Here is a 288,358-nt window from a genome sequence, read left to right on the forward strand (position 1 = left end):
AAGTGACTTTTTGGACCTGAATGCCAAAGCAATCAGGAGATAGGTGCTCAAAGTTTACCATTTTGCATACCCCACTCTTCCATGAGACCTTAATCTCTTCATCACTGAAAAGATAAACAGTTGAGTTTGATATCATCTGAAAGCTTACAAACAGGGTTGTTAAACTTTTTTATAATTTCTTGAAAATAATTCAAGAGTACTCTGTGTTTCAACCGATGACGGGCACAACACAAAAACTTCAGATGACGTAAAATAGGGTCTGAAATGAAATGCATAGCACTCAGAATTAAAAAGGTTTTACCAGGTATTGCTCATCCTGTTCAGACAGATTTTTTACATGGACGATACATTGGAGACAATAATAATAATATAAATATATATATATATATATATATATATATATATATATATATATATATATATATATATATATATATATAATAATAGAACAACATGAAACATCTAAGAAACCAGGGCTGGTATTCATAGCGGATTTTGAAAAGGCCTTTGATAAAGTAAGACTGAATTTTATATATAAATGCCAGGATTTTTTCAATTTCGGTGAGTCTCTTATTCAATGGGTACAAGTAATGTATAGCAACCCCAGGTGTAAAATAGCGGCTACTTCGCAGAGAGTTTTGAACTGTCAAGAGGAGTTAAACAAGGGTGTCCGCTGTCACCATATATTTTTTTTCTGGCAATCAAAATGCTCTCTATTAAAATCAGATCAAATAACAACATTATAGGATTACAAATCCAAGGCTTAAAAACAAAGGTGTCCATGTATGCCGATGACTCAAGGTTTATATTAAGTCCGCAAGCTAGATCCCTGCAATGTCTCATTGAAGATCTAAATAACCTTTCTGGCCTCTCTGGACTAAAACCTAATTATGATAAGTGTACCATATTACGTATTGTATCTTTAAAAGACACAACTTTCACATTACCCTGCAGTTTACCTATAAAATGGTCTGACGGTGAAGTAGACATACTTGGTATTCATATCACAAAATATATAAATGAGCTCTTCACATTGAATTCCAATAGAAAACTAGTAAAAATAGACAAGATCCTGCAACCATGGAGAGGTAAATACCTGTCTATTTAGGGAAAAATGACACTGATGAACTCTTTAGTCATATCTCAGTTTACTCACTTACTTATGGTGCTACCTACTCCTGATGATTCTATTTTCAAACCATGTGAGCAAGAAATACTTAGCTTTATCTGGGATACTAAACCAGACAAGATAAAGCGTGCCCATCTACAGTTGAAATCTGAAGTTTACATACACCTTAGTCAAATACATTTAAACTCAGTTTTTCACAATTCCAGACATTTAATCCTAGTAAAAATTCCCTGTCTTTGGTCAGTTAGGATCACCACTTTATTTTAAGAATGTGAAATGTCAGAATAATAGTAGAGATAATGATTTATTTCAGCTTTTATTTATTTCATCACATTCCCAGTGGGTCAGAAGTTTACATACACTCAATTAGTATTTGGTAGCATTGCCTTTAAATTGTTTAACTTGGGTCAAACATTTCGGGTAGCCTTCCACAAGCTTCCCACAATAAGTTGGGTGAATTTTGGCCGATTCCTCCTGACAGAGCTGCTGTAACTGAGTCAGGTTTGTTGGCCTCCTTGCTCACACATGCTTTTTCAGTTCTGCCCACAAATGTTCTATAGGATTGAGGTCAGGGCTTTGTGATGGCCACTCCAATACCTTGACTTTGTTGTCCTTAAGCCATTTTGCCACAACTTTGTAAGTATGCTTCGGGTCATTGTCCATTTGGAAGACCCATTTGCGACCAAGCTTTAACTTCCTGACTGATGTCTTGAGATGTTGCTTCAATATATCCACATAATTTTCCTTCCTGATGATGCCATCTATTTTGTGACGTGCACCAGTCCCTCCTGCAGCAAAGCACCCCGACAGCATGATGCTACCACCCCCGTGCTTCATGGTTGGGATGGTGTTCTTCGGCTTGTACGATCTTTGTCCCAATGTGCAGTTGCAAACCGTAGTCTGGCTTTTTTATGGTGGTTTTGGAGCAGTGGCTTCTTCCTTGCTGAGCGGCCTTTCAGGTTATGTCTATATAGGACTCGTTTTTACTGTGGCTATAGATACTTTTGGTACCTTCAGGGGTTTGGAAATTGCTCCCAATTATTTGAACCGAATTAACAATGACAAAACAACAAACTAAACGAAACGTGAAGTCCAAGGTACACAAACAACATACCTCACATGGAACAAGATCCCAAAACCCACTAGTGCCAATAGGCAGCCTAAGTATGGTCCCCAATCAGAGACAACAAGCGACAGCTGCCTCTGATTGGGAACCACACCGGCCAACATAGATCTAGACATACTAGACTATAAACATAGATCTACACCACATAGAAAATCACACCCTGACTCAACAAATAAGAGTCCCCAGAGTCAGGGCGTGACAGTACCCCCCCCCCCCCAAAGGTGCGGACTCCGACCGCACAACCTTTACTTAACAGGGTAGGGGCCGGGTGGGTATTCCGCCTCGGAGGCGGATCCGGCTCCGGGCGTGACAACCACCTATTCTCCGCCTCCCTGTTGCGCCCCTGGTCTGGTCTGGACCTCGGCGCGCTGCTTCACCTCTCCTTCCTCCCACAATACTCCAAGCCCTGTCTGGACCCTGGTGTGGGAGACCCCGAACCTGGAGAGGGGCTGACGTCTGGGTCTGGACTGGAGCCGCTGACCGGAGCTGGACCGGGCACCGGTGGAGCGGACTGCTCAGGCTCCGACTGGAGCCGCTGACCGGATCTGGACTAGACCCCGGTGGAGCGGACTGCTCTGGCTCTGGAGTGGAGCCGCTGACCGGAGCTGGATCAGGCACTGGTGGAACGGGCACAGGCCGTGCCGGACTGGACACACTCACCACTGGTCTGGTGCGAGGAGCAGGCACGGGCCGAACCGGACTAGGAACATGCACCACTGGCTTGGTGCGAGGAGCAGGAACAGGCCGGGCCGGACTGGCGACGCGCACCACTGGCTTGGTGCGAGGAGCAGGAACAGGCCGGGCCGGGCTGGGAACACGCACCACTGGTTTGGTGCGAGGAGCAGGAACAGGCCGGGCCGGGCTGGCGACGCGCACCACTGGCTTGGTGCGAGGAGTAGGAACAGGCCGGGCCGGGCTGGCGACGCGCACCACTGGCTTGGTGCGAGGAGCAGGAACAGGCCGGGCCGGGCTGGCGACGCGCACCACTGGCTTGTTGCGAGGAGCAGGAACGGGTCGGGCCGTACTGGGAACACGCACCACTGGCTTAGTGCAGGGAGCAGGAATGGGACGGACCGGACTGGCGACACGCACCACTTGCTTGGTGCGAGGAGCGGGACTGGGTTCCTTTATTAACCCCCCTCCTTCTGTTGCCTAACCAGCTCCTCTCGCCGTGCCTCTACACTTTCCATTTCCCTTTTAGCCTCCTGTAGCGCCTCCTCTGACCGAATAACTCCTGCTCCCTCTGAACCAATAGCCCCCGTAACATGGTGGCCTCCTCTCCTAACCTGCAGATTCGCCCTTCCACAGCCTCCTGCTGCCTCGTCATCCACACCGTGTGCCCCCCCCAAAAATGTTCTTGGGGTTGCCTCTCGGGTCTCCGTCGTCGGCACTCCTCTTCCCGTGAGGACTCCTCCGGGAGCCCCCACGAGTTAGGGAACAGAAACTCGTCGTCGTCGTCATCCTCCGACTCCTCAGTATAATACTGTTCCCACTCCTCTTCCCATGGTCGTAGGGACCCAATCTGAAAACCAACCGGTTGCAGTGGTCGGGGCTCTTCTCTCTCGCTCCCCGACCACCCCTTCAGCCCCCCCAAAATGTTTTATTGGGGCTGCTTCTCGGGCCTCCTCCTCGGCCGGCTTCCGTGTTGCCGTTGCTCCTCTCCTGCCTGGGCTTCCTTCTTCGCCCAGGGTCCATTTCCCGAAAATATCTCCTCCCATGACCAACAATGGCCCACCTGTGACATGGCTACTCTCTCCGCCTGGGCACGCTGCTTGGTCCTCGTTTGGTGGGATCTTCTGTCACGTTCGTTCATAGACGGGTCAGACCAAGGCGCAGCGTGATATCCATACATGTTTATTTGAACCGAATAAACAACGACAAAACAACAACCTAAACGAAACGTGAAGTCCAAGGTACACAAACAACATACCTCACACGGAACAAGATTCCACAACCCACTAGTGCCAATAGGCTGCCTAAGTATGGGCCCCAATCAGAGACAACGAGCGACAGCTGCCTCTGATTGGGAACCACACCGGCCAACATAGATCTAGACATACTAGACTATAAACATAGATCTACACCACATAGAAAATCACACCCTGACTCAACAAATAAGAGTCCCCAGAGTCAGGGCGTGACACAAATTATGTCAATTAGCCTGTCAGAAGCTTCTAATGCCATGAAATCATTTTCTGGTATTTTCCAAGCTTTTTAAAGGCACAGTGAACTTAGTGTATGTAAACCTCTGACCCATTGGAATTGTGTACAGTTAATTATAAGTGAAATAATCTGCCTTTTAACAATTGTTGGAAATAATACTTGTGTCATACACAAAGTAGATGTCCTAACCGACTTGCCAAAACTATAGTTTGTTAACAAGAAATGTGTGGAGTGGTTGAAAAACATGTATGTAAAATTCTGACTTCAACTGTATATAATGAATATGAACTGGGTGGGCTGAGTTTATTAAATATAAAAGCACTAAACCTCTCTCTAAAAGCTTCACTTATACAAAAGTTTTACTTGAACCCAAAATGGTTTTCAAGTAGACTACTAAGAAAAGCTCACCCCTTGCTTAAAAATAGCCTTTTTGTCTTTGTGCAGATTGCCATTTTTCATTTTAAAATTAATTGAATAGTAAACCTTGTTCAATGTATCTCTCTTTTTCAAACAAGCTATGCAGAGCTGGTTGCAATTTCAATTTCATCCCCCAACAAATATTATGGTTGAACTCAAATGTGCTGGTTGATCAAATACCTGTATTAATGGAAAATATGTTTGACATGGGTGTTTTGTTTTTAAATGATATTGTAAATTGGAATGGTAGAGTTATGTCTTTCATGGAGCTATAGGAATTGCATGGGAAGGTCTGCTCAATCCAAGATTACAACCAGTTGATTACAGAACTACCCCAAAAATTGAGGATGCAGGTGGTAGCGGGAGGTCTGTCTGCCCAATATAAAGGATCAAAACTGGTGGAGGAACAAAAACAGCATTAATAGGAAAATATACCAGTTTAATTTGAGGACCAAGATGTTGAAATATGTGCCATACAGATTGCAAAATAGCTGGGAAGAGATTTATGAGGTATTGATTCCATGGCACCGGTGTATGAGTTGATATACTGTATAAAACAACGCAAGACTCAAGACTTCGTGCTTTTCAGCTAAATTTATTGTACAGAATTGGATGGGGAGGTTTTTTCGTGGGGGACTGTGGGGAGGTCTTGGATGGTTGAGGGGCAGCTCTTGAGGGGAATTGTGGGGGGGATCTTTGATTGTTGGTGGCCTGGCGGTGGCTGGAGCCTTCGACCATTTTTACGGCCTTCCTCTGACACCGCCTGGTATAGAGGTCCTGGATGGCAGGGAGCTCGGCCCCAGTGATGTACTGGGCCGTACGCAGTACCCTCTGTAGCGCCATGCAGTCGGATGCCAAGCTGTTGCCATACCAAGCGGTGATGCAGCCAGTCAAGATACTCTCAATGGTGCCGCTGTAGAACTTTTAGAGGATCTGAGGGCCCATGCCGTGCCCTCTTCACAACTGTGCCGGTGTGTGTGGATCATGTTAAGTCCTTAGTGAAATGGACACCAAGAAACTTGAAGCTCTCGACCTGCTCCACAATACCCCTGTTGATGTGGATGGGAGCGTGCTCTCCTCTCTTTCTCCCATAGTCCATGATCAGCTCCTTATTCTTACTGATGTTGAGGGAGAGGTTGTTGTTCTGGCACCACACTGCTAAGTCTCTGACCTCCTCCCTGTAAGCTAACTCATCGCCATCGGTGATCAGGCCTACCACCGTTGTGTCATCAGCAAACTTCATGATGGTGTTGGAGTCGTGCGTGGCCACACAGTCATGGGTGAACAGGGAGTACAGGAGGGGACTGAGCACACACCCCTAAGGGGCCCCAGTGTTGAGGGTCGGTGTGGCGGAGGTGTTGTTGCCTACCCTCACCACCTGCGGCCGGCCCGTCTGGAAGTCCAGGATCTAGTTACAGAGGAATTGGGTTCGTTACTACTCAATTTCACCAGGAATCCACCTCATCTCCCGCATCTACGCCTGCAGCCTTTTGGTAGCCCATGGAACAAAGGAATAAGGTCTGGTATGAACAGTGGAACAGCTGAGTCGGAGTTGAAGTCGTATTTGAAGTCAAAATCGAGGTTAGTAACTGTCTATCTGATGTCCAGAAGTGTGATAAACACGATACAAGTCACTATATAGCAAAGTTGGGTTGGAACTCGTAAGATGTCGCCCTTCTCCGTCAGTGTTGGAGTTGTGCGCGGCCACACAGTCGTGGTTGAACAGGGAGTACAAGAGCAGATTAAGCAGGCACCCCTGAGGGCCCCCCGTGTTGAGGGTCAGTGTGGCGGATGTGTTGTTGCCAACCCTCACCACCTGGGGGCGGCCCGTCAGGAAGTCCAGGATCCAGTTGCAGAGGGAGGAGTTCAGTCCCAGCGACCTGAGCTTAGTGGGCACTATGGTGTTCAGCTCATAGTGGGTGAGCGATGGACAGATATTGGGCCGATACCACGGTCATTAAATCCAGGTACTGTTATGTTGTGCAGGCAGTCTGGTAGAGATTATGGGCTCCGTACTATTAACATAGGAGGACACCTTTGGTCTGTTGCACTCCTATCTTGTGGATGGGGAGAGTGATGCTATTATGGAACATAGGATAGCTTTCCATTCTCATTATCCTCCCGGCTAATGATTAAATACCCCAACACTATTTATTTCATAATGTGCCACTGCTAGATCTACTGTTCACCCAGAAGGATGTAGTTTACATGACATTACTGTGGGACCTGTCTCATCAACGATTTCATAATCGGTGATCTTTATTGAAGGTTTGAGCACCAATGGTGTGAAATATTTGATCATGTGTAGCCAAAGATTATAATTAATTTGTTTACACGTGTAGCCCCAAATTGGCAATCTCATGGTTTGAAATTAATAGTGAACCTAGCTGCAGCGCAGAATCTTAAACACACAACAAAGTGTTTCTAATGCTGTGATAGATGATGAATAAAGGCCCTGATGTGTTCTGGACACACAATCTGAATAGGACTCGTCAAAAGGAACATAATCTCCCTCTCCATGACGCCCAATATATGTCAATGTCTTGGCTTGTTTGTGTTGTGTTGTGTTTGGGTGGACTGCTTTGAAAGGGAAATGATAGTGATATTTTCCTGTCAGGCGTGATGACTTCCCATTAAGCCATCTCCAAAGTGTATAATAGAGAGCCACTGTACATGTAGATTAGCATCCAAGCCAGACAAAAACATACCCATTACTTATATACTGGTTCTTGTAATGACTTAATAATGACACCTGGCCAGTTCTATGTCAATCTTTCTGTTTAAACGTGTATGGGTCAGAGATATTGAAATCAATGTATATACTGTCAAAATATTCAGGCACACAATGTTGACACTTATGAACCCACATAGATCGCGATTTCAATGAAAAACAAAATACAGAACCAAAACTCAACCATAGATTTAACTAACCACCTGTTACAGATAGCTTTGGAAGAAGTTAAAGTTGAACTAAACACATACTTTTTTTACATCAAGCGATGTCAATCATGACACATAGCCTTTTGTAACATCAAATGTGTAAAATGTTTTCATTTTATCATTTCCTGAACACGTAAGATCCAGACCACTGAAAACTTTCTCTACTTGCTCTCTTTACAACATTGTATGCTTACAAGCCAACATTTGATCTTGCACAATGTTGAGACAATGAATGAAGTCTTTGCTGTATCCATTACTTTTCATTACTGTGAGTCGGAGATCAGTGAAAAATCACTAAGCACCTCACCTCTTTGGATTCATGAAAAATAGCAGTTTCTCCTTGTTTGCATAACCATATTGTCCTGTAGATGTCAATGATGAGATGACAGTGTGTAGTGAATTTGGGTTAAAGCAAATAATGAATTGGGAAAAGCAATTATAAAATGGATGTGGTACAAATTACACATTTTAGAGTAAGTGTCAAGTCTTCTCTTTTTTTCTAAATCACCAAAAGTACTAGCAGCACAGAGGGTTTCTGGAATTGTTCCGAAAATGTTTAACTCTTCAGCTTTAGAAGCACGCACACACGCAACCACTCACACTAACACTATGCAGAGTCATTGAAATTGAGTAGTCTGACATAGCTGGCCTTGTGTGGGGGCTCAGTGGCAAAGTTGATGAAACTTTAAGGCAGGGATATAAAACCATTTCACGAATGTGACTCTTTGTGCTTCTGTTTCATCTTTGCTACTGAATTTAAATACTTTGTTCCATGACAGGATAGAAGGAATATAGGAAAGGAATGATAATGAAATATGCACACATGAGAACTTGCCAAGTGGTATTTGTCATTAGATCGAAAGGTAGTGCATTGGGTGTAGCCAATTTGCCTGATCTTTATCTGTGGGCTTAATACTCACTCCCAGAGTTGTACTTCCATGACTTTGCCATCAGAGAGGCCCTGTGTCTTACAAGAGCCCCTAATGCAGCGTAAACCAGGGCCTGCATTGTCTGGCAAGTCTCTCTCTGTGGCATATAGCTACAGTGATTACCCCATACGTAAGCGTCCCATAGACGGTGTGGATTGCCATGCTGGTCAGACACAGCAGTATAGTGAGTCACTGATTGCTGTTGTTTTTTAAAGGCATTTTGGATCATTGTATTCACACCACATTTGGAAAATAAAATCTGCTGCTTACTTGCATTCAAAGATGTTCATATCAATAATGCATAGAGACTATAGTTGAGATCTACCTGAACAATTGTGAAATTGCAACCTAACATGCTGATATACTCATAGCTTTATTTCCACATAGGTTACATAGATAACATTTTCACCATGATATTGCTGTTCAGTTATATGCAAATTCCTCCTTAGGGCTTGAATTTCCTTTCTATCATGTCATCTTGAGGTCCTTCAGCAGTATGAACCTTGAGCCAAGTGGGAAGGATCTACTGTCACTTACACTCATCTTAATTCTACTGAGTTCTGAACAACGTACGATCAAACTAACATTAAGCAGATGAAATGGGCTTCCCAGGGTTTATCATACTCTTTGAGGGTATTACTTACATTTCCACAAAATGTAGACACAAATTCAAGCAGCATATGGCATTTCCACATTTAATATAAATAAAAGGTTTGGTGGATCATCAATCAATCAAGATGTGATTACTTTGCTTTACTTTAGGCATACTGTAGATACAGTATGTTGTTGCTATTAGATAGAAAGTTAGATGCATCATGCATGAAAGAATGGTGCTGTGACACTCTGGCTCCATGGACTTTATTATTGAGCCAGGGTTGTTCATTTTCCTTGTTTGGGTGTATTTCTATGTTGGGTATTCTGGTTGTTTCATTTCTATGTGTGGTGATTGTTCGTGATTATTCAGGTGACTCCCAATCGGAGGTAACGAGTGACAGCTGTCGGCTCGTTATCTCTGATTGGGAGCCATATTTATACTGTGGGGTTTCACCTTGGTATTGTGGGTTTTTGTTCCATGTTTCTGTCAGTGTTACAGAGGACTTCACTATCGTCATTTGTTGTTTTTCGTGGTTGCTTTATTAAATAAAGTCATCATGTTCACTCCACGCGCTGCGTATTGGTCCGCTTCTTCAGACGATCGTGACAGGTGCTTGTCCCGCTGACAATCAGGTTAAAACTTTATATACAGGCCACAAACAAACTGACTGCTAGAGTTCAGGCTAGTTCAGGCTTCTTCACTGCTTACAAGGTGTAATCATATGCATACCCCAGGCATGGCTAGACCAGGTTTACTTTAAAAAACTCCCAAATGATACAAAGAACATTAACTACGCAAAGTAGGTTGAGAAACAGAGTAGGTTGAGAAACAGAGTAGGTTGAGAAACAGTGTAGGTTACAAATTGGAACAGCAGAAAATGCTTGATTTATTGTCTCATCATTGTAAGGCAAATAAAGTGTTATTAGCATGTTCCTTCTATTAATTTGTACTTATCCCATTGTAGTATAAGGTGATGAAGGTTTGTAGGCTTTGTATGATGATTACTACCCTGAACGCCCTGTGGGTTTCTGACATCAATAAATCCAGAATTAATTAGTTTGAAAACATTTAATAGAAAAGTAAACAGTTTGCCCCTTTGTAACCTTGGGTGTAATTATTCATATAAGAATAAAACTGCAGTGCATGACAACTCTGCATGCACAGTTAGTTTAATTTAGTGTTGCAAAGGGAGGTCCTCCTGAGAATGCCTCTGTTTGATGAAGGTGCTATCACCCTCAATGAGTGGAATCATTATCATAACAGCACATTCATAAGCTTTCTATTAGATTAAGGCCTATGTTAATAGACTCCCAGCAAGTGGGGGAGTGGTAGCTTAATGTAATTGGTTACAGGGCACCTTGCAGTGAGGCGTCAAGAAAAAATAACAACATTTATAGAGCTTTGTTTTGCTTGCTTTATTTTCCCATGCAGCAAGAAGCTTTATTTGAACATTTTAATCTCTCTGTGATCCTACAGTGTTTCATATAAATGGTTTGTGCCTTCCATTTATTTTCCCCATTGATAATACATGGGAGTATCTAAATCCTGCTGGTGCATGCAGGGAGAGAGAGGCGGGCTCGCTAGTGCTGTGAGGCATGGAGGCACAGAACAAAGTGGTGGAAAACTATAAGCGAGAAAAGAAAGAGAGGAAGCCACTCAGGGCCAACTGTTATTTTGGTGGTTGACAGTTTTTTTGTTTTTTTTCTCACTCATCTGCAATCATATATATGCAACAGCGTATGAATATTTCAACTGAGTTACCCAGAGCTAGACAGTATCAGTGCAACATGAAAGTAATCTGTTTCAAAGAGATAAAAAAGAATGCAGCTCATCTAATATATTTCTAACAGGAAACACAGAGGGGATTCTTTGCAATTGTTTTCCAGTTTATTAATTTCTAGCAGAATTGGTTAAATGCTGTTATATGAAGATTGTCTCCGAATATAGTCCACTGTGGGGGTTGGAAAACATGTGTCCATTTAAAGAATGAGTCAACCATGACACTCTGAGTTGAAGTTACCCTGATTCTTCCTGAGTTCAGGTAAAGTACTAAAGCTATTTTTCCCCTTTGCTTTTGAAATTAACTAGAGTACTCTGACTAAAGAAAGCAGGAAAACACAGGTCGATAACACTGTCTGCAGCAGTCCTACGTACAGTACATTTTGCTTACATTTTGTTTTTATATGTCTCTATCTGATCCCAGATGTTTCAAGGCACTGCCTTGAATGCTGTCAAAGTTACATGAAAAGACAGTTAAAGATTATGACAGATCAAAGAGCATTTCTCACATATCTAGGTGAAGCTAGTAAGAACGTTCAGGGGCCATGGTTTACGATACCAGTTCTTGAAACATAGTCAACCAAGTGAAAAGCTTTAAAAATAGAAGAAGTAGAAGAAAAATGAAATAGAAGTAGAAAGTTGTAGAAGGAATCCTCTTCCTCTTTGTGGAGAGCTTTCAGGATAGTCAGTCCTCAGCATCTGCTCTGGGAACAGCTAGTAGTCGCTGTGAAATGTGTCAAACCTCCTTCACTCTGTTCAGGGCACAGTCAAGAGTCTGTGCATGTGTGTCACACTGCCGTGGCGTTGTGGTAAGCCACCCTGCAGGGAGGAAGAGGAGTTAAGCCGGGTGCAGAGAAGAGCAGCCTTTAATTTAGTCTCCCAGGAAAGGCCTCCATCTTACAAGTGAAGAATAACAACATGAACCAGTAACCATGTCTCCACCCGTCGCCTGTAAACCATCCACTCAAATCACATCTGTCTATCCTATGACGGGACTGACTGTTGATGGGTGCAAATAAGTCTTCTTTGCTGTTGATATTGTTACACTAGATGTATAGTGCCGCTTGTTTATTTCCCTCCCTATCTGACAAAGAGGAGTATCTTCACTGCATGAGAGTAACAGACAGTGGTTTAGGGATTCAGAGAGTATAACTCATGTCATTCCGGATAAGACTCAGCCTCACATTCTACCGGAGGCAGTTTAAGTTTTGGTAACTGTAAATTCCAGGACCCTTAAGGCCATGAACATTACAACTTCCTAAAAGCCCTTTGCTATAAAGTATTCCGTGCTCTGATATCTACTACAGTTATGCTTTTACTTTGTGGGTACTGATTGTGGTAAACAAGTGATTATTTTTTTAGATTTTTTTTTAGGAGGTAGATCAGTTTTAATATTGCATATAGATCAATGTAATTGTCTTCATCACTTCCAATCCCCCATATGTTTTTTTTCTTATTTTTCTCGCATATACAGTGGGGAAAAAAAGTATTTAGTCAGCCACCAATTGTGCAAGTTCTCCCACTTAAAAAGATGAGAGAGGCCTGTAATTTTCATCATAGGTACACGTCAACTATGACAGACAAAATGAGAAGAAAAAAAATCCTGAAAATCACATTGTAGGATTTTTAATAAATGTATTTGCAAATTATGGTGGAAAATAAGTATTTGGTCAATAACAAAAGTTTCTCAATACTTTGTTATATACCCTTTGTTGGCAATGACACAGGTCAAACGTTTTCTGTAAGTCTTCACAAGGTTTTCATACACTGTTGCTGGTATTTTGGCCCATTCCTCCATGCAGATCTCCTCTAGAGCAGTGATGTTTTGGGGCTTTCGCTGGGCAACACGGACCTTCAACTCCCTCCAAAGATTTTCTATGGGGTTGAGATCTGGAGACTGGCTAGGCCACTCCAGGACCTTGAAATGCTTCTTACGAAGCCACTCCTTCGTTGCCCGGGGGGTGTGTTTGGGATCATTGTCATGCTGAAAGACCCAGCCACGTTTCATCTTCAATGCCCTTGCTGATGGAAGGAGGTTTTCACTCAAAATCTCACGATACATGGCCCCATTCATTCTTTCCTTTACAAGGATCAGTCGTCCTGGTCCCTTTGCAGAAAAACAGCCCCAAAGCATGATGTTTCCACCCCCATGCTTCACAGTAGGTATGGTGTTCTTTGGATGCAACTCAGCATTCTTTGTCCTCCAAACACGACGAGTTTAGTTTTTACCAAAAAGTTCTATTTTGGTTTCATCTGACCATATGACATTCTCCCAATCCTCTTCTGGATCATCCAAATGCACTCTAGCATTCTTCAGACAGGCCTGGACATGTACTGGCTTAAGCAGGGGGACACGTCTCGCACTGCAGGATTTGAGTCCCTGGCGGCGTAGTGTGTTACTGATGGTAGGCTTTGTTACTTTGGTCCCAGCTCTCTGCAGGTCATTCACTAGGTCCCCCCGTGTGGTTCTGGGATTTTTGCTCACCGCTCCATTGATCATTTTGACCCCATGGGGTGAGATCTTGCGTGGAGCCCCAGATCGAGGGAGATTATCAGTGGTCTTGAATGTCTTCCATTTCCTAATAATTGCTCCCACAGTTGATTTCTTCAAACCAAGCTGCTTACCTATTGCAGATTCAGTCTTCCCAGCCTGGTGCAGGTCTACAATTTTGTTTCTGGTGTCCTTTGACATCTCTTTGGTCTTGGCCATAGTGGAGTTTGGAGTGTGACTGTTTGAGGTTGTGGACAGGTGTCTTTTATAGTAATAACAAGTTCAAACAGGTGCCATTAATACAGGTAAGAGGAGCCTCTTAAAAAAGAAGTTACAGGTCTGTGAGAGCCAGAAATCTTGCTTGTTTGTAGGAGACCAAATACTTATTTTCCACCATAATTTGCAAATAAATTCATTAAAAATCCTACAATGTGATTTTCTGGAGGAAAACAATCCTTAATTTGTCTGTCATAGTTGATGTGTACCTATGATGAAAATAACAGGCCTCTCTCATCTTTTTAAGTGGGAGAACTTGCACAATTGGTGGCTGACTAAATACTTTTCTTCCCCACTGTACATTTTATGGACACAGTCAATAATTATATTTTGTTTGTTTTTACTCCTGAACATTTTCATGATGTCCATCTGGTATGCTTCTATATGCCATATCTTTCTAACTGTGCTCTTTCACAAAAGCTCACAATGTATAACCTATATACTTATTATGGACAGAGCATGTCTTAAACGAGTTATCTTGTTGTTATTAGTTGTAGTTATTAGTCCCATCCTTCAGCTCCATTCAACACCTCCCATCTATCTCTTAACACCATCCATATTGGATTTCTATTTGCCAATTTTTTTAATGGACTGGAACTTTATATTTTCCACTTGTAATCTGTTTCAGTAATAATGAAATCAGACCTTCTTCTTGAGTGTCTGATAATCTACCATTTACATAGGAGTGGTTAAAACATGCTAATAACGGTCCTCTGAGTATATCAAAAAAGGTTTGGTATACCCCGACTGGTATGCCATCCAACCCTGGATTTTTCCCGGACTTAAAGTCTTTAATTGCTTCCAGAAGATCCTCCTAAATAATTTCACCTTCACATGAGTCTTTCTGTATGGCTGTTAATTTTACATTATCAATAGAAAAAAAATCTCTACAATTTGCTTCAGTTAGAGGAGATGGAGGCGACTGAAACTAAAATATATGCTTAAAGTACTTTGTTTCCTCCTTCAAAATATAATTTGGTGAATCATGGGTGACTCCGTCATTTGTAACCAGTTTCAATAAATTATTTTTGGTAGCATTCCTATGTGGAAGATTAAAAAAGAATTTGGTGCATTTCCCCCCATATTCCATCCAGTTTGCTTTATTTGTATAATATATTACACTTGATCTTTCTTGAATAAATTTCTCAATTTCTTTTAGTTTTTCCTCTAATTTATTCTGAGCCTCTATGTTACAGTTTTTATTGCTATCTATCTGTTCTGTTAGACCTTCTATCTCCTTTGTTAGTGTGGACTCTTTTGACCTAAATTGCTTTTGTTTTCGAAATGAATTGCATGGCCTCTAAAGGCACATTTAAAGGTGTCCCATACAATAAGGGGATTTGCTGTACCTATGTTATGTCGTAAGAAATCAGTTATAAATTCCTCTGTCCTAGTTAAAAACAAGTTATCATCAATAGGCTTTGATTACATTTCCAATATCCTCGCCCATGTGGAAATTCAGTAATAGTAATGTATATGACAATTATATGGTGGTCCGACCGCATTGTGTCCCCTATCAACACTTTTTAAACTTTTGATGCCAACGAGAATGACATAAGAAATAAGTCAAGATGACTAGCTTGATTGAGTCTCCGCCATGTATATCTCACCAGATCAGGATATAAATATATATATATACAGTGGGGAGAACAAGTATTTGATACACTGCCGATTTTGCAGGTTTTCCTACTTACAAAGCAGGTAGAGGTCTATAATTTTTATCATAGGTACACTTCAACTGTGAGAGACGGAATCCACAACAAAAATCCAGAAAATCACATTGTATGATTTTTAAGTAATTAATTTGCATTTTATTGCATGACATATGTATTTGATCACCTACCAACCAGTAAGAATTCCGGCTCTCACAGACCTGTTAGTTTTCTTTAAGAAGCCCTTCTGTTCTCCACTCATTACCTGTATTAACTGCACCTGTTTGAACTCGTTACCTGTATAAAAGACACCTGTCCACACACTCAATCAAACAGACTCCAACCTCTCCACAATGGCCAAGACCAGAGAGCTGTGTAAGGACATCAGGGATAAAATTGTAGACCTGCACAAGGCTGGGATGGGCTACAGGACAATAGGCAAGCAGCTTGGTGAGAAGGCAACAACTGTTGGCGCAATTATTAGAAAATGGAAGAAGTTCAAGATGACGGTCAATCACCCTCGGTCTGGGGCTCCATGCAAGATCTCACCTCGTGGGGCATCAATGATCATGAGGAAGGTGAGGGATCAGCCCAGAACTACACGGCAGGACGTGGTCAATGACCAATAGATTTGAAACTTGTATGTTTGTAAATTTACCAATAGAAAATACCATAGTGATTGAGATATTTGCAATGTTACTAAATAACCCTCCAATTGTTCTCCACTAATTCCCCCGCTAAAACCCCTCCCCAGCCCAAGTTTGGCCGTCATCCCAGTGATCAGCATACTACCCCTGTCCCCCCGGATCCCTATGCCCCCGAGGGGCCAGGACCCATCCATCGAAAACATCACATAGTGCCACCCACAAAACAGAAGCAGGTCAACTGCCAAAAGCATTTCCAATGCTCTCACCTCAATAGAGGTGCTGGACACAAACTCACACACACACACACATTTTTGAGAGATGCAATTAATAATAGGCCTACTACGTGTTGATGGTATAAACGTGCCTTTTCAATCAGGTGCCTTTTCAGTCAGTGTTGTTACTATCACTAACTTTACCACACTTGGTACTAATGTGAAATGACATATGGGCTGAGCTGTTTGAAACTCCCACACAATTATCCTTTGTTTCTATTTTAATCATCAATTACATTCAGCATCACACCGTTAAAGGAAATATACTATTTTTTCTAACAAAGATATCTACATATATTTCAGGATGTTGTGTATCCCTTGAAATAATCAGAATTCATGTAAACATTACAGTTTTGAAAATAAAAAACATAGCTTGTCCAAAAAAAGTGGTCTCTTGGCACAACTTAACCTGGGTATGGGGTAAGCTGAGCCACAGGACAGGGTAAGTTCAGCCGCCTACATATTTCTGTACTGAATGAAATATTACCACAATTCAACACAATCACAATCACTTTTTTGTCTTTTAATAATTTTAAGCATCTTTTAACACAGGCTTAACACCTAACAAACACGTTGTACTTTTTGAAACACTTTTATCATAGGAAAGGCCCTGTTGTTACCTCAGAGAACCAGCGATAATACCTTGCATTATGCCTGGGAAGAAAACACTTCAATTTGTTGAATTTGACATTAGCTCAACCATTGGCTCAACTTACCCAAAGGCCATTGGCTCAACTTATCCCAAGGCAAACAATTTGACTATATTAGCCCACACAGCTACAAGAATGCACTTTCATGCTAGGTTTAGGACTCATACTGAGCTTATAGACCGCAAATGATTGTAGAACAATCTTACAATTATTTACTTTGGTTTAGATACAAGCAATTCATTAAACTTTTTTTACCTACCTTGCTTACCACTTTTTCCATGTGGTTACTTCCTACACAGACTCCATGAAATGATGACCTCTTCCTAAATATTTGGTCAAATGATTAACTTTGTGTATGGTTTCCTAGAAACAAGGGTGGCTCAACTTACCCCTTTGGTTCAACTTATTCACTCTCCCTTACAGTATTTACATTTCTAATCTAGGTATGGAAACCCAACTGAAAAGGTCAACTTCCAGCCTCATGGTGGTACTCTGGATGTTTTTGCATATCCAATTTTGATGCGTCTTTCTCCCACTCGCCATCTCTAATTTATTCATCCAGTCTCTCATACCCTCCTTCACTTTCTCTTGCCACTACCGTGTCCTGCATTGACCCCAGTTACAGAACTAGCTGCCTGGAGCAAGGTCCATCAGTGGGAAATGCTGTGTCCATTTCGGGAGAGCTGCATTCCAGTCATCAGGGTACCACTAGGCACTATATGATGTTTTATGAACCATATAGAAGAAACATGTAGTGATGAGAGCCATGTCCAGCCCATATTTCTGAGACTGTAGCAAGGAATTGCCCTCTCTTACCTTGAACAAAGTGTGAACAAGACTGAAAAATATTTTTCTCAAAGGAATTGGGTTCGTTACTACAAATAAATTAGCCTGCCCATAAATGTGAAGATATGGGCCTTCTTGCATTGATAACAAGTTTCTCTGATTCCCTGATCAAATTGTTCTGATTCCATGACCAACAATTGATTAGTATAAACATACAATTTTCCCTAAATGCATTTATCAGTTCTGCATAATGCTACTGTTTTACATAACATAATATACAGTAATATGACTATAATATAATAATAATATGCCATTTAGCAGACGCTTTTATCCAAAGCGACTTACAGTCATGCGTGCATACATTTTTTTTTTTTTGTGTATGGGTGGTCCCGGGGATCGAACCCACTACCTTGGCGTTACAAGCGCCGTGCTCTACCAGCTGAGCTACAGAGGACCACATGACTAGATGTCTACCCATTTCTATAGTGGCTTCGGTTTTAGGTCAACTAATGCAAAGCTAGTGTTTCCGTGAACTGGGGTTACATTATTGTTTGTTATGCAATCTGTATGTCCTTTGGTGTTTGTTTCCAATTGCCCCTACTGCATATATTCATAGAGAAATGTGGACAGTATATCTTCATATAGAAGTGTAACACATATAACACAGTAGTGACAGATTAATGCAAAGCCATTTTTTACAACATGTCACGCTATGTTGCTTTAGCACAAGATATTTGATTAACAACTAGAATTCAATTATATGCCATTTCCACTTTGTGCACCCATGGTTGATCAAAAGATGTGATTCTATTTTTAAGTTATGTTTGACTGCAGGGAGAGAAAGGGAGATCGAAAGAAAAGGCACAGCATTTGGCAATTGCTTGCATTCTATTAGACCCGAGAACCAAGAGAGCAGAGAGAACACATCACCTTTTGCCCAGAACTAAAGAACCTGTTAAAAAAATCCACAAAACGTTGCCAGGGGTTTAAAATATATAGATTTTTCCTTTCAATTTGTGTGGCAAGGAAAGTTATATGGAAATGCACTGTATAACTGAGCTACTGTACAGTACAATGGGTAAGTATTCTCAAGCATTACAGGGAATATATATATATATATTTTAATTGTCAATCCAATATCTAGTTTATGGTTGCTTTGCTTTGCACAGTATACATAAATGTATTGTCTGTGTGTTTAGTCTCATCTTGGAAACTCCCAGCCACAAATTTTTTTTGGTTCTGTTTTTTAATCAATAGATACAGACATACTGTATCTAATACATTAAAGAAGAATAAAGCTGAAGTTCTGAGTTGAAGTGTATTTTTCTAAGTGGGTCAAAGAGATTTCCTTTGATAACAGATGGTGTTTGCTTTCCAGTGGCAATAAACACGTGTTCAGTAGAGACACATACTCCTGACTTACAATAGTGTTATTATGCATGGGTGGTCCCCTGCTAATCATGATAATCCTCCCTGATTAGAAATGATAAAACTAATAGAGAAATACTTTGACTTTATTCCAGGGAAATATATACTAATAGATTGAAATTAAGGATGAATCTTCTACTTTTATCTGTCTCAAGTACAGGTATGTTGATCAATCACATGAAGGATTTTGTTGAATGCTGTAACAAATGGGCCTTGTCTGTCTAACATTTTATGATGTATGATAGAACTAAAAACTACACACAATTTTCTAAGAACAAGAATAAACTACTTGAGTACTCCACATGGAGAGAGGAGTTACATTATAGTGCCCACCCATATAAACTGTGAGGATGACAATAATGATATAGACCAAGGGTAGGCAACCCTGGTCCTGGAGTGCTGCAGGCACTTCATATTTTTGATTTAACCAACCTGGAAAACCAGGTGTGTTAAATTCAGTCAATCACTAAACTGATCAATTAGCTCAGTTGGTCTGGTGTGGTGCCTAGTTGGGACAAAATCCTGCAGTAGCTGTGGCACTCCGGGAACAGGATTGCCTACCCCTGATATAGACAGTTAGACTTCAATCACCTTACGGAGGAACTTCTTGTCAATACAGCCGGGTAAAGGTTACACAAACAGAGATTGAAACCGTGTTTTTGATTGCTTAATTGTTTGCCATTCGCACTAGAAGTGCATTTTTTGTCTTTAATGGGATGGGGAGAGTGCACCTTGCTGTTCATCTTCAGCGCTGGACTGTGAGCTGTCTGTATGATGGCCATTACAGTTCCTTTTATGTCGAGTGCGTCCGCTCCGTCGGGATCACTGAAGTGTTGGATCTAACAAGCTTGGGATGCAGACAGCAGATGCACAAATGGGATTTTGTCCTGATAGCTTCTGGGCTGCTCCTCCTCATTTAGGCTAGGCTGGCTGGAGGCTGGGAGGCTGGATGCTGGGGACGAGCTGCTGTTTTCAGGGCTCGACTACAAACCTTCTTAAAGCTGCCCCCCGTTCGAATGAGAGGATTAGATCTGCTAATCTAATTAATCATCTACTCAGGGGAGCGGAGTGCAAAGCATAGATACACACACACACAGTTGGAGTCTGGGAGACTGCCTTTTTATCCATCTCTCTCTTTGTCACGCACACAGATGCATGCACATGTGCACACACACACACACGTGTGGGTCTGCCTTCTGCTCTCCCTCGTTCTTTCTTTCTCTTTAAATCTCTGTAAGATCCCCCCCACACACACACATAGACACAACCACACACGCTTGGAACTGGCCACTTCATTTAAGGTGCATAATAGGTAAACAGAGTCTCATCAGTCCAATTAGCCTTCCATGGCAGAGGGGTTGTGGTGGCAGGATTTGCCCACAGAGAGAGTGTGTGTGTGTGTGTGTGTGTTTGTTCGTGTGTGCAGCGTCTGCGGCATCTGCGTTGGGCTGCGTTTGAGAGCCGCAACAGTAGCACCTGCTGCCCCGAGCCTCCAGTTGCATGAATCTCAATTTCTTTGGACAGCCGTGCAGAAAGCAGTGGCCAAATGCGAAACTCCTGAGACATGGTGTCACAGGATTCTCTTTTGTTTTTTGTACATTGCACTTGATAGGGATTTTCTGCGGTAGGTTGCATCAGCCACGAAGTGATTTGCTGTAACTCTTATCCATCATGTCAACAACCCATGTGTCTTGTGATTTTATCACTGAGTAAGTGTTACATGTGAATTAAAACATGCCTTGGGTTGCTTAAACAGACAATATTTCATAACAAGTTGGTCATAAAGAGTAACTACAGAACAATTGTGATATACATGTAAGTGGCAAGAATGTGTTCTTACATGAGTTTCATAACTAGTGTATTACAGTTTATATTACAGGGTTTGCTACATTATTGTAATTCAATAGCTAGAATAGGAAATAAACATAATTGTAGAAAAAGGTAATGTGATGACTTGAAAACGCAGGAGTAGAGTTTTAAAAGCTATGAAGAGATCCAAATGTGATCAATTAGGGAGTAATTGCATAGCCTAATTATTCTATGTAACGATTGCCCTCTCTTATGACGCAGAAAAATGCTTTATGTCTCTTTCCTTTGATGCAAATACACTATGGCCTTGAAGGAAATGGAAATCTTTGTTAAATATCTTTTTCCATCAGAGCCCGATTCACAGGTGATGTAAATATAACATACATTTAGTTTCTTATCTCCTGCATAATGATATGTTCTTCATAGTCCTACTCCCCACTTTGTTCTCCTGTTTCTCAAATCAACTCTGCCTTCTCCTCAAAGATACTGAGACTGACAAATAAAGGAAATAACTGTTGCCTCTGTATAGATGGACACAGAAAGTCTTGAAAATTACAGCAACCTACAGACTCAACATGATTTCAAAGCACATTGTGTTTGGACAATTTTTTATTCATTCTTGTCATCCAAATATGCTCAACTTTGTTGGATAAAGTTAAACTGCTGCATTTTCAGTTAGACATCAACTGTTTCCAGCTTTTCTGAAGCACATTGACATACACAGCAATGAGGGTTTTCTGTGGTTCTGACCAGGTGGAATACAGCTATGACCGGAAGTGACTTTTTCGTAGCAGGTTAGGAGAATTTACACAGCAGGTTAGGATAATTAACATAGCAGATTAGGTGAATGAGGTTAAGGTTAGGAAAAGGGTTAGGGTAAGCTATGCTCTCCTAAGCCAAAAAGCTCTCCTAACCTGTGATGGCTGTACATCTAGTCACAACTGTTTTCTGTGACTCCACTCCACCTCTGCAAAATAGACTGCCATGTTCTGAGCTGGTTTGAACTGATTACAACTCTGTCTTTCTTGAGTCATTCCTATTGTTTTATTGGGATAGTTCACCCAAAATACAAATGTACATGATTTTCTACTTACCTTGGCTGTTGTCTATTTATGTTGCAGAGGTTTGGAATTATCATTTTGAAGGTACTTCCATACTAGGATATATGCCCTGTTGAGTGCCATTCATTAGAGGTCCGAGGAAGTTAATGCCATGCAGCCAGAGGCTGCTGAAATGAATGAAATAACCTAAATATGCACATACAATATATTTTTATTTTGGGTGAACACTTCCAAATGTAGGGCTAAATACACATACAGTATGTCAGAACATTGGCTACATAAACTAGCTTTAAATGTTCCTCCAAATGTCCAAAACATATCCAAAATTATAGCTGTACACACTCACCTGTTCTGCAGAAGAAGGAATTGCAATTGCGAAGAATTACCTATAGGCTACTGAGATTCATTTTTTGTCAGATGAACCATTTAACGCACTGGAGGAGTCTATTTCGAAACTCTCCAGTTGGCTGGGTAACTAATCCATATGGATTTGTCAAATAATGATACTGCTACTAATTCAAATAGACATTATGTCGATGCAAAATACATCAACAAGTTTAGATATTGCATGCGTTTTTAACGTAATTCCTCTCCTACACACCCTTCAACAAATTCCACAATCACTTTTTGTCGGGTACATTTGTCCGCTGCGCAGCGCCTGCCCAACTTGTTACTTTGACAAATTCCTGGACCTGAGCAGTTCAGATGAAGCGACTCTTGATCTTTGATTGTCGGACTAACGGTAACACAGCGAGTATTTCACAAGTTGATAGAATCTACTACTGGCGTCGAAACGTATTTTTCTTTTTCAAATATTTGGCCACAGTGAGGTGAAAACCATGGTCGTCTCGGGTTCAGTTTGGTTTTGGGCTATTTTGACTTGCGTTTTAAGCTCTTTTCACAATATGTTGACAGCATACGCTGAAATAAGTTGGCCAGAGAGTTCCACAACGAGGAGCGTTTGGCTTAACCGTATGGATAAATTGACTTTGGAGCTGCGCGCAAACCCAAAATCCACAAGGGTCAAAATCCCTAAATATATCGTCAAGGAATCTGCCTTTTCCAGAGCTTTTAAAATGGAACCAATTGATGGAAAAGCAGCGGTTCCAAAGGGTGGAAGGAGAATGGCAAAGGACTTGGACCGAGTTATTGAGAAAGTGCCACCTGATGCTATATCTTCTGGCAGAGATAAAACGGCGCCACACCGTTCCAGATATTTTACTGCTGACAGCAAAACGTCTGACAGTGTTTTTGAAGATAATGACGGCACATTTGCTTTAAGTAACCGTACAAAAACAAAGCGAAGTACAGCATTTGGCGAATATTCGGACAGGAGTCAAATTGGAGGTCCTGGTGACGCATTTTCAGCCGATAAGCTTTTGGAGCCTTTTGGCGTTTATAGTCCGAGGAGAGAATACAGAAGAACTGGGGAAGATGCAAGAACTGGTCCGAGCCAAAGTGAGCCGCTTCTGGTCACCTCCACTTTTCCTCTATTCGGAGACTCTGGGCACAACCAGGCGATGGGGCACTGGGTTGGACACAACAGCAGCGTGAGTTCAAATTTACGTTTACATTATACAAAAACACTGTATTTCAAATGGTGTGCATTTCTAAAGTCAATTTTAAACACAACCTTTTAGTATTTTACTCGATGGATCAGCCGCGGTATATTTCCAAAGTCTATCATTCAGTTGCGCATCATTACAGATAGCTTTCTCATGGTGCGTAACAAAATGCATGGGTTTCTTCTCACTTCAACTCTGAGGGAGCGTGTCTCTGAATGATTTACAGACAATATATTATTAATGTAAAAAATGCCTGTCACAGAATTTAGGTTACTTTGCTTTATGGATATTTCATTATTAATGCATAATTATAGGAGCGGGATTAGAATCAACAAATGTGAGCGCGCCTGCTCGAGTGGACTGCATGGTTAGGCTATTTGTAGGCGTTGTCTATGAAATATTGGTATTTCCATGAAAATGCAATTAAGAAAAGGTGTTGCAATCATACAGTGAAATATTACTCCATCTGTGTTTGACTACTTCCACAACTACAGCTCCGAATGTGCACTGTGCCTCCTCCATACAATAGACTAGAAATCTGTTTTTGGCGCTGACATGACTATTTTATCTACACTCATTCCATTATAGCCCAGGAAAATATATTTTCATAATAGATTAAATAATCACATTCTTAATCACAACAATCTGCACAGACAAAAACGAACAAAGGAGAGCTCACCCAGGCTGGAGGCTACCCAGCGTTTACTCTGAAGAGGAGCATTTTCACCTTATTACAACGAAGACTTCCTTTGTCCATGGCATTTGCCCCACTGTTTTAGGTAAAAAATCTGTCCAACTGCCAACATCAATAAGGTATGTTGGTCTAATCTAAAATAGGTTACCGCAGTTTAAGTGTAGTAGTCATTGATACTGTGGTTCAAACTGATCAGGGGTCTATTGGAAACAAGTTGTTGCTGAATGTTTCGCTTTCTGTATGGTCATGCTCCTACGAGATCCACTGATGCTGATGCGAACTATGTGTAGCACAGGTAGCTCAGAGAACAACACCTTGCCTGAGTAACTTTGCCAGAGAGCTGAAGACTCATTTTAGCTCTCAGGGATATTGCCTAGGCTTTAGCTCAGTGGGCTAACGTGGTCTTGAGGCACAAAGACAACCCAGATTGGATACCTGCTCGATTACATTATACACCACTGTGGAAGGCTATAATGAAGATCATGTTACTGTGTGAATGTACCCCCAAAATGGATATAGTCTTATATGTGGGTTTGGCAACATAATACTTTGTGGCAATTGAAATCATATACTTATTATTGTGTAATTATTCCTGTAAGTACAGTGCAACAAATATTGTAATTACTAATTGTTATGCTGTACTTGCTCTGTGGTTAGGGTTAGAGGTTGGGTAAGCGTAAAGGTTAGGACTAAGGTTAGGGTTACTGTTGTAAGTAAAATGTAAGTACAGTGTAACAACTAGTAATTACAATACTTGTTATGCTGTACTTACAGGAATACTTATACTCATACAGTATTAAGGGAACTGTAAAGTGTTAGCCTACCATTCCTATACCTATATTTTTACTACTCCAAACTACACTCGTATCTGCCTTTATCGTGAATGATTTGTGTGAAGGGACCTTTATGCAGCACATCACCATGGGGTCTCAGCACTTCCTCAGCACTGAGATTCATTTGGCTTCACAAAGTGCATTTTAAATTAACTGTCCAGTGAAAATCACACTTTGAACTCATACCCAAATAATGTTGTTGACTTCTCCTATAATCGTATTTGTGGCGAAAACATAAATTGGAGAAAAAACACTTAAAAAACCCCACCTCAAACTTGTATCACAAACAGACCATTCATCCATGTTTCTCAAACGTCAAATTTCTAAGTTGTTCCAAAATTCAAATGTCTAAGTCTTTAAGGTTAAGTTTAGACATTAACGCCACATTTTTAAGGTTAGGGTTAAGATCAGGCATTAACTCCAGATTCTTAAGGTTAGGCATTAACTCTGAATGGTTAAGGTAAGGGTTAAGGTTTGGGATAGGATAAAACAAAAATATAAAAAACATATTCATTTTGCTTGATTTGAACTTGCAACCTTTGAAATCAGAGGTAAATGCTTACGCCCATATGCCATCCCTGTCCACAATGCCTTAGCAAAACTGAAACCTACTTGAAGGTAATAGCGCTCACTGTTGCCCCTAGTGGCCAGTTTCCACGTCATCTCCCGACGTCCTCAGACATGGACGGACGTCAAATACTGACTTGTATCATGGGTGACCTGGCTGATTTCCTCATAGAGATAGAGTATGATGTCATACTCCTGAGGAGAATGAGCTGGCCAATCAGCGGTCTAGATGAGGAGGAGCTGGCTAATCAGCTGTCTATTTACGTTAATATCTTTAATAACCAGTAAACGCCCACACCATTCTGTTGTTGGGGTACATCCATACCATTCCAACACAGAAAATATGATTTTTAACATGCTTAACTAAGAAATGTTGGAAGGAAAACTATTTCACTCATATTGTATGTAATTATAGGCCATATTTAATAGAAATCTGGAAATACTGGACAGTTACTTTAAGTCAATGCTGCACTTATTCTGTTGCCTTGATACTTGATTCCCCTACTTACACATGCACACACATGCATGCATGCACAGACACACACACGCACATATGTACATAAGCAGACACACACAGTCACACACACACACACACACACACACACACACACACACACACACACACACACACACACACACACACACACACACTACTCAGCACATGCAGTGGTTTGACATCTTGTAGTGCCATTCATACATTCATTATTTATCAGGTGCTTGGAATGCAGAGGACTTATCATGGAGTAAGGAATCCCCATACACTATGGTGTTTTAAACATAGCAAGCATGGCTGTGAGGATTTGTGATAATGGAGTGTTGGCATAGAGCAAGCATTTAAAGACTAATGCTGTTGCCAAGCTTAATTGAGACATGTTCAGAGGTCATTAGTGTTGGAATTGATTGTTGAAACCTCTCAAACTGGACATTCAAGGTTTATTTGCTCAATGTGGATAGGTGAACAAATAGTTGAGGAGACTAATGCACAGGGGCTTTCACCAGATTTCTGTTTGGATGAAATAGGGGACTTCACAGAATAACTTTTCCTTACTCATAAAGACATAAACAATCAATTAAATCCATATGTGATTAGGAAAGACCAAGGTCTTTCTATAGCTAAGCCATAACTTTTTTGTTTGTTGTTTGCTACTAAGTGTTTATAAAAATAAATAAAAATGTCCTCTCAGAATTACAATCAAGACATTGGGCTTTTAGCTAACTGTGATGAGTGTGATAGAAGGAGTCAGGCGCAGGAGGGTAAATCACAGAATACAGAGTTTATTCCGTCGTACACAAATGGGCTGCATAGCGACACACGAAAACAGGCACAGGGGAAACTATCTACCCTGGCAATACAACGGGAGAGTAGCTCCACTGAGCTACACTACTCTCACAAATAACAATCACCCACATGGACAAGGGGGGCAGAGGGAACACTTACAGTGAGGGAAAAAAGTATTTGATCCCCTGCTGATTTTGTATGTTTGCCCACTGACAACGACATGATCAGTCTATAATTTTAATGGTAGGTTTATTTGAACAGTGAGAGACAGAATAACAACAACAAAATCCAGAAAAACACATGTCAAAAATGTTATAAATTGATTTGCATTTTAATGAGGGAAATAAGTATTTGACCCCTCTGCAAAACATGACTTAGTACTTGGTGGCAAAACACTTGTTGGCAATCACAGAGGTCAGACGTTTCTTGTAGTTGGCCACGAGGTTTGCACACATCTCAGGAGGGACTTTGTCCGACTCCTCTTTGCAGATCTTCTCCAAGTCATTAAGGTTTCGAGGCTGACGTTTGGCAACTCGAACATTCAGCTCCCTCCACAGATTTTCTATGGGATTAAGGTCTGGAGACTGGCTAGGCCACTCCAGGACCTTAATGTGCTTCTTCTTGAGCCACTCCTTTGTTGCCTTGGCCGTGTGTTTTGGGTCATTGTCATGCTGGAACACCCATCCATGACCCATTTTCAATGCCCTGGCTGAGGGAAGGAGGTTCTCACCCAAGATTTGACAGTACATGGCCCAGTCCATCGTCTCTTTGATGCGGTGAAGTTGTCCTGTCCCCTTAGCAGAAAAACACCCCCCAAAGCATAATGTTTCCACCTCCATGTTTGACGGTGGGGATGGTGTTCTTGGGGTCATAGGCAGCATTCCTCCTCCTCCAAACACGGCGAGTTGAGTTGATCCCAAAGAGCTCCATTTTCGTCTCATCTGACCACAACACTTTCACCCAGTTCTCCTCTGAATCATTCAGATGTTCATTGGCAAACTTCAGGCGGGCCTGTATATGTGCTTTCTTGAGCAGGGAGACCTTGCGGGCGCTGCAGGATTTCAGTCCTTCATGGCGTAGTGTGTTACCAATTGTTTTCTTGGTGACTAGGGTCCCAGCTGCCTTGAGATCATTGACAAGATCCTCCCGTGTAGTTCTGGGCTGATTCCTCACCGTTCTCATGATCATTGCAACTCCACGAGGTGAGATCTTGCATGGAGCCCCAGTCCGAGGGAGATTGACAGTTATTTTGTGTTTCTTCCATTTGCGAATAATCGCACCAACTGTTATCACCTTCTCACCAAGCTGCTTGGCGATGGTCTTGTAGCCCATTCCAGCCTTGTGTAGGTCTACAATCTTGTCCCTGACATCCTTGGAGAGCTCTTTGGCCTTGGCCATGGTGGAGAGTTTGGAATCTGATTGATTGATTGCTTCTGTGGACAGGTGTCTTTTATACAGGTAACAAACTAAGCTTAGGAGCACTCCCTTTAAGAGTGTGCTCCTAATCTCAGCCCGTTACCTGTATAAAAGACACCTTGGAGCCAGAAATCTTTCTGATTGAGAGGGGGTCAAATACTTATTTCCCTCATAAAAATGCAAATCAATTTATACAAATTTTGACATGCGTTTTTCTGGATTTTTGTTGTTGTTATTCTGTCTCTCACTGTTCAAATAAACCTACCATTAAAATTATAGACTGATAATTTCTTTGGCAGTGGGCAAACATACAAAATCAGCAGGGGATCAAATACTTTTTTCCCTCACTGTATACACGGACTAATGAGGGGATAAGAACCAGGTGTTTGTAATTGACAAGACAAGACTAATGGAATGATGATATATAGAGCGGCAGTGGCTAGTAAGCCGGTGATGACAAACGCCGAAGCCTGCCCGAACAAGGAGGGGAGCCAGCCTCGGTGGAAGTCGTGACACTAACAAAATGTATGCAGTCAATATGTCACTGCATGTGTTGAATACATTAATACATTGATCCTTTTATCATGATAACAAAACATGTGTCACATATTGTTCTGTCGTAAGTGTTTATCTTAGTAATTGCATAACTTGCTTCACAGTCTGTCATTAATGTGTATCTGATTACAATGGTATCATAAAATTCAAATCTCTGAAAAGTTTGAGGGGTGCCTCGAAATAGCAACAGTAATCAGAGTGAGCATCACCAAATGTGTTCGTCTAATACAGCATTTTCTAAATTACTTATTTTCTACTTATTTTATTTTGCTAATCCAATCCGAGAAGGCAATTTACCAGTTTAACATAAATCAAATTGAGATATATTTCAGTGGCCTCTGAATTGCAACTAATTTGAAGTTTAGGAATGGCCTAGTCAAAGTCCAGACCTAATCCCAATTGAGATGTTGTGGCAGGACTTGAAATGAGCAGTATTGCAAATTAAATAAATAAAATAAGTATACATTTTTGTTAAATATTTGTAAACTCAGGTGCCATTTATTTAATATTAGGTTTTGGTTGAAGATCTGACAACATTCAGCATCAACAATATGCAAAAATAGAGATAATCAGAAAGGGAGCAAATACTTTGTTACAGCACCGTACATATGAAGTGGGTAAAACAGTATGTAAACATTATTAAAGGGACCAGTGTTCAATGACTATGTAGATAGGGCAGCAGTCTTTAATGTGCAAGGTTGAGTACCGGGTGATAGCCGGCTAGTAACAGTGGCTAAAGTACAGGGCAGGGTACTGGGTGGAGGCTAGTGGTGACTATTTAACCGTCTGATGGCCTGGAGATAGGAGCTGCTTTTCAGTCTCTTGGTCCCAGCTTTGATGCACATATACTATCTCTGCCTTCGAGATGGTAGTGTCGCGAACAGCCGCTCTATCAGTCGCGCTACCTGCCGCTGCTAAACCTTTGCCGCCATTCCAAAAAATATGATAAAAAAATGTCTAAATTGTAAAAAAAAAAAAATATATATATATATACAGTGAAGGAAAAAAAGTATTTGATCCCCTGCTGATTTTGTATGTTTGCCCACTGAAAAAGAAATGATCAGGCTATGATTTTAATGGTAGGTTTATTTGAACAGTGAGAGACAGAATAACAACAAAAAAATCAAGAAAAACGCATGTCAAAAATGTTATAAATTGATTTGCATTTTAATGAGGGAAATAAGTATTTGACCCCCTCTCAATCAGAAGGATTTCTGGCTCCCAGGTGTCTTTTATAAAGGTAACGAGATGAGATTAGGAGCACACTCTTAACGGGAGTGGTCCTAATCTCAGCTTGTTACCTGTATAAAAGACACCTGTCCACAGAAGCAATCAATCAATCAGATTCCAAACTCTCCACCATGGCCAAGACCAAAGAGCTCTCCAAGGATGTCAGGGACAAGATTGTAGACCTACACAAGGCTGGAATGGGCTACAAGACCATCGCCAAGCAGCTTGGTGAGAAGGTGACAACAGTTGGTGTGATTATTCTCAAATGGAAGAAACACAAAATAACTGTCAATCTCCCTCGGCCTGGGGCTCCATGCAAGATCTCACCTCGTGGAGTTGCAATGATCATGAGAACGGTGAGGAATCAGCCCAGAACTAGACGGGAGGATCTTGTCAATGATCTCAAGGCAGCTGGGACCATAGTCACCAAGAAAACAATTGGTAACACACTACGCCGTGAAGGACTGAAATCCTGCAGCTCCCGCAAGGTCCCCCTGCTAAAGAAAGCACATATACAGGCCCGCCTGAAGTTTGCCAATGAACATCTGAATGATTCAGAGGAGAACTGGGTGAAAGTGTTGTGGTCAGATGAGACCAAAATCGAGCTCTTTGGCATCAACTCAACTTGCTGTGTTTGCAGGAGAAGGAATGCTGCCTATGACCCCAAGAACACCATCCCCACCGTCAAACATGGAGGTGGAAACATTATGCTTTGGGAGTGTTTTTCTGCTAAGGGGACAGGACAACTTCACCGCATCAAAGGGACGATGGACGGGGCCATGTACCGTCAAATCTTGGGTGAGAACCTCCTTCCCTCAGCCAGGGCATTGAAAATGGGTCGTGGATGGGTATTCCAGCATGACAATGACCCAACACACACGGCCAAGTCAACAAAGGAGTGGCTCAAGAAGAAGCACATTAAGGTCCTGGAGTGGCCTAGCCAGTCTCCAGACCTTAATCCCATAGAAAATCTGTGGAGGGAGCTGAAGGTTCGAGTTGCCAAACGTCAGCCTCGAAACCTTAATGACTTGGAGAAGATCTGCAAAGAGGAGTCGGACAAAATCCCTCCTGAGATGTGTGCAAACCTAGTGGCCAACTACAAGAAACGTCTGACCTCTGTGATTGCCAACAAAGGTTTTGCCACCAAGTACTAAGTCATGTTTTGCAGAGGGGTCAAATACTTATTTCCCTCATTAAAATGCAAATCAATTTATAACATTTTTGACATGCATTTTTCTGGATTTTTTTGTTGTTATTCTGTCTCTCACTGTTCAAATAAACCTACCATTAAAATGATAGACTGATCATGTCTTTGTCAGTGGGCAAACGTAAAAAATCAGCAGGGGATCAAATAATTTTTTCCCTCACTGTATATATATATATATATATATATATATATATATTGGGAGAACAAGTGGGGAGAACAAGTATTTGATACACTGCCAATTTTGCAGCTTTTCCTACTTACAAAGCATGTAGAGGTCTGTAATTTTTTTCATAGGTACACTTCAACTGTGAGAGACAGAATCTAAAACAAAAATCCAGAAAATCACATTGTATGATTTTTAAGTAATTAATTTGCATTTTATTGCATGACATAAGTATTTGATACATCAGAAAAGCAGAACTTAATATTTGGTACAGAAACCTTTGTTTGCAATTACAGAGATCATATGTTTCCTGTAGGTCTTGACCAGGTTTGCACACACTGCAGCAGGGATTTTGGCCCACTCCTCCATACAGACCTTCTCCAGTTCCTTCAGGTTTCGGGCCTGTCGCTGGGCAATACGGACTTTCAGCTCCCTCCAAAGATTTTCTATTGGGTTCAGGTCTGGAGACTGGCTAGGCCACTCCAGGACCTTGAGATGCCTCTTACGGAGCCACTCCTTAGTTGCCCTAGCTGTTTGTTTTGGGTCGTTGTCATGCTGGAAGACCCAGCCACGAACCATCTTCAATGCTCTTACTGAAGGAAGGAGATTGTTGGCCAAGATCTCGCGATACATGGCCCCATCCATCCTCCCCTCAATACGGTGCAGTCGTCCTGTCCCTTTTGCAGAAAAGCATCCCCAAAGAAGTATGTTTCCACCTCCATGCTTCACGGTTGGGATGATGTTCTTGGGGTTGTACTCATCCTTCTTCTTCCTCCAAACACGGCGAGTGGAGTTTAGACCAAAAAGCTCTATTTTTGTCTCATCAGACCACATGACCTTCTCACATTCCTCCTCTGGATCATCCAGATGGTCATTGGCAAACTTCAGACGGACCTTGCGTGCGCTGCAGGATTTTAATCCATGACGGCGTAGTGTGTTACTAATGGTTTTCTTTGAGACTGTGGTCCCATCTCTCTTCAGGTCATTGACCAGGTCCTGCCATGTAGTTCTGGGCTGATCCCTCACCTTCCTCATGATCATTGATGCCCCACGAGGTGAGATCTTGCATGGAGCCCCAGACCGAGGGTGATTGACTGTCATCTTGAACTTCTTCAATTTTCTAATAATTGCGCCAACAGTTGTTGCCTTCTCACCAAGCTGCTTGCATATTGTCCTGTAGCCCATCCCAGCCTTGCGCAGGTCTACAATTTTATCCCTCATGTCCTTACACAGCTCTCTGGTCTTGGCCATTGTGGAGAGGTTGGAGTCTGTTTGATTGAGTGTGTGGACAGGTGTCTTTTATACAGGTAAAGAGTTCAAACAGGTGCAGTTAATAAAGGTAATGAGTGGAGAACAAGAGGGCTTCTTAAAGAAAAACTAACAGGTCTGTGAGAGCCGGAATTCTTACTGGTTGGTAGGTGATCAAATACTTATTTCATGCAATAAAATACAAATTAATTACTTAAAAATCATACAATGTGATTTTCTGGTTTTTTGTTTTAGATTCCGTCTCTCACAGTTGAAGTGTACCTATGATAAAAATTACAGACCTCTACATACTTTGTAAGTAGGAAAAGCTGCAAAATCGGCAGTGTATCAAATACTTGTTCTCCCCACTGTATATACAGTTGAAGTCGGAAGTTTACATACACTTAGGTTGCAATCATTTAAACTCATTTTTCAACCACTCCACAAATTTCTTGTTAACAAACTATAGTTTTGGCAAGTCGGTTTGGACATCTACTTTGTGCATGACACAAGTAATTTTTCCAACAATTGTTTACAGACAGATTATTTCACTTATAATTAACTGTATCACAATTCCAGTGGGTCAGAAGATTACATACACTAAGTTGACTGTGCCTTTAAACAGCTTGGAAAATTCCAGAAAATGATGTCATGGCTTTAGAAGCTTCTGATAGGCTAATTGACATAATTTAAGTCAATTGGAGGTGTCCCTGTGGATGTATTTCAAGGCCTACCTTCAAACTCAGTGCCTCTTAGCTTGACATCATGGAATAATCAAAAAAAATCAGCCAAGACCTCAGACATTTTTTTGTAGACCTCCACAAGTCTGGTTCATTCGTGGGAGCAATTTCCAAATGCCTGAAGGTACCACGTTCATCTGTACAAACAATAGTACGCAAGTATAAACACCATCGGACCACACAGCCATCATACCGCTCAGGAAGGAGACGCATTATGTCTCCTAGAGTTGAAGATCCTTTGGTGCGAAAAGTGCAAATCAATCCCAGAACAACAGCAAAGGACCTTGTGAAGATGATGGAGGAAACAGGTACAAAAGTATCTACATCCACAGTAAAACGAGTCCTATATTGACATAACCTTTAAGGCCGCTCAGTAAGGAAGAAGCCACTGTTCCAAAACCGGCATAAAGAAGCCAGACTACGGTCTGCAACTGCACATGAGGACAAAGATTGTACTTTTTGGAGAAATGTCCTCTGGTCTGTTGAAACAAAAAGAGAACAGTTTTGCCATAATGACCATCGTTATGTTTGGAGGAAAAAAGGGGTTGCTTGCAAGCCGAAGAACACCATCCCAACCATGAAGCACGGGGGTGGCAGCATCATGCTGTGGGGGTGCTTTGCTGCAGGAAGGACTGGTGTTCTTCACAAAATAGATGGCATCATGAGGAAGGAAAATTATGTGGATATATTGAAGCAATATGTCAAGACATCAGTTAGGAAGTTAAAGCTTGGTCGCAAATGGGTCTTCCAAATAGACAATGACCCCAAGCATACTTCCAAAGTTGTGGCAAAATGGCTTAAGGAAAACAAAGTCAAGGTACTGGAGTGGCCATCAGAAAGCCCTGACCTCAATCCTATAGAAAATGTGTGGGCAGAACTGAAAAAGCATGTGCGAGCAAGGAGGCCTACAAACCTGACTCAGTTACACGAGCTCTGTCAGGAGGAATGGGACAAAATTCACCCAACTTATTGTGGGAAGCTTGTGGAAGGCTACCCAAAACGTTTGACCCAAGTTAATCAATTTAAAGGTAATGCTACCAAATACTAATTGTGTGTATGTAAACTTCTGACCCACTGGGAATGTAATGAAAATAATCTTTCTCTCTACTATTATGCTAACATTTCACATTCTTAAAATAAAGTGGTGATCCTAACTGACCTAAGACAGGGAATGTTTACTAGGATTAAATGTCAGGAATTGTGAAAAACTAAGTTTAAATGTATATGGCTAACGTGTATGTAAACTTCAGACTTCAACTGTATGTATACAGTATAAAAAAATATGTACAATATATACACTACCGTTCAAAAGTTTTAGAACACCTCAAGGGTTTTTCTTATTTTTACTATTTTCTACATTGTAGAATAATAGTGAAGACATCAAAACTATGAAATAACACATATGGAATCAGGTAGTAACCAAAAAAGTGTTAAAAAAATCAAAATATATTTTATATTTGAGATTCTTCAAATAGCCACCCTTTGCTTGATGACAGTTTTGCACACTCTTGGCATTCTCTCAATCAGCTTCATGAGGTAGTCACCCAGAATGTATTTCAATTAACTGGTGTGCCTTCGTAAAAGTGAATTTGTGGAATTTCCATCCGTCTTAATAAGTTTGAGCAAATCAGTTGTGTTGTGACAAGGTGGGGGGGGTATACAGTCCATATTATGGCAAGAACAGCTCAAATAAGCAAAGAGAAATGACAGCCCATCATTACTTTAAGACATGAAGGTCAGTCAATACGGAACATTTCAAGAATTTTGAGCGTTTCTTGAAGTGCAGTCGCAAAAACCATCAAGCGCTATGATGAAACTGGCTCTCATGAGGACCGCCACAGGAATGGAAGACCCAGAGTTACCTCTGCTGCAGAGGATAAGTTCATTAGAGTTACCAGCCTCAGAAATTGCAGCCCAAATAAATGCTTCACAGAGTTCAAATAACAGACACATCTCAACATCAACTGTTCATAGGAGACTGTATCAATCAGGCCTTCATGGTCGAATTGCTGCAAAGAAACCACTACTAAAGGACACCAATAATAAGAAGAGACTTGCTTGGGCCAAGAAACACGAGCAATGAATATTAGACTGGTGGAAATGTGTTCTTTGGTCTGGAGTCCAAATTTGAGATTTTTGGTTCCAACCGCCGTGTCTTTTTGAGACATGGTGTGGGTGAACGGATGATCTCTGCATGAGAATTTCCCACATAAAGCATGGAGGAGGAGGTGTTATAGTGTGGGGTTCTTTGCTGGTGACACTGTCTGTGATTTATTTAGAATTCAAGGCACACTTAACCAGCATGGCTACCACAGCATTCTGCAGTGATACGCCATCCCATCCGGTTTGGGCTTAGTGGGACAATCATTTGTTTTTCAACAGGACAATGACCCAACACAACTCCAGGCTGTGTAAGGGCTATTTTTCCAAGAAGGAGAGTGATGGAGTGCTGCATCAGATGACCTGGCCTCCACAATCCCCCGACCTCAACCAAATTGAGATGGTTTGGGATGAGCCGGACCGCAGATTGAAGGAAAAGCTCCTTTAATGCTGTTGGAAAAGCATTACTGGTTATGATGGTTGAGAGAATGCCAAGAGAGTGCAAAGCTGTCATCAAGGCAAAGGGTGGCTATTCAAAGAATCTCAAGTATAAAATATATTTTGATTTGTTTAACCCTTTTTTGTTACTAGATGATACCATTTGTTATTTCATAGTTTTGATATCTTCACTATTATTCTACAATGTAGTAAATAGTAGGAATAAAGAAAAACCCTTGAATGAGTATGTGTTCTAAAACTTTTGACCGGTAGTGTATATATATATATATATATATACAGTGGGGAGAAAAAGTATTTGATACACTGCCGATTTTGCAGGTTTTCCTACTTACAAAGCATGTACAGGTCTGTAATTTTTATCATAGGTACAATTCAACTGTGAGAGACGGAATCTAAAATCTAAAAACAAAAATCCATAAAATCACGTTGTATGATTTTTAAGTAATTAATTTGCATTTTATTGCATGACATAAGTATTTGATCACCTACCAACCAGTAAGAATTCCGGCTCTCACAGACCTTTTAGTTTTTCTTTAAGAAGCCCTCCTGTTCTCCACTCATTACCTGTATTAACTGCACCTGTTTGAACTCATTACCTGTATAAAAGACACCTGTCCACGCACTCAATCAAACAGACTCCAACCTCTCCACAATGGCCAAGACCAGAGAGCTTTGTAAGGACATCAGGGATAAAATTGTAGACCTGCACAAGGCTGGGATGGGCTACAGGACAATAGGCAAGCAGCTTGGTGAGAAGGCAACAACTGTTGGCACAATCATTAGAAAATGGAAGAAGTTCAAGATGACGGTCAATCACCCTCGGTCTGGGGCTCCATTCAAGATCTCACCTCGTGGGGCATCAATGATCATGAGGAAGGTGAGGGATCAGCCCAGAACTACATGGCAGGACCTGGTCAATGACCTGAAGAGAGCTGGGACCACAGTCTCAAAGAAAACCATTAGTAACACACTACGCCGTCATGGATTAAAATCCTGCAGCGCACCGCAAGGTCCCCCTGCTCAAGCCAGCACATGTCCAGGCCGTTTGAAGTTTGCCAATGACCATCTGGATGATCCAGAGGAGGAATGGGAGAAGGTCATGTGGTCTGATGAGACAAAAATAGAGCTTTTTGGACTAAACTCCACTCGACGTGTTTGGAGGAAGAAGAAGGATGAGTACAACCCCAAGAACACCATCCCAACCATGAAGCATGGAGGTGGAAACATCATTCTTTGGGGATGCTTTTCTGCAAAGGGGACAGGACGACTGCTCCGTATTGAGGGGAGGATGGATGGGGCCATGTATCGCGAGATCTTGGCCAAAAATCTCCTTCCCTCAGTAAGAGCATTGAAGATGGGTCGTGGCTGGGTCTTCCAGCATGACAACGACCCGAAACACACAGCCAGGGCAACTAAGGAGTGGCTCCGTAAGAAGCATCTCAAGGTCCTGGAGTGGCCTAGCCAGTCTCCAGACCTGAACCCAATAGAACATCTTTGGAGAGAGCTGAAAGTCTGTATTGCCCAGTGACAGCCCCGAAACCTGAAGGATCTGGAGAAGGTCTGTATGGAGGAGTGGGCCAAAATCCCTCCTGCAGTGTGTGCAAACCTGGTCAAGACCTACAGGAAACGTATGATCTCTGTAATTGCAAACAAAGGTTTCTGTACCAAATATTAAGTTCTGCTTTTCTGATGTATCAAATACTTATGTCATGCAATAAAATGCAAATTAATTACTTAAAAATCATGCAATGTGATTTTATGGATTTTTGTGATTCTCTACATGCTTTGTAAGTAGGAAAACCTGCAAAATCGGCAGTGTATCAAATACTTGTACTCCCCACTGTATATAGCTATAGATAGGCTAGTAGGATACTAGGCTAGACTGTATTATCTGCATAATGAAACAATCCCTAGTAAGCTATTGTTTTGACGGTGGACTGATTGTTTTATTTGACATGAATAGACTGGTTTTACGCAGCACAAACTTTCTATCCTAGCTGCGAGAGAGCGTGCTTGCGGCTAAGGTAGGCTATGGGCCTAGGCCTACAGGACAGTTGTATATACTTTATATAAAAATATACATTGGTTACTGATTAGTATGCTGTTGCATCGAAAATTCATTTTACAATCTGCAATGTTTGAATTTCCCACTTTAATTACTAAACAAGAAAATACATTATTGCTTCCAGCCAGCATTCTAAATAGCAGCATTGTGACACCATAGGCCTATAGCTTCGTGAAACATAAATGTTAGGCTCAACATGAGAAAATGACGACCAAATAAAATAAACATGTATCCATTTAATTAAAGTTATAGGCTACAATAAGCAGTAGCGCCACATAATCTGATAGCCTATCGATAGGCAGCCACGTAGATGTCGCTATTTCAGAACCATGGACAGCGATTGGTAGTCTGGGGGCGGGGTTTCCAAGTTTTCTGTTCTCGGCTGGAAACCTAGTGAACTGGTAGCACGGAGAAGTGATTTTGTCAGAAGTGCGTGAGAGAGAGAACGAGAGAGAGAGTTGTCCAGCTGGTATCAAAATGTATTTCAAAATGAAATTATATGGCTAGAACACTGTTGCCTTCAAACATCTCCAAAGAATCAAAATATCTGCTTTGGCAAACAACGCTTTTGTGTAATATAACTTTAATGAATCTATCTGCTCTGTGTGCCATGGTGTTTTTCAAAAGATACAGGATTGGAATTCATGGTTCCATAACAAAATCAGGCACTCAGAGAGTCAATTAAAACCAAAAAACATGAATAAACTGTTAAGATAAAGGGATGACTGATCTCCACAGAGAGTGGGAGCGATTCTGAAAATGATTGGTTGACTTTCCTGGGGCAAGGCTCTCCCCACATCAATAAAACATAAACAGGAATAAATTCACCCTTCCAGGGTCCTTACTTAATTTCATGTATGCAAGTGAGTGATGATATGCATTGAACATTGTATTTACCTAGAAGGCGCAAAATAATTTTTGCTGTGGTTCTTGTTTGTTTGTTTTGGGAATTTACATAAATGCAATACTGCATCATAGAAATGATTGAATTTGCAATGTGCCGTCTGCAACATCAATAGCCAAGCATTGCAGATACACTATGTAAGAGAGGTTAATTGCTGCTTGGTCCCCGGTGGCTGCAGTATTTACATGTATAGAAGTATTGAAGTGGCGCCGGAGAAGATGGCTGCCGTTTTACAGCCCTCTAACCAATTGTACTATTATGTGTGTTTTTTCACGTTATTTGTAATTTATTCTGTACAGAATGTTTCTGCCATAGTCTCTTAAAACCAAAAAGAGCTTCTGGATATCAGGACAGCGATTACTCAACTCGTATTGGATGAATATTTTTTATTCAAAGTGTCGGACGCGAAGGATATCCTACAGACACCCGACAAGGCCCAAATCCCTGTCATTCGCATGAGAAAGAGACTGAGATATCGTGAGCGTAGGTCGGGGTGCCTTGTAAGGATCCGATGGCGAGTGAGTAAACTGCCTCTTCCATCAATCCTATTAGCCAATGTTCAATCATTTGAAAATAAATTAGATGACCTAAGATTACGGTTATCCTACCAACGGGACATTAAAAACTGTAATATCTTATGTTTCACCGAGTCGTGGCTGAACGACGACATGGACAACATACAGCTGACGGGATATACACAACCTCTCCCTCAACGTGACCAAGACAAAGGAGAAGATTGTGGACTACAAGGAAAAAAAAGAGGACTTAGCACGCCCCCATTCTCATCAACGGGGCTGTAGTGGAACAGGTTGAGAGCTTCAAGTTCCTTGGTGTCCACATCACCAACAAACTATCATGGTCCAAACACACCAAGACAGTCGTGAAGAGGGCACGACAAAGCCTATTCCCCCTCAGGAGACTGAAAAGATTTGGCATGGGTCCTCAGATCCTCAAAAAGTTATACAGCTGCACCATCGAGAGCATCCTGACTGGTTGCATCAACGCCTGGTATGGCAACTGCTCGGCCTTGGACCGCAAGGCACTACAGAGGGTAGTGCGTATTGCCCAGTATATCACTAGGGCCAAGCTTCCTGCCATCCAGGACCTCTATACCAGGCGGTGTCAGAGAAAGGCCCTCAAAATTGTCAAAGACTCCAGCCACCCTAGTCATAGACTGTTCTCTCTGCTACCGCACGGCAAGCGGTACCGGAGCGCCAAGTCTAGGTCCAAAAGGCTTCTCAAAAGCCTCTATCCCCAAGCCATAAGACTCCTGAACAGCTAATCATGGCTACCCGGACTATTTGCATTGCCCGTGCATTGTCGGTTAAGGGCTGTAAGTAAGCATTTCACGGTAATGTTGTATTCGATGCATGTGGCAAATAAAATTTATTTGATTTGATTTGGTATAGTAGTTGTTCTCGATTGACATGAGCTGCAGTTGCTCTGCCTAACAATAATGAGAGAGATGTTTGAACATTTTGTGTCCAATTATGTACCCGTGATGAATCCAATTATGTACCCGTGGATTGCCGTTGACCTAATTCAATGGGTCAATATTTGTTAATAGTCATGAAGCCAATGGGGAGAAACAACAGATGTGGGAGATGCTCTCACAATTTAGACAACATTGTCTTGGTTGTCTACGCTTAGCCTAAACCCAAATATTAGCCTGACACTTGTGTTAGGGTCAATTACAGTCAAGTCAACAGATCATCTATGGAATTGTATGATTTGTTCTTTATAAGGCTAATGATGGGTGAAATCATGAAATTAATGACAATGACATTACAATGCCTTTGGCATCACTTAAGTTGTGTAAATGAAGGACAACCAATGCCTTTTGGTGTAATATGATATGGCTTCATTATATAGCATTCCCTACAGGAAAGAGGTTTATTACAGACAGATGTTATCTAAGTATCAAGCCACTTTGCCATCATAACCAGCAAAACATAAAGAAACTAATACTAGCCTACACTGTTTGGTGGGACTTTTTTCCTCCTCTAATTTTTTCAGAGGCAATTAGTTCAAACATCGGAGCCATTTAACTAAATTGTATTCCAAATTGATTCTGACTCTGGTGTTGGTCCTTGCAGACATGGCACATTTAGTTATGCAAATGTATATCTTTCTCTTTGATTGGTTAATTAACCTGGAATGGAGATAGTCCAAGCCTAGAAGAGCCATCGTTTGATGGGTATATTGGGTTCTGTCATTGTTATCTTACTCCTTTGTGGCTTTTTTGGTTGAATGACTCGTTCTATGGGTCCCACAAGGTTAATGTGTTTAAACTCACTGTAATTGAGCTTTCGACCCGTCTTTCAGTCTTAATGTTTTATTTATGATGTAACAGCACATTGTTGCTCCTCTCTTGATCTTTATCTTCTTCTCTCTCTCCGTCTCTCCCTCCCTCTCTTTCTACAAGCCCCCTCTCTTTCTTTTACTCTTTCTCGTTCATGGGCATAAATATGGAGTTGGTCCCCCCATTGCTGCTATAACAGCTTCCACTCTTCTGGGAAGGCTTTCCACTAGATGTTGGAACATCGCTGCGGGGACTTGCTTCCATTCAGCCACAAGAGCATCAGTGAGGTCGGGCACTGAAGTTGGGCAATTAGGCCTGGCTCGCAGTCTGCATTCCAATTCATCCCAAAGGTGTTCGATGGGATTGAGGTCAGGGCTCTGTGCAGGCCAGTCAAGTTCTTCCACACAGATCTTGACAAACCATTTCTGTATGGACCTCGCTTTGTGCATTGGGGCATTGTCATGCTGAAACAGGAAAGGGCCTTCCCCAAACTGTTGCCACAAAGTTGGAAGCACAGAATAGTCTAGCGTTTAGATTTTCCTTCACTGGAACTAAGGGGCCTAGCCCGAACCATGAAAAACAGCCCAAGACCATTATTCCTCCCCTACAAAACTTTACATTTTGCACTATGCATTCGGGCAGGTAGCGTTCTCCTGGCATCCGCCAAACCCAGATTCATCCGTCGGACTGCCAGGTGGCGGCGAGCTTTACACCACTCCAGCAGACGATTGGCATTGCGCATGTTGATCTTAGGCTTGTGTGCGGCTGCTTGGCCATGGAAACCCATTTCATGAAGCTACCGACTAAGAGTTTTTGTGCTACGTTGCTTCCAGAGGCAGTTAGGAACTCGGTAGTGAGTGTTGCAACTCGGTGGTCCCGTTCTGTGAGCTTGTGTGGCATGGATGACTGATGAAGACCTAAGGGTCGAAACATTGTTATAAATAAATATCACCTGGGAGCATGAGCAGCAGTGTGCAGCATTTTCCTTTCTGTTTTTCATGAATTTGCCTACAACTCCAGCACCTGCGGAAAGTACCTGGATGTGCGTATGTTCTTCAGCTTTTGAGCTTGTGTGGTCTACCACTTCACGGCTGAGACGTGGTTGCTCCTAGATGTTTCCACTTCACAATAACAGCACTTACAGTTGACCGGGGCAGATCATAATTATTGGCACCCTTGATAAAGATTAGCAAAATAAACTGTATAAAATAAAAAATACAAATATGTGAGCTATATGGTATGCTGAAAAAAGTTTACAATTATGTTATTTTATACTAATACAATTGCTCAAAGAAAGAGAATTTGGTTAAAACAAGTAATAAAAAAATCTAAAAAAGATAGGGGTAAAAATTGTTGGCACCCCTGTTTTCAATACTCCAGCACCCTCCCCTTGCGAGGATAACGACACTATGCCTTTTTCTAAAATGTTTTATGAGATTGGAGAACACATTGGGAGGGATCTTAGACCATTCCTCCATTCAGAATCTTTCCAGATCCTTGATATCCTTCTTCTGTGCTTATGGACTGCCCTCTTCAATTCAAACCAAAGGTTTTCATTGGGGTTCAAGTCCGGAGACTGAGATGGCCATTGCAAAATGTTGGCTTTGTGGTCAATTAACAATTTCTTTGTAGAATTTTATGTGTGCTCGGGGTTATTGTCTTGCTGGAAGATCAACTTCTAACAATCCTTCTTTCGAAACCAAACCCACCACTGGTGTGAGTGGCCAAAGAGCTCTATTTTCAAGTCATCCAACAAATGTAAACGCCTTGAGTTTGTTAAACTGCATTGGCCCTTGGATTGGAACTGGTGCTATAGTCAGATGACATGAAAATACAGGTCTTGGCCATGCACACCAGTGGTGGGTTTGGCGTCAGAATAAGGATGAATAAGCAGAAAAGAACCCCATACCTACTGTAGAATATGGTGGTGGATCTTTGATGTTATGGAGCTATTTTGATTCCACTGGTCCTGGAGCCCTTTTTAAGGTCAGCGGCATCATGAACTTTACCCAGTACCAGGACATTTTAGCAAAACACCTGGTTGCCTCTTCCAGGAAGCTGACATTTGGCCGCAAGTGGATCTTCCAGCAAAGAAATGGTTAATTGACCACAAAATCAAGATTTTGCAATGCTATCTCCGTCTCCAGCCCATTATCAGCCTCAAAACATCATCCTGTCACACTTATGTCAACTGGCCATGCTCCCAGTAGGCTTTGCGGTGGCAATGGGAAAAGATGAGCATCAACCAATTGACACTTACGTCAATAAATTGCATTCCATGGTAGAAGATGAATGTCACAGGGTTGACTAGTACTACAGCAATGAAATGCTTGTAGAACTGGCAAACCTAAATCAACATATTATTGGTTGAATATTGATTGTTGAAATTTTTATGTTGCATACTGCACTATGAATTTTGATAATCTGGTTTAATCTATTTGAAGGAGAGAGGTAAAAGGAAAATAAAATAAAATGTTATTTGTCATATGCGTCGTAAACAACAGATTCCCACGGGGGGCCATTATGAAAAATACAAATAATGTATGCACTAACTGTAAGTCGCTCTGGATAAGAGCGTCTGCTAAAATGACTAAAATGTAAATGTAAAAAATGTGTAGACTAACAGTGAAATGGTTACTTACAGGCCCTTCCCAACAATGCAGAGAGAAAGAAAATAGATAAACAATAGAAAAGTTAAACACGTAATAATAAAAGTCATAATAAATACACAAGTAATGATAACATCGCTATATACACGGGGTACCAGTACCGAGTCGATGTGCAGGGCTACGAGGTAATTGAGGTACATATGTACATATAACTAGGAATAAAGTGACAGATAATAAACAGTAGCAGCAGCGAATGTGATGAGTAAAAAAAGTTTATTCAAAAAGGGTCAATGTAGATAGTCTGGGTAGCTATATTATTTAAATAACTATTTAGCAGCATTATGGCTTGGGAGTAGAAGCTGTTCAGGGTCCTGTTGGATCCAGACTTGGTACTCAGTACTGCTTGCCATGTGGTAGCAGAGAGAAAAGTCTATGATTTGGGTGGTTGGAGTCTTTGACGATTTTTAGGGCCCTCTGACACCGCCTGGTATAGAGGTCCTGGATGGCAGGGAGCTCGGCCCGTGATGTACCCTCTGTAGTGCCTTGCGGTCGTGTGCCAAGCAGTTGCCATACCAAGCAGTAATGCAGCCAGTCAAGATGCTCTCAATGTTGCAGATGCATAACTTCTTGAGGATCTCAGGGCCCATGCCAAATCTTTTCAGCCTCATGAGGGGGAAGAGGCATTGTTGTGCCCTCCTCACGACTGTGTTGATGTGTGTGGACTTTCATAGATCCTTAGTGATGTGGACACCGACAAACTTTGAAGCTCACGACCCACTCCGCTACAGCCCCGTCGATGTGAATGGGGGCATGCTTGGTCCTCTGTTTCCTGTAGTCCACGATCAGCTCCTTTGTCTTTCTGACATTGAGGGAGAGGTTGTTGACCTGGCACCACACTGCCAGGCCTCAGACCTCCTCCCTATAGGCTGTCTCATAGTCTTTTGTTATCAGGCCCACCACAGTCGCATCGTCGGCAAACTTAATAATGGTGTTGGAGGCGTGCGCAGCCATGCAGTCATGGGTGAATAGGGAGTAAAAGAGGGGACTAAGCATGCACCCTTGAGGGGCCAACGTGGCAGATGTGTTGTTGCCTACCCTCACCACCTGGAGGCGGCCCATCAGGAATTCCAGGATCCAGTTGCAGAGGGAGGTGTTCAGTCCCAGGGTCCTTAGCTTAGTGATGAGCTTGGAGGGCATATGGTGTTGAACGCTATGCTGTAGTCCATGAACAGTATTCTCACATAGGTGTTCCTCTTGTCCAGGTGGGAAAGGGCAGTGTGGAGTGCAATAGAGATTGCATCATGTGTGGATCTTTTGGAGAGGTTTGTGAATTGGAGTGGGTCCAGGGTGTCTGGGATGATGGTGTTGGCTACAGATGTGAGTGCTACGGGGCGACAGTCATTTAGACCGGTTACCTTGGCGTTATTGGGCACAGGGACTATGGTGGTCTGCTAGAAACATGTAGGTATTACAGACTGGGTCAGGGAGAGGTTTAAATGTCAATGAAGACACTTGCCAGCTGTTTAGCGCATGCTCTGAGTACATGTCCTGGTAATACATCTGGCCTTTCGCCTTGTAAATGTTAAATTGTTTAAAGGTCTTACTCACACCGGCTAGGAAAAGCGTGATCACACAGTTGTGCGGAACAGCTGGTCCTCTCATGCATGGTTCAGTGTTGCTTGCCGCAAAGCGAGCATAGAAGGCATTTAGCTTGTCTGGTAGGCTTGCGTCACAAAGCAGCTCGCGGCTGGGTTTCCCTTAGTAATACGTGATAGTTTGCAAGCCCTGCCACATCTGCACATCAGAGCCGGTGTAGTAGGATTGACGCTTTGCCTGTTTTATGGTTCGTCGGAGGGTGTAGCGGGATTTCTTATAACCGTCCAAATTAGTCTCCCACTCCTTGAAAGCGGCATTATCTCAGTGCGGATGTTACCTGTAATCCATGGCTTCTGGTTGGGATATGTACTGTACAACGTCGATGCACTTATTAATGAAGCCGGTGACTAATGTGGTTAACTCCTCAATGCCATCGGATGAATCCTGGAACATATTCCAGTCTGTGCTAGTAAAACAGTCCTTTAGATTAGCATCCGCTTCACCGGGCCACTTCCATATTGAGCTAGTCTCTGGTGCTTCCTGTTTCTGTTTTTGCTTGTAAGCAGGAATCAGGGGGATAGAGTTATGGTCAGATTTGCCAAATATATGTGTTTCTGTGTGTGGAGTAAAGGTGATCTAGAGTTTTTTGGCCTCTAGTTGCACAGGTGACATGCTGGTATATATTAGGTAAGACGGATTTCAGTTTCCCTGCATTATAATCACCGGCCACTAGGAGCACCGCCTCTGGATGAGCATTTTCTTGTTTGCTTATGGCCCTATACAGCTCATTGAGTGCAGTCTTAGTGCCAGCATCGGTTTGTGGTGGTAAATAGATAGCTACGAAAAATATAGATGAATTCTCTCTTGGTTAATATTATGGTCTACAGTAGGGTTTAATATTTTCCTGGTATTTTACACATTTTCCATCCCGAGAATAAATCACTTTTCTCGTGGTAAACCCGGTATTTCCCACCAAAAGCAGAAGTGTCATTCTAAAGCATATAAAGCATACATACTGTGTCTTGTGAAAGTATTCACCCCCCTTGGCATTTTTCCTATTTTGTTGCCTTACAACCTAGAATTTTTGGGGGGTTTGTATCATTTGATTTACACAACATGCCTACCACTTTGAAGATGCAAAATTGAAATTGAAAACTTGAGCGTGCATAACTATTCACTCCCCCAAAGTCAATACTTTGTAGAGCCACCTTTTGCAGCAATTACAGCTGCAAGTCTCTTTGGGTATGTCTCTGTAAGCTTGGCACATCTAGCCACTGGGATTGTTGCCCATTCTTCAAGGCAAAACTACTCCAGCTCCTTCAAGTTGGATGGGTTCCACTGGTGTACAGCAATCTTTAAGTCATACCACAGATTCTCAATTGGATTGAGGTCTGAGCTTTGACTAGGCCATTCCAAGACATTTAAATGTTTCCCCTTAAACCACTCGAGTGTTGCTTTAGCAGTATGCTTAGGGTCATTGTCCTGCTGGAAGGTGACCCTCCGTCCCAGCCTCAAATCTCTGGAAGACTGAAACAAGTTTCCCTCAAGAATTTCCCTGTATTTAGCGCCATCCATCATTCCTTCAATTCTGACCAGTTTCCCAGTCCCTGCCGATGAAAAACATCCCCACAGCATGCTTTTTTTTTTTTTTTTTTTTTATTTTATTTTATTTATTTTTTTTTTTTTGGGGGGAATGGATCAGCTTAATATTGCAGATAGATTGTATCTTCTATCAATGTAATTGTCTGCATCACTTCCAATCCCCCCATTTTTTTTTTTTTTTTTATTTTTTATTTTTTTTATATATATACTCCCCTTTATTACTTTTCAACCCCACCATCCTTTCCCTACTTGGAGTAAATTAGTGAACAACAATGCCCAGGTCTCTACTTCCGGTCTATACTTACTATCTACACCTTATGGACACAGTTAATTTTACAATAATTCTATAATTTTGCTTCTTACCTCCTGAATAACTGGTGTGGGGGTTGTTGGGTTTAATTATATATATACATATATATATACATATACATACATACATATATATCATTATTATTATTATTATTATTTATTTATTTTTTGCTCCTGAACTACTTCTACTCTCAACCTCTCCGATCGTTTTCATGATGTCCATCCGGTTTGCTTCTATATGCCATATCTTTCTAACTGTGCTCTTTCCCAAAAGCTCCCAACATACAGCCTATATACTTATTATGGACACAGTATGCTTTACATTATTAGCTATCTTTGTTATTATTTGTTGTTATTTGTTATTAGTCCCATCCTTCAGCTCTATTCAATACCTCCCATCTATCTCTTAACACCATCCATATCGGATTTCTATTTGCCATATATATTTCAACCGTACTGTGATGTTTTACAATAATTCTGAACCTTTCTATTCTCATTGCTTCTACAGATTGAGAGTTAAAAATAAACAGCTTTGCTAAAAGTATTATTATATTATTGATTGATTGACTATGACTTTTCAGATCACCCAGTAATGCTATCTGCAAGGTTAGTTCCAGGTAAATATTGCAATCCTTTAGCCATTCCTGGACCAGTGTCCAAAAACAAGCTACAAATGGACAGAACCAAAACAAATGGTCCAATGATTCCGTCTCTTCACAGCAAAATCTGCAGAGCTGGGAGGATTGTATCCCCCATATAAATAACATTCTATTGGTAGCAAGGATTTTATATAATAATTTAAATTGAAAGATTCTAATTTTTGAATCCGGTGTCGTTTTTGCGTGTCAGTTCATAAACACTATGCCATGGGATCGGTACATCAAAGATCTCTTCCCAACTATTTTGCAATCTATATGGGACGGCTGTCAATCCTTTGGTCCTTAAGTGAAACTGATATATTTTTTTATTTATCACAGTTTTCCTTAACCAATTATGTTCTTTAATGCAAGGCCGACAGACAAGTTCCTTACTTTCTCCCCCCTCCACTTTCCTCTTCCATTTTTGCGGTAATGCTGCCATTATTTGGTTGTAATTTTGGGTAGAGCAGACATTTCCATATGTTTTTGTTAGCTGCATGTGCGTCATAACTCCACCAGTCCTACCGATGATATCATTTACAAAGATTATACCTTTTTTAAACATTCTGTCAAAAAATAAAGGTTTTTTGTCAATTAGTATATTTGAATTTAACCACAATATTTGTTGCATTATTTGTTCTGTCGTTTCTGGAGGATTAAATTGAAATTGCAACCAACTTTCTATGGCTTGTTTTAGAAATAGTGACATTTGGGAGATTATTTCCTTTTCAAATAACTGAAAGTGTGAGGTTGTAATCTGAATAAAGGGAAAAAGGCCTTTCTTGAACATTGGGTGAGACAATCTTACTAATTTGCTTGAGAACCAGTTCGGATTTAAGTATAACTTTTGTAAGACTGAAGCTTTTAGTGATAGGTCTAATGCTTTAATATTTAATAATTTCTGTCCTCCGAATTCATATTCATTATATAAATATGCTCTTTTAATTTTGTCTGGCTTGCCGTTCCAAATAAAATTGAATATTTTTTTCTCATATAATTTAAAAACTGTTCGCTAGGCGTAGGCAAGACCATAAGCAAATAGGTAAACTGTGATAATACTAATGAGTTAATCAGGGTGATTTTTCCACAAATTGACAGGTATTTTCCTTTCCATGGTAGTAAGATCTTATCTATTTTTGCTAATTTTCTATTAAAATTTATTGAAGTGAGATCATTTATTTCCTTTGGGATATGTATTCCGAGTATATCCACATCACCATCAGACCATTTTATTGGTAAACTACATGGTAATGTAAAAATTGTATTTTTTAGTGATCCAATACGTAATATAGTACATTTGTCATAATTTGGTTGTAATCCAGAGAGGTTAGAAAATGTATCTAGATCCTCTATGAGGCTGTGGAGGGACCCCACAGCATGCTGCCACCACCATGCTTTGCAGCTCTTTCAGGGTTATCTTTGGTCTCTTTGTTGCCTCTCTGATTAATGCCCTCCTTGCCTGATCCGTGGGTTTTGGTGGGCGGCCCTCTCTTGGCCGGATTGTTGTGGTGCCATATTCTTTCCATTTTTTAAATAATGGATTTAATGGTGCACCGTGGGATGTTCAAAGTTTCTGATATTTTTTTATAACCCAACCCTGATCTGCACGTCTCCACAACTTTGTCCCTGACCTGTTTGGAGAGCTCCTTGGTCTTCATGGTGCCGCTTGCATGGTGGTGCCCCTTGCTTAGTGATGTTGGAGACTCTGGGGCCTTTCAGAACAGGTGTATACAGTGCCCTCCACAATTATTGGCACCCCTGTTTAAGATGTGGTCGAGGACTTCCAAAAATTCTCCTTTTTTTTAAACAACATAGAACCCAAATGCAAAAAAAAAGAGAAAAATCCAACCTTTTATTTAAGTACATTACTTTGGTGTAAAAAAAAAAATCACATAAAAAAAAAAAAAACTTGAAATCATGTGTCCCACAATTATTGGCACCCCTGATGTTAATACTTTGTACAACCCCCTTTTGCCAACAAGACAGCACTTAATCTCCTCCTATAACATTTCACAAGATTGGAGAACACAGAGAGAGGGATCTTTGACCATTCTTCTTTGCACAATCTTTCTAGATCATCCAGTGTCCTGGGTCCTCTCTTATGCACTCTCCTCTTTAGCTCGCCCCACAGGTTTTCGATTGGGTTGAGGTCTGGGGACTGAGATGGCCATGGGAGGACCTTGAGTTTGTGACTGCTGAACCATTTTTGTGTAGATTTTGCCACATGTTTTGGATCATTATCCTGCTGAAAGACCCAATGACGACCCATCTTCAGCTTTCTGGCAGAGGCCATCAGGTTTTTATTTAAAATGTCCTGGTAGTTCAAAGCGTTCATAATGCCATGCACCCTAACAAGGTTCCCAGGGCCTTTGGAAGAGAAACAAGCCCACAGCATCACAGATCCTCCACCATACTTCACGGTGGGCATGAGGTGCTTTTCGGCATACTCATCTTTTGTTTTACGCCAGACCCACTTAGAGTGTTTGTTGCCAAAAAGCTCAATCTTAGTCTCATCTGACCAAAACACATGATCCCAGTTGAAGTCCCAGTGCCGCTTAGCAAACTCCAGACGTTTACGTTTGTGAGTGTTAGTGAGAAAAGGCTTTTTCCTTGCATGCCTCCCAAACAGCTTGTTGGCATGTAGAGAGCGTCTGATGGTTGTTTTGGAGACTTTGTGACCCCAAGATGCCACTCTTTGATGCAATTCTGTGACAGTGAGCTTAGGACTTTTTTTTACTTTTCTTACCATCCTCCTCACTGTGCGTTGTGGCAAGATAAACTTGGGACCTCTTCCAGCCTTGTTTGTCACTGTTCCAGTTGTTTTAAACTTCTTAATGATTCCTCTGACTGTAGATACGGGCAAGTTAAGGCGAGTGGCTATTTTCTTGTAGCCATTGCCTGACTTATGAAGGTCGACACAAATCTGCCTTACTTGAATGGTGTGTTCTCTTGTCTTTGCCATGTTGACAAATGGGTAAGAGAATTAGGCCTCTGTGTCACGTCATATTTATACCCCAGGGAAACAGGAAGTCATGAATTACTAATTAAAAGTTCCTAGATACCCTGAGCAACTTTAGCAACTACAGAAAAATATATTTAAAAAGAAATCAATTAAAATTTTCAGCGAAATTGTTAGGGGTGCCAATAATTGTGGGACACAAGATTTCAAGTTATTCTTTTTCTAAATGTGTGATTTTTTTTTTTACCACCAAAGTAATGTACTTAAATAAAAGGTTGGATTTTTCTCTTTTTTTGCATTTGGGTTCTATGTTGTTTAAAAAAAAAAGGAGAATTTTTGGAAGTCCTCGACCACATCTTAAACAGGGGTGCCAATAATAGTGGAGGGCACTGTATATACTGAGATCATATGACAGATCATGTGACACTTAGATTGCACACAGGTGGACTTTATTTAACTAATTATGTGACTTCTGAAGGTAATTGGTTGCACCAGATCTTATTTAGGGGCTTCATAGCAATGGAAGTGAATACATATGCACACACCACTTTTCCATTATTTATTTTTTAGAATTTTTCACTTCACCAATTTTGACTATTTTGTGTATGTCCATTACATGAAATGTAAATAAAAATCAATTTAAATGACAGGTTGTAATGCAACAAAATAGGAAAAACGCCAAGGCACTGTACATTACTTTTGCAAGGCACTGTACATTATGTCTGGATTTGAATAGAGCTTTAATGGGCAGGAGAATTCAATGACGATGCTACCTGATCCTGATGAGCCATACATTAAATACATTCTATGAACCCTACATTAAATACATTTTATGATACCAAGCCCAGAAAATCCCAAATGATTGTGCCATTATCCAATATATAGCCTATGATATATAGGCTACCACACATTACACATGACAGAAAAATTTAAAAGCCCATAGATGTAGCTATGCTCTCTTGGGTAAATAAATTAAACAAGCTCCAGTAGCCTAATATTTTTGAGTGTGCACTGTAGCCTATTACTTTACTGTATTGTATTATACTGTATTACAGTATATGGACTGGAATTATGGACCTCGTTCAAACCATGAAGCTGGGAGAGAACATGCGATGCTGGTGCAGGACATATGGCCTTCAAAGTTACAATTATAGGCTAGCAAATTTTATTTTAATTTTGAAAAATAATACGGTTTATTTTACATTTTTATAATTAGTAGGCTGACACATTCATATAGGCCACCTTGCACAGTATGTCCCCTAATGCTGTGCGTCGTACATATTAGTCTACTGTACCTTCTCTTTCTGTCTCTGTTGTTGCTTCATTCATTCCAAGCTTTCAAAAGTTAAATGAAATGAGTTTCATTGTCCTTATCTGAATCATTGTAATGACATACTTGAATAATATAGGACTAGAAAAAGATGCAGCCGGCTATCACTTCTCTTCAAGAAGATTGAATGGTTGTGGTTCTGAACAAATAACTGCTAGAGCCTACCGCCGTCCCGCGTTCTCTCTTCTTTCAAACTCTCTGTGAATTCAATTGGCTGCTGTATTTAACATTCAGCAAACAAGAGCTTGCATCCCTCTTCAATTAGTCTATTAGTATAAGAAATGCTTTAAAAAATGTCCAACAAGCTTTTCTAGTCCAGCTTTTCCTGGGACAGCAAGAGCTAAGGGTAGTTTTTCTAAGGAGAGAGGCCAACTGAGCTAAGTTAGAAGCTTATGCATAACCCATCATTCATTAGCTAAATATAAGGCTAATACTGCATTGAATGTATTACCTGAGGTAGGCTCAGTATATATACTGTACCAGAGTAGGCTGCAACATGTAGAAAAGCCAGATTTAGACATTGCATATAGACATGCTGTTCAAATAAATAATTGTATATCATTTAACAGTTTCTCGCAGTTATTTATCCAGGGAAAAGAGAGTGGGTTTGGGCAGGAAATCTTGGTAACCCTAGCCTACAGCTTATCATGAGGTATTCTAATTCAGGTGAGCTGAACCTCGAGACTTCCTTAATATTATAGATTGCGCACCAGCTGTTGTTAATAAAGAGACACACATCTCCCCCTTTGAGCTTACCCGACGCTGCCGTTCTGTCCTGCTGATGCATAGTAAAACCAGCTAGATGCATATTATCATGTCCTTGTTCAGGCACGACTCCTAGAAACATAGGATATTACAGTTCTTCTGGTCCTGTTGATAGGATAGTCTCGAACGGAGCTCGTCCAGTTTGTTCTCCAGTGATTGTACGTTCGCCAATAGAAAAGAGGGTAAAGGCATTTTATGTACTCGCCGACGTAGTTTCGTCATGGTGCCCACGCGTGGGCCTCTCTTACGCCTTTTTCTTTTCCGAGTCTCTGGGATTAGGGCCTGGTCCGGGTGAGCAGTATGTCCTGCGCCTCCGATTTGTTGAAGTAGAAATCTTCATCCAAATCGAAGTTAGTGATCGCTGTTCTGATGTCCAGAAGCTTTTTTCAGTCATAGGAAACGATGGCGGAAACATTATGTATAAAAAAAAGTTAAGATCAGTGCAAATAAACACACAAAATAAAATGGCTGTTATCCATTGCAGCGCCATTCTTGACAAGAGAGAAGGAGGGGGGAGTGAGCGATAGGGAAGACTGGCCGTACTTCATTATGTTGTTCACTGAACGATTTTCTGAATCCACTGTCATGTAGGTATCATTCCACATGAGCTACTGACAAGACACTTGACAGCTTGCATGGCCTTTCAGATCATTGCAACCAACAGACTGGCTGATCTAGACAACCTGAGGATCAATCATCATTATGCTGTCGTACAAATATTATATTTTATGGTAATGTAGCAATAATAGTGTATATTCCATGCTGTTAGACACAGCTAATGCATGTTGTAAGTGCACTTGATTGTAGATATAGATGTACTTGCAATTGCGTATAATTAAAATGCATTTTGTTTTCTATTTTTAGGTGATCCTGACCTTGACGAAGCAGTATGACTTTAACTTGGGTGCTTTCACTGAGAGTTCTCTCTGGAGGTAAGACTTCATGAACATTTTATGCATTCAAAAGTGCTGAACTAGCAGGGCTCTGTTTTTTAATTAATTATTTTAAACATTAATAAATAATTTTTTGGGGGGGCGATACAGGTACATTATCCATTTAAATGTACGTTTATAAAACATAAAACGTAGGCTGCCACTCAAAAGAAAACAACATTAAGAAATACATACAGAGTTAAAGTAATAATACATTCAGCATGCTGTGGGTGTCAGAGCGTGCTGTAGGTGCAGTGGTGGAATCAAACGCAGGACGCAGACGGATAATCCAACAGACTTGTATTAATGCCAAAACACGGCAAACGGACAACACTTGCCCGAAGGCGAAATACGCACGAAGGCGAAATACGCACGAAGGCGAAAATGAAACAACAGCGCACAATATAAGTGCGTAAATAACTCCAGCGCAGTGGAGAGAAGCTCAACCGAGCGAAATACACGACTGACACAAATCAATAACACACAACACCTGACAAACACAACGAGAACTAAATAGGACACTAATGACACTAAATGAAAACAGGTGTGACAACAATCAGACAAAAGCAAACGAACATGAAACATACAACGGTGGCAGCTAGTATTCCGGAGACAACGAACGCCGAAGCCTGCCCGAACAAGGGAGAGAGGCATCCTCGGCCGAAACCATGACAGTACCCCCCCCCTTGACGCGCGGCTCCAGACGTGCGCCGACTCCGGCCTCGGGGACGACCCGGAGGACGCGGAGCAGGGTGCGTCGGGTGCCCACGATGGAATTCGGTCAGGAGAGACGGGTCCAAAATGTCTCTCCTCGGCACCCAGCACCGCTCCTCCGGACCGTACCCCTCCCACTCCACTAGATACTGAAGACCCCCCATCCGACGTCTCGAATCCAAGATGGACCTCACGGAGTACGCCGGTACCCCCTCGATGTCCAATGGGGGCGGAGGAGTCTCCCTGATCTCACTTTCCTGGAGTGGGCCAGCTACCACCGGCCTGAGAAGGGACACATGGAACGAGGGGTTAATACTTTTATATTCAACAGGTAGCTGTAATTTATAACACACCTCGTTCAACCTTCCCAGGACTTTAAATGGCCCTACAAACCGCCGACCCAGTTTCCGACAGGGCAGGCGGAGGGGCAGGTTTCTGGTAGAGAGCCAGACTCGATCACCAGGTGCGTACACCGGTCCCTCACTGCGGTGGAGATCGGCGCTCGCCTTATGACGTCGGAGGGCCCGCTGCAGGTGGACGTGTGCAGCGTTCCATGTCTCCTCCGAGTGCCTCGCCCACTCATCCACCGCAGGAGCCTCGATCTGGCTCTGCTGCCAGGGTGCCAGAACCGGCTGGTAACCTAACACACATTGGAAAGGGGTCAGGTTAGTGGAGGAATGGCGTAGGGAATTCTGGGCCATTTCGGCCCAGGGAACGTACCTTGCCCACTCCTCCGGCCGGTCCTGGCAGTATGTTCTAAGAAACCTGCCCACATCCTGGTTTACACGTTCCACCTGCCCATTACTCTCCGGGTGGTAACCCGAGGTGAGGCTCACCGAGACCCCCAACCGCTCCATAAAGGCCCTCCAGACTCTGGAGGTAAATTGGGGACCCCAATCAGACACAATATCCTCGGGTACCCCGTAGTGCCGGAACACATGGGTGAATAGGGCTTCGGCAGTTTGCAGGGCGGTAGGAAGGCCCGGCATGGGGAGCAAACGACAGGCCTTAGAAAACCGGTCCACAACGACCAGTATAGTGGTATTCCCCTGTGAAGGAGGAAGGTCAGTAAGGAAATCCACCGAGAGGTGGGACCATGGTCATTGTGGCACGGGCAGGGGTAGTAACTTACCCCTAGGCAGATGTCTAGGCGCCTTACACTGGGCGCACACCGAGCAGGAGGAAACATAAACCCTCACATCCCCCTTGCCAACGTGGGCCACCAGTACTTGGCACTAAGACAGTGCACTGTCCGGCCGATACCCGGATGTCCAGAGGAGGGTGACGTGTGAGCCCAATAGATCAATCGATCCCCGAACCTCGAGCGGAACGTACTTCCGACCCTCCGGGCACTGTGGTGGACTAGGGTCGGTGCGTAACGCCCGCTCGAGTTCAGCATCGACCTCCCACACTACCGGTGCCACCAGACACGACTCCGGCAGTATGGGAGTGGGCTCCACGGACCTCTCCTCCGTGTCATACCGCCGAGACAGCGCATCTGCCTTACCGTTCTGTGACCCAGGGATGTACGTGATCTTAAAAGTAAACCTGGTCAAGAACATATTCCATCTTGCCTGGCGAGGGTTCAGCCTCCTCGCTGCCCGGATGTACTCCAGGTTACGGTGGTCCGTCAAAATGAGGAAAGGGTGTTGAGCCCCCTCAAGCCAGTGCCTCCACACCTTTAGGGGCCTGTACCACGGCTAACAGCTCCCTGTCCCCTACGTCATAGTTCCGCTCCGCCGGACTGAGCTTCTTAGAATAAAAAGCACAGGGGCGGAGTTTAGGTGGCGCGCCAGACCGTTGTGAAAGCACGGCTCCTAGACCGGCCTCTGACGCGTCCACCTCTACCTGGAACGGCAAAGAGGGATCCGGATGCGCCAGCACCGGGGCCGAGGTAAACAGGTCCTTCAGCCTCCCAAACGCCCTGTCCGCCTCGGCCGACCACTGCAGACGCACCGGACCCCCCTTCAAAAGAGACGTGATGGGAGCTGCCACCTGTCCAAAACCCCGGATAAACCTCCGGTAGTAATTCGCAAACCCCAAAAACTGCTGCACCTCCTTCACAGTGGTTGGTGTTTGCCAATTACGCACGGCCGACACCCGGTCTACCTCCATCTTCACCCCTGACGCAGACAACTGATACCCCCAAAAAGGAGACCGACTCCTGGAAAAACAGACACTTCTCTGCCTTCACATACAGGTCGTGCTCCACCAGCCTCCGCAACACTCTACGCACCAGGGCCACATGCTCGACACGGGTAGGTGAGTACACGAGAATGTCATCTATGTACACAACCACCCCCTGCCCCTGCATGTCCCTGAAGATCTCATCCACGAATGATTGGAAAACTGACGGAGCGTTCATCAACCCGTATGGCATGACCAGATACTCGTAATGGCCCGAGGTGGTACTAAAGGCTGTCTTCCATTCATCGCCCTCCCTGAAGCGCACCAAGTTGTACGCGCTCCTGAGATCTAATTTAGTGAAGAAACGTGCCCCATGCAACGACTCAGTCATGGTCGCAATCAGCGGGAGTGGATAACTGTACTTCACCGTAATCTGATTGAGACCACGGTAATCGATGCACGGGCGCAAACCACCATCCTTTTTCTTCACAAAAAAGAAACTCGAGGACGCAGGGGAAGTGGAAGGCCGTATGTATCCTTGTCTCAGAGATTCTTCTATGTAAGTCTCCATAGCTTTCTTCTCCTCTTGAGACAGAGGATACACATGGCTCCGTGGGAGCGCAGCTCCTTTCTGGAGGGCTATCGCACAATCTCCCTGCCTATGGGGCGGCAACTGCGTCGCCCTCGACTTACTAAACGCAATAGCCAAATCCCCATACTCAGGGGGAACGTGCAATGCGGGCACCTGGTTTGGACTCTCCACCGAGGTAGCCCCTACGGAAACGCCTAAACATCTACCCACACACTGGGCAGACCACTCCATCAGAGCCCTCTCCTGCCACGAAATGGATGGGTTATGGGTACTCAACCAGGGCATGCCCAGCACCACCGGATACGCAGGAGAGTCAATCAGAAATAGCTGAATCATCTCCTGATGACCCCCCTGCGCACACATCCTAAGTGGCGCAGTGACCTCCTGATCAAGCCCGCACCCAACGGACGGCTATCTAGGGCATGAACGGGGAAAGGAACATCAACAGGAAGAAGGGGAATCCCTAAAGCTAAACAAAACTTCTTATCAATAAAATTCCCAGCCGCGCCTGAATCTACCAGCGCCTTATGCTGGGAATGAGGTGCTACCTGTGGAAAACGCACAGGCATACAAAAATGTGCAACAGAGAGCTCTGGGTGAGTGGGGCGCCTACTCACCTGGAGGGAATCCCCAGTGCGGGACCTGTCGTCCTCTCCCCTAGGAGGCCATCCCCAGCACCTAGCCGCGGTGTGTCCTCCCCGACCACAGTTGGTGCAGGGGATGGACCCCCTAGTAAGCCGACCCCTCCTCTCTCTAGCGCCAGCGCCTCCGAGCTCCATAGGACACGGCTCGGAAGCGCTGGAGGGTGAAATGGACGGACCCCCCTCGGAACGTCCGCGGGTAGCTAGCAGGTTATCCAGCCTGATGGACATGTCGACCAACTGGTCGAACGTGAGGCTGGTGTCCCTACAGGCCAGCTCCCGATGGACGTCCTCTCGTAGACTACACCTGTAGTGATCGACGAGGGCCCGATCATTCCACCCTGCATCTGCCGCTAGAGTACGGAATTCGAGGGCGAACTCCTGAGCACTCCTCCTCCCCTGCCGGAGGAAGACCAGACGCTCCCCCGCCGCTTTCCCCTCCGGGGGATGGTCAAACACCGCCTTGAAGCGGCGGGAGAACTCGTTGTAAGTGATGGTGTCCGCGTCGATCCTCCTCCACTCCGCGTTGGCCCATTCCAACGCCTTCCCGGACAGGCAGGAGATCAGGGCGGACACGCTCTCATGTCCCGTGGCCAGGTACAGCTCCACCTGGAGAAGGAAACCCTGGCACCCGGCCGCGGTCCCATCGTAAGCCCTCGGGAGCGAGAGTCGGACTCCTCGGGGTTCTGGTGCGGGAATAGGCTGACTGGCCGATGGTGCTGGCACGGAGGGTGGCGGTTGAGGCGTCCCCCAGCCTCGGATGGTGGTGATCACCTCCTGCAGTGCGGTCCCCATCTGCAGGATCTGGTCACCTTGTTCCCGGACCCTGTCCTCCAGAGTCGCCTGGGCTGCTGCGGCTCCTGCTGATTCCATTGTGGTGTGTTATTCTGTCAGAGCGTGCTGTAGGTGCAGTGGTGGAATCAAACGCAGGACGCAGACGGATAATCCAACAGACTTGTATTAATGCCAAAACACGGCAAACGGACAACACTTGCCCGAAGGCGAAATACGCACGAAGGCGAAATACGCACGAAGGCGAAAATGAAACAACAGCGCACAATATAAGTGCGTAAATAACTCCAGCGCAGTGGAGAGAAGCTCAACCGAGCGAAATACACGACTGACACAAATCAATAACACACAACACCTGACAAACACAACGAGAACTAAATAGGACACTAATGACACTAAATGAAAACAGGTGTGACAACAATCAGACAAAAGCAAACGAACATGAAACATACAACGGTGGCAGCTAGTATTCCGGAGACAACGAACGCCGAAGCCTGCCCGAACAAGGGAGAGAGGCAGCCTCGGCCGAAACCGTGACAGTGGGGTTAAGGGCCTTGCTCAAGGGCCCAACTGTAGAGGGAATGTTTTGAGGATGTGAACCCAGCAGCCTTCCAGTTGTCAGATCAATTCTGCCAATTTTTTACAGCGCCCGGCCTGAGATTCAAACCAGCCACCTATCTTTCGCCCACAGGTCCAACTCCTAGCCACAAGTCCAACTCCTTAGCCGCTGGGCTACCTTCGCCAGTACTTTATAAGTTGTTGTCTATTAAAAAAAAGGTGCAAAAACATTATTTAGACATAAGCATGAGTTCATCTGCCAAAATGAAGACAAAATGCTATGCAGACATATTATTATTATGATGTAGAAGAACAACTTACATGCAGTTGTTGTCACCAGCAGCCAAAAGAGAGATCCTCTGCCTCTGATAGTTCTGGGTTACTGCCAGACTGAGCAAAACATAGAGATAGTGTATTAAAAGTAATGTAATGATTAACTAAGCTAATGAATCACCAATACTTACTATACATAATTTATTATAAATAATGTATACACTACCAGTCAAAGGTTTTAGAACACCTACTCATTCAAGGGTTTTTCTTTATTTTTACTGTTTTCTACATTGTAGAATAATAGTGAAGCCATCAAAACTATGACATAACTCATATGGAATCATGTAATAACCAAACAAGTGTTAAACAAATCAAAATATATTTTATATTTGAGATTCTTCAAATAGCCAGCCATCATGATTTAAAGTAATTACGGGCTGTCGTTTCTCTTTGCTTATTTGAGCTGTTCTTGCCATAATAGGACTATACACTTTTTTGGTTATTTCATAGTTTTGATGTCTTCACTATTATTCTACAGTGTAGAAAATAGTAAACATAAAGAAAAATCCTTGAATGAGTAGGTGTTCTGAAACTTTTGACCCGTAGTGTACATACCTCCTCTCAGTCAGCAACAGTCTTCTAACAATTAGCTAATTGCCAAGCTAAAATATGGAATTGTTTTAAGATGGTCATACCAAGGATTATTTGGCTATATGATTTTGAATTTTAGTATCACTTTAGGTATAAAAACATATTGAATTTGGCTTTACTGCTATTAACCCGATGGTGGGGTCATATTAGTTTGTATGTATCCCAATCTGTTCGGACGCTATATACAGAAGTTGGCAGATTGGCTGTACCTTTGGGGGTCGGAGAGCAAAACAGAGAAGACCATCATGTTTGTCAGAGTCTCATCTTTCCATAGAGTGGTCATACCGTTGACCAAACCATTCAGACGCTACAGACGTTTTCGTGAGAAGACCGATTTTCGGGATGTCTCATGGTCTGTAGCTCGGTCACCTTCCACCGCAGATGCGGAAGGTCGCCATACGCAAACAAACATATCTCTAGCTTAATCAGATGAATTGTGATGGGTATTTGTTGTATTTTGCTAATTATATTTCCACGGGTGTGGACATTGACTCCAGAGGGTTAATATGGATATAAATGTCACTGCAAAAAACAGCTGAAACAAATTAAAAGGGAACGTTAGTGTCACCCCCTGATCTGATTCACCTGTCTTGTGCTTGTCTCCACCCCCCACCAGGTGTCTCCCATTTCTTCCCATTATTCCCTGTCTATTTATACCAGTGTTTTCTGTTTGTCTGTTGCCATTTCGTCTTGTCTCGTCAAGCTTACCAGCGTGTTTTTCCGTGCTCCTGTTTTCCCTAGTCTCTGTTTTCTAGCCCTCCCGGTTCCGACCTTTTCTGCCTGCCCTGACACTAAGCCCGCCTGCCATACTATTCAGCCTGCCCTGACCTCGAGCCTGCTTGCCGCCCTCTACCTTTCAGACTCTGACCTGGTTAATTAACTTCTGCCTGTCCTCAACCTGCCTCTTGCCTGCCCCTTGTATTTTAGCTGTGATTTCAGAGTTTGTAGTGACTGGGGTTATTTTTTTTATTTTATTTTTTATTTTTTTTACACTCTAGGGTAGGGTTATATATATATCCTTTTTTGTAAAGGGTTCTTTAATCTCGTCCAAAGAACCAAAAGTACCTTTTGTCTAAGAGTGAAGCTGCTGGAGTGAAATAGACCCGCTAGTTGTTTCTTGTAATACAGTGAATGTCCCACATCTTAATATAGTGTTATATGTTGACACTTATTTGATAATAGGTAGGGATCTGTTCTAACACAATTGACACCCTTTTAAGAATGCATTTGTGGATCAATTCACTGAATGATGTACAGTATTTAACTACCTTGCTATTGGGTCAATGTTGATTTCCCTCATCCAGGAAACTCTCTGATCTTGGTTTTGATATACAGTGAGGGAAAAAAGTATTTGATCCCCTGCTGATTTTGTACGTTTGCCCACTGACAAAGAAATGATCAGTCTATAATTTTAATGGTAGGTTTATTTGAACAGTGAGAGACAGAATAACAACAACAAAATCCAGAAAAACGCATGTCAAAAATGTTATAAATTGATTTGCATTTTAATGAGGGAAATAAGTATTTGACCCCCTCTCAATCAGAAAGATTTCTGGCTCCCAGGTGTCTTTTATACAGGTAACGAGCTGAGATTAGGAGCACACTCTTAAAGGGAGTGCTCCTAATCTCAGCTTGTTACCTGTATAAAAGACACCTGTCCACAGAAGCAATCAATCAATCAGATTCCAAACTCTCCACCATGGCCAAGACCAAAGAGCTCTCCAAGGATGTCAGGGGCAAGATTGTAGACCTACACAAGGCTGGAATGGGCTACAAAACCATCGCCAAGAAGCTTGGTGAGAAGGTGACAACAATTGGTGCGATTATTTGCAAATGGAAGAAACACAAAATAACTGTCCATCTCCCTCAGCCAGGGCATTGAAAATGGGTCGTGGATGGGTATTCCAGCTTGACAATGACCCAAAACACACGGCCAAGGCAACAAAGGAGTGGCTCAAGAAGAAGCACATTAAGGTTCTGGAGTGGCCTAGCCAGTCTCCAGACCTTAATCCCATAGAAAATCTTTGGAGGGAGCTGAAGGTTCGAGTTGCCAAACGTCAGCCTCGAAAACTTAATGACTTGGAGAAGATCTGCAAAGAGGAGTGGGACAAAATCCCTCCTGAGATTTGTGCAAACCTGGTGGCCAACTACAAGAAACGTCTGACCTCTGTGATTGCCCACAAGCGTTTTGCCACCAAGTATTGAGTCATGTTTTGCAGAGGGGTCAAATACTTATTTCCCTCATTAAAATGCAAATCAATTTATTTCTTTTTTGACATGCGTTTTTCTGGATTTTTTTGTTGTTATTCGGTCTCTCACTGTTCAAATAAACCTACCATTAAAATTATAGACTGATAATTTCTTTGTCAGTGGGCAAACGTACAAAATCAGCAGGGGATCAAATACTTTTTTTCCCTCACTGTATAGCAGAATGCAATACATGCAGAGCCAATTGACACAGTACATGCCACAACCGTAGGCCTACCAATCCCATTCATATGGTATGGTGAGTTACTGTACAGTATGCTGTCACATCATAGATAAGAATATAATTCATTAAGGATTATACAGAGACTGATAAAGTCTCTTGTGTTTTTTCAGCTCACCTTTTCCCAAGCCCACAGGAAACTCATTTAATTTTGAAATACACCTGACAAAAAGACCATCAGTTCACCAAGCAGAGAGACTCAAATTAATTTCTGTTTCACTAGAGGCGCCGCTAAGATTTACACCTGACTTGACACATTTTGAAATCCCATATTGTGTACAGAAGGTCTTCCATCATCAAGGTGTCTGGTTAACAATAGCACCGCCAGTAAATTAGACTGTACCTCAGGGTGTGTGGCAAGGCTCTTAGTATGATATTGAAAAAGGAAAGCAGTTGAATGTTATGAAAAGAAACAGAGTAAATTATCTCTGCAATAATAAGATACATCATTTATTTATATAGCCCCGTGGCACTCTTGATGGCAAAATGCAATAAGAAGATCAATTCACAAAAAGCATCTCCTGTGTGTTACAAAGTAATGACTGCTTCCCTTAGTGAAGGAACGTGTCACTGTAATAACTTCATTTTTTGATGTTGTCTTTCCAGCTACAGTTGAGGGGATTTGTCAACCGAAATGAGGAGCTAAAAAAAGTTGAGGAGGAAACCTTTGCAAACAATGTCAACAGCAAATGAAATGATGCAGCTTAATGCACAAGCAGTGATAGCAGACTCTGGGTATCTATCCAATTATGCAATTTAATTTAATTTGGAAGCGCCCAGGTAGAACTGAGAGAGGCGAGTGGGTTATGTGTTTGGTGAGTAGTAATAGAACCATAAAGAATAGAGAGGGAGGAAGATACTGTATATTCACCCTTGTCATCGAACAACGTTCAGAGAAGCAAATGACTTTTGTCTTTCATTTGTTTGTTTCTGGAGGGCAATTCAGCATAGCCTACTGTGTGGACATAGAAGCTTAAATAAAGTGCTCCAGGGATTTAGGTCAATTTTACACTTATTAAATTTAATAAATTACCCGACAAAACACAATTCATTCACCAAGTTGAGGTAAAACAGACTTGAACTAAATTCTGAAAGGTACGTCATTATATGAAAGAATGTAATGTAATCAAATGTAAAGAGACTCTCGTTACATATTGTTTTGCACTTTATTTAGACAGTAATGAAACAGAGGGAGAGACAGGTAAGTTGGAGAGACAGTCAGAAGGAAGAACAAAGGGATTGAACCCTGGTGTCTAATGGGGGGAAGTATATGTGGTTAGAGCAGCCGAGTGTGTTACAGCTAAATGACAGGCTCTGCACGTAAAGAGATGTCTGAGTATTATACCTACTCCGGCCACATCAATAGAGAAAAACTCATAAAGTGGTCCTTTCATGGTCTTCTTTACTGTTCACAGATCAGTGGACTATGGGAGCACTTATATAAAACTGAATAATAAGGTTGGGTCAACCTTGGCTTGCCTCTACGTCTGCCCAACCAACAAGAGAAAGGTGTGTATAACATCTCCATGGTAAATGACTCCAGTGATAAGCAGAGTATTATGTGTTTATCCAGGAAGTGGATTGTTTAGTTTAGTGTGTGTAGTGTATTGTTGAGTTAAGACTAGTTTCTGGAATGATGTTAACTCCAGTTAGAGGGAGCAGGACTCCAAATAATGTTTCAATGTTTATTATCAGCACCAAACCATTCCATCTTGGTTCTGAACATTGTCATTCTTGGTATATTCACATTGATGTATTCAGAACACCCAAGCTATTTCTTACAAAAAGGTGCTATCTAGAACCTAAAAGAGTTATTTGGCTGTCCCCATAGGAGAACACTTTGAATAACCCTTTTTTGTTCCAGGTAGAACCCTTTTGGGTTCCATATACTGTAGAACCCTTTCCACAGAGGGTTAAAAGGGTTCTCCTATGGGGACAGCTGAAGAGCCCTTTTGGAACCCTTTTTTCTTGGAGTTTAGTGTCATTCGACAATCCTACCCAGACACCAGTTCATAGAGATTTCTGCTATATTTCTGCTACACCTCACTAACTTCCCCACACTCACTGACTACTCCACTATACCCCACACTCACTTACTACAGTACTCCACTCACTTCAACCACACAATGACTAACTACCTCACTATAACTACCGTACTAAAAATCACTAAGATATTTTACCACAAGCTGTTCTGTTGGTCAGTTTATTATTGACTAATGATTTTGGTACATCATGTCGCTTTTGCTTTCATCAACAATGCATTTATACAGCTGTTTATTCCTAATGTTGTACAATGACATGCAATCATATCCTCCATTGAGCACAATGATCCATACTCTCTTTCTCTCCCTCTCCCCCCTAATTTCTCGCCCCTTCTGTACTTTAGATAATGATGCTTAGCGACCCAGAGCTGGAACACAGTGTACTCATCAGCTCGGATGAAGGTGCCAGCTTCGAGAAGCATCCCATTAACTTCTACATGGACGGACTGCTGTTTCATCCAACACAGGAAAACTGGCTGCTGGCTAGCAGTCCTGACAACAAGGTAAGCAGCAGCACTTTTATTTCAATGTTGAATGGAAAATAAATATTTCAAGTTGAAAGAAGTCCAAAGTTGAAAGATACTGCTAAAGTATTGAACAATTCTGTTTTGTATTTTGTTCTTTTATCAACTGTTCTGCATTACAATCATAAAGGTTGACGTTACAAACTTGATGTGAAATGTTGCATATTCCACTAATGTTTGATCACATTCATGTATTATCAGGTGTACAGCACAATGGACTTTGGTAGAAAATGGCAGTTGGTTAGTGAGAACGTGACTCCTGGACGGTTCTTCTGGTATGATTTCATTCCTGCCCATGTTTGTCATTATTAATTTAGAAAAACTCCTTTCTATAATCTCTTTATCATAAATCTAGGAAATATGAGAGATAAAATTAGCATTTGTGTCTTATATTGAATTTCATATGCAAATTGGAAAAGCTATCTTTCAGCTACCTTGAAACATATTATGTATGTAAAGCCCATTGTCTTATAGTCTTACACATACCAAATGACCAAGTTCAGTGTGAGGTCAAATCTAATTTTTTTATTACTAAAATGAAGGTTATGTATGGATCCCTACCCAACTCTGTCAGACTAGTGTATATCAAAACAGGTCTTGACAGATTATGACAACCAACCATAAAGTGTTGGCCTACAGTACTTGAACCCATATCACGTAGCCAGGAATATTGGGCTACTCTTTCTAAAGCCTAAGTCTGACATGTTGTTTTTGCTCGTTGTCATTCTATAATCTCAAGTGCACGGACACAAGGCAGTGAATATTGATGTGATGCTGTTTATCCCGGTCTGTCATGTTGTGTATCAAACCCAAGTGCCTCTCAAGCTGAGAAAAAAAGGACATTGTTTGGAGGTCACCCCACATGAACAGCAAAACAATTGATGAATAAGGACAGCAGGAGGGGTGTAATGGCACCCCACACAAGACAATAATATGCTTGGACAATTTATGATTTTACACATGAAATGTTTAACTGCTTGAATTTACTGCCTGCATTAAATGCTTTTGCCTCTATATAATGTTTCTAGAATAGTACCATATAACAGAGTTTACCTTGCCTTTATGTCATATTACAAATTATGAATGAGAGAGAGAGAGAGAGAGAGAGAGAGAGAGAGAGAGCGAGAAAGAAAGAAAGAAAGAAAGAAAGAAAGAAAGAAAGAAAGAAAGAAAGAAAGAAAGAAAGAAAGAAAGAAAGAAAGAAAGAAAGAAAGAAAGAGAAGACCACAAACCTACAGGAAATGGAGATGTGTTGTCTGTGCTGTAAAGGGAAGCACACAGTAAGGCTGTCCATCACGGGCTGCCACTGTCCTCTTATGGTGATCCCCCTGCTTCTAAATTGCTCCTCTTCCCCCTCATCTTCCTCTGCATCTTCCCCACTCTCTACTTCCCCCTCCTCCTCTTCCTCCTCTTCACCATATTATTTTTCCCCCTCCTCTTCTTCCTCCTCTAAATTGCTGTTCTCAATCTTCCCCTTTCTCATTCTCCTCCTCTTCCTCCTCTTCCTCCACCTTTCACCTTCCTCCCCCACTCTTGTCCTATTTTTCCTCCACCTCTGTCTCCTATGTTGCAGGGCACAAACGGGGCTGGACAGAGAGGCAGATGTGGTCCACATGGAGACCCACATCGCCAAAGGACGTGAGTGCTGTTCTGTAACTTGCCTCACTCCCCTGCAGTAGCAGGACCCCATGGATCCCTTGCCTCTTATTTAGAGCGAGGTCACTGAAAAGATAAGGCTCATTCCTGGCTGTGGGATAGGTCCCAGAAGCACGTAAAGCAGAATACGAGTATCTTGACAAATATAGAGCTTTATATAATAGATTGATAGATGTATTTCCCCTTCAATCAGTCCCTTGTACCTCATATCAGAACCTAAATTCTCCAAAAATGCTAACAATATAGACCTTATTCAATCAAACCAATTACCAGGATTCCTTGGCGGGTCAAAATAGTATTACTTGTGTGATGTGAGAGAGAATGATTGAATTGTCAACACGTTTTTTGTTTTTGTTTCATTGATTCTTACAGTGCAAGAGGAATGCTATTTTATCTTGTCCCTGGAAAATGGAGAATAGGTTTGGAAAGTTTTAGTGCCCACTAAAGATAGACAGAAGTCCATTAGCTTGTGATTTTTCTTCATTGGTTGGTTGTTCTAGGATTGTTACTGACAACTAATCTTGTTATCTTCTGTGTTAGGTGCTCAGTATGTTACATGCAGAGCTCAACGATGCACAGAATCTAACAGACAATACCTGTTCCCGGGACACATAGACCAAAATTCTCTGGTTGTTCAGGACGACTATGTGTTCGTTCAGGTGTGTACTGTATCTATTTATTATGCCAGTGCATTTTAAGTGTTCACAAAAGGCTTCCGTGTTTCTGTGAACTCTGTTCTTCTGCTGCATCCAATCTGTGTTGTACCATTGAAGTCTACAAAATGGCATTCCTTCCAAACACCTGCTGCACTTAATGTCTGAATTTTCTATTGTCTAAGCTGCCTATGATGTTGAAGGATTTTCTGACTACTGAAACATTTTCTCACGTCTGCTGAATGCTTTTCTTATAATCGGGCAGGGAATCTGTATGGAGTTTGCCGTCATTATTGCCAACCAGGTTTACATGAAATCGGCTGGCGTTAGGCAATGGCATTGTGTGTCATTCTCTCCTGTTGCCATGGATTTCCATTTACAGCTGAAGATGTCTGACTTTCTTTGTCAGCTTTGCTGTTCCTCAATTTATACAGTTTTGCAGTGCTAACGAGGGTTCAGGTTCACTCATGGTGTAACATTATTTAATAATATGATGTAGAAATGGTTTGCTGAGACTTAAAATACATACAGTAAGTGTTATTTAAGTTTAGAATGAGACAGCTATGTAATGTGGTGTTTATGATGAATGCGGCATCTTGACGATAAAAATCATCTTTGTGAGTATGTAGATAAATGGTAGGATTGCACAGTGGTGAGTTGATTTGTTTCAACTCTGTCAATTCAGCGATTTAATTGAAAATATGATTAATGAACAAAATATTCTCATTCTAAATAATTAGTAACTGTCTGGGTCATAAATAATGATCCAATACAATGCCTGAATCGAATTGGAGTTTAGATGGAATTGACCCCAGCATCATAGATTTAGGTGAAAATAGCCCAGTTAGACACATATGACTCGTGGCAGGGAGCTGTAGCGGTACAGAGGACTTTCTTGTGACTTTCATTGCTTGGGGCAGTTGGATTTAACTTGACAAAGAGTAATGAGGTTATTGATTGGGCTACAACAAAATAAGCAGTCTTCAACACCTCCCGAATGTCTCTTGGGGGAGAAGGAACAGCCAAGTGCAACATCCTCAGAAATCTGGCCTGGGAGAATGCAGTTCATTGATAGAATATTCCATTAGAGCTCTAATGTTCTAATGTAGTGTGTTTAGAGACAATCGTCATCCATCTAGTTGAGTAGAAACTAAGAAATCAAGTGGTTTGGGCCAGAGAGTGGAGTGGTGCTAGTAGTACATCTAAGACACATGTAGAGAAGGACACAACTATTTGTAGAGTAATTGTAAATACAGTAGTATGTCATTTGGATGTTGGTGTATGATCTTATTTTGACTACTCTGTGTTGTAGCATCAAGTCCCTAAATTATGAAAAAATGTATGATTTGAAATTGATTTCCTTATTATAATTGTTTTAATTATTGTATTGAAGTGGCTAAACTCGACTTACCTGAACTGGATTTAAGTTTGACCTAGATTTGAATTTCCAGAATGTAGTTTCATTCCAATGGAGTTCTTCTGTGGGGTGAGTCAGTGCTTCGACAATCTTAAGTCGAGGTGGAGTAAAATAAAATGGGTTTGTTAAAGTCAGTGACATTTCAAATGGATTCATTCTAATGAAGGCCAGCATGCCTGAAACATCGATGAGTTTAACATACTCAATAAAATATGAACTTCACAAGTGAGAATTGTGCTTACTCGCCCACAAGAGCTATTGAAGTAAGACCTTTTTTTCTTCTACAGGTTACCAAGTCAGGGCAGGCGAGTTACTTTGTGTCCTATATGAGGGAATCATTTAAACAAATTCAACTACCCAAATACTGTCTTCCCAAGGTAAGCATCAAACTACCCAAATACACCTTGCAATAAATACAGCAGCAGTTTGAGGACATGAGACAATTTTTATTTCTGAAGCCTCCCTTTACTCACTCTGAGGTACACTGCTGTCTCATGTTGTGGAGATGGAAAGCTGCTCATCTTGAAGCACACTGATGATAGATACTCTCTCACTTGTTATTTCTCTATATCGCTCTATAGTAGATTGTCAATTTGAAGAGTTTATTTCCAAAACGCTATATCCACCAATTTTTCACATTTGTAGGGGGGGGTCATCAGAAATTATAGCTTATGGGTATCTTCATGTCTGTGTATAAAATACTGCTCTCAGATTTTTAATTAATAGATTTTAGATTTGTATTATTATTTTTATTTTTTAAATCACTCTATATATCCATTGTTTAGCTGGAATGAAATGTTAGTATCCTGCATATTTCACTGTGATATGTGATTGTTTCACCTTACTGTAAGTCACTCTGGATAAGAGCATCTGCTAAATGACTAAAATGTCAAATGTAAATGTTTTACATACAGATCTCACATGACTATATTATATTGATAAATATTATTAAATATTGATGTCACAAATGTATCATTTGTACAGTTCTTTATATAAAAAAATTGTTTTTTGTTACATTTGACTGTGTAAAGCCTAGCAGTACAACTTATTTATCTGAGGGTGAGATGGATATATAGAATTTAGCAAAGAAACATGATTATTTGTCTCTCTGAAATGAAACCATCAAGTGTTAGATTTTAAACAAATGCATGTTTGTCATTGAACAACCCCATGCCATGATTAGATAGTGAAAAGACACACTAATCACTTTCGTATTTTCTTTAAACAATAAAAGCTAATTTACCAACATTTCTGAAAATGGATATATAGTGTTTTGGAATGAAACTCTTCATTTGTCTCTACCTACCTGCCTGTCTGTTCATCCTTCCACTCTCTCTCTCTCTCTCTCTCTCTCTCTCTCTCTCTCTCTCTCTCTCTCTCTCTCTCTCTCTCTCTCTCTCTCTCTCTCTCTCTCTCTCTCTCTCTCTCTCTCTCTCTCTCTCTCTCTCTCTCTCTCTCTCTCTCTCTCTCTCTCTCATCTAACAGGACATGCACATCATCAGTACAGATAAGAAGCAGGTGTTTGCAGCTGTACAGGAGTGGAACCAGAATGACACCTACAGCCTGTATATCTCAGACTCTCCAGGGGTCTTCTTCACTCTGTCTCTAGAAAACGTCAGAACCAGAAGAGAGGCAGGCGGAAATTTACTGGTCGACATGTATAAGGTACATCTACTGTGTGTTTATTTAAGACACTCTCCCTGTGGAAGGACCTCCATAAGGTGCTCTTAGGTATACCGTATTTCTATGTTCAGTACCGTTTGTTTGGTCCCTCTGAAAGGCACACTTCCTATGTATAATTTAATCACTACTGTAGTTTTGCGTAGTGCAAGGACTTTTCATAACCATTAAGTTATTGTTTAAAATAATTACATACACTCTCTCTCAATGTGATATATCTTTTATTTTATCTGTTTGGCTTATTGTCATTCTAGGTAGAAGGAATAAATGGCATATTTCTCGCCAACAAATTGGTGGACCATGAAGTGAAGACATTCATTACCTATAACAAGGGTCAGACCTGGGCCTTTCTTCAAGCCCCTATCACCGATGTGGCTGGAAACAGTCTGCACTGCATCCTGGTGAGCTGAAGTCATTTGGGTGGATGATATTGCTTCTTGAAGAATTCATTAATCAAATGTTTCAACCCACCGGAAGCTCGTTGATTTAAGTTAGAGTTGTTCATGGCAGTTGCCTGGTCTCAAATCAGTTTTATCTTTTACTTCTCTACATTGTCAAGCAAAGGGTTGTTAGGAGAATCTCATCCTAGACGTATAGTCCAATACATTCCAGTCCATCAAGTGGTTCAAAATCTACATTAACCTCAACTATTTCAATTTGCCACCTTAATCACTGTAAATACATCATCCTAATGAAAGTTACATTACAATAAATGGCAGTTAGACAGTGCCCCATGGTGATCTGTGTTAGATTTGTTTGATATATACATTTAAATAATCCATTATTTTTAATATGAAAAGCGAGTTAACATAATATGCACATATTATGCATTTCTAAATGAATGAGAGGAAAAAATGATATAATACTGTTTTTGTCTGTCATACAAATGTCCGTTGTACTCTGGCCTCCCCTCTGGGGGAGTTACATCAGAGAGATGAGTAATTTAGATTTATCAGTAAATTAAATAATTTTGTCAGATTAATCTTTGCATCTTGGGGAATTTTTTATTACATGTTTGCTTCAGAATGGAACAGCCAGCTCCAATGTCCTCTGTAGGCAGTTTCAATCTGTTGGTGGAAAAGATTTTAAAAGTTTATCTGTTCCATAAATGGTCTTTGCAAACTTCCTTTTCAAAGAGAGATTAGTTTGCACAGTTTGAACACAGAGTCAAATATAAATGAGTCAGAAATACACTGAGTATAAAAAACATTAAGGATACCTGCTCTTTCCCTGAAATAGACTGACCAGGTGAATCCAGGTAAAAGCTATGATCCCTTATTGATGTCACTTGTTAAATACACTTAAATCAGTGTAGATGAAGATGAGGAGACAGGTTAAATAAGGACTTTTAAGCCTTGAGACAATTGAGACGTGGATTGTGTATGTGTGCCTTTCAGAGGGTGAATGGGCAAGACAAAATATTTAAGTTCCTGTGAACTGGGTATGGTAGAAGGTGCCAGGCGCATCGGTTTGTGTCAAGAACTGCAACACTGCTGGGGTTTTTACGCTCGACAGTTTTCAGTGTGTATCAAGAATGGTCCACCACGCAAAGGACATCCAGCCAACTTGACACAACTGTGGGAAGCATTGGAGTCAACATGGGCCAGCATCCCTGTGGAACACTTTCGGGTTGTTCTTAATGTTTGGTATACTCAGTGTAGATCCTTATAAGATGTGTTTGATTTAGTATCTTGATTTGGCAGCCATTTTGTTCTCTGCATCTGCACCTGGATATGCCTGTGAACCCTTACCTGCCTGGACGCATCTTCAGTAAGGACTCAGCACCAGGGATCATCGTAGCCACAGGTAGGACAGAAGCCGAAAAGGTTGATACTGCATGGTATTTCTGTTCTAGCAACAAAATAGTAAAGGCAGGCACAGCTGTTAACTGTTTGCAAACTTTTTTCTGTGGTAGAAATGTGAAAAATCTTCAAATAGAAAACAGATCAATAAAAGTGTTCATAATGGGATAAAGTCATCCAATGACTAGGGGCAGTCTAAAATAAATAAAATAAAAGGAGCTGCATAGCTATGATAATGTTATGCACGTTTATTTTCTTTGCAAGTATGTGTCTTTACTATGCAAATATACGGGTACAGTGGGGAAAAAAAGTATTTAGTCAGCCACCAATTGTGCAAGTTCTCCCACTTAAAAAAATGAGAGAGGCCTGTAATTTTCATCATAGGTACACGTCAACTATGACAGACAAATTGAGGAAAAAAATTCCAGAAAATCACATTGTAGGATTTTTTATGAATTTATTTGCAAATTATGGTGGAAAATAAGTATTTGGTCACCTACAAACAAGCAAGATTTCTGGCTCTCACAGACCTGTAACTTCTTCTTTAAGAGGCTCCTCTGTCCTCCACTCGTTACCTGTATTAATGGCACCTGTTTGAGCTTGTTATCAGTATAAAATACACCTGTCCACAACCTCAAACAGTCACACTCCAAACTCCACTATGGCCAAGACCAAAGAGCTGTCAAAGGACACCAGAAACTAAATTGTAGACCTGCACCAGGCTGGGAAGACTGAATCTGCAGTAGGTAAGCAGCTTGGTTTGAAGAAATCAACTGTGGGAGCAATTATTAGGAAATGGAAGACATACAAGACCACTGATAATCTCCCTCGATCTGGGGCTCCACGCAAGATCTCACCCTGTGGGGTCAAAATGATCACAAGAACGGTGAGCAAAAATCCCAGAACAACACGGGGGGACCTAGTGAATGACCTGCAGAGAGCTGGGACCAAAGTAACAAAGCCTACCATCAGTAACACACTATGCCGCCAGGGACTCAAATCCTGCAGTGCAAGACATGTCCCCCTGCTTAAGCCAGTACATGTCCAGGCCCGTCTGAAGTTTGCTAGAGTGCATTTGGATGATCCAGAAGAGGATTGGGAGAATGTCATATGGTCAGATGAAACCAAAATATAACTTTTTGGTAAAAACTCAACTCGTCGTGTTTGGAGGACAAAGAATGCTGAGTTGCATCCAAAGAACACCATACCTACTGTGAAGCATGGGGGTGGAAACATCATGCTTTGGGGCTGTTTTTCTGCAAAGGGACCAGGACGACTGATCCGTGTAAAGGAAAGAATGAATGGGACCATGTATCGTGAGATTTTGAGTGAAAACCTCCTTCCATCAGCAAGGGCATTGAAGATGAAACGTGGCTGGGTCTTTCAGCATGACAATGATCCCAAACACACCGCCCGGGCAACGAAGGAGTGGCTTCGTAAGAAGCATTTCAAGGTCCTGGAGTGGCCTAGCCAGTCTCCAGATCTCAACCCCATAGAAAATCTTTGGAGGGAGTTGAAAGTCTGTGTTGCCCAGCGACAGCCCCAAAACATCACTGCTCTAGAGGAGATCTGCATGGAGGAATGGGCCAAAATACCAGCAACAGTGTGTGAAAACCTTGTGAAGACTTACAGAAAACGTTTTGACCTGTGTCATTGCCAACAAAGGGTATATAACAAAGTATTGAGAAACTTTTGTTATTGACCAAATACTTATTTTCCACCATAATTTGCAAATAAATTCATTAAAAATCCTACAATGTGATTTTCTGGAAAAAAAAATCTAATTTTGTCTGTCATAGTTGACGTGTACCTATGATGAAAATTACAGGCCTCTCTCATCTTTTTAAGTGGGAGAACTTGCACAATTGGTGGCTGACTAAATACTTTTTTTCCCCACTGTATATGAATTCATATTCATTATTTATTTTCAGGCAACATTGGTACAGAGCTGTCCTCCACTAACCTTGGGATGTTTATAACATCTGATGCTGGCAATAGCTGGAGAAAGGTGAGACCCATCTTTGCCTCAAAATGGTCTCCAACTTCAGTTAGTTTTTCCTAAATGTACATTATGAATGTGAACAACTATTGATGCAAATCATATGTTTATTGTCTTCTACTTTTTATTAGATTTTTGAAGAAGAACTCGGTGTTTGGTTTCTTGACAATGGAGGTGCTTTAGTTGCAGTGTCTTTAGTTGCAACAGTACCCATCCGGCACGTATGGTATGTTCATTGTAATTATACTGTAGTGTACTGTACAGTGCCTTCAGAAAGTATTCACACCCTTTGACTTTTTCCACATTTTGTTGTGTTCCAAAGTGGGATTAAAATTGATTTAATACTCTGTAATGTCAAAGTAGAAGAAATATTCTAACATTTATTAAACATTTAAGAAAAATAAAACACTAATATATCTTGATTAGATAACTATTCTCCCCCTGATACAATGCATGTTAGAAACATCTTTGGCAGCGATTACAGCTGTGAGTCTTTTTGGGTAAGTCTCTAAGAGCTTTGCACACCTGGACTGTACAATATTTGCCCATTTGTCACACCCTGGCTCTGGGACTCTATATGTTGAGCCAGGGTGTGTTCATTCTATGTGTTGTATTTCTATGTCGGGAGTTCTAGTTGTGCTGTTTCTATGTTGGCCAGAGTGACTCCCAATCAGAGGCAACGAGTGTCAGCTGTGGCTGGTTGTCTCTGATTGGGAGCCATATTTAAAACTGTCTGTTTGCCCTTTGTGTTTTGTGGGATCTTGTTCGAGTTGGTTTGTGTTTGACCGTTGACTGTCATGTTATCGTTTTCTTGTTTTGTTCGTGCTTTCACTTAATAAAGAAGTATGTTCGCAACTAACGCTGCGCATTGGTCTACTCCATACGACGATTGTCACAGAAGATCCCACCACTCCAGGACAAAGCAGCGTGTCCAGGAACAGGCGGCCTGGACATGGGAGGAAGCGCCAGGAAAGGAGCTGGAGAGGTTGGCGATGGCCCAGGTGGGCAAAGTGTGGTCCTGGGAGGACATGCTCGGGGGGAAAAGGGCCATGGGCTAGGATTAAGGCCCTGGCGAGAGAGGAGCAGCGGCGTCAGCAGTGTCGTCGTCGGACGGACGAGAGGCAACCCAAAAAAATGTTTAGGGGGGGGCACACGGCATGGGCGACTGGGCAGCAGGAGGCTGCCACAGGGTGATTTGGAGAGGAGGCCACCGGGTTTGGGGGGCCAGAAGGCAGGTTGGCGGAGCCTGGATGGAGAGCGGAACCAACTTCCCGTACTCAGGCATGGCAGCATGGGACTGGGCAGGTGCCGCGGTATGCGGAGCGGCGTACGGTGCCACGAGTGGTCCGGCATAGTCCGGTACGTCCTGTGCGAGCACCCCGCACGTGTCGTGCGAAGGTGGGTATGCAGCCAGGACGGAGTGTGCCGGCTCAGCGCTCGTGGTCTCCAATGCCTCTCCTCGGTCCCGGATATCCTGCTCCAGTGTCACGTGCTGTTATGCCAGTACGGGTACACAGCCCTGTACGTCCTGTGCGGATGCCTCACACAGAGTGTGTGAAGGTAGGCATTCAGCCAGGACGGGTTGTGGCCGCTCTTCACTCCAGGTCTCCTATCCGTCTCCACAGCCCGGTCCGGCCTGTTCCTGCCCCTCGCACCAAGCCTACGGTGCGCGTCGCCAGCCCGGCCCGGCCTGTTCCTGCCACTCGCACCAAGCCTACGGTGCGCGTCGCCAGCCCGGCCCGGCCTGTTCCTGCCCCTCACACCAAGCCTACGGTGCGCGTCGCCGGCCCGGCCTGTTCCTGCCACTCGCACCAAGCCTACGGTGCGCGTCGCCAGCCCGGCACGGCCTGTTCCTGCCCCTCGCACCAAGCCTACGGTGCGCGTCGCCAGCCCGGCCCGGCCTGTTCCTGCCACTCGCACCAAGCCTACGGTGCGCGTCGCCAGCCCTGCCCGGCCTGTTCCTGCCACTCGCACCAAGCCTACGGTGCGCGTCGCCAGCCCGGCCCGGCCTGTTCCTGCCACTCGCACCAAGCCTACGGTGCGCGTCGCCAGCCCGGCCCGGCCTGTTCCTGCTACTCGCACCAAGCCAGGGGTGCGAGACGTCAGCCTGGTAAGGCCCATTGCTGCTCCACGCACCAAGCCTACGGTGCGCGTCGCCAGCCCGGCCCGGCCTGTTCCTGCTACTCGCACCAAGCCAGGGGTGCGAGACGTCAGCCTGGTAAGGCCCGTTCCTCCTCCACGCACCAAGCCAGGGGTACGAGTCGTCAGCCTGGTAAGGCCCGTTCCTCCTCCACGCACCAAGCCAGGGGTGCGTATCGTCAGACCGGTCCGGCCCGTTGCTGCTCCTCGCACCAAGCCAGGGGTGCGCATCGTCAGCCCGGTCCGGTCCGTTCCTGCTCCACGCACCAAGCCAGGGGTGCGCGTCGTCAGTCCGGCACAACCCGTGCCTGGGTCACCGGTGCCTGATCAGGTACTGGTCGGCTGCTCCACACCGGAGCTGAAGCTATCCGCTCCTACTATGTCCAGTTCAGCTCCAGCCAGCGGGGCCAGATCGGACCAGGGGCGCTATGGGGGGATTATTGGAGGGTGGTGGGCAAGCCCGGAGCCAGAACCGCCGCCGAGGAGGAATGCCCACCCAGCCCTCCCCTGTTTGGTTCTAGTTGAGGCGCGGTCGCAGTCCGCGCCTTTAGGGGGGGGTACTGTCACACCCTGGCTCTGGGACTCTATATGTTGAGCCAGGGTGTGTTCATTCTATGTGTTGTATTTCTATGTCGGGAGTTCTAGTTGTGCTGTTTCTATGTTGGCCAGAGTGACTCCCAATCAGAGGCAACGAGTGTCAGCTGTGGCTGGTTGTCTCTGATTGGGAGCCATATTTAAAACTGTCTGTTTGCCCTTTGTGTTTTGTGGGATCTTGTTCGAGTTGGTTTGTGTTTGACCGTTGACTGTCACGTTATCGTTTTCTTGTTTTGTTCGTGCTTTCACTTAATAAAGAAGTATGTTCGCAACTAACGCTGCGCATTGGTCTACTCCATACGACGATCGTGACACCATTATTCTTTTAAAAATTCTTCAAGCTCCTCAACCATTTTCATGTCTTGCCATAGACTTTCAAGCCAATTTAAGTCAAAACTGTAACTAGGCCACTCAGGAACATTCAATGTTGTCTTGGTAAGCAACTTGGTAAACAACAGTATAGATTTGGCCTTGTGTTTTAGGTTATTGTCCTGCTGAAAGGTGAAGTTGTCTCCCAGTGTCTGTTGGAAAGAAGACTGAACCAAGTTTTCCTCTATGATTTTGGTTGTGCTTAGCTTTATTCTGTTTCTTTTTATCCCCAAAAACTCCCTTGTCCATGCCGATGACAAGCATACCCATTACATGGTGCAGCCCCACCATGCTTGAAATATGAAGAGTGGTATTCAGTGATGTGTTGTGTTGGATTTGTCCCAAACATAACACTTTTTATTCAGGACAAAAAGTTAATTTCTTTGCCACATTTTCTACAGTATTACTTAAGTGCCTTGTTGCAAGCAGGATGCATGTTTTGGAATATTTGTATTCTGTACAGGCTTCCTTATTTTCACTCTGTCATTTAGGTAAGTATTGTGGAGTAACTACAATGTTGTTGATCCATCCTCAGTTTTCTCATATCACAACCATAAAACTCTGTAACTGTTTTAAAATCACCATTGGCCTCATGGTGAAATCCCTGAGCAGTTTCCTTCCTCTCCATCATCTGAGTTAAGAAGGACGCCTGTATCTTTGTAGTGACTGGGTGTATTGATACGCCATCCAAAGCCTAATTAATAACTTCACCATGCTCAAAGGGATATTCAGCATCTGCTTTTTTTTCATATTTACCCATCTACCAATCGGTGCCCTTGTTTGCGTGGCATTGAAAAACCTCCCAGATCTTTGTGGTTGAATCTGTGCTTAAAATTCACTACTCGGTTGAGGGACCTTACAGATAATTGTATGTGTGGGGTACAGAGATGGGGATTCATTCAAAAATCATGTTAACCACTTTTGAACACAGAATGAGTCCATGTAAATTATTATGTGACTTGTTAAGCACATTTTTACTCCTGAACTTATTTAGGCTTCCCATAATAAAGTGGTTGAATACTTATTGACTCAACACATTTCAGCTTTCCATTTTTTATAAATTTTGAACATTGACATTATGGTAAATCAGTGACACAAAATCTACATTTAATCAATTTTAAATTCTGTCTGTAGCACAACAAAATGTGGAAAAAGTAAAGGGGTGTGAATAGTTTCTGAATACACTGTATATGGTAGTATAATAATTATATTCACTGTATGTAACAATGCATTATACTGTACCTTATCAGTTCATTTCAGAAACGGGTGTGCAAAATGTAAAGACTAATGTTGATGTTCCCATTTCAGGACACAATTAATTTAATTCTGATTTCAGTTTTGGTGTTGATGTTGCATACAATTACATTTAGCCTTTGAAATTATGATTGGCAAGGTATGTTTGCATGGAATGTCTATCTCCAGCAACTGCAACTGTTTCTCTCACTACATCAAAACTGTTAGAATCCTTTCAACAATAAATGTCTGTCACTGCTTTGCACTGTTCGTGGGTATTTTTGCAAATTACTTTAATGCAAATGTAGCCAAGTGCAGGTTTGAAGTATCAAGGGACTTTGTGGGCATAGGTCCTTGTGTTGTTGGAACCTTGTCACACCAGATACTTTGATGTCCACCGAACTGCAACAGTGTCACGATCAATTAAGATCTGTCAAGGGTGATTTAAGTCCTTCAATTGTTAGAGCGTGAGTCATATCTCTTTTTATGTTTTGTCGCCGTCGACATTTACCTAGACCTGTGAAACATTTGTTCTATTATTGAGTGCATAGTTGGGATAATTTCCAACATAGAGAACAGGCTGATATGGGTACTTCATTTTTCATCCATAGTGAGAATGTATCTTACTGTCATAAGAACGGTATCAATAGGAATTTGGATTCTGTTTGTAGAAACGGTTAGAAATATCTTCTGTTAAACTCTTTTCATTGTCATACCTTGCAAAGATTAAAAAGATGCCAGAGAGTTACATCCTTTGAAATTGTGGTGTACAGGTAATTACACCATTACTAGCATAATAATTAACTACGTGATATATTTAATCAGATGTTAATAGTTGTTGTCCTGTGTTGTGAAATAGGATAAGTCTGGACGAGGGTAAGAAATGGGATCGTCACAGTTTCTCTCTGGCTCCTTTGTTTCTGGATGGAGCTCTCATGCAGCCAGAGAATCACATCATCATGTAAGTGGAGTCAGGGTTGGGTCAACATTAAGTAAACACATAACTCATATTCTAGGTTACAGGTCATCTGGTTATGAAAGTAAAATAGTGTTGTTATTATGCATGAACGGGTAAATAGCACCTAAACTTAATTTCTCAATTTACAATGTTTTGTTTGCCCAGAGGTGCTATACACATAGCTGTGTTTGCAAAGTTATTTACTTTTGTTAATGTGTTTACGTTGAACGTCTGGGCCACAGTAGCAATATACTAGTCTGGGAAGACCCAGCATCTTAATTTTACAAGAGACAAAGACAATAAGGCTAATAACTTACCTATTGTTTTGTTTTGTTGATTCAAGTTTCACTGGACACTTAAGTCGTGTTTCAGAATGGCAGCTTATAAAGATTGACTACAAAGCCATCTTTAGCAGGAGATGCATGGACGGAGATTATCAGACTTGGCACCTACATAACAAGGTAACGTACATATTGAAAGTTATTGATTTGATGCCAACATCAAGATGGGCATGTTTGTTTATTGTCACTGTAAACACAGCACATGGATGCATGTGCACGTTCACACGCGCACACACGCACACGCGCACACACACACACACACACATACATACATACACATACATACATACACACACATAGCTGAATCACATTGTATATTCATATCATTTCAGACTATTCAGCAGTAAAAAACATTGAATCAATGTAATGAAATTCACAGCAGGGAATGAAATGTAATGCTGTTTGATAGGGAGAGCCATGTGTGATGGGAGAGAAGCAGACCTTTATGAAACGGAGGCCAGGGAACCGCTGTATGCTGGCCCAGGACTACTCCCGAGTCATATCCTCAGAACCATGCATCTGCAGGGCATATGATTTTGAATGGTTAGTAATGTTATGGTAGACTTCCTCAGTTGTTACATCAGTGAATAGGCAAGGGGATTGTAAATGTAACCCATCCCCCAACACTCTGCTGGACATTAAATGGAATTGTTTCTTAATTACTGGAGCCTCACAGGACTTAACAGCCCTCCTAATCACATATCTAATCACCACAACTATTAGTTTGCTCAACTTTATACTTCTTCAATTTCCCAAATGTTCTCCAGTTTATTGCATGTAGCCACTGTGTATGCATCCACACAATCCAATTATAGTTTGCAAATTGTGAATGTGACTAAGCTTTACATAATGACAAAGGATTTATTATCATCCAATTAATAAGTAATGAATCGCTAAATTCATTCTAAATGTATTGTATCTTTCTGTCTGAAATTCTCTTTGATCCAACATCTGACAACAATCATGTCTTTATTTATGCTCTTAAAACTTGTAGTCATACTAGAAATGTGACCTATTGCTCAACTACAAAAGCTTTTTAGTGTCAGCGAGGGGAAAGTAAATAGTGTTTTCTGAACAGTCTCATGTTTTACAGTGATTATGGGTATGAACGTCAAGCTGATGGAAAGTGTTCCCCTGCATTTTGGTTTGACCCAATCACGGTAACAAGAAGCTGTAGCACTAGCCAGAATTACCTCAATAGCACAGGGTAAGTAACTTGTACTATCCCTCATTCCTTCCTCCCTTGAGCAAAATAACACTCTTTCTGTGCTGTGATTTGATAGTCAGTGTTTTCCCACTCAGTAAGTATTGTTTTTGATTGAATAAGGCCCTTTGTTCAGCAAATTACTCTCTCTGCATTGTGAGACTACAGTAAATCCAGTCTCACTCTCAATTATAAAATTACATCTATGCTGTGAATGTTGTCACTGGTAGGTACAGGAAGGTTTTGTCTAATAACTGCAAAGAGGGAGGAAAGGATGTGTACTCCCCCAGGAAACAGCATTGTTCCCCCAGGCCTCCCAGAGGCCTCAGACTGACCACCAGCCATGGAGACCTCACCGCCAACCTGGGCAGTAACGTCACCTTCCTGGTGCATCTGGACGATGTGAGTCTCCTCTCCCACCACTAACCAATACTGTGTCATTAGTAGGCATATTATTATTATTTCATCATGGAGCTGTGGAAGTTTGTCCTGGATTATCTTGTGCTTTTGAAGTGTTGGATGACGTGACATCCCCAGAGCCTGAACCACCCTTGTCTGGTTTTGGAATGAAAGAGCACTATGACTCACTACATTGTCTCTGTTTCTTTATCTCTCACTTTCTCCTTCTGATTTCTCTCTTGTTCTTTCTCGTTTCCAGAGTGCTTCTCCTATGACTAATCTCAAATCTCATCCCAAGTATTTCCCTAGACAACTCTTCCCTGTGAAGGATAATGCAGTGTCATTACAATCTGTTCTGACTAATGATGCCTGTCTTACTTCCTGTCTCCAGGGAAACCCGTTGTGGACTTATATCCAGCTAGACTTTGGGGATGGCATCACGGTCATGTACAACCTGAGCCGGAGAGGCGATGGGATCAAACACAGCTATAGAGCACCTGGGATCTTCAGAGTGACAGCACATGCTGAGAACAGCCAGGGATATGACAGCAGCTCCATGTTCTTACACATCACCAGTATGTCAACGAGAAACACTGGCTCTCTTATGTCTCATGTGGTTTCATGATTTTTCCTGCCCAAGCATGTTAAGCCACTGACACCAGCATAGATTATAGATGATCATACGTCAACAACTATAGATTGACCTACAACAACATTGAATTTTAAGTGCTTATGAAGCTGTTGGATTTGTAAACTAACAAACTTACTGTTACCAAAATGACTGCATTTGGTTTGTATTGGCCAATGTGGTTACCTTGTGTGCTTTGGTGTGTCTCAGGCCCAGTGGAGCGTGTGTATCTCTCAGCTCCTATTGTGGCCATCAGGAAGAAGGAAGCCAACCTAACTGCTGTGGTCTGGCCTGTCCACCACAGAACACTCACCTTCTTCTGGTGGTTTGAAAACAGCTCCGAGGTGAGATTCCTTCACCCAATTACACTGACCAGTCTTGCTGTATCTGTGTGGGTGCTACACCTTGCCTAGTTCAGGTCCCTCGTTATATTGTAGATTGGAATTGTGTTTATTCGCAGCAAGTTGTTTTGGTCCTTTTTGTATTTCATGTGTGCTGCAAAAGACAAGGTTGTGAGGTTTTCTATGACATTCTCTTTGTCTTGCGAAACCCAGTCCTTAATAACCTTGGGTGGAAGCATTGCGTACACGTTTCAGAAGGAGGGTATGAACAGGGTCATTGTCCAGGTGTCTTCTGGGTGCAACATACTGCAGGATACCAAGGTCATCATTGTTAAAGGTGAGAGGGAAGGACTCCTTCAAAGGCTATTAAATGAATGTAACATAAGTACGCAACTTGTTTTTAATCACACATCTTCTATGTCCATGTAAATACTGCCTTGTTAGTGAAAATGTGGATGTCACCTCTACTCCTGTCTACTCACCTCTATGTCATGAGAAACAAGTGTAAATTGTCAATTCATGTTAGGTTATAAACAATTCCAGAAAACTGAAGGATTCTTAATGGTATGTTGCCACACGGCAAAGCTTTGTGGTAGAGGGTTCATGGAATCATCCTCCATGTTTCGCAGAGTTCTTCAAATCCTTGCTGTTATCATTCTCTCCAACTTTGGATGAGCACAACCCTGACATCCCCAAGTGGAGAGAGGACATTGGCCGCGTGGTGAGGACAGCTGTGTCACAGGTACAGGAAAAAGTTCCCTCTGGAACGACAGTCGTCATGAGGTTGTCACTATTTCAAAACATGAGATATGATGAGGATAACCCTCCTTAATTCAATGTGACATTTTTAAGAAGTAAAGTTAACATAGATGTGTAGTATCATGTGTTTTCCAACAATAGCAGTGTGTATGTTTGACTGGAAGACTGCTGTTACAGGTGTCTGGGTTTCCAGAGGAGCAGCTGTTGGTATCGTTGTTTCCAGGTGTTCCAACAACAGCAGAACTATTTATCCTGCCTGAGACTCAGTTGCCTGAACATGGGAAAGGGGACAAAGAGGGCTTAGTGAGTGTAAACATATTTTGCTTCACTTCTTGCAAGAGTTTTTACTTTCGGAAATCTTCTAGAACATCTAATCTTGTAATTAATCTCCTCAAAATTCACATTTGCATCACCAATGGGGTTAAACTGACTTAATTTGTTTTCCAAGATAATGTTATCATCAACTTCAAATTTGAAAGAATAATCTTTGCAAATGCACATTTTGGGGTGCCATTTTTCAATTCTGTCAAACAGATATCAGACATTCTTATAAATGCCCTGAACCAAGGATTGATCCAGTTTGAGTTGAAACCTGACACTCAAATAATTGTTTACATCACACAGCTAACTTCGGGTAAGTTGCAGTTTTTCTATGACTCTTTCACAGTATAAAGTGCTAAATAACAATGCATAAACAATTCAGAATACTATAATAAGCACTGTACTGACACTCAATTCACCACCTGATGTCAACAGCAGATATTGATGGACATTTTTAATTGAATCTCTTTTGTAACTAGCTTATTACAGTAGATTGTCTTATAGTCATGCAATCAATGAAACGTTTAACAATATGTACCTTTAGTATGCACCTTGGAAGTCAACGGGGTCATTTGGATATTAGCATATCACCAAAACGTGTCGATCAAGCACACATGACTTTACCCTTTTCATCAAGTTACTGATCTGTCTTAATTTGTGTCTGCATGGAAAGGTCTGAGATGCCTTTAAAATGCTGTGGAAAGGTCACCGACTTCACTGGTCTCCTCTTGGAAGAGAGAAAGATGGGTTGGGAGGGGTGGGCTAATACATACTCTGAATAATACGCCTCAGCACTTAAAGCCATGACTAAGCGCAAACCTTTCAGAGGCTTAGGGAGAAAGAGCGGGAGCTCATGGATGGAGGCCCTTTTTATGCCGTCTTAAAATGAAACATGACAGATGCCGCTCCTTTTGAACCGCTCACTCAGACTTATTGGACACATGCTAAGTGAATAAAAGTGAATAATTGCTAGTGTCTGCCCTTGTTTTCTCCCATAGAAATTGTTTCTGCTTTTACCAACTATTTTTTGCATGTTTGGCATGATTTGTTTACTTTAGTTTATTAGGATCCCCATTAGCTGTAGCTCTTCTTGGGGTCCCCACAAAACATAAAGTACATGACAAAATACAGAACAGTTATAGACAAGAGTAACACAAAGACATAACTACATTAAATTAATGATTTCAACAAAATAATTGGCTAAAGCAGAAATCTGTAGGCTAAAGACTTGGTCTGTCTCTGTATTTCTCCAGCACCTCTGGTTGATTCCAACCCAATTCACAGTAGCTCGGTCATGCTGATGTTGCTATCTGTGGCGTTTGTTGGTTTAGCTGCATTCTTCATCTTCAAGTTCAAAAGGTATGTTCTCGTAATAATATTGATTGGTTAGTTATAGTCAACCAATTCTTTCTTATTTTGTCTTAGTGGCATTCAAAAGGTACATTATAGTCTTAACTATTAACAAAGAAGTGAAGTTGTGACAGTACTGCAGGTTAAGTTCACATGACGTCAGTAGAGTGGTGTCTGGCTTGTTAGGAAAATCCCTTGGATCCATGTCCAGGCTGAGGAGAACCAGGAAAAGGAGCCGGAGATGATCGGCACCGTCGGGCAGAACAACCCCATGTCCAAGATGAAGCACAGTGAGTTCCCCTCAGAGAAGGAACTTATGGTGAAAGAACTGGAGGCCAGGAGCAGTGGTAAGTTAGACTTTACCGTATAGCAAAGTGGCAGACCTGCCTAATGGTCCTAGGCCTTCAGAGCCAAGCTCCCATGAAAATCATCACATGCCGTAGCCTATGTAAATCAGCTGTACACACACAGCAGAAGACACATCTCTGTTGTGTGCTGTAACATATGGACAATAAAGTTGTATTGTAAAATGTCGTAATATACATCAAGTTCATTCGGATCCAGTCAAGCACGCAATTACAATAATTAATCACGCTAAATGCATTGGTTAAAAAAAAAAGTATAATTGAAACATTGTAATACATTTTCATCATTGCTAGGACAGCAAGTATAAAAGCCACAAACTGCTAGCTAGTCAGTTAACTCACACATTTTCAAAGAGATAGCTAATCCGTCAAGCGAGCTGCAATAAAAACCACACTGAAGAACCTTATCTTCTATCAGAATAGGTTTGTGTCAGATATTGAATTCTGACAGAATTATGGATTGCAATGGCAAGCATGGTGTCAATCTCAATGTCATGAAGGCATTATGATTAGCCATTTCAAGATACAGAAAGTTTCACGGTGTAGGCCTACTGTATTGTACTTGACAAACCCTTAAGTGCCTTTGTAGCTAAATTAATTTAATTTGCACCATAAACTCCTGTAAGCATAAAGCATAAAGGTCAACATAGGGAAACCATTTTGGGTTGTTAAAGCAGACTGTTTTTGACAATAGTGCCACTGCAGTGGTCCTGATAGACATGTGGGTGGGAGGCTTTTTGAGAGGTCAGCACTTTGGCCAATCTTTATCTCACAGCAGGTCTCTCCTCCAGCAGACCTTAGTGATCTGAGACAGATTGATTTCTCTTCTGTTGCCTTCCAACTATTTATTCCCAATGGGCAGAGCAATACGGGAGCTTCCATTTGTAACATTAGATTCAATGAATTCGCTGTTGTCTGTCTGTTATCATTACTCTGATGCCTGCAGTGGTTCCTATGCTAGTTTAGTTGGTAGGCGACACAAAGGTCCACCAAGCGCTGCCAACATCAAAACATTCAATTGATACCAACTGGGGTAATTTGTTTTATTGGGGGGTTGGGTACAATAGTGTCTTTGGGGCACTATTCATAATAATTATACCTTTGTTTATATATTCTATCTCCAGGAGAAAATGGAAGAAATGGGGAGAGAGTGATCACAAGAGAGTTTCCTACTTGTACTAATGTCTAAGAAATTAGATTCTGAGTACTGTAAGTACAGATTGTGGTGTTTCAATGTGCCAACTTAAAAAGCTTTGTTTTCACCATACACTTTGGTCGCTGAGAATTGCTACTTAATATGTATTTCACAATACGTTAGAAATCTATATAGCAGGAGAATACATTATTTGGTATATATACATTATTTGAGTATTGAGGAAGCGTAATTTGACATCTGTTAAAGTCAGAAATAGGCATAAGAAAATGCCATTGTTGAAAGAGTAATTGTTTTCTTAAGTGCTAGATAGCATTGCGCAACATGATTATCTTACAGATGTGCACTTGATAATGTCAACTGTATCGACTGTACTATTACACAAGGGAGGTGGAATGTAAATAATAACACGTAAAGGCATACTACAAATTAGCGTGGCTCCTTGGGAAACAATCTTTAGACTATAATTGAGGCTGTTAAAAGGTGTACAGGTGGATAAAAAGTATGTAGGCCAAACATTTTTATTAGACTGGTCATTCTAGAAGCTTGGCACACTGAATAGAGTTTGTGTTATCTATTAGCCTACTGCTCGTTTTACAATAAGTACAATAATATCGCTCACTTTTTCTAGCATGTCATAATTCACTTTTTAACAGTAATATGATGAGGTAAGCAAGTGTTGATCATGGTGATTTTAATATTAGTAAAAGTATTGAACCATGTATCGGATGGTCATGTTGAAGATTTCGCAAAAGTTGCTTAACATTGTAGTGCATGAGCTATACTGTATTGTTAATTTTGTTAGCTAAGCTAATATTTTAGTTTTTACCTCATATTCCTGACTGTAAACAAAATAAAATGTTCAAATTGTTCAAAATAAATGTATTTTTCTATGAAAGTAGGCCTTTGTTTTTGTTTTTTTACATGTACACATTGTATTGATGGAGATGTAAACAAGTATTTCAAGGAAACTAGCCTTGAGTTCCAAGCTTTATGTTCTCCATAAGCACGAATTCTGAGAATTGAGTATCTGGGTTTGCAAGACTGCTATGAAGCCAGCATAATTATCATGACCACACTGTAAAAATAGAAAGTCTTAAAACACCATGATTGTGTAATGAAACCATGAAAAGTAATGCACCTAAGCTGATATCTGGTGTTTGGAGGGTGTTTGAATGTAAACCCAATGTAAGTGTTTTAACACACATAATGTGTTTTAAAACAGAAATGTAGTACTCTGAATAACCCAAAGTGGTTCTTCAACCTGAATATTGGTGTTTTTAGGGGTTTCAGTGCATGTAAAAGGCTGCATCAAAATACACACAAAAAAAGACATACAATCATTTAATTAGAAATTAAAATGGTTTATAGCCTACATATTGATTGATGATACTTTAAGAATATATTTTGTGGAATTCCATGATTTTTTTTATGCTTTGTTTTGACGTTGACATTTTACCCACTCAACCACACATCCACACTGTAAGAAATTAATCTGGGGTGAATTGAAATTGACCAAAGCCCGTCATCTAGTAATGCACCCGGTTTAGACAGGTCACCCCTCTCCCCACAGAAGACCGGGGTTAAATTCCCCCGCTCCAACCCTGCAATCTGTTTCCCCCACCTATCATCCCCTCTGCCATTTCATAACTGTCTCAATAAAGTCTCAAAATACCCCAACAATATCTGTAAAACAAAATTATGCAAGTCGTTTCAATGATTTGTTAATTTCATTTTAACAAAATAATGTAAATCCAACTTAATGTTGCTCAAAATGTAAATATCTTTCATGAGAATAACCAAAGAGAGAGACAATAGAGTGATTTAACTAATTTCCTTTCTGTTTTTATAGGATTGTCGGTAATTTAAAATGTTTGGACTTTATGATTCTTTTGATTATTTTATACAATGTTGTATAGATGTTTGAAGAAAGTACACTGCTCAAAAAAATAAAGGGAACACTTAAACAACACATCCTAGATCTGAATGAATGAAATAATCTTATTAAATACTTTTTTCTTTACATAGTTGAATGTGCTGACAACACAATCACACAAAAATGATCAATGGAAATCAAATGTATCAACCCATGGAGGTCTGGATTTGGAGTCACCCTCAAAATTAAAGTGGAAAACCACACTACAGGCTGATCCAACTTTGATGTAATGCCCTTAAAACAAGTCAAAATGAGGCTCAGTAGTGTGTGTGGCCTCCACGTGCCTGTATGACCTCGCTACAACGCCTGGACATGCTCCTGATGAGGTGGCGGATGGTCTCCTGAGGGATCTCCTCCCAGACCTGGACTAAAGCATCCGCCAACTCCTGGACAGTCTGTGGTGCAACGTGGCGTTGGTGGATGGAGCGAGACATGATGTCCCAGATGTGCTCAATTGGATTCAGGTCTGGGGAACGGGCGGGCCAGTCCATAGCATCAATGCCTTCCTTTTGCAGGAACTGCTGACACACTCCAGCCACATGAGGTCTAGCATTGTCTTGCATTAGGAGGAACCCAGGGCTAACCGCACCAGCATATGGTCTCACAAGGGGTCTGAGGATCTCATCTCGGTACCTAATGGCAGTCAGGCTACCTCTGGCGAGCACATGGAGGGCTGTGCGGCCCCCCAAAGAAATGCCACCCCACACCATGACTGACCCACCGCCAAACCGGTCATGCTGGAGGATGTTGCAGGCAGCAGAACGTTCTCCACGGCATCTCCAGACTCTGTCACGTCTGTCACGTGCTCAGTGTGAACTTGCTTTCATCTGTGAAGAGCACAGGGCGCCAGTGGCGAATTTGTCAATCTTGGTGTTCTCTGGCAAATGCCAAATGTCCTGCACGGTGTTGGGCTGTAAGCACAACCCCCACCTGTGGACGTCGGGCCCTCATACCACCCTCATGGAGTCTGTTTCTGACCGTTTGAGCAGACACATGCACATTTGTGGCCTGCTGGAGGTCATTTTGCAGGGCTCTGGCAGTGCTCCTCCTGCTCCTCCTTGCACAAAGGCGGAGGTAGTGGTCCTGCTGCTGGGTTGTTGCCCTCCTACGGCCTCTTCCACGTGTCCTGATGTACTGGCCTGTCTCCTGGTAGCGCCTCCATGCTCTGGACACTATGCTGACAGACACAGCAAACCTTCTTGCCACAGCTCGCATTGATGTGCCATCCTGGATGAGCTGCACTACCTGAGCCACTTGTGTGGGTTGTAGACTCCGTCTCATGCTACCACTAGAGTGAAAGCACCACCAGCATTCAAAAGTGACCAAAACATCAGCCAGGAAGCATAGGAACTGAGAAGTGGTCTGTGGTCAGCATCTGCAGAACCACTTCTTTATTGGGGGTGTCTTGCTAATTGCCTATAATTTCCACCTGTTGTCTATTCCATTTGCACAACAGCATGTGACATTTATTGTCAATCAGTGTTGCTTCCTAAGTGGACAGTTTGATTTCACAGAAGTGTGATTGACTTGGAGTTACATTGTGTTGTTTAAGTGTTCCCTTTATTTTTTTGAGCAGTGTATATTTTTATGTTAGTATTAAGTTTGTTGTGACATGAGGTGTAATGGATCATGATGAATGGATATCAAAACCGTCAGGCAAATTGACGTTCAATGAGGACAGCATGATTGTCAATGGAAGAGGCAAGTGCAGAATCCTCAGTTCTTGCAATTCAACAACCAGATACTGCTGGTGGTTTGAACACTGAGCTTGACAATGCCTGCCAAAATGGTATATAATGGCAAATTATCAAATATATAGAACAATGTTAACCATTAAGACACTTCAGAAAAGGGGATCTAATTCTGCACTAGACAGGATTCAAAACATCATAATAGTGTTTTCAATCTTTTTTGTTAGTACTCCCAGTCCCTGGCAAGGTGTTGCACAATACTTGATTAAGTGGTGTTACAACACACCATGTAATGTGTCAAAACATCTCAGGATGATGTGTTTCAATACTCCACCAAAGTTACGGTTTCGTCTCCTTCAAGTTGGTGGCAGCTCAGTTGCCAGTAGTTTTGGTGTTACAAAGCACTTCACTTTAACAGTGTAACGCTTCATGTTATTCACCATGGTTCAGTGATAGTCTACCTTATAATAATTGTTTGCCACAGAAGTGCTAGACAAACAAGGCTATTTCTATATGTATGTCCTCTCTGTCAGAGGAGTTGTCTGTACTGTCATCACGACAGTCTCTAACACAAACACCCCCCAGCTTCCTGAATCTCTGTTTCACTATTATCCCCAAAGGTATTGCACAGTGAGTCCTGGCTGGAACACATATCCCTTATATCTGCCAGCTAAGGCTAGACATGCACACTCACACACACACACACACACACACACACACACACACACACACACACACACTCACACACACACACACACACACGTCCTTGTTATCCAGCATAGGCCCTGAAGTAATCTCTTTTTGCCAGAAGTCTAAGTTTGTGTGAGATATCGTACCCCTGACATTAAAGTACAATTTGGCCTCTGAACAGGTGCATTTTACTCTCTCTCCTCACCCTCTATCTCTCTTTCAACACCACAATGTCAGACACCAATCTACATTTTGCCAAGCAGTTTCCATGTCCCTGGGAGTCTCACTCTATCTAAGTTTCTCATTTCAAATTACCACCACTACATTTCTGTAGCAGGGACCTAATTCTGTACTCAATTAAAGGAAACATGCTCAATTTCACACTGGGGCTAACACAATATTGCCGCAAGCTATTGTTGTGGAATATTTTTCATTCAAGGTGCTACTCCACTTATAGAAACCCGCTTGAGTGTGTTTGAGGAAATCCATTGCGCTTAATACTGTATATCTGAGTACAGTTCATTAAAGTGATTTTGTAGTCATTACTCAAACCGATAGAGTCACTGTGACCCTTTAGAGGGTCCAGATTTGAGTTGTCTTAGCTTGAAAATGTTGAGTAACACCCCCACTTAGCCACACCTCCAATATAATTTCCCAGTGTTCCTTGCCTTTTCGAGTTACCACGCAAGGCTTTATTTGTTAGTGACAGAGACATGGTTGTTGCATTTGTTCATTTTATGTCCTGTTGCCTTCACCAATTCAGTTCCTAAGCAAATATTACAATTATAATTAAACTCTTTATGACAATACATTACATATTTCATGAGGCCTTATTTTGAGGCCTAGCTTTATCCTAATACAGTGGCCTGAAACTCATGGTTTACAGGCGACATCAGGCCTGCAAGTAGGGTTGCAAAATTCCAGTAACTTTTCAAAAATTACCAGATAAAAAAATAAAATGCTGGATGGAGCATTTCCAGAAATCTTCCAACCGGGATTTCTGGAAAACGTGGGAAATTTACCAGAATTTTGCATCCCTACCTGCAAGTCATATTATGCTGGCTTAAAAGTGATGTGTAATTCCTATTGGAATCCAGCCAATATATTCAACAGTTGGAATTTTTTATTCACCCACAACCTGCATTCATAATGACTGTGTCACGCCCTGGCTCTGGGGACACTGTTATGTTGAGCCAGGGTGTGTAGATCTATGTTCCGTATTTCTGTGTTGGCCTGAGTGACTCCCAATCAGAGGCAACGAGTGTCAGCTGTTTGCTGGTTGTCTCTGATTGGGAGCCATATTTAATCTGTCGGTTTTTCCTTTGGTTTTGTGGGTTCTTGTTTCTAGTTGGTTTAGTTTCACCGTGAACTGTCACGTTACCGTCTTTGTTTGTTTTGATCGTGTTTTCACTCATTAAAGAATATGTTTGCCTGCAACGCTGCGCCTTGGTCTACTCACTCCTACGACGATCGTGACAGAAGAACCCACCAAAACTGGACCAAGCAGCGTGAAGAGGAGAGAGGAAGGACCTGGGATCAGTGGAGTAGGAGTTTCGACTGGGCCCCGCTAAGTGAAGAGAAGAGAGGTTGGTCTATGGAGCAATGGATTAAGAGTTTCGACTGGGTCAAGCCATTTGAGGAGCTGAATAGCGGGAGTTGGAAGCAGAAGAGTGAGAGTCTGGCGAGAGCTAGGGAGGCCTGGTCCACGGGGAGGAGAGAACCCCAGAAAATGTTTAGGGGGGGGCTCACGACGTGGACGACGGGGCAGCAGGAGGCCGCGATGGAGCGGTCCAGCGGGTGTGAAGAGGAGGCCGCCAGGTTAAGGGGGCCACTGGTCACAGAGGAGAGGGAAAGTGTGGAGGCACGGCGAGAGGTACTGGGGTGTGTTACCAGTCCGGTCCGGCCCGTTCCTGATCCCTGCGTAAGGCCAGTGGTGTGTGTCCCCAGTACGGTCCGGCCTGTTCCTGTTCCTCGCATCGAGCCTGTGGTGCGTGTCGTCAGCCCGGCCCGGCCTGTTCCTGCTTCCCGCACCGAGCCTATGGTGCGCGTCGCCAGCCCGGCCCGGCCTGTTCCTGCTCCCTGCACCAAACCTGTAGTGCACGTCGCCAGCCCGGTCCGGCCTGTTCCTGCTCCCCACACCAAGTCTGTGGTGCGTTTTGTCAGCCCTGTCCGGCTCGTTCCTGCTCTCCACACCAAGTCTGTGGTGCGCGTCGCCAGCCCGGTCTGGCCTGTTCCTGCTCCCCGCACCAAGTCTGTGGTGCGTTTCGTCAGCCCTGTCCGGCTCGTTCCTGCTCTCCACACCAAGTCTGTGGTGCGCGTCGCCAGCCCAGTCCGGCCCATTCCTGCTCCACGCACCAAGCCAGGGGTGCGTATCGTCAGCCCGGTCCGGCCAGTTGCTACTCCACGCACCAAGCCAGGGGTGCGCATCGTTAGCCCGGTCCGGTCCATTCCTGCTCCACGCACCAAGCCAGGGGTGTGTATCGTCAGCCGGTCAGGCCAGTTGCTACTCCACGCACTCAAGTCAGGGGTGCGCATCGTCAGCCCGGTCCGGTCCGTTCCTGTTCCACGCACCAAGCCAGGGCTGCGTGTCGTCAGTCCGGCTCCGGCCAGCGGGGCTAGACAGGACCAGGGGTACTTTGGGGGTTGGAGAGGAAGTGGGGATCGGGCCCAGAGCCGGATCCGCCGCCAAGGCGGAGTGCCCACCCGGTCCCTCCCCTGTGGTATTTAGTTGGCTCGGTCGGAGTCCGCGCCTTTAGGGGGGGGTACTGTCACGCCCTGGCTCTGGGGACACTGTTATGTTGAGCCAGGGTGTGTAGATCTATGTTCCGTATTTCTGTGTTGGCCTGAGTGACTCCCAATCAGAGGCAACGAGTGTCAGCTGTTTGCTGGTTGTCTCTGATTGGGAGCCATATTTAATCTGTCGGTTTTTCCTTTGGTTTTGTGGGTTCTTGTTTCTAGTTGGTTTAGTTTCACCGTGAACTGTCACGTTACCGTCTTTGTTTGTTTTGATCGTGTTTTCACTCATTAAAGAATATGTTTGCCTGCAACGCTGCGCCTTGGTCTACTCACTCCTACGACGATCGTGACAGACTGCCAGGGTTAGGAACAGTGTGAGTAGACTACTGTATCTAAGCCATTTAAACTGGAACAACCATTTCAGTAATCTGTGCAAAAAAATCTAACTAAATGATTGGATTAGTTTATAAAAATGCATGTGATTTATCTTTGTGTAGCTAAATCAATCACTCAATGTACATGCAAAAACAGATATCAAAAACAATTTGAAAAAAAATGTACCTGCAGTAGAGCATGCTGGGTAAACAGTTCATTTGTTATCATAACTTTTAAAAAATGGAGTTGATGTGACTTCTCATTTAGTTTTGAGTCAGTACCATATAAACATTTTAATCAATAATTACTTTTCATTGACTTGGAGTTCAGCTTACTAAAAGTATTTGAGTTAAAATTGCCTTGTGGTTTACAGTGTGGAGAGGAGATAATTAATTTGTTGCAGTGGGGAAAATGTGGAACTAGCCCATTAGATACACTCCAGGCTTCTTGCTTCTTTTCATTTTCCTCCCAGTCAGCCCCCAAGTACATGCAAATGACAACCTTGGAACATAGAGCATGCTAAATAACACTTGTTACAGATAAAAACATAACAACTGTGGATGGTTATCTTAAAGATCCTTATCGTGAGCCAATCCCAGTCCGTTTTCTCCAAGATCGCCTCTCCTCCTACACATCTTAGTAGAGTCTCAGAGCTACTGTAACTAACTCAGGGTTATCAGCATCTAAATCTAATTATGTCATACAGCTAACTGTTAGGGGCAGTTGGAATAATTCCTTTCATATGAACTATGCAAACAGAATAAACATGTAGTTGCAGATTATCTTGAGCCAAAAATATAATGTTCATTGCGTTTAACCCTCTATGTCTTCACCACATTGCCAGTATTTATTTATTTATTATTTCAATTCACATTGGCTGGTACAGTGTGATACCACCCAAAAAGACATCTGAATTCATAAACCGTAAAGGAGTCACAATAATTGCCCTACTCTAGCTGCCCAGTTTGCAAATCGAAAATAGTTTACATTTCCCAAAATAAAGTCTAGCAGTAACTGTAAGCATGTGAAGAGAGAAACAAATACCATGCAAACAAATATGTACAGTTTCCGTTGTACACATTGCTTAACAAAGCTTAACAAAATGTAGTTTGAAAGACATCTACAGTAGTTGAGTTTATTTACGTGTCAGTGTGTTTTGGAGGAGTGTGGAGGCAAGTGGAAAACTGCTAGTCAATTTAACTGACATGTTACGCTGACAATACTTTAAAAGAGAATTTGATTTAGGACTTCTGTGCCTCTCCCAAAGAGAAAGCCAACCTACCGAAAACAGTCAGTCATCTCTGGCTAGCAGACTCCTGTCGACAAGAAGGGATATTCTTCAGTCTTTCAGTCCCATGTGGAAAACAAAGAAATTGGATGTGAATCTTTTGCCCAATAGTCCTTTGCCCAAGGAAAGAAGTTACAATGGCAATTTCTGCACCAATACTGTAAATTGAGTGGTAGCATCCAAGTGTTGATACCATGGCACATATCCAGTGTGAGAATAAACAAAAACAAAAAGAGCATGCAGATACTCTATGTCCCTGTCTCATCCGAAAAAAACTATTCAGAAACTCAAAGATTTGACAGAGATGGAGCCTGCATGGTACATCCTAAACTATACCCTTCTCGTGGAGAAGGCCCGTGTAGCTCAGTTGGTAGAGCATGGCGCTTGCAACGCCAGGGTTGTGGGTTCGATTCCCACGGGGGGGCCAGTATGAAAAAAATGTATGCACTCACTAACTGTAAGTCGATCTGGATAAGAGTGTCTGCTAAATGACTAAAATAAAAAATAAAAATTAATGGAGGCCCTGGGGTCTACCGGTCTCCTTCTGCAAGGACTCGAGCACCAATTTGAGTGTGCAAATCATCATCTGATCTGGTGCTTAAAGGGCAAAATCCAGCAGAGCTGGTATTGGTATGTACTTACTGGAAACTTCCATCCTCCTACAACCACCACATCTAATATAGGTATTGTCATAATAATGACATAACACCGTCATAGACCTCACAGGATCGGGTCATTGATTTAACTAACGTATGCATTATGGTCTGAATCAAAACATGAGAAACAAGTGCAGAGTTTTTTGCATGAATCTCAAGTTAGCATTTGAGTATCGCAAACTTTTAATATTGTATTAATGCCCACCAATAACATTGACTGATTGTATAAACCAAACATTAAGACATTTATCTCTCGTTGTCTCGTTTAAAAATAAATTCCATGTAGTTAGTTGCTAAGGGCCCGATTCCGACGTAGGGAATTACGTCTTTCTTACACACGCCTTTCCTATGCACTTCTCAGTAGTTGGTATTCAAACTTACCTTATGAAGGTGCGTAACGGACTTTGCAAACTTCGTTCCCTTGTGCACACTGAATAAATGTAATTCAACCGATGAAAACCCTCCCACTTGCTGGACAACATATGTTCTCGTGGAGTTGTCATTCAATAGGGTTTTCAGTACATGTATCTTAAGCCATCCCTTTAAATACAGTGTACCTTTAATTATAATTTTGTCGACAGACTAGAATACATCGAGAAAAGGGGTTCAGAAAATAGGAATCAATGAAAAATCCCATCTATGCATCTTCGTCTCTGTTTCAGCACCAACTGGTATATTTAAAAATACTCTGATCTTTTAGATTAACCTCTACAGGATTGGTGTCCCGTATACGGGACGGTTGAGCTAACATGCGCTAATGTGATTAGTATGACTGTTGTAAGTAACAGCAAACTTTCCAGGACATAGACATGTCTTATATGGGCAGAAAGCTTAAATTATTGTTAATCTAACTGCACTGTCCAATTTACAGTAGCTATTACAGTGACAAAATAACATGCTATTGTTTGAGGAGAGTGCACAACAACAAAAAACGTATCACGGCAACTGGTTTGATACATTCACCTCTGAAGGTAAATAATGTACTTACATGCAGTAATCTTGCTCTGATTTGTCATCCTAAGGGTCCCAGAGATAGAATGTAGCATAGTTTTGTTTGATAAAATCCATTTTTGTATTCAAATGTAGGAACTGGGTTCTACAGTTGGAACCCCTGCTGTCTCTGACTCCACACCCACCCCGCCCGGCCATCTAGATGTGTGAAAGTTAGTGTATAAGCTAATGATCCATCATGTATGACATTCCTGGGAGTGTGTAAACTTACATTTTATATTACCATATCATTTTTGTTTGTTCTCTATAGTTATGTACTTAAAAATTTATCAATTGACGAATTCGGCACATTTGGGCAGACTTGATACAAAATAGTCCAGTATTGCAATGCTTCAATGGATCAATCTGAATCTTTGCACTCACACTGCAAAATCGTAATTGTGCCTAAACTGCAATATTATATTGTGGCCTTTCTCTTGCATTTCAAAGATGATGGAACAAAATAAATTATAGAAAACGCATGTTTTTTTGTTTGTATTATCTTTTACCAGATCTAATGTGTTATATTCTCCTACATTAATTTCACATTTCCACGAACATCAAAGTGTTTCCTTTTAAATGGTATCAAGAATATGCATATCATTGCTTCAGATCCTGAGCTACAGGCAGTTAGATTTGGGTATGTCATTTTAGGCGAAAATTGAAAAAAAGGGTCAATTTTCCTTAAGAGGTTAATTTGGCAAATATTAGGAAAGTATGTCTCAATCATAAAAATAAAAAACTGATTTGGAGAGCCTTTACAAACGACATATATTGATAAAATAAAATATACAGTGATTTGATTCATTCTGAAAGTTGGAAAAAAGTGGTGGACAATAGTCCTATAAATCTACCCTAATTCTCACTAATCATGGAACAGTATGACAACGGTCCAGTTGACGTGAACCGACCGCGACAGGCGACAGGTTTAACCTGCTACATGTGTTCTGAGTTCCATAATGATTCAAATAGGCTACATGTCCCAAATTATTGCACAACGTTAGCCTAATATGATCCACTAATGCTAGCGACCCTCAGGAACAACTTACACGGACATGACAGAGTAAAGAAAGGTCAACGGAACGGAATGGAATGATGCTAAATTTAAGTTACAACTTGAAGAAAACAAACACTAAAGTGATAGTTATAAATGTATGTGGATATTACTGACGGTGGCTTCCCATAGTGTCTAATATTTAACATGATACAAATTGTAAAATAAAATGTAGAAAAGCCCGGGCATAGGCTATAATTAAAACATTCTAAAGCGCATACATCAACTGGGCAGGTTCAGCCCTACAGAAGCCTATACCTTGGGTGTCCAAATTTCATCCACGCAAATTATGAGGGCATACACTTAAAATTCGGAATAACTGCACAGCCATTTATAGCCTATTTCACTGTGGAAAACTGGCCGCAATACATGTCATGTTGATATGATTTTCTGTTTGCTTCAATATGGATGGTTTCACATTCGTCTCCAGGGATCATAAGGAAAAATCATCTAATTAAAACAATTGCTATGTGTATTTACAATCCCTGTCTCCAAATGGATTACTCATTTACCTAGCGCCTATCAATAGCTCTTATCCATTTATAAATTGCAGTGCATGGAGAATGCTATTAATTATATCGGAAAAAAAGAAAGTAGAGTAGATGCTTTTTCCACTTGGAACCGGCAGGTTCACTCGACCTTATTCATGATTTCCTCGCGCGTAAAGGTGGAGGAATTATGAGGGGATTAAGTCAAGGTCAGAATACGGCTTATCTGTAGACCCACCTCCACCACACCTTCATTTATTAGATCTCCCCCCTAAAGAATAGCGGGTGAATAGCATACTATTCTCATGCTTAAGTTCAAGGTCAGAATAGATAGAGAGATAGAGAGAAAATAACGTTCCATTTACGTGTGCTTAGCTCAGGTCAGAATCGGGGCCTAAGTACACCTAATTTACACATCCTCCACACACCTACCACCAGAGACGTACTAGAAATGGAACACTCAAGAGAAATAGATTACTGTACATGACTGTTGCTTTACTGTTTCATGTCTTGAGGTCATACACATGACTGTAACCAGCTGAGTCAAATTATCTTTAGTTCAGCAATTCTGTATTTACACTATTTTCATAAAATAGTGCAATGTTCTTGCAAAAATACAAGTATTTTGATAAAAAATTACCCTTTTCAAGACGCAAGTAAAATCTGTAGTCTCCTCCTCCTAGAGTCCAGGCAGCACAGCGTAAGAGCTGGTCCGTCCATGCATTGGTAGAAAACACTCGAGACCATCCATTTGTTCCGTGGTTTCAGAGTTCGCTAGAAGCAACTGCCAAAAAGACTTATTGCTTACAAGTCGGCTGTAGACTCAGCATTAAAACACATGGGGAGTTTCATCTGAGAGTTTGATGTCTGTGTGAGATGGCAGGTATCCTAGCCAGAAGAGGTTACACAAGAGACAGAGAATAATTTATATATCAGCATTAGCACACTAGCATATCTATTTTTCCATGCAAGCATATCCATCTTCCATACTAACAAATCTTGCTTGACAATTGGAAGGATTACATCAACTGGAGCTCTACAGATTCCTTTATCACTATTATAATATAGCATTCTCACTGCACTGCTACATACTTAGGACACTAATTAATTAATAAATACAAAAATAACTTCTGCATGCAATTCAATTCAATTAGGTTTATTGGCATGGTAGGACACCATCTTACGTTACCAAAGCAAATATATAGGAAGGTAACAACTTAATGAGGAAAGTAAGGACATTGTAATTTCAATGTATTGTTTTGATCTACCTGTGAAAACGTTTCAAAATAATAAGTCATTCAGTAAAAGGATTGTGCAAAAGTTTGTCAATTAAGGCCATGTTTCTACTTAACCAGAGTCAGATGAACTCATGGATACCTTTTGTATGTCTCTGCGTGCAGTTTGAAGGAAGTTGAAGGTAGTTTCTGGGAAGAAAAATAATTTCTGGTAGCATGCTAGCTGTTCCTGTAGACTTCCAGTCATTGTGCTAACGCTAGTTAGCAATGGCTCCAAAAACTAACTTCAACTGACTTCAAACTGCAAGTAGAGACATACAAATTGTATCCATGAGTTCATCTGACTCTGGGTAAGTATTGCCAAAATGTAGAACTATCCCTTTAATAGAGCTGTACACCACTATATAAAGGTAAAATATGTGCATTTATAGCTGTGTCTCATCAATTGGCCCATGAGTTATTCTTGACTACATATCAGTAACTGTCCTCTTTATGAAGGATACCTTACCTATGCCACGTGCATCTGGCCCTGTGTCCAAGTGCTCCAGAGTGCTCACCATGTCCCCCTCAGGGTTTGGGACAGCTATAGATGCCACCGAAGGGATCACTTTCTGTTGTTTCTCTGACCGCTCATCTGTGTGGATGTTGATGCCAGGGATCTTCCTATAGGAAATATACATTGTACAAAAGAGTTAGGAGGATTAACAGCAAGTCAAATGAATAGTAAAGACATAGTCAGTTCCCAGCTAGCACATTTGGAACATATGTTTTTGGTTTACATTTTAGTCATTTAGCAGACGCTTTTATCCAGAGTGACTTACAATTAGTGAGTGCATACTTTTTTCATACTGGTCCTCCGTGGGAATCAAACCCACAACCCTGGTGTTGCAAGCACCATGCTCTACCAACTGAGCTACACGGTTGTTGGAACAAAGCCATTCGTTTCTTGACCGGTAAAACAGAACGTTTTTTAAACGTTCTGAGAACAGAAGTGACCAAGCTTTAAGAAACATATTGTTCTCCGAATGTTATGTGCTAGCTGGGTTCTCTGCTTAATCACTTGTGTAATATATCTCATAAAATATATTTACCACCGATGAGGGAAAAATTTTGTATCACTCCATTTTCTGATAATTCTGGGTTTCATGGGGTATTTACAGTACCTTTTCACTGTTGTGATAAATGTTGAACTATGAACAACCCTCATTATCTTTAAAAGTGACAGATTCACACTCTTTAGCACTTTGAGTATAGTAATAATTTAAACTTGTGGGAGAGTGTGGTCTTTTGCAATGCAATGGAAGCAGAGGATACTATCCATTTTATTTGGCATTGTATGTTGTCTCAGGTCTATTCTTTTCAATCATTGCTGCCATTCTGTTGAATGCCTCTCCCTGAATGACTCTATTTACCATTTCAGAAAGGTCAACTTTCACATTTTTAGATAGATGAGTATTGACTGCAGAATACTGACACTCATTCAGAACTTAAAACATTGATTTGACTGTCATTCTCGGGAATATTCAAGAGTATAATAGGAAAGAGAAGAGTGGCTTCTATGATGTCCAATTGTTAGGATGTTTCTAAAGATAGTTGATGATATTTTGGTTAGTTTTAGCTATTGGATTCGAGAAGTAAGATGTACAGATGAATTTGCTTAAGGATTGGCGTGTGAGAATGGCCTAAATTGACACTATCACTCTCATTAGAATCAGCTTAGTTAAAATGAAGTCCAGGATACTTTACCTTTTGAACTTGCAGATAACGAAAACTGCCAAACCCACAAATACGACTGTCACTAGCATAATGACTGTAGCACCATTGTGACCACTCTCACTAGTGTCCACGAGAGGAGCTTGGAAAATAATATAGGGGGAAAAGTATTTAGACATAAGACAAAAGAGAGAAATAGAGGGTTCAGACTTTTCTTCTGGCAACAAACTCCCAAGTACTGTGAGGCTTTTCAACACCATAGTGTAATTGAATTTGACCTTAATGATCAAAACAACATGAGTTATGTCTTTCTTACACTCTCTTCATAAAGCTGTTGTGGTACTAGACTTCTCAACAGCAGTTAGCCTAGAGGTTAGAGAAGCAGAATGCTATGCAAACTGGAAGGTTGGTGGTTCAAATCCCATGTGTAATCTCCTGCTGTTTTGGCCTTAAGCAAGTCACCTACTAAATTGTATTGCTCTGTGGCTGACCCTGTGCTAACAACATTTACATTTTAGTCATTTAGCAGACGCTCTTATCCAGAGAGACTTACAGTTAGTGAGTGCATACATTTTCATACTGTCTCCCCGTGGGAATTGAACCCACAACCCTGGCATTGCAAGCGCCATGCTCTACCAACTGAGCTACACTACAAATGTGTGTGTGCGTGGGTGTTGTCTTGGGGGTGTGGAGACTGTTTAAACAAATATGAATAATTACGGAATATTCTTCTTCTATTTTATTCTACTACATAATAACATCATTACAAAATGGCCAACATGCAAAACTCTATGAATTGATTATAATTGCATAGTAGTAGGTAGGACCTTATATCTTTAACTATCCTATGGTCAGATATCAGACTATACTGTGAACACAACAGCAGACTGGCTGACCTGGAGACAGTCGTGTGGCGTAGACGTTAATCTGAACCCCAGGGCGCAGAGTAAACTGGATGAGGTCTTGGTTCAGAGCACTTAGCAGGACTAAAAAGAGCTGTGGAGGAATAAACACAGTTCTGGTTACGAGCACCATGTCACACTCATCAATATTTCAACCTCAATCATGAATAGTCAATATTGCTTTGTTCTATTTAAAGTCATGTTGTCAAATTGTTCCGAAAACTTTCCATAAAAACCACATGAAAACTTTACTAACGTTCAGAAAACGTTCTAGGAATGTCATTTAAAAACATATACAGTGAGGGAAAAAAGTATTTGATCCCCTGCTGATTTTGTACGTTTGCCCACTGACAAATAAATGATCAGTCTATAATTTTAATGGTACGTTTATTGGAACAGTGAGAGATAAAATAACAACAACAAAATCCAAAAAAACGCATGTCAAAAATGTTATAAATTGATTTGCATTTTAATGAGGGAAATAAGTATTTGACCCCCTCTCAATCAGAAAGATTTCTGGCTCCCAGGTGTATTTTATACAGGTAACAAACTGAGATTAGGAGCACACTCTTAAAGGGAGTGCTCCTAATCTCATCTTGTTACCTGTATAAAAGACACCTGTCCACAGAAGCAATCAATCAATCAGATTCCAAACTCTCCACCATGGCCAAGACCAAAGAGCTCTCCAAGGATGTCAGGGACAAGATTGTAGACCTACACAAGGCTGGAATGGGCTACAAGACCATCGCCAAGCAGCTTGGTGAGAAGGTGACAACAGTTGGTGCGATTATTCGCAAATGGAAGGAACACAAAATAACTGTAAATCTCCCTCGGCCTGGGGCTCCATGCAAGATCTCACCTCGTGGAGTTGCAATGATCATGAGAACAGTGAGGAATCAGCCCAGAACTACACGGAAGGATCTTGTCAATGATCTCAAGGCAGCTGGGACCATAGTCACCAAGAAAACAATTGGTAACACACTACGCCGTGAAGGACTGAAATCCTGCAGCACCCGCAAGGTCCCCCTGCTCAAGAAAGCACATATACAGGCCCGTCTGAAGTTTGCCAATGAACATCTGAATGATTCAGAGGAGAACTCGGTGAAAGTGTTGTGGTCAGATGAGATCAAAATCAAGCTCTTTGGCATCAACTCAACTCACCGTGTTTGGAGGAGGAGGAATGCTGCCTATGACCCCAAGAACACCATCCCCACCGTCAAACATGGAGGTGGAAACATTATGCTTTGGGGGTGTTTTTCTGCTAAGGGGACAGGACAACTTCACCGCATCAAAGGGACGATGGATGGCGCCATGTACCGTCAAATCTTGGGTGAGAACCTCCTTCCCTCAGCCAGGGCATTGAAAATGGGTCGTGGATGAGTATTCCAGGATGACAATGACCCAAAACACACGGCCAAGGCAACAAAGGAGTGGCTCAAGAAGAAGCACATTAAGGTCCTGGAGTGGCCTAGCCAGTCTCCAGACCTTAATCCTATAGAAAATCTGTGGAGGGAGCTGAAGGTTCGAGTTTCCAAACGTCAGCCTCGAAACCTTTAATGACTTGGAGAAGATCTGCAAAGAGGAGTGGGACAAAATCCTTCCTGAGATGTGTGCAAACCTGATGGCCAACTACAAGAAATGTCTGACCTCTGTGATTGCCAACAAGAGTTTTGACACCAAGTACTAAGTCATTGTTTGCAGAGGGGTCAAATACTTATTTCCCTCATTAAAATGCAAATCAATTTATAAAATTTTTGACATGCGTTTTTCTTGATTTTTTTGTTGTTATTCTGTCTCTCACTGTTCAAATAAACGTACCATTAAAATTATAGACTGATCATGTCTTTGTCAGTGGGCAAACATACAAAATCAGCAGGGGATCAAATGCTTTTTTCCCTCACTGTACATTCCGTTCTCAGAATCAACAAAACTCTCTCTTTCTTGTTAAGTGTGTTCAGGTGTGTTGGCCGCACCGACTAATTGGCCACACCTGATCTTAAATTAGTTTGTTTCCTTTGAAATGGGTTCTGTTTGAATAGACAAAAATTAACAGCTTTGTATGAGTAAATAAAACACATGCCATGCTACTGTAGCTCCATCCTGGTTGCACAATGGACTAATTCCATGGATAGAGAACAGAAGATCATAGGTTCGAATCTCACTGATCCTGTGCCACAATACAAAATAAATGTGTTTGCATGATTAATGCCTAAGGAAATGAATTTCCATGTGTCCTATCTGTGCTTGGAGTTCAAAACAGTTAACCTCAGCTAGCAGTGTTATTAAAAGTCTTATTGAAACATGTTGTCAGAACGTTATTTAATAACCTTCAAATAACCTATAATTTCCATTCTCAGAACGTTAATAAAACTTCCCAGGAAAACTTTCAGGGAACCATAGTAAAATGTCATGTATAAATACATTGAAATAATAGCTTCCTTCCATGATGGGAGAGTAAGGCCCTCCTTCAAGGTCCAATTGAAGGATGATACAGTATAAGCAAAGGGGTCAATTCCTCTTTTAAGCTTTTGTACCACTGATGGGAAGCCGTCGCTCCCTGGAGATTTGTTGTTCTTAAGTCTAGTAACTGCACTCACTACCTCTTCCTCTGTAATGGGTGCCGTGAGGGTGTCATTCTGTGTTTTCCCAATAGATGTCAAATCCAGAGAATTGAGAAACTCCTTCATTATACAGTATCCTCATCTGCTGCGGGTGGTTGATTATACAAGTTTTTGTCATAGTCCTCAAATATATTCTCTATGTCTATGGGTCCGTGGTTAATTTTTCTAGTTTGTGGATCTCTTATCTTATATATTGTACTTGCTATTTGTTGTTTACGTATGTGTCTAGCTAGCAGTCTAGTAGCTTTACGTCCCGCCTCATAAAATATATGTTACATAAATATTAATTTTTTCTCTGTCTTGTTACTAAGAATATAATCTATTTTTCTCATTGTTTCTTTCATTTGTTGTATTATTAATGGATCAAGTGATCTTTTGTTTTTGTTCCATATCTTTCAACTTTTTAATCAAATTCTGATATATAGCCAATCTAGCTTTCTTCTGGAATGTTGTAAGTGCGATTAGTTTCCCATAAATGACCGCCTTCACTGCATCCCATAGAATATTAGGATTCACCATTGTCATTTTCCTCTATACATCTCCTTATTTCCTTTTTTATTTGATCTACCATTGCCTTGTTGTTCAAAATGGCCATATTCAATATCCACACAGTATTTATTTTCCTACAGATATCTAATCTGTAGGAAAATAAATACTGTGTGGATATTGAATATGGCCATTTTGAACAACAAGGCAATGGTAGATCAAATAAAAAAGGAAATAAGGAGATGTATAGAGGAAAATGACAATGGTGTGGCCATAGAAATTATAATATGGTCTGATACAACAGATACCCCAATCCCACATTCCTTCACTCTATACCTCTCCTCCGTTTATAAGAAAATAATATATCCTAGAATAGACTGAGTGAGGGACAGAGTAATGGGTATAATCCCTTTCCAATGTGTGGAGGTCCCTCCAGATATTAATCAGTCCCAGTTCTATCAATGAGGTGTTAATCACCTCTGTAAGGTACATTTTATTTCTCTTAGTACCGGTCGTGTCCAGATTATGATTTAACACCATGTTCAAATTGCCCGCACAAATTAAAATCCCCTCTGCTTCTGATGCAATGGTTTCAAGTAAATGTGTAAAAAAATAACTTTTCACTCTCTGGAGGGGCATAAACATTAATGAATGTTACCTCTTTATGTTCTATTTTCCCCTTTACGTAAATCTCCCCTCTTTGACATTCATTTCCTTAATACTTTCAAAATGAACTGAGTTCGGAATAAGGATTGTGTAATGGGTGATTTGAAGGAGTCAGGCACAGAAGGACAAATCACAGAATAAAAGGTATATTCCGAACACAGTAGTACGCAGCAATGCGTCAAACACTTCAGCGCGGAAAACAGGTGCACTGGAAAACAATGAAGACACGGGTGAAAATAACCCGGCGATACAAAATAACAAAGAGCTCCACCGAGCTAATCGAACCTCCACAATAAACAATCACACACAAAGACAAGGGGGCAGAGGGAACACTTATACAGGTACTGATGAGGAGATGTGAACCAGGTGTGTGTAATAAACAAAACAAAACAAATGGAATGATGAGATGAGGAGCGGCAGTGGCTAGAAGGCTGGTGACGACGAACGCCGAAGCCTGCCCGAACAAGGAGAGGAGGCAGCCTCTGAGAAAGTCGTGACAGATCGCCACACCAGCCCCTACTGTGTTTCTGTTTAAAACATTTTCAGTTTTTCATGTTCCAATTGTGATAAATGTGTTTCTTGGAGGAATATGGCCTGTGCTTTCTCCTTTTAAATGTTTTGCAATAACCTTACTTCTCTTTACAGGATTGTTCAAACCATTCACATTTAGGGACACCAACGTAATGTCATTTATCATATGTTGCATTATTTTTGTACATCAAGATGGTTTTGGACCCCGGTAACAAAAAACATTCAAACCCTGAACATCTGGGTACTAAATCTAAATAAGATAACAAAAAGTAGACCTCCAAAAAATGGGTTGCCCAATGCACCACGCAACGTGGAGGTCCCTCTCTAATAGTGCAGAGATACTAGAAAATTCTCCCTCTACACACTCTAGCTATGACCAGTTTCCACCACACACCTGCTGGTCTTGGTTACTATTCAAAAGAGTCAGTTTTCTGTTTGAAAGATTCACTTCGTTTGTGAGTTTCCAAAGAAAACGTTGTTGTAAACAGTCGGCCTTACAGTCTGCCTTTTGAGCGATAATTTTCTGGAAATAATGTTACGTCAGTATGTTAACCGATTGGCCTTAATCCTCGAGTGACCCTATCCAAGGCTGGGTTATAGCCTATAAACAATGACAGTTTTAGCCACAAAACAAATTAGCTGAGCTGAGGTTACAGGCTATTTGGCTAACTATAAATTGCTTGGTCAACCTGGCCCAGCAATATGCTACCTAACCAGCCAACCATAGTTGCTATCCATCTACCCTAGCTAGCTAAACCGCCATCTATAGGTGTTATCCACCTACCTCATATTTCAGCCCTAGGAAATTCCCCATACCTGTTATTACAAATCACATATGTATCCTTAGAATTAGGTCTCCGTTTGAATTCCTGCAATCTGTCCCTTGCTCTGTGTGCTCTCTGGATCTGAAGATCTGTGTCTGTCGGCAGAGAAAGTTCGTTTTTGAGTAGACCTTCTATGAATTGGGGCATATCTTTTCCCTCTGCCTCCTCAGCAATGTCATAAATATGGATATTGTTGTGCCTGGACCATCCCTCAAGGTCCGTCAGCTGCTCCTGTATTCGTTGTTGTTGTTTAAATGTAAGGAGTAGAGATTTGCCAATTTCCATGTTTTGTCCTTCCAGCTGTTCTATCCGTGTCTCTGCCCCTTTAGTTTCCCTTTAGTTTCCTGAAGCCTCGCTGTAACTTTGTGTTTGAATTCCTCTAACTCCTTTGTTATTTCCTTCTTAACTTTGTTCCCTCTCATTCCGGTTCTAAGTTTGCAGATTTATCTGCTAATACTTATTGCCGGGTTCCTCACCATCTCACTTTCGTCGTTGCCATCATGGCTAGCTTGTTGAGGGCTGTGTATATCTTCATCCATTTCTGCTTTATCTGACTCTTTAACTCGTGTTTTCACTTATTCTGACTTCTCGTTCTAACTCCCCCACTCATTTATACTGAAGCTTTATATATTCGAATTTTGAAAAGATGAATTTGGAGGTGAATTATTTACAACCGACCACGAGATTGTTTTATACATGGCCATTCCGTCGCTTGCCATCTAGGAAGTCAGCATAACTAAATGTTATGTTGCTTTTCTTCCACCCAAGCCTTATACACCTGAGTCAGGAAGAAGAAACAACTTGTAGACCACTGCTCTTAATAACCCCTAGAGTCGATGTCCGTGCCCCCGCAAAAATCTAATTAGCATAATACAAATATTCACATGAAATCTGTCCGTTTAAGATAGAGATATCTGTTTTTAGTGTAGTGTCTGAACAGTTTAGGGCTACACACTGATATGATCCCTCTGTGGAAAGGTGAGACTCTCACAGACATGTACATGTCAGTTGTTCTGCTCTAGGACGCCCTCAGGCCTCACAAGACTCATCTGAAGGTCCCCCGGTACCAGTTGAAAAAATGAATTGAAGTATACTGTATATGAAGACTGTTCAGCGTCAATTTATTTTACACATTTTTCCTGATCTTTCTTATATCGCTTATACAGTGGGGGAAAAAAGTATTTAGTCAGCCACCAATTGTGCAAGTTCTCCCACTTAAAAAGATGAGAGAGGCCTGTAATTTTCATCATAGGTACACGTCAACTACGACAGACAAATAGAGCATATTTTTTCCAGAAAATCACATTGTAGGATTTTTTATGAATTTATTTGCAAATTATGGTGGAAAATAAGTATTTGGTCACCTACAAACAAGCAAGATTTCTGGCTCTCACAGACCTGTATCTTCTTCTTTAAGAGGCTCCTCTGTCCTCCACTCGATACCTGTATTAATGGCACCTGTTTGAACTTGTTATCAGTATAAAATACACCTGTCCAAAACCTCAAACAGTCACACTCCAAACAAAATTGTAGACCTGCACCAGGCTGGGAAGACTGAATCTGCAATAGGTAAGCAGCTTGGTTTGAAGAAATCAACTGTGGGAGCAATTATTAGGAAATGGAAGACATACAATACCACTGATAATCTCCCTCGATCTGGGGCTCCACGCAAGATCTCACCCCGTGGGGTCAAAATGATCACAAGAACGGTGAGCAAAAATCCCAGAACCACACGGGGGGACCTAGTGAATGACCTACAGAGAGTTGGGACCAAAGTAACAAAGCCTACCATCAGTAACACACTACGCCGCCAGGGACTCAAATCCTGCAGTGCCAGACGTGTCCCCCTGCTTAAGCCAGTACATGTCCAGGCCCGTCTGAAGTTTGCTAGAGTGCATTTGGATGATCCAGAAGAGGATTGGGAGAATGTCATATGGTCAGATGAAACCAAAATAGAACTTTTTGGTAAAAACTCAACTCGTCGTGTTTGGAGGACAAAGAATGTTGAGTTGCATCCAATGAACACCATACCTACTGTGAAGCATGGGGGTGGAAACATCATGCTTTGGGGCTGTTTTTCTGCAAAGGGACCAGGACGACTGATCCGTGTAAAGGAAAGAATGAATGGGGCCATGTATCGTGAGATTTTGAGTGAAAACCTCCTTCCATCAGCAAGGGCATTGAAGATTAAACGTGGCTGGGTCTTTCAGCATGACAATGATCCCAAACACACCGCCCGGGCAACAAAGGAGTGGCTTCGTCAAAAGCATTTCAAGGTCCTGGAGTGGCCTAGCCAGTCTCCAGATCTCAACCCCATAGAAAATCTTTGGAGGGAGTTGAAAGTCTGTGTTGCCCAGCGACAGCCCCAAAACATCACTGCTCTAGAGGAGATCTGCATGGAGGAATGGGCCAAAATACCAGCAACAGTGTGTGAAAACCTTGTGAAGACTTACAGAAAATGTTTTACACACAATACCCCATAATGACAAAGTGAAATCATGTTTTTAGGAATTTTTGGTAATTTATTGAAAATGAAATACAGAAATATCTCATTAACGTAAGTATTCACACACCTGAGTCAATACATGTTAGAATCACCTTTGGCAGCGATTACAGCATCGCACACCTGAAATTCACACCTAGAATTCTTCAACTGTCAAATTGGTTGTTGATCATTGCTAGACAATCATTTTGAAGTCTTGCCATAGATTTTAAGCAGATTTAAGTCCAAACTGTAACTCGGCCACTCAGGAACATTCTCTGTCTTCTTGGTAAGCAACTCCAGTGTAGATTTGGCCTTGTGTTTTAGGTTATTGTCATGCTGAAAGGTGAATTCATCTCCCAGTGTCTGGTGTAAAAGCAGACTGAGCCAGGTTTTCCTCTAGAATTTTGCCTGTGCTTACCTCCATTCTGTTTTGTTTTTTATCCTGATAAACTCACCAGTCCTTAAAGATTACAAGCACTATGTTTGAAAATATGGAGAGTTTTACTCATTAATGTGTTGGATTGGATTTGCCCCAAACATAACACTTTATATTCAGGAAAAAAGTTAATTGCTTTGCCACATTTTTTGCAGTATCAGTTTATTGCAAACAGGATGCATGTTTTGGAATATTTTTTATTCTGTACAGGTTTCCTTCTTTTCACTCTGCCAATTAGGTTAGTATTGTGGAGTAACTACAATGTTGTTGATCCATGCTCTATTTTCCCCTATCACAGCCATTAAACTCTGTAACTGTTCTAAAGTCACCATTGGCCTCCAGAGCGGTTTCCTTCCTCTCTGGCAACTGAGTTAGGAAGGATGCCTGTATCTTTCTAGTGACAGGGTGTATTGAGACACAATCCAAAGTGTACTTAATAGCCATATTCAAAGGGATATTCAAAGGGATATACCTCCCTGGTCTTTGTAGTTGAATCTGTGTTTGAAAACTCCTCGACTGAGGGACCTTGCAGATAATTGTATGTGTGGAGTACAGAGATGAGGTAGTCATTCAAAAATCATGTTGAACACTATTATTGCACACAGAGTGAGCCCATGCAACGTTTTATTTGACTCATTAAGCAAATCTGTACCTCTGAACGTATTTAGGCTTGCAATAACAAAGGGGTTGAATACTTATTGACTCAAGACATTTCAGCTTTTTATTCTAAAAATTTCTAAAAACATAACTCCACTTTGACATTATGGGGTATTGTGTCTAGACCAGTGACAAACATCTCAATTAAATATATTTTAAATGTGGAAAAAGTCAAGGGGTGTGAATACTTTCTGAATGCACTGTATTTTTAGTACATTTAGTATGTTAAGTTTTCTCTGTGAGAAGAAAGTTCATTTTAAGTTATTTGTGATTTGATTTATGTAGATACATCTCAATGTAGTTAATAAACAAATTTGCCGCAACAGTTTGCCCAAAAACAAATTTTGTGAAAATATGAGCTTGCCGCACATTTTCGGCATATGAAAATATGAGCTTGTGGAAAATGTTCAAATAATTGGCCAAAGATTTGCCACAACTGTTTGCCAGAAGCCAGTTTATTTTTTTTCATTAAGGGTTCACACCTAGATAAAGCAGTAATTTAACAGAAGATCAGAAACCATTTAACAAGAGACCAGAAAGCCTTCCCAAAGCCAATTTGACTCCTTAGCCCATGGCTCACTGATGCCATCTCGCTCTTTCTAAAATCATTCTACTGGTTAAAATTAGCTGTACACTGTATGAATAATTACTTTTTATTATAGTGGCATATCAGGGTCAGTAAATCTATTGCACCTTTTAATAAGATGTACCAGACAACCCCCCCCAACACACACACACACACAAACCCAATGTGCGCACACACCATACCACACACACACGACACAAGAAGATGTGCAACAGTGAACTAAGATATATTACCCCATTGTCTGTGAGGTATTCAGACAGGCTATAGATAAATACATCCGCAAAATTCCCAACTCAGGCTGCCCAGCCACTAGTCTCCTCTCTAGATGTGTCCAATTACATGATGCATCATTGTAATTAAATACCTATTAACTCAGTTCAAGACTAACTGCGAGCCACTGGAATTATGTTTACTTGAATTATGTTTACATGTTGCAACATATGCAAATAAGCAATATGCAAATAAGTGGATCCAGGATTGTAACAGATCAGTGTCTGATGGTGGACTGAAATGGATAAAAATGTTACTATTCGATTGAGATGCTGAAAGGCAGATGAAAACGTGGTGTGTTTTATCAACTCTATAGAATGTCAAGAATTATAGAGCTGAAAAACCATTAGAGCGCAAGTCCAACATCTTAGTCATTCTATTCAAAGTGATTCTATTAAAAGCAAACCCTTCATGATGGAATAAATGGTAAGTATAGTATGTCTTAGTGGTTAGAATTGAGTTATGTGAAATACATTTTGATGCTACAGTATAGGTTGCAATGCTGTATTGAGATGAATGCAGGTTTTCAAGCGCGAGGTTCTATTATTTTGATGGGAAGACATTGCCCTCTAGTGGTATAAATGTGTAATGAAATGCAATTTTGTTGCGCTTGTATATCTAACAAAGGATCAGTAGACTCCATATGCATGTATGATTACAGCAGCGAAGGGAGAAAAACGAATTATGAGCAAATGATGAACCCACCATGATATGAAGAATATAATCAAGGGGAAATGTGTTTTCACATTATGCTGCTATTTAGTGATGCTGTTATTACTTGCTTAATTTAACATTGAGATAGGCCTAATTACAGCATGATTCAAGTAATGGATCTATGTAAATGGAAGTAAATGGGTAGAACCATAATAATAATAAAAAGTAATTAAAGACTTTGTAGTCTGGTGATACATTACCTGCTCTAAATGTGTCACTTTTCCATCCATTCTCCCCTCTGTTGACCTTTTCTCAGGGACGATGCAAAACTCTGCTGCCGTTGGCAACCCTGGGAGCACTGACACTAGAAGCTGCTCTCCACTGATCCCTGTGACCTTCAATTAAAAAGTAATGAAATATAACAAATGTATCTGGCATCTCAGTTTCTCCTATATTTTCATTAGGTTTTGTCATATAGCGCTGCACTGTACTTAGCTATGGAAAAGGCTAAATGCACCCGCTTCTTTGCTTCAGATGTCATTTGACTAAGTACCAGTCACTGGCAAGATATAATGCACAAATCAGCTCATTTTGACAGTCTTTAGTAAAGGGCAGCCCTTTTTAAGTGTATTTGTGCTGTAACAACCCTGTCACTTTCCTGGTATAAAACATGGTCATAGCTGACAAGACAGAAAGCCAGTGTGGGGTGTATGTATAGCTCAGCAGCCAGGCCTTTTATGTAACCCAATGCGCTTCTTGACATCCTGAGAGAGACAATGAAGGAGACTGGAAACACTTTACCTTATATGGTACACTCTACCTGCTATTTACATTAGGCCAAATACTTGTAGGGACATAACCTGATTTGTGGCACTTAGAAATTGTATACTGCTAGTAATGATTGCTAGCAAATACCTTTACTTCATTGAATTCAGTGAGGGAAGCATCATGACATACCATTTACTACCAAGTTGTTTGAAATGCTGTTAGAATTACTTGAAATAATAACCAGAGTGCACCAATGAGTTACTGTAATCCCAGTAATTTACTGGTAAAAAATGATGTAGTAGTACTGTACAGGAGAACTCACTTGGACCATGGAGTCCTTGACCACTCTACTGATGTCCTGCCTCCATTCAGCCACACCAGGATTGAAGGCCTCCAGATTAGAGGTGAAGGCTAAAACGTGTGACCGGAAATATTCTACAGGAAAATACAAGATACATATTTAATGGTGATAGATGATAGATAATAAGAGAGAAACTGTTAATAGATCATAAGAGATTATAAATGATTAAACGTTCAACATCTAAATTATCAAATCACATTTTATTGGTCGCATCACAGTCAATATTTTATATAAGAGAACATTTACCACCTGCATGTTAGAAACATATAACACCTCTGTAATGTAGAGATGAGTCCTTTCAAAGACCTTACCATAGACTGCAACAGTTATTTTGTCTTGAAGGAAGGTGTTGCCAACTGACACTTGCACAGTGACAGTATGGGTTCCCTCCTTGGAGAAGGTGAAGGACATTCCTCCCACTAAAGTCATGACAGGCTAACACACATACAAAAGACAGAGTGATAGAGATAGAGTTAGAGTTAGAGTTAGAGAGAGAGAGAGAGAGAGAGAGAGAGAGAGAGAGAGAGAGAGATGGAGAGAGAGAGATGGGAGAGAGAGAGATGGGAGGAGAGAGAGAGAGAGAGAGAGAGAGAGAGAGAGAGAGAGAGAGAGAGAGAGAGAGAGAGAGAGAGAGAGAGAGAGAGTGTCACAAACTAAAGGTGGGTTTGTCCATATAATACACAATATTGCAATTAATATGGTAAATTAGGTAAGTAAAGTTCTGTAAATCTGTAAAGTTTTAAGATATTGTGGAAGTCTTCACTGACCTCAGTGTGGTTGTTGAACCACCAGTAGTAGGTGACTGTTCCAACGTAACTTGGCTTTAGGACTGTTGTTAGATTCACTGCTTCATTCCTAACAACCACTGAGGGAGCTGAAAGCTGCACTTGCTCAAGTAGACCTACAATAAAATAAAATAGAACTGTTTCCTTTCATGGAAGTGTATTCCTTTCCTACTGCAGATACATCATTGACTGATTTTTTTATGGGTAGAAATGTTGCAAAGAGCACCTGTAACTCTATAGTAAAATAATGATATCAGTCATCCATTGCTGTTTCACTTACAGGTAACATGTAGGTATAGTAAGACTCTCTCAGAGCCCAGGCTGTTGAGTGCTGTGGCAGCCACTTGGTAAATGCCCACTTTACTGTAGATATGTTTGACTCCATCCTCTATGGAGCTGATGTTAGCGTAGGATATGGCCATCCCATCTCCAAAGTCCACTGTTATACTTGTTATGGAGCCATCACCCTACCAATGGAAACATGTTTCCGATTAGATCAAAATGGCCACAGTGTGCATGTTTAACAGAATTTAAATCCACTCTATATATGTATTTATATATCCTACGCATATTCTGCATGTAGAAATACATTGTTATATGTGACAACTGTTATATGACAATGGCTACAAGTGTTTGACAACAACCATCAAGGCTCTTAGAGCAGGTCTATGAATCAACAAAATGTACAACATGATGCACAGCAGCTCATCTCAATCCATTGGTTGACGATTGAGAGTAAACCAATGTATACGTAAATATATACTATAGGGAGGCAAATACATAACATCTAGATATGCCCATTCATAGCAGGGTTGTTCCACAAAATGAGTGCCTTTTGCATCCCTTTGATATTTTAAGTACAAATATTGAATTTTAAAAGCCTGTTATATCAAATGAAGTGCCCTTTAATATAGACCACATGGAAAATTTAATAAATCCAATCTTTTATATGAATAAAGACTTGCTAAAGAGCAAAAATTCAGCATTTTGACATGTCCCTCTGTGCTCCCTCTGTGACTTCTAGGAAGATTTTAACCCATTTAACCCCAACATTTCTCAAAGTTTTCACCATTATTGTAAATCCCTAGTTAATATGTTGCTTTGATAAAGTCATTTCTGCCGATTATTATTTATTTAATGCGATTGGTGATTCCTTTTAAGGTAAAAAAAAAAGAAAACTGTCCATACTTTTAAGGTCAACCCTGTTATGTGAACTGAACTCTCGTTTTAATATGGTGAAACTATTCCTTTTTTAAATATTGTTTTCAAAAGAAAGATGGAACATCTTATAGTCAAACCCTAGTGTCAAGCAGGTGAGCTGGTTCTACTCTTTTTGGCCATTTTCTCATGTTTTGTGGTGGAAAACTGAGCAGGTCGAGCCAAGGCGGCAGCTACTCTTCCTGGGTTCCAGGAAGATTAAGGCATTTATATACCAAAATAAATATTACATGATATTACATTTCATAACACTTTTCACAAAACATTGTGTTCCCTCAGGCCACTACTCTACTATCACATACTGTATCTACAATACAAAATCCATGTCTACGTGTGTGTAGAGTGGCTCCCGAGTGGCGCAGTTGTCTAAGGCACTGCGGCAGTGCTAGCTGTGCCACTAGAGATCCTGGTTCGAATTCAGGCTCTGTCATAACCGGCTGCGACTGGGAGACCCATGGGGCGGCGCACAATGGGTCCAGGTTAGGGAATGGCTGGCAGGGATGTAGTTCAGTTGGTAGAGCATGGCGTTTGCAACGCCAGGGTTGTGAGTTCGATTCCCACGGGGGGTATAAAAAATAATGTATGCACTCACTAACTGTAAGTCGCTCTGGATAAGAGCGTCTGCTAAATGACTAAAATGTAAAAAAATTTAGAGTGCGTGTCATATCATATGTACAGTGGGGAGAAAAAGTATTTGATACACTGCCGATTTTGCAGGTTTTCCTACTTACAAAGCATGTAGAGGTCTGTAGTTTTTATCATAGGTACACTTCAACTGTGAGAGACGGAATCTAAAATCAAAAATCAAGAATCAAAAATCCAGAAAATAACATTGTATGATTTTTAAGTAATTAATTTGAATTTTATTGCATGACATAAGTATTTGATACATCAGAAAAGCAGAACTTAATATTTGGTACATAAACCTTTGTTTGCAATTACAGAGATCATACGTTTCCTGTAGGTCTTGACCAGGTTGCACACACTGCAGCAGGGATTTTGGCCCACTCCTCCATACAGACCTTCTCCAGATCCTTCAGGTTTCGGGGCTGTCGCTGGGCAATACGGACTTTCAGCTCCCTCCAAAGATTTTCTATTGGGTTCAGGTCTGGAGACTGGCTAGGCCACTCCAGGACCTTGAGATGCTTCTTACTGAGCCACTCCTTAGTTGCCCTGGCTGTGTGTTTCGGTCGTTGTCATGCTGGAAGACCCAGCCACGACCCATCTTCAATGCTCTTACTGAGGGAAGGAGGTTGTTGGCCAAGATCTCGCGATACATGGCCCCATCCATCCTCCCCTCAATACGGTGCAGTCGTCCTGTCCCGTTTGCAGAAAAGCATCTCCAAAGAATGATGTTTCCACCTCCATGCTTCACGGTTGGGATGGTGTTCTTGGGGATGTACTCCTCCTTCTTCTTCCTCCAAACACGGCGAGTGGAGTTTAGACCAAAAAGCTCTATTTTTGTCTCATCAGACCACATGACCTTCTCCCATTCCTCCTCTGGATCATCCAGATGGTCATTGGCAAACTTCAGACGGGCCTGGACATGCGCTGGCTTGAGCAGGGGGACCTTGCATGCGCTGCAGGATTTTAATCCATGACGGCGTAGTGTGTTACTAATGGTTTTCTTTGAGACTGTGGTCCCAGCTCTCTTCAGGTCATTGACCAGGTCCTGCCGTGTAGTTCTGGGCTGATCCCTCACCTTCCTCATGATCATTGATGACCCATGAGGTGAGACCTTGCATGGAGCCCCAGACCGAGGATGATTGACCGTCATCTTGAACTTCTTCCATTTTCTAATAATTGCGCCAACAGTTGTTGCCTTCTCACCAAGCTGCTTGCCTATTGTCCTGTAGCCCATCCCAGCCTTGTGCAGGTCTACAATTTTATCCCTGATGTCCTTACACAGCTCTCTGGTCTTGGCCATTGTGGAGAGGTTGGAGTCTGTTTGATTGAGTGTGTGGACAGGTGTCTTTTATACAGGTAACGAGTTCAAACAGGTGCAGTTAATACAGGTAATGAGTGGAGAACAGGAGTGCTTCTTAAAAAAAAAACGAACAGGTCTGTGAGAGCCGGAATTCTTACTGGTTGGTAGGTGATCAAATACTTATGTCATGCAATAAAATGCAAATTAATTACTTAAAAATCATACAATGTGATTTTCTGGATTTTTGTTTTAGATTCCGCCTCTCACAGTTGAAGTGTACCTATGATAAAAATTACAGACCTCTACATGCTTTGTAAGTAGGAAAACCTGCAAAATCGGCAGTGTATCAAATACTTGTTCTCCCCACTGTACAGTGGGGGAAAAAAGTATTTAGTCAGCCACCAATTGTGCAAGTTCTCCCACTTAAAAAGATGAGAGAGGCCTGTAATTTTCATCATAGGTACACGTCAACTATGAAAGACAAATTGAGAAAAAAAAATCCAGAAAATCACATTGTAGGATTTTTATGAATTTATTTGCAAATTATGGTGGAAAATAAGTATTTGGTCACCTACAAACAAGCAAGATTTCTGGCTCTCACAGACCTGTAACTTCTTCTTTAAGAGGCTCCTCTGTCCTCCACTCGTTACCTGTATTAATGGCACCTGTTTGAACATGTTATCAGTATAAAAGACACCTGTCCACAACCTCAAACAGTCACACTCCAAACTCCACAATGGCCAAGACCAAAGAGCTGTCAAAGGACACCAAAAACAAAAATGTAGACCTGCACCAGGCTGGGAAGACTGAATCTGCAATAGGTAAGCAGCTTGGTTTGAAGAAATCAACAGTGGGAGCAATTATTAGGAAATGGAAGACATACAAGACCACTGATAATCTCCCTCGATCTGGGGCTCCACGCAAGATCTCACCCCGTGGGGTCAAAATGATCACAAGAACGGTGAGCAAAAATCCCAGAACCACACGGGGGACCTAGTGAATGACCTGCAGAGAGCTGGGACCAAAGTAACAAAGCCTACCATCAGTAACACACTACGCCGCCAGGGACTCAAATCCTGCAGTGCGAGACGTGTCCCCTGCTTAAGCCAGTACATGTCCAGGCCCGTCTGAAGTGCATTTGGATGATCCAGAAGAGGATTGGGAGAATGTCATATGGTCAGATGAAACCAAAATATAAATTTTTGGTAAAAACTCAACTCGTCATGTTTGGAGGACAAAGAATGCTGAGTTGCATCCAAAGAACACCATACCTACTGTGAAGCATGGGGTTGGAAACATCATGCTTTGGGGCTGTTTTTCTGCAAAGGGACCAGGACGACTGATCCGTGTAAAGGAAAGAATGAATGGGGCCATGTATCGTGAGATTTTGAGTGAAACCCTCCTTCCATCAGCAAGGGCATTGAAGATGAAACGTTGCTGGGTCTTTCAGCATGACAATGATCCCAAACACACCGCCCGGGCAACAAAGGAGTGGCTTCGTAAGAAGCATTTCAAGGTCCTGGAGTTGCCTAGCCAGTCTCCAGATCTCAACCCCATAGAAAATCTTTGGAGGGAGTTGAAAGTCTGTGTTGCCCAGCGACAGCCCCAAAACATCACTGCTCTAGAGGAGATCTGCATGGAGGAATGGGCCAAAATACCAGCAACAGTGTGTGAAAACCTTGTGAAGACTTACAGAAAACGTTTGACCTGTGTCATTGCCAACAAAGGGTATATAACAAAGTATTGAGACATTTTTGTTATTGACCAAATACTTATTTTCCACCATCATATGCCAATAAATTCATTAAAAATCCTACAATGTGATTTTCTGGATTTTTTTTCTCATTTTGTCTGTCATAGTTGACGTGTACCTATGATGAAAATTACAGGCCTCTCTCATCTTTTTAAGTGGGAGAACTTGCACAATTGGTGGCTGACTAAATACTTTTTTTCCCCACTGTATGTGTGTCTGTGTCCATAGATAGACAGACTATAAATGATTTAACAATTTTTAAAAATGGTGAAGCTTGCATTCAATTGCCCCTCCCTGTTTCATACAACCAGCTTCAATTTCCCCTGTCAAAAAGGATTTATTTCTGATTTAAGATGAAATCGTCAACCTTGTTACTTTACTTGGCACTTAATAGGCACTTACTATTGTCTTTTTTTTTATTAACCTCTTGAAATGGGAAAACATGGTTTTTATCGACATTGAATATCTGCTCTTTATGACAGAATATTTTTTTATTTTTCTATCACCAAGTTACACTGCTCAAAAGGCACCCAATTGGTGGAACGACCCAGCACATGCTTTCAAAAGTTTGATAGGATCTCTAAGAAATATGGCAGACCATTACCTCCTCCAGAAACACCAGGAAGGTGACGTTGTCCCCCATGGTGGCTGTAAGTGTCCCCTCACTGGTGACCAGCTGCAGACCTCTGGGGGCCTGGCGGGGACACCTTTGGCTCCTAGGGCTATACTTCCCCAGGGTTCCCGCAGTGCAGTTATTGGACAGAGCCTTACGGTATCTGCAACATACGCACATACAGACATAAATAATTAGACAGCCCATACTCTATCTTAAATACATTTGAAGGAATAAAACAAGAAAATAGACTGTCAACTTTGCTGAAGGGTTCTCTAATACTGTATCTTCTTTTGAGTGCATTTCTGACTAGTTTAGTAGTACATCATGTTTAAATGGAGATGGATTTACCATACCCAGTAGTGTTGAGGAAACTGTCTCCGGTGGTGCAGTCTCTGGACACAGAGGATGGAACAAACCAGAAGACAGGGGTGCATCCTCCATCACTCTGCCTCTCAAAGCCATAATCACTATTTGGGGTGAGAGAGAGAAATCAATAGGCTACAGGTCTTGAGATCGGTAATAAGCATTAAGTATAGAAAGGGGATGTCTGTTTTCAAGGTTTATTAGTAAAACATTTTAAGACTGTAAATAAAAATATACAGACTTGAATTTCCTTGATTTTTAACACCAATCATTACATAGTTTGATAGAATATTATGTTTGGTGTGTTCGATATTAAAAGAACCATAAGAAGAAAAAGAAACATCTAAATATGTTTAATCTTGTTAACTGGCTTTGGAGCTCTGTAAGAAAATGGTATGTAAACAGATATCATATAAATGATTTGACAGATGTCAGTGAACCTTTCAAAGTATGTTAGCTGGAAGTTTGGTTCCAGTAAACAAAGTGCAGCATTGGTGACACACACAGATACACACACACTAAATACATATTCAAATACTCACATTCAAGCACACTTAGGGTTGCAAAACTTAATGTACTAACGTTACCGGTAATCTATGGCAATCTATGGTAACTTTGGTAATTTATACTTGAATATATATTATTCATATATAGTATAAATGTTTTATATGTGTACATATTGTCCTTGAGTTTCTAGTGGATAGACCATATGGTTCAAGAGAAAATAGCCTTATTAATTAAAAGGCATCTAATCAACAATGGCATTATTTTCCATTAACTCTGCAACTATTTACTTTTTTCACAACTGCCACCAGTTTGGCGCCAACACATTCACAACAAAGACATAGTAAAATAAATACGTGTGTAAAATATATATTTCATGCTGAAACCCTCATATTAAACACCAATTGTATTCACTAAGTTGATGGTTTATATTAAGGATAATGTTTTACAGCTTTGTAATTCTATTTTTCATTTTAAAAAACGTCTTATTTGATTAGTTATATATATTTTACATGTGATCCACACGGAGGGCCAGAGATAATTACAGACACCTGGAATAATCTGAAGTACCCAAAAAGGCCATTACATGTCATGTGATAAAATTGAACAACAAAATAATAAAGTTACAAAATTCTGGTAGTTTACTGGTAAATTTAGAAATGTACCAGTAATATAAAATACATTTAATCAATTCAAATTGTATTTGTCACATGCTTCATAAACAACAGATGAAATGCTTACTTACAATGCAGAGATAATAGAAATATAATAACACAAGGAATAAATAAACAATGAGTAACGATGACTTGGCTGTATACACAGGGTACCAGTACTGAGTCAATGTGCAGGGGTACGAGGTAATTGAGGTAGATATGTACATATACAGTGGGGAAAAAAAGTATTTAGTCAGCCACCAATTGTGCAAGTTCTCCCACTTAAAAAGATGAGAGAGGCCTGTAATTTTCATCATAGGTACACGTCAACTATGACAGACAAATTGAGAAAAGAAAATCCAGAAAATCACATTGTAGGATTTTTAATGAATTTATTTGCAAATTATGGTGGAAAATAAGTATTTGGTCAACTACAAACAAGCAAGATTTCTGGCTCTCACAGACCTGTAACTTCTTCTTTAAGAGGCTCCTCTGTCCTCCACTCGTTACCTGTATTAATGGCACCTGTTTGAACTTGTTATCAGTATAAAAGACACCTGTCCACAACCTCAAACAGTCACACTCCAAACTCCACTATGGCCAAGACCAAAGAGCTGTCAAAGGACACCAGAAACAAAATTGTAGACCTGCACCAGGCTGGGAAGACTGAATCTGCAATAGGTAAGCAGCTTGGTTTGAAGAAATCAACTGTGGGAGCAATTATTAGGAAATGGAAGACATACAATACCACTGATAATCTCCCTCGATCTGGGGCTCCACGCAAGATCTCACCCCGTGGGGTCAAAATGATCACAAGAACGGTGAGCAAAAATCCCAGAACCACACGGGGGACCTAGTGAATGACCTGCAGAGAGCTGGGACCAAAGTAACAAAGCCTACCATCAGTAACACACTACGCCGCCAGGGACTCAAATCCTGCAGTGCTAGACGTGTCCCCCTGCTTAAGCCAGTACATGTCCAGGCCCGTCTGAAGTTTGCTAGAGTGCATCCAGAAGAGGATTGGGAGAATGTCATATGGTCAGATGAAACCAAAATATAACTTTTTGGTAAAAACTCAACTCGTCGTGTTTGGAGGACAAAGAATGCTGAGTTGCATCCAAAGAACACCATACCTACTGTGAAGCATGGGAGTGAAAACATCATACTTTGGGGCTGTTTTTCTGCAAAGGGACCAGGACGACTGATCCGTGTAAAGGAAAGAATGAATGGGGCCATGTATCGTGAGATTTTGAGTGAAAACCTCCTTCCATCAGCAAGGGCATTGAAGATGAAACGTGGCTGGGTCTTTCAGCATGACAATGATCCCAAACACACCGCCCGGGCAACGAAGGAGGGGGGGGGTAAGAAGCATTTCAAGGTCCTGGAGTCTCCAGATCTCAACCCCATAGAAAATCTTTGGAGGGAGTTGAAAGTCCGTGTTGCCCAGCGACAGCCCCAAAACATCACTGCTCTAGAGGAGATCTGCATGGAGGAATGGGCCAAAATACCAGCAACAGTGTGTGAAAACCTTGTGAAGACTTACAGAAAACGTTTGACCTGTGTCATTGCCAACAAAGGGTATATAACAAAGTATTGAGAAACTTTTGTTATTGACCAAATACTTATTTTCCACCATAATTAGCAAATAAATTCATTAAAAATCCTACAATGTGATTTTCTGGATTTTTTTCCCTCATTTTGTCTGTCATAGTTGACGTGTACCTATGATGAAAATTACAGGCCTCTCTCATCTTTTTAAGTGGGAGAACTTGCACAATTGGTGGCTGACTAAATACTTTTTTTCCCCACTGTAGGTAGGGATAAAGTGATATACCCTCCCTTTGCATACTCAACCTGTTGTGACCTTTCTCAGATTTCAGATTAAGCCAACTTTTGTGATTTTCTTTTTTTACATTTGATAAAAGTACAGATTCAGAGCTTCAAAATTATAGTATATCATTACACTGTAGTTGAAGGAAATATGGGAAAGTTATGCTGCTTTGAAAGTTGATAAACATGTTATCCCACTTAGGGGACAAGTAGGAGAAAATGCCCTTGAAAGATTTTGCTGATATTTTCACACTTGCTAGAGAGCTCTTCTTTGTTTAAGTCCATTCAGCATCATTCACACACTCTAAAGCCCCACCCATCTCTTTAAGAATTCACATGTAAACGCATGTGAGTCATCATGGCATTGTCCTCCAGAAAGTAATCTCTTTACTTAAACTTTCTCCCACTGAGCTTTGTCAATTGCACCAACTAAATTCAGGGCAGAAATGTTTTTAAGAGCTGTAGCAACACTTTTGCAGTTGTTCATAGCTATATCTTTCAAAAAAATCTGCTGTAGCAAAAATAATCTATATACTGACCAGGGAAGGCGCCATGCTGTTATGGACAGAAGCCTGTGACATGACAAACCAATCAGGATTCATCTCTTGGCATGTCCAACCCCTCCATACAAGTTTGTAATTAAAGGGGAATTGCACCCGCTGATTTGGCTTCATTTTTTGGCTTGCTCCTCAAGAAATGCTGGCAGCCATGACAGAAGCCAAACGTGAGTTGGGTTGGAAGTGTGGTTTGATGTAGGCATTTCTTGGGTGTGTCCTTGCCACCACCAAGACACACCCAGCTGTCAGAACCTTGCCCGCAGCTGTTTTCCCTCACTCAGTCACAACAAACAAACATCCTGCAAGTTGAGTTCAATAATTACAGGCAGATGTATGGTGAGATGCCGGAGGAAGCTTTGAATAGGGCAGTAGCCTACAGAGTAATATGAGAAGAATGCAATTGCTGAATTTATGTATATATTCTAAACTAAGTGTTTTGATAACTTTCAAATGTAGTAACAGGTCCATGTAGAAACAACTTCCCTTTACATAATACCATAGAAGCAGTGTTCTGCTATAACAATGTGCACCATTCAGCTTTCATTGTCATTCCCAGCTGATACAGATACCGTGCCTATCAGCATTTTGTCTGGTGGTAATGGGGCTACCTTGGCAAACACGTCAGCGTGGTCATACCTTGTTGTGTGGTGTCCCATAAACAACAGGAGTTCCCTGATCCTGGTGCAAAATACACAGGGTTTCTCCCTCCCCATATTGACTGAATCCATTCAATTCAATAATAAAAAAAGACAATACAAGTGAAAGTCTAGTAATGTTTTTATGCTGAGTGGAAGGTCTCACTCCATTCAGAGACGTCAGTATCATAGCCTGTCTGTCAGTGAGGACTCCATCACATCATCTTGCATGTCTCCAAGTGCTGGCTCCATAGATGCATCTGTGAACATATACACTGTTCTATTACAATTGTTTACAAACAGATTATTTCACTTAAAATTCACTGTATCACAATTCCAGTGGGTCAGAAGTTTACATACACTAAGTTGACTGTGCCTTTAAACAGCTTGGAAAATTCCAGAAAATGATGTCATGGTTTTAGAAGCTTCTGATAGGCTAATTGACATCATTTGAGTCAATTGGAGGTGTACCTGTGGATGTATTTCAAGGCCTACCTTCAAACTCAGTGCCTCTTTGCTTGACATCATGGGAAAATCAAAAGATATCAGCCAAGACCTCAGAACAAAAATTGTAGACATCCACAAGTCTAGTTCATCCTTGGGAGCAATTTCCAAATGCCTGAAGGTACCACGTTCATCTGTACAAAAAATTGTACGCAAGGATAAAGTAATCCTTCTACCCCCCCAAATTTTTTTTTGTAAAGTGGTTATCCCACTGGCTATAGGGTGAATGCACCAATTTGTGAGTCGCTCTGGATTAGAGCGTCTGCTAAATGACGTAACTGTGCCCTTGAGCAAGGCACTTAACCCTAATTGCTCCTGTAAGTCGCTCTGGATAAGAGCGTCTGCTAAATGACTAAAATGTAAATGTAAATGTAAGTATAAACACCATGGGACCACGCAGCCGTCATACCGCTCAGGAAGGAGACGCATTCTGTCTCCTAGAGATGAACGTACTTTGGTGCGAAATGTGCAAATCAATTCCAGAACAACAGCAAAGGACCTTGTGAAGATGCTGGAGGAAACACGTACAAAAGTATCTATATCCACAGTAAAACGAGTCCTATATCGACATAACCTGAAAGGCCGCTCAGCAAGGAAGAAGCCACTGCTCCAAAACCGCCATAAAAAAAGCCAGACTACGGTTTGCAACTGCACATGGGGACAAAGATCGTACTTTTTGGAGAAATGTCCTCTGGTCTGATGAAACAAAAATAGAACTGTTTGGCCATAATGACCATCGTTATGTGGATATATTGAAGCAACATCTCAAGACATCAGTCAGGAAGTTAAAGCTTGGTCGCAAATGGGTCTTCCAAATTGACAATGACCCCAAGCATACTTCTAAAGTTGTGGCACAATGGCTTAAGGACAACAAAGTCAAGGTATTGGAGTGGCCATCACAAAGCCCTGACCTTAATCCTATAGAAAATTTGTGGGCAGAACTGAAAAAGCATGTGCGAGCAAGGAGGCCTACAAACCTGACTCAGTTACACCAGCTCTGTCAGGAGGAATGGGCCAAAATTCATCCAACTTATTTTGGGAAGCTTGTGGAAGGCTACCCGAAATGTTTGACCCAAGTTAAACAATTTAAAGGCAATGCTACCACATACTAATTGAGTGTATGTAAACTTCTGACCCACTGGGAATGTGATGAAAGAAATAAAAGCTTAAATAAATCATTCTCTCTAGTATTATTCTGACATTTCACATTCTTAAAATAAAGTGGTGATCCTAACTGATCTAAGACAGGGAATCTTTCCTAGGATTAAATGTCAGGAATTGTGAACAACTGAGTTTAAATGTATTTGGCTAAGGTGTATGTAAACTTCCGACTTCAACTGTACATACATACAGATACACATAAATACATACTGTACATACAAACATATAAATACACATACATACAGCTCTGGAAAAAATTAAGAGACCACTGCAAAAATATACGTTTCTCTGGTTTTACTATTTATAGGTATGTGTTTGAGTGAAATTAACATTTTTGTTTCATTCTATAAACTACTGACAACATTTCTCCCAAATTCCAAATAAAAATATTGTCATTTAGAGCATTTATTTGCAGAAAATGACAATTGGTCAAAATAACAAAAAAGATGCAGTGTTGTCAGACCTCGAATAATGCAAAGAAAATAAGTTCATGTTCATTTTTAAACAACACAATACTAATGTTTTAATTTAGGAAGAGTTCCGAAATCAATATTTATTGGAATAACCCTGATTTTCAATCACAGCTTTCATGCGTCTTGGCACGCTCTCCACCAGTCTTTCACATTGATGTTGGGTGACTTTATGCCACTCCTGGCACAAAAATTCAAGCAGCTCGGCTTTGTTTGATGGCTTGTGACCATCCATCTTCCTCTCGATCACATTCCAGAAGATTTCAATGGGGTTCAGGTCTAGAGATTGGGATGGCCATGACAGGGTCTTGATCTGGTGGTGCTCCATCCACACCTTGATTGACCTGGCTGTGTGGCATGGCGCATTGTCCTGCTGGAAAAAACAATCCTCAGAGTTGGGGAACAATGTCAGAGCAAAAGGAAGCACGTTTTTTTACAGGACAACCTTGTACGTGGCTTGATTCATGCGTCCTTCACAAAGACAAATCTGCCCGATTCTAGCCTTGCTTAAGCACCCCCAGATCATCACCGATCCTCCACCAAATTTCACAGTGGGTGCGAGACACTGTGGCTTGTAGGCCTCTCCAGGTCTCCGTCTAACCATTAGACGACCAGGTGTTGGGAAAAGCTGAAAATTGGACTCATCAGAGAAGATGACCTTACTCCAGTCCTCTACGGTCCAATCCTTATGGTCTTTTGCAAACCTCAGCCTGGCTCTTCTTTGCTTCTCATTGATGAAGGGATTTTTTCTAGCTTTGCATGACTTCAGCCCTGCCCCTAGGAGCCTGTTTCGAACCGTCCTCGCCATGCACTTCTCCCCAGCTGCCGTTTGCCATTCTTTTTTTGGGTCTTGATGTCATCCTACGGTTGTTGAGTGACATTGTTGGAAATCTGTCCTTTGGTCTGTTGAGTCCAAATTTGAAATTTCTGGTTCCAACCGCCGTGTCCTTGTGAGATGCAGAGTAGGTGAACGGATGATCTCCGCATGCGTATTTCCCACCGTGAAGCATGGAGGAGGAGGTGTGATGGTGTGGGGGTGCTTTGCTGGTGACACTGTCTGTGATTTATTTAGAATTCAAGGCACACTTAACCAGCATGGCTACCACAACATTCTGCAGCGACAAGCCATCCCATCTGGTTTGCGCTTAATGTGTCTATTATTTGTTTTTCAACAGGACAATGACCCAAAACACACCTCCAGGCTGTGTAAGGGCTATTTTACCAAGAAGGAGAGTAATGGAGTGCTGCATCAGATACCCTGACCTCCACAATCACCTGACCTCAACCCAATTGCGATGATTTGAGATGAGTTGGATGGCAGAGTGAAGGAAAAGCAGCCAACAAGTGTTCAGCATATGTGGGAACTCCTTCAAGACTGTTGGAAAAGCATTCCAGGTGAAGCTGGTTGAGAGAATTTCAAGAGTGTTCAAAGCTGTCATCAAGGCAAAGGGTGGCTACTTTGAAGAATCTCAAATATAAAATATGTTTTTGATCTGTTCTCTATCTAGTCCCACCCTTCAGCGCCATTCAACCTGTCCCATCTATCTCTTAACACCATCCATATTGGATTTCTATTTGCCATATATTTTTCAACTGTGCTGTGATGCTTCACCAAAGTTCTTTACCTTTCTATTCTCATAGTTTCTACAGATTGTAAATTAAATATAAACATTTTTTCTAAAAGTATTTTTATATTATTGATCGATTGACTATGAGTTTTCAAATCACCCAGTATTGCTATCTGCAGCGTTAGCTCCAGGTAAATGTTGCAATTCTTCAGCCATTCCTGGACCTGTGACTAAAAACAAGCTACATATGGACAGTACCAAAATAAATGATCTAATGACTCTGTCTCTTCGCAGCAAAATCTGCAGAGCTGGGAATCGGTACATAAAAAATCACTTCTCAAATATTTTGCAATCTACATGGCACAGCTGTCCATTTTTTGGTCCTTAAATTAGACTGGTATATATTTTTTATTAATCAAAATTTTCTTGAACCAATTTTGGTATTTAATGCAGGGCCACATTACCGTTGTTGATGAAGCCATCTGTGTCATCAGGGCAGTAACTAGGATCAACCTAATTCTAGGTCGTCACTAGTTACCACAGCCACAAAGGCATAAAGTCTGCCTATTTCTACAATGTATCTTCTTAAAATGTGATTTTAAACCTAACCTTAACCCTAACCTTAACCACGCTGCTAACCTTATGGCTAACCCTAACCTTACATTTTTGTTTCATTGAATTTTTACGATATTACTTTGTGGCGGTGGTAACTAGTGGCAACCCTAATTCTATGCTTTTCAGATGTAGACTGACTGTAGCTCCAGATTGGATTAGATTCAGGCTGGTAACGCCATTACGGTTTGTTGCTCCTAGTTCACTACAATAGTCAGACTCAGACATGAGTTAGCTACCACCATAGCTGCATCCATTATTTAGTTTTGCCCTAGACAACACAGGATAAACTTGTATGAGCTACGAACTAACTTGCAAATCCGTCTTGTAGCCTGTAGCTAGCTAGCCTGCCTTGCTAGCACTTTCAAATGATAACATTAAATAACCAGCAGTATCTAGACAATACACAATAAACTTGTATGAGCTACGACCTAACTAAGTTGAAATGAGGTAGCTAGCAAGCTAGTTGTATATAGCTAGCTAGTAAGCTATGCTAATGTTAGCTAAAATGTTAGCTAGCCTGCATCACTAGCTAACATTATCTAGCCTGCCTCGCTAGCTAACGTTAGCTAGCCTGCCTCACTTTTTCAAAGGATAGCTACCTACATAACAAGTAATAACGTTATTTAACATCGTTAGCTAAGTTATGCCACAGAGGTCATTATATTCCAGTATCTCTTTCTGGCTATACTCACCACCACTGACTGTTGCACACCGGAGCCCCATTCAATGGGCGGATTTGATTATGCTGACCCGTCGTGCACCGATCTATGGCCTGTGACGTAAACGGGAAAAATGCATGCTGATTGCAGGATTGTCAACCAGCTCTGTTGCCAGACAATTTTATGTTAATTTCTCTACCATAAGCCGCCACCAACATCGTTTTAGAGAATTTGGCAGTACGTCCAACCGGCCTCACATCCGCAGACCACGTGTAACCACGCCAGCCCAGGACCTCCACATCTGGATTCTTCACCTGTGGGAACGTCTGAAACCAGACACCCAGACAGCTGATGAAACTGTGGGTTTGCACAACCGAAGAAGTTCTGCACAAACTGTCAGAAACCACCCCAGGGAAGCTCATCTGCATGCTTGTCGTCCTGACCAGGGTCTTGACCTGACTGCAGTTCGGTGTCGTAACCGAGTTCATTGGGCAAATGCTCACCTTCGATGGCCACTGGCACTCTGGAGAAGTGTGCTCTTCACGGATTAATCCCGGTTTCAACTGTACCGGGCAGATGGCAAACAGCGGTGTATGGCGTCATGTGGGCGCCCCATGGCGCCCCAGCGGTGTATGGCGTCAGACTGCCCCATGGTGGTGATGGGGTTATGGTATGGGCTGGCATAAGCTACAGACAACGAATACAATTGCATTTTATCTATGGCAATTTCAATGCACAGAGATACCGTGACGAGATCCTGAGGCCCATTGTCGTGCCATTGATCCGCCGCCATCACCTCATGTTTCAGCATGGTCCTATGTCGCAAGGATCTGTACACAGTTCCTGGAAGCTAAACATTTCCCAGTTCTTCCATGGCCTGCATACTCACCAAACATATCACACATTGAGCATGTTTGGGATGCTCTGGATCAACTTGTACGACAGAGTGTTCCAGTTCCCGTCAATATCCAGCAGCTTTGCACAGCCATTGAAGAGGAGTGGGACAACATTCCACAGGCCACAATCAACAGCCTGATCAACTCTATGCGAAGGAGATGTGTCACGCTGCATGAGGCAAATGGTGGTCACACCAGATACTGACTGGTTTACTGATCCACGCCCCTACTTTTTAAAAAGGTATCTATGACCAACAGATGCATATCTGTATTTCCAGTCATGTGAAATCCATAGATTAGGGCCTAATTAATTTATTTAAATTAACTGATTTCCTTAAATGAACTGTGACTCAGTAAAATCTTTGACATTTTTGCATGTTGCGTTTATATTTTTCTTCAGAGTATATGTTAGAATTTTCTAACTAGTTTTCATTTGGAAGGCAGATAAACTGTTTTATGTGAAAACACATAATCCTACTCATTACAACATGTGCTAACTACGTCACGTTTGATTTGAGCCGACTTCGTCATGGGCTTTGAACGGGGTACCTGGTTCACGCCTGGGAGGCAGCCCGGTTCCAAAATGAATGCAAGCAAAACATGACTACCCGGGCGCCCGGGCCGATTAATCAAACCCCCTCAATGAAGGGAAGCGAAGTGGGAGGAGGGGCGATTTGCATGTGGAGCTTGGCAAAAGGGGGCATGATTTGTTGACATAATTGTAATCCAAACCCAACCTTCCTTTACTCGTTGTGACACACTGAGGTTCCAAACTCCGTTTTAGAAGAGACTGAGTTTATGACCAAAATTATCCTATTTAGACTTTGTAGTAAATTCTGACACTATAATAAATGTTTCTGACTCATATTGATGCCACATAGGCCATTTTCAAAGGGATTAGTTGCTTTTTAGGAGCAGTCACTCTTTAAGGCACATGAAAGTTCACATTCAAGAAAGCATTTCTAAAGAAATATATATATATACATTTTCAAATGGCCCTACTGTGAAGTAGGAACTAGCGTCAAACGCCCCCGATCCTGTAACCAGTCACATTTATGTTAACCTGCAATCAAGGTTAAAGAGCTTTAACTGAGGAACTGTTAACTCCTGTTTTTTCTAACCGGAACACAATCTCCATATCTACACCGACTCACACCAGTCACAATTTCCAGAGGTACCGTCCTCTACTTCATGGTCCTTCAGAGCCGGTTTGAGTAATCATGCAAAGATATGGAAGCAGCAGATATGGACACACCTGACCCATCTGTGCGGTCCCATATTATCAGAGAGATACATCCCCCAGCGCTCCTTATTGACAATGCAGTGAAATACCTTGCTCGGGCTTTAGAGGAAAGTTAAGCTTATGGTGACTCACCTCCACTTCTCCCTGCCTATCCAATGTACCCTGGACCACCTCTGGTTCTGCACCCTGGTCCAGCACTTGTGGTTCCACTCCCTGCTCCACCACCAGCAGTGCCACATCCTGCTCCAGGATTTCCACCATACCCCGTTTCAGTAGCACCCTGCTTCCCTCCAGGCCTAGACGTGCCTTATCTAATTCTAGCAGCAACATACCCTGCTCCTGCTCCGCCAACTGGTATGGCACAGCTAATTGTACAGCATCCCAAAGCAGGCCTTGGATGACCTGATGAACAATCACCGACACCTGAATGAGCAGTATAAGTATCAAGTGCTACTGGCTTGCTAAGGCCTTCAACCATGACTCAAGGCCTTACACTGCTTTCTTACAAGCCCTGCAGGTTAAGTATGGTCAGCCCCACCAACTCGTCCAATGTGAGTTAGGCACCATTCTGAACCCACTGTCGAGTTTGGAGATACAGAAGCCTTCGATGCATTCACACTGTCTATCTACACACTGGTAAACATGCTTAGAACCCTTGAGGGGCAGAACGGCTATGGGCTCAGATGTAGATCCCAATGCCGACTGGCTCTTGAGCAAGATGCCACAGGACTACCGCGATGAATTCGTGGAGTACTGTTTTGACCTTACCTGACTTGACAGCCTGGCCGCAGAAGAAGTCCAAGGCTAAGCATATATCAAGCAGAGATGCAGCCCTCTAGCAATGCAATGCTCAAGCCACTTAAGAATGACAAATGTGCCTCCACTAGGCCAAAGGAGAGGTCCACTTCAATCCTCAACACCAGTGAATATCTAAGCTCCCAGGAGCCTGCTCAATCTAAGGCCCCTTCCAAACCCCGGCCATACTTCCATCACTGTGACAACAAATAACACTATCTTAACTCATGTCCAGAGTTTAAGAAGTTGAACACAAGACAGATCATTGAGTGGATAAAGGATGAACAATGGTGTTGGAAATGTGGACGATCCCACAAACCTGATGCTTGCACCCTCAAACAACCCAGACATGCACCGAGCAGCACCTAACGATCCTTCACGATTCTATCCAGCAAGACCAAAAGAGCATTCTCATGGGGAGTATCCCTACAACTTACGCCCTGTTTATACCTGCCCCTAACATGTGTCCTTTGGTCTGATCTAGTCCTGATCTTGTCTGTTTACACTTGTAAGATCTGATCACAATCAGATCACAATGCATATTTTAATCATCCACACCTGTCTAGAAATTTGGGCACAATCAAAATGTGGACAAAATCAGAACAAAGGACGCATGTTTGAACCAGGTATAAACGTGGCTAAAGATGTACCTGGACAGACCCAACCGATTACAGAAATGTATGCTGAAAGTTGTGAAACTTCTACTTCACAATGGAGATAGAGATGTCTACCTGCCCTCTTGATCCTATCCCCAATCTTATATTTTTACTGCTTTTAACTGTGTCTAAGGCAGTTTTTATTTTATTAAATTTTTTGTCATTTAGCAGACGCTCTTATCCAGAGCGACTTACAGTTGGTGAGTGCATACATTTTCATACTGGTCCCCTGTGGGAAACGAACCCACAACCCTGGCATTGCAAGTGCCATGCTCTACCAATTGATCTACAGGGGACTACAGTTATTGTCATTAATTCTCTGCATACAGTTATAAACATCATGTAATTGTGTTATTGTGCTCCAATGATGCCTTCTTAAATTGCAGCTGAAAGGATTAATAAAGACTGTATGGAATTGAATTGAATGTTATTTATTATCACCAGTAGCAGCCAGTAGTCTCCTCACCACTCAAAGTCAGCCTCAGTGCATGGACAGGAGTCTGACATCTGGGAGATGTACTGATCTCTGGTTTTGACACATCTGGTGTCGGGCTTCAGATTCTGGAAGATTCTCTTCACTCCCATAATGCAGACTTTACCCTGTGAGAAATAATGCATTATTTGAAATAATTAACTACAACATTTGAGAATTTACTGTCTTTTTGGATCTAACAGTTTCAAAGAAAAGACACTGAGTGATGGAGTTGTTGTCACGATCGTTGTAAGAGGCAGACCAAGGTGCAGCGTGATAGGCGTACATCTTTTAATGATTACTTTACACAATAACAAAACAACAAAACGATACGTGAAGTCTAAAGGTTCACCAACACAAACCTATACAGAACAAGATCCCACCATACTAAAGTGCCAAAAGGCTGCCTAAGTATGGTCCCCAATCAGAGACAACGAGCTACAGCTGTCTCTGATTGGGAACCACCCTGGCCAACATAGATATGAACGATCTAGAACAGACCCAATGAAAACTAAACATAACAAGTCCAAACCCTGGCTCAACATTTAAGAGTCCCCAGAGCCAGGGCGTGACAGTTGTCTTAATATATATATTTGTTTATAGTACATGAACATGTGTATAATTGATTATTTGTTATCTGAAAGTAAATACATAGAAAGGAGCCATAATGTTGAGATACATTTGAGATAGAAAAATGGGTGAGATAGGACGTTTCTCTTCATACTGTAGATATATTCCATCAAACTAAAGTGTACAAAGCCATTGCAAATGCATCAAAGTGGTTGCTCTTACGTCATTGTGTAACTGCCAGGTCTGATAGTCGTCTGTGTTGCACCTTCTGTTAAAGATGGACCTGAAGTCAATTTTGACAAGCTGCCACTCAGAACGATGGCTGAAATGGCCAAATATTCTGCAAACACAAAAAGTAAAGCATGGTGAAAAATGGCTGAAAAAAGCGTTACTAGCTAAAATGTATCGAGGAAAATACCTTGCTAGCATAGAAGTGGGAGATGAAAGGCTGCGACACTTGTCCACAAGGGATTTGTGCAATGACTCAGAAGAGTAAAAAGAGAAAAAAAAAAAAGTGTCTAACTTCTGACAGCGAATACATTTTTTTATCTGTGTTCGAAACGAACTATTTTTTTTCAAAACGTCCAGTAAGCTTTCAACGCATTGCATAATACATACTATTACCCATAGAGTATTTGATTCTTACGTCATGATGAGGGTGTCTTCCCCTGGCTCTCCTAAGACTCCGTCTACATAGAGAGGAGAGGGGGTGAAGCTGTATTTGTTCCAGCGTTTTCCCTCATCAAAACTGAGCCTGGATGGAGAAACAACATGTTGGCTCTCATGCGTGGCTCATGTAGACCCCTCACCATGCATAGAATAGATTGTACTGTAACACTAACATTAGATGGACTTTCAGTGCTTACATAATACAGTCCATGAAACATTTAAATAGACAAATGTAAATCAATGTTGATACTGTAACAGTATGCACGGAAGTTGAATGTTAAAGGAAACAATACCAGATATGTCTGATGGGGAGAGGTGTGTGTCGAATGGCCACTAGGGCACCACCCTGGTTAAGAAAGAGGATACTATACTCCTCCTCAAATACCTACAAACAGGACAGGATTTCATCACATTTTCAGAGATCAGAGATGTGCATTACGTTCACGTATACTTTTGATGAGTGATAGACTTTTATAACTATAGGCTATTACTATTCTTCTGTATCATGTAACACAGCCACATAAACTCAGCAAAAAAAGAAACGTCCTCTCATTGTCAACTGCGTTTATTTTCAGCAAACTTAACATGTGTAAATATCTGTATGAACATAACAAGATTCAACAACTGAGACATAAACTGAACAAGTTCCACAGACGTGACTAACAGAAATTGAATATTGTGTCCCTGAACAAAGGGGGGGGGGGGGGTCAAAATCAAAAGTAACAGTCAGTATCTGGTGTGACCACCAGCTGCATTAAGTACTGCAGTGCATCTCCTCCTCATGGACTGCACCAGATTTGCCAGTTCTTGCTGTGAGATGTTACCCCACTCTTCCACCAAGGCACCTGCAAGTTCCCGGACATTTCTGGGGGGAATGGCCCTAGCCCTAGCCCTCCGATCCAACAGGTCCCAGATGTGCTCAATGGGATTGAGATCCGGGCTCTTCGCTGGCCATGGCAGAACACTGACATTCCTGTCTTGCAGGAAATCACGCACTGAACGAGCAGTATGGCTGGTTGCATTGTCATGCTGGAGGGTCTTATCAGGATGAGCCTGCAGGAAGGGTACTACATGAGGGAGGAGGATGTCTTCCTGTAACGCACAGCGTTGAGATTTCCTGCAATGACAACAAGTTCAGTCCGATGATGCTGTGACACACTGCCCCAGACCATGACGGACCCTCCACCTCCAAATCGATCCTGCTCCAGAGTACAGGCCTCAGTGTAACGCTCATTCCTTAGACGATAAACGCGAATCCAACCATCACCCCTGGTGAGACAAAACCGTGACTCGTCAGTGAAGATAACTTTTTGCCAGTCCTGTCTGGTCCAGTGACGGTGGGTTTGAACCCATAGGCGACATTGTTGCCGATGATGTCTGGTGAGGACCTGCCTTACAACAGGCCTACAAGCCCTCAGTCCAGCCTCTCTCAGCCTATTGCGGACAGTCTGAGCACTGATGGAGGGATTGTGCGTTCCTGGTGTAACTCAGGCAGTTGTTGTTGCCATCCTGTACCTCTCCCGCAGGTGTGATGTTCGGATGTACCGATCCTGTGCAGGTGTTGTTACACGTGGTCTGCCACTGCGAGGACGATCAGCTGTCCATCCTGTCTCCCTGTAGCGTTGTCTTAGGCGTCTCACAGTACGGACATTGCAATTTATTGCCCTGACCACATATGCAGTCCTCATGCCTCCTTGCAGCATGCCTAAGGCACGTTCACTCAGATGAGCATGGACCCTGGGCATCTTTCTTTTGGTGTTTTTCAGAGTCAGTAGAAAGGCCTCTTTAGTGTCCTACGTTTTCATAACTGTGACCTTAATTGCCTACCGTCTGTAAACTGTTAGTGTCTTAACGACCGTTCCACAGGTGCATGTTCATTAATTATTTATTGTTCATTGAACAAGCATGGAAAACAGTGTTTAAACCCTTTACAATGAAGATCTGTGAAGTTATTTGGATTTTTACGAATGATCTTTGAAAGACAGGGTCCTGAAAAAGGGACGTTTCTTTTTTTGCTGAGTTTATTATATTTTATTAAAAAGTGAGAAAACGGCTCATCAAATAATAAAATAGTATCCTAAGAAGTTCTATGGGAAAATAATAATAACTTCATAAAACCAGTATATATGGCATGTGATCAAGGGTAATGTCAAACAATATCATGCATTATTCATCCAGAGTTTCCTCCCTCCTCCAAATTCTTGAGTTATAAGCTGATATAAGAAAATATAAATGTGTTGTCTTGATTTTGTGTCACATTTCAGTTGCACCTCTCTCTTTCAGTCACAGTACCTCTCTCCAAGTGTTGCCAGCATCTGAGGTGATGAAAATGCTGACATTATAGGTGGTAAGCTCAGGCCCAATGGTACCTAAATGTAAAAAGCATAGTATAGTTACAGTGTAAACACTTTCATTGTATGTCTTCTTAACCCACATTACAATATCTTTAATACACAATGAAATAAAAATACAGATGCATACATACTGCCACAGGCTACAGATCTCCTAAAAATGAGTATTTACTCAGCCAAAAACAGACATTCAGACATTCAGTCATTCAAACCTTTTCTTCTGTATCTATTTTTGCCAACCATCTGCCAGTCTACAGATATGCAGGCATGCTGTGATCAATTTCACAGATCAAACTGAGCTGACTAAAAGGTTTTAAGGCAGAATCCCAGCATTTACTCGGAGAACAGAGCTAAAAGATAACAGGGGTCTTGAAGGGTGGAAAAAGAGCAGTGTAAGAGTTGAGAAACAACTGCAAATTGGGAACCTCAGGGAGAGCGGAGGTCCCTGTGGTAATTGCTAATGAGGGTAAAAATAAACAAAAGACACAGCTAAACATTTCAAATAGTGCCTACCTGATGCTACTATAATTCCTGGAGCTGATTCTTTGCTGACTATGTTTCCAGATGTGTGTCATGAGCACTCTCTCTCCCTGGTAGCAACATTAATTGCATTCAATTATCTTCCACTCTGCTCACCTCCCTCTCTCTACTCAGCCTAACTAGCTCCACCTGCCCTGCTCTGCTCTTGTTACCTGGCCAGCTGCACTGCATTTCCCACTCACCATCCTCACCTTGCCTCACTCTGTTCTAATTACTCTGCCAGCTGAACTGCATTTCCCCACTACCTCTCCCAGTATATCAAGCCCTGGTTTTCAGCCAAGCCCTGTCAGATCGTCTTCAAACCCGGACCAGTAACCTGCCTGTCTGCGCTCTGACTCCTGTTTGTGATACCGATCCTTTCTTGACTGCCTCCTTGTTCTACTGCCCCGTCTATCCCAACCTGCCTTCTGGACCTCGACTACTCTCCGATCTTCAGCCCCTCCGGTAACTCGTTTCTGCCTTCTGTCTCTCACCACGATATTTGCCCAGCCCTGATCTGTACTTCTGCCTGCCATTCATATTGCTGTGTGTGTGTGTGTTCCCCCAGGTCTCCGACCACCAGATGAGCGTGCCCAGACGTTTCACCACCCTCAGCCCGATACGCCGCTCCATCACTGGGGAACACACACACTAAGCACTTGGACTGGACACCCCCGGACATTTGGTGACCCCCGGAGCACAGGTACCCACAGGAGGACCCTGAAAGACCCCTGACACCCCTGGGACTCCTCTTCCCGCCTGTAACCTTGAATAAAGAACTCTGAATTTGAACTTGCGCTCTTGGGTCCTCTTCTGTTCGTGACAGAACGATCTGACCATCATGGACCCAGCGCACTCCCTGACCACGATGGAGGAAGAGCCAGAGAGGACTGCCCTACAGCGACTGGAACGCTCTGAGGGAGACATAAATCGGATGGCTGGCGACATCGCTTCCCTTCTCCAGCTATTCAACCAGCAGCAACAACAGTTCCAACTGCAGCAACAACAGCTAGCCCAAGCCCTGCAACTACTCTCAAGCCCGGCTACTCCACCTGCACCCCCCTGGTCCTTTTGTTCCTGTACCACCGATACTCCTTCATCCCTCCGCTGGAGGTCCCAATGCTGCAGGCCCGGCAGTGCTGCCACCAGATCCCCACGCTCCTGAACCAAGGATTGGGAACCCGGAACGTTTTGATGGCAACCAGAAGCAAGTAAGACCATTCTTGAGCAGCTGCCGAATCCAGTTTGCACTACAGCCCAGGACTTTCTCAACAGAGGGAGCCAAGGTGGGGTATGTCATCACACATCTCACCGGTCGAGCTCGGTTGTGGGGGAACGGCGGAATTCGACCGGCAAACCCCAGCCTGTGCCTCCTTCAGTGCCTTTGAGGAGGAGATGTTAAAGGTCTTTGACCTAGGCTCGCCAACAGCCGAAGCGCCACAAGCTCTGCTCACCATCCGTCAGGGCAATCGGACAGTGGCAGACTTCTCCATTGACTTTCGTACCCTGGCCAGTCACAGCTCGTTTAACCCAGAGGCACTGGTGCAAGCCTTCCTCCATAGCCTGGCGGACTATATCAAGGACGAGCTTGTTTCCCATGACCCGCCCTCAACGCTTGATGCCGCCATTGACCTTGCCGTTCGCATTGACCGCCGATACAGACCCGGAGGAGGGAGAAGGGCCGTCTCAGTCAACCTGCCATCCGTACTCGGGTCGATACCGCTTCTGTCCAGCCCCTGCCTGTCAAGTCCCATAGCCAACTCAATCAGCCTGAGCCCATGGAGATTGGCCGTGCCTCTCTGACTCCCGAGGAGCGTCGGCGCCGTCTAAGCTCCAACCTTTGCCTCTACTGTGGTGGCGAGAATCACCGTGTCGCTACTTGTCCGGCAAAAGCCGCAGCTCACCAGGTGTAGGGGAGATCCGGGTGAGCTCAACAAGCCTTCAGTCTCCCTCCATCCGAAAGACCCTGCTTCATCTCCGCCTTCAGCTTTCTGACAAGACTCATACATTGGCCGCCCTTGTGGATTCCGGAGCCGAAGCAAACTGTCACATGCTGGGCTAGAACTCCGGTCTCAGATGTGGAGAGCTAGGGGGTTCTACCCCTTAGCCACAGAGGAGGTATAGTTGGACCCAAATGAAACACCCAAGGCAATACTCCAGGCAAGTAGATTTAATGTAAAACAAAGGTTCTTCGCACTTCAAAAATAGTCCAACAAAAGTTATTCTCCGAAGGAGGTATATTAACAGAGGTAGAGTAACAAAACAGGAGGCAAAACAAAATAACTCCACGAGGGGAGAAAAACAAACTAAAGATAACTTAGAAAAGCTTACTTGGAATGACACGGTGGGACAAAGCAGGAGACACATAGCCAGGACTCAAAAACCAAGTGAGAAACAAGGGGAAAACACACAGCTAAAATACTCAAGGGGAAACAAGGCACAGGTGACCTGGATCAAGCTAATAAGACACACGAGGAAGAACTAAGGCAGAGGGGAACACAGATGACCTCTAGAGGCCCGGAGACAAACAGGAGGCAGGAAGCTGACAGGACCCCCTCCTCTAGGAACGACTCCTGACGTTCCTTCCAGAACACCCCGGACTCAGGGTGCGAAAATCTCGGATCAAACCTGGGTCCAGGATGTCCCTGGCTGGAACCCAGGAGCGCTCCTCTGGCCCGTAGCCCTCCCAGTCCACCAGATACTGCAGAGAGTTCTGGACCCTCCGGGAGTCCAGTATCCGGCGGACTGTGTAGGCTGGCTGGCCGTCAATGATCCTGGGAGGTGGCGGGAGTCTGCGTGGGGGCAAAGGGGAGAAGACAAGACAGGTTTAAGTAGTGAAACATGGAAAGTGGGGTTAATTCTAAGGGAGCGAGGGAGAACCAAACGATAAGACACAGGGTTAACTTTTCTAGCTATGCGGAAAGGGGCCGATGTATCTCTGGGAAAGCTTCTTGGATTCGACCCGGAGGGGCAGGTTCTTAGTGGCCAACCAAACTCTCTGACCAGCTCGGAAACTAGGGGCCGTCCCGGCGGTGGCGATTAGCCTGACTTTGGTATCTCTGGGAGGTCCGAAGGAGGGCACGCCTGGCCTTCTTCCAGGTCCGCCTACAGCGTTGGACAAAGCGCTGGGCCGAGGGAACACCAACTTGCGCCTCTTCCTCTGGAAATAATGGAGGGTTGTAACCGAACTGGCATTCGAAGGGGGACAATCCGGTGGCTGAGGACTGGAGGGTGTTGTGGGCATATTCAGCCCAAATGATATAGGTGGCCCAAGACGTGGGATTACTGGCCGCCATACACCGCAGGGTGGTCTCCAGATCCTGATTAATCCGTTCCGTTTGGCCATTAGACTCTGGATGGAACCCCGACGATAGGCTGGCTGTGGCCCCAATAAGCCTGCAGAAGGCCCCCCAAAACCGGGACGAATTGGGGACCTCGGTCGGAGACCACGTCCAGGGGAATACCAAATATCCGGAAGACATGGTTCATGAGGAGCTCAGCAGTCTCCTTAGCCGAGGGCAGCTTGGGCAGGGGAATAAACCGGGCAGCCTTAGAGAACCGGTCTACCACCACTAAGATGACGGTGTTGCCCTGGGATGGAGGAAGTCCCGTAACAAAGTCCAGAGAAAGGTGTGACCATGGCCTTCGAGGAATAGGTAAGGGATGGAGCAGTCCCTGGGGTCGCTGGCGTGTCGACTTTCCCTGGTTGCACACAGGGCAGGCCTCAACATAGACCTGCACGTCCTTCTTGATGGACGGCCACCAAAACCGCCGTCGGAGGAATTCCAGTGTGCGAGCACTGCCTGGATGGCATGTCAAGGGCGACTCATGACCCCACTGCAAGACGCGGGCCCGAACAGAGAGAGGAACGTACAGGCGACCGGCAGGACCACCGCCTGGATCGGGCTCATGGACAAGGGCTTCTCGTACCCTCTTTCTAGTTCCCACTGAAGAGGTGCGACGATCCTAGACCTCGGAATAATCGATGCCAAGGGCTTCTCTTGTACCTCGGGAGAATAGGCTCGAGACAGGGCATCCGGCTTGACGTTCTTGGTGCCAGGTCGGTAAGACAGGAGGAACTGGAATCGATTAAAGAAAAGGGACCATCGTGCTTGCCGAGGGTTCATCCGCTTAGCCTGTTGGAGATATTCCAGGTTCTTGTGGTCTGTGAGAACCTGGAAAGGGTGCTGAGCCCCCTCAAGCCAATGGCGCCACTCTTCCAAGGCCAGTTTTACCGCAAGCAACTCTCGATCCCCCACGTGGTAGTTGCGCTCGGCCTCAGACAGGCGGCGCGACATGAAGGCACAAGGGTGTAATCTCCCATCCTCACCCCTCTGTGACAGGACGGCTCCCACCCCCCACCTCTGAGGCGTCCACCTCCACCACGAAAGGTCTTTCTGGGTCAGGGATCACCAGAATCGGAGCAGAAGTGAAGCGGCGCTTGAGATCCTCGAAGGCCCCTGCTGCTTCCGGACCCCAGTGAATCTTGGTCCCTCCTCCCTTGGTAAGCGTCGTCAAGGGGGCTACCACCGAGCTGAAATTCTTGATGAACTTCCGATAGAAGTTAGAAAAGCCAATGAACCGTTGAACCTCCTTGACCGTGGCAGGTGTGGGCCAGCAGTGGACCGCTTTGACCTTCTTGGGATCCATCTCTAGGTGCCCGGGAGTGACAATAAACCCGAGAAACTGAGTCTGAGAAACATGAAATTCACACTTCTCAGGTTTAACGTAGAGGTGATTGTCAAGGAGCCTCTGGAGAACCCTGCTAACATGCCCCTCATGCTCCTTCAGTGACCTCGAGAAGATGAGGATATCGTCCAGGTACACGAAGACGAACAGATTAAGCATATCCCGGAGAACATCATTAATCAGGGCTTGGAATACTGCGGGGGCATTGGTGAGCCCGAACGGCATCACCCGATATTCATAGTGCCCCGTGGGCGTGTTGAACGCCGTCTTCCATTCGTCTCCTTGCCGGATCCGCACGAGATGGTAAGCATTGCGGAGATCCAGTTTAGTAAAAATGGAAGCCCCTTGAAGCAGCTCAAAAGCAGTGGCCATGAGAGGAAGGGGGGTATCGATTCCGAACCGTGATCTTGTTGAGTCCCCGGTAATCAATACAAGGCCTAAGACCCCCGTCTTTCTTTTCAACAAAAAAAAGCCCGCCCCAGCCGGGAAGTAGAGGCATAGATGAGGCCGGCTGCCAAGGACTCCTTAATGTAGGTGTCCATAGCTGCGTGCTCGGGGAGGACAAGGAAAAGATCCGACCTCTAGGAGGGCAGCACCCAGGGAGTAGATCAATGGCACAGTCATACGTGCGATGAGGCGGTAAGGAAGTAGCCCGGGCCTTGCTGAACACTGCCTTGAACCGATGGTAAACACTGGGGACTCGGGAGACGTCAACAGACTCTTGAAACTGGGTACTAGGGGCTGAGGGACTCTGAAGCATGCAGGTGAGTTGGCAAGTGGGACCCCAGCTTAGAATGGTGCCAGTAGGCCAGTCGATCTGGGGATTATGTCTGCATAGCCAAGGGTGACCCAGGATAATAGGATACTCGGGAGAGTCAATGAGATAGAAGGTCTCCTCCTGCTGGTGTTGAGAGATGGTAAGTCGCAGGGACTGAGTCGCCTCTGTAACCTTTCCTGGTTCCAGAGGTCTGCCATCTAAGGCTGTAACTGCCTGGGGTTGAGGAAGTAGTTGGGTAGGGATCTTAAGTTCCTTAGCCAAGGTTACATCCAGGAAATCACCTGCGGCACCGGAATCGATCATAGCCTGGACCCGATGTTGGTGGCCCTCCCAGGACAGAATGGCTGGAATAGCCAGGACAGCGTTAGTAGGAGGAGCTCTAATTCTCCCCATCACAGCCCTCCTGTAGCTGGGCGGGACAGGCGTTTCCCCGAAAGCTCGGGGCAAGTGGAGCGGAAGTGGCCGGCAACCCCGCAGTAGAGGCACCGACGCTCCTCATGCGACGTTCCCTTTCGTTGGGAGAAAGCCTGGAACGGCCTAACTGCATACTCTCCGGGAATCCTGGAGCAGTTCAGGAGCCGGGGAAGCTCTGAATGACGGAGTCCAAACAGGAGGAACAGAGCTGCTCAGAGGAACTTGGGACTGAGACACCTGGCGGCGAGCCGTTCTCCGCTCTCTTAGACGATTGTCCAGGCGGATGGCCAAGGCTATGAGGGACTCGAGATCTCCAGCTGGTTCTCGGGTGGCTAACTCATCTTGAAGGGGCTCAGATAACCCTCCCTGAAAACAGACCCTCAGCGCTTCATCATTCCATCCGCTCCTTGCTGCTATGGTCCGGAAATCAATGGCAAAATCTGCCGTGCTTCGGGGGCCCTGACGGAGAGACAGTAGGCGCTTGGAAGCCTCCCGCCCACTGACAGGATGATCGAACACCCGCTTGAACTCTTCTACAAATGCAGCATGGGAGTCACAACAGGCCTCCTGGGACTGCCACACCGCAGAGGCCCAGGCGAGCGCCTTGTCTGAAAGAAGGGTAATGATGTAGGCAATCTTGGAACGGTCTGTGGGAAAACTTGAGGGTTGGAGCTCGAAGGTGAGGGAGCATTGGGTGAGGAAACCCTGGCAAGAGCTGGGATCCCCAGCAAAGGGCTTGGGAGGTGGTAGTCGGGGGCTCCGCCACTAGAGAAGGCCTGTCGTCACTGGGGGGTGACCTGGGGGGAAGGGAGAGGACCAGGGAGGCGTTCAAAGAGCTGGCGGAGGGAACTCATCATTTCGGCCAGGAGTTGAGAATGACTAGCCATCAGCTCTTCTTGTCGGCTGAGGACGGCTTCATGGCGCTGGAAAGAAGCCTCATGTCGAGTGATCACCGCCAACAGGTCCTGGGAACTGAGTGTTTCTGGGTCCATGATTGACTTGGTTTTTCTGTCACATGCTGGGCTAGAACTCCGGTCTCAGATGTGGAGAGCTAGGGGGTTCTACCCCTTAGCCACAGAGGAGGTATAGTTGGACCCAAATGAAACACCCAAGGCAATACTCCAGGCAAGTAGATTTAATGTAAAACAAAGGTTCTTCGCACTTCAAAAATAGTCCAACAAAAGTTATTCTCCGAAGGAGGTATATTAACAGAGGTAGAGTAACAAAACAGGAGGCAAAACAAAATAACTCCACGAGGGGAGAAAAACAAACTAAAGATAACTTAGAAAAGCTTACTTGGAATGACACGGTGGGACAAAGCAGGAGACACATAGCCAGGACTCAAAAACCAAGTGAGAAACAAGGGGAAAACACACAGCTAAAATACTCAAGGGGAAACAAGGCACAGGTGACCTGGATCAAGCTAATAAGACACACGAGGAAGAACTAAGGCAGAGGGGAACACAGATGACCTCTAGAGGCCCGGAGACAAACAGGAGGCAGGAAGCTGACACAAACATCATGGACCCTGAGCTTGCACAGCAACTGGGCGTGAACCATCATCAACTGACACAACCCATTCCTGCACGAGCCCTGGATGGGCATCATCTTGGCACTGTCACTCATATCTCCGCCCCTGTGACAATCCTGCTGTCAGGAAACCACCAGGAGTCCATCCAGTTTCACCTCCTACACTCACCTGGCCAACCACTCATTCTTGGATACCCGTGGCTCCGTCAGCACAACCCCCACATCGACTGGGAGACAGGAACAGTCCGTGAGTGGGGAAGGAGTTGTCACCAGACCTGTTTAAGGGGGGCCACCCTGCCCGTTCACCGGGAAGGATCTAGCGCTACCTCCGACATATCCAATGTTCCGGCCTGTTACCACAGCCTGAAAGAGGTGTTCAACAAATCCAAGGCGACATCTCTACCCCCCACACAGACCCTATGACTGCGCGATTGATCTCCTGCCTGGCACAGCACCTCCCAAGGGTCGCTCTGTATTCACTGTCAGCCCCGGAAAGAAAGGCCATGGAGGACTACATTAATGACTCTCTTGCCTCCGGGATAATTAGACCGTCGTCTTCCCCGCAGGAGCGGGATTCTTCTTTGTCGGCAAGAAGGACGGTTCTCTTCGTCCATGCATAGATTACCGGGGTCTGAACGACATCACGGTTAAGAATCGCTACCCACTGCCCTTACTTTCGTCTGCCTTCGAACTGCTGCAGGGAGCCACTGTATTCACTAAGCTGGACCTTCGCAATGCCTACCATCTGGTGCGGATGAGGGAGGGAGACGAATGGAAGACAGCGTTCAACACACCAACCGGCCACTATGAATATCTCGTCATGCCCTTCGGCCTCACCAATGCCCCAGCAGTTTTTCAAGCCCTAGTGAATGATATCCTCAGGGGACATGCTAAATACGTTCGTATTTGTGTACCTTGACGATATTTTAATATTCTCAAAGACTCTGTCAGAACACACGCACCACGTCCGGTTGGTCCTGCGCCGCCTGCTGGAGAACTCTCTTTTCGTGAAGGCAGAGAAGTGCGAGTTCCATGCCAAGACCGTTTCATTCCTGGGGTATGTGGTGACCGAGGGCAGCATTCAGATGGATCTCACGAAGGTGTCGGCTGTCACTTCCTGGCCAGTTCCTGAGTCTCGGAAGAAGTTGCAACAGTTCCTGGGCTTTGCCAACTTTTATAGGAGATTCATCAGAAACTATAGCACAGTGGCTGCACCCCTCACGGCGCTAACCAGCACTAAACAACCGTACCAATGGACATCAGCTGCTGATAAGGCCTTCAATATCCTCAAGACATGTTTCACTTCTGCTCCCATCCTCCAGATGCCAGATGCAGCAAGGCAGTTTGTGGTGGAGGTAGATGCTTCGGACGTGGGAGTGGGTGCAGTGCTTTCTCAAAGAGCAGCTGAGGATGGCAAGATGCACCCCTGTGCCTTCTACTCCCGTCGGCTAACCCCTGCCGAATGCAACTACGACATTGGGAACCGCGAGCTGTTGGCTGTCAAGCTCGCCCTTGAAGAATGGCGGCACTGGTTAGAGGGGTCAAAGGAACCATTCGTAGTGTGGACAGACCACAAGAACCTGGAGTATATCCAAACAGCCAGGAGGCTGAACTCCCGTCAACAGCGGTGGTCTCTGTTCTTTACGCGCTTCAATTTCACGCTCTCCTACCGCCCGGGATCTCGCAACATCAAACCTGATGCTCTTTCCCGGATGTTTCAGAAGGACGAGACCACCGCCATGACAGCTCCCATTCTTCCCAGCCACTTGGTCGTAGCGGCCCTCACCTGGGAGATCGAGAAGCAGGTCATGGAGGCTCTTCGGGACCAGCCAGGTCCAAGCACCAGCGCCCCCAACCGTCTGTTTGTTCCAGCAAATCTCAGGTCACCTGTGATTCAGTGGGGGCACGAATCCCGTCTGGCCTGTCATCCCGGCATCACTCGCACCCTTCATCTGGTCCGCCAGCGGTTCTGGTGGCGGGGGATGAGACGGGATGTCCGAGAATTCATCCGAGCTTGTCCCACTTGTAACCGAAACAAGACTCCCAACCAGCCTCCTGCTGGGTTGCTGCAACCCCTACTCATACCCAAGAGGCCCTGGTCCCACGTTTCACTGGACTTTGTTACGGGCCTTCCGCCCTCTGACGGACACACAGTCATCCTTACCATTGTTGACCGCTTTAGTAAGATGACCCACTTCGTGCCCCCTTCCCAAACTACCCTCTGCTAAAGAGACCTCCCCAGGTGGTCCTGGAACATGTGTTTCGTATCCATGGCCTACCCCAGGATATAGTGTCAGACCGGGGCCCGCAATTCTCAGCAACCTTTTGGAAGGAGTTCTGTCATCTCCTTGGGGCCACCGCCAGCCTATCGTCTGGATTCCACCCGCAGTCAAACGGCCAGACTGAACGCATGAACCAGGAGCTGGAGAAGGCACTGAGGTGTGTGGCTTCCCAAAATCCCCGGGCCTGGGCTCAACACCTGCTCTGGGTGGAATATGCCCATAATTCACTCACCAGTTCCTCCACCGGGCTCTCCCCCTTTCAGTGTGTCTACGGGTATCAACCTCCACTGTTTGCCAGCCAGGAGGCGGATGCCACCTGTCCGTCTGCTCTTGCGTATGCCCGCCGCTGCCGCCGCACTTGGGCCCAGGCTCGCACTGTGCTCCTGAAGTCTGGAACCAGCTACGCCGTCGGTGCCAACCGACGGAGGACCCCAGCACCTACTTACCGGGTTGGTCAGAAGGTCTGGCTGTCTGCCCGGGATCTGCCGCTGCGGGTTGTATCACGAAAGCTGGCCCCTCGCTTCATTGGTCCTTTTCCTGTGCAGAAAGTCATCAGTCCAACGGCGGTCCGACTTCAGTTGCCCGCTTCCATGCGGGTCCACCCCACCTTCCACGTCTCCAAGGTCAAGCCGGTCCATGAAAGTCCCCTGGTCCCTGCAGCTCCGGCGCCACCTCCTCCGCGCCTCGTAGATGGCGGTCCTGTCTTCACCGTCCGGCGGCTGCTCCGCTCTAGGCGAAGGGGTAGGGGTCTCCAGTACCTCGTTGATTGGGAGGGATATGGTCCAGAGGAGAGGACCTGGATCCCGGCCAGGAGGATAGTGGACCGGACCCTTATCACTGACTTCCACCGACTACATCCTGATCAGCCTGCAATCCGTAGGGGCCGTCCAAGAGGGGTTCCTAGCCGTCCGGCCCGCCCTGCTCCTGTCTCAGTGCCTGTCCTGTCTCCCGACCGTGACCCTCCAGCTCCTTCTGAGGATGAGGAGATTCACTCGGACCGCTCGGGAGGAGTTCTGACCCGCCGCCTGCTCCCCTCCACCCTCCCGGCATGATGTTGTTCTTGGGACTTCTGGGGCCGTCCCTTGAGGGGGGGTCCTGTCATGAGCACTCTCTCTCCCTGGTAGCAACATTAATTGCATTCAATTATCTTCCACTCTGCTCACCTCCCTCTCTCTACTCAGCCTAACTAGCTCCACCTGCCCTGCTCTGCTCTTGTTACCTGGCCAGCTGCACTGCATTTCCCACTCACCATCCTCACCTTGCCTCACTCTGTTCTAATTACTCTGCCAGCTGAACTGCATTTCCCCACTACCTCTCCCAGTATATCAAGCCCTGGTTTTCAGCCAAGCCCTGTCAGATCGTCTTCAAACCCGGACCAGTAACCTGCCTGTCTGCGCTCTGACTCCTGTTTGTGATACCGATCCTTTCTTGACTGCCTCCTTGTTCTACTGCCCCGTCTATCCCAACCTGCCTTCTGGACCTCGACTACTCTCCGATCTTCAGCCCCTCCGGTAACTCGTTTTCTGCCTTCTGTCTCTCACCACGATATTTGCCCAGCCCTGATCTGTACTTCTGCCTGCCATTCATATTGCTGTTGTGTGTGTGTGTTCCCCCAGGTCTCCGACCACCAGATGAGCGTGCCCAGACGTTTCACCACCCTCAGCCCGATACGCCGCTCCATCACTGGGGAACACACACACTAAGCACTTGGACTGGACACCCCCGGACATTTGGTGACCCCCGGAGCACAGGTACCCACAGGAGGACCCTGAAAGACCCCTGACACCCCTGGGACTCCTCTTCCCGCCTGTAACCTTGAATAAAGAACTCTGAATTTGAACTTGCGCTCTTGGGTCCTCTTCTGTTCGTGACAATGTGTACGGGTTGTCAGACACATGAAGATGCAGGTGTAATGAACAGTAGGGCTGAAAATCAACAAAAGAAAAAAACATAAGGTGGTTTATAGAAAAAAACTCTTATAGGTTTTCAGATGTTGCTCACTTTCAAAAGCAGACTCACCTGTACACAGTAGAGTCTGGTTCCCTTCAGATCAGTGGTAGGAGCCTGTAGAAGATTCCAGTCTCGCCCCTTATTGTAAGTGATAAACGTTTTCACTTGGTCCTCAACAACTTTATTTGACAAGAACAGCCCTTTTATCCCTGCTACCTAGGAACATGTGAGAAACAGAGACATGAAAAAACATTTAGGGGCAAAAGCTACAACTGTAAATTATTCAAACATAAGTAAAGCTGAAGCCCTAGTTTTGAGGTGGAAGTGAAGTCTTCTGTACACAATAGCATTTCTGACAGGGAGCACTATTTTGGACCAGGTTGCTGACTAGTGGTGGTCTGGGGGTAGAAGCATTTGGCCAGTCTTACAGTTTTTGCAATGATTCTCCTATACTGCCCGCATCTGAGTGATAGAAATGGGGAGAACAAGCCATCAAATCAAATGAAAACAAAATATTGGTCACATACACGTGTTTGGAAGATTTTATTGCGGGTGTAGTGAAATGCTTGTGCTTCTAGCTCCAACAGTGTAGTAATATCAAACAAGTAATACCTAACAATTACACAACATATATCCAATACACACAAATCTAAGTAAGGAATGGAATTAAAAATATCTACACTATCAGTCAAAAGTTTGGACACACCTACTCATTCAAGGGTTTTCTTTATTTTTAAAATTTTTTACATTGTAGAATAATAGTGAAGACATAAAAGCTATGAAATAACACATATGGAATCATGTAGTAACCAAAAAAAGTGTTAAACAAAACAAAATATATTTTATATTTGAGACTCTTCAAAGTAGCCACCCTTTGCCTTGATGACAGCTTTGCACACTCTTGGCATTCTCTCAACCAGTTTCATGAGGTAGTCACCTGGAATGCATTTCAATTAACAGGTGTGCCTTCTTAAAAGTTAATTTGTGGAATATATTTCCTTCTTAATGTGTTTGGGCCAATCAGTTTTGTTGTGACAAGGTAGGGGGGTTATACAGAAGATAGCCCTATTTGGTAAAAGACCAAGTCCATATTATGGCAAGAACAGCTAAAATACGCAAAGAGAAACGACAGTCCATCATTACTGTAAGACATGAAGGTCAGTCAATATGGAACAATTCAAGAACTTTGAAAGTTTCTTCAAGTGCATTCACAAAAACCATCAAGCGCTATGATGAAACTGGCTCCCATGAGGACCGCCACAGGAATGGAAGACCCAGAGTTACCTCTGCTGCAGAGGAGAAGTTCATCAGAAATTGCAGCCCAAATAAATGCTTCACAGAGTTCAAGTTACAGACACATCTCAACATCAACTGTTCAGGGGAGACTGTGTGAATAAGGCCTTCATGGTCAAATTGCTGCAAAGAAACCACTAATAAAGGACAGCAATAATAAGAAGAGACTTGCTTGGGCCAAGAAACACGAGCAATGGATATTAGACAATGTGATTTTCTGGATTTTTGTTTTAGATTCCGTCTCTCACAGTTGAAGTGTACCTATGATAAAAATTACAGACCTCTACATGCTTTGTAAGTAGGAAAACCTGCAAAGTTGGCAGTGTATCAAATACTTGTTCTCCCCACTGTATATGGACGAGCAATTACAGAGCGGCATGGACTAAGATACAGTAGAATAGTATAGAATACAGTATATACATATGAGATGAGTAATGCAAGATACAAAAACATTCTTAAAGTGACTAGTGTTCCATTTCTTAAAGTGGCCAGTGATTTCTAGTCAATGTCTACAAGCAGCAGCCTCTAATGTGCTAGTGATGGCTATTTAACAGTCTGATGACCTTGAGATAGAAGCTGTTTTTCAGTCTCTCGGTCCCAGCTTTGATGCACCTGTACTGACCTCGCCTTCTGGATGATAGCGGGATGAACAGGCAGTGGCTCAGGTGGTTGAGGTCCTTGATTATCTTTTTGGCCTTCCTGTGACATCGGGTGCTGTATGTGTCCTGGAGGGCGAGTAGTTTGCCCCCGGTAATGCGTTGGGCAGACCGCACCATCCTCTGGAGTGCCCTGCGGTTTAGGGTGGTGCAGTTGCCGTACCAGGCAGTGATGCAGCCCTACAGGATGCTCTCAATTGTGCATCTGTAAAAGTTTGTGAGGGTTTTAGGTGCCAAGCCAAATTTCTTCAGCCTCCTGAGGTTGAAGAGGCTCTGTTGCGCCTTCTTCACCACACTATTTCAGTTTGTCAGTGATGTGACCTCCCGAGTGGCGCAGTGGTCTAAGGCACTGCATCACAGTGCTAGCTGTGCCACTAGAGATCTAGGCTATCTCGTCATTGTTGGTAATCAAGTATACTACTGTTGTGTCGTCTGCAAACTTGATGATTGAGTTGGAGGCGTGCTTGGCCACGCAGTCATGGGTGAACAGGGAGTACAGGAGTGGGCTGAGCATGCACCCTTGTGGGGCCCCAGTGTTGAGGATCAGCGAAGTGGAGGTGTTGTTTTCTACCTTCACCACCTGGGGGCGGCCTGTCAGGAAGTCCAGGACCTAGTTGCACAGGGCGGGGTTCAGACCCAGGGCCTCAAGCTTAATGATGAGCTTGGAGGGTACTATGGTGTTGAATGCTAAGCTATAGTCAATGAACAGCATTCTTACATAGGTATTCCTCTTGTCCAGATGGGATATGGCACTGTGCAGTGTGATGTCGATTGCATCGTCTGTGGATGTATTGGGGCAGTAAGCAAATTGAAGTGGGTCTAGGGTATCAGGTAAGGTAGAGGTGATATGATCCTTGACAAGTCTCTCAAAGCACTTCATGATGACAGAGGCGAGTGCTTCAGGACGATAGTCATTTAGTTCAGTTACCTTTGCGTTCTTGGGTACAGGAACAATGGTGGCCATCTTGAAGTATGTGGGGACAGCAGACTGGAATAGGGAGAGATTAAATATGTCCGTAAACACACCAGCCAACTGGTCTGCGCATGCTCTGAGGATGCGGCTAGGGATGCCGTCTGGGCCGGCAGCCTTGCAAGGGTTAACACGCTTAAATGTCTTACTCACGTCGGTCATGGAGAAGGAGAGCCCACAGTCCTTGGTAGTGGGCCGCGTCGGTGGCACTGTGTTATCCTCAAAGCGGGCGAAGAAGGTGTTTAGCTTGTCTGGAAGCAAGACGTCAGTGTCGGCAACGTGGCTGGTTTTCCTTTTCCTTTGCCATGGCTCAGGGGCTGGGGTCCCTGATGATCTTCTTGGCCTTCCTGCAACACCTGGTGCTGTAAGTGTCCTTGAGGGCAAGCGGTGTGCACCCAATCATGTTTTCGGCTGAGCGTACCACCCTCTTTAGCGCCTTGCGGTCTGCGATGGTGGAGTTGCCGTACCAGGCTGTGATGCAGCCCAAACGTATGATCTTGATGATGCTCCTGTAGAACACTGTGAGGGCCCTCGGGGACAGGACGGATTTCTTCAGCATCCTAACGTTAAAGAGTCGCTGGCATGCCTTCTTCACCACGGTGTCCGTTTGGTTTGAGCATTTCAGGTTTTGACAGTTATGCCTGGTTCCTCCTGAAGTCCAAAATCAGCTTCTTTGTTTTGCTGATGTTGAGGGAGAGGTTGTTTACCTGGCACCAGGTTGTCAGAATGCTTACCTTCTCCCTGTAGGCCGTCTTACTGTTGTTGGTAATCAACCCTACTACTGTAGTGTCGTCAGCGAACTTGATGATTGAGTTGGAACTGTGTGAGGCCGCGCAGTCGTGGGTGAACAGGGAGTACAGGAGGGAACTAAGCACTCACCCCTGAGGGGCCCCCGTGTTGAGGGTCTGCGTGGCTGATGTGTTGTTGCCTACCCTCACCACCTGGGGATGGCCCGTCAGGAAGTCCAGGATCCAGTTGTAGAGGGAGGTGTTCAGTCCCAGCGTCCTTAGCTTAGTGATGAGATTGGAGGGCACTATGGTGCTGAAAGCTGAGCTGTAGTCAATGAACAGAATTCTCACATAGGTGTTCCTCTTGTCCAGGTGGGAGAGGGCAGTTTGGAGTGCAATAGAGATTGCGTCATATGTGGATCTGTTGGGGTGGTATGCGAATTGGAGTGGGTCCAGGCTGTCAGGAAGGTGGTGTTGATGTGAGCCACGACCAGCCTTTCAAAGCATTTCATGGCTACATGTGTGAGTGGTATGGGGCGATAGTCATTTAGACAGGTTACCTTGGCGTTCTTGGGCACAGGGACTGTGAAGACACTTGCCAGCTGGTCAGCACATGCTCTGAGTACGCATCCTGGTAATACACCTGGCCCTGTGGCCTTGTGAATGTTAACCTGTTTACCCGTCTTAATCACATCGGCTATGTATAGCGTGATCACACAGTCGTCCAGAACAGCTGGTGCTCTCATGCATGGTTCAGTGTTGCTTGCCTCGAAGCGAGCATAGAATGCAATTTAAATCAAATGAAATGAAATGTTATTTGTCACATGCGCCGAATACAACAGTGAAATGCTTACTTACGAGCCCTTAACCAACAATGCAATTTTAAGAAAGAATTCCCCCCCAAAAAAATACCCCCAAAAAACATTAAATAAAAAAAATATATATATAAAAGTAACAAATACTTAAAGTGTCACGGTTTCGGCTGAGGCTGCTCCTCCTCCTGGTTCGGGCAGGCTTCGGCGGTCGTCGTCCCCGGAGTACTAGCTGCCACCGATCTATGTTTCATGTTCGTTTGGTTTTGTCTTGATGTTGTACACCTGTGTCTTGTTAGTCCTCGTTAGTGTCCTATTTAGTTCTCGTTGTGTGTGTTTGTCTTTGTGTGTGATTGCTCTTCTGTTTCGTGTTGGAGCTACGTACTTCCCTCCAGTGGTTTTGGAGAGGTTTTTCGCACATGTTAGTGCGCCGTTTGTTTGACGCCTGTGTGCGCCGTTATTTCGCCTTCGGGCTTATTGTGCTTATTTTCTACGTGAATATTGCACTAAAGTCTTTTGGACTGAGCTTCTGCGTCCTGCGCTTGATTCATGCACCACACCCACCTTCAGCACCCCTTGACAGAATCACATACCAAAATGGAATCAGCAGGATCGGCAGTTACGCCTGAGTCGCTCGAGGAGCATGTTCGCGGCCAAGATGACCAGATACGACAACTGGGGACCGCTCTACAGGACGTCATCAACACCCTGCACCGATGGGAGGCCAGCGGGGTACCCACACCTCCACCTACCCTGCCAACCCCATCGGCCGGTCCACCAGTCCCAGGTCCGGAACCCAGTGTCTCCGGACCGCTCCTGTCTCAGCCTCCAGTATTTATGCTGCAGTAGTTTATGTGTCGGGGGGCTGGGGTTAGTTGGTTATACCTGGAGTACTTCTCCTGTCTTATCCAGTGTCCTGTGTGAATTTAAGTATGCTCTCTCTAATTCTCTCGTTCTCTCTTTCTCTCTGAGAACCTGAGCCCTAGGACCATACGTCAGGACTACCGGGCATGATGACACCTTGCTGTCCCCAGTCCGCCTGGCCTTGCTGCTATTCCAGTTTCAACTGTTCTGCCTGCGGCTACGAAACCCCTACCTGTCCCAGACCTGCTGTTTTCAACTCTTTAATGATCGGCTATGAAAAGCCAACTGAGAGACCTGAGCCCTAGGACCATACGTCGGGACTACCGGCCGTGGTGACTCCTTGCTGTCCCCAGTCCGCCTGGCCTTGCTGCTATTCCAGTTTCAACTGTTCTGCCTGCGGTTATGGAACCCCTACCTGTCCCAGACCTGCTGTTTTCAACTCTTAATGATCGGCTATGAAAAGCCAACTGAGATTTATTCCTGATTATTATTTGACCATGCTTGTCACTTATGAACATTTTTGAACATCTTGGCATGGTTCTGTTATAATCTCCACCCGGCACAGCCAGAAGAGGACTGGCCACCCCTCATAGCCTGGTTCCTCTCTAGGTTTCTTCCTAGGCTTTCGCCTTTCTAGGGAGTTTTTCCTAGCCACCGTGCTTCTACACCTGCATTACTAGCTGTTTGGGGTTTTAGGCTGGGTTTCTGTACAGCACTTCGAGATATTAGCTGATGTAAGAAGGGCTATATAAAATAAAATTGATTGATTGATTGATTCGGCTCTCGCTCCCGAGGGCCTATGACGGAACAGCTGCCGGGTGTCAGGGGTTCCTCCTGCAGGTGGAGCTCTACCCGGCCACTGTACACCCGGTGCCCTCGGGACACGAGAGCGTTTCCGCCCTCATCTCCTGTCTCACGGGCAAGGCGTTGGAGTGGGCTAACGCCGAGTGGAGGAAGATGGACGCCAACACCATCTCCTACGCCGAGTACTCCCGCCGCTTCAAGGCCGTGTTCGACCATCCACCTGAGGGCAAAGCGGCGGGGGAGCGTCTAGTCCACCTGAGACAGGGGAGGAGGAGCGCACAAGCGTTTGCTCTAGAGTTCCGGACTCTAGCGGCGGACGCAGGGTGGAATGAACGGGCCCTCATCGACCATTTTCGATGTAGCCTACGGGAGGACGTTCAACGTGAGTTGGCCTGCAGGGATACCCATCTCACCTTCGACCAGTTGGTCGATATGTCCATCCGTCTGGACACCCTGCTGGCCACCCGTGGACGTCCCGAGGGGGGTCCGTCCATTCCCCCCTCCGGCACCTCCGAGCCGAGCCCTGTGGAGCTCGGGGGTGCCGGCGCTAGAGAAAGGAGGAGGAGGAGCCCGAGGGGGCCTGTCTCCTGCACCAAGTGCGGTCGTGGAGGGCACACTGCGGCCAGGTGCTGGGGAGGGTTCTCCGGGGAGAAGACAACAGGCCACGCACTGGGGGCATCCCAGGTGAGTAGACGTCCCACTTACTCAGAGCTTTCTGTTGCGCACTTTTGTATACCTGTGTGTTTTCCACAGGTTGCACCTCATTCCCAGCATAAGGCGCTAGTAGATTCAGGCGCAGCTGGGAATTTTGTTGATCGGAAGTTTTGTTTAGATTTAGGGATCCCTCTCCTACCTGTTGACAAACCTTTTCCCGTTCATGCCTTAGATAGCCGCCCGTTGGGGTCGGGGTTGATTAGGAGATCACAGCACCACTTAGGATGTGTGCGCAGGGGGTCATGAAGAGACTATACAGCTGTATCTGATCGACTCTCCCTGCGTACCCAGTGGTGCTGGGAATTCCCTGGTTAAGCACCCATAACCCTGCTATTTCGTGGCAACAGAGGGCTCTCGATGGGTGGTCTGCTCAGTGCGAGGGGCGATGTCTGGGTGTTTCCGTGGGGGCGACTTCGGTGGAGAGTCCAAACCAAGTGCCCGCACTGCACATTCCGCCTGAATATGGGGATTTAGCTCTCGTGACAGGGGGATTGTGCGATTGATCTCCAGGCAGGAGCAGCGCTCCCACGGAGCCATGTGTATCCTTTGTCTCAAGAGGAGAGAAAAGCTATGGAGACTTACATAGCCGAATCTTTGAGACAGGGATACATTCGGCCCTCCTCTTCTCCCGCCTCCTCGAGTTTATTTTTTGTGAAGAAGAAAGATGGAGGGTTGCGCCCGTGCATTGATTACCGTGGTCTCAATCAGATTACTGTGAAATACAGTTATCCACTCCCTCTGATTGCGACCATGACCGAGTCATTGCATGGAGCGCGGTTTTTCACAAAATTGGATCTCAGGAGCGCGTATAACTTGGTGCGCATTATGGAGGGCGACGAATGGAAGACAGCGTTTAGTACCACATCAGGTCATTTCGAATATCTCGTCATGCCATATGGGTTGATGAATGCTCCATCAGTCTTCCAATCCTTCGTAGATGACATTTTCCGGGATATGCAGGGACAAGGGGTGGTCGTGTACATTGATGACATTCTGGTGTACTCGTCTACCCGAGCCGAGCATATAACCCTGGTGCGTCGTGTATTGAGGAGGCTGTTGGAGCACGACCTATATGTCAAGGCAGAGAAATGTCTGTTTTTCCAGGAGTCGGTCTCCTTTTTGGGTTATCGGTTGTCCGCGTCAGGGGTGAGAATGGAGGTGGATCGTGTGTCCGCTGTGCGTAATTGGCAAACTCCAACCACTGTAAAAGAGGTGCAGCAGTTCTTGGGCTTTGCGAATTACTACCGGAGGTTTATCCGGGGTTTTGGACAGGTGGCAGCTCCCATCACGACCCTTCTGAAAGGGGGTCTGGTGCGCCTGCAGTGGTCAGCTGATGCGGACAGGGCCTTTAGGAGACTGAAGGACCTGTTTACGTCGGCTCGGTGCTGGCGCATCCGGATCCCGCATTACCCTTTCAGGTTGAGGTAGACGCGTCTGAGGCTGGTATAGGGGCCGTTCTCTCTCAACGGTCCGGCACGCCACCTAAACTCCGCCCCTGTGCTTTTTACTCAAAAAAGCTCAGCCCGAGCGGAGCGTAACTATGACGTTGGGGACAGGGAGCTGTTAGCTGTAGTTCAAGCCCTTAAGGTGTGGAGGCATTGGCTTGAGGGGGCTCAACACCCCTTTCCTCATTTTGACTGACCATCGGAACCTGGAGTACATCCGGGCAGCGAGGAGACTGAACCCTCGCCAGGCTCGATGGAGTATGTTTCTCACCAGGTTCGTATTTAAAATCACGTACATCCCTGGGTCCCAGAATGGTAAGGCAGATGCGCTGTCCCGGCGGTATGACACGGAGGAGAGGTCTGTTGAGCCTACTCCCATACTACCGGAGTCTTGCCTTGTGGCACCGGTGGTGTGGGAGGTCGATGCCGAAATCGAGCGAGCGTTGCGTACCGACCCCAGCCCTCCACAGTGTCCTGCGGGTCGGAAGTACGTTCCGCTCGAGATTCGGGATCGACTCATTTACTGGGCTCACACGTCACCCTCCTCTGGACATCCGGGTATTGGCCGGACAGTGCATTGCCTTAGCACTAAATACTGGTGGCCCACTTTGGCTAGGGATGTGAGGGTTTATGTCTCCTCCTGCTCGGTGTGCGCCCAGTGTAAGGCGCCCCGACATCTGCCCAGGGGTAAGTTACAACCCCTGCCCGTTCCACAACGACCATGGTCCCACCTCTCGGTGGATTTTGTGACAGACCTTCCCCTCTCTCAGGGGAATACCACCATCCTGGTCGTTGTTGACCGGTTCTCTAAGGCCTGTCGTCTTCTCCCTATGTCGGGTCTTCCTACTGCCCTACAGACCGCTGAGGCCCTATTTACCCACGTCTTCCGGCATTACAGGGTACCCGAGGATATAGTGTCTGATCGAGGCCCCCAGTTTACCTCCCGTGTTTGGAGAGCGTTCATGGAGCGTTTGGGGGTCTCGGTTAGCCTTACCTCAGGGTACCACCCGGAGAGTAACGGGCAGGTAGAACGTGTCAACCAGGATGTGGGTAGGTTTCTGAGGTCGTATTGCCAGGGCCGGGCCGGAGGAGTGGGCACGGTACATTCCCTGGGCCGAGATGGCCCAGAACTCTCTCCGCCACTCCTCTACCAACCTAACCCCCCTTCCAATGTGTGTTAGGTTACCAGCCGGTTCTGGTACCTTGGCAGCAGAGCCAGATCGAGGCCCCTGTGGTGGATGATTGGATGAGGCGCTCGGAAGAGACGTGGAACGCTGCCCACGTCCACCTGCAGCGGGCCGTCCCTTCGTCACAAGGCGGCGCCGATCTCCACCGCAGTGAGGGGCCGGTGTACGCACCCGGAGATCGAGTCTGGCTCTCTACCAGAAACCTACCCCTCCGCCTGCCCTGCCGGAAGCTGGGTCGGCGGTTTGTGGGGCCCTTTAAAGTCCTGAGAAGATTGAACGAGGTGTGTTATAGGTTACATCTACCTGTTGAGTATAAGAATATTAACCCCTCGTTCCATGTGTCTCTTCTCAGGCCGGTGGTAGCTGGTCCACTCCAGGACAATGAGATAGGGGAGACTCCTCCGCCCCCACTTGACATCGAGGGGCTCCGGCGTACACCGTTCGGTCCATCTTGGACTCAAGACGCCGGATGGGGGTCTCTCAGTATCTCGTGGAGTGGGAGGGGTACGGCCCGGAGGAGCGGTGCTGGGTGCCGCGGAGGGACATCCTAGACCCATCTCTCCTGTCGGAGTTCCACCGGGACCATCCCGCGCGCCCTGCTCCGCGTCCTCCTGGTCGTCCCCGAGGCCGGAGTCAGCGCACGGCTGGGGCCGCGCGTCAAGGGGGGGGGGTACTGTCACGGTTTCGGCCGAGGCTGCTCCTCCTCCTGGTTCGGGCAGGCTTCGGCGGTCGTCGTCCCCGGAGTACTAGCTGCCACCGATCTATGTTTCATGTTCGTTTGGTTTTGTCTTGATGTTGTACACCTGTGTCTTGTTAGTCCTCGTTAGTGTCCTATTTAGTTCTCATTGTGTGTGTTTGTCTTTGTGTGTGATTGCTCTTCTGTTTCGTGTTGGAGCTACGTACTTCCCTCCAGTGGTTTTGGAGAGGTTTTTCGCACATGTTAGTGCGCCGTTTGTTTGACGCCTGTGTGCGCCATTATTTCGCCTTCGGGCTTATTGTGCTTATTTTCTACGTGAATATTGCACTAAAGTCTTTTGGACTGAGCTTCTGCGTCCTGCGCTTGATTCATGCACCACACCCACCTTCAGCACCACTTGACATAAAGAGCAGAAGTAAAATAACAATAGCAAGGCTATATACAGGGAGTACCGGTACTGAGTCAATGTGCGGGGGCACCGGTTAGTCGAGGTAATTGAGGTAATATGTACATGTAGGTAGAGTTATTAAAGTGACTATGCATAGATGATAAACAGAGAGTAGCAGCAGCATAAAAGAGGGAGGGGGTGGGACAATGCAAATAGTCTGTGTAGTCATTTGAATAGATGTTCAGGAGTCTTATGGCTTGGGTGTAGAAGCTGTTTAGAAGCCTCTTGGACCTAGACTTGGCGCTCCAGTACCGCTTGTCATGCAGTAGCAGAGAGAACAGTCTATGACTAGGGTGGCTGGAGTCTTTGACAATTTCTAGGGCCTTCCTCTGACACCGCCTGGTACAGTGAGGGAAAAAAGTATTTGATCCCCTGCTGATTTTGTACGTTTGCCCACTGACAAAGAAATGATCAATGTATAATTTTAATGGTAGGTTTATTTGAACAGTGGGAGACAGAATAACAACAAAAAAATCAAGAAAGACGCATGTCTAAAATGTTATAAATTGATTTGCATTTTAATGAGGGAAATAAGAATTTGACCCCCTCTCAATCAGAAAGATTTCTGGCTCCCATGTGTCTTTTATACATGTAATGAGATGAGATTAGGAGCACACTCTTAAAGGGAGTGCTCCTAAACTCAGCTTGTTACCTGTATAAAAGACACCTGTCCACAGAAGCAATCAATCAGATTCCAAACTCTCCACCATGGCCAAGACCAAAGAGCTCTCCTTGGATGTCAGGGACAAGATTGTAGACCTACACAAGGCTGGAATGGGCTACAAGACCATCGCCAAGCAGCTTGGTGAGAAGGTGACAACAGTTGGTGCGATTATTCGCAAATGGAAGAAACACAAAAGAACTGTCAATCTCCCTCGGCCTGGGGCTCCATGCAAGATCTCACCTCGTGGAGTTGAGAACGGTGAGGAATCAGCCCAGAACTACATGGGAGGATCTTGTCAATGATCTCAAGGCAGCTATAACCAAGAAAACAATTGGGAACACACTACGCCGTGAAGGACTGAAATCCTGCAGCGCCCGCAAGGTCCCCCTGCTCAAGAAGCACATATACAGGCCCGTCTGAAGATTGCCAATGAACATCTGAATGATTCAGAGGAGAACTGGGTGAAAGTGTTGTGGTCAGATGAGACCAAAATGGAGCTCTTTGGCATTAACTCAACTCGCTGTGTTTGGAAGAGGAGGAATGCTGCCTAAGACCCCAAGAACACCATCCCCACCGTCAAACATGGAGGTGGAAACATTATGCTTTGGGGGTGTTTTTCTGCTAAGGGTACAGGACAACTTCACCGCATCAAAGGGATGATGGACGGGGCCATGTACCGTCAAATTTTGGGTGAGAACCTCCTTCCCTCAGCCAGGGCATTGAAAATGGGTCGTGGATGGGTATTCCAGTATGACAATGACCCAAAACACACGGCCAAGGCAACAAAGGAGTGGCTCAAGAAGAAGGACATTAAGGTCCTGGAGTGGCCTAGCCAGTCTCCAGACCTTAATCCCATAGAAAATCTGTGGAGGGAGCTGAAGGTTCGAGTTGCCAAACATCAGCCTCCAAACCTTAATGACTTGGAGAAGATCTGCAAAGAGGAGTGGAACAAAATCCCTCCTGAGATGTGTGGAAACCTGGTGGCCAACTGCAAGAAATGTCTGACCTCTGTGATTGACAACAAGGGTTTTGCCACCAAGTACTAAGTCATGTTTTGCAGAAGGGTCAAATACTTATTTCCCTCATTAAAATGCAAATCAATTTATAACATTTTTGACATGCGTTTTTCTGGATTTTTTTGTTGTTATTCTGTCTCTCACTGTTCAGATAAACCTACCATTAAAATTATAGACTGATCATGTCTTTGTCAGTGGGCAAACGTACAAAATTAGCAGCGGATCAAATACTTTTTTCCCTCACTGTATAGAGGTCCTGGATGGCAGGAAGCTTGGCCCCAGTGATGTACTGGGCCATACGCACTACCCTCTGTAGTGCCTCTGTAGAACCTTTTGAGGATCTGAGGACCCATGCCAAACTTTTCAGTCTCCTTAGGGAGAATAGGTTTTGTCGTGCCCTCTTCACGACTGTCTTGGTGTGCTTGGACCATGAGCAGCAACATTATGTACAAAATAACAAACAAGAGTCCATAAAACAGCAGCCATACCCTCCGGCGCACATCTGGTAGGCTCGTGTCACTGGCCATCTCGCGGCTGGGTTTCCCTTTGTAATCCGTGATAGTTTACGAGCCCTACCACATCCGATGAGCGTCTGAGCCAGCGTAGTATGATTCGATCTTAGTCCTGTATTGCCGCTTTGCCTGTTGGATGGCATCGTCGGAGGTCGTAGCGGGAATGAAGCCACTGACTGATGTGGTAAAGTCCTCAATGCCATCGGATGAATCTCGGAACATTTTCCAGTCTGTGCTAGCGAAACAGTCCTGTAGCTTAGCATCCACTTCATCAGATCACCTTCGTATGGAGCACATCACTGCTTCTTCGTGTTTGACTTTTTGCTTGTAAGCAGAAATCAAGAGGATAGAGTTATGGTCAGATTTGCCAAATGGAAGGCGAGGGTGAGCTTTGTATCCGTTTCTGTGTGTGGCGTAAAGATGATCTAGAGTTTTGTCTCCTGTAGTTGCACTGGTGACATGCTGGTAAAAATGAGGTAAAATGGATTTTAGTTTCCCTGCATTAAAATCACCGGCCACTAGGAGCACCACCTCTGGATGAGCATTTTCTTGTTTGCTTAAAAACCTTTTAAGGATCGGACCCTTTTTTTCAATTTTCGCCTAAAATGACAAACCCAAATCTAACTGCCTGTAGCTCAGGACCTGAAGCAAGGATATGCATATTATTGATGCCATTTGAAAGGAAACACTTAGAAGTTTGTGGAAATGTGAAATTAATGTAGGAGAATATAACACATTAGATCTGGTAAAAGATAATACAAATCAAAAACATGCGTTTAAAAAAAAAAAATTCAGATAATCTTTGAAATGCAAGAGAAAGGCCACAATATAATATTGCAGTTTAGGCGCAATTTAGATGTTGGCCACTAGATGGCAGCAGTGTGTTCGCAAAGTTTCAGATTGATCCAGTGAAGCATTGCAATACTATACTATTTTGTATCAAGTCTGCCAAAAATGTGCCAAATTGGTCAATTGATACATTTTCAAGTACATAACAATAGAGAACATACAAAAATAATATGGTAATACAAAATGTAAGTTTACACACTCCCAGGAATGTCATACATGATGAATCATTAGCTTATACACTTTCACACATCTAGATGGCTGGGCGGGGTGGGTGTGGAACCAGAGACAGCAGGTATTCAAATTGTAGAACCCAGTTCTACATTTGTATATAAAAATGGATTTTATCAAACAAAACTATGCTACATTTTATCTCTGGGACCCTTAGGATGACAAATCAGAGCAAGATTACTGAATGTTAGTAAATTATTTACCTTCCGAGGTGAATGTATCAAACCAGTTGCCATGATACGTTTTTTTGTTGTTGTGCACTCTCCTCAAACAATAGCATGGTATTTTTGCACTGTAATAGCTACTGTAAATTGGACAGTGCAGTTAGATTAACAAGAATTTTAGCTTTCTGCCCATATAAGACATGTCTATGTCCTGGAAAGTTTGCTTTTACTTACAACAGTCATGCTAATCACATTAGCTCACGTTAGCTCAACCGTCCCGTATACGGGACACCGATCCCGTACAGGTTAGGCCCTATACAGCTTGTTGAGTGCGGTCTTAGTGCCAGCATCAGTTTGTGGTGGTAAATAGACGGCTATGAAATATATAGATGAAAACTTTCTTGGTAAATAGTATGGTCTACAGTTTATCATGAGGAATTTTAACTCAGGCGAGCAGAACCTCAAGACTTCCTTAATATTAGAGATCTCGCACCAGATTATGTTAAAAAAGAGACACACACCTCCCCCCTTGAGGCTGCCATTCGATCCTGCCGATGTATAGAAAAACCAGCTAGATGTATATTATCCATGCCCTTGTTTAGCCACGACTCAGAGAAACATAGGATATTACAGTTCTTCAGGTCCTGTTGATAGGCTAGTCTCGAACGGAGCTTGTCCAATTTGTTCTCCAGTGATTGTATCTTTGCCAATAGAACGGAGGGTAGAGGTGAATTATTTATTTGCCTACGTAGTTTCATTAGGGTGCCCGCACATCAGCCACTCTTACGTCGTCTCTTCCATTTCTGAGTCTCGGGGATTAGGACCTGGTCCGGGGTGAGCAGTATGTCCTGTGCCGCCGACTCGTAGAAGTAGAAACCTTCATCCAAATCGAGTTTAGTGATCGCTGTTCTGATATCGAGAAGCTCTTTTCAGTCATGGCGGAAACATTATGTACAAAAGAAGTTAAGATCAGTGCAAAAAACACAGAAAATAGCAGAAATGGTCAGGAGCCCTTAAAACAGCAGCTATTCATTGCAGTGCCATTCTGTATCTAAATTGTACCTTAAATTGTAAGGAAAGAGAATTTGTTTGTGAAACAATGTGAATGGGATCCAATTTGGTTTATATTCGAACTTGGGCTGACTAGGCTACCTAGACTTTTTCAATCCAAAATTATTCACTGGAATGAATCAATAAACACAATAGCTGACATAGACTGTGAGTTAATTTTTTATTAGGCCTAATAGAGTTGCATAGGGCAGGACTACACGATGCAAACCTGCATAAAGCAAGCTCAGCACTATGAGTTTTATTGTCCAATCGTTGCTTTCTCTGTGTCTGTGTATAGGAAACCCCCCTAGTCCTTCTTTAAAATGTAAGTACAAGGTTGCTGCAGTTTGACAGGGTTTTCATCCTCCCCAAGGCCAGGAGTTTTTCCAGGAGTTTTTTTAAACCATGTGACCTGATTAGAGAAACTCTGGTCCCATCATTGCTCATATTAAACCTTTTTACAACAGATTAATCACGTCATACCATATAAGGTCTGGAGTTTTACCTGGTTAAGTTACCAGATAAGGAAAAACTACGGGCCCCAGAATTATTTTTGCACCACACCACTATGGGACCTGTAGTGCCACCTCTGGTGCAGGTTCTACAGTAGCTAAGGTTGATATAATAGAAGTGAATCATTAATTAATGTGTGTAGACCTGCCAACTTTGCTAATTTAATAATGCTACATACAGTAGCTTATAAGGTTATGTTATCATTGTTATGCATGGACGTGCTAGTTAATGTCTAACAAAGCTATATACTTCATAGATACAGATCATAAGGGTCTGATACTGTATGAGTAAATAGATGCTAATCCAGGTTTCTAACAATGCTGCATCCTTGGATATGGCAGTTCATCATGACTGATGTATGTGTTTGCTTGAATTCCTAACATAGGAAATGAGGGGGAACAGCCAGGATCGGGGCTTCAATAAGACGTCAAGCTCTTACAGGGCAAGTAGACTGTGCAATAAAGGTTGAGACCTCTTGGCAGAAGTGGTAGTGTGCATACAAACAGGGATGGCAGTCTAACTAAGCCATTGCTACATACCTCATAGAGGTCTATCATGACGTTGCCCTCTGGTCCCACACTGCTCACTATGTTCTCCAGGGCCAGAGTGAAGAAGAGTCCACGGGCCTCTGACATGTACAGGTTGTAGGAGTCATTCTGGTGCCAGTCCTGCACTGCTGCTACCACCTGGTTATCATCAATGCTGATTATCTGCAAGTCCTGGAAAAGGAATAATGAGTTAGGATACCATGCCATACAATATAATCCAATACAAAACCAGTGGTCCCACTGGGCACAAACTGGTTGAATAAACGTTTTTTCCATATCATAATTTTTTTTATCAATGTGATGGTGTTGAACCAACGTGGAAAACTGATTGGAGGATTTACAAAAAGTCATCAAAGTAAATCAATTTGGGAAATGTTAGACTTTTATTTTTACCCAACTTTTAACCTATATCCAATGACATCGTATGTCATTTCTTTTGATTTCACATTCAATTCTCATTAGTTGACAACTAAATAAACTGTCAATCAAAACTAGATGTTGAACTGATTTCTGTATCCAGTGGGGTAATTCTGTAAACAACGGTACAACTATTCTACTGTTAGTATGATGTTTGTACATCAGTTCTGTGTTGGGATTCCTATGTGGAAGGTTTAATACATTCTTGAAATATTTCCTTTAATATGTATATATAATATGTATATACATACAGTACCAGTCAAAAGTTTGGACACACCTACCTTTTCTTTATTTTTACTATTTTCTACATTGTAGAATAATAGTGAAGACATCAAAACTATGAAATAACACATATGGAATCATGTAGTAACCAAAAAAGTGTAGCCACCCTTTGCCTTGATGACAGCTTTGCACACTCTTGGCATTCTCTCAACCAGCTTCATGAGGTAGTCAGTTGTGTTGTGACAAGGTAATGGTGGTATTCAGAAGATATACTTATTTGGTAAAAGACCAAGTCCATATTATGGCAAGAACAGCTCAAATAAGCAAAGAGAAACGACAGTCCATCATTACTTTAAGACATGAAGATCAGTTTATCCAGAAAAGTTCAAGACCTTTCAAAGTTTCTTCAAGTGCAGTCGCAAAAAACCATCAAGCGCTATGATGAAACTGGCTCTCATGAGGACCTCCACATGAAAGGAAGACCCAGAGATACAATACCGGTCAAACATTTTTGAACACCTACTCATTCAAGGGTTTTTCTTTATTTTTACTATTTTCTACATTGTAAAATAATAGTGAAGACATCAAAACTATGAACTAACACATATGGAATCATGTAGTAACGAAAAAAGTGTTAAACAAATCAAAATATATTTTATATTTGAGATTTTTCAAATAGCCACCCTTTGCATTGATGACAGCTTTGCACACTCTTGGCATTCTCTCAACCAGCTTCATGAGGTAGTCACCTGGAATGTATTTCAATTAACAGGTGTAACTTGTTTCTTTTTTGTCACGCCCTGGCTCTGGGGACTGAAATGTTGAGCCAGGGTGTGGATTTTCTATGTTTAGTTTTCTATGTTTTTTGTTCTAGATCGTTTAGTTCTATGTTGGCCAGGGTGGTTCCCAATCAGAGGCAGCTGTAGCTCGTTGTCTCTGATTGGGGACCATACTTAGGCAGCCTGTTGGCACCAGTTAGTTTGTGGGATCTTGGTTCGTCCCATCTAATAACGATCGTGACATTTTTGTATCTTTTTTTAATTTTTTATATTGCAGATAGATTGTAACTTCCATCAATGTAATTGTCTGCATCACTTCCAATCCCCCATATGTTTTTTTCTTCTCTCGCAAATATATATATATACAGTTGAAGTCGGAAGTTTACATGCACTTAGGTTGCAGTCATTAGGACATCTACTTTGTGCATGACAGAAGTAATTTTTCCAACAATTGTTTACAGACAGATTATTTCACTAATAATTCACTGTTTCACAATTCCAGTGGGTCAGAAGTTTACATACACGAAGTTGACTGTGCCTTTAAACTGCTTGGAAAATTCCAGAAAATGATGTCATGGCTTTAGAAGCTTCCCTTTCTGAACATTCGAGATGTGTAGTCCACTTGTGTAGCATTCGAGATGTGTAGTCCACTTGTGTAGCTAGCATGACTGACTTTGTGCTAGCTAGCCAACGTTTAATTATTGCTGCGTTATGAAAGGAACTAGACACGGACACGAATGATCTGTTTAGTGTGTTAACACACTATTGGTAGTTTGTTGTAACCAAGTATTGGTGCTAAACCGTGTGTTATTGGATGCTAGCATGCTAGTTAGCTATGGCGTCATAGGATACGGTGCCCTGGGCGGTTTTCATGGAAGAATACTGTACCAAGTTAGCTAGCTGAATAAAGTAAGTTAGAGTCTATTCCTAGAAACATTGAACCGCTGTAGTTTACAACAATTATAATTTCTAAAGTGGAAGTTGGGAGAGTTATATTCGGGTGTTTCAGTGAAACAATTATAGTTTCTGAGGTGGAAGTTGGGAGAGTTATATTTGGGAGTTGTGGTGAGGGAGGCCCCGCTCTCTCCTTTCCCAGATGTTTAGTTCATTTCATTCCAATCTCCTCTGCATTATTGTAGCCATTTGCTGCAGCCTGTCAACTATGCCTCTGCCTATCCCTGTTCTCTCCTCTCCGCACAGGCTACACAAACACCTCACACCGCGTGGCTGCTGCCTCTCTAACCTGGTGGTCCCTGCACGCACCACCCACCTGGAGTTCCAGGTCTCAGGCAGCCTCTGGAACTGCCGTTCTGCTGCCAACAAGGCAGAGTTCATCCCAGCCTATGCTACCCTCCAGTCCCTCGACTTCTTGGCGCTGACGGAAACATGGATTACCGCTGAAAACACTGCTCTCTCCTCGTCTGACCATGTGTTCTCGCATACCCCGAGAGCATCTGGTCAGCGGGGTGGTGGCACAGGAATCCTCATCTCTCCCAAGTGGACATTCTCAATTTTTCCCCTAACCCATCTGTCTATCTCCTCATTTGAATTCCATGCTGTCACTGTCACTAGCCCATTTAAGCTTAATATCCTTGTCATCTATCGCCCTCCAGGTTCCCTTGGAGAGTTCATCAATGAGCTTGACGCCTTGATAAGTTCCTTTCCTGAGGATGGCTCACCCCTCACAGTTCTGGGGGATTTCAACCTCCCTACGTCTACATTTGACTCATTTCTCTCTGCCTCCTTCTTTCCACTCCTCTCCTCTTTTGACCTCACCCTCTCACCGTCCCCCCCTACTCACAAGGCAGGCAATACGCTTGACCTCATCTTTTCTAGATGCTGTTCTTCTACTAATCTCACTGCAACTCCCCTCCATGTCTCCGACCACTACTTTGTATCCTTTTCTCTCTCGCTCTCCTCCAACACTACTCACTCTGCCCCTACACCGATGGTAATGCGCCGCCGCAACCTTCGCTCTCTCTCTCCCGCTACTCTCTCCTCTTCCATCCTATCATCTCTTCCCTCTGCTCAATCCTTCTCCCTCCAATCTCCTGATTCTGCCTCCTCAACACTCCTCTCCTCCCTTTCTGCATCCTTTGACTCTCTATGTCCCCTATCCTCCCGGCCGGCTCGGTCCTCCCCTCCAGCTCCGTGGCTTGATGACTCATTGCGAGCTCACAGAACAGAGCTCCGGGCAGCTGAGCGGAAATGGAAGAAAACTAGACTCCCTGCGGACCTGGCATCTTTTCACTCCCTCCTCTCTACATTTTATTCATCTGTTTCTGCTGCTAAGGCCACTTTCTACCACTCTAAATTCCAAGCATCTGCCTCTAACCCTAGGAAGCTCTTTGCCACATTCTCCTCCCTGCTGAATCCTCCTACCCCCCCTCCTCCCTCTCTGTGGATGACTTCGTCAACCACTTTGAAAAGAAGGTTGACGACATCCGATCCTCGTTTGTTAAGTCAAATGACACTGCTGGTCCTGCTCACACTGCCCTACCCTATGCTTTGACTTCTTTCTCCACTCTCTCTCCAGATAAAATCTTGCGACTTGTGACTGCAGGCCGCCCAACAACCTGCCCGCTTGACCCTATCCCCTCCTCTCTTCTCCAGACCATCTCCGGTGACCTTCTCCCCTACCTCACCTCGCTGATCAACTCATCCTTGACCGCTGGCTATGTCCCTTCCGTCTTCAAGAGAGTGAGAGTTGCACCCCTTCTCAAAAAACCAACACTCGATCCCTCTGATGTCAACAACTACAGACCAGTATCCCTTCTTTCTTTTCTTTCCAAAACTATTGAGCGTGCCGTCTTTAGCCAACTCTCTTGCTATCTCTCTCAGAATGACCTTCTTGATCCAAACGAGTCAGGTTTCAAGACTGGTCATTCAACTGAGGCTGCTCTTCTCTGTGTCACGGAGGCTCTCCGCACTGCTAAAGCTAACTCTCTCTCCTCTGCTCTTGTCCTTCTAGACCTGTCTGCTGCCTTTGATACTGTGAACCATCAAATCCTCCTCTCCACCCTCTCCGAGCTGGGCATCTCCGGCACGGCTCACTCTTGGATTGCGTCCTACCTGACCGGTCGCTCCTTCCAAGTGACGTGGCGAGAAGCTGTCTCCGCACCACGTGCTCTCACCACTGGTGTCCCCCAGGGCTCAGTTCTAGGCCCTCTCCTATTCTCGCTATACACCAAGTCACTTGGCTCTGTCATATCCTCACATGGCCTCTCCTATCATTGCTACGCAGACGACACACAACTAATCTTCTCCTTTCCCCCTTCTGATAACCAGGTGGCGAATCGCATCTCTGCATGTCTGGCAGACATATCAGTATGGATGACGGATCACCACCTCAAGCTGAACCTTGGCAAGACGGAGCTGTTCTTCCTCCCGGGGAAGGACTGCCCGTTCCATGATCTCGCCATCACGGTTGACATCTCCGTTGTGTCCTCCTCCCAGAGTGCGAAGAGCCTTGGCGTGACCCTGGACAACACCCTGTCGTTCTCCGCTAACATCAAGGCGGTGACCCGATCCTGTAGGTTCATGCTCTACAACATTCGGAGAGTACGACCCTGCCTTACACAGGAAGCGGCACAGGTCCTAATCCAGGCACTTGTCATCTCCCGTCTGGATTACTGCAACTCGCTGTTGGCTGGGCTCCCTGCCTGTGCCATTAAACCCCTACAACTCATCCAGAATTCCACAGCCCGTCTGGTGTTCAACCTTCCCAAGTTCTCTCACGTCACCCCGCTCCTCCGCACACTCCACTGGCTTCCAGTTGAAGCTCGCATCTGTTACAAGACCATGGTGCTTGCCTATGGAGCTGTGAGGGGAACGGCACCTCCGTACCTTCAGGCTCTGATCAGTCCCTACACCCAAACGAGGGCATTGCGTTCATCCACCTCTGGCCTGCTGGCTCCCCTTCCTCTGCAGAAGCACAGTTCCCGCTCAGCCCAGTCAAAACTGTTCGCTGCTCTGGCACCCCAATGGTGGAACAAGCTCCCTCACGACGCCAGGACAGCGGAGTCACTCACCACCTTCCGGAGACATTTGAAACCCCACCTCTTTAAGGAATACCTGGGATAGGATAAAGTAATCCTTCTACCCCCCAGATCATGTCTTTGTCAGTGAGCAAACTTACAAAATCAGCAGGGGATCAAATACTTTTTTCCCTCACTGTATATATACATACACATACACATACATATACATAAATACATATACACACATACATACACATATACATATCCTTTAAAAACATATAATTCCCTTTATTACAGCTGTGCCTTGTTAATTAAAAGTTAATTTGTGGAATATATTTCCTTCTTAATGTGTTTGAGCCAATCAGTTGTGTTGTGACAGGTAGGGGGGTTATACAGAAGATAGCCCTATTTGGTAAAAGACCAAGTCCATATTATGGCAAGAACAGCTAAAATAAGCAAAGAGAAACGACAGTCCATCATTACTGTAAGACATGAAGGTCAGTCAATACGGAACATTTCAAGAAAGTTTCTTCAAGTGCATTCACAAAAACCATCAAGCGCTATGATGAAACTGGCTCTCATGAGGACCGCCACAGGAATGGAAGACCAAGAGTTACCTTTGCTGCAGAGGATAAGTTCATTAGATTTACCAGCCTCAGAAATTGCAGCCCAAATAAATGCTTCACAGAGTTCAAGTAACAGACACATCTCAACATCAACTGTTCAGGGGAGACTGTGTGAATCAGGCCTTCATGGTCGAATTGCTGCAAAAAAAACACTACTAAAGGACACCAATAAGAAGAAGAAGAGACTTGCTTGGGCCAAGAAACACAAGCAATGGACATTAGACCGGTGGAAATGTGTCCTTTGGTCTGGAGTCCAAATTGGAGATGTTTGGTTTCAACCACCATGTCTTTGTGAGATGCGGTGTGGGTGAACAGATGATTTCCGCATGTGTATTTCCCACCTTAAAGCATGGAGGAGGAGATGTTATGGTGTTGCTTTGCTGGTGACACTGTCTGTGATTTATTTAGAATTCAAGGCACACTTAACAATCATGGCTACCACAGCATTCTGCAGCGATACGCCATTCAATCTGGTTTGGGCTTAGTGGGACTATCATTTGTTTTTCAACAGGACAATGACCCAACACACCTCCAGGCTGTGTAAGGGCTATTTTACCAAGAAGGAGAGTGATGGAGTGCTGCATCAGATGACCTGGCCTCCACAATCCCCCGACCTCAACCAAATCGAGATGTTTTGTGATGAGTCGGACCGCAGAGTGAAGGAAAAGCAGCCAACAAATGCTCAGCATATGTGGGAACTTCAAGACTGTTGGAAAAGCATTCCAGGTGAAGCTGGTTGAGAGAATGCCAAAAGTGTGCAAAGCTGTCATCAAGGCAAAGGGTGGCTATTTAAAGAATCTCAAATATACAATTTATTTTGATTTGTTTATCACTTCTTTGGTTACTACATGATTCCATATGTGTTATTTCATAGTTTTGATGTCTTCACAATTTTTCTACAATGTAGAAAATAGTAAAACTAAAGAAAAACCATTGAATGAGTAGGTGTGTCCAAACTTTTGACTGGTACTATATGTATATATATATATATATATATATATATATATATATATATATACTTTCTATTCCATCTTTTTATGTTTATTTCATTAAAGCTTGCCTTGGGAAAGCAGGAAAAGCAAGAACATATATTTTTCATTAGTGTTATAATATCAAAACAGTTCAAAAGGGTAAGAAACAGATTTTCACTGGATTTATAACATGATAGTAGTAATACTAAAGTATTTTAATCTCAAGGTAATATTTCCAACCCACCTTTGGCAATATGTACTTAGGTAGCTTCATGGGGAAGAAGGTATTTCTTTTGTAAGACACATAATGGACAGGCCGTCCACCCATTGGTACCTAGAGAAATCCAATTATGTGTATTTCATTTAGAGCAGTTCATTTTGCGGTAAATCACTCTAAATTGGTCTGACAGACTAATGATGTAATAGTGTTATTTGTATGGTTTTATACCATTCTCTCTTGGTTTATTGTCATTAATACTTACAAGTTTTTCACACAGCAGTTTTAGTGCATTTGTATTATGAAAGAAACATTCAAAATTCCCACCTGAATGAAAACATACTGGTCCTGAACCACCAGGGAATCAGGGCTGATAAATCCAGGGAAAGGCCTGCCTTTGTTGGCCTCTGAGCAGTTCTGCAGCTTACACGTTATATACTGGGACCCTATAACAGACGTTAAATAATTTATGCAATGTACGAGGCGAAAATAAGTGCTTCGGGACAATTTAATCGAGTCTAGCATTAACTACATTGATAGTGGAAAGCAGAAAAGCAAGGAAGCCAATTTCTATTTCCACTATTAACAGAGATGGAATGAGTGTCCCTGCGTGTTAGCTACAGCCAAATGAGCCATTCTCCTCAGGGACAAGACATTAACACTGGGGCCCTTATGGAACAGACAATCTCAACACTCCGTCCAACTTAAGAGCCTAGTCAGACCAATTGCCCCTTTGATCAGGGTTTCCCAAACTTTTTCACTCGGGCCCCCTTTCCAGCATTAGGGAACATCCCACACCCCCCACCCCCCTGCGCGCACGGGCCATGTCTATTTTTATGGGCACAAGCAATGTTCATGACACAAACAGTTCACACCCCTCTTGTTGGTGGAGATAATTATTCAGGTTTAAAGCTTATTTCCTTCAATTCTACACATTTTGTCATGTTTAATGTGTATTCATGTGATATTTGAGTCCACCCGCGGGACAAATTTGGCCCATGGGCTGCCAGTTGCAGAACCCTGCTTTAAAGGCTGTTTAGCAGATGGAAGATGTCACTTGTGTGTGTAAATGATCCCAAGTGTCCCTATAATAAAGTCCTTAAAGATGATGTCCTAGATGTGATGATGACTCACGTCTGTCAGAAACACTGGTCTCCAAGTGAATCATTCCTGGCTCTTTGTCCAAACCCAATTTTGACCTGTGGGGAAAGGAGAGACAACTGAAGAACATAGAAAAACATTTATCCAATTATAATATGTGCATCATATGGTAAATATGTATGGATTTATAGTAGTATCAATCAATTCATGATTTGAACATTTTCAGCAATGATGTGTGCATTTAGCTCATTACCCAGATACAGTGGGGAGAACAAGTATTTGATACGCTGCCGATTTTGCAGGTTTTCCTACTTACAAAGCATGTTGAGGTCTGTAATTTTTAATCAAAGGTACACTTCAACTGTGAGAGACGGAATCTAAAACAAACATCCAGAAAATCACATTGTATGATTTTTAAGTAATTAATTTGCATTTTATTGCATGACATAAGTATTTGATACATCAGAAAAGCAGAACTTAATATTTGGTACAGAAACCTTTGTTTGCAATTACAGCGATCATACGTTTCCTGTAGGTCTTGACCAGGTTTGCACACATTGCAGCAGGGATTTTGGCCCACTCCTCCATATAGACCTTCTCCAGATCCTTCAGGTTTCTGGGCTGTCGCTGGGCAATACGGACTTTCAGCTCCCTCCAAAGATTTTCTATTGGGTTCAGGTCTGGAGACTGGCTAGGCCACTCCAGGACCTTGAGATGCTTCTTACGGAGCCACTCCTTAGTTGCCCTGGCTGTGTGTTTCGGGTCGTTGTCATGCTGGAAGACATAGCCACGACCCATCTTCAATGCTCTTACTGAGGGAAGGAGGTTGTTGGCCAAGATCTCGCGATACATGGCCCCATCCATCCTCCCCTCAATACGGTGCAGTCGTCCTGTCCCCTTTGCAGAAAAGCATCCCCAAAGAATGATGTTTCCACCTCCATGCTTCACGGTTGGGATGGTGTTCTTGGGGTTCTACTCATCCTTCTTCTTCCTCCAAACACGGCGAGTGTAGTTTAGACCAAAAAGCTCTATTTTTGTCTCATCAGACCACATGACCTTCTCCCATTCCTCCTCTGGATCATCCAGATCGTCATTGGCAAACTTCAGACGGGCGTGGACATGCGCTGGCTTGAGCAGGGGGACTTTGCGTGCGCTGCAGGATTTTAATCCATGACGGCGTAGTGTGTTACTAATGGTTTTCTTTGAGACTGTGGTCCCAGCTCTCTTCAGGTCATTGACCAGGTCCTGCCGTGTAGTTCTGGGCTGATCCCTCACCTTCCTCATGATCATTGATGCCCCACGAGGTGAGATCTTGCATGGAACCCCAGACCGAGGGTGATTGACCGTCATCTTGAACTTCTTCCATTTTCTAATAATTGCGCCAACAGTTGTTGCCTTCTCACCAAGCTGCTTGCCTATAGTGCTGTAGCCCATCCCAGCCTTGTGCAGGTCTACAATTTTATCACTGATGTCCTTACACAGCTCTCTGGTCTTGGCCATTGTAGAGAGGTTGGAGTCTGTTTGATTGAGTGTGTGGACAGGTGTCTTTTATACAGGTAACAAGTTCAAACAGGTGCAGTTAAAACAGGTAATGAGTGGAAAACAGGAGGGCTTCTTAAAGAAAAACTAACAGGTCTGTGAGAGACGGAATTCTTACTGGTTGGTACGTGATCAAATACTTATGTCATGCAATAAAATGCAAATTAATTACTTAAAAATCATACAATTTGATTTTCTGGATTTTTGTTTTAGATTCCGTCTCTCACAGTTGAAGTGTACCTATGATAAAAATTACAGACCTCTACATGCTTTATAAGTAGGAAAACCTGCAAAATCGGCAGTATACCAAATACTTGTTCTCCCCACTGTATATGTTCATTGAAGAGTATACTGTAGGTGTGCCTTGTGATTAAATAAATAATCTGTTTAAAAAGATCAAGAAAGGCACGCTGATGTCAAACTGTATGGGAAACATTAATAATCATTCTGTTTGTTCTCTTCTATTCCAAAAGGATCCTGTGACAATGCTTCACAAAGTCATAAAAAAAGTGAGAGAAAGAGAAATGTATCAAAAGCAGAACTCAGAACAGAGATACTCATTTACAAATGTCAACCCCTCTGTTCAATCGCGCTATTAAAACATTAGCTTTCTAGAGAGTCATGTTGGAAGACATTTGAAGGAAGACAATGTTTATTTTGATTAAATGAAATTATAATAGGGAACCTAACTGCTTGAAATGTTGATCCCTTTCTTGTTGAAAATATAACAACGACAACAAACATTTCCCACTCTCACGAATGTCGGTGGAATGCGGTAGGCCAGAGTCAAGCGCAGGACACAGAATGAGATGAAGAACCACTTTACTGAGAAGTAAAGAAATACAAGTAAACCTCCAACAACAAGGGAGGAGCAATCCCGCTCACAAAATGACACTCGTCCAATCCAATAAACACGCACACCACACAGTGGACGTGAACAGGTTAAATAGGGAAGACAAACTAACATAATAGGGAACAGGTGTGCAACAACAGACAACAATCAAATGAACATAGAAACATATAACATAGAGCGGCAGCAGCTAGTACTCCAGTGACGACGAACGCCGAAGCCTGCCCGAGCCAGAAGGAAGGGCAGTCTCGGCAGAATCTGTGACACCCACAAACATGGCCCCATCAATCACTGGGCCTGTGGGGTAATTCAGAGGGAAGGTGCCTCAGAGCCATTTCATCCTCTTTCAAAATAGCCACGACTGGGAGGCAGCGGTTAAGTGCAGAGCGACAAGCGTGACCACTTGTTGCATTAATAGCAGCTAGCTAAGTGTGGAAGAAGATGGGTTTCTCCTCACTTTCCATACTGTGTCAGTGTCTGAGACATAATAAAAAAGGGCCCATCCTGCTTCCCTCAGCACTCTGTAATTGTCTTTCTGCTCCATCTTTTTTTAATGGACTTCCTGTCAAATACTTCATCCTCTTCTATTGGAGAACAGCAGCCCCATGTTCTTAAACAGGCTCCTTATATGTTCTTCTATCACTCTGGAATGTATGGACTACATGCCTGCATTGTGTGAGCTATGTTGCTTGTTAACAGGTTGATGGTGTAACTCTGCCAAGTCGAGGCTACTGTAACATAAACTGCAGTATATGGAGCAGCAAAATATATGAAGAGTAAATGAACTGAAAATATTAACTGTATTTTGTCCTTGCTGAAATATGCATGCCCTACCTAAATGTAATATTCATTCCACAAACAAAACAGATAATAAACGCTTGGGAAGAGGGCCTACACCTCTGTTTTCCTCTGAGAGGACAATTTTATAATTGATGACAATAATATCATGATCATTGAAGTTGAAAACAACAATGAAATATGGAATAGATATTTAAACCCAAGCGGTCTAAAGTTAACCAATACATCTTATTGTTATGATGGGTTTCTGGTATCGAGAAGTTCAGGATGCAAGAGAGTAGTCAACCACTGATATGGGGAGTTGATTCAGTCATAATTTAATGGTTACAGTACTGGATTCAATGACAAGCGGTACGTGCGTAGCCTCTTGTCATCTGAATGAATTACATAGACAAATCTCTCAGTTTATATAATGCCTTCCGAGCTACTTCTGTCCATCAGCTGCCAACCATCATTGAGTGTCACTTATCTCCTGCAATAGGAACCCCATACATGGTATCTTGTGGCACCCTAGCCAGGCAATTCCATCGCGTACTCCTTCTAAGATTAGCACAAGTGGCCCCCAATCTATCTTGGCACACCGACCCTCTGTCACTCACCAGTGACCTCTATAACACATGACGTGTCCTTGTCCTCTCTATATGAGATCAACGACATTAACCAATACTGTATCAAAAGACGTCATATCACTTATATTTCATCAATACTATAAAAAGGAAAGCAGATACATGGAATTGAAAGCAGCAATATTGCACAATATTGCATAATGTAGATCTATAGACGGGTTGGCTGACAACATCACGGAAATGATGCACGTGCATCGATGGGGCTGGAAGCCGTGCTTTGTTATGATTCTGAACGGTCAGATAGCTAGCAACAATACAAAAAGCTGCCATGTGGGGAATCGTAGGTGGCTCGTTTCAGCTAGTTTTATCTTGTTCTTGATACCATGTCTTGTTTTGAGGTGTTTTGAGTGATTTCATTTCAATGCTAACATGGATAAAATCCGCTAGCTAGCTAGCTAACCAACAACTGTAACGATGTATTTGAGAGACAACAAGTGCTCATTGTGCAAATGTATTTATGTTTTCAACAAACATTTGGAGACTAAATATAGTTTTAACATTTCAACAATCTAAGCCAACACCGTTTTGCCCCCTAGATGCGCACGTGTCGGTATTGTTGCTAAACAACCAACCCATCTATACACACAACCTGTACGTATACTGTACCTCCATACACAACACACACATACTGTAAATTTGTGACCACAGGTTGATAAGTAATTGCAAACTAGTATTTTATTAATCATATGACTAATTAAGAAGCTAATGTGTCACTCAATATTGCATCCAGCTCTACTGTTGTATCATCTCCACCAGGAAATCTTAGGGCAAATATATCAACTGTTTAGCACAAGAGGCCAATAATGGCTTTAATTTGATGGTACATTGCTTCCACTGCATCTTTCTTTGGCTCCTGTTTTGGGCTAAAAAGCACTTTATCATAATTTGTTCCCAAGTGACAATGTTTGTGAAATAAGTTATTAGTAAATGTGAAATATGACCTAATTAAGGTATTCTAATTGAGTCATCCACTTTAAGAGGTGATGTTGTCCTAATGGTGTTATTTATCAAAACGTTAAAGGCTACCTAATCACACAAAAAGTATTGATCTCCCTTGCTACCTTGTAAAATATAAATTATTATGTTTTGTAAAAACACATTCATATTATCATAATCTGGCAACAGGCACTACTGCATTAAGTTACTGTATGTCTGGCAAATAATGTAGATTAGTGACCAGTACTAAATACATTATTTCTTAAGCACAACTGTTGGACCTTAACAAAAGTGTGTACGAATATCTACTTCAACTATTCATTTGTTCATCAGGACCATAATTGTATCTACTATATGCCATCTATTGAGTTCAACTCAGGTACTAGCAGGTACTTCTTAAGAGATTAAATTCAATGTGTCAATTCTGATGGGCTATCAGTTCAAAATGCTATCTGTAGAGGAAAGTGTGGTACTTTGTATGAATATTGTATTACAGAGACTTTAAGTATGTGTCCAATGATGATAGAAAGAGATTTTTACTCTCACCAGTAAAATCTGTTGGGGACTACACTCTCATGCACGAGCTGCCATCTTCTTCCAAATTCAACAGAGACATAGAGCTGCAAGAAAAAAACATTCCAGAGTTTAAAAAATCTGAAGAGAAAGCAGAACATTTTATTCCAGAGTTCAAACTAAGAGTTCAAACGAAGGAAACATCAGACCTGGAGAATTCTCTGCCCCATTTTAGGGACTGTCATGTAAGTCTCATGGAGGCTCATACAACATTTCAATTATATTGCCATGTTTTTTCTGGTTTTGCACTGCACTTTAGAGCACTTAGTTTGAATGTTTATGTTATGAGTGCTGTACAGTTGAAGCTTTAAAGAAGGCTTGAAAAGAGTACTTCATATTTGAGTTAATGATTTAATGCTTTGTGACTGTTTGAGACAGAAAGAGAGAGAGAGAGAGAGAGAGAGAGAGAGAGAGAGAGAGAGAGAGAGAGAGAGAGAGAGAGAGAGAGAGAGCGAGAGAGAGAGAGAGAGAGAGAGAGAGAGATACTTTTTTATTATGACAGGCTCGTTTTGGCTCCCAGTGGTACCTGTCTACCGCCATAGGATTGTTCCCTAATTTACATTATAAAATGACACACTTAACCATCAGTATAATCCCTTTGCATTATGCTATTGACCTCCCTCTTTCAGTAGAGTAGGGCTGTTATCCAAGCTCTCAAAATACATGTCATCCATCCTGCTATAACAGTCAATACTATTGCACAGTAAAATACAGCAAATAAATGATTGAATATAAAAATAGAAACAGAACAAGGAAACCATACAGAGAGGAAAACAACCACATCTTTATTTTAACAGAAAGATATGGAGTGAACTCAGGGATAACTTCTCCCCAGCTTCTTCATTTCAACCATATTGATGGCTCTCAATAAAGCATCTCATCGCTCCACCTCACCATTTATCTTACTTCTCAGCCTTTGACTGCACTCTCTCTCATAATCAAGTCAATAGCAGGATGGGAGGGGAGAGTTTGATCTCTGTTGTGTTGAATAAAACAAAAACAGTTGGGTTCTCCTTGAGAATAATAAGTGTGGTCTCAGGTCTCCTGTTTGGGACATTAACTAACACATCTCTAGTTTGGACTCTCAAGCCAGACCATGTGGCCTGTTTGGGAGAACATGTGGTGAGCTGTCTAGACTTTGGCCAGAGCTGTCATGGCTTGGGTGACAGATGTCTCTTGAAGTGAAGTCCACTACTCTGAACATAGTACATTGATGTGTCGGCTACTAAGAGGTGGGAGGTGCTTTCCCCTCTGGGAGACAATGATGCTAATGAAAGAACAGGCAGAAGTGTAGAGCACACAGCTACAGTTGAAGTAAACATCTTGTTAATGTCAATAAGGTCAATAGACTCACTAGCATTAACAAGACCCTTACCTCAATCAAGTTGTGTGTGTTTTCTCCCCCCTCCTCACTCCTCAGTTATAATTTACCTTTTGGTCGTGGCTGTAAGCCAGGATCCAGTCCTCCTGCTCGGGGTGGAAGAGGAGGCTGATGATGTCGAAGGCTAAGTGGTACCTCTGATAGGATGCACCCTCATCAAGGCTAATGAGCAGGCTGCTCTCCACCTCCAGGTCAGTCAGTAACATGATCTGAGATGAGAGAGGACAGGTCAGGAGACGAGAGGAGAGATTTATAAATCACAACATTTAGCATTAATTATTATTATCCATTCATGTCCGTAATGATTCAACTTGATAATTATACTATTGTTAAGAGTTTCCCTTACAAAAAAAACACATGAAATAAATCACGTGAAAATAAAATAAAAAATTTGCACGTGAAATTTTGACGAGTAAGACACATATGGTTTTTGGACACGTGTGACATTGCACATACATTTTACACGAGAACAAATCACATGAAAAATGTAACATGGGAAAAACAGACACGCGAGTCAGACGTGGTGTTCAGACACGTGTGAAGTTTCACATGACTCAGATACATATGGTTTCCCAACATTTCACGTGATATTATACGTTTCACATGTGTGCTTTGTAACTGCTATTTCACCACCACATGTGAATTTGTTAGATTTTCACGTGTAGTTTTCTTACATGTGAAACTGCACATTTGAAATGTGCAACTGCAATTCACATGAGGTGAAAACATCTTTTTTTTCTCACAAGAAAAGGTGGTGTTAACATGTGAACTCTAAATGTAATACAGGTGGTGTCACAGGTGAAATGTTAACCTGGACTCAGAGGTAGACGTAACATAGTAAATGTAAATCCGGGACATTCGAAATAGTATGATATGTTACGTTCCGTATGCTATGGTATGTATGACATGCTACGAAATTGTAAAACGTATGATAAGTTATGAATTCCAATTTGTTGTTGCTAATGCTGTTAGCTAGGCGTCTAACGTTAGCTAGGCTAGGGTTTAGGGGTTAAGGTTAGAGTTAAGGTTAGGGTTAGGAGTTAGGTTAAAGGGTTAAGGTTAGGGGAAGGGTTGGCTAACATGCTAAGTTGTTTTGAGTAGCTAAAAAGTATTAAGTAGTTACACAGTTTCTAATTAGCTAAAATGCTAAAGTTGTCCGTGATGAGATTTGAACACGCAACCTTTGGGTTCCTAGAAATTAACGTTATACGCTTACCCATCCACCCCGACCAACCACCATACTTTTGTTTTTGGTTGAAGTAACCTTCTGTCTTATGTAACCTTACCAAACGTAACATCTGATACTAATTTGAGTGTCCCGGATTTACATTTACTATGTTACGTCTAATCTATGAGACCTGCCCTGAAATTTAAGCTCAACATGTGAAAATGCGCTTTTCTTATATGAAACTGCAAATAAGACGTGTTTTTTGTAAGGGTTAAGGACAACAAACAGATATGGTTATGTTATGGTACATGGTAAGACATGTATGAGGACATACCTTCCGTTTGTTATTCGGACTCACGTACAAGTAGCTTAGTATGGTTTTTGGTCCAACCTTTTCATTAAGTTTCTCATATGAGGTTCCATAGTCTGTTGACCTAGAATTCAATTAGGGGATTAACAAAATGAGTTATTGTACTGTTAATGGTGAGACTGAGAGCACGGAGCAATATCAATTATAATACCTATGGCTTAGTACAGTGACAGTGTCATAAGGCTATTCGGGCAAGCAGAAAATTGTAACAGGAAATAATACAATGCAATTTGTGAGTTGAATGGAGAACTATTTAATTATCGGACTAAACATTGATATCTGTATGACAGACTATGCAAGGGAATTATATTATTTGTAGTCAATGTAAAACATTCAGTATAAAAGTGTAGTAAAATGTTGACACCATAATGTACATTACAAATATCAACCCTGTTTCTCTGTAACATCATAAAAAACAAGCTTGATAACAACTGTGGCGGAGTTGGATACAGTAACATAATCATATTAGAAAAGTTTGATTTATGGAATCATAAACCATCTCCAGAAGCATCTATATTTCACAGTTCCATCTGGCATTTTCTGGTTATCTGAAATATTTCAAGTGTAATATGCTACATTCAGTAACATACAGTACTGTACTAGTTTGCAATATTTGAACAAAACATTCTAGTTGTACTGTCTCTGTTTCTTAGCTCCCTGCTTCCTAGTCTCTTATAAAAATGGAATCAAAGTTTATTGGTTGAGTACATAGATTTGCAGAAGTTATCGCAGGTGCAGCAAAATGCTTGTGTTTTCTAGCAGTGCATTAATATCTAGCAATACAAAACAATACACACACATAATAGTAAAATATATATATATATACAGTGCATTCGGAAGGTATTCAGACACTTTAACTTTTTTGTCACGTTACATCCTTATTCTAAAATGGATTAAATTAATTTCTTTCCTCATCAATCTACACACAATACCCCATAATGACAAAGCGAAAACGGGTTTTTCAACATTTTTGTAAATGTCTTAAAAATAAAAACGGAAATACCGTATACACAGTTGAAGTTGGAAGTTTACATACATCTTAGCCAAATATATTTAAACTCAGTTTTTCATAATTCCTGACATTTACTCCTAGTAATAATTCCCTGTCTTAGGTCAGTTAGGATCACCACTTTATTTTAAGAATGTGAAATGTCAGAATAATACTAGAGAGAATGATTTATTTCAGCTTTTATTTATTTCATCACATTCCCAGTCGGTCAGAAGTATACATACATTCAATTTGTATGTAGTAGCAATGCCTTTAAATTGTTTAACTTGGGTCAAACGTTTCGGGTAGCCTTCCGCAAGCTTCCCACAATAAGTTGGGTGAATTTTGGTCCATTCCTCCTGACAGAGCTGGTGTAACTGAGTCAGGTTTGTAGGCCTCCTTGCTCGCATATGCTTTTTCAGTTCTGCCCACACATATTCTACAGGATTGAGGTCAGGGCTTTGTGATGGCCACTCCAATACCTTGACTTTGTTGTCCTTAAGCCATTTTGCCACAACTTTGGAAGTATGCTTCGGGTCATTGTCCATTTGGAAGACCCATTTGTGACCAAGCTTTAACTTCCTGACTAATGTCTTGAGATGTTGCTTCAATATATTCCACATAATTTTCCTTCCTCATGATGCCATCTATTTTGTGAAGTGCACCCGTCCCTCCTGCAGCAAAGCACCCCCACAGCATGATGCTGCCACCCCCGTGCTTCACGGTTGGGATGGTGTTATTCGGCTAGCAAGCAAACCCCTTTTTCCTCCAAACTTAATGATAGTCATTATGGCCAAACAGTTCTATTTTTGTTTCATCAGACCAGAGGACATTTCTCCAAAAAGTACGATCTTTGTCCCCATGTGCAGTTGCAAACCGTACTCTGGCTTTTTTATGCCGGTTTTGGAGCAGTGGCTTCTCCCTTGCTGAGCGGCCTTTCAGGTTATGTCGATATAGGACTCGTTCTACTGTGGATATAGATACTTTTGTACCTGTTTCATCCAGCATCTTCACAAGGTCCTTTGCTGTTGTTCTGGGATTGATTTGCACTTTTCACACCAAAGTACGTTCATCTCTAGGAGACAGAACGCGTCTCCTTCCTGAGCGGTATGACGGCTGCGTGGTCCCATGGTGTTGCAAACTATTGTTTTTACAGATGAACGTGGTACCTTCAGGCATTTGGAAATTGCTCCCAAGGATGAACCAGACTTGTGGAAGTCTACTTTTTTTTCTGAGGTCTTGGCTGATTTCTTTTGATTTTCCCATGATGTCAACCAAAGAGGCACTTAGTTTCAAGGTAGGCCTTGAAATACATCCACAGGTACACCTCCAATTGACTCAAATTATGTCAATTAGCCTATCAGAAGCTTCTAAAGCCATGACATCATTTTCTGGAATTTGCCAAGCTGTTTACAGGTACAGTCAACTTCTGACCCACTGGAATTGTGATACAGTGAATTATAAGTGAAATAATTTGTCTGTAAACAATTGTTGGAAGAATTGCTTGTGTCATGCAAAAAGTAGATGTCCTAACCGACTTGCCAAAACTATAGTTTGTTAACAAGAAATTTGTGGAGTGGTTGAAAAACTAGTTTTAATGACTCCAACCTAGGTGTATGTCAGTAGCTGAGTGTAGATGAGTGTAGATGCGGTGTGGAAATCAAGCGCAGGAAACACGGGCGTTCGTGAACAGACTTTAGTAAACGAAAGCAGCACCAAACAGGCGAACAGCCAACCCAACCGGGAGGCAAAATACAAATTACGCACAATAAACACAGTGCGTAAAACGACGATAGCGCACACAGTGCGGACTCTCGAAAAACAACAAAACACGAGAGTAAATACAGAGAGCAACAGCTTGACAAAAAACAATCACACATAACACCTGACCCAACACACGATAACTAAATAGGAAACAAAATCAAACACTAACAAGGGACAGGTGTACAAACAGACAAAACCAAACAAACATGAAACATCGAACGGTGGCAGCTAGTACTCCGGGGACGACGACCGCCGAAGCCTGCCCGAACAAGGAGGAGGAGCAGCCTCGGCCGAAACCGTGACAGTGTATGTAAACTTCCAACTTCAACTGTATGTACAGTACCAGTCAAAAGTTTGGACAAACCTACTCATTCCAAAATCATGGGCATTAATATGGAGTTGGTCCCTCCTTTGCTGCTTTAACAGCCTCCAGTCTTCTGGGAAGGCTTTCCACTAGATGTTGGAACATTGCTGCAGATATTTGCTTCCATTCCGCCACAAGAGCATTAGTGTGGTTGTGCACTGATGCTGGGTGATTAGGCCTGGCTTGCAGTCGGCGTTCCAATTCATCCCAAAGGTGTTCGATGGGGTTGAGGTCAGGGCTCTGTGCAGGACAGTCAAGTTCATCTACACCGATCTCAACAAACCATTTCTGTATGGACCTCGCTTTGTGCATGGGGGCATTGTCATGCTGAAACAGGAAAGGGCCTTCCCCAAACTGTTGCCGCAAAGTCGGAAGCACAGAATCGTCTAGAATGTCATTGTATGCTATAGCGTTAAGATTTCCCTTCACTGGAACTAAGAGGCCTTGCCCGAACCATGAAAAACAGCCCCAGATCATTATTCCTACTCCACCAAACTTTACAGTTGGCACTACGCATTCGGGCAGATAGTGTTCTCCTAACATCTGCCAAACCCAGATTCGTCCAGCGGACTGCCAGATGGTGTAGCGTCACTCCAGAGAACGCATTTCCACTGCCCCAGAGTCCAATGGCTATGAGCTTTACACCACTCAAGCCGACTCTTGGCATTGCACATTGTGATCATAGGTTTGTGTGTGGCTGCTCGGCCATGGAAACTCCCAACGAACAGTTTTGCGCTGACGTTGCTTCCAGAGGCAGTTTGGAACTTGATAGTGAGTGTTGCAACCGAGGACAGAACGTTTATACACCCTACGAGCTTCAGCACTCGGCGGTCCCGTTCTGTGAGCTTGTGCGGCCTAACACTTCCAGCTGAGCCGTTGTTGCTCCTATATGTTTCCACTTCACAATAACAGCACTTACAGTTGACCGGGGCAGCTCTAGCAGGGCAGAAATATGATGTACTCGCTTGTTGGAAAGGTGGCATCCTATGATGGTGCCACTTTGAAAGTCACTTAGCTCTTCAGTATGGCCAATTCTACTGCCAATGTTTGTCTATGGAGATTGCATGGACATGTGCTCGATTTTATACACCTGTCAGCAACAGGTGTGGCTGAAATAGCCAAATCCACTAATTTGAAGGGGTGTCAGATACATTTGTATATATATAGTGTACATATAAAGTGGGTAAAACAGTATTTAAACATTGAAGTGACCAGCAGCAGTCTCTAAGGTACAGGGTAGGGTACCGGATGGTAGCCGGCTAGTGACAGTGTCTAAGGTTCAGGTCAGGGTACCGGGCGGGGGCCGGCTAGTGATGACGGTCTGGAGATAGAAGCTGCTTAACAATCTCTCGGTCCCAGCTTTGGTGCACCTGTACTGTCTCCATCTTCTACATGGTAGCGGGATAAACAGGCCATGGCTCGGGTGGCTGAGGTCCTTTATAATCTTCTTGGCCTTCCTGTGACACCAGGTGCTGTAAATGTCCTGGAGGGCAGGCAGTGTGCCCCCGGTGATGCGTTTGGCTGACCGCACCACCCTCTGGAGAGCCATGCGGTTGCAGGTGTTGCAGTTGCCATACCAGACGGTGATACTGCCCGACAGAATGCTCTCTATGGTGCATTTGTAGAAGTTAGTGAGGGTCTTAAGGGCCAAGCCGAATTTCTTCAGCCCCATGAGGTTGAAGAGGCGCTGTTGCACCTTCTTCACCTCGCTGTCAGTGTGGAGGGACTGTTTCAAGTCCTCAGTGATGTGCATGCTGAGGAACTTGAAGCTTTTGACCCTCTCCACTGCAGCCCCGTATATGTGGATGGGGGCGTGCTTTCTCTGCTGTCTCATGTGTTCCATGATCAGCTCCTTTGTTTTGTTGACGTTGAGGGAGAGGTTATTTTCCTGGCACTACTTTGCCAGGGCTCTCACCTCCTCCCTGTAGGCTGTCTTGTTGTTGTTGATAATCAGGCCTACCACTGTTGTGTCGTCAGCAAACTTGATTGAGTTGGAGACAGGCGCGGCCATGCAGTCATGAGTGAACAATGAGCACAGGAGAGGCCTGAGCACGCACCTCTGTGGGGCCCCGGTGTTGAGGATCAGAGTGGGGGAGGTGTTGTTGCCTACCTTCCCCACCTGGGGTCGACCTGTCAGGAAGTGTAGGACCAGTTGCACAGGCCGGAGTTCAGACCCAGGGCCCTGAGCTTAGTGATGAGCTTGGAGGGCACTAAAGCATTGAAGGCTGAGCTGTAGTCAAAGAACCACATTCTTACATAGTTATTTATCTTGTCCAGGTGGGATAGGGCAATGTGCAGTGCAATGGCGATTGCGTTATCCATGGATCTGTTGGGGCGGTATGCAATTTGTAGTAGGTCTAGGATGTTGGGTAAGGTGGAGGTGATATGATCCTTAACTAGCCTCTCAAAGCATTTCATGATGACAGAAGTGAGTGCTTTTGGGCGAAAGTCAGTTCAGTTACCTTCACTTTCATGGGTACAGGAACAATGGTGGACATCTTGAAGCAACTCCACTTTGTCCTTGTACTGTCGTTTTGCCTCTTTGATTGCCTTACGGAGGTCATAGCTGGTCTGCTTGTATACATCCATGTTCCCAGTCACCTTGCTGTGGTTAGATGCAGTGATTCGCGCTTTCAGTTTTGTGCAAATGCTGCCATCTATCCTTGGTTTTTGGCTTGGATAAGTTTTAATCGTCACAGTGGGGAACAACATCCTCTATGCATTTCCTGATGAACCCAGTCACTGAGTCAGTGTATACGTAGATACTATTCTCAAGGCGAACCAGAACATTTGAACGACAGTGATGATGAAGAAAGTTATCTCAGGAGGTAATGCGGTCGGCATTTGATGGTGAGGTATTCCAGATAGGGAGAACAAAAGGACTTGAGTTCCTGTTCTTTAACACAATCACAACATGAGTTGTTAATCATAAAACATACTCCTCCACATTTCTTTTTCCCGGAGAGTTCTTTCTTCCTGTCTGCGTGATGGACGGAGAACCCTGCTGGCTGAATGGACAGGGACAATATATCCGGAGAGAGCCATGATTCCGTAAAACAGAGTATGTTACAGTCCCTGATGTCTCTCTGGAAGGAGATCATCGCCCTGAGCTCATCATTATTGTCCAGGGACTGAACGTTAGCGAGTAATATACTTGGAAGCGTTGGATGGTAAGCACGCTGCCTGAGTCTGACTTCTTCTTCCTCGTCATCATTTTGGTGCAGACCCTGGGATGAATGGAGCTGCATCAGGAAGTTCAAACAAAGCATCCATTTCAGGGAAATCAAATTTCTGGTCAAAATGCTGGTGGGTGACCGCCGATTTAATATCCATAAGTTATTTTCAGCTGTAGTTAATAATACAAGAGACGCTCTGAGCAAATAATGTAAGAAATAACAAAAAATATATATATACTGCAAAGTTGGCTAGGAGCTAGAAACCGGGTGACAGTGTCTGTCTATATTTTGGCAGTTACCTATATAACCAACATACAACATGAGAAGGGCCATTCATTTTCCTAAAAATGTGATAGGCAATCACTCGGGCCCATGGTCACATGCTCAAGAAAGACTCTTGGCCCTAAACATGAACACCAAAGCCAGAGAGAAATCAACTGAGATGAATTGAAACCCTCCTTACCTCCATAGAGAGCTCTCTGTGACACTGCCAAGGCTGAAGTCAAAGTACTTAGTCAGCATTAGAATCACCTACAAAACAGAACACAGTTCCCATCTCAGCATAGAGTTTTAGAAAATAAGAGTAATAGACAACCCTTTGTTAAGGTAACACTTCCATGCATCATATCATCTGGCACTTTGGTGGTATTTGAAGTAATTAGTTGTCTATTTTGCAGTATTTCACAATTCTGGTAAATAAGCCTAAAATACAAAATAAGGGGAAAAAAGCACTTTTGACAACCTCATTTTCAAAGTTGCACCTGTTGATATTTTTATTATTGGAAGTGGTTTGAGCAGGATGGCCTTAGGAGGTGTGCATCATCAATTTTACAACAGCTATCACGTTTCAGGACAAGACCCAGATGCAGACAGTGTTGAAGTAACAAAAGTTTATTACAAAAACAGGCGGCAGGCAAACGACAGGTCAAGGGCAGGCAGAGGTCAGTAATCCAGATCAGAGTCCAATAGGTACAGAACGGCAGGCAGTCTCAGGGTCAGGGCAGGCAGAGGTCAATAATACAGGGTGGTGTGACAAGGTACAGAACGGTAGGCAGGCTCAGGGTCAGGGCAGGCAGAATGGTCAAAACCGGGAAAACTAGAAAACAGGAACTTGAGAAAGAGAGGAGCAAGGGGAAAAATGCTGGTAGGCTTGACAAAACAAAAAGAACTGGCAACAGGCAAACAGAGAACACAGGTATAAATACACTGGGGATAATGGGGAAGATGGGCGACACCTGGTGGGGGATGGAGACAATCACAAAGACAGGTGAAACAGATCAGGGTGTGATAACAGCAGCAACACGGCTGCCTTAATATGGATGCTCAGTTTAATATGGACCCTTGCCAAACCTCCACACACATAAACTAATCCCAAACAAACTTCTGAGGCCTTGTTAAGGCATCATTCTGCATGAGAATGGTGCATCTTCTATGTAAAGGTAAAGGTTGTGTTTTTTTTTAGGGCTCACCGGGTTTCTTCCATTGCAAACACTACCAACGGTGGTCTCTAAATAAATTAATAAATAAGTAAACAATCCATCTATCATTCATCCCAGGTACAGCAAGGCTCTCCTCGTAAATATCATATTTTTTTAGGAGATCGTAAAGAACTCCATTGTTATATGGCGGTTATACAAGCCCATACTTAATAGGTATGAAGACACATAAATTGCGAGGTGTCACATAAATGATTCTACATGTTAATGAATGGCTATCTATGGACAGGTCTATTTTCCCTGTTTTACCTAAATCGAAGTCTTTTATCACTTCATTAATATTACATAGAGTCAATGTTTACAGATTGATATTGTGGAAGACAATGTGAAAAAATACAATTTAAAAAAAGTATGCAACTGTCTCAATGGTTTACTGCATAAGAAACCATTGTGAATGTCTTCTACTCCTTGGAGACAACACCCATCTCCTGGGACCATTGGTCTTTCCAATTGTACCCATTTATTCTGTTTGTTATTTAGCCTTTTAGTTGTGTCTATTCATTAAAACATGTATATATTGTGGTTGGCTAAAGTGTTGTGAGGAATAATCTGAGTATTTTAACAGAGCAGTAATATAGAAACCCACGGATTGGGAAATAGAGATTAATGGTCTACTAATAACATGGCCTTTATAGCTTCCAAAAGTCCCAATCTGTTGGACATTGTCATGAATAATAAAATGAACCAGAGCAGTTTTGAAAGTAGAGCCAAATACTTCCTGTCTTCTGGATGTTCATTATCTTAACTATTTACTTGGAGTAGGTCCAGTGGAAGATTTAAATCATTTGCATCCTCTCAAGTACCAGCTGGAAATGTGTTATGGGAGTGTTTAAAGTGCAAGGTGAAGCTCTCTTAATGTTGTAAATATTTAATGTGCCAGGCATCAATATACAGTGACACTTAATTTTGTAGATTGTTCTGTGTTAAACAGGGGGTTGGGGCTGGGTACTTACTTGCTATCTTACTGTAGCTATAAAGTTTAGTGTTAAGGGAGTCATGAAGAAACTCTGAAGCACCGAGAGCAATCCAAACCTATTAAAGCAACCAACTGTGTAGGTGAGGAATTACATGACAAATTCGACGATAAAGGGAATTACAGGAATTATACTTTACAAGATTGCAAAATGAGTGCACAGATCCATCCCTACCACATCTTGACAAACGTGAGCTGTTAGAAATCTTTTAACATGTCGAACACGATTCATGCCATGTTGGAGCCAAATGTTTCCAGAAAAGCAAATTGATGTCCAAGCCCTTAATCCCGTGTAAATATCAACCCTGTGTGAATACATTGCTATGAATCTGATCATTATTGAGGCATGAAAGGGGTTTTATAGTGATTTAAAAGAGCTTAGTTTGAGGAGATTACTACAGTGGAATGAAGGCGCTGTATTAAGAGGGATGGAGGAAATGTGGGATAGAGGGTGGAGGAGGGCACTCTATTAGTGAAGGATGAGGAGCCACTGTGAGAGACAAATTAAATGCTAGACAGACTACAAATTACGATTCATTCCCAGACTCAGCAACTCCCTGATCTAGCCTTATCAGCTTCAGGAATTAAGTTACCTCATCAATAAAACTGTTGACATATTTACCCGCTGCAATTAAATAGATTGATGATTCCATAAAATCAATTGTTATCCAAGTTACTGATCAGAATATCAATAATATAGGGCCGTTTTCTATCTTTACCCTAGAAATGGAAAAACACTAACTAACACATTACCCTTTTTGGCTTTTAAGAGTTTCTCAATCTATTTCCACTACTACAACACTAATGATGCTGATGAAGATTAATAAGCCAGCTTCCTAACGGTAACCCTTATTATACAGATGTGAATTGTTACACTTTTTAAGTGCTTATTAGCAATGGAGTAGAGACACCTACATTCTTAGAAATGTACCTACATTCTTAGAAATGTACGTACATGTTGGCCAATTAATATGAGATTCAAATTAGCATTTGCAGTCTAACACAATGAGCCTAAGAATTGTGACAGATTCCCTGGGAGCGGAGCTGGTGTTTACTTTAAACAGATGTTTCTGTTGGTTCATAATGATATTATCATCAAAGGTTATGAATTTTGAAAGTAGAGGGTTTCATATTATCAACTTATCATCCAGCTATATGTTAAAATCGGACTAATTGAGATAATATAAGGCAAGTACTGGAAACAATAGAACACTATGAAAAATCGACTATTTATAGCAGACTTCGAAAAGGCATTTGATAAAGTACGACTGGGGTTTATATATAAATGCCTTGAGCATTTCAATTTTGGACAATCTCTTATAAATTGGGTTAAAATCATGTATAGTAACCCTAGGTGTAAAATAGTAAATAATGGCTATTTTTCCGAAAGTTTTAAACTGTCAAGAGGAGTGAAACAAGGTTGTCCACTATCGGCATATCTATTTATTATTACCATTGAGATGTTAGCTATTAAAATCAGATCCAACAATAATATCAAGGGATTAGAAATCCAGGGTTTAAAAACAAAGTTGTCATTGTACGCTGATGATTCATGTTTTCTTTTAAATCCACAACTTAAATCCCTCCACAGCCTAATAGAGGATATAGATACATTTTCTAACCTCTCTGGATTACAACCAAATTATGATAAATGTACTATATTACGTATTGGATCACTAAAAAATACAATTTTTACATTACCATGTAGTATACCAATAAAATGGTCTGATGGTGATGTGGATATACTCGGAATACATATCCCAAATGAAATAAATGATCTCACTCCAATACATTTTCATAGAAAGTTAGCAAAAATAGATAAGATCTTGCTACCATGGAAAGGTAAATACCTGTCAATTTGTGGAAAAATCCCCCTGATTAACTCTTTAGTATTATCCCAGTTTACCTATTTGCTTATGGTCTTGCCTACGCCTAGAGAACAGTTTTTTAAATTATATGAGAAAAAAATATTAAATTTTATTTGGAACGGCAAGCCAGACAAAATTAAACGGGCCTATTTATATAATGAATATGAATTTGGAGGACAGAAATTATTAAATATTAAAGCATTAGACCTATCACTAAAAGCTTCAGTCATACAAAAGTTATACTTAAATCCGAACTGGTTCTCTTGCAAATTAGTAAGATTGTCTCACCCAATGTTCAAGTCTCCCGAGTGGCGCAGTGGTCTAAGGCACTGCATCGCAGTGCTAGCTGTGCCACTAGAGATCCTGGTTCGAATCTAGGCTCTGTCGTAGCCGGCCGTGACCGGGAGACCCATGGGGCGGTGCACAATTGGCCCAGCGTCGTCCAGGGTATGGGAGGGAATGGCCGGCAGGGATGTAGCTCAGTTGGTAGAGCATGGCGTTTGCAACGCCAGGGTTGTGGGTTCGATTCCCAAGGGGGGCCAGTATTTTTTTATTATTTTTTTTATAAAAAAATTATGTATGCACTCACTAACTGTAAGTCGCTCTGGATAAGAGCGTCTGCTAAATGACTAAAATGTAAATGTAAATGTTCAAGAATGGCCTTTTTCCCTTTATTCAGATTACAACCTCTCTTTAAGTTATTTGAAAAGGAAATAATCTCCCAAATATCACTATTTCTAAAACAAGCCATAGAAAGTTTGTTGCCATTTCAATTTAATCCTCCAGAAACGACAGAACAAATAATGCAACAAATATTGTGGTTAAACTCAAATATACTAATTGATAAAAAAAAACATTTTTTTTACAAAATGTTTAAAAAGGGTATAATCTTCGTAAATGATATTATCGGTAGGACTGGTGGAGTTATGTCGCACATGCAGCTAACAAAAACATATGGAAATGTCTGCTCTACCCAAAATTACAACCAAATAATTGCAGCATTACCGCAAAAATGGAAAAGGAAAGTGGAAGGGGGAAAAAGTAAGGAACTTGTCTGTCGGCCTTGCATTAAATAATATAATTGGTTATAGAAAATTGTGATAAATAAAAAAGTATACCTGTTTCATTTAAGGACCAAAGAATTGACAGGCGTCCCATATAGATTGCAAAATAGTTGGGAAGAGATTTTTGACGTACCGATTCCATGGCATAGTGTTTATGAATTAATACGCAAAATGACGCCGGATTTAAAAATAATGTTTGAATTTAAATTATTATAAAAAATTATTGCTACCAATAGAATGTTATTTATATGGGGGATACAATCTTCCCAGCTCTGCAGATTTTGCTGCGAAGAGACAGAATTATTAGATCATTTGTTTTGGTACTATCCATTTGTAGCTTGTTTTTGGACACAGGTCCAGGTATGGCTAAAGGATTGCAATATTTACCTGGAGCTAACCCTGCAGATAGCACTACTGAGTGATCTGAAAAGTCATAGTCAATCGATCAATAATATAATAATACTTTTAGCAAAAATGTTTATTTTCAATTTACGATCTGTAGAAACAATGAGAATAGAAAGGTTCAGAACTTTTGTAAAACATCACAGTACAGTTGAAAAATATATGGCAAATAGAAATCCAATATGGATGGTGTTAAGAGATAGATGGGAGGTGTTGAATGGAGATGAAGGATGGGAATAATAACAACAACTAATAACAACAAGATAACTAATGTAAAGCATAATGTGTCCATAATACGTATATAGGTTATAGGTTGAGAGCTTTTGTGAAAGAGCACAGTTAGAAAAATATGGCATATAGAAGCAAACCAGATGGACATCATGAAAATGATCGGATGAAGTTCAGGAGTAAAAACAAACAAAATATAAGTATTATAGAATTTGACTGTGTCCATAAAATGTATATAGTATGTATGGGCTGGAAGTAGAGGCCTAAGCGTTGTTGTTCACTAGTTTACTCCAATTGGGGAAGGGGTGGTGGGGATGGAAAGTAATGAAGGGAAATATAAATTAAAAAAGGATATGTGTGTGTGTATGGATGTATGTATATATGTATGTATGTGTATATATATGTGTGTGTGTGTATGTATGTGTATATGTGTATGTGTATGTGTATATATATATACAGTGGGGAGAACAAGTATTTGATACACTGACGATTTTGCAGGTTTTTCTACTTACAAAGCATGTAGAGGTCTGTAATTTTTATCATAGGTACACTGCAACGGTGAGAGACGGAATCTAAAACAAAAATCCAGAAAATCACATTGTATGATTTTTAAGTAATTAATTTGCATTTTATTGCATGACATAAGTATTTGATCACCTAACCAACCAGTAAGAATTCCAGCTCTCACAGACCTGTTAGTTTTTCTTTAAGAAGCCCTCCTGTTCTCCACTCATTACCTGTATTAACTGCACCTGTTTGAACTCGTTACCTGTATAAAAGACACCTGTCCACACACTCAATCAAACAGACTCCAACCTCTCCACAATGGCCAAGACCAGAGAGCTGTGTAAGGACATCAGGGATAAAATTGTAGACCTGCATAAGGCTGGGATGGACTACAGGACAATAGGCAAGCAGCTTGGTGAGAAGGCAACAACTGTTGGCGCAATTATTAGAAAATGGAAGAAGTTCAAGATGACGGTCAATCATCCTCGGTCTGAGGCTCCATGTAAGATCTCACCTCGTGTGGCATCAATGATCATGAGGAAGGTGAGGGATCAGCCCAGAACTACACGGCAGGACCTGGTCAATGACCTGAAGAGAGCTGGGACCACAGTCTCAAAGAAAAACATTAGTAACACACTACACCGTCATGGATTAAAATCCTGCAGCGCACGCAAGGTCCCCCTGCTCAAGCCAGCGCATGTCCAGGCCTGTCTGAAGTTTGCCAATGACCATCTGGATGATCCAAAGGAGGAATGGGAGAAGGTCATGTGGTCTGATGAGACAAAAAGAGAGCCTTTTGGTCTAAACTCCACTCGCCATGTTTGGAGGAAGAAGAAGGATGAGTACAACCCCAAGAACACCATCCCAACCGTGAAGCATGGATGTGGAAACATCATTCTTTGGGGATGCTTTTCTGCAAAGGGGACAGGACGACTGCACCGTATTAAGGGGAGGATGGATGGGGCCATGTATCGCTAGATCTTGGCCAACAACCTCCTTCCCTCAGTAAGAGCATTGAAGATGGGTCGTGGCTGGGTCTTCCAGCATGACAACGACTCGAAACACACAGCCAGGGCAACTAAGGAGTGGCTCCGTAAGAAGCATCTCAAGGTCCTGGAGTGGCCTAGCCAGTCTCCAGACCTGAACTCAATAGAAAATCTTTGGAGGGAGCTGAAAGTCCGTATTGCCCAGCGACAGCCCCGAAACCTGAAGGATCTGGCGAAGGTCTGTATGGAGGAGTGGGCCAAAATCCCTGCTGAAGTGTGTGCAAACCTGGTCAAGACCTACAGGAAACGTATGATCGCTGTATTTGCAAACAAAGGTTTCTGTACCAAATATTAAGTTCTGCTTTTCTGATGTATCAAATACTTATGTCATGCAATAAAATGCAAATGAATTACTTAAAAATCATACAATGTGATTTTCTGGATTTTTGTTTTAGATTCCGTCTCTCACAGTTGAAGTGTACCTATGATAAAAATGACAGACCTCTACATGCTTTGTAAGTAGGAAAACCTGCAAAATCTGCAGTGTATCAAATACTTGTTCTCCCCACTGTATTTGCGAGAAAAAAAAACATATGGGGGATTGGAAGTGATACAGACAATTACATTGATGGAAGTTACAATCTATCTGAAATGTGGGACTAATTACCTATCTTTTACTGGATGGACCTCCTTTTACAAGAATATACACTGCATAAAATGCATAAACTGTCATTCTTTACACAAGCTATATATTTCTGTTTCAAGCTTTGTCTGTTTGTACAAACACAAGCTCAGTGCTCTCAACCATACAACCTCCACCTGTATTATTGGCGTTCTTTTGTCTACCACATCAATTTATATATCTTTATTCACACAGACAGTGTTTCCTGGTAGACCAGAGGGCTGGATTTTTTGAAGTCAGAGCTATTTTCTCTCCTATGGATAACAGGTCAACTGGATCATGAATTATAAAGTGACTTCACTGTAGAATATTGCAAAGATAAATGAGTAATGTCCTCGCACGACTCTCATAACCACCAGGATTTCAAAGCATGCCACACCGTGAGAGCTTAAAGTAGGATTGCTTGACAACAACAGAATACTCTAGATCACTGAAATAATGTATATGCCTCCTCAAGCCATGTTAGTATCTTCTGACATTCACTACTGTCAACTGAGAGCTTTATCGTTCACAAAATAATGTCTGAATATCTGTAAATATAGCGGGTGCAATTTAAGTGATATGTGGTAGTAGTTCCACAACAATCAAATGTGTATGTATATAGGGAACAGATTTTACATTTACATTTTAGTCATTTAGCAGACGCTCTTATCCAGAGCGACTTACAGTTAGTGAGTGCATACATTTTTCATACGAATCAGAGTGATAGCAGTTCTTAAACCTTTTAATGGTTGAATGTTTACCTATGTCTATTTGTAATCACAGCCAGTTTGGAAGCCTTTGTTTAGGCCTCTAGTAGCGCAAGTGATATAAAGCGCCTAGTATTCAATAATATGTAAATGTATACAGCCAACCTGCTTGCTCTAATCCCTTGTAATTACAGTAAAATACTGTAGATTATTTTATCTTACAGTTTAATTGTAACTTTTACTATATTGCACTGTGTTTCATTGCTCTGGCACCAAGTTACTGTGAATATCTCAGTATTGTATTTCCCTATACAGAGATAGTCAGAGATACAGTGCATTCGGAAAGTATTCAGACCCCTTGACTTTTTCCACATTTTGTTACGTTACAGCCTTATTCTGAAATGGATTAAATAGTTTTTTTCCCCCTCGTCAATCTACACAAATACCCCATAATGAGATATCACATTTACATAAGTATTCAGACCCTTTACTCAGTACTTTGTTGAAGCACCTTTGGCAGCGATCACAGCCTAGAGTCTTCTTGGGTATGACGCTACAAGCTTGGCACACCTGTATTTGAGGAGTTTCTCCCATTCTTCTCTGCAGATACTCTCAAGCTCTGTCAGGTTGAATGGGGAGAGTTGCTGCACAGCTATTTTCAGCTAACTCCAGAGATGTTTGATCGGGTTCAAGTCCAGGCTCTGGCTGGGCCACTCAAGGACATTCCGAGACTTGTCCCAAAGCCACTCCTGCGTTGTCTTGGCTGTGTGCTTAGGGTTGTTGTCCTATTGGAAGGTCATCCTTTGCCCCAGTCTGAGATCCTGAGCGCTCTGGAGCAGGTTTTTATCAAAGATCTCTCTGTACTTTGCTCCGTTCATCTTTCCCTCGATCCTGACTAGTCTCCCAGTCCCTGCTGCTGAAAAATATCCACACAGCATGATGCTGCCACCACCATGCTTCACCGTAGGGATGGAGCCAGGTTTCCTCCAGACGTGACACTTGGCATTCAGGCCAAAGAGTTCAATCTTGGTTTCATCAGACCAGAGAATATTGTTTCTCATGGTCTGAGAGTCTTTTGGTGCCTTTTGGCAAACTCCAAGCGGGCTGTCATGTGCCTTTTACTGAGGAGTGGCTTCCGTCTGGCCACTCTACCATAAAGGCCTGATTGGTGGAGTGCTGCAGAGATGGTTTTCGTCCTGGAATGTTCTCCCATCTCCACAGATGAACTCTGGAGCTCTGTCAGAGTGACCATCGGGTTCTTGGTCACCTCCCTGATCAAGGCCCTTCTCCCCCAATTGCTCATTTGATCGGGGGGCCAGCTCTAGAAATAGTCTTGGTGGTTCCAAACTTCCATTTAAGAATGATGGAGGCCATTGTGTTCATGGGGACCTTCAATGCTGCAGAAATTTTTTGACCACCCTTCCCCAGATCTGTGGCTCGACACAATCCTGTCTTGGAGGTCAAAGGACAATTTCTTTGACCTCATGGCTTGGTTTTTATTCTGACATGCAATGTCAACTGTGGGACCTTATATAGACAGGTGTGTGCCTTTCCAAATGATGTCCAATCAATAGAATTTACCACAGGTGGACTCCAATCAAGTTGTAGAAACATATCAAGGATGATCAATGGAAACAGGATTCACCTGAGCTCAATTTCGAGTGTAATAGCAAAAAGTCTTAATACTTATGTAAATAAGGTATTTCTGTTTTTTATCTTTAATAAATGTGCAAACATTTCTAAAAGCCGGTTTTTGCTTTGTCGTTATGTGTAGATTGATGAGGGAAAAAAGTAATTTTATCAATTTTAGAATAAGGCTGTAACGTAACAAAATGTGGAAAAGTCAAACGGTCTGAATACTTTCCCAAAGACACTGTATATCATAAGATATCTTTGTGTAATGACTATTATTTTGAAGACCAATGTATCCTTAACTACAACAACATTTTCAGTAACGGTTACATAAACGTTTTACTTGCTATGACTGTGATGTGTTTGTTTTGTCAACCTTGATTGAATGCACTGACTGTAAAAAGGCCAGCTAAATGGTCAAAATGTAAATGTAAAATTGCAAAGAACACTGGGTAATATGTCACTGCATGGGTAATTCCAGTAATATACTGTAAATTAGATTACAGTAACATTTTTGGTACCGCAAAATTGATTACCGTAAAATAGATTACAGTAGCTGTACGTAAAATAAATTACAGTAACTTACCTGCCAATTTCTGCCAGTAAGTTACTGTAATTTTTCAAGAAATGTTTTACAGTGCACTATAACTCTCTGGATCTCTGACATTAACATATTTATTCAGCACAAACTCCTTCAAACTGGCCTTAACATTAAAAATAAAATATCCATCCTAAACATTTATTACATATAACAAAATGTTGCACAACCAAAATCCTCAAAAGCCTGTATTTCCGTCTTTCATTACATTTGCAACCCCTAATTGAATATCCATTTTGATCTATGTTTCCCTGAACATCTGTGAACCATATCATTTTAACTGGGTACCAATAGTATATACAGTAGTTATCCAACATTTAGAAAGGACTCTGGCTAGGGATATCCTGATGCTATCATACATTAAGGAAAAGCTGAAATTTAAGATGCATTACAGACACCACTGTGGCGGACATTTCTCTGTTGTCTTGACGTGAAAAATCATCAGAAGCCCCTCACTTCTTCTTTGCATGTATGCGTTTGCTCTAATAACTGTGGCAGCCTGCTGAGCCTCGAAGCTTCATCCTGCATGAGGGGGGTCTGATCAACGCTGGCAAGATAAGAAATCGAGTGGGTTTGTTTTCTACCCAGCCCAAAAGTAGCACCCGCTGAGCAGAGGATGCTTTCAAAAAACACTTTCAACTCATAGATGCCTTCTGAAATGTGGGGGAACTTCAATGCTGCAGGCATTTTTTGGCACCCTTCCCCAGATCTGTGGTTCGACACAATCCTGTCTTGGAGCTGTATGGACAATTTCTTTGACCTCATGGCTTGGTTTTTGCTCTGACATGCACTGTCAACTGTGGGACATAATATAGACAGGTGTGTGCCTTTCCAAATCATGTCATATCAATTGAATTTTGGACTCCAATCAAGTTGTAGAAACATCTCAAGGATGATCAATGGAAACAGCTCAATGAAAAGAGCTCAATTTTGAGTCTCATAGCAAAGGGTCTGAATACTTATGTAAACAAGGTATTTCTGTTTTTTATTTTTAATACATTTTGCTAAAATCTCTAAAATCCTGTTTTCACTCTTTCATTATGAGTTATTGTGTGTCGAATGATCAAGAAAAAATATAATTTAATCAATTTTAGAATAAGGCTGTAACGTAACAAAATGTGGAAAAAGTCAAGGGGTCTGAATACTTTCCGAATGCTCTGTACATTATACAATGCATAATGCAACGCAAAATACAATATAAAATGCGTTAAAATGCGTCTCTTCACAGTCCCCGTCGTGCCATAAGGGGTTATTTTATCTGTTTTTTGAATCTGCTTTTATTGCTAGCTAGAGTTATCTGGGGTGGCAGAGAGTTATCTGATGTACCACGAAAGCACATTGTTTCTACCCAAGGTTCCTCGGTGTTCAGGGGTATTGAGAGTGCCGTATTGTCCAGGTGTGGGCATAATAAACACAGTTCCTTCCCCACATTCAGACACACGGTTGTCAAGAGCGGTGGATATAAAAACAAGCTTAACAAAAAAATTGTTTTATCTCAGTCCTCAGGGTGGTGCACTGCCCCTTCAGGAGATAATGTACGGGCATGCGTAGTTTCACCATGGGTGATGAGGATGGTGACAAGGAGGTACGGTCTGCAGTTTGCTGTTCGTCCTCCTCCTTTTCGTGGTGTCATTATGTCAATGGTCCCCAATGTCCTAGCGCCTGTCTTGAGAGAGGAGATTTCCTCTCTCCTTCAAAAGCAAGCTATTCAGGTGGTGACAGAGCGGTTGGTACAGCCAGTACTTCTTAATTCCCAAGAGCGATGGAACGTTGCGTCCCATCCTGGACTTGCATGTTTTAAACAAGCACCTCAAGGTTTGCAAGTTCAAAATGCTCACACTTCGCCAGCTATTGCAGTCGGTGCATCCCAGCGATTGGTTCACGTCCATAGATCCGGGAGTGGGTGTTAGGCGGCGCGCAGGTTGTGCATTTATCCAGGTTACCACAATTCCCTGTGGGTTTGAGCCTTGGGCTGCCTTTGGGTGTGGCAGAGTGTAAAATGTGCATTATCAGGGTTACCACAGTTTCATGTGGGTTTGAACTAGGCCTCCAGTGTCTGGTCTGGAGCGTGAAGTCACAAGCTCTGCTGGTTGGCTACTGCGTAGCAACCTAGCTGTGCCAAAAGCCCTCGTCTGCCTTAGAAAGCCTATGTAAATAACGATCGCCAGAACGGCCAAACACATTTTTTTAGACAGACGTTTATTATGATCTAGTTTGATCCCCATGGTGAAGTATTTTAAAGTTCGCTACAAATCGAGATATTTAATTAAATAGTGATCCATTCTGACTACTACATTTGTCGTCACACCAATCACGGGCCGGCAGGCTACGAGGAGGCTCGCGCCCTCATGCCATAGACATTTAGGTTGACTCGCTCAGGCAGGATGAAAATGACTACATCGACCATGATCCTTTGCAATTTTTTGGTGCCATTCAGCCCCATTCAGCAATATGGCAAGCTTAAAATTCAAATACTTCTGGCTTCATGCGCCATCGGGAGATTTCCGTAAGGAATACTTGGATGACGTCAGCACTATCACAATCTAATGGTTTTAATCATGTCCATGGTTTGAGCCTTGGGCTGCCATGGCACCGCGCCAGTACACAGTTTCTAGGTTACTGCAGGTTCCTGTGTGTTTGATCCTCGGGCTGCCCTGATTCATCGACTCTGGTCGATGCTATGCAACGCGTATGTGTTTTACCAAGTCACAACAGGTGTTCTGTTGTTTTGGACTTGCGGTTCCTTGAACTAGTTCTGACATTTCAGGCTCGCAAGCAGTGGTAGAAAAATAACTCAATTGTCATACTTGAGTAAAAGTAAAGATGCCTTAATAGAAAATGACTCAAGTAAAAGTGAAAGTCACCCAGTAAAATACTACTTGAGTAAAAGTCTAAAAGTATTTGGTTTTAAATATACTTAAGTATCAAAAGTACATGGAATTGATAAAATGTACTTAAGTATCAAAAGTAAAAGTAAAAGTATAAACCATTTCAAATACCTTATATTAAGCAAACCAGATGGCAAAATTATATATCTTTTATTTTTATTGGCGGATAGCCAGGGGCACATTCCAACACTCAGACATAATTTACAAACAAAGCATTTGTGTTTAGTGAGTCCGCCAGATCAGAGGCAGTAGGGATGACCAGGGATGTTCTCTTGATAAGTGTGTGAATTGGACCATTTTCCTGTCAAAATGTTTACGAGTACTTTTGGGTGTCAGTGTACATTATTTTCTTTAGGAATGTAGTGAAGTAAAAGTACAAGTTGGCAAAAATATAAATAGTAAAGTAAAGTACAGATAACCAAAGAAACGACTTAAGTAGTACTTTAAAGTATTTTTACTTAAGTACTTTACACCACTGCTCGCAAGGTAAGTATTGTTCTTGGAACCGTGGGGTCTATCGACTTGGGGTGCAGTGGCAGGGTGTCAGTGTGCATAGCCAAGTTGCAGCAGGTTCTAGTTCCCTATATGGGGCTCTGACAGTTCAGGTTTCTCTGGTAAGTATTAGGGAAAAAGGTGGCTTCTGTAACCCCTTTTTGGAGCCGGTGGAACCTGTTCATGCTTGGGCTACCGTGGGCCTCCTAGTTTGGTACCCTCTGAGCCGGCGTTGGGCGTGATTGTACTGTATGTCCCCATAGTATGTTATACCGAGTGACCTACTGAAAGGGAACGTACAGTTATGAATATAACTACTGTTCCCTGAAGAAGGGAACGAGGTATAACATACACTATATATTCAAAAGTATGTGGGCATCCCTTCAAATTAGTGGATTCGGCAATTTCAGCCACACCCGTTGCTGACAGGTGAATGAAATCGAACACACCGCCATGCAATCTCCATAGACAAACATTGGCAGTAGAATGGCCTTACTGACGAGCTCAGCGACTTTCAACATGCCACCGTCATAGGATGCCACCATTCCAACAAGTCAGTTCGTCAAATTTCTGCCCTGGTCAACAAGTGCTGTTATTGTGAAGTGGAAACAGCTAGGAGCAAAAACGGCTCAGCTGCGAAGTGGTAGCTAATATGGAGGCGAAAGAACCGCACACCTATTTAGGCGAGGTGCTGGCTAACGGAGTAGAACACTTGAAAAAGAAAAGGAGAGCCGCACACTCTAGGAGCTCAAATGCAATAATTGAATAACCTAATAACCAACGTTTCGACAGACAAGCTGTCTTCATCAGGGTATAATGACAAACACTGCGGGTCACTAGTTTATATAGTGTCAAAGGACACACACAGGTGTCTGTAATCATGGCCGGGTGTGGCCTGATATCATTGGTTAATTAAGAGATAAACAGAACATACAAAAAACATGAATAGATAGCATACGATCATAGATACAACTTGGCTACGTAGGCCCACAAAAATGTACAATGAATAGCAAAATCACAATAATCACAAGAATGGCTTCAAATCAAAGTCTAAGTTGAGACCGAAGGGATAAAGGGTCTTTAAATTAAAGATCCAGGCAGCCTCTTGTTTTAGCAGTAAGTTGTTGAGTTCACCCCCTCTCCTAGGGAGGCTGACATGTTCGATGCCGATATAACGTAGGGATGAAATCGAGTGGTTCGCTTCCAAAAAGTGGGCCGCGATTGGGTATGTCGAGTTTTTGCACCTAATTGTGCTACGATACTCCGTGATTCATACTTTTAATTTGCGATTCGTACTTTTAACGGGACCGCCGAGTACTGAAGCATGTAGCGCGTAAAAGTCGTCTGTCCTCGGTTGCAACACTCACTACCGAGTTCCAAACTGCCTCTGGAAGCAACGTCAGCACAAAAACTTAGTCAGGAGCTTCTTGAAATGAGTTTCCATGGCCGAGCAGCCGCACACAAGCCTAAGATCACCATGCTCAATGCCAAGCGTTGGCTGGAGTGGTGTAAAGCTTGCCGCCATTGGACTCTGGAGCAGTGGAAACGCATTCTCTGGAGTGATGAATCACACTTCACCATCCGGCAGTCCAAAGGACAAATCTGGGTTTGGCGGAAGCCAGGAGAACGCTACCTGCCCCAATGCATAGTGCCAACTGTAATGTTTGGTGGAGGAGGAATAATGGTCTGGTACGGTTCGGGCTAGGCCCCTTAGTTCCAGTGAAGGAAAATCTTAACGTTACAGCATACAATGACATTCTAGATGATTCTGTGTTTCCAACTTTGTGGCAACAGTTTGGGGAAGGCCCTTTTCTGTTTCAGCATGACAATGCCCCCCATGCACAAAGCAAGGCCCATACAAAAATTGTTTGTCGAGATCGGTGTGGAAGAACTTGACTGGCCTGCACAGAGCCCTGACCTCAACCCCATCGAACACCTTTGGGATGAATTGGAATGCCGACTGCAAGCTAGGCCTAATCGCCCAACATCAGTGCCTTTCCTCACTAATGCTCTTGTGGCTGAATGGACGCAAGTCCCCGCAGCAATGTTCCTACATCTAGTGGAAATCCTTCCCAGAAGAGTGGAGGCTGTTTTAGCAGCAAACGTGGGGACCAACTACATATTAATGCCCATGATTTTGGAATGAGATGTTTGACGAGCAGGTCTCCATATACTTTGGGTCATTTAGTGTATTTTGGCCCCACACTGTCAGGGGATTTGGGCTCGCTGAAGAGCCGTACTGAATTGAGGAAATGGATGTGAGCCCTGGTATAGTAGCCAGGAAGGCGGAGCTTCCGAGTGCAGGCTCGGCATTCATTGTCCCATTGGGCGTGATTTCAGTTTTCCTCATGTGAATACGATTGGTCGTTCACTCTACATAGTATGTTATACCTCGTTCCCTCCTTCAGGGAAAAGTTGTTATATTTATAACTGTACATTATATTGACAGTAGCGAGAGCATCATCAGCACAACGCCTTCTTATGTTCGTTACATCAGTCTCTGATTTTGCCTTTACATTACATAAATCAGCCCCTCATACTTTATATTATCTATAATAACTCATAACCATTATTACTCTTTTATGGGCAGCTCCATCAACCAGCATCAACACTCATTCTTGCCTTAACTCTTGCAACATCAATCTACCATTCACAACTTTACATTAGCAACACCAGAGTTGGTCATTTGCCTTTACAACCATGACATATTCAATGTGTTACAGTGACCAGGGCTGTTGTGGTTACAGTATTACTGCCACACCGGCAGTCATGAGTCATGACCGCAGTAAAATTCCAAGTGACCGTTGAGTCACGGTAATCTCCTCTTATGCATTCTGCATATGCATTGGTAGTACCCAACTCGCTAACGATCATCAGGTCGCTAATGGCCTGGTAGTCAGGGCTCTATTCTCCCTCTAACGACTCTGACATCAATGCAAATGCAATCGGAAATCACGTCTGCTGAATGACTAAATTGTAATGTAAATCTAGTGCTATCTATGTATATTCATGTAATTATGTGTTTTATTTGTTATGTTGTTTCCTGTTTGGACCCCAGGAAGTGTAGCCACTGCCTCAGCAAGATCTGAGGGTCTGAAAACGTATGCAAATAAGGTATTTCTGTTTTTTTATTGTTAATACATTTGCAAAAATGTCTAAAAACCTGTTTTCGCTTCGTCATTATGGCGTATTGTGTGTAAATGTATGTTTTTTTATGCAATCAATTTTAGAGTAAGGCTGTAATGTAACAAAATGTGGAAAAAGGGAAGGGGTCTGAATACTTTCGGAATGCACTGTATGAGCCCAAGCCCCCCAAAATACCTGAATTAAAATAATGATTGTGCCATTGTACAATACATAGCCTACTGCATTTAAAAAACTGATTTAAGATGTCTTTGTTACATAATTGGTCTATACAAAATTAAACAAATTCTAGTAATCGCCTTTGAGTGTGGACTGTATTGTTATGCATACTGCTCCAAACCTTTTATCCATGAGTCTGGGAGAGAACGTATAGGCCTTGGCGATGCAGTTGGTTCATTGATTGTTTATTGATTGTGCATACAGGCTTACAGTGAATTTGTATTTGATTTTTAATAGGCTAGTAATAGGGAATTTGTTATATTTTCATAATTAATAGGCTGACACATTACCTTTAGCTACAAAATATCTCACCACCATGCGTTTCCATCTCCGCCCTTCTTTCCTTCATTCCTTTCTCGAGCGTGCAGAGTTTTATGAAATATGTTTCGTTGTGAAAACATATTGGAATCGATATTCCCAAAAAGATTTCACTTGGTTTCCGAAATTGGATGTAGAGCCCATGGCATACAGAATTTGGGCGGATAAAACCTGTCCCGCAGCAAGAGCCTGCATGCTCCACAAACAGTGGTTGATGTGTGGAGTGAAATAACCGGAGTAGCCTACCCAGCGTGAGTGAAAAACGAACCAGCAGGAAAGTGGCCTCCATTCGCTATTTCAGTGCATACGGATTACATGTATTTTTTTCCCCTGCCCCTCTTCCTGCCCATTTGATAATGGGCCATTCTAAATCTAAACTAATTTTCATATTATTAAAGACAAGATTAAATTGAGAATAGTCTGATGGGTGAAAATATGATCACTTGATGTTGAGAGAACAGCTTGTGCAGCCTATTGCAAGGAACAGAGTGCAATCCTTTTTTTTTCTTGTCTTTCTCAAATAATCAATAGCCTATAGTGGCATCATGCAGCCCATATACAGTATGTTTGCATTTCTAAGACATTATAAGGTTTGTATGATTCACAACTAAAGTTGCCAAATAACTCTAAATCTAGCATATAGGACCTGTTTCAAATTATCTCTTTTACGATCAACATAGCCACTTCACATACACACTCGCTCCAGAATGGGAAAATATCCTTTCTATTTTATTCAACTAAGTTCAATTATATTCTTCTTACTATAAAATCATAGAATATAAAATAATGGCACAGGACTTATAATCATATCTTGTCTGCTAAATGAACAAGTCTACAGCCTATGGCATGGTGCATAGCCAGATAGCATACAGTAGGCCAACTCATATTCTGTTCTTCTGAAATGTATTTTCTTCATATCATAATGTTTCTTTAGACCTGCCTAAAATAAATAATGGATGGGCCTCCCGAGTTGCGCAGCGGTCTAAGGCACTGCATCGCAGTGCTAGAGGTGTCACTACAGACCCAAGTTCGATCCCGGGCTGTATCACAACCAGCCGTGATCGGGAGTCCCATAGGGCGGCGCACAATTGGCCCAGTGTCGTCCAGGTTAGGGGAGGGTTTGGCCGGGGGGGCTTTACATGGCTCATCGCGCTCTAGTGACTCCTTGTGGCAGGCCAGGCACCTGCATGCTGACTTCGGTTGTCAGTTTTACATTTTTTTGTACATTTTTAGTCATTTAGCAGACGCTCTTATCAGTTGAACGGAGTTTCCTCCGACACATTGGTGCGGCTGGCTTCCGGGTTAAGCAGCCGGTGTTAAGAAGCGTGGTTTGGCGGGTCATGTTTTCGGAGAACGCATGACTCGACCTTCGCCTCCTGAGCCCATTGGGGAGTTGCAGCGATGAGACAAGATCAAAATTGGGGAGAAAAAGGGGGTAAAATACCCACAAAAAAATTGATTTATTGTGATGGTGTATATTACATTGATTTATTGTACTTTTTTAAATGTAGATGTTCCAAAAGCGGGCATCAGCAGCTTGTATGCGTGGAGGCCTGGAAATTCTAAACATGTTTATTTTAATGAATGATGAATTACCGTGAGATTGGCAGTCTTTTGCATGATTATAACCAGCTGATAAAATGTAATGACCATCACAGCCCTAACTGTGAATCATATTTTGGAGACTTCTGTTGGACCTTAGCCCCACTGAGTGTGCTGCAGAGAGGGGAAGCAGGCTTTTAGACCGAGCATCTAATGAGCATTCATTATATAAGAGTTAGACAAATCTCATTGCTGGTAAGGTACATTAGCTTTGAGTTTGTCAACAGAACACACACAACCCTGGACCTTTATCTCTGAGCACCCACATTTCAGAAGGCATCTATGAGTTGAAAGTGTTTTTTGAAAGCATCCTCTGCTCAGCGGGTGCTACTTTTGGGCTGGGTAGAAAAAAAAACCACTCGATTTCTTATCTTGCCAGCGTTGATCAGACCCCCCTCATGCAGGATGAAGCTTCAAGGCTCAGCAGGCTGCCACAGTTATTAGAGCAAACGCATACACGCAAAGAAGAAGTGAGGGGCTTCTGATGATTTTTCACGTCAAGAATTGACAACAGAGAAATGTCCGCCACAGTGGTGTCTGTAATGCATCTTAAATTTCAGCTTTTCCTAAATGTATGATAGCATCAGGATATCCCTAGCCAGAGTCCTTTCTAAATGTTGGATAACTACTGTATATACTCTTGGTACCCAGTTAAAATGATATGGTTCACAGAGGTTCAGGGAAACATAGATCAAAATGGATATTCAATTAGGGGTTGCAAATGTAATGAAAGGCGAAAATACAGGCTTTTGAGGATTTTGGTTGTGCAACATTTTGTTACATGTAATAAATGTTTAGGATGGATATTTTATTTTTGATGTTAAGGCCAGTTTGAAGGAGTTTGTGCTGAATAAATATGTTAATGTCAGAGATCCAGAGAGTTATAGTGCACTGTAAAACATTTCCTGTAGAATTACAGTAACTTACTGGCAGAAATTGGCAGGTAAGTTACTGTAATTTATTGTATGTACAGCTACTGTAATCTATTTTACGGTAATCCATTTTGCGGTACCAAAAATGATACTGTAATCTAATTTACAGTATATTACTGGAATTAACCATGCAGTGACATATTACCCAGTGTTCTTTGCAATTTTTACATTTACATTTTGACCATTTAGCTGGCCTTTTTACAGTCAGTGCATTCAACCAAGGTTGACAAAACAAACACATCAAAGTCATAGCAAGTAAAAAGTTTATGTAACCGTTACTGAAAATGTTATTGTAGTTAAGGATACATTGGTCTTCAAAATAATAGTATATAACAAGATATCTTATGATATACAGTGCCTTCTGAAAGTATTCAGACCCCTTGACTTTTCCACATTTTGTTACGTTACAGCCTTATTCTAAAATTGTTAAAATTACTTTTTTCCCTCATCAATCTACACATAACGACAAAACAAAAACCGTCTTTTAGAAATGTTTGCACATTTATTAAAGATAAAAAACAGAAATACCTTATTTACATTAGTATTACGACTTTTTGCTATTACACTCGAAATTGAGCTCAGGTGAATCCTGTTTCCATTGATCATCCTTGATATGTTTCTTCAACTTGATTGGAATCCGCCTGTGGTAAATTCTATTGATTGGACATCATTTGGAAAGGCACACAGCTGTCTATATAAGGTCACAAAGTTGACATTGCATGTCAGAATAAAAACCAAGCCACGAGGTCAAAGAAATTGTCCTTTGACCTCCAAGACAGGATTGTGTCGAGCGACAGATCTGGGGAAGGGTGCCAAAAAATGTCTGCAGCATTGAAGGTCCCCAAGAACACAATGGCCTCCATCATTCTTAAATGGAAGAAGTTTGGAACCACCAAGACTATTTCTAGAGCTGGCCCCCCGACCAACTGAGCAATCGGGGGAGAAGGGCCTTGATCAGGGAGGTGACCAAGAACCCGATGGACACTCTGACAGAGCTCCAGAGTTCCTCTGTGGAGATGGGAGAACCTTCCAGAAGGACAACCTTCTCTGCAGCACTCCACCAATCAGGCCTTTATGGTAGAGTGGCCAGACGGAAGCCACTCCTCAGTAAAAGGCACATAACAACCCGCTTGGAGTTTTCCAAAAGGCACCTAAAGGACTCAGACCATGAGAAACAAGATTCTCTGGTCTGACGAAACCAAGATTGCACTCTTTGGCCGGAATGCCAAGCGTCATGTCTGGAGGAAACCTGGCACCATCCCTACGGTGAAGCATGGTGGTGGCAGCATCATGCTGTGTGGATGTTTTTCAGCAGCAGGGACAGGGAGACTAGTCAGGATCGAGGGAAAGATGAACAGAGCAAAGTACAGAGAGATCCTTGATGAAAACCTGTTCCAGAGCGCTCAGGACCTTAGACTGGTGCGAAGGATCGCCTTCCAATAGGACAAATACCCTAAGCACACAGCCAAGACAAAGCAGGGGTGGCTTCAGGACAAGTCTCTTGAGTGGCCCAGCCAGAGACCGGACTTGAACCCGATCGAAAATCTCTGGAGAGACCTGAAAATAGCTGGAGGATCTGTATGAAGAATGGGAGAAACTCCCCAAATACAAGTGTGCCAAGCTTGTAGCGTCATACCCAAGAAGACTCGAGGCTGTAATTGCTGCCAAAGGTGCTTCAACAAAGTACTGAGTAAAGGGTCTGAATACTTATGTAAATGTAATATTCTCCTTCTTTTGTTTGCAACAATTTCTAGAAACCTGTTTTTGCTTTGTCATTATGCGGTATTGTGTGTATATTGATGAGAGACAATTTTAGAATAAGGCTGTAACGTAACAAAATGTGGAAAAACTTAAGGGGTCTGAAATACTTTCCGAATGCACTGTGTGTGATACATGGTTGGGATACGACTGTGATATGTGGTTGTCTCACCTGGCTATCTTAAGATAAATGCACTAGCTGTGGGTCGCTCTGGATGGGAGCATCTGCTGAATGACTAAATTGTAATGTAAATCTAGTGCTATCTATGTATATTCATGTATATTATGTGTTTTATTTGTTATGTTGTTTCCTGTTTGGACCCCAGGAAGAGTAGCCGCTGCCTCAGCAGGATCTAATTGGGGATCCTAATAAATACTAAATACTAAATCCAATGCTGAATGAAAATGAAAAGGATACACATATGAGAACAATAAAGTATGTAAGAATTATGCAAAACATAAATTATATAAATGAGACCTGTACTGAATTACGCTATACACTGAGTATACAAAACATTAAGAACATCTGCTCTTTCCATGACATAGACTGACCAGGTGAATCCAGGTGAAAGCTATGATCCCTTATTGATGTCACTTCTTAAATCCACTTTAATCAGTGTAGATAAAGGGGAAGAGACAGGTTAAATAATTATTTTTAAGCCTTGAGACAATGGAGACATGGATTGTGGATTGTGTGCCATTCAGAGGGGGAATGGGCAAGACAAAATATTTATGTGCCTTTGAATGGAGTATGGTAGTAGGTGCCAAGCGCACCGGTTTGTGTCAAGAACTGCAACACTGCTGGGTTTTTCATGCTCAACAATTTCCCTTGTGTATCAAGAATGGTCCACCACCCAAAGGACACCCAGTCAACTTGACACAATTGTGGGAAGCATTGGAGTCAACATGGGCCAGCCTCCCTGTAGAACGCTTTTGACACCTTGTAGAGTCCATGCCCCGACGAATTGAGGTTGTTCTGAGGGCAAAGGAAAATAACCCCACACCTACTATAAAATATGGTGGTGGATCTTTGACGCTATGGGGCTATTTTCCTTCCACTGGCCCTGGTGCCCTTGTTAAGGTCAAAGGCATCATTAACTTTACCAAGTGACAGGATATTTTAGCCAAAAACCTGGTTGCTTCTGCCAGGAGGCTAAAATATAGCCACAAGTGGCTCTTCCAGCAAGACAATAAACCCAAGCTCACCTCAAAATCCACCCTTACGAAAAAAGATTGCAGTCAGAGTGCAGTATAACTGCAGTTAGAGTGCAGCATAACTGGAGTATGCTGCAAATACTGCGTCCAAAATAGCACTGTTTTTTTTTACTGCAGTAATTTTGCAGTGTAACTGCAGTTAGAGTGCAGACTAAATGCAGTTCAACATCTACTTTTTTTACTTACAACATTTTGTTGTACACATTTTGCAATTACTGCATCTAAAATATCACAGTCAACTGCAGTTACTGCACTTTTACTGCAGTTTCAAAACTGCAATCTTTTTTTGTAAGGGTACAAAGAAATATTGGCCACAAAATCAACATTTTACAAGGCAATTTGAGTCTGTGAACTTGAAACACATTGAAAACATGTGGTTTGAATTGAACTGGGCAGTCCTTAAGCGCAGAGGAAGGATATCAAGGAGTGAGTGTGTTTTTCTGTGTGTGTTTCCAATTTCCACAATCCAGCTCTTCAGCATCCTCTCATTAAATCGCCTGCTGCACTGGTCTGCACTGCCAGGGCATTGTCAGTGCCCATGCTCTTCCAATGCCTCACATTTTTAACCAAGCTCCAGGATTTGCACTAGAGGCTTACACACAACTACTTAACTACATATTATAGACCCTTCAGAAGACCAAGTCCACCACCTAAATTACTATTTTAAAATGCAGAAAATTGTTATACATTCAAATTGATTATTCCGTGTGCTATAGGCTAATGCAAGGAGGCAATCATCATTGTCAAGTTTGACTTACACTGCTATTTTGGCCGGACCAATGCACCATGGCTTGGTTATGAGCTGAATCCCCGGTGAGTGCGAATGTAGAACAAATGACTTTAAACTCATCATGTTGATCGGAGGTTGACGCATCTTCACCGTTCCATCTGAATCCGGACCAAGTTGCTCTGCTCTCCGCCGTCTGGAAGCTACGCTTTCGTCGCCTTCCACGGCTCCTAAAACTTTCTCCAAACTCATGTTGTTTAAGTCTATTTTCTCTTCCAAAACAATTCATTGTATTATGTCTAGTGTTATTTACGGTTACTTTATTGATGGTGGCAGGTGGAATATCTATGTCCGAACCACTTTGATGCTGGTAGAGCTCTTCAGAACTGGAAAGTTTCTCCCTGCGCTGACTTTCTTCAAATCCACGGGTGTGTGATTTATTTGAAAAGGGCTGCTCGGATTTACGCACTGAATTTATTACCTCCCCATCACCTGAGACGCGCGCTAAATATTCCGCAACATTGACTTCTTTACAGCTGCCATTAAAGGGGTGACAACCTGGTGACTTCTCTGAAAACCCCACAACTTCACCCTCTGGTACTTTTCCAACTGTATCAAATACCACTTCAGAGAGTTCCGGGGGAAAAGGCTTGATAACAGGGAGCTGGCATGATGGAATGCACTTTATCTCCGTTTTGGTCATGTCCAGGGTGGAAGTTAGGGTAAAGAGCCACATCCATATAGCAATGTAACAATAAGGGCAGCAGCCGGGTACGGTTGTCTCCATCCTTCGTTTAGGTTATTCCACTTTGAATTGTATCCTGGAGATAATCGAATACTTTTTAGGGTTTGATTATTATCTGCTGAATCGTTTCGGGAACGTAGGTTGATATGGTGCGCGAAGAAGTGCTCACACAAGTAGTGATGCAAACGAAACACTGAGGAGGAGCTGGCTGTTAGATTCGGTCATGATAGGAGAAAGGAGAGAGTGGCTATATTTCCCCTGTGCTTTGATCTCAACCACGATAGAAAAATAATGATTGGAACATATTTACTTGATTACATTTCCATTTGAAGTGTCTTACTGTTTAGGGGAATTTAGTCTCTGGATAACATAGAAAATGATACATTATTTTAGTCATATTTTAAATAAGGAGCAGCCCTTAAAACATACTGATGCATTGTTAATGATGCCCCCCATTGGACCAATTGATGCATATAGGCTGCTTTATTTTTGTCAAGAAATGTTTGTTAAATTTTCACATCAACTTAGCCTATGTATTTATTTTTGCACAGAGCAGTCTTTGAGGACCTTAACTATGTCCATAATGAGTAAAACTTTATATTGTCATTAATACGCCATTAATAGACCAATTATAAGACATGTGTTCATGATTTGCAATTCTTTGTTAATCTATTACATTTTCAAATGCAAGTAAGCTATTTTAAAAAATGGGTAAGAGTTATGATAGATCACTTATAAGGCATGTCTTAAGGATTGGTCAATAATCTATAAATCATAACTATATGTCATGATCTTTATAGGAACCGGACCAAGGCGCAGCGTGATAGGCGTACATCTTTTAATGAGTACTTTACACAATAACAAAACAACAAAACGATACGTGAAGTCTAAAGGTTCACCAACACAAACCTATACAGAACAAGATCCCACAATCAACTGTGCAAAACAGGCTGCCTAAGTATGGTTCCCAATCAGAGACAACGAGCAACAGCTGCCTCTGATCGGGAACCACCCTGGCCAACATAGATCTAAACGATCTAGACAGAAAACAAGGAACAACTAAACATAGGAACTAACACCCTGGCTCAACATTAAAGAGTCCCCAGAGCCAGGGCGTGACAGTACCCCCAAAGGCGCGGACTGCGACCGCGCCAACCAAACACCACAGGGGAGGGGCCGGGTGGGCATTCAGCCTCGGAGGCGGATCCGGCTCCGGGCGTGACCACCACTCTCTCTCTCGCCCTCGTGGTCTGGCCCTGCTAGCCGCAGCTGGACTGAACACCGGTGGAGCGGATTGCTCTGGCTCCGGTGTGGAGCAGCTGACCGGTGCCGGACCAGGCACAGGTGGAACAGGCACGGACCGTGCCGGACTGACGACGCGCCCCACTGGCTTGGTGCGGGGAGCGGGAACGGGCCGGACCAGGCTGGCGACGCGCACCACTGGCTTGGTGCGGGGAGCAGGAACGGGCCGGACCGGGCTGACGACGCGCACCACTGGCTTGGTGCGGGGAGCAGGAACAGGCCGGACCGGGCTGGCGACGCGCACCAGTGGCTTGGTGCGGGGAGCAGGAACAGGCCGAACCGGGCTGGCGACGCGCACCACTGGCTTGGTGCGGGGAGCAGGAACGGGCCGGACCGGGCTGACGACGCGCACCACTGGCTTGGTGCGGGGAGCAGGAACAGGCCGGACCGGGCTGTGGAGACGGACTGGAGGTCTGGAGCAAAGAGCTGACACAACCCGTCCTGGCTGAATGCCTATTTCTACACACTCTGTGTGAGGCTTCAGCACAGGACGTACAGGGCTGTGCACTCGTACTGGCACTACAGCACGTGGCACTGGCGCAGGATATCCGGGACGGAGGAGGGGTACTGGAGGCCACGAGCGTTGAGCCGGCACACTCTGTCCTGGCTGCATGCCCACCTTAGCACGACACGTGCGTGGTGCTAGCACAGGACGTACAGGACTGTGCCGGACCACTTGCGGCACAGTATGCAGCTCCGCATAACTCGGAACCTGCCCAGTCTCACGCTGCCTAGCCTGAGTACGGGGAGTTGGCTCTGCTCTACCTCTAGGCTCCGCCAACCTCCCTTCCAGCCCCCCAAACCTGGTGGCTTCCTCTCCTAATCCGCCGATACGTCCTGTAGCTGCCTCCAGCATCCCCGTCGTCCATGCCGTGTGCCCCCCCCAAAAAAATTATTGGGGTTGCCTCTCGCCTGTCCGACGACGACCCGGTTGGCGCCGCTTCTCCTCTCCTGCCTGGGCATCCTCCCTCATCGCCCTCCGGTAGCGGACGGCCTCCTCCTCTGTGATTCTACCCCAACAGAGGAGGACATCTACCAGAGTAACCTCCTGTTCCATACCCGGCGTTTGCTCCTGCACACGCTGCTTGGTCCTATTTTGGTGGGATCTTCTGTCACGATCGTTATAGGAACCGGACCAAGGCGCAGCGTGATAGGCGTACATCTTTTAATGAGTACTTTACACAATAACAAAACAACAAAACGATACGTGAAGTCTAAAGGTTCACCAACACAAACCTAAACAGAACAAGATCCCACAATCAACTGTGCTAAACAGGCTGCCTAAGTATGGTTCCCAATCAGCGACAACGAGCAACAGCTGCCTCTGATCGGGAACCACCCTGGCCAACATATATCTAAACGATCTAGACAGAAAACAAGGAACAACTAAACATAGGAACTAACACCCTGGCTCAACATTAAAGAGTCCCCAGAGCCAGGGCGTGACACTATATTCATATTACATTTTTATACCCCCGTTCAAAATAATTTATCTGATCAATGTCATTCTGACAAACCCATTTACAAATCATTACTAAACTGTAACCGATAACAGCTCCCTTGATATCTTTTCATTCTCTTTCAGAATGGACAGTTAACTGAGCAAAGAGCATTAGATATTCAGCAGCAACATTCCTTCAAACAGCGATATGTAGATAGTGACTCAGGGATATTATCCTGCCCATCACCGTGACATTTGCTCTGGACTTTCACCTTAGTTAACCAATGGAATTACAAGTGTTTAAATAATAATGTGAAATACAGTGCACTCTTAGAAAAAAATGTGCTATCTAAAACCTAAAAGGGTTCTTCAACTGTCCCCATAGAATAGTCCTTTAAAGAACCCTTTTTGGTTCCAGGTAAAACACTATTTGGTTCAATGTAGATCCCTTTCCACAGAGGGTTCTACATGGAACCCAAAAGGGTTCTACCTGGAACCAGAAAAGTGTCTACCTGGAACCAAAAAGGGTTATCCTATGGGGACAGCCCAAGAACCCCTTTGGAACCCTATTTCCTAAAAGTGTGAGGAGCTAACAGAAAAGCATGTTTGTTGTGTTGATTTTCAAAATTGGCCCATGACCTGTTGTCATCTTTGGAAATGGCGCATGTGCCTGTCTGATGGAGTGTCCAGGGCCCTACAACAATGTACTATCAGTGTACCAACACAGCTAAGATAATGAGTAGGTCAAACTCTAAGACCCTTCATGCTGTGTGTTGCAATTGTCTAACGGAGTGGGGTGGTAGTATTATATTTTTTTTAGAAGGAAAAACCTCCAAATTGTCTGAATAAAACATGACAAACCTTTAGGCAAGGTGAGAGCTTAGAAAAATGGATTAAACATGTCCAATGTTTATACCCCTCGGCTTAAACCAACTGCCCTTGCACCCTTCTCAATCTCCTCTAACTTTCTTCAGGCTGGCATTGATATTCACATGAATCTCAGTGGGTTGCAATGGAGGTATGGACTATCATTTTGCTAGCCTCCTGTTCTGTAAAAGTAATACAACAATCATTCACTTTATTAGCAGAATAGTTATGCATGAAGTTTCTGAAAATATGCTAAATCATGGCAATACGTTGGCCAGAGAATATACTATATGAAATCCTTCATACTGTGCAATAGGCTACTTGGATTGAATCCAACATTGGGTCTCTATTAGATGTGGAAGCCATCCTCACCATGTGAACTATTTCATTATATTCCTGGGTAACAGTTAGTCAATAGGAGGAGGATGGACTTGACTGATGCCTTAGAGCGTCTCTATATTGAGCTGTCGTCCCCATCTCTCTGCTTGAGCCGGGACGTGTTCCTGTTACATGGAGGGGTCAGCGGCACAGAGCCGTCTTTCATTCGTAGCCATTAGCAATGCAGTGTGCACTAGCTGTCTCAATCTGTTTCAGTTATGCTGCATCAGACAAGAGGAAGCCCGTCTAATGCAGATGGATGGGTGATTGGGAATTTCAATCATGCCTATAGGCCTATGTGTGTAGACGAAACACATTTGACCCACTGCTAAAAAGTTCAAAGTTTTTCACAATTTTTTGGCCTGAAATATACCACAGAACATTAAAGGGGAAATCATCAGTTGCTAAATACATTTTTGGACTTATAAATTAATAATATGTACCCATTGATTCTTGAAGAATATAACTTACATGTGCCTCATGAGCTTAGTTCAACTGACATACCCCCTCAGAACCCAAAATATAACCTTGTTTTATTCCAATGTTTGTAAACAAAGTAAATGTAAACACTGTATGGCCTCAAAACATGATTTAACTATAATTTTGATATCATGGATGGTCAGTCCTTGCATCCATAGTTCTGTCTTTGAATTTGAGAGTGGTTACATTTCTCCAGCCCCATCCCCCCCGCGTTTTACTGAAACAGTGGTGGGGAAATGCTTTGTTATTGTTTCAACTGCTGATTGCTGCTTTAATCGATGTATCAAAGGTTTCACATGTGTTTAAGCGTTTTAAATGTATGATAGAAAGTTGTGAAATAATGTAGACTGGCAGTATTATGTAGAATAATACATTTTAGCAGATTAAATACCACATTCCAAGGACAGTTGAGGGGAACCTATAAAGAGAACATATGAATAGAACATGATTTTAGCTCAGATCTTGGTTTATTGTGCCATTATCATGAATGGGTGGAAGCTTTAATAACTACGTACATATTAGGCCTAACCGTGTGTGTACATGGTTGTTTTTCAAGAGAGAGGATTGATCTAGCTTTGGCTAGCTTTCTGTCACACACTCACACTGAATACAAACTGCATTATTCTCGCTGAGCTTAGGGTGTTACTATCAGACTTGTGAGCAGGCCCTGCAAAATGCACTCTTAGGAGAAAATATGAATCCTAGCTGTTGATTTTCGCTTTGAGTTTAATGCTTCTTGACAGTGTCATAAAGTATATTTTCTTAGTCCAAGTAAAGTGACACAGGATGGTCATAATGCTTTAAATAAAGTGTATTTTCTACAAGTTATTTAAAATATGATTTAAAAAAAACATGTCTGTAAAGAATTGATTACAACAACATTAAAGGACTTCAGAAACAAACTTTTGAATGAAAGGAAACTTCTTGGCAGGGAAAAAACCCTCTTATGTAGGTGTCATAATGTGTATGACGCTGGGTGTCAAGTGTTACCGAAAACAAACATAAGATCCCTGTTGCATAAAGAAGTACTGTATTGGCCTCCCGAGTGGCGGAGCGGTCTAAAGCAGTGCTAGAGGCGCCACTACAGACCCGGCTTCGATCCCGGGCTGTATCACAACCGGCGGTGATTGGGAGTCCCATAGGGTGGCGCGCAATTGGCCCAGGGTTGTTAGGGGAGGGTTTGGCCGGGGGGGCTTTACTTGGCTCATCAAGCTCTAGTGACTCCTTGTGGCGGGCCGGGCGCATGCAGGCTGACCTTGGTCGTCAGTTGAATGGTGTTTCCTCCGACACATTGGTGCGGCTGGCTTCCATGTTAAGTGGGCGGGTGTTAAGAAGCGCGGTTTGCAGGGTCATGTTGCAGAGGACGCATGACTCGACCTTCGCCTCCCGAGCCCGTTGGGGAGTTGCAGCGATGAGACAAGATCAAAATTGGGGAGAAAAAAGGGGGTGAAATACAAAACAAAAATGTGTTTTGTCCAAACAGAAGAGGACAATGCAGTGAAAGAAGAAATGCCAGGGCATTAGTCATGCACAGTGTCCACCCCTCCTCCCCTCTCATCTAACAAACATCTACCGTTGCTGCAGCAGGATCTGTGGCTATGGATCAGACTCAGCATCACCTCCAAACTCACAGATATGCCTCCCATAGGAAGATACTCCTTTGATTTAATCGCAGATGATTACATATTTAATCCTGTCTTTTCTGTCAGAGGATTGAATACGAAAGAAAGTCGACCTGCAGTGTGGGTTGATTGATTCTGTTTTTGCCAGCCATGCGCTGTCCTACTATCAGTGTAGAGTTTGAGGTTTTTGAGCTAGCTCATTTTAGTGATGGACGCTTGAGACTTCCACTTCAATTAGTACCCTCAACACCTCTGGGGCAGCTGAAGAGATGATTGCCTTTTCAAATAATGATTTCAAATACATTACTGAGAGATAAGGTGCAAGGCAATACAGGCAGCGGGTTAAGTGCTGTGACCCTTGTGGAATACTGCAGGCCATATGTATGTCATGGGGTGCTGAAGGTGAGTGTGGTGCAGGAATCAAGCGCAGGACGCAGAAACTAAGTCCAAAAGACTTTAGTGAAATATTCACGTAGTACACGAGCAAACAAGCCCGGAGGCGAGAATAAAGGCGCACACAGGCGTCAAACAATAGGCGCACTAACATGTGCGAAAACCTCTCCAAAACAACGGAGGAAAACACGTAGCTCAGAACACCAAACAGAAGAGCAATCACACACAACACCTGACACACACAACGAGAACTAAATAGGACACTAATGAGGACTAACTAGACACAGGTGTACAACATCAAGACAAAACCAAACGAACATGAAACATAGATCGGTGGCAGCTAGTACTCCGGGGACGACGACCGCCGAAACCTGCCCGAACAAGGAGGAGGAGCAGCCTCGGCCGAAACCGTGACAGTACCCCCCCCTTGACGCACGGCTCCAGCCGTGCGCCGGCCTCGGGGACGACCAGGAGGGCGCGGAGCAGGGCGCGCGGGATGGTCCCAGTGGAACTCCGACAGGAGAGACGGGTCTAGGATGTCCCTCCGCGGCACCCAGCACCGCTCCTCCGGGCCGTACCCCTCCCACTCCACGAGATACTGGAGACCCCCCATCCGGCGTCTTGAGTCCAAGATGGACCGAACGGTGTACGCCGGAGCCCCCTCGATATCCAGTGGGGGTGGAGGAGTCTCTCCTATCTCACCTTCTTGGAGTGGACCAGCTACCACCGGCCTGAGAAGAGACACATGGAACGAGGGGTTAATATTCTTATATTCAACAGGCAGATGTAACCTATAACACACCTCGTTCAATCTTCTCAGGACTTTAAAAGGCCCCACAAACCGCCGACCCAGCTTCCGGCAGGGCAGGCGGAGGGGTAGGTTTCTGGTAGAGAGCCAGACTCTATCTCCGGGTGCGTACACCGGCCCCTCACTGCGGTGGAGATCGGCGCTCGCCTTGTGTCGACGGATGGCCCGCTGCAGGTGGACGTGTGCAGCGTTCCACGTCTCCTCCGAGCGCCTCATCCAATCATCCACCGCAGGGGCCTCGATCTGGCTCTGCTGCCAAGGTGCCAGAACCGGCTGGTAACCTAACACACATTGGAAGGGGGTTAGGTTGGTAGAGGAGTGGCGGAGAGAGTTCTGGGTCATCTCGGCCCAGGGAATGTACCGAGCCCACTCCTCAGGCCGGCCCTGGCAATACGACCTCAGAAACCTACCCACATCCTGGTTGACTCGTTCTACCTGCCCATTACTCTCCGGGTGGTACCCTGAGGTAAGGCTCACCGAGACCCCCAAACGCTCCATGAACGCTCTCCATACTCGGGAGGTAAACTGGGGGCCTCGATCAGACACTATATCCTCGGGTACCCCGTAATGCCGGAAGACGTGGGTAAATAGTGCCTCTGCGGTTTGTAGGGCAGTAGGAAGACCCGACATAGGGAGAAGACGACAGGCCTTAGAGAACCGGTCCACAACGACCAGGATGGTGGTATTCCCCTGAGAGAGGGGAAGGTCTGTCACAAAATCTACTGAGAGGTGGGACCATGGTCGTTGTGGAACGGGCAGGGGTTGTAACTTACCCCTGGGCAGGTGTCTGGGCACCTTACACTGGGCGCACACCGAGCAGGAGGAGACATAAACCCTCACATCCCTGGCTAACGTGGGCCACCAGTATTTAGTGCTAAGACAATGCACTGTCCGGCCAATACCCGGATGTCCAGAGGAGGGTGACGTGTGAGCCCAGTAAATGAGTCGATCCCGAATCTCGAGCGGAACGTACTTCCGACCCACAGGACACTGTGGAGGGCTGGGGTCGGTACGCAACGCCCGCTCGATTTCAGTATCGACCTCCCACACCACCGGTGCCACAAGACAAGATGCCGGTAGTATGGGAGTAGGCTCAACGGACCTCTCCTCCGTGTCATACCGCCGGGACAGCGCATCTGCCTTACCGTTCTGGGACCCAGGGATGTACGTGATTTTAAATACGAACCTGGCGAGAAACATACTCCATCGAGCCTGGCGAGGGTTCAGTCTCCTCGCTGCCCGGATGTACTCCATGTTCCGATGATCAGTCAAAATGAGGAAAGGGTGTTGAGCCACCTCAAGCCAATGCCTCCACACCTTAAGGGCCTGAACTACAGCTAACAGCTCCCTGTCCCCGACGTCATAATTTCGCTCCGCCGGGCTGAGCTTTTTAGAGTAAAAAGCACAGGGGCGGAGTTTAGGTGGCGTGCCTGACCGTTGAGAGAGTACGGCCCCTATACCGGCCTCAGACGCGTCCACCTCGACCTGAAAGGGTAATGCGGGATCCGGATGCGCGAGTACCGGAGCCGACGTAAACAGGTCCTTCAGTTTCCTAAAGGCCCTGTCCGCATCAGCTGACCACTGCAGGCGCACCGGACCCCCTTTCAGAAGGGACGTGATGGGAGCTGCCACCTGTCCAAAACCCCGGATAAACCTCCGGTAGTAATTCGCAAAGCCCAAGAACTGCTGCACCTCTTTGACAGTGGTTGGGGTTTGCCAATTACGCACGGCTGACACACGATCCACCTCCATTCTCACCCCTGACGCGGACAACCGATAACCCTAAAAGAAGACCGACTCCTGGAAAAACAGACATTTCTCTGCCTTGACATACAGGTCGTGCTCCAACAGCCTCCTCAATACATGACGCACTAGGGCTATATGCTTGGCTCGGGTAGACGTGTACACTAGAATGTCATCAATGTACACGACCACCCCTTGCCCCTGCATATCCCTGAAAATATCATCTATGAAGGATTGGAAGACTGATGGAGCATTCATCAACCCGTATGGCATGACAAGATACTCGAAATGACCTGACGTGGTACTAACCGCTGTTTTCCATTCGTCGCCCTCCCTAATGCGCACCAAGTTATACGCGCTCCTGAGATCCAGTTTTGTGAAAAACCGCGCTCCGTGCAATGACTCCGTCATGGTCGCAATCAGAGGGAGTGGATAACTGTATTTCACAGTAATCTGATTGAGACCACGGTAATCGATGCACGGGCGCAACCCTCCATCTTTTTCTTCACAAAAAGAAGCTAGAGGAGGCGGGAGAAGTGGAGGGCCGTATGTATCCCTGTCTCAAAGATTCGGCTATGTAAGTTTCCATAGCTTTTCTCTCCTCTTGAGACAAAGGATACACGTGGCTCGGTGGGAGCGCTGCTCCTGCCTGGAGATCAATCGCACAATCCCCCTGTCTATGAGGAGGCAACTGCGTCGCCCTAGCTTTACTAAACACGAGAGCCAAATCCCCCATATTCAGGCGGAATGTGCAGTGCGGGCACTTGGTTTGGACTTTCTACCGAAGTCGCCCCTCACGGAAACACCCAGACATCGCCCCTCACACTGAGCAGACCACCCATTGAGAGCCCTCTGTTGCCACGAAATAGCAGGGTTATGGGTACTTAACCAGGGAATTCCCAGCACCACCGGGTACGCAGGAGAGTCGATCAGATACAGCTGTATAGTCTCCTCATGACCCCCCTGCGCACACATCCTAAGTGGCGCTGTGACTTCCCTAATTAACCCCGACCCCAACGGGCGGCTATCTAAAGCATGAACGGGAAAAGGCTTGTCAACAGGCAGGAGAGGGATCCCTAAATCTAAACAAAACTTCCGATCAACAAAATTCCCAGCTGCGCCTGAATCTACTAGCGCCTTATGCTGGGAATGAGGTGCAACCTGTGGAAAACAAACAGGTATACAAAAGTGCGCAACAGAGAGCTCTGGGTAAGTGGGGCGTCTACTCACCTGGGAAGGCTCCCCAGTGCGTGGCCTGTTGTCTCCTCCCTCGGGGAACCCTCCCCAGCACCTGGCCGCAGTGTGCCCTCCACGACCGCAATTGGTGCTGGGGACAGGCCCCCTCGGGCTCCTCCTCTTCCTTTCTCTAGCGCCAGCACCCCCGAGCTCCATTGGGCTCGGCTCGGAGGTGCCGGAGGGTGGAATGGACGGACCCCACTCGGGACGTCCGCGGGTGGCCAGCAGGGTGTCCAGACGGATAGACAAGTCGACCAACTGGTCGAAGGTGAAATTGGTGTCCCTGCAGGCCAACTCACGTTGAACGTCCTCCCGTAGGCTACATCGAAAATGGTCGATGAGGGCCCGTTCATTCCACCCTGCGTCTGCCGCTAGAGTCCGGAACTCCAGTGCGAACGCCTGTGCGCTCCTCCTCCCCTGTCTCAGGTGGAATAAACGCTCCCCCGCCGCTTTGCCCTCAGGTGGATGGTCGAACACGGCCTTGAAGCGATGGGAGAACTTGGCGTAGGAGATGGTGGTGGCGTCCATCCTCCTCCACTCGACGTTGGCCCATTCCAACGCCTTGCCCGTGAGACAGGAGATGAGGGCGGAAACGCTCTCGTGTCCCGAGGGCACCGGGTGTACAGTGGCCAGGTAGAGCTCCACCTGCAGGAGGAACCCCTGACACCCGGCAGCTGTGCCGTCATACGCCCTCGGGAGCGAGAGCCGAATCCCACTGGGTTCCGGACCTGGGACTGGTGGACCGGCCGATGGGGTTGGCGAGGTGGGTGGAGGTGTGGGTACCCCTCTGGACTCCCATTGGTGCAGGGTGTTGATGACGTCCTGCAGAGCGGTCCCCAGTTGTCTGATCTGGTCATCCTGGCCGCGGACATGCTCCTCCAGCGACTCAGGCGTGACGGTTGCTCCTGCTGATTCCATTCCTTAAGGTGTGTGATTCTGTCATGGGGTGCTGAAGGTGGGTGTGGTGCAGGAATCAAGCGCAGGACGCAGAAACTAAGTCCAAAAGACTTTTGTGAAATATTCACGTAGTACACGAGCAAACAAGCCCGGAGGCGAGAATAAAGGCGCACACAGGCGTCAAACAATAGGCGCACTAACATGTGCGAAAACCTCTCCAAAACAACGGAGGGAAACACGTAGCTCAGAACACCAAACAGAAGAGCAATCACACACAACACCTGACACACACAACGAGAACTAAATAGGACACTAATGAGGACTAACTAGACACAGGTGTACAACATCAAGACAAAACCAAACGAACATGAAACATAGATCGGTGGCAGCTAGTACTCCGGGGACGACGACCGCCGAAACCTGCCCGAACAAGGAGGAGGAGCAGCCTCGGCCGAAACCGTGACAATGTATTGATGTCAAAAATCCTCTGGTCTATTTCACTGAAGAAAAAGGATATGTAATGCAAGCCTTTCAGGTTCTGTGGCTGCTAAGATTTTGGTATCACAAACCAGATAAATTATATTCTTTGCACAAAGATATATGAATAATGAAATGTAATAAAGAGATTTGTACACATCTAAATATCAATCTCAAACTTGTTTATGATCAATATACTATAGAGAAGTGGATGAATTTCCTAACACATAACATTTAAAAGAGAATATGATATGAACTTCTGAGAAGCTGATTTAGAGGTAGATTGCTTTTTCTTGCATTACACCAACACCCTCTGAGGCCTTTGGCACAAGTGGTGTCTACGAGCACAGTGCCATCATGTTTGATCTGTTGCCTTCACCCAGGTTAGACTGTGTCCTCTCATCTCTCTGTCCTCCCTCTATCCACTTCTCGCTGGGTAGAACACAGTCACGCTCTCCCCTCCCTCTTAAGTGTCCCAGTAGAAGCAGCTGTGGGAGTTCAATATAATGGTAGTGTGATATACGCCAGCCCTGCTGCTCTCTCTGTGTTCCATTCTTTAAATCAACAGCCCTGGGTCTTGTGTTGCTTCGTTTTTTCCCTCTCCTCTCCACTATGTTGGGGGCTTCTTGTGGAGCTGAAGTAATTATAGCCTGGCTCTGAGTAGGCTTACTGTAAACTCAGAGTTTTGTGTAGCTCCGGTGTAGGAAGGTTCCTTATGGCTAAGTTGAGGTTTCCAGACTTTTTCGCCTGCCTAATTAGTCGTGACGAGACATGTAATATAAACAGGGAGAATGTCACTTTTGTTTTTTCTCCTGCAAAAACTCCTGCAGAAAGTCCAGTGCACAGGTTGCTAGCTCGATATGTTAGATCACTAATGAGGTCATCCCAGTCTATCCTGAGCAGTCTAAAGGCCATGACAACCCAATAAACCACTGAGGTTTGCACAATTACCAGTGGAAAACTCCCACACAGTGCATCAGTCATTCATAAAGTAAAATATTTCATCTTTCAGGAGACCCCTCTCATTTTCAGGAATGTCATTTTTGAGTCTTTTGAAAGGGGCTTGAGAGAAACATCCTCCTAGACGTCAATTATTAACCAAAGCATATATCACAACCTCAGAGATCAAAACAGCATGCTTATAAGATACCGGGGGGCAACTCTTATATTTAGCACTGCGAAGTGCAACACAAATCTAAGATGGAAAGGTTAGACGTTTGAGATCTGACACAATCACAGAGCCTTTGTAATTTCCCTGACAGGTTCACGATATGGCAGAGGAGCACTGTAGGGTATATGAGTCTATCATTGTACCTTTCCAAGAGGCTGAGGATTTTGCACCAGCACACAGAATAGGGTTCCTGTAAAAGTAAATATTTTATGATACTGCGAGCAGGCTATGATTGGAAGCATGAGTGGATCAGCATTTCAAACTGCTTCTTGAGCATAAATTACATAATTATCAACCTTTAGGTTTAACAGCCAGCGTTAATGCCTAGTTTGCTCCCCCGGGGTTGAAAACAACTAGGCAAGTAAAAAATATTTACCTTCAATTTAAAGCTAACCATCACTTGACTCATCATAGCCATTTTTAGAAACAAGAAGACAAGACTTGACAAAACATGTATTAAAATGGTCCATACTGGTTGTGAGAACTTTGTTCCCCCTATGTTTTAAAAAGTCACATGACTATGTTGCTTTTGACAGTTTTGATTAAGTACAATAGACATATCATGAATTCACAGAAAAAAAATACAATAATGATAATAATTGATCTCAGAGCTTTTGGTCAGAAGGCATGTTGACACTGTAATTGTCCCTGGATTAACTGTGTTTTCATTTCACAAAACCAGAAACTCTCATTATTAGTTAATTCATGCTTAAAGTCCCCACTCAATCTTTTAAATACATGTTTTAAAATCATCAATGTATGTCTAATAAACCACTGTGTGTGTTCATTTAATGAAAATAACAAATATATTAATAATTTATTTCCCTGAGCCTCCTTTTACCATTGAAATACTCAGTCTGATCGTGTGGGTGTGTTGATACAAATGTAAATATATTTACATAACCAGCCCTGACTGGCGGATAGGATCATCTAGACTCTAGAGCCTACCCCCGTATACCCCTTCAAAATTAGAGGATACACAAATAAAAGATGACTGGTCATTGGTCAGAATAATCAGATCAGATTGTGATGTCATGATCTGGGCCAAAATCTCCATCCCACCTGTACAGGCTGAAATTCCTGGATTTTTTTTCAAACAGCTCTTACACAAAAAGGGCATTATCATCATTTTCACATTTTCAGTGTTATTTCGACCTCATTGTGTGGAAAGATTATACCAAAAAGTAAGAAAATCATGTTTTTAACTGCACTTCCCCTCTAACTGGATGATTAAATAAACTTCCAATGTAACTCCCTGTGACTCTATGTGTTGGCTGCAGTCCACAGGTAGTGATGCAGTCTCTTATTTTTGTGGTCCCTGTAAGCATGGTTTTTGTTAAGACTCAAATATTGGAGTGAAATGTATAATGTAGATTACTATTAAGAAAAAAAAGACCCATATTTTTTGTAATTATATATATTTTCTATTGATCAGCTATGAAACTAGTAGACAGATTAGTCTATAAAATAAAATAATTTCTGATCCCCTTAATTATTTATTTTTTCTACCACCCCCTCCCGTGGTTGGAGGACCTAATGGAAAACATATAAATTCAATATACGTACATATAGCCTCCTCCTATATGTACTGAACTCCAAGTGCATCATCAAATCAACCAATACCTATATAATCTTAATTCCATCCCTCAGATGTCCACAAACTAACCCATCTTTCCCAGTATATTACCATTTTACTATTTCCTTTTGCAATACATCTTTCTATTTTACAGTGATGTCTCACAAGGTTCTTGAACCTCTCTATTTGTACCATTGCTACCGAGATTGCCCTAAAAATAAATAATTTAGCTAAGAGTATAATCATATTTAATATTGATTCATCATGGTTTTTCAGATCTCCTAACAGTACTGTTTGTAGGTCCATCTGAACACAGACATTATGACTCAACAACCACTCCTGGACCTGACTCCAAAAGCGAAATGACAGTACCAAAAGAGATGATCTATTGATTCTGTTTCTTCGTTGCAGAGTCTGCATAGGGCTGATTGTTCAATGCCCCATATATTGAGCATTATTTTTGTGGCGAGCATTTAATATAATAGTTTAAATTGAAAAGAATGGATTGATGCATTAAATGTTTTTTTCTATTTCAGTTCATAAACCCGATGGTGTTGGGACATCACAAATCTGTTCCCAACTATCTTGAATATTATGCTGTATAGTTGTCAAACCTCTCGACCTTAAGTGAAACTGATACATTTTACGATTAATACTACTCATTTTAAGCCATGCATGGTTTTTGATTGGCGGCAGACAAATTCATTCCTTTCTCTTTTAAGTAATTACCTCTTCCATTTTTGTGGCAGAGCTGCGATGAGTTGATTATACGTTTGTATTGAGCATACATTTCCATACACCTTTATTCATTGCTTGTGTGACAAAATTGTACCATCCTTATTTACAGTCATTCATAAACATGATACCTTCCTTATAATTTTTTTCCAAGAAAATTGGTCTTTCCTCTATCAGTACATTGGAGTTCAGCTATATTATTGCGATAATATTTGTTCAGCCTCTCCTGGAGGATGAAATTGGAATTGTAACCAACTCTGTATGGCTTCATTTAGAAAGAAGGATACCATTGTCAATCCACCAGAAATTGTTAGTTTTAATGTGAATAACATCAGAGCCCCTTTTTAAACATTGGATGTGCCTCTTAGTAGCCTGCTGGAAAACCAGCTTGGATTTAGATATAATTTTGGTATAATGGAGGCTTTAATTGAGATGTTTAATGCCTTAATTCTTTAATTGGTTTAACCCTACAAAACTCATGTTCGTTATATAAATATGCCAGTTTAATTTTTTTTTTCCTGGAGTTGGTAGAGACTGAATAGATACGTAAACTGCGATATCACTACAGAATTAATGATTGTAATTTTCCCATAGATGGACAGGTGTTTCCCGCTCCATGGTTTCCTATCTATTATACTAAGTTTTCTATCAAAGTTAATAGTTACAAGATCACATCGACTTCACCATCCGCCGATTTAATCGGGACACCACATGGCAATTTAAAGTTTGTATATTTTAGAGACCCAACCATAATATAATACACTTATCATAGTTGGGTTTTAGTACAGAGAAACTGGAGAAATTACCCAGGTCCTCAATAAGGCCCTTTGGCATTGAAGATTGAGGACTCTTGAATCATCGGCGTACATTGATACTTTTGTCTCTAAACCAAGGGTGAAATTGTGGTGTAGATATTGGGGGGGATGAACAGTAGACGGAGGTCTGCGGGGTCCTCCCCCGGATTTTTTACAAATGTTTTAAAACGCATTTCCTGCAATTCTACACAGTTTGACATGACTTATTATGCCTCTCTTGAGGGGTATTTTGAGGGGTATATGGAGAGGTATTTTGAAAACACAGTATAAGTGGGAGGATAAGTGGAAGGTACACCCCATTTCTGTTTGAAAATTGAGAAAGAGGAGGAGTTGGACCGTTTTTCATGTCCAAAGTCAACCGTTAAAGGTAATTTCCAGGGGGCTTTATTTTAAAGAAATTATTGGGGAGGGGGATAGACCTGTTCTGAATATTGGGGAGGACCTTTCCATTCCCCATGGCAATTTTGCCTAAGCTCTAAACCATTCATTTTTAGCCCCTTAATGTTATCATTGGATCATATTTTTATTGCTAACACTTCAATGGCCATAATAAATAGGTATGGTGATAGAGGGCGACCTTGTGTTACGCCTCTTGACAGCTCAACATTTCCCGAGAAGTAAGCGTTATTTATTATTTTACATAAAGGGTTGTTGTACATGACTTTTACCCATCTTATGAGAGATTCTCCAAAGTTGAAAAAATCCAGGCACTTATAAACAAATTCTAGACGTACTGTATTGAAGCTTTCTCAAAATCTGCTATAAAGATTATACCTGGTTTCCTTGTATTCTCATAGTTTTCAATTATTTCTAGTAGTTCAAATTTCAAATGTTATCTCCAATATATCTTCCTTTTAGGAATCCTGTCTGATCGTGATGAATAATATCTGGTAGGACCTTTTTAATTCTATGAACAGTACATTTTGCCAATATTTTTGCATCGCAACATTGAAGGGTGAGTGGCCTTTTTAAAGATACTGGGTCTTTGTACTGCCCACCTGGCTCTTGCTTCAGTAGGAGAGAGATCACTCTATCTTTTTGTGTGTCCAATAGTTTGCCATTTATATACTAGTACTTAAAATAATGTAGTAGTAGATTTTCAGTGCATTTACGTCATTTAGCAGACGCTCTTATCCAGAGCGATTTACAGGAGCAAATAGGGTTAAGTGCCTTGCTTAAGGGCACATCGACAGATTTTTCACAAAGTCGGCTCGGGGATTAGAACCAGGGACCTTTCGTCAAGTGATGTTGGAAGAACTTGACAAGATAACATTTGTTTAAAAAAAAAAAATAATTGGTGTTTGTAACTATTTTATGAAGGTTTTTTTTGTGTTTCTTTTCCGTTCTTAATCCAATTTGCTCAGTTTTGTTGATAAATAAAACTCAATCTTTCCTGAATAAGTTCCTCAAACTCTTTTATTTTGCATCTAGATTATACAGTGCTTCAGTAGTACATTTATCAACATCATTGATGTGTAATGTTCATTTTTCTATTTCTGTTGTAAGTTGTTTCTCCGCTGACCGAAACTTTTGTTTTAGGATGAAAACTGAACTGAGTGGCCTCTAAAGTCATATTTAAAGCATCCGATATGATTTAACCTGTATTGTGCAGAAAAAAAAAGTTTTGAAATCCTTCGTCTGTCATAAACTCTAGTCCAATATCCCTGTCCTCCTGGAAAGTCTGTCATAGTTATCTGGAGGGATACAAGTTGATGGTCTGATCGCATTCGATCCTCAATCCATATTTATTTCACTTTTGGCAACATAGAAAAGGATACCATAAAATAATAAATCCGGCTAGCTTGATTAAGCCTCCTCCAAGTATATCTTACAAAGTCCAGGTTTTTAAGCTTCCAAATATCAGTCAATTCCCACATTTCCATAATATTTGTGATCTCTTTGAGCGCCAGAGGTTGATAGTTGGTAGTATGATTGGCTTTACTGTCTACTGATGTACATAAAACTGTGTTGTAGTGCCCTACCATTATAATAGAAAGTATTTATTATACGGTCCAAATATATTGATGAGCCACATCTGTTTATCATAAAGTAATATATTCAAGGCAATCCATCTTACATTTTAGCAGACGCTCTTATCCAGAGCGACTTACAGTTAGTGCATACATTACTTTTTATACTGGCCCCCCGTGGGAATCAAACCCACAGCCCTACCAACTGAGCTACATCCCTGCCGGCCATTCCCTCCCCTACCCTGGACCAATTGCGTACCACCCCATGGGTCTCCCGGTCGCGGCCGGCTACGACAGAGCCTGGATTTGAACCAGGATCTCTAGTGGCACAGCTAGCACTGCGATGCAATGCCTTAGACCACTGTGCCACTCAGGAGTTAGATCTATTTTAACAGATTGCAGCACAAGATCTAGATTGTTTTTCAGTAGGATCATAACACCTTTTGAATTTATTTTTATTTTTTTTCGAATACCTTAATTCCATTCACATGTGATAGATATTATGCATAATGCTGTAGGCACTTCCTCCCAAAAGGATAGCGTTCCGTTGACAAAGGAATCGGCAGTAGAAAATCGACATTCAGGCAAGCAGATATTATTTTGCGTTATAGCTTGAGATTCCATCCCATATGGTTCTTATTATCATCCACCTATAGCCACAATTGTGGGATGCATACACGCACACGCCCCCACCCACACATACACATCTCTAAACCTCTCCCCTTCCACTCGTACACTCACCTACACACACACTTACACACACACCCACACAAGCATCCAACCTCAAGCTCATGCACACAAGAGTATCCGATAGACCCTCACACAGCTGTTCCACCCTCGAGCCCCGCTGAAGAGTAGACTTGCTAAGTGAATGCACATACCGTTATTTCCATTAGAAAGGAACGCCAAAATGTTCCAGGATGGTTAGGTTTTGATTGCCCAATGTCTAGTCCTGGCTGATGGAGCTCGGAACCCCTCCTCCCCCTCAACACGCACACGCTGGTCCCCAGAGGAAACCGTTCTTCTACGGCACCTCTGTGCAGTCAGACTGTTCATAATGATGCTGTTCCCACAGGGCAACAGTATTATGCCCCCTCTCTGAATGTCCACATGTCACCCATATTTAAGCCTTTTGTTTTTGGCACATTTAACCCCCCATTCACTTTTTAAAAGTTTTACCACCCAGTACAGGGTTACCTTTAGAGTTCAGATGACTCTGATTAAGCTTTTGGGGGTCGTAGAGCAAAACAGCCAACATCTACATGTTCGTGAGAGTCTCAGCTTTCGATAGTTTCTAGCTCAAACAGTTCGGACTGGACAGACGATTTCGTGAAAAGTAACTTGTCGGCATCCTCTCATGTCTGACAAACACTGCATATGCGAACAGCGATACAGGCGGATTCAGTGGAATGCTACGAAGCCATGCAAAAAACAGGAAGTCTCTAGCGCAAACAAACACGGTTTTATTGACTTCACCAACATCTGCACCGGCACGGACATCGACCACTGAGGGTTTTTAAAAGGGCTATGTGAACTCCTTTGTTTCAGTATCCTATTTTTATGTATTGAGTTGATTTTAACTGGTGGTGGGGGAACAGGGCTTACCAAAACAATTAACCAATGGAAACAATTACATGATTATCTTGGTCCTTGAAATGTCTAATTGAAATCTGAAAATGAATAGCCTATTGTTCAAAAGAATGCATAGATCAAACAGCTCCTTTTGTCTGGCTTCTGCTTCACAACGCCTGCTCCACGTAGATCCAAGAAACCTGTCACTTTCCACCCTGTCACACAAACACTTTTGAAGGTGCCCAATATACTCTATTCTGTTTAGCACTTTATGTCATTGTCTTTGGTCCGTTGCCAGTAAGAGGATGAAAAGCCTTGTCCCCAGGATATGATGGAGGTCCTGATTGAAACTTTAGTCAGAGTGGCTACTCTCCATGTGTGCGCTATATAGGAGCTCATTAGTCGGAGAGACCTGTGAGCATTATTCCATGTCTGCAGAGTCAGTGAGGGAGTCACTCATCACTCCACCCAATCCAGACTCCTGCACATCTGGTCTGGCAGCTCCAGGGTGACCTGCGCATACAGTACCAGTCAAAAGTTTGGACAAACCTACTCATTCAAGGGTTTTGTAGAATAATAGTGAAGACATCAAAACTATGAAATAACACATATGGAATCATGTAGTAAACAAAAAAAGTGTTAAACAAATCAAAATATATTTTATATATGAGAATAGCCACCCCTTGCCTTGATGACAGCTTTGCATTCTGTCAACCAGCTTCACCTGGAATGCTTTTCCAACAGTATTGAAGGAGTTCCCACATATGCTGAGCACTTGTTGGCTGTTTTTCCTTCACTCTGCGGTCCGACTAATCCCAAACCCTCTCAATTGGGTTGAGGTCGGGGGATTGTGGAGGCCAGGTCATCTGATCCAGCACTCCATCACTCTCCTTCTTTGTAAAATAGCCCTTACACAGCCTGGAGGTGTGTTGGGTCATTGTCCTGTTGAAAAACAAATGATAGTCCCACTAAGCCCAAACCAAATGGGATGTCATATCGCTGCAGAATGCTGTCGTAGCCATGCTGGTTAAGTGTGCCTTGAATTCTAAATAAATCACAGACAGTCTCACCAGCAAAGCACCCCAACACCATAACACCTCCTCCTCCATGATTTACGGTGGGAACTACAAATGCGGAGATCATCCGTTCAGCCACACCGCGTCTCACAAAGACATGGTGGTTGGAACCAAAAATCTCAATTTTGGACTCCAGACCAAAGGACACATTTCCACCGGTCTAATGTCCATTGCTCGTGTTTCTTAGCCCAAGCAAGTCTCTTTTTATTATTGGTGTCCTTTAGTAGTGGTTTCTTTGCAGCAATCTGACCATAAAGCCCTGATTCACACAGTCTCCTCTGAACAGTTGATGTTGAGATGTGTCTGTTACTTCAACTCTGTGAAGCATTTATTTGGGCTGCAATCTGAGGTGCAGTTAACTCTAATGAACTTATCCTCTGCAGCAGAGGTAACTCTGGGTCTTCTATTCCTGAGAGCCAGTTTCATCACAGCGCTTAATGGTTTTTGCGACTGCACTTGAAGAAACTTTCAAAGTTCTTGAAATGTTCCGTATTGACTGCCCTTCTTGTCTTAAAGTAATGACGGACTGTCATTTCTCTTTGCTGTTTTGAGCTGCTTTGCCATAATATGTACTTGGTCTTTTACCAAATAGGGATATCTTCTGTATACCCCCCCCCCACACCTTGTCACAACACAACTATTTGTCTCAAACACATTAAGAAGGAAAGACATTCCACAAATTAACTTTTAAGAAGGCACACCTGTCAATTGAAATGCATTCCAGGTGACTACCTCATGAAGCTGGTTGAGAGAATGTCAAGAGTGTGTAAAGCTGTCATCAAGGCAAAGGTTGGCTTTTGAACAATATCAAATATTACATTCATTTTGATTTGTTTAACATTTCTTGGTTACTACATGATTCCATATGTGTTATTTCAAAGTTTTGATATCTTCACTATTATTCTACAAAAATAAAGAAAAACTATTGAATGAGTAGGTGTGTCCAAACTTTTGACTGGTAGACACAGACACACACACAGACACACACACAGACACGCACAGACACACACACACTAAAGCAGGTGCGTATACACAAATACAGTACATCGCCCCTAATACATGCAAAGAAATGCGTACAAGCCCAGACCTGCTCACACATGCACACACTGTAGCCTACACAAAGCTATATTCACACAAAGGCAGCACCTCCCCACATACACAGAGAAACCAATGCACACACACATACATACATGTGATTTACGGCCAACACACACAAGCACACACACACACAAGCACACACACACTAAACGGTTTATGGTTTGAAGGTTTGTTATACACACACAACAGAGCTGCTTTTAGGCTGTGGTCACCCCCAGTTAGTATGAATGTTACACTGAATGTGCACTGCAGTATCATATATATTATATAGCCTATGTGCTTGTATCTATCAGAATACTACGTTGCCTTTGTCAGAATACAGCAGCATCAAGTAAACATTCTTGAACCTTAAGTAAAACAGAGAAAAGAAGATGGGACAGTTTCAATCCCATACTGAGCGTGAGATGACATGATAGTATTGGGAACATATCACTATATATTCATCTGATGGACATTCAGGCATTGTTCCATTGGTGTCACACTGACAGAAGAAAAAAAAAACGTAGCAGTGGCGGAGGCCATCAAATTGACTAAGAGTTTCGGCTTAGATTAATAGCTTGAGCTGCCATTTCAACAGCCGTAATGAATCAATGGAGTCCATTGGAGCAGCCTCAACATAATGGCACTCACAGAGGGCAGTCATTTCAGATTAAAGACACTATTAGAAATCAGTCTCTTTTTCTTCCAATGCCACTGGCAAGATATGGTTCTAGCCTCAGCATAATACAGTGAGGTACAATTCATTACTTTTCATTAAGGGCCCTATTCAATCCAAATTGGTGATAAGCTAAAAGTAAATTATTCCTTCACAGTGTGACTATTAATTTATGGTAATCAATAAACTGATGTTGAATGTCTGAAACTAAAGGGGATTTGTGCTGTACAGAAAGAAGGTTTTTTGTACAGTGGGGCAAAAAAGTATTTAGTCAGCCACCAATTGTGCAAGTTCTCCCACTTAAAAAGATGAGAGAGGCCTGTAATTTTCATCATAGGTACACGTCAACTATGAAAGACAAAATGAGAAAAAAAAATCCAGAAAATCACATTATAGGATTTTTAATGAATTTATTTGCAAATGATGGTGGAAAATAAGTATTTGGTCAATATTTTTGGCCCATTCCTCCATGCAGATCTCCACTAGAGCAGTGATGTTTTGGGGCTGTCGCTGGGCAACACGGACTTTCAACTCCCTCCAAAGATTTTCTATGGGGTTGAGATCTGGAGACTGGCTAGGCCACTCCAGGACCTTGAAATGCTTCTTACGAAGCCACTCCTTCGTTGCCCGGGCGGTGTGTTTGGGATCATTGTCATGCTGAAAGACCCAGCCACGTTTCATCTTCAATGCCCTTGCTGATGGAAGGAGGTTTTCACTCAAAATATCACGATACATGGCCCCATTCATTCTTTCCTTTACACGGATCAGTCGTCCTGGTCCCTTTGCAGAAAAACAGCCCCAAAGCATGATGTTTCCACCCCCATGCTTCACAGTAGGTATGGTGTTCTTTGGATGCAACTCAGCATTCTTTGTCCTCCAAACACGACGAGTTGAGTTTTTACCAAAAAGTTATATTTTGGTTTCATCTGACCATATGACATTCTCCCAATCCTCTTCTGGATCATCCAAATGCACTCTAGCAAACTTCAGATGGGCCTGGACATGTACTGGCTTAAGCAGGGGGACACGTCCTGCACTGCAGGATTTGAGTCCCTGGCGGCGTAGTGTGTTACTGATGGTAGGCTTTGTTACTTTGGTCCCAGCTCTCTGCAGGTCATTCACTAGGTCCCCCCCGTGTGGTTCTGGGATTTTTGCTCACCGTTCTTGTGATCAATTTGACCCCACGGGGTGAGATCTTGCGTGGAGCCCCAGATCGAGGGAGATTATCAGTGGTCTTGTATGTCTTCCATTTCCTAATAATTGCTCCCAAAGTTGATTTCTTCAAACCAAGCTGCTTACCTATTGCAGATTCAGTCTTCCCAGCCTGGTGCAGGTCTACAATTTTGTTTCTGGTGTCCTTTGACAGCTCTTTGGTCTTGGCCATAGTGGAGTTTGGAGTGTGACTGTTTGAGGTTGTGGACAGGTGTCTTTTATACTGATAACAAGTTCAAACAAGTGCCATTAATACAGGTAACGAGTGGAGGACAGAGGAGCCTCTTAAAGAAGAAGTTACAGGTCTGTGAGAGCCAGAAATTTTGCTTGTTTGTCGGTGAACAAATACTTATTTTCCACCATAATTTGCAAATAAATTCATTAAAAATCCTACAACGTGATTTTCTGGATTTTTTTTTCTCAATTTGTCTGTCATAGTTGACATGTACCTATGATGAAAATTACAGGCCTCTCTCATCTTTTTAAGTGGGAGAACTTGCACAATTGGTTTCTGACTAAATACTTTTTTTCCCCACTGTATGTACTTGGTAGGCTGATTCATTCTCTCTGCTGAGTCCACATGTTTGAACCCCAAAATCCTGGAGACAGGTGCAGCTTTGGAGAGTACCACTTTCCCTTCACCTCTCCATCTGTCCAGCTCTCTGACAAGCTGGAGAGGTCTTTTCGCCCAGCCTGCGATGGCCATGTGTGTTTCATGGCTGCAACACATCTCTGGTACCATGGCAACCATTTCAGCTGAGTTTCCATTATCCTGTGGACAGATGCTCTCACTTGATAAGGCCTCCTTTGACCTGCCAACATCACCTCATCACTTCTGGTTACTTCACAAAGTTATGTGGATTATATTTCGGATCACTAATAATTTAGGCAAGCAGTGGAGGGAGAGAGAGAGCGTGAGAGAGAGAGAGAGAGAGCGAGAGAGAGAGAGAGAGAGAGAGAGAGAGAGAGAGAGAGAGAGAGAGAGAGAGAGAGAGAGAGAGAGAGAGAGAGGGGAGTGAGAGACTAAGATGTCTAAGCTTTGACTGCCACAGAGTTGCACGTTGCTGCTTCTCCTTAGAGCATTGCTGCTGTGAAAAGTATACAAAGGAGCTCTGTGGCAGATTCCTCTGCAATCAGAATATAGTAGTCTAAAATCTTGCATATGATTCAAATTAGCTCTATGATATTTGTCATTTACAGACATGAATATTACAATATAACTAGATGGAAACTATACATGAAGTAAAGTTGTGGGGCTTGCTTTAGCTCTTTAAATGTATTTTTGTGGTAGTGGAAGAAGTTTAAAAAGTTTAAAGTTAAATGTAGCAAAATAATTAGTCTGATTACTTTGATATATTACTAAATCAACCTTATAACTTTGGATTGTGGGGCAGTTAGATCACACTTTTAATCAGAAATAACTACACTTGGACTACTACAGTTTTATACAGTCTCCTACTGGAATACCACAGTATAGAATACCAAAGTATAGAATACCACAGTATATGCAAACTGTAATAATTGAGCACAGAAGACAATGCGGATTGATGATGTTTTAAATAAATAAAGCACTTTTTTCACATTGTTTTTGGATGATAGCTGGATGCAGTGGTGTAAAGCACTTAAGTAAAAATACTTGAAAGTACTACTTAAGTCGTTTTTTTTAGGTATCTGTACTTTACTTTACTATTTATATTTTTGAAAACTTTTGCTTTTACTTTACTACATTCCTTATGAAAATAATCCACTTTTTACTCCATACATTTTCCCTGACACCCAAAAGTATTCGTTACATTTTGAATGCTTAGCAGGACATTTAAGTCATTTAACAGACGCTCTTATCCAGAGCGACATACAAATTGGTGCATTCAATTTAGGATAGCCAGTGGGACAACCACTCTTTTTTTTTTTTTTTGTCCATTAGATTGATGCAAATAATCATGATACCATTCTGCAAGATAGCAATAGGCTACTTTGTAGTTAACATTTAATTGAGAAGGTTTTTGGGAAAGCCTTTCCATGTCTACCAGAATAAGTTATATATTTTTTAGGGGGTATATCAGCTTTAATATTGCAGATAGATTGTGACTTTTTAAAATATATTTAAAAAATATACAGTACCAGTCCAAAGTTTGGACACACCTACTTAATCCAGGGTTTTTCTTCATTTGTACAATTTTTTACATTGTAGAATAATAGTGACAACATGAAAACTATGAAATAACACATATGGAATCATGTAGTAACCAAAAAAGTGTTAAACAAATGAAAATATATTTTATATTTGAGATTGTTCAAAGTAGCCACCAGTCGCCTTGATGACAGCTTTGCACACTATTTGTCACACCCTGGCTCTGGGACTCTATATGTTGAGCCAGGGTGTGTTCATTCTATGTGTTGTATTTCTATGTCGGGAGTTCTAGTTGTGCTGTTTCTGTTGGCCAGAGTGACTCCCAATCAGAGGCAACGAGTGTCAGCTGTGGCTGGTTGTCTCTGATTGGGAGCCATATTTAAACTGTCTGTTTTCCCTTTGTGGTTGTGGGATCTTGTTCTAGTTGGTTTGTGTTTGACCGTTGACTGTCACGTTATCGTTTTCTTGTTTTGTTCGTGCTTTCACTTAATAAAGAAGTATGTTCGCAACTAACGCTGCGCATTGGTCTACTCCATACGACGATCGTGACAGAAGATCCCACCACTCCAGGACCAAGCAGCGTGTCCAGGAACAGGCTGCCTGGACATGGGAGGAAGCGCCAGGAAAGGAGCTGGAGAGGTTGGCGATGGCCCAGGTGGGCAAAGTGTGGTCCTGGGAGGACATGCTCGGGGGAAAAGGGACATGGGCTAGGATTAAGGCCCTGGCGAGAGAGGAGCAGCGGCGTCAGCAGTGTCGTCGTCGGACGGACGAGAGGCAACCCCAAAACATTTTTAGGGGGGGGCACACGGCATGGGCGACTGGGCAGCAGGAGGCTGCCACAGGGCGATTTTGGAGAAGAGGCCACCGGGTTTGGGGGGCCAGAAGGCAGGTTGCCGGAGCCTGGATGGAGAGCGGAACCAACTTCCCGTACTCAGGCATGGCAGGATGGGACTGGGCAGGTGCCGCGGTATGCGGAGCGGCGTACGGTGCCACGAGTGGTCCGGCATAGTCCGGTACGTCCTGTGCGAGCACCCCGCATGTGTCGTGCGAAGGTGGGTATGCAGCCAGGACGGAGTGTGCCGGCTCAGCGCTCGTGGTCTCCAATGCCTCTCCTCGGTCCCGGATATCCTGCTCCAGTGTCACGTGCTGTTATGCCAGTACGGGTACACAGCCCTGTACGTCCTGTGCGGATGCCTCACACAGAGTGTGTGAAGGTAGGCATTCAGCCAGGACGGGTTGTGGCCGCTCTTCACTCCAGGTCTCCTATCCGTCTCCACAGCCCGGTCCGGCCTGTTCCTGCCCCTCGCACCAAGCCTACGGTGCGCGTCGTCAGCCCGGCCTGGCCTGTTCCTGCCACTCGCACCAAGCCTACGGTGCGCATCGCCAGCCCGGCCCGGCCTGTTCCTGCCCCTCGCACCAAGCCTACGGTGCGCGTCGCCAGCCCGGCCCGGCCTGTTCCTGCCACTCGCACCAAGCCTACGGTGCGCGTCGCCAGCCCGGCCCGGCCTGTTCCTGCCACTCGCACCAAGCCTATGGTGCGCGTCGCCAGCCCGGCCCGGCCTGTTCCTGCCACTCGCACCAAGCCTACGGTGCGCGTCGCCAGCCCGGCCCGGCCTGTTCCTGCCACTCGCACCAAGCCTACGGTGCGCGTCGCCAGCCCGGCCCGGCCTGTTCCTGCTACTCGCACCAAGCCAGGGTGCGAGACGTCAGCCTGGTAAGGCCCGTTGCTGCTCCACGCACCAAGCCTACGGTGCGCGTCGCCAGCCCGGCCCGGCCTGTTGCTGCTACTCGCACCAAGCCAGGGGTGCGAGACGTCAGCCTGGTAAGGCCCGTTCCTCCTCCACGCACCAAGCCAGGGGTACGAGTCGTCAGCCTGGTAAGGCCCGTTCCTCCTCCACGCACCAAGCCAGGGGTGCGTATCGTCAGCCTGGTCCGGCCCGTTGCTGCTCCTCGCACCAAGCCAGGGGTGCGCATCGTCAGCCCGGTCCGGTCCATTCCTGCTCCACGCACCAAGCCAGGGGTGCGCGTCGTCAGTCCGGCACAACCCGTGCCTGGGTCACCGGTGCCTGATCAGGTACTGGTCGGCTGCTCCACACCGGAGCTGAAGCTATCCGCTCCTACTATGTCCAGTTCAGCTCCAGCCAGCGGGGCCAGATCGGACCAGGGGCGCTATGGGGGGATTATTGGAGGGTGGTGGGCAAGCCCGGAGCCAGAACCGCCGCCGAGGAGGAATGCCCACCCAGCCCTCCCCTGTTTGGTTCTAGTTGAGGCGCGGTCGCAGTCCACGCCTTTAGGGGGGGGGGTACTGTCACACCCTGGCTCTGGGACTCTATATGTTGAGCCAGGGTGTGTTCATTCTATGTGTTGTATTTCTATGTCGGGAGTTCTAGTTGTGCTGTTTCTATGTTGGCCAGAGTGACTCCCAATCAGAGGCAACGAGTGTCAGCTGTGGCTGGTTGTCTCTGATTGGGAGCCATATTTAAACTGTCTGTTTTCCCTTTGTGGTTGTGGGATCTTGTTCGAGTTGGTTTGTGTTTGACCGTTGACTGTCACGTTATCGTTTTCTTGTTTTGTTCGTGCTTTCACTTAATAAAGAAGTATGTTCGCAACTAACGCTGCGCATTGGTCTACTCCATACGACGATCGTGACACTATTAGCATTCTCTCAACCAGATTCATGACATAGTCACCTAGAATGCATTTCAAATAACAGGTGTGCCTTGTAAAAAGATAGCCCTATTTGGCAAGTCCATATTATGGCAAGAACAGCTCAAATAATCAAAGAGAAATGACAATCCATCATTACTTTAAGACATGAAGGTCAGTCAATCCGGAAAATGTGAAGAACTTTTAAAGTTTCTTCAAGTGCAGTCGCAAAAACCATCGAGCGCTATGATGTAACTGGCTCTCATGAGGACCGCCATAGGAAAGGAAGACCCAGAGTTACCTCTGCTGCAGAGGATAAGTTCATTAGAGTTACCAGCCTCAGAAATTACAGCCCAAATAAGTACTTCACAGAGTTCAAGTAACAGACACATCTCAACATCAACTGTTCAGAGGAAACTGTGTGAATAAGGCCTTCATGGTCGAGTTGCTGCAAAGAAACCACTACTAAAGGACACCAATAAGAAGAAGAGCAATTTACATTAGACCGGTGGAAATCTGTCCTTTGGTCTCGAGTCCAAATTTGAGATTTTTGGTTCCAACCGCCGTGTCTTTGTGAGACGCAGTGTAAGTGAACGGATGATCTCTGCATGTGTAGTTCCCACCGTGAAGCACGGAGTAGGAGGTGTGATTGTGTGGGGGTGCTTTGCTGGTGACACTGACTGTGATTTATTTAGAATTCAGGGCACACTTAACCAGCATGGCTACCACAGCATTCTGCAGCGATATGCCATCCCATCTGGTTTGGGCTTAGTGGGACAATGATTAGTTTTTCAACAGGACAATGACCCAACACACCTACAGGCTGTGTAAGGGCTATTTGACCAATAAGGATAATGATGTAGTGCTGCATCAGATGACCTGGCCACCACAATCCCCAGACCTCAACCCAATTGAGAAGGTTTGGGATGAGATGGACCGCAGAGTGAAGGAAAAGCTGTCAACAAGTGCTCAGCATATGTGGGAACTCCTTCAAGACTGTTGGAAAACTATTGCAGGTGAAGCTGGTTGAAAGAATTTCAAGAGTGTGCAAAGCTGTCATTTGAAGAATCTTAAATCTCAAATATATTTTGATTTGTTTAACACTTTTTCGGTTTACTACATGATTCAATATGTGTTATTTCATAGTTTTGATGTCTTCACTATTATTCTACAATGTAAAAAATAGTAAAAACAAAGAGAAACCCTTGAATGAGTAGGTGTGTCCAAAATTTTGACTGGTAGTGTATATTTTTTAATCATCACTGTATGTCTAAGAAATCACTGTCTGTGTTTATTTAATGTGACCATCTGTGGTACCATGGCAACCATTTCAGCTGAGTTTCTATTGTGCTGTGGACAGATGGTCTTTCTAGATAAGGCCACCTTTGACCTGCCAACATCACCTCATCACTTTTGCTTACTTCATAAAGTTAAGTGGACTATAATTCGGCTCACTTATAATTTAGGCAAGCAGTGAGTTCAGACTTTTCTTTACTGTAAATTGTATTCTGTCGCTGTCACAACAGCCCTCCTGAAAGCTGTTAATTGGAAGGTATTTTGACTTCCACAGAGTTGCACATCGCTGCTTCTCTTTAGAGCATTGCTGAAGTGAAACGTATACAAAGGAACTCAGATTCCTCTGTTAGCTTTTGGGGGCTCTTGAAAAAAGTACAGTTGACAACACAATCAGAAAATAGTAAACAAAATACTTGCATAGGATTCAAATGAGCTGTTATGTGTCATCCACAGACATAACTATTACAATATAATTCATATTATATATTTGCCCAGGATTTCATCAGGTAACAATAGAACAGATATGAAGGCAGATAAAAGCATTGATACAGTGGCTTGTGAAAGTATTCACTCCCCTTGGCATTTTTCCTATTTTGTTGCCTTACAACCTGGAATTAAAAAGGATTTTGGGGGGGGTTGTATCATTTGATTTACACAACATGCCTACCACTTTGAAGATGCAAAATATATATTTTTTTGTGAAACAAACAAGAAACAAGACAAAAAAACAGAAAACTTGAGCGTACATAACTATTCCCCCCCCCCCCAAGTCAATACTTTGTAGAGACACCTTTTGCAGCAATTACAGCTGCAAGTCTCTTGGGGTATGTCTCTATAAGCTTGGTACATCTAGCCACTGGGATTTATGGCCATTCTTCAAGGCAAAACTGCTCTAGCTCCTTCAAGTTGGATGGGTTCCGCTGGTGTACAGCAAACTTTAAGTCATACCACAGATTCTCAATTAGATTGAGGTCTGGGCTTTGACTAGGCCATTTCAAGACATTTAAATGTTTCCCCTTAAACCACTCGAGTATTGCTTTAGCAGTATGCTTAGGGTCATTGTCCTGCTGGAAGGTGAACCTCCGTAATTGGTTGCACCAGATCTTATTTAGGGGCTTCATAGCAAAGGGAGTGAATACATATGAGGCATCACTTGTTTTGAAACAAGTTATTTTTTTTTCATTTAACTTCACCAATTTGGACTATTTTGTGTATGTCCATTACATTAAATCAAAATCAAAATCAATTTAACTTACAGGTTGTAATGCAACAAAATAGGAAAAACGCCAAGGGGGATGAATAGTTTTGCAAGGCACTGTATATACTTAAAACATTGTGTTTCTGAGATATTGATTATGAGTCACTGTCAAAATTGTCATTATAATCCCTATTTGCCTGAGAATATGAATAATTGTTAAACAATTGCTCAAATTAGCCTCAGCTATTTCTTGTGATGGCATACTAAAACTGAGATGGAGTATGGAGAGTTTTGATCTACTGTTTGTTGTACATTTTAGATGTGACTGCATTGGACTGATTGCTAACATCAAAGGGGATACTTTGGAGGATTTTTTTTTTAATGGTCAAAACCAAAAACTGTTGCTGATATCAGTCATTTCAGTCTCCAGAAAGTGACAACTTGGAAGCTCTGATTGCTGAGGGAAACACAATATGTAAAATACGCTGAGAGTACAAAACATTAAGAACACCTGCTTTTTCCATGACAGACTGACCAGGTGAATCCAGGTGAAAGCTATCATCCCTTATTGATTTCACTCGTTATATCCACTTCAATCAGTGAAGATGAAGGGGAGGAGACCGGTTAAAGAAGGATTTTTAAGCCTTGAGACAATTGAGACATGGATTGGGTACAGTATCCGTGCCATTCAGAGGGTGAATGGGCAAGACAAAATATTTAAGTGCCTTTGAACAGGGTACAGTAGTAGGTGCCAGGTGCACCGGTTTGTGTCAAGAACTGCAACGCTGCTGGGTTTTTCACACTCAACAGTTTCCGGTGTGTATCAAGAATGGTCCATCACCCAAAGGACATCCAGCCAACTTGACACAACTGTGGGAAGCATTGGAGTCAACATGAGCCAGCACCCTGTGGAACGCTTTCGACACCTTGTAGAGTCCATGCCCCTACAAATTGAGACTGTTCTGAGGGCAACTCAGAATTAGGAGGGTGTTCTTAATGTTTTGTACACGTTGTATATGCTTGTCATGGTACAAAAACAATAAGGTAACACTTAAATAACACTTTCCTGATGCTGTGGGATGAGATTTCAAGAAGATATGTCTCCATTTTATGTACAATTCAAATATACCCTAACAGCTTTATACCTCACTAGTCACCTTTAAAAGCTTTGGATATTCTGATATGAATATTATGAGTACGTTTTCAGTGGTGCCAACAATACAAGTTTCCACCATTCCCCTTTTGCCCCTGAAGTTTAAACACTGACATGTTTACTCTAACCACAGTGAAGATAATACTTTGTATAAGAAAACGTTTCTGAAGCTACTGGCATATTGAAAGGCACAAGGGCTCTGTCAATGGGTGCTGAAGGTGGGTGTGGTGTATGAATCAGGCGCAGGACGCAGAGGCTCAGTCCAAAAGACTTTAGTGAAATATTCACGAAACGAAATAAGCACAATAAGCCCGAAGGCGAATACACGGCGCACACAGGCGTCAAATAAACGGCGCACACACATGTGCAAAAAGAACCTCTCCAAAACACTGGAGGGAAATAAGTAGCTCCAACACGAAACAGAAGAGCAATCACACACAAAGACAAACACAACCAACGAGAACTAAATAGGACACTAACGAGGACTAACAAGACACAGGTGTACAACATCAAGACAAAACCAAACGAACATGAAACATAGATCGGTGGCAGCTAGTACTCCGGGGACGACGACCGCCGAAGCCTGCCCGAACCAGGAGGAGGAGCAGCCTCGGCCGAAACCGTGACAGTACCCCCCCCCTATGCAAACTGTAATAATTGCCTTGACATATAGGTCGTGCTCCAACAGCCTCCTCAATACACGACGCACCAGGGTTACATGCTCGGCTCGGGTAGACGAGTACACCAGAATATCATCAATGTACACGACCACCCCTTGCCCCTGCATATCCCGGAAAATGTCATCTACGAAGGATTGGAAGACTGATGGAGCATTCATCAACCCATATGGCATGACCAGATACTCGAAATGACCTGACGTGGTACTAAACGCTGTCTTCCATTCATCGCCCTCCCTTATGCGCACCAAGTTATACGCGCTCCTGAGATCCAATTTTGTGAAAAACCGCGCTCCATGCAATGACTCCATCATGGTCGCAATCAGAGGGAGTGGATAACTGTATTTCACAGTAATCTGATTGAGACCACGGTAATCAATGCACGGGCGCAACCCTCCATCTTTCTTCTTCACAAAAAAGAAGCTCGAGGAGGCGGGAGAAGTGGAGGGCCGAATGTATCCCTGTCTCAAAGAATCGGCTATGTAAGTCTCCATAGCCTTTCTCTCCTCTTGAGACAAAGGATACACATGGCTCCGTGGGAGCGCTGCTCCTGCCTGGAGATCAATCGCACAATCCCCCTGTCTATGAGGAGGCAACTGTGTCGCCCTAGTTTTACTAAACACGAGAGCTAAATCCCCATATTCAGGCGGAATGTGCAGTGCGGGCACTTGGTTTGGACTTTCCACCGAAGTCGCCCCCCACGGAAACACCCAGACATCGCCCCTCGCACTGAGCAGACCACCCATCGAGAGCCCTCTGTTGCCACGAAATAGCAGGGTTATGGGTGCTTAACCAGGAATTCCCAGCACCACCGGGTACGCAGGAGAGTCGATCAGATACAGCTGTATAGTCTCTTCATGACCCCCCTGCGCACACATCCTAAGTGGCGCTGTGATCTCCCTAATCAGCCCCGACCCCAACGGGCGGCTATCTAAGGCATGAACGGGAAAAGGGTTTTCAACAGGTAGGAGAGGGATCCCTAAATCTAAACAAAACTTCCGATCAACAAAATTCCCAGCTGCGCCTGAATCTACTAGCGCCTTATGCTGGGAATGAGGTGCAACCTGTGGAAAACAAACAGGTATACAAAAGTGCGCAACAGAAAGCTCTGGGTAAGTGGGACGTCTACTCACCTGGGAGGCCCCCCCAGTGCGTGGCCTGTTGTCTTCTCCCCCGGAGAACCCTCCCCAGCACCTGGCCGCAGTGTGCCCTCCACGACCGCACTTGGTGCAGGAGACAGGCCCCCTCGGGCTCCTCCTCCTCCTTTCTCTAGCGCCGGCACCCCCGAGCTCCATAAGGCTCGGCTCGGAGGTGCCGGAGGGCGGAATGGAAGGACCCCCCTCGGGACGTCCACGGGTGGCCAGCAGGGTGTCCAGACGGATGGACATATCGACCAACTGGTCGAAGGTAAGATGGGTATCCCTGCAGGCCAACTCACGTTGAACGTCCTCCCGTAGGCTACATCGAAAATGGTCGATGAGGGCCCGTTCATTCCACCCTGCGTCCGCTGCTAGAGTCCGGAACTCTAAAGCAAACACCTGTGCGCTCCTCCTCCCCTGTCTCAGGTGGACTAGACGCTCCCCCGCCGCTTTGCCCTCAGGTGGATGGTCGAACACGGCCTTGAAGCGACGGGAGAACTCGGCGTAGGAGATGGTGTTGGCGTCCATCTTCCTCCACTCGGCGTTAGCCCACTCCAACGCCTTGCCCGTGAGACAGGAGATGAGGGCGGAAACGCTCTCGTGTCCGAGGGCACCGGGTGTACAGTGGCCAGGTAGAGCTCCACCTGCAGGAGGAACCCCTGACACCCGGCAGTTGTTCCGTCATACGCCCTCGGGAGCGAGAGCCGAATCCCCCTGGGTTCCGAACCTGGGACTGGTGGACCGGCCGATGGGGTGGGCAGGGTAGGTGGAGGTGTGGGTACCCTGCTGGCCTCCCATGGGTGCAAGGTGTTGATTACGTCCTGTAGAGCGGTCCCCAGTTGTCTTATCTGGTCATCTTGCCCACGGATATGCTCCTCGACCGACTCAGGCGTAACTGCCGATCCTGCTGATTCCATGATGGTGTGTGATTCTGTCAATGGGTGCTGAAGGTGGGTGTGGTGTATGAATCAGGCGCAGGACGCAGAGGCTCAGTCCAAAAGACTTTAGTGAAATATTCACGAAACGAAATAAGCACAATAAGCCGGAAGGCGAATACACGGCGCACACAGGCGTCAAATAAACGGCGCACACACATGTGCAAAAAGAACCTCTCCAAAACACTGGAGGGAAATAAGTAGCTCCAACACGAAACAGAAGAGCAATCACACACAAAGACAAACACAACCAACGAGAACTAAATAGGACACTAACAAGGACTAACAAGACACAGGTGTACAACATCAAGACAAAACCAAACGAACATGAAACATAGATCGGTGGCAGCTAGTACTCCGGGGACGACGACCGCCGAAGCCTGCCCGAACCAGGAGGAGGAGCAGCCTCGGACGAAACCGTGACAGGCCCTCTCCCTTTAGCTACCTAGGATCCTGTCCAAAGATATGTCAGGTAGGAGAGTCTTGCAGAGGCTAACCAGGCAGACCAGCTTATAGAAAACAAACCATAGCTCATATATTTAATACACGGAGATAGAGAGGTCAGTGCGGGATAACCTCATTGGACTGCACCATAAAAATAAATATTTGGGATGCAAAGTGAATTTTCCCTAAACTTTCGATGTGAAATGGAATAATTAAAAACAAAATGTCTGAACTCTCCTTTCTGAGAGGAGCTAGTAAATCTTTCATGAGCATCATCCACCCACTGAGTGTATGTCACGCCTTGATCTAGCGAACTCTTGTTGGTTGGGTCAGGGTGTGAGTTTCAGTTGAGATCTATGTGATTGTATATCTATGTTTAGATCTAGTTTTATATTTCTATATTTGGCCGGGTGTGATTCCCAATCAGAGGCAGCTGTCGCTCATTGTCTCTTAGTTGTGGGGATCTTGTTTGTGTTCCTGTTCGGCTTGTTGTGTGTATAGCCCATAGGACTTCACGTTTCGTTGTTTTGTTATTTCGTCTTAATAAACATGTACGCATACCACGCTGCACCTTGGTCTGACCCGTCTCTCAACGACCGTGACAGCGTAGGAGCTCTAGCCTTCTCTGTGGCACACTTTCCAGACTTATGAATAAAATATGGCCCTCACATGGGTATGCTTAAACAACAAAAATAAATGCTGTACGGATTGTTCTGCTATAATTTCAGATGGAGATTTAGGAGGAAAATAATCCAGAAAAGCTCACATCTATATTCTCAAATGATTACATTCTCTAGAGTGATCAACTTCCCCATATTATTGCTCTGGCATTAATCAAAAGTGAAGTTTTGGAGATGACTTTGTGTTTTGCCATCATAAGTCTTGTGAATTGGATGCCTAATGACTTGATTGAGCTATAATGCAGTCAGAGTTGATTTCTCTGTTTGTTAGATAGGTCTGGGGTATAATTGATAGAGCCATCCAAAGCCGGTGGGAATGTCTTTCATTCTTTTCATAAAAATGTCACAGTTATGGCAATGGTCATGCCAATATTGAAATGGTTACCCATCCGCTGCTAATGTTATGCAAATTAAATGTGTTGTCCGAAGAACATAAATGTAGCACTGAGTTTAACAAAAAAGTATGCGCTCATCAGAAATCGTCTGCTTTAAAACTTCCTGGAATATTTTAAATGGCATGTCATTGCCTTGGGAGACAAGAAGGGACAAGTTAATAATTGTCATGATGAATTGCATTTTTACAGCTCCTGTCATCAGATCTCCATCACATATCATCCACCCTCAATGGGAGGCTCTCATTAGGATGATTGAAGGCAGCCATTTTGTGTCAAAGGGCAAAGGGCTAAAGTACAATCCTTAAATGGCCCAGGGACCAGGGTAGTATCCCACCGGGCACACTGGTTGAACCAACGTGGAATAGACGTTGAATTGACATCTGTGCCCAGTGAGATGGGATAGGTAGCAAAGACACTGAGGTTGCGCATCTTGTCTCTCGAATGACTACACCATGTTGATCACTTACAGAAAAACCATATGATTTCACATGTGGAAAATCACATGATTTTACAAGTGCATTTTCACATGTGATCACATAGCCTTTCACATGTGAAGCCATGTAGTTTTGGAACACTTCACACTGCATGAAAAGGCAAATTTACAGGTTGAACAATCCAGTGCACAAGTCCGAAAACGTACAGTTTCTGGAAATTTGCAGGCACGTGTCCAGCAGTGTTCGGCCCTGCACATACCCCGTAAATCTCCGATAACAGACCACTTTTGTGCATGGACATACACGGACGTGTATATTTCCGGAAACGGTTCAGTAAATCCTCCGAAACTACCATATACTTCCACCCTCTTACCACGACACATCTTGAAATTCCAGTGCACGCCTTTGATGTCAGTTGCAATACAGTACATCTCCTTCCACATCTGTCCACGTCTCTCCCATAAATGTCAGTAATAGGTTGTGCACTTGCTCAAGGTTGCACATGCATATTCGCCCCACTGAATGCTAATGTTAGTCATTTCTAGCTTGCATTAGTGGCTGTCACTGGTATATTAAAAACACTATTATTAAATGAATGAGTTACAGTGAATTAGTAATGAATTCATGAATAAACAACTTTTAATTATTTGTATTATTATTCATATCACATATCAGGGTTCCTACACCTTTTCAGAAATAATATTCAAGCACCACTATCATGATTTTTCTAGCTCCTCATGACATCGCTATACTAAAACAACTCTTAGTTCCTTGAATAAAACTCGCAAATACACTTCTTGAAGGATGACAATTAGTTTCAGTAGAGCAGGAGAAAGCAGGTAATAGCTAGAGCTGTGGCGGTCATGACATTTTGTCAGCTGGTTATTGTCATGCAGAAGTCTGCTGGTCTCACGGTAATTGACTGTTAATTAACATAAACATGTTTAGCATCTCCAGGCCCCCATGCATAAGCCGCTGATTTGCGCCTTTGGAACATCTACATATAAAAAAGTATAATAAATAAATGTAATATACACCATCACAATAAAACCATTATTTATTTTAGTCAAGTCTAAAGAAACATGATGATATATATATATATATATATATATATGTATATATATATATATATATATATATGTGTGAAAATGTATTTCAGGAGAACAGAATAGGACTTGGCCAACTGTATGTTAGTTATCTGGCTATGCTCCATGCCATAGGCTGTAAGCTTGTTCATTTAGCTGACAAGATATTCTTATAAGTACTGTGCCATTATTTTATTTTATATGATTTTATATTAAGAAGACTATAATTGAATTTAGCTGAATAAAGTAGAAAGGATATTTTTCCCATTTTGCATATGAAGTGGCTATGTTGAGCGTAAAAGTGATCATTTGAAACAAGTCCTATATGCTAGATTTAGAGTTATTTGCCAACTTTAGTTGTGAATGATCCAAACCTTAGAATGTCTTAGAAAGCAAAACATATATGGGCTGCATGGTGCGACCATGCTATTAATGATTTGAGAAAGTAGCAAAAAAAGCTTGCACTCTGTTCCTTGCCCCCTGTTCTCTCATCAAGTGATCATATTTTTACGCATCAGACTATTCTCAATTTAATATTGTCTTTCGATTTAGAATGGCCCATTGTCGAATGGGCAGCGGTAAAAAAGACATGTCATCTGTATGCACTCGAATCACGCGCTTTCACGCGGGTCCGTTTTGTAGGCTGCTTAGGTTTTATTGCGGAGCATGTCCTTAATATGAGCAGATGACAAATAAATATAAGAACACTGTGGTGGCCGAACAACGATGCTGAGACGCTGTGTTGACAAGGAATCCGCTGACACTGTACTTTGATTATAAAGGTTTATTATATCAAAAGATTTCATCCTCAATTTACAGATGTCTGCAGAATCTGGAGAGCAACAAACCCAATCTCAAATATGATCACTCTCCTCGTCCCTTTGTTCAAACATGGAATATATCCTATGTAACATAAGATGGCGTGTTTTGAATAGACCAACCCCTGGCCTCCACATATCCCAATGTCCACTGTCTTAGGGGGCCCCTATAGTAATACTTTCCAGATATTTCAGGACAGCAGAGCAAAGTTCATTTAACCAACAATATGAAAACCTCAGCCAAAGCTATAAATGTTCAGACACTACATATTTCCCCCCTTCGAGACTAATTAAGTCTCGAAAACAAAAAGAATAGGATTGTGACAAATAACAATTTTTATTACATCAGGCTGCCAGTGTAACTTTAGCAATAAAACCAAGTTTATGGAGTGTGAACAAATTTTTATGGAGTGTAAGAGCGAAAAACCTGTCTGGCAGCTTTCTTTCCAAATATCCATCAATCAATCAAGACAGTAAAATTCTCTCACAGCCCCTCTGCCCCAGGCGACCACCTAAGTACTCCAGATCAATTTATAAATCTTTATCAATGCATTTTAAGCTATGGTGCAATCAAATACACATGAAAGCCTCAGAAACAAAATATAATCAAAAACCCATCCACATTCAGGCTGGTCGACCCATTGGACCCTCCTGTGGATTCTCGCTGTCCCTGCCTAGACCCAATATCCCTAAGCATCTAAGAAAAAACTAAAACATCTGAGGTCCCCACATGTAACCAGCAACAGAAAACATCATTCTTCAAAAAGTGAATACAGAAAGAATATGACACAAATTATTGTCACGGTTTCGGCCGAGGCTGCTCCTTCTCCTTGTTCGGGCAGGCTTCGGCGGTCGTCGTCCCCGGAGTACTAGCTACCACCGTTCGATGTTTCATGTTTATTTGGTTTTGTCTGTTTGTACACCTGTCCCTTGTTAGTGTTTGATTTTGTTTCCTATTTAGTTATCGTGTGTTGGGTCAGGTGTTATGTGTGATTATTATTGTCAGCTGTTGCTATTGAGGAGTTTCCTCTCTCGTGTTGTTAGTATCGAGTCCGCACTGCGTGCGCCTTTTCTTGTTTTTGCGCACTGTTGTTTGTGTGCGTAATTTGTTCTTGCCTCCCGGTTGGGTTGGCAATGCACCTGTTTTTGGATTACTAAAGTCTGTTGACGAACACCCTTGTTCCTGCGCTTGATTCCCTGCACCACATCCACACGCAGCGCTCTGACAGAATCACACATCACACTATGGAATCAGCAGGAGCAGCCGCGCCAACGGACATTATGGAGGACCGTCTTCATGGGCAGGAGGACAGGATCAACCAGATCGGTCACGCCCTGGATCGGGTGATGAACACTCTCCACCGATGGGAGACCAGCGGGGTACACACGCCCCCACCTACCGGACCATCCCCATCGGTCAGTCCTCCTGTCTCCCTTCCGGAACCCAGCGGGATTCGGCTCTCACTCCCGAGGGCATACGACGGCTCCGCTGCCGGGTGTCAAGGGTTCTTGCTGCAAGTGGAGCTCTACCTCGCCACCGTACACCCGGCGCCCTCGGGACACGAGAGCGTCTCCGCCCTCATCTCCTGTCTCACCGGCAAGGCGTTGGAGTGGGCCAACGCCGAATGGAGGAGAATAGACGCCGCTACTATTACCTATGCGGAGTTCTCCCGCCGCTTCCGTGCCGTGTTTGACCATCCACCAGAAGGGAAGGCGGCGGGGAGCGTCTGTTCTACCTCCGACAGGGGATGAGGAGCGCACAGGATTTTGCTTTGGAGTTCCGGACTCTAGCGGCAGATGCAGGGTGGAATGAGCGGGCCCTCATAGACCACTTCCGCTGCAGTCTCCGGGAGGACGTCCAGAGAGAGTTGGCGTGCAGGGATACCACGTTGTCGTTTGACCAACTGGTCGACATGGCCATTCGGCTGGACACCCTGCTCGCCACCCGTGGACGTCCCGGGTGGGGGTTGCCCATTCCACCTTCCGGCACCTCCGAGCCGAGCCCTATGGAGCTCGGAGGTGCTGGCGCTAGAGAACGGAGGAGTAGGAACCCGAGGGGGGCCGTTCCCTGCACCAACTGTGGCCGTGGAGGGCACACCGCGGCTAGGTGTTGGGGAGGGTCCCCCGGAGGAGGTGAAGGCAGGCCACGCATTGGGGAGTCCTCCCAGGTGAGTAGGCGCCCTACTTACCCAGAGCTTTCTGTCGTTCACATAACCTTGCCTGTTTGTTTCCCACAGGTTGCACCTCGTTCCCAGCATAAGGCGCTAGTAGATTCAGGCGCAGCTGGGAATTTTGTAGATCGCCAGTTCTGTGTAGAGTTAGGGATTCCTCTCCTTCCCGTTGATAAGCATTTCCCTGTACATGCCCTAGATAGCCGTCCGTTAGGATCTGGGTTGATTAGGGAGGTCACAGCGCCCCTTAGGATGAAGACGCAGGGGGGTAATGAGGAGACGATTCAGCTCTATCTGATTGACTCTCCTGCGTATCCGGTGGTGCTGGGGCTTCCCTGGTTGGTTACCCATGATCCTACTATTTCGTGGCAAGAGAAAGCTCTTAAAGGGTGGTCTGTTCAGTGTGAGGGGCTATGTCTGGGTGTTTCCATAGGGGCGACCTCGGTGGAGAGTCCAAATCAAATGCCCGCACTGCATATTCCCCCCGAGTATGAGGATTTGACACTGGTGTTTAGTAAGACAAGGGCGGCGCAGCTGCCGCCTCATAGACGGGGGGATTGTGCGATAGATCTCCAGTTAGGAGCAGCACTCCCGCGGAGCCATGTGTATCCCTTGTCTCAAGAGGAGAGGAAAGCGATGGAAACTTACATCGCCGAGTCTCTACATACGGGCCTCCACTTCACCCGCTTCCTCGAGCTTCTTTTTTGTGAAGAAAAAAGATGGAGGTTTGCGCCCGTGTATTGATTACCGCGGTCTCAATCAGATTACGGTGAAGTACAGTTATCCACTTCCTCTGATTGCGACTATGACGGAGTCTTTACACGGTGCTCAGTTCTTCACAAAATTGGATCTCAGGAGCGCATATAACTTGGTGCGCATTAGAGAGGGCGATGAATGGAAGACAGCATTTAGCACGACCTCCGGTCATTACGAGTATCTCGTCATGCCATATGGGTTAATGAATGCTCCCTCAGTCTTCCAATCCTTTGTAGATGAGATTTTCCGGGACATGCAGGGGCAGGGAGTAGTCGTGTACATAGACGATATTCTGGTGTACAGTTCTACCCGAGCTGCGCATGTAGCCCTGGTGCGCCGAGTGTTGAGGAGACTGTTGGAGCATGACCTATATGTCAAGGCAGAGAAATGCCTGTTCTTTCAGAAGTCGGTCTCCTTTTTGGGTTATCAGTTGTCTGCGTCAGGGGTGAAGATGGAGGTTGACTGGGTGTCAGCTGTGCGTAATTGGCAAACCCCAACCACTGTGAAAGTTGTGCAACAGTTCTTGGGTTTTGCGAATTATTACCGGAGGTTTATCCGGGGTTTTGGACAGGTGGCAGCTCCCATAACGTCTCTGTTGAAGGGGGGTCCGGTGCGCTTGCGGTGGTCAGCTGAGGCGGACAGGGCTTTTGGGAGACTGAAGGACCTGTTTACCTCGGCGCCGGTGTAGGCGCATCCGGATCCCGCTTTACCATTCCAGGTAGAGGTAGACGCGTCCGAGGCCGGTATTGGGGCCGTCCTCTCACAACGGTCTGGCACACCACCTAAGCTCCGCCCCTGTGCTTTTTATTCTAAGAAGCTCAGTCCGGCGGAGCGGAATTATGACGTAGGGGACAGGGAGCTGTTAGCCGTGGTACAGGCCCTAAAGGTGTGGAGGCATTGGCTTGAGGGGGCTCAACACCCTTTCCTCATTTTGACGGACCACCGTAACCTGGAGTACATCCGGGCAGCTAGGAGACTGAATCCTCGCCAGGCCCGCTGGACTATGTTTCTAGCCCGGTTTGTGTTTAAAATCACTTACATCCCTGGGTCCCAGAACGGGAAGGCAGATGCCTTGTCTCGGCGGTATGACACGGAGGAGAGGTCCGTTGAGCCCACTCCCATACTACCAAAGTCTTGTCTGGTGGCACCGGTGGTATGGGAGGTCGATGCAGAGATCGAGCGGGCGTTACGCACCGACCCAAGTCCTCCACAGTGTCCAGTGGGTCGGACGTACGTTCCGCTCGAGGTGCGCGATCGCCTCATTTATTGGGCTCATACGTCCCCCTCCTCTGGACATCCAGGTATCGGCCGGACAGTTCACTGCCTTAGCACTAAGTACTGGTGGCCAACGTTAGCCAGGGATGTGAGGGTTTATGTCTCCTCCTGTTCGGTGTGTGCACAGTGTAAGGCGCCCAGACATTTGCCCAGGGGTAAGTTACAACCCCTGCCCGTTCCACAACGACCCTGGTCCCACCTCTCGGTGGACTTTGTTACAGACCTTCCCCCCTCACAGGGGAATACTACCATCCTGGTCGTTGTGGATCGGTTCTCGAAGGCCTTTCGTCTCCTTCCCATGCCGGGTCTCCCTACTGCCCTACAGACCGCTGAGGCTCTGTTTACCCATGTCTTCCGGCATTACGGGGTACCCGAGGACATAGTGTCTGATCGAGGCCCCCAGTTCACCTCCAGAGTGTGGAGAGCCTTTATGGAACGGTTGGGGGTTTCGGTGAGCCTTACCTCGGGTTACCACCCGGAGAGTAATGGGCAGGTTGAACGTGTCAACCAGGATGTGGGTAGGTTTCTGAGGTCTTATTGCCAGGGCCGGCCGGAGGAGTGGGCGAGATACGTTCCGTGGGCCGAGATGGCGCAGAACTCTCTCCGCCACTCCTCCACCCAACTAACCCCTTTCCAGTGTGTGTTAGGGTACCAGCCGGTTCTGGCACCTTGGCACGGGAGCCAGATCGAGGCCCCTGCGGTGGATGAGTGGGTGCGGCGCTCAGAGGAGACATGGAACGCTGCCCACGTCCATCTGCAGCGGGCCATCCGTCGGCATAAGACGAGCGCCGATCTCCACCGCAGTGAGGGGCCTGTATACGCACCTGGAGATCGAGTCTGGCTCTCGACCAGAAACCTGCCCCTCCGCCTGCCCTGCCGGAAGCTGGGTCGGCGGTTTGTGGGGCCATTCAAAGTCCTGAGGAGGTTGAACGAGGTGTGTTACAGGTTAGAACTGCCTATTGATTACAGGAATATTAACCCCTCGTTCCATGTGTCTCTCCTCAGGCCGGTGGTAGCTGGTCCACTCCAGGATTATGAGATAGAGGAGATTCCTCCGCCCCGTTGGACATCGAGGGGGCCCCGGCGTACACTGTGAGGTCCATCCTTGATTCGAGACGCCGGATGGGGGTCTCCAATATCTCGTGGAGTGGGAGGGTACGGCCCGGAGGAGCGGTGCTGGGTGCCGAGGAGGGACATATTAGACCTGTCCCTGCTGACCGAGTTCCATCGGGGTCATCCTACGCGCCCTGCTCCGCGTCGTCCTGGTCGTCCCCGAGGCCGGGATCGGCGCACGGCTGGACCCGCGCGTCAAGGGGGGGGTACTGTCACGGTTTCGGCCGAGGCTGCTCCTTCTCCTTGTTCGGGCAGGCTTCGGCGGTCGTCGTCCCCGGAGTACTAGCTACCACCGTTCGATGTTTCATGTTTGTTTGGTTTTGTCTGTTTGTACACCTGTCCCTTGTTAGTGTTTGATTTTGTTTCCTATTTAGTTATCGTGTGTTGGGTCAGGTGTTATGTGTGATTATTATTGTCAGCTGTTGCTATTGAGGAGTTTCCTCTCTCGTGTTGTTAGTATCGAGAGTCCGCACTGCGTGCGCCTTTTCTTGTTTTTGCGCACTGTTGTTTGTGTGCGTAATTTGTTCTTGCCTCCCGGTTGGGTTGGCAATGCACCTGTTTTTGGATTACTAAAGTCTGTTGACGAACACCCTTGTTCCTGCGCTTGATTCCCTGCACCACATCCACACGCAGCGCTCTGACAATTATGTATTACACATACAAATATGTCTACATATCATTGCAGACACTGGGATGTAGTCCACTACACTGCAGCTCCTCAGCAGTGTCAACTTTCAATGCAACGTCGATGATGGAATCTGAACATTTCCACACCTTCCTTGTTCAACTTCCTCCAGTCCATTCACATTATCCATGTTTGAGTTTTTGAATCCCACTCTACACATTCCCCATATGCTTCTGGAAGAAAAGAAAACACCAACCAGTATCTTTTGCAAAGCAACACATGAAAATTAAAACATCAATATCAAAAATAATATATGACAATGATATATATAAATGAATCACATTCTATTTCCCCCCTTTGATTCATAAGAAAACACTAAATATCACAACAATATGCAAAGAAATGTGAAAATTATCGCCCAATCAGATATTCAAAATTTCCTAGAGTTACTTCAACCCTAGTTTTCGTAACATTTTGGTCCGACTTTTTTCCAAATTTTTTCTAAATCAATTTCACTGATTTATCCACAAAGCTCTTTCCCATTATCTGAGGATATTCAATCGGGAAATCCCCACCTGCTTATGACTTCTTTACACAAAAACTTGGCAACCCACTTAGCGTCTTTTCGCTTGGTTGCACATGCCTCCGGCCATCGTGAAAATCTATCTACAACCACCAGCATATATCTTTTCCCTTCAATTGGTTTTATCATATCAACAAAGTCGATAACCAACTCACGCATAGGACCTCTCGGTGTTGGAATGTAACCAGGAAGAACAGTCACACCCCTGCGAACATTATTTTTCAGACAGATTGTATACCTGCCTATGACATAGTCAACCCTTTCAAGCAAATATGGTGCCCAAAAACCATACTCCTTTGTGATCTTTCTCCTAACCTCCCCCCTTGCAACATTAGCTAACCCATGTGCTTCCTGAATCATCAGACCTAATAGGTCTAGAGACGCTACTATCAACCCCTCATGGTTTCTCCAAAGACCCATAGCATCTTTGACAGCACCTTGGTCTAGCCATAACTGTTTGTCAATCGTAGAAGCAGCTTCCTGCATCAAAATCACATCCTTAAGTGTAATTTTGTCTTCCAAGTCCACTCCATGAGTGACCAGAAAAACCTTGCCCAATTTGTCCGCTCCTGTGACGGCTTTTGCAGCTTCGTCAGCAGCTTTGTTCCCTTGTGTGACTTTTGACACATCTGTTTTATGAGCTGCACACTTAGCTATCGCTATCTCTTTAGGCTTCATCATAGCATGCAACAGTTTCATTATTTGCGCATGATGTTGTATCGGAGAACCATCCGTTTTCTTAAACCCTCGACCTTTCCATACTGCTCCAAACAAATGACATACACTATGTGCGTATGCAGAATCAGTATAAATCGTCACTCGCTTTCCTTCTGCTAACAAACACGCTTCTGTTAGCCCCACAAGTTCAGCAAGTTGTGCGGACGCAGGCTGTGGTATTACTTCAGCCTTTTCAACAACAAATCCAGTTCCTTGGGCTTTAACTACTGCATAGCCAGCACACAATTTATATCCCACACAATAACAAGACCCATCAGTCCAATACTCCAGGTCTGCCTCACATAATGGAAGGGCTTGCAAATCTGATCTAAGCCTCGAGTATTTCTCTGCTTCTTGAACACAAGCATGTGGCTCACCATCCTCTGAAGTTGGCAAATTCTCGGCTGGATTCACCATATCACACCTCACTAGAGTGACACCTTCTTGCTCTAAGAGCCTATGATAGTCTCTGAGCCTAGGCATAGTCAATGTATATTTTCCATAGTTCAGAAGATTTCTGAGACTATGATGGGTAAGAATTGTTACTAGGTAACCCATCGTAACAGATGATGCTTTGTCATACATTAAATATACTCCCACCATTGCTCTGTAACACAGTGGTAGCCCTAGTTCTACTTCTGAATAGGCAGTAGAGTAGTAGGAAATAGGTTGAGGATTCGTCCCTGTACCTGTCGGCTGACAGAGAACTGCACAAGCATATTTACCTCCAGTAGAAGTAGACACATATAGCAAGAAATTCTTAGAGTAGTCTGGTAGTGTGAGTGCTGGTGCCTCTTGTAACCTCTGTTTGATCGTTTCAAATGCTACAAAACCTTCCTGTGTCCAGGAAAGATTACTATGGAGTTGACCATTCCCAGTATCCTTATCCATAGCTCTAAAAGGTAACCGTTTCTTTTGGCACTTCTACCAGACTGCCGTCTGGCGTACATTTTATTGTACAATTCAATCTACACAATGCATCTCTTCCCAACAATGCAATAGGTGTATGTTCCGATACCAGTATGGGTATTGTAGTTTTCTGATTTTTATAGCAGAGCTCAATTGGTTCTGTAAGAGGAATCAGCTCTTTCACTCCCTCAATCCGATTGTCCGAATCAGTCGATTGGACATAGGGAGATGTGTAGCATCTTCAGGCCGAACACAGGTGAAAGCAGCTCCGCTATCCGCCATCACTTCCAATGGTCGGTTGTTTACTTTCACCTCAATTGTTGGATATTTTTCCGTTCCTGATGCTACCTACCAACTGACACCCCCCTTTCGGATCTTCTGGGAACCTCTAGAATCCTGGCTCCGGGCCCCTATAAGGGTTCACCGGTCCTCCAAATGATCTTGACTGGCCCCTGTATCTTCCTCTGAAATTTCCTCTGGTGTTTCCTCCTGGCCCATTACACTCACGGGCAAAGTGACCAACCTGTCCACAATTATAACACACTTCGGAAGATTGCTGGAAGTATGGATTAAATCTTCCTCCTCTTCCTCTTCCTAAGCCTTCTCTTCCTCTTCCTCTCCAATTCTGTGTCTGTCCGGAAACTGGCTGTGGATATGAAACAACTGGTCCCACTAGTGGTGGCTGGTACAATTGCGGTTGGAACTGGTTTGGTTGAAGCTGTAGCAGTGATTGTTGATTTGGTGAACACTGATTCTACATAACCAAAGCCTGTTTCTTCTCCGTCTTTTTATTCTCCACCAGTTGTATTTGATTGAGTTTTCTGAGAGTTTCTTGGTCCTGTTCTTTCTGGTTGTGTTCCTTTTTCCTGTATAGATCCACTTGATGGGCTATATGATCTGTATAGACACCTTTTGCCATGCTTCCAAGTCCAACCACCTCTGCCAGTTTGCTCCTTACTGGTGAGGGCAGCCCCATTTGCAATTTAGCTCGCAAAATTGACTGCTCTATTTGACTCACATCTGGATCATTTCCGGTAATATTTCTCCACACTTGATGAGCTCTTGACACATAGGCTCTCGGATTTTCTTGTTGTCCTAGTGGGTCAATCAGAATGTTGTCAGGATGCACATTTGTTGGAAACGTATCTTTCAGTGCTCTCCACAGCCGATTTCTACTTGCAGCTAACAACTCAGGATCATTCACCGCAGTCCCCATATATTGATTAAGTCCAGCTCTCTGAAAAATGTCTTCCATACCTGGAATCCCAAGGAGATTAGCCAAAAGTCTCTTAATGTCTCCTATGGCAGACTGTGTTCCCACCGTAATTTCTTCCAACTTTGAAATCCAAGGATATGCTCCATCTTGAAGAGTAGGCAGCTTCTCAAGTATATCTGACATATCGGTATTCTGCAAAGGCTTATACTCCAGGTTCTGTCCTCTAATTATCACTGGCATCATCTTCTTACTTGTGCTCCCTTTTCTTGACCGCAATGTATATTTCCTCTCCAATTTTTGGGATTCTTTTTTCAGCAGTTTTTCCTTCTGTATCTTCAACTTCTTGAGTTGTTCTTCCAATTCTCTTACTTCTTCTAAATTATTTGCCTTATCCAAGCATGATATGCATCGATCCATATCTCTTTCTATTTCTTCTGTGCTAGTCATTGTAGGATAAAATTCTCTTGAACATGAAGCACCTTTAATCTCCAAATCTTCATCGCTGTCTCCATCTTCACTTTCATCAGAGGTCGAATCTCTTGTATCCTTCTTCTTCCAACTTCCATCACCCCTTCTTTCCGCTCTGGCCAACCTCCGTCTGATCACAGGGTCATATCCACCCATGATCTCTTCTGAATCACTCTGATCATCATCATCATCTTCAAATTCCATCCTCCTGAACCTCACTCTACCCTTAGTTTCCAGACATGTCGTTTTCTTCTTACTTTTGGAGTTTGGATTCATCTTTATGGTCGTTTCTGCTTGTCCTCTCTCTATTATTCGTTCATCTTCATCTCTGATGCAATAATCACCCTCCTGAATGATAACTGGAAGCTGAGGATAGACATCCTTAAACTCTATTTCTTCCTCGTAAGGTGGGGGTCTTTTTGTTGAATCCTTATGTGAAAAAGGTGTATTGACTTCTGCCCTTAGTTTTTCTGTTACCTTCGCCTCTTTTGCCATTTTCTCTATACCTCTGTCTCTTTTATCTTTTGTATCTTTTATCAGTTTTTGTCCTTCATTTTCAAACAACTTAAGAACACCCAACTCTCTTTGTCTCTTTTCTTAACGCTTTTCCCCTTTTTTCCCTTTCTTTTGATCTGCCTTATATGTGGACACAAGCACTTACATTATTTTAATTACATCTGGGTTAAGAGTCCCTTCCACTGGCCATGGTTGTTCAATGTCAGGCCAACGTTTATTCCATTTTCCAGATAACCTTGCAATACCATTAACTAAAGGGTTACTATTTTGTACTACATCAACAGGAGTAATTACTTTCATAGTTTTGATGTCCTTTTTCCGCATTGTAACAACTCTTTTATATTCCTTTATTGTGGATTTTTTTATTATATTTTTTTATTATTATTTTAAACGAATTAATTTGTAAACCAAAAAATACTTTAAGCTATGTTGCTTATCATTCCCTCCTATTTTATTTTATTTTTTTCTACCAAATTATTGATTAGTGGCAATCTTACCACATCCGATAAAGAAAAGTAAAGGAAACTAGTCAACTTCAGAGCAATCAAAAAAGAAAGACCTGCAATCCAGCAACACTACAGCACCCACAAACCAATTGCTTAATAAGCACCCAATCACCTTAATTTTACAGAATAATCTCAGTGCTGGATTTCCAACACAACTCTAATCAAAACAACCCATGCACAAAAAACTTCAATGTGCAAATCTCAATTACATCAATTGATCAGTCTGTTGCCAAGTCCCTGTTAAATGGTCACAACATGAAATATTCTAGGCATACACAAACAGATAAATGCCCTTTATCTATAATATCCTGTAAGGGAAAGTAAGTTTGTGGATAGAACAGTACTGGCCTTAATTGGACTAGATCCGGGACAGCACACGCTGTCGCGTGACGCACTGGTCAGCACCTCCTCTCTCTCTGTCTCCTCCCTCTCTTCTCTCACAACACAGGAGAACAAAAGAAACAGACAACAATTTAGTATTTTATGCATACCTATGTTCATATTCGCGCTGAGAAATAAGCAAGCAGCTTAACTCAAGAATATTATAAATAGCGCAATAACATTTTTTTATTTTTTTAAATCCATCAACATAGCTCTCAATTATAAATTCAATGAATCTCAATCAAATAGGTTCATAGTTACACAACAGCCACTTAACAAACAGAATACTTTATTCGTGTTTACTCAAAGTCTCCCCCTCCTTCTTTTTGCAGCTCTAAGTCTGCGTCTCCCAGCAGCTCAGTGCAGGCAGGGGAGTGGCATATTCGTTCTGTGCAACTACAAAATCCTAGAACTCCACACATGCACAGTTCATTTATTAGTGCGACATCAGGGTGAGAGGAGCGCTCCCGCAAGTAACTTTTCTCTAAGTCAAACAGCAGACAGACCAGCTGTCTCTCCGTTTTTTCCAACACAGACAAACAGTAACACTGAACAAAACGCACAAACCAACACAAAACATAGAACACAAATCCTACTTCGAAGTTTCTTAACGTAACTATATTCTATTTTCTCTCTCTTCTTTCTTCACTTATTTTACTCTAATCTGTAGATTTATAGTTATTTTCTTATCCATTACAAATCCTCTCTATACAATCATAACGTCCTCCCGGGGGCTCATAGATTTTAACAAATTTGAAAACGTTCTCTCAAATGGATTTAACCATAATTAACAGATTTCCTTACAAAAAACTAAAACCCCTGTTCTCAACCAAAACATATATATGTGTATATATCTAACATGAAATCTTATCATAGCATGAGTCGAGCATATTACTCTCTGCACAATCCACACAGCTCAAACACAGCAGAGACATCTTTCTTTTGCGCACACACACACTCTCTTTCTCTCACAGACACATGAAAAATATTCAATCAACAAGAATGCATCCATTCATACAATTCCAAAAGCATGCTTCCGTCGCTTCTATTCCTTATTTTCCTTCCTAAAATTGTGCTACCTTGAGTTGCAGATATTCAATGAGAGGCTACTTCGGACATACAGTGGGGAGAACAAGTATTTGATACACTGCCGATTTTGCAGGTTTTCCTACTTACAAAGCATGTAGAGGTCTGTCATTTTTATCATAGGTACACTTCAACTGTGAGAGACAGAATCTAACACAAAAATCCAAAAAATCACATTGTATGATTTTTAAGTAATTAATTTGCATTTTATTGCATGACATAAGTATTTGATCACCTAACCAACCATTAAGAATTCCGGCTCTCACAGACCTGTTAGTTTTTCTTTAAGAATCCCTCCTGTTCTCCACTCATTACCTGTATTAACTGCACCTGTTTGAACTTGTTACCTGTATAAAAGACACCTGTCCATACACTCAATCAAACAGACTCCAACCTCTCCACAATGGCCAAGACCAGAGAGCTGTGTAAGGACATCAGGGATACAATTGTAGACCTGCACAAGGCTGGGATGGGCTACAGGACAATAGGCAAGCAGCTTGGTGAGAAGGAAACAACTGTTGGCGCAATTATTAGAAAATGGAAGAAGTTCAAGATGACTGTCAATCACCGTCGGTCTGGGGCTCCATGCAAGATCACACCTCGTGGGGCATCAATGATCATGAGGAAGGTGAGGGATCAGCCCAGAACTACACGGCAGGACCTGGTCAATAACCTGAAGAGAGCTGGGACCACAGTCTCAAAGAAAACCATTAGTAACACACTACGCCGTCATGGATTAAAATCCTGCAGCGCATGCAAGGTCCCCGTGCTCAAGCCAGCGCATGTCCAGGCCCGTCTGAAGTTTGCCAATGACCATCTGGATGATCCGGAGGAGGAATGGGAGAAGGTCATGTGTTCTGATGAGACAAAAATAGAGCTTTTTAGTCTAAACTCCACTCGCCGTGTTTGGAGGAAGAAGAAGGATGAGTAGAACCCCAAGAACACCATCCCAACCGTGAAGCATGGAGGTGGAAACATCATTCTTTGGGGATGCTTTTCTGCAAAGGGAACAGGACGACTGCACCGTATTGAGGGGAGGATGGATGGGGCCATGTATCGCGAGATCTTGGCCAACAACCTCCTTCCCTCAGTAAGATCATTGAAGATGGGTCGTGGCTGGGTCTTCCAGCATGACAACGACCCGAAACACACAGCCAGGGCAACTAAGGAGTGGCTCCGTAAGAAGCATCTCAAGGTCCTGGAGTGGCCTAGCCAGTCTCCAGACCTGAACCCAATAGAAAATCTTTGGAGGGAGCTGAAAGTCCGTATTGCCCAGCGACAGCCCCCGAAACCTGAAGGATCTGGAGAAGGTCTGTATGGAGGAGTGGGCCAAAATCCCTGCTGCAGTGTGTGCAAACCTGGTCAAGACCTACAGGAAATGTATGATCTCTGTAATTGCAAACAAAGGTTTCTGTACCAAATATTAAGTTCTGCTTTTCTGATGTATCAAATACTTATGTCATGCAATAAAATGCAAATTAATTACTTAAAGATCATACAATGTGATTTTCTGGATTTTTGTTATAGATTCCGTCTCTCACAGTTGAAGTGTACCTATGATAAAAATTACAGACCTCTACATGCTTTGTAAGTAGGAAAACCTGCAAAATCACCAGTGTATCAAATACTTGTTCTCCCCACTGTATATACCGAGAGGTAACATACAATTGAACGTTGTTTCCAACGCAAACAAATTTAGAAATTTAGAACAGAATCTCATCACACAGCAAGGCACACATGTTGTTCACGGTGCGTCCCCCCAACGCACACACAGCTACACAAACTGACCAGCGCCCAAAGTTGTGAGAAAGCTCACCTTATCTGCAGGCCTCTGGAGCGGGAGTCAGCACGGAGCCCATGATGTAACGCTGAAATAGACGCAACACGTCCCAAAATCCTCGTCGCCAATTTCTGTGGTGGCGAACAACGATGCTGAGATGCTGTGTTGACAAGGAATCCGCTGACACTGTACTTTGATTATAAAGGTTTATTATATCAAAAGATTTCAGCATCAATTTACAGATTTCTGCAGAATCTGGAGAGCAACAAACCCAATCTCAAACATGATCACTCTCCTCTTCCATTTGTTCAAACATGGTATATATCCTATGTAACATAAGATGGCGTGTTTTGAATAGACCAATCCCTGGCCTCCACATATCCCAATGTCCACTGTCTTAGGGGGCCCCTATAGTAATACTTTCCAGATGTTTCAGCACAGCAGAGCAAAGTTCATTTAACCAACAATATGAAAACCTCAGCCAAAGCTATAAATGTTCAGATACTACAACACCTAGCACACTCCATGCATCAACCACTGTTTGAGGAGCATGCTCTCGTTACCCGACAGGTGATATTCCGCCCGAACAGGTTTTCGCAATGAAAATGTTTTCACTAAACTGTAGACAGCCTATCTGCAAGCTCAAAAAATGAATAAAGGGGAGAGAGGAGGAGATAGAAACGCATGGTGGTGAGATATTCTGTATAGCTAATAGTAATGTGCCACCCAGTTAATTATGAAAATATAAAAAAATGCCTATTACTAGACTATTACAAATAAAATACAAATTCACTAATTGTAGGCTAACTGTAAGCCGTCATGCACAATCAATGAACCAACAGCATTGCTTAGGCCTATACATTTTCTCCCAGACTCATGGATATTAATTTTGGAGAGTAGCATAAGGTTACCAGTCCATTCAGTATGCATAATAATACAGTCCACACTCAAAGGCTAGACCAATTACGTACCAAAGACATCTTAAATCAGTTTTGTTTTATGTTTTTCTGCCATGGGTAATATGCGGTAGGCTATGTGTCTCACAATCATAATTTTAATTCAGGGTATTTTTCCGGGCTTGGGCTCATAAACCTATGCATATTCATAAGCTCTAATATGCGTATGGGTGTTTTGAATTAATCATCAACTTAGAAAGCTCTGTCCATTTCGTTGTTAGGCTTTGAAACAGCATCCACAACAACCATGTTTTACACTGTTTCAACCTGCTGTTGAACTTCTTTCTTTAGATTGATCATCACAGTGAGGTGAGTTTTAAAAGTATGATAGGCCTACTGTTTTGATGATAAGTGTTTGATGTGATTTTCGATTGCATTTGCATTGATGTCAGAGTGGTTAGAGGGACAATAGAGCCCTGAGTACCAGGCCATTAGGACCTGTTGGTCATTAACAAGTTGGGTACTACCAAAGCATGTCCAGAGTGTATAAAATGAGATTACCTCGACTCAGTAGTCACGTGGAATTTTTACTGCAGTCATGACTCATGACTGACTGTAAGGCAGTAATATGGTCACTGCAACAGCCCTAGTAATAGCATCTGCATTTAGGCTAAGCAGGGCCTGGTAATATGATCACTGCAACATCCCTAGTAATAGCATCTGCATTTAAGCTAAGCAGGGCCTGAAACTAAAGTAACCCCCATGGAGGCTAGCCCTGGGCCAAGCTGGATGACTCCTTTCTGTACTCCGCTTGATTCTTTTGAAAACACTTTCATTAATCTTAGAATTTCAAATGTGGTGCTTGCCTGCTTACATGGTTTAAGGGGGTTGGGGGTTTGGGAGTTATAGCCGCCTATTCAAAATTCAAAGATCAAAAATGTGTTTTAAGAATAATCAAGCACAGTGCTGACAGGAGTCATACAGCTTGGCCCAGGGCAAGCCACCATTGGGGGTGCTATAGTGTTGAGTATCTCTGGTCCCTCTCCAAGTGGCTCTGTAGTTCTTGACTAAGGGCAGTGAGCACCTCACTCCGCAAGTAAGGGGGCTTGACGAACCATGCTGGTTTTGCAGCCCATCCTCCCCATTGCTCATCAGGTCCACATTACCTCCTCTCCAAATGTCTCTCTCATCCTATGCAACACTCTTGACTGTGCATCTAGAGCCAATAGAACACAGTAAACAAATGCATCAGTCTCAAGTCATTTATATTCATATAAATCATATCAAATCAGACATTTACCCCACCAACCCCAGATTGAGAAATAGTAAAGGGGAATTCCAACCTTTGATATTCATCACATACCTTGATTGTAGTTCCCCCAAGCAGTTTTTGATATCTTGTGATATATCTTCTCTTCCAACACATGAGGTCAATTTGTAAGTCGCTCTGGATAAGAGCGTCTGCTAAATGACGTAAATGTAAAAATGTAAATGTAGAGAGGCACGCGCCTGTGGCAGTTGGGAATTTACTTGAAGAGCATGGTCAGAACATTTCCAGAAACATATTCACGCATAATTGGGAATTTACTTTCCCAGAAATGTCCATATCACACAAGTGTTTGGGGATGTGCGGAAGTCTACAGGAGTCCACATACTCGCATACTCGCATTCAGAGGTGATGCCCTGCAAACACAAATGTGTCGTTAGGATGTCTATGGAATCTCACGCAGTCACAGTGTTTTCAACTTACATATTTGACAGACTTTGACATAGATGATTACACTGTGTATGTCTTTTTTTTTGTACACTAATTATTATTCAACATGCCTAAACCTGGGATTTGAACTCACAACCTCTTGGTTTACGGCATTACTATCTTCCTACTACGCCACCATGTCTGTGTCAATAACTGATTTCACCTTTATTCCTACACTTCGGACTTCAAAGTAAATCTCAGCTTTGTTAATAATACAATATTATATTTATTATAGTGATTCAGGAGTAACATTAAAACAAAACAATATGCCCCACCAACATTAGACAACTATACAGTAAACCCTAAAATTGCTTAAATAGGTCAATTAAATCAATGATGAGAGAATAGTCAGATTAAAATAGCAGTGCAGATGGCACTCTTTTGCTTAGTGCAGAGATGTATTATAGGTAATGAATCTGTAGGGGACTTCTGAGAATGCTAAAGACTTCGTGGCGCAGCAGAACGATCAGTGTACCCCAAATCCAGAGGTTGTGATTCCTAAGAGGGGTCATATTGAAAAGTCAGCATGAAGTGATCATGTCAAATGTACAGCAAGTCAGCATGAAGTAATCATTTCAGATGTACACTATTTTAGCTGAACAGTGTACCACTTACCTTACAACCCCAATACCATTTCATTACTTAAATTTTTTTTTTAAACACGTGAAATAGCTGTTTTCACATGTTGAGCTGAAATTGTCATTACATTATTGAAAATAATTATTGACACCCCTAAAGATTCTTATAGATAAAGAAGTCAAAAGTTTAGTACAAACTCTACAAACTTGTTGGATGCATTTGCATTTAGATTTGGTTGTATTTCAGATAATTTTGTGCCCAATAGAAATGAATGGTTGGGCTTCCCGAGTGGCGCAGCACTGCATCGCAGTGGCACTGCATCACAGGCGGTGTGAAAATCGTCAAAGACTCCATCCACCCAAGCCACAGAATATCTTCTCTGCTTAGCAAGAGGTACCGGTGCATCAAGTCTGACATCAACAGGCTCTTGAACAGCTTCTATCCCCAAGCAATATGACTGATAAAAAGCTAACAAAATACACAGATCTGAGTTTACCTTGTATCTTTATTGACCTTTTATTTCAATATTTGCCTCTATGCACACTCACAGGGCCATACACACTCACACACACTGTCACTCCAACACACACACAAAACTCACTCCATAATTTGTTCCCTCACACATAATATGCACATACATTTACACTGACTCTACACTCCCACTCACATACAAGCTGCTGCTACTCTGTTTATCTTATATCATGTTGCCTAGTCCCCTTACCCCTATACATATCTACCTCCATCACTCCAGTATTCCTGCACATGTAAATATGGTATTGGATCGGACTTTTTAAATATTTCCTGTATAGAGTATGCTTACTTAGTTACTTTATTGTTTATTTCATATTTCCTATTCTTATTTATTGTCTGTTTTTTTTTTCTAGTTAAACATTGTTATTGATTATTGCATTATTGATTTTTGAGTTTGCAAGAAAGGCATTTCACTGTACTTGCGCAGGTGACATTAAAACTTGAAACTTGAAACTCATAACCCCCAAGACATGTTAACCTCTCACCATTACCAATAAGAGGGGAGGTTAACATGCCTTGGGGGTATGATCTTTGAACCTCTGTAACTTTCTCACTCATCATTATTCACGATTCTTTCAGGAATATCTGTAATCATGGTAGCATCCACATTAATTTAGAAGTTTTTAGAAAAATGTTCTATTATTATTTACAATAAAAGTGACTCCAAAATGACACAATACATTATGTGCCATTAATTTCTTATGGGCACAAAATTATCTGAAACACAACCAAAACGAACTGCAAATGCATCCAACAACTTTGCAGAGTCACAAGCTTTATGTAGTCATTGGGTGCAATGAATATAGGACCAAATAATACACTTTTGACTACTTTATTGATAAGAATCTTTAGGTGTGTAAATAATTTGGACACCCTACCCTTTTGAGAAAAAAAGTATTACTTGTTAAAGGGATACTTCGGGATTTTGGCAGAGGCCCTTTATCTACTTCCCCAGAGTCAGATGAACTCATGGATACCATTTTTATGTCTCTTCGTGGAGTTTGAAGGAAGTTGCTAACTAGAGCTAGACCAGTTGCTAACTAGCGTTAGCGCAATGACTGGAAGTCTATAGGTATCTGCTAGCATGCTAGCAGAGCAGATAACCATAGACTTCCCGTCACAGCGCTCACGATAGTTAGTAATTGTTCTAGTGCTAGTTAGCAACTTCCTTCAAACTGCACGCAGAGACATAAAAATGGTATCCGCTAGTTACTAGTTTGGAGAGGAGGGGGACACCTCATAGAGTGGTTGGTCTGGTCCAAGGTCGTTAACGTGTTGTCGTTTCTCGGGTTGATGTCACACCCAGCTCAGTTAGCCACTCCCATCACTATTGCTGCTGCTGATGCTGCTGCTGCTATTGCTGCTGGGTTCAGCAGAGTGAACAGAGCCAGCAGCACATTGTCTTTGTACTACACTGACTGTAGGTCAACCATGTAGTTTTAGGTGTTTTTATGTCTCAGAGGGGGTCCCCACAGTCCCACATCAACTGAGTTACAGTTCTTGTCCAAATGCCCTCAACAGCCATGCTCTTGACCCTATACAAAATATATTTTGAACTTGTTGCCATAAGGCCGATAAGACTGATATAATCTGTTGTAAAATCGTATGTCTCTGAAGTGCCCACGCAGGTCTCAAGTCTGAACTTATTTATTATTAATAGGCTGTTGAATTTTGGCCTGTATCCAGTCTTACTCTGAACTTCACTCTGAACCATTCCTGTTTTAGCAAAGGTTTAGGACAGGGTCAAAATTATCAAAGCATGAATATGCTTTTGGTATTAGTTATGTTGTTTCATTATCTTTTTGTTTCAAAGCTGAACACTTGACAGAAGTTGTAATTGCCTCTGAAAAGTTTGAGGGAATACAGTGAGACTGCCTGTGATATCCATGAAGTTCTCATTTGTTCATAAGGTAATTAAGGTATCGAGTCACCTCAGGAGAAATCGGTTTGTCTGAACTAGCTTTGGCAATCTGTGAAACAGGGAGGGAACTATAGGCTCTCCTGGTGACATGAGAGGTTCTAGGAAGAGATCTTGAGGTGAGGTAAATGATGAAATGAGGAGCTTTCATTGAGTTCATAGACTGGCTAGGCTGGAGTCTGTAGAAGTGTCTTACGTCTTTCTGAGTGAGCATGTCTGGGCTAATTCATATTATTGGAGTGACGGCTTCATAATTGTCTGAAATTGTCAGCCTATTTCACTATGTGTATAAAACATTAAGGACACCATGACATAGACTGACCAGGTGAATCCAGGTGAAAGCGATGATCCTTTATTGATGTCACTTGTTTTTATAAATGTAATTGTCTGCATCATTTCTAATCCCCCATATATATTGTTTGGTAAATGTATATATAATTTTAAATAAAGATATATTTGAAAAATATATTTTTATTCTTTATTATTTTCCCTTAACCCTATCACTCCTCCCCTAATTGTAAACTAATGGACAACAACAGTCCTTTCCATGGTAGCAAGATCGTATCTTATTTGGTTAACTTTCTATTAAAATGTATTGTAGTGAGATCATTTATTTATTTCGGGATATGAATACCGAGTATGTCCCCTTCACCGTCTAACCATTTTATTGGTAAACTACACGGTAATGTAAAAGTTGTATTTTTTAGCGATCCAATACGTAATATAGTGCACTTATCATAATTTGGTTTAGAAAAGGTTAGACAAATGATCTAGATCCTCTATGAGGCTGTGCAGGGATCTAAATTGCAGATTTAAAAGAAAACATGAATCGTCAGCGTACAATGACACCTTTGTTTTTAAGCACTGGATTTCTAGCCCCTTGATATAATTGTTGGATCTGATTTTAATAGCTAACATTTTGATGGCCATAATAAATGGATATGCCGAGAGTAAACAAACCTTGTTTTACTCCTTTTGACAATTTAATACTTTCTGAGAAGTAGCATTATTTACTATTTTACACCTGGGTTACTATACATAACTTTAACCCATTGTATAAGAGATTCTTCAAAATTAGAATTTTCCAGGCATTTAAATATAAATTCCAGTCATACTTTATCAAAGGCCTTTTCAGAGTCAGCTGTGAATACAGTGAGGAAAAAAAGTATTTGATCCCCTGCTGATTTTGTACGTTTGACCACTGACAAAGAAATGACCAGTCTATAATTTTAATGGTAGGTTTATTTGAACAGTGAGAGACAGAATAACAACAAAAAAATCCAAAAAAACGCATGTCAAAAATGTAAAAAATTGATTTGCATTTTAATGAGGGAAATAAGTATTTGACCCCCTCTCAATCAGAAAGATTTCTGGCTCCCAGGTGTCTTTTATACAGGTAACGAGCTGAGATTAGAAGCACACTCTTAAAGGGAGTGCTCCTAATCTCAGCTCGTTACCTGTATAAAAGACACCTGTCCACAGAAGAAATCAATCAATCAGAATCCAAACTCTCCACCATGGCCAAGACCAAAGAGCTCTCCAAGGATGTCAGGGACAAGATTGTAGACCTACACAAGGCTGGAATGGTCTACAAGACCATCGCCAAGCAGCTTGGTGAGAAGGTGACAACAGTTGGTGCGATTATTCGCAAATGGAAGAAACACAAAATAACTGTCAATCTCCCTCGGCCTGGGGCTCCATGCAATGATCATGAGAACGGTGAGGAATCAGCCCAGAAATACACGGGAGGATCTTGTCAATGATCTCAAGGCAGCTGGGACCATAGTCACCAAGAAAACAATTGGTAACACACTACATCGTGAAGGACTGAAATGCTGCAGCGCCCGCAAGGTCCCCCAGCTCAAGAAAGCACATATACAGGGCCGTCTGAAGTTTGCCAATTAACCTCTGAATGATTCAGAGGAGAATTGGGTGAAAGTGTTGTGGTCAGATGAGAGCAAAATCGAGCTCTTTGGCATCAACTCAACTCACTGTGTTTGGAGGAGGAGGAATGCTGCCTATGACCCTAAGAACACCATCCCCACCGTCAAACATGGAGGTGGAAACATTATGCTTTGGGGGTGTTTTTCTGCTAGGGGGACAGGACAACTTCACTGCATCAAAGGGACGATGGACGGGGCCATGTACCGTCAAATCTTGGGTGAGAACCTCCTTCCCTCAGCCAGGGCATTGAAAATGGGTTGTGGATGGGTATTCCAGCATGACAATGACCCAAAACACACGGCCAAGGCAACAAAGGAGTGGCTCAAGAAGAAGCACATTAAGGTCCTGGAGTGGCCTAGCCAGTCTCCAGACCTTAATCCCATAGAATATCTGTGGAGGGAGCTGAAGGTTCGAGTTGCCAAACGTCAGGCTCAAAACCTTAATGACTTGGAGAAGATCTTTAAAGAGGAGTGGGACAAAATCTCTCCTGAGATGTGTGCAACCCTGGTGGCCAACTACAAGAAACGTCTGACCTCTGTGATTGCCAACAAGGGTTTTGCCACCAAGTACTAAGTCATGTTTTGCAGAGGGGTCAAATACTTATTTCCCTCATTAAAATGCAAATCAATTTATAACATTTTTGACATGCGTTTTTCTGGATTTTTTTGTTGTTATTCTGTCTCTCACTGTTCAAATAAACCTACCATTAAAATTATAGACTGATCATGTCTTTGTCAGTGGGCAAACGTACAAAATCAGCAGGGGATCAAATACTTTTTTCCCTCACTGTACCAGGCCTGGTTACCCAGATTTTTCATAGTGTTCTATTGTTTCCAGTACTTGTCTATATTATCTCCAAGGCATCGTCCATGTAAAAAACCTGTCTGATTAGGATGAATAATATCCGACAATACCTTTTTAATTCTATGCGCTATGCATTTTGCTAGGATTTTGGCATCACAACACTGAAGTGTAAGGGGTGTCCAGTTTTTTAGGTGGATGGATCTTTATATTTACCACCTGGGTCCTGTTTCAGTAATAGTGCAATCAGACCTTCTTGCTGAGTATCTGATAGTCTACCATTTTTATAGGAGTGGTTAAAACATGTTAATAACGAACCTTTGAGTATATCAACAAATATTTGATATACCTCAATTGGTATGCCAACCAGCCCTGGAGTTTTCCTGGACTTGAAGGCTTTAATTGCATCTAGAGGTTCCTTCTTGATCTTTCTTTAATAAGTTCCTCCATTTCTTTTTGTTTTTCCTCTAACTCATTCTGTGCCTCTACATTACAGTTTTTATTGCCATCTATCTGTACTGTTAGTTCCTCTATTTCCTTTGTTAAGATGAACTCTTTTGACCTAAATTGTTTTAGTTTTAAAGATGAGTGTTGAATGCATGGCCTCTCAACGCACATTTAAAAGTGTCCCATACAATATGGGGATCTGCTGTACCTATGTTATGCAGGGAAAAGTCAGTTATAAATTCTTCTGTCTTGGTTAAAAACAAGTTGTCAACCAGTAGGCTTTGATAAAATGTCCAATATCCTGGCCCTCGCAGAAATTCTGTAAGGGTAATGTGTATACCAATTGTTGAATGGTTCGACCACATTCTGTCCCCTATCAACACTCTTTTAACTTTGGTGCCATCGAAAATGACATAAGAAAGTTGTCAAGACAACTAGCTTGAGTGAGACCCCGCCATGTATATCTCACTAGGTCAGGATATTTAAGCCTCCATACAGTGGGGAAAAAAAGTATTTAGTCAGCCACCAATTGTGCAAGTTCTCCCACTTAAAAAGATGAGAGAGGCCTGTAATTTTCATCATAGGTACACGTCAACTATGACAGACAAAATGAGGGAAAAAAATCCAGAAGATCACATTGTAGGATTTTTTAGGAATTTATTTGCAAATGATGGTGGAAAATAAGTATTTGGTCAATAACAAAAGTTTCTCAATACTTTGTTATATACCCTTTGTTGGCAATGACACAGGTCAAACGTTTTCTGTAAGTCTTCACAAGGTTTTCACACACTGCTGCTGGTATTTTGGCCCATTCCTCCATGCAGATCTCCTCTAGAGCAGTGATGTTTTGGGGCTGTCGCTGGGCAACACGGACTTTCAACTCCCTCCAAAGATTTTCTATGGGGTTGAGATCTGGAGACTCCAGGACCTTGAAATGCTTCTTACGAAGCCACTCCTTCGTTGCCCGGGCGGTGTGTTTGGGATCATTGTCATGCTGAAAGACCCAGCCACGTTTCATCTTCAATGCCCTTGCTGATGGAAGGAGGTTTTCACTCAAAATCTCACGATACATGGCCCCATTCATTCTTTCCTTTACACGGATCAGTCGTCCTGGTCCCTTTGCAGAAAAACAGCCCCAAAGTATGATGTTTTCACTCCCATGCTTCACAGTAGGTATGGTGTTCTTTGGATGCAACTCAGCATTCTTTGTCCTCCAAACACGACGAGTTGAGTTTTTACCAAAAAGTTATATTTTGGTTTCATCTGACCATATGACATTCTCCCAATCCTCTTCTGGATGCACTCTAGCAAACTTCAGACGGGCCTGGACATGTACTGGCTTAAGCAGGGGGACACGTCTAGCACTGCAGGATTTGAGTCCCTGGCGGCGTAGTGTGTTACTGATGTTAGGCTTTGTTACTTTGGTCCCAGCTCTCTGCAGGTCATTCACTAGGTCCCCCCGTGTGGTTCTGGGATTTTTGCTCACCGTTCTTGTGATCATTTTGACCCCACGGGGTGAGATCTTGCGTGGAGCACCAGAACGAGGGAGATTATCAGTAGTCTTGAATGTCTTCCATTTCCTAATAATTGCTCCCACAGTTGATTTCTTCAAACCAAGCTGCTTACCTATTGCAGAGTCAGTCTTCCCAGCCTGGTGCAGGTCTACAATTTTGTTTCTGGTGTCATTTGACAGCTCTTTGGTCTTGGCCATAGTGGAGTTTGGAGTGTGACTGTTTGAGGTTGTGGACAGGTGTCTTTTATACTGAAAACAAGTTCAAACAGGTGCCATTAATACAGGTAACGAGTGGAGGACAGAGGAGCCTCTTAAAGAAGAAGTTACAGGTCTGTGAGAGCCAGAAATCTTGCTTGTTTGTAGGTGACCAAATACTTATTTTCCACCATAATTTGCAAATAAATTCATTAAAAATCCTACAATGTGATTTTCTGGATTTTCTTTTCTCAATTTGTCTGTCATAGTTGACGTGTACCTATGATGAAAATTACAGGCCTCTCTCATCTTTTTAAGTGGGAGAACTTGCACAATTGGTGGCTGACTAAATACTTTTTTTCCCCACTGTATATCCACTATTTCCAATATATAATATAATATTCGTAATTTCCTTAAGTGCATAAGGGTGATAGTTTCTGGTGTGATTTCCTTTATGGTCAATTGAGGTACTTAAAACCATATTATAATCTCTCACCATAATAATTAAGTAATGTATTGCCTGTAAACTCGATAAATTATTATATATATTTTCAAAGAAGCATGGATCATCATTATTTGGACCATATAGATTAATGAGCCAAATCTGTTTATGGTCCAATAGCATATTTAAAAGGATCCACCTTCCTTGCGGATCTGTTTGAACAGTTTGCACATTCGGATCAAAATTATTGTTAATTTATATCATCACCCCTTTTGAGTTTCTTTACGCATCACCCCTTTTTCCATACAACTTTGGCAATTGGTGTAGCATTAGTTGTAAACAATATATATTATATTACTTCTCTTTTAGCCAGGTAAAGACTGATCGTCTTTTCTTATTATCTGCTAAGCCATTAAAATTATAACTAGCTATACTTATTTCACCACTTACCATAATGACATAAAAGTTTTGATTATACTTACCTATATGTTTGTAAACTTACCATTAAGAAGTACCATGATAATTGAGTGTCCATATAGCAGTGCCATGATATTTTCACTGTTAAGCATACTATAGCTGCGACTAAGTAAATGTCTAATTGTCCTCCAATATTCCACCCGCTAAAACCTCCGTCTATCCCAAGTTGGATTATAGTCCCAGGGACTGGCTGAGCACTCCTGTACACATGGATCCTAGGGCCTTTAAGAGATAGGGGCCCATCCTTTCAAAAGAGCACGTGTTGCCACCTACAGTACAGAATCATATTCACAGCCAACAGCACTTCGAATGACTTTGTCACGGTTGTACTGCATGTAGTTATTAAAAATGTATATATATATATGAACAAATCTTGCATATCTTAATTTATTCCCACAATTGACGAACAATATGGGTAATAATATAAGCACTTCTACGAAGGATTGTTACCTATAACATGGGCTGGCAGTAGGAATTCTACATTTTTGTCAACAGATGTGGGATGCATACTCCCATTCAAAAATAAATGGGAGTATATATGAAGACTGTTTAGTGACAAAAATAATGGGTTAAATACATGTTTAAAAAAATTAATGCTAATGTTTCCTGATCATTCTTATATCTCTCCGAAAAAAGACAGACACTTGAGAATGAACTACCTTTAGATTTTTTTGGGGGGGACTATATGTTGTTCCATGTAGTGAATATGTTACTCAATGTGTTTGTATGGGCTAATGCAGTAAGGCCAAATAAAATGTTTCATCCCCCAAAAAATTATAATATAATATGCCATTTAGCAGATGCTTTTATCCAAAGCGACTTACAGTCATGTGTACATACATTTGTTCGTATGGGTGGTCCCGGGGATCGAACCCACTACCCTGGCGTTACATGCGCCATGCTCTACCAATTGAGCTACAGAGGACTACTGATTATGAAAAAAAATACTTCAAGGTGGTCTTAAAATTCTAAATCAAATAGCAAAATGATTATTGTTATGATTTTCTTAAAACAATTCCATATAGCTTAGTAGAGGATATAAAAGTATTACATTGCCTTGCAAAAGTATTCATCCCCCTTGGCATTTTTCCTATTTTGTTGCGTTACAACCTGTAATTTAAATGGATTTTTATTTGGATGTAATGGACATACACAAAATAGTCAAAATTGGTGAAGTCGAATGAAAAAAATAACTTGTTTCAAAAAATTCTACAAAATAAATAATGGAAAAGTGGTGTGTGCATTTGAATTCACCCCCTTTGCTATGAAGCCCCTAAATAAGATCTGGTGCAACCAATTACCTTCAGAAGTCACATAATTAGTTAAATAAAGTCCACCTGTGTGCAATCTAAGTGTCACATGATCTGACACATGATCTCAGTATAAATACACCTGTTCTGAAAGGCCCCAGAGTCTGCAACACCACTAAGCAAGCGGCACCACCAAGCAAGCGGCACCATGAAGACCAAGGAGCTCCCCAAACAGGTCAGGGACCACTTTAAGCCGTACACTCCACAGAGCTGGGCTTTACAGAAGAGTGTCCAGAAAAAAGCCATTGCTTAAAGAAAAAAATAAGCAAACACGTTTGGTGTTCGCCAAAAGGCATGTGGGAGACTCCCCAAACTTATGGAAGAAGTTACACTGGTCAGATGAGACAAAAATTGAGCTTTTTGGCCATCAAGGAAAACGCTATGTCTGGCGCAAACCCAACACCTCTCATCACCCCAAGAACACCATCCCCACAGTGAAGCATGGTGGTGGCAGCATCATGCTGTGGGGATGTCTTTCATCGGCAGGGACTGGGAAACTGGTCAGAATTGAAGGAATGATGGATGGCGCTAAATACAGGGAAAAACCTGTTTCAGTCTTCCAGAGATTTGAGACTGTGACGGAGGTTCACCTTCCAGCAGGACAATGATCATAAGAATACTGCTAAAGCAACACTTGAGTGGTTTAAGGGGAAACATTTAAATGTATTGGAATGGCCTTGTCAAAGCCCAAACCTCAATTCAATTGAGAATCTGTGGTATGATTTAAAGACTGCTGTACACCAGCGGAACCCATCCAACTTGAAGGTGCTGGAGCAGTTTTGCCTTGAAGAATGGACAAAAATACCAGTGGCAAGATGTGCCAAGCTTATAGAGACATATCCCAAGAGACTTGCAGCTGTAATTGCTGCAAAAAGTGGCTCTACAAAGTATTGACTAGGGGGGGGTGAATAGTTATGCACACTAATTTTTTTTTTTCTTTTTCTTTTCTTTTTTCTTGTTTGTTTCACAATAAAAAATATTTTGCATCTTCAAAGTGGTAGGCATGTTGTGTAAATCAAATGATCCCCCCCCCAAAAAAAAATGCCAAGAGGGGTGAATACTTTTGCAAGCCACTGTATATGAGTTTTTTCGCTCCCCCTTCCAGGAGTCCTCCTTGCTAGCTGCAGGAGCTACACCGGTAGACAGTGTCTTTTGGTCCCGCCTGCCGAACATCTGCCCTCACAGTTGTTAACAGAACTGCGGGAAAATGGTGCCACTGTCTACCGGTCACCTCCCGCCTTCTGTGTGCCAGAGAAAACTTTGCCTGACAGGCGGTGGCGAAGGACACTGTCGACCACTACCACAGCAGGTGGGAGGATGTGGGGACACATTGCTAACTAACTATATTCCCTAACTAGCAAGCTAGCTAATTAGCTAGCACACGGTGTCGCTCCCGCCTGCTGTGTTCCGGAGAAAACCGTGACTGACAGGCGGGGGTGAAGTACACTGTCTACCGGTCGCCCCAGCCTCCCGCTAGCACAGCAGGTGGGAAGCAGGAGCGACACCGTGTGTTAGCTAACTAGCTAGCTTGCTAGTTAGGGACACCATGTGCTAGCATGCTAGTGAATTAGCTAACACACGGTGTCGCTCCCTCCTGCTGTGTACTGGACTATCTATGCTAGCACACAGTGTCCTTCGCTCCCGCCTGCCGAACACATGCCCTCGCCGTCGTTAACAGAATCGGCTAGCTATCTACCGTTGTCGCCCCTTCTTCTGTGGGATTTATCGGCGGCTGGCATCCAACATTATTTTACATTAACGCCACCTACTGTACTGGAGCGCCCCCGCCTTCCACCTGTGCTAGTTTAAAAATTAACTGACCACCAATATATTTTGGTATTTTAAAATAATTTTGCAGCACAAGTAGATTTTCTTTTTAAGCACAGTGGGGATTACATCTGTCTCAAACTGAAAGACCAAAATTGTCAGGAGTTTAAGCCCAGCCTGTAAAATGCAGCCCCCAGGTGGTCTGTATGCAGATTCCTGTAGAGACATGGGGGAAGTCTCCTGACTGTACCTTGGGTGTAGTAAAAGCTTAGTAAAAAGCATTTGCAGAGAGAGGGAGGGGGGGGGAGCAGAGAGAGTTTTCAGCTCTAAAAATATGTATTTCAATAGCTGTATTTACCTTAGCTTGCCCTGAATGATATTGACTTTGAATCTTTCATCGTCACACACACTCCCTGATTTGAGCATATGTTGATTCATCTTATAGGTCTATTGATCTTGAAGTACACAGTTACTGAACAACATAGTTTTGTTCTTTGATTGATTTGATTTGGGCTTGTTTAGAGCTTTTCAAGGCTGAATAGAAATTGACACTTGGTAATCACCTGTCTCACCAAAGGCAATGTCCCATCTACAAAGGTGTTCATGTTATGGAATGTATGATCCATCATCTTTTTTTCAAGAGCATTAATAACGCAAATTGTAAATACATGGTGGGTTTTATATACATAAATGTTCTATTCCTTTCTTTTTTTAAATAAATGTTTCAAAAGAGAGATTCTGGAGAAAGGTTCAACTGAAAAGTGCATTGTGGGTCTATAGCCCTTTCACAATTTTTTTCACTAGATGGCAGGGTAAGCAAGCATTGGAGTTACAGATTTTTCCAACTAAAGTAATAGGCCTAAAGTAAATCCAAAATGTTATTAGTCCAAGTGTTGTATTACTTAGTGTTTAGGCTCCTCTGATGAGCAAGTGTTGCTTACATTATCATTCATGTATTACAGAGATCTCAGCCATTGCCATGGGCATGTTTCCAAATGCTGAACTCCTAGTTTTATATCAACATAACAGCTCTTAACTTTGTGACACTGACTTTTTTGGTTGTGCTCCTGGGATGGGGTGTTATCCTGCAGTGTGGGTTACTGATTGGAGAACATTCAGGAAAGGAACATTTTATCAGCCTATTAAAAACAACAACAACATGGTGGGAGAAGGGAAATCTAAATTGAACAGACAAAAGCTGAAGAAAATACACACATCCAGGTGCTGGAGTTGAATTAATTGAAAACAGAAAGGAAAATCAAATGTATTGGTCACATCATATGGTTAGAAGATGTTATTGCAAGTGTAGCAAAATGCTTGTGCTTCTAGTTCCGACAGTGCAGCAATATCTAGCAAGTAATATCTAACAGTTCCACAACAAAAACCTAATACACACAAATCTAAGAAAAGGAATGGAATAAGAATATATAAATATATGGATAAGCAATGTCATTATCAGAGTGGCATAGGCTAAGATGCAATAGATAGTATAGAATACAGTATACACATATGAGATGGGTAATGCAAGATATGTAAACATTATTAAGATAGTATAGAATACAGTATATACATATGAGATGGGTAATACAAGATATGTAAACATTATTAAAGTGACTAGTGTTCCATTTATTAAAGTGGCCAGTGATTTTCAAATCTGTACTAGTGATGGCTTTTTAACAGTCTGATGGCCTTGAGATAGAAGCTGTTTTCAGTCTCTCGGTCCCAGCTTTGATGCACCTATACTGACCTCGCCTTCTGGATGATAGCAGGGTGAACAGGCAGTGGCTCGGGTGGTAGTTGTCCTTGATTATCTTTTTGGCCTTCCTGTGACATCGGGTGCTGTAGGTGTCCTGAAGGGCAGGTAGTTTGCCCCCGGTGATTTTTTGTGCAGACCGCACCACCCTCTGGAGAGCCCTGCAGTTGTGGCTGGTGCAGTTGCTGTACCAGGCGGTGATACAGCCCGACAGGATGCTCTCAATTGTGCATCTGTAAAAGTTTGTGAGGGTTTTAGGTGACAGGCCAAATTTCTTCAGCCTCCTGAGGTTGAAGAGATGCTGTTGTGGGAGCATGAGCAGCAGTGTGCAGCGTTTTCCTTTTTATTTTCCAAATTTAACTTAATTTAAATTTAACGCAATCTAAAAAAAAGTCAATACTTATACAATTCCTGTTTTCTCTCCTTACAGATTGTGATTTATTATCAATGTTGGTTCTTTGCGTTAAAGTTATATTGTCTATGCTTGTTTATGCTATATGTATACTACCAGTCAAAAGTTTGGACACACCTACTCATTCAAGGGTTTATTTTTATTTTAAAAATGTTTGTCCTTTGGTCTGGAATCCAATTTGGAGATTTTTGGTTCCAACCGCCGTGTCTTTGCGAGACGCGGTGTGGGTGAACGGATGATCTCCGCATGTGTAGTTCCCTCCGTAAAGCATGGAGGAGGAGGTGTTATGGTGTGGGGGTGCTTTGCTGGTGACACTGTCTGTGATTTATTTAGAATTCAAGGCACACTTAACCAGCATGGCTACCACAGCATTCTGCAGCAATACGCCATCCCATCTGGTTTGGGCTTAGTGGGACTACAATTTGTTTTTCAACAGGACAATGACCCAACACACCTCTAGGCTGTGTAAGGGCTATTTTACCAAGAAGGAGAGTGATGGAGTGCTGCATCAAATGACCTGGCCTCCACAATCCCCCGACCTCAACCCAATTGAGATGGTTTGGGATGAGTCGGACAAAAAACCCTTGAATGAGTAGGTGTTCTAAAACTTTTGACCGGTAGTGTACATGTATGCCAGAACATATGTGGTGGGTGTGACTGTATTGCTCCTCCCACTCTTGGACAATACAGTCCCATACAACAGATTGTTGTCTCCACGATCTCCTCTGACAAGTTTGGACGTTTTCCCCAGCAAGTTTTGTGAATCTGCATCACATTTCATTGAGGAACTGAGGTAGTAGGAGATGAGAGGCATAGCAGCAGTCATTTATCCTAGTTGGAGCTAGATGATGACCCTTCCTATTGTGATAATGTAAACAGCAGGCTGACAACTGTCAGAACTGTGGGAGTTTGACCTCAAAAGGTGAGTGGAACAGAATTTCTTAAGTTTTTGCAATGGTGGTTGTTGAGACAAGTCAATTGAACTAGAATAGTCATTTGTAACTGAAAACAGGGCAAGGTATTTTATATTTTATGTACTATCAGTGAATCAGGAACTGTTTTGAAAGTAGTTTTCTCATTTTAAGCAGTTACTTTATATAGACGGATCAGAATGAAAATCCCTTTCATGGGTGGATGGAGTGAATCACCTGTGAGTCTGTTTAGGAGGAGATGTTGGACATATACAGTGAGGGAAAAAAGTATTTGATCCCCTGCTGATTTTGTACCTTTGCCCACTGACAAAGACATGTTCAGTCTATAATTTTAATGGTAGGTTTATTTGAACAGTGAGAGACAGAATAACAACAAAACACATGTCAAAAATGTTATAAATTGATTTGCATTTTAATGAGGGAAATAAGTATTTGACCCCTCTGCAAAACATGACTTAGTACTTGGTGGCAAAACCCTTGTTGGCAATCACAGAGGTCAGACGTTTCTTGTAGTTGGCCACCAGGTTTGCACACATCTCAGGAGGGCTTTTGTCCCACTCCTCTTTGCGTATCTTCTCCAAGTCATTAAGGTTTCGAGCCTGACGTTTGGCAACTCGAACCTTCAGCTCCCTCCCCAGATTTCCTATGGGATTAAGGTCTGGAGACTGGCTAGGCCGGTCCAGGACCTTAATGTACTTCTTCTTGAGCCACTCCTTTGTTGCCTTGGCCGTGTGTTTTGGGTCATTGTCATGCTGGAATACCCATCCACGACCCATTTTCAATGCTCTGGCTGAGGGAAGGAGGTTCTCACCCAAGATTTGACGGTACATGGCCCCGTCCATCGTCCCTTTGATGCGGTGAAGTTGTCCTGTCCCCTTAGCAGAAAAACACCCCCAAAACATACCTCCATGTTTGACGGTGGGGATGGTGTTCTTGGGGTCATAGGCAGCATTCCTCCTCCTCCAAACACGGCGAGTTGAGTTGATGCCAAAAGCTCGATTTTGGTCTCATCTGACCACAACACTTTCACCCAGTTCTCCTCTGAATCATTCAGATGTTCATTGGCAAACTTCAGACGGGCCTGTATATGTGCTTTCTTGAGCAGGGGGACCTTGCGGGCGCTGCAGGATTTCAGTCCTTCACGGCGTATTGTGTTACCAATTGTTTTCTTGGTGACTATGGTCCCAGCTGCCTTGAGATCATTGACAAGATCCTCCCATGTAGTTCTGGGCTGATTCCTCACCGTTCTCATGATCATTGCAACTCCACGAGGTGAGATCTTGCATGGAGCCCCAGGCCGAGGGAGATTGACAGTTATTTTGTGTTTCTTCCATTTGCGAATAATCGCGCCAACTGTTCTTTCTCACCAAGCTGCTTGCCGATGGTCTTGTAGCCCATTCCAGCCTTGTGTTGGTCTACAATCTTGTCCCTGACATCCTTGGAGAGCTCTTTGGTCTTGGCCATGGTGGAGAGTTTGGAATCTGATTGATTGATTGCTTCTGTGGACAGGTGTCTTTTATACAGGTAACAAACTGAGTTTAGGAGCACTCCCTTTAAGAGTGTGCTCCTAATCTCAGCTCATTACCTGTATAAAAGACACCTGGGAGCCAGAAATCTTTCTGATTGAGATGGGGTCAAGTACTTATTTCCCTCATTATAATGCAAATCAATTTATAACATTTTTGACATGCATCTTTCTGGATTTTTTTGTTGTTATTCTGTCTCTCACTGTTCAAATAAACCTACCATTAAAATTATAGACTGATCATGTCTTTGTCAGTGGGCAAACATACAAAATCAGCAGGGGATCAAATACTTTTTTCCCTCACTGTAAGGCTTTCACTTACCAGATGTGTTATCTTATTCTGTATTACTCTATACAGTAATACTGTGTGCATAGTGCTGTGTATGCTATAGTACCCCTTCTTAGGATAGTAAATGCTGTTTTTACAATGTTGTCGAGAGATATTTTTATTGTTTGGCTGTGATAGACCAGAACTACATCAGTTCCAGATGCTGAGTTTAGTCACAAACAGCTGTTTTCAATTAATGTTTCTCTCTAGAAACATTTTAGATGTGGAATTGAGACATACAAGATTTCATAGCTAATTGTGTACTGTAATGTAGGTTTTCAGACACTCATCAAGTTCACATGCAGTGGGTGGTGACCAAAACCATTTTAACCATGTAATTTAGCATTAGCAATTCATTTGTCATGTTTAAGTGATTACTTGACACATATTGGATATTTTCTACACAAAACAAGTCTATTTTAGCCATGAATTTAACTCAAATAGTTGCCATGTTCTTAAAAGTCAAGTTATTCAGGTGTACACTGAGTATTCAAATGTTAGGAACACCTTCCCCTTTTGCTCTCAGAACAGCCTCAATTCGTCAGGGCATGAACTCTACAAGGTGTCCCTGTTCCACAAGGATGATGGCTCCAATGCTTCCCACAGTTGTGCCAAGTTGGCTGGATGTCCTTTGGGTGGTGGACCTTTCTTGATACACATAGGAAACTGTTGAGTGTGAAAAACCCAGCAGCGATGCAGTTCTTAGGACAAACCGGAGAGCCTGGCACCTACTACCATACCCTGTTCAAAGGCACTTAAATATGTTGTCTTGCCCATTCACCTTCTGAATGGCACACATACACAATCCATGTCTCAATTGTCTCAAGGATTAAAAATCCTTCTTTAGCCTGTCTCCTCCCCTTCATCTACACTGATTTGAAGTGGATTTAACAAGTGACATCAATAAGGGATTATAGATTTCAACTGGATTCACCTGGTCAGTGTAGAGTATGTCATGGAAAGAGCAGGTGTTCTTAATCAAATCAAATCAAATCCAATCCAATTTTATTTGCCACATGCGCCGAATACAACACGTGTAGACATTACCGTGAAATGCTTACTTACAGCCCTTAACCAACAATGCATTTATTTTTTATATAAAAAAGTAAAATAAAACAACAAAAAAGTGCAAATAGTCCAGGTAGCCATGATTAGCTGTTCAGGAGCCTTATGGCTTGGGGGTAGAAGCTGTTGAGAAGTCTTTTGGATCTAGACTTGGCGCTCCGGTACCGCTTGCCGTGCGGTAGCACAGAGAACAGTCTATGACTAGGGTGGCTGGAGTCTTTGACAATTTTGAGAATTTTGAGGGCCTTCATCTGACACTGCCTGGTATAGAGGTCCTGGATGGCAGGAAGCTTGGCCCCAGTGATGTACTGGGCCGTACGCACTACCCTCTGTAGTGCCTTGCGGTCGGAGGCCGAGCAGTTGCCATACCAGGCGGTGATGCAACCAGTCAGGATGCTCTCAATGATGCAGCTGTATAATCTTTTGAGGATCTGAGGACCCATGCCAAATATTTTCAGTCTCCTGAGGGGGAATAGGCTTTGTCGTTCCCTCTTCACGACTGTCTTGGTGTGTTTGGACCATGATAGTTCGTTGGTGATGTGGACACCAAGGAACTTGAAGCTCTCAACCTGTTCCACTACATCCCTGTCGATGAGAATGGGGGCGTGCTCAGTCCTCTTTTTTTTCCTGTAGTCGACAATCATCTCCTTTGTCTTGGTCACATTGAGGGAGAGGTTGTTATCCTGGCACCACACGGCCAGGTCTCTGACCTCCTCCCTATAGGCTGTCTCATCGTTGTCGGTGATCAGGCCTACCACTGTTGTGTCGTCGGCAAACTTCATGATGGTGTTGGAGTCATGCCTGGCCATGCAGTCATGGGTGAACAGGGAGTACAGGAGGGGACTGAGCACGCACCCCTGAGGGGCCCCCGTGTTGAGGATCAGCGTGGCAGATGTGTTATTAATGTTTTATATACTCAGTGTACAGTATATCTTTCAGCTTTGTCTTCTCATTGTCTATGTTTATATGATAAACCCACCAGGAGTTAAATTTGGTCAGACCCTTACTCTAGCCCCATAGTCAACCACACCCTAAACCACATCTTAGGATGGAGGCAATCCAAAGAATACCATAAAACAGTCTCTGTCAGGTCCTCCATGTACTGTAGATGAACAAAGCTTGACCACACTCCTCATTCTTCTTCATCCAGCTCAGTCCTCTCTCCTAGCCGTTATGTATACTGAACAAAAATGTAAAGTGTTGGTCCCATTTTTCATGAGCTGAAA

General features: G+C 43.2%; 2 protein-coding genes across 3 annotated transcripts; one reads left to right on the plus strand and one right to left on the minus strand.

Moving 5' to 3' along the window:
- Window positions 1–22,802: 22,802 nt before the first annotated feature.
- On the plus strand, window positions 22,803–87,878 carry LOC121570996 (VPS10 domain-containing receptor SorCS3-like). 2 transcript variants are annotated; one of them, XM_041882231.2, is made up of 27 exons: window positions 22,803–23,700; window positions 54,150–54,217; window positions 64,469–64,562; window positions 65,440–65,598; window positions 65,821–65,894; window positions 67,193–67,257; window positions 67,816–67,934; window positions 69,633–69,722; window positions 70,831–71,010; window positions 71,280–71,426; window positions 72,729–72,831; window positions 74,759–74,835; window positions 74,958–75,052; window positions 80,021–80,122; window positions 80,463–80,580; window positions 80,870–81,003; window positions 81,554–81,667; window positions 81,895–82,066; window positions 82,455–82,638; window positions 82,902–83,035; window positions 83,246–83,369; window positions 83,662–83,774; window positions 83,969–84,094; window positions 84,326–84,425; window positions 85,366–85,471; window positions 85,649–85,809; window positions 86,952–87,878. In XM_041882231.2, the coding sequence occupies exons 1-27, from the start codon at window positions 22,990–22,992 to the stop codon at window positions 87,014–87,016; spliced, it is 3,735 nt and encodes a 1,244-aa protein (XP_041738165.2). In that variant the 5' UTR covers window positions 22,803–22,989; the 3' UTR covers window positions 87,017–87,878. The 2 variants fall into 2 exon arrangements, with proteins under 2 accessions (XP_041738165.2, XP_041738172.1); XM_041882238.1 differs by lacking the exons at window positions 22,803–23,700; window positions 54,150–54,217; window positions 64,469–64,562; window positions 65,440–65,598; window positions 65,821–65,894 and adding an exon at window positions 67,648–67,694 and having other exon boundaries at window positions 67,164–67,257.
- An 11,552-nt stretch (window positions 87,879–99,430) lies between these two features.
- On the minus strand, window positions 99,431–213,428 carry LOC121536132 (VPS10 domain-containing receptor SorCS1-like). Its single transcript, XM_041843731.2, has 28 exons — window positions 213,171–213,428; window positions 189,183–189,250; window positions 182,392–182,491; window positions 180,940–181,098; window positions 179,482–179,555; window positions 174,220–174,284; window positions 173,413–173,531; window positions 173,113–173,202; window positions 165,865–166,044; window positions 149,781–149,927; window positions 149,637–149,686; window positions 138,063–138,115; window positions 137,491–137,567; window positions 135,492–135,583; window positions 135,176–135,283; window positions 134,752–134,869; window positions 133,954–134,087; window positions 120,732–120,845; window positions 120,367–120,538; window positions 115,145–115,331; window positions 114,847–114,980; window positions 114,391–114,514; window positions 114,041–114,153; window positions 113,211–113,345; window positions 102,729–102,828; window positions 101,866–101,974; window positions 100,628–100,782; window positions 99,431–99,772 (listed from the first exon to the last, which is right to left on the minus strand). The coding sequence occupies exons 1-28, from the start codon at window positions 213,426–213,428 to the stop codon at window positions 99,714–99,716; spliced, it is 3,294 nt and encodes a 1,097-aa protein (XP_041699665.1). The 3' UTR covers window positions 99,431–99,713.
- Between the last annotated feature and the right edge of the window lie 74,930 nt (window positions 213,429–288,358).

This window comes from Coregonus clupeaformis, chromosome 1 (genome assembly GCF_020615455.1).
Source record: "Coregonus clupeaformis isolate EN_2021a chromosome 1, ASM2061545v1, whole genome shotgun sequence".
Classification (NCBI taxonomy): domain Eukaryota; kingdom Metazoa; phylum Chordata; class Actinopteri; order Salmoniformes; family Salmonidae; genus Coregonus; species Coregonus clupeaformis.

Bases quoted from the DNA above. Each gene is read 5' to 3' on its own strand.
- LOC121536132 (XM_041843731.2), bottom strand. From the start codon at position 213,428: ATGAATTGTTTTGGAAGAGAAAATAGACTTAAACAACATGAGTTTGGA. The intron at 179,556-180,939 runs GTAAATTATAAC...TTTTTCTTGCAG, and splicing joins CTTACAGCCACGACCAAAAG to CTCTATGTCTCTGTTGAATT. The intron at 134,870-135,175 runs GTAAGAATCAAA...TTGTGTTTGCAG, and splicing joins GAAGACACCCTCATCATGAC to AATATTTGGCCATTTCAGCC.
- LOC121570996 (XM_041882231.2), top strand. From the start codon at position 22,990: ATGGTCGTCTCGGGTTCAGTTTGGTTTTGGGCTATTTTGACTTGCGTT. The intron at 23,701-54,149 runs GTGAGTTCAAAT...TTCTATTTTTAG, and splicing joins GGGTTGGACACAACAGCAGC to GTGATCCTGACCTTGACGAA. The intron at 81,668-81,894 runs GTAAGTAACTTG...TGTCACTGGTAG, and splicing joins AATTACCTCAATAGCACAGG to GTACAGGAAGGTTTTGTCTA.